Consider the following 275,871-nt stretch of genomic DNA (forward strand, 5'->3'; position numbering starts at 1 on the left):
AACTTCAAAGAGAACAGTCGATTAAGTGCTTTCCCTGTGTGGCCGCTGTTCGTATAGTCGAACTCCACGTGCAGGAGAAAACGGCGGCCAACTTGTTCACACGAAAGGAGGCAGCGGGACTTGGTCGTCAAGTTTCTGGAAAAAAAATCGGACACTCGACTTCCCGAACACCGGTCAAACTGTACGAACGCCTGCTTCCTTTTCCCGAACAGCCAGGAGAGCGCTGTTCGGTTGTTGGATTCCCACGAACCAGGGGAAGAATCGCTACTATGAGCAAGAGGGTGCAGTTTGTGCATTTGTTCGTTTTTAAGACTTGATGAAATAGACCGACCGCACAGCCTAAACTCATGGAACTGTTTCTAGGCAGGAGCCTTGTGTGCGGTCGGTTAAAATTGGACTTCCATAAAATTCCAAATCCCCTGAACTGATCTGGGTGATTTTTTATTTATGTTGGTCACCCATATCAGGGCTATCAAGGGATATGACATTTATGGGGATTTTGTGTGTTTTGGGGTACTTTTTTAAGTTTTGTGGAAATTGTGTTTTTTCTGCCTGAAGATAATTAAGTTACTACAGTATCTGACTCCATTATCTCCAGGCAGAGTGGAGGGAATTATCTGTTTGTATTGGGAGTGTCACAGTTTGTCACTGTATTGTTATTGGCTGTGTGCTTTGTGTCCCTGTCCCCCACAAGGTCCACGGGGATTGCCCCTTTCATGGGGACTTGCATAAAAGCCAGTGTGGCACCCATTAAAATCATTCCTATTACGCCCGTCATCTAGTTTCGGCTGATGTTTGGGTACATGTCTACTTTACTGGGAGAATCTACTTGGGAGACTGTCTTTCATATGGAGAATCGTTCGACTCAGCACTCAAACTGCAAGCTATAATCACTCATACTCAGGTAGTTCGGGACGAAATAGACAAACGGGTACCTGTTATACCAGCGTTCACTACAACTTGTGTAAAGCGGCGGGATTCCTATCCCAAATGGACGTCCCGAACCAAGAAAGGAGTGAATGGCTCAGCAATACTAACTATTGAAAAGAACCACATTGAAAGATTTGCTGGAAGATCGAGGCATAGGGGCAAGTAACAAAACAAAAGCCACGTTAATTGCAGAATTAATACAGAGCGACAGAACCAGTAATACGGAAATGGAACTCCTGGAGGAAAATGAATTGCAGAAGGACGTGAGATGGATGCTCAGCATGTTGGGACCCAATCCATCAACAGACGCTACCCTACAAGTCATGGCACAAGCCAGACAAGAACAGAGAGATCGGGAAGAAAGAGACAGATCACTGCAGGGGGATTTGCTGACATCTCCAGGAAGTACAAATGGGCTTACACAGAAGGTAAATTATGCTACCTTCAAGACATTCACTGACGGAGACATGGAGATTGACAGTTACCTCCAAGATTTTGAGCCTCAGTGTGCGTTGGAGGGACTAGACACAGCAAAATGGGCTGCGGTGCTCAGTAGCAAACTCTCAGGACAGGCAGCCGAGGCTTTCAGAGCGGTACCTGATGAGCGGTACCTGATGAGCGGTACATTCACAATTATGAGAAGGTAAAAGATATGCTATAGGCCAGATATTCGGTCCCACCAGAGGCGTACCGAAAAATTTTCGGGGCCTCAGGAAAGGGGGAAAGACTCCCATGCCGAATGGGCCTTCCACCTACATCAGACTGCCCGAAATTGGATGCAGGGTTGCCGGGCAACATCACTGGAGGATGCGCTACAACTAATATTATTGGAGCAGTTTTTCGACCATACTTCCAATGAGGTCAGAGACTGGAAGAGAGACCGCAAACCAACAACCGTGGAGGAGGCTGCCAGATTTGCGGAAGAGTACCAGGACGGCCGACGACTTGCCAAAAGACCAGGAGAAGGGGTGATCGCCAGAAGACCAAGTTGCACCCATTATCGAGGAACCCTTCCACCGAGTAGCGGTCGATCTGATAGGCCCCCCAAAACCCAGCGCACCCGGCAAGAGCTACATACTCACGGTAGTAGATTATGCGACTAGGTACCCGGAGGCGGTAGCTCTTTCTAACATAGAAGCAGAAACTGTAGCAGAGGCAGTGGTCAATAATGAGTCAGGATTCCCAATGAGATTCTGACGGATAGGGGTACCCAGTTTACCGCAATTGTGACCCAACAATTATGGCAGAGTTGCGGAGTGAAACCCCTATTCAGATCTCCCTACCACCCCCAGACGAACGGACTCTGTGAACGTTTTAATGGCACGCTTAAGCAGATGCTTAAAACGTTCACAGCCTCCTGCCGGAACTGGGAGAGGTTTCTCCCCCACCTTCTGTTTGCCTATCATGAAATGCCCCAGGCGTCCACCGGGTTCTCTCCCTTCGAACTCCTTTGCGGAAGAAAAGTCCAGGGACCCCTGGACCTCATATGGGAGCACTGGGAGGGTTACAACGATGATGGAGGAGTACCTATTGTGCAGTATGTTCTGGAATTTAGGGACCGCTTGCAGTTGCTCACCGACTCTGTCCGGGAGAATCTGCAGGTGGCCCAAGGATGCCAGAAGAGATGGTACGATAGAGGCGCCCGAGATAGAGAACTGGAAACAGGGCAGAAGGTATTAGCCCTGAAGCCCGCCAAGAAAGACAAACTTCAGGCTGCCGGGCAGGGACCTTTTCGAGTAGTAGAGCGTATAAACGACACTACCTACATAGTGGACAAATGTTCTGATGAAAGGATACGGTGAGCCTTTCATGTGAACATGCTCAAACCATACTTTGAGTGAGCAAAAGACGTAGCAGCCGTATGTGCCCCGTCCTTTGAAGATAGTGAGGGCCTCCCACTACCAGACTTGCTCGCAACCTCCTCCACTACCATCGATCAAGTCAGCCTAGGTGAGAAGTTAACCCTACTAGAAAAGAGTGAGGCCTCTCAGCTACTCCAGGGATACTAGAAGATGTTCTACGCCACACCAGGGTATACCTCCGCGTCCGCGGTGGTGCACCGGGTTGAAACCCCACTACGAAAACAGCCTTATCGTATCCCTGAAGCAGTTAGAGAAAATATGCTCACAGAGATACAATAGATGTTAAAACTGGGAGTTATGAACCCTCTTAGAGTCCTTGAGCTTTTTCGCTAGTGCTGGTACCCAAGCGAGATTGCACGACTCGCTTTAGTGTCGACTACCAGAGGCTTAATGACCAGACAGTAACCAATGCTTAGCCCATGCCCAGAATAGATGAGTTGTTAGACCGTATGGCTGTGGGGAAATACTTGACTACTCTGGATTTGTGCAAAGGATATTGGCAAATCCCCCTGGAGCCAGCGGCCATTCCTAAGTCAGCATTCGTTACCCCATTCAGGCTATACCAGTTTAACCCCTTAAGGACCAAACTTCTGGAATAAAAGGGAATCATGACATGTTACACGTGTCATGTGTCCTTAAGGGGTTAAGGTTATGCCCTTTGGGATGAAGAATGCCCCGGCTACCTTTCAGAGAATGTCCGATAGGCTCCTGGAGGGATTTCAGGACTTTGCATGTGCATATCTAGATGATATTGCCATCACATGGGGAGACCATCTGGAGCACCTGTCCAGGGTACTGAAGAGAATTTGGGTAGAGAATTTGGGTAGCAGGGCTCACTCTGAAGCCGGATAAGTGCCACGTCGGCGTCGGCATGGCCGAGGTACAATATCTCGGCCATAGAGTAGGATCAGGCAAACAGCAGCCTGAACCTGCTAATGTAGAAGCTATCGCCAGCTGGCCACAACCCCGTACCAAGACCCAGGTACTAGCATTCCTAGGACCGACCTAACCCTTCCTAGACAAGTAACCTGGACCCTGGAGTGCGTGGTCGCCTTTCAACAACTTAAGACTGCACTAAGTGAGGCACCTGTGTTGGCAGCCCCAAACCATGCTAAACAATTTCTTGTACACAGATGCCTCCATGTTTGGGCTGGGAGCCGTGTTGAGCCAAGTGGGGGACGATGGGATGGAACACCCGGTGGCATATCTCAGCCGGGAACTATTGCCCACAGTTATGCCACCGTGGAGAAAGAGTGCGTAGCCCTAGTATGGGCACTGAAAAAACTGCAACCATACCTGTATGGCCATCCCTTTACACTTATGACTGACCATAACCCCCTTATTTGGCTAAACCGAGTGTGTGGAACTAAAATTGGACACTCGACTTCCCGAACACCGGTCAAACTGTACGAACGCCTGCTTCCTTTTCCCGAACAGCCAGGAGAGCACTGTTCGGTAGTTGGGTTCCCACGAACCAGGGGAACCATCGCTACTATGAGCCAGGGGGTGCAGTTTGTGCATTTGTTCGTTTTTAAGACTTGTCGAAATAGACCGGCCACACAGCCTAAACTCATGGAACTGTTTCTGGGCAGGAGCCTTGTGTGCAGTCAGTTAAAATTGGACTTCCATAAAATTCCAAAACCCCTGAACTGATCTGGGTGATTTTTGAATATGTTGGTCACCCAGATCAGGGCTATCAAGGGATATGACATTTATGGGGATTTTGTGTGTTTTGGTTTACTTTTCAAGTTTTGTGGAACTTTTTTCTGCCTGGAGATAATTAAGTTATTACAGTATCTGACTCAATTATCTCCAGGCAGAGAGGAGGGAATTATCTGTTTGTATTTTTTGTGTGTAGGGGTATAAAAACATTTATGTTCCCTGCAATAAACAGTTCACTTTACTCTAAAAGACTGGTCTCGTCCACTATATTGGAGAATTTTACAAGTAACATAAAGGGCTATGATTATTATTATTATAGTTATATAGCGCCAACAAATTACGTAGCGATTTACAATGGGTGGACGAACAAACGTAATTGTAACCAGACAAGATTGATGCACAAAAACAGAGGGGTTGAGGTATATATGCTAGAGGGAGTCGGGTAAAATGACACAAAAGGTAAGGGAAGTAGATTGGTAGAATAGTATTCAATAAAGACGTAGTGAGGTTTTTTTTGAACCCATTAACAGTTTAATTGATATGCTTTTGTGAAAAGGTGAGTTTTTAATGATTTTTTGAAGTAGTGGAGACTTGGTGAGCGTCTAACGGAAAAGGGAAGGTAGTTCCATTAGAACGGTGCAGCCCTAGAGAAGTCTTGAAGGCAAGTATCAGAGGTGGGAGTAAGAACAGAGGATAGACGCAGATCTTCGTCAGAGAGTAGGGGCCTAGACGTGACATACTTGTGTATAAGGGAAGATAGATAGGCGGAGTAGCATTATGTAGAGATTTGAAAGCAAGAACCAGAATTTTGAGCCCTATATCTTATGGGAAACCAATGCAGGGACTGACAGAGGGGTGGGGCTTGGGAGGTGTGGGCAGACAGGAAGACGAGCTTCGCCGTTGCATTAATTATACACTGCAATGGGGCAAGTTGGCAGCAGGTAAGTCCACTGAAACGCGGATAAGTAGGGGCGGATGCACACAATGTTTTTGAGATGGAAGTGGCAGGATTTGGCCATCAATTTTAACATGAGGGGTGAAGGAGATGTCGGAGTCAAAGAGAACACCTACACAGTGAGCCTGCGTGGTGGAGCTGATGGTAGCACCATTAACGTGGAGGAAGACAAAACTGGGAGTAGCAACACTTGAGGGAGGAAAGACCAGAAGGTCTGTTTTGGACTAGTCAAGAGGGGCTGGGAGAGGTCAGGAGAGGACAGATAGATTTGCATGTCATCTGCATAGAAGTGATATTGGAAGCCAAAGGGGCTGTTGAGTTTACCAAGGGAGGCAGTATAGATAGAGAACAGTAGGGGACCAAGGACTGAACCTTGGGAGACACCAACAGAGAAAGTTTGGGACAAAGAGGCAGAGCCAGAGAAAGAAACACTAGAGCACTGGGTAGGAGGAGCTATATCTCATAGACTGAAATTACGGCGGATGAGAAGAAGCTGTTGATGAACAACAGTATCAAAAGCAGCGGAAAGGTCAGGGAGAATTAGGATAGAGTAGTGACCATGAGATTTTGCAACAAGTAGATTGTTTGATACTTTGGTAAAAGCCGTTTCCACGGAGTGCTGAGTGCGGAAACCAGACTGAATTGGGTCGAGCAGAGAATTGGACTCGAGGAAGTCTGTCAATCTCACATACACAAGTCTCAAAGATCTTGGACGTAAAAGGCAGCGAGATAAGGCGGTAGTTGGACCGGAAGTTAGGGTCAAGGTTGGGCTTTTTTTAGAATCGGGGTTACTGTTGCATGTTTGAAGGGTAATGGAAATATGCCATAGGAGAGGGAGAGATTGAGAATTTTAGTAAGAGGCAAAGTAAGAGAAGGAGACAGAGTACAAATTAAATGCGAGGGAATAGTATCAAGGCAGCAGGTGGTGGGGCGGGAGGACCGGAGCAGATCAGAAACCTCTTCCGCTGTAGCGGGTGCGAATGAACATAGAACAGCAGAGGGAGTGAGGTTGGGGAAGGAGAGAGATGAGAGATCTTGTCAGTGAAGTGAGTTGCAAAGTTTGTGGCGGTTAAGTCGGTAGGAGGAGCAACAGGGCGAAGAAGAGAGTTAAAAGTTTGAAAAAGCCGTTTGGGTTCTCGGTAGAGTGTGGTTATGAGGGTATTGAATTAATTTACTTTAGCAGAGAATAGAGCCAAGCTGTAAGAGCACATCATAAATTTATAGTGCGGAGCAGATCAGAAACCTCTTCCGCTGTAGCGGGTGCGAATGAACATAGAACAGCAGAGGGAGTGAGGTTGGGGAAGGAGAGAGATGAGAGATCTTGTCAGTGAAGTGAGTTGCAAAGTTTGTGGCGGTTAAGTCGGTAGGAGGAGCAACAGGGCGAAGAAGAGAGTTAAAAGTTTGAAAAAGCCGTTTGGGTTCTCGGTAGAGTGTGGTTATGAGGGTATTGAATTAATTTACTTTAGCAGAGAATAGAGCCAAGCTGTAAGAGCACATCATAAATTTATAGTGGAGAAAGTCAGATGCGGAGTGATACTTTCTCCAGCAGCGTTCAGCAGTTATGGAGCATTTTTGGAGGTATCGAGTCAGCTTGGTGTGCCAAGGTTGTAGTTGGGGATGCTTGCTGCGTTTAAGTGTAGGAGGTGCCATGATGTCTAGTTGAGAGGAGAGGGTGGAATTGTAGAAGGAGATTGCAGAACTAGGGCAAGTGAGGTTTGAGATAGGTAGAAGGAGAGTTTGGAAGTTAGTGGAGAAGTGCTCTAGGTCAAGACATTGGAGTTTTCTGTGATATTGATGTGCCGAGGGTGTCAGTTGGGTCCTGGGTATGCTGATGTCAAACGTCAGCAGATGGTGGTCAGATGGAGGAAAAGTAATATTGGAGAGATTAGAAGCAGTACAGAAGTTGTTGAAGGTGAGATTAAGAATGTTTCTTGCTGTATCGGTTGCTTAATTAGACCATTGCGTGAGGCCAAAAGAGGAGGTTACAGAGAGCAGACGGGAGGCATCAGTGCAGTTGGGGTTCTTGATTGGGATATTGAAATCCCCAAGGGAAGGAGTGCTAGATGAGAGGAAGTGGGGAAGCCAAGAAGAAACGTGCTCAATGAATAGCCTAGAATGACCAGGGGGCGATAGATGATAGCAATTCTTAAAGGAGTAGGTGTAAATAGGCAGACAGTGTAAACTTCAAAGAAAGTAAAGGATAGGGCAAGGGCAGCAGAGATTGGTTGAAAAGTACATTAAGGGGAGAGAAGGATGTGTACACCACTTCCTTTACAGTTGTTGGGTCTGGGATTGTGGGAGAATTGTAGCCCACCAAAACATAAAGAGGCAGGAGAGGGGGAAAGCCAGGTCTCTGTGAGTTTTAGAAGTGTTTGCGAAAACAAGGTTATGTATGGATGTTGATTTCAGATTGCTGCAGACAGAGCGGGCATTCCAGAGTGCACACTGAATGTTAGCAAATGAGGGTAAAGGGCAGAGTATTGTGAGGAGGTGTGGTTTCTGATTGTCTTAGTGGAGTGGTTCCCAACCCATGGTATGCATACCCCCAGGGGTACAATTCAGTGCCGCTGGGGGTACTTGAAAAAAAATCGGTAATGGTGGCGCTGCAGTACGCCTGGCATGGTTTGGGAACCTGAGTAAAGTTCCATCGGGTGGCCCTGAGGGCATGAAAATGTGCCATTAGGGGCCCGGTCGGCAGTGTTAATGTGTATGAAGAGCTGGGAGGATGTGAGTGAGATCCTGTCATTTCCTCCCAACTCAGACTCTGCCACGCAGAAAGGGAGGGGGACTGTGAGCTGCTAGTGCCTGCCCCCACCCGCCCACAGAATCTCAACACTGCCCCCTTACGTGCTCAGCCCTGCCTCTGCCAGCATAACTCCACCAATTGCAGACTTAACTCCACCTTGTCCATGTAACCACGCCCCTATGTGCTAGCCCCGCCTCTATTAGACCCTCTGGACATGTCTGCCTCCTAACGCCTATCAACCCCAGCCACAAGAAGCCACCCTCCTACCTCGATAAGGTAGGAAACTGAAGGGTGGCTATTTTTTTCACCTGTATGTGTGTTTTGGATGTCTGTATGTATGTAGTGTTTGTATCTGTTTGTCTGTACATTTACATGTGTGTCTGTATGTGTGTCAGTGTGTATCTGTGTATCTGCATGTATGCCAGTATGTCAGTGCATCAACATGTTTGTCAGTGGTTGTATCTGTACGTGTCAGTGTTTGTATCTCTGTGTTTATGTATCTGCATGTGTGTCAGTGTGTATCTGTGTGTCTGTATCTGTGTGTCTGTACATCTGTATATAGTGTGTGCGTCTGGGTATCTGCATGCATGTCAGTATGAGTATCAGTGTGTCTGTGCATCTGCATGTGTGTCAGTGTTTTTATCTGTGTGTTTATGTCATGGCTTGACAAATCCCAGGCGCCAGGTCGTCATGGCAATCAGGATATTTGTCTTGGCGCATGGCCGGCCGGCCTGCTCATAGAGAGCACGGGCAGGCTGGCGGCGTATTGAGGGCTGAAGCAGGCGGGCGACGAGGGAGCTGTAATATCGCTGCTCTGCTACCTTGCGCTCCCTACAATGATGCTGGGAGCCGGAATATGACGTTACTCTGGTCCTGGCATCATTAAACAGTGCTTTAGGGAAGAGAGCAGCCCCACTGAACCCCAGGGAAAGTCGAACCACTCCAGCTCTCCCAAAGGTAGGGAGGCTGGGTGGTAACAATAAAATGAAAAAAAAAAAATGAGTGTGTGATCAAATGTGTGTGATTGTTGCAATGTCAGTGTGTGTCTGTCAGTGAGCATGTCTGTCAGTGAGTGAGTGTTGTGTCTGTAAATGAGTGTGTGTATGTGTATGTCTGTCAGAGTCTGTGTCAGAGTCTGTGTCAAATCAGTGTGTATGTGTGTCTGTCAGTGTTTTTGTGTGTTTAGGTGACAAGCCCCCTTCAATCACATTGGAAAGGGGTTTTTACTCACCTTTTTTTCCCCACACCGACGCTTTCCCATAGGAAACCATTGGAAGGCTTTTGACATGTATGACAAAATGCCATGTTGTGCCAATCAGCACCTCCTCAAAGAGATGCATTGAATCAATGCATCTCTATGGGTTATGTTCAGCACCTGCACGCAGAGCGTGAAGACGCTGAACGTAGGTTCTAAGCACTGTGCAGCACTGAAAGAGGATGCACTTCTAGAGGCCGTCTGACTGTGACTGTCACAAGAGGTGTTACTAGGCAACAATGTAAACACTATCTTTATTCTAAAAAGTGTTCAGGGACAGGCCATAGACACCAGAACAACTTAATTAAGCTGTAGTGGTTCTGGTGACTATAGTGGCTCTTTTAAGAATTGTATTTTTGACATTGAAAAATCTGGCTCCTAACTTTTTTTGCTGGCTCCTAGATTCAGAGCAAATTTGTCAAGCCCTGGTTTATGTATCTGCCTATGTATCCGTGTGTGTATCTGTATGTCTGTATCTTTGCATGTCATTGTTTGGATATGTGTGTATCTGTGCATCTACATATGTATCAGTGTGTGTATCTGCATGTGTGTCCGTGTATCTGCATGTGTATCAGTGTGTCTATCTGAACTGTGAGAAGCATGGGGAGCCTGGGAAGCAGGGGGACCTGGGGTAGAGGAGAAGCAGGGGGACAGAAAAAGTCAGGGGAGCTTAGGATAGAGGAGAATCAAGGGGAGCCTGGAGACAGAGGAAGAGTATGGGGGACCTGGGGAAGAGGAGAAGCAAGGGGAGCCTGGGACACAAAGGAGAAACACGGACAGCCTGAGGCAGAGGAGGAGCACGGACAGCCTGAGGCAGAGGAGGAGCACAGACAGTCTGAGGTGGAGGAGAAGCAGGGAGAGCCTGGGGCAGAGGATAACAAGGGAGATCCCAGGGCAGAAGAGAAGCAGGGAGATCCCAGGGCAGAGTAGAAACACAGAGAGTATGGGGCAAAGGAAAAGCAAGGCAAGCCTGGGGCAGAGGAGGAGTATGGGGAACCTTAGGCAGAGGAGAAACGGCTCCTGGAGGGATTTCAGGACTTTGCATGTGCATATCTAGATGATATTGCCATCACATGGGGAGACCATCTGGAGCACCTGTCCAGGGTACTGAATAGAATTTGGGTAGAGAATTTGCGTAGCAGGGCTCACTCTGAAGCCGGATAAGTGCCACGTCGGCGTCGGCATGGCCAAGGTACAATATCTCGGCCATAGAGTAGGATCAGGCAAACAGCAGCCTGAACCTGCTAATGTAGAAGCTATCGCCAGCTGGCCACAACCCCGTACCAAGACCCAGGTACTAGCATTCCTAGGACCGACCTAACCCTTCCTAGACAAGTAACCTGGACCCTGGAGTGCGTGGTCGCCTTTCAACAACTTAAGACTGCACTAAGTGAGGCACCTGTGTTGGCAGCCCCAAACCATGCTAAACAATTTCTTGTACACAGATGCCTCCATGTTTGGGCTGGGAGCCGTGTTGAGCCAAGTGGGGGACGATGGGATGGAACACCCGGTGGCATATCTCAGCCGGGAACTATTGCCCACAGTTATGCCACCGTGGAGAAAGAGTGCGTAGCCCTAGTATGGGCACTGAAAAAACTGCAACCATACCTGTATGGCCATCCCTTTACACTTATGACTGACCATAACCCCCTTATTTGGCTAAACCGAGTGTGTGGAACTAAAATTGGACACTCGACTTCCCGAACACCGGTCAAACTGTACGAACGCCTGCTTCCTTTTCCCGAACAGCCAGGAGAGCACTGTTCGGTAGTTGGGTTCCCACGAACCAGGGGAACCATCGCTACTATGAGCCAGGGGGTGCAGTTTGTGCATTTGTTCGTTTTTAAGACTTGTCGAAATAGACCGGCCACACAGCCTAAACTCATGGAACTGTTTCTGGGCAGGAGCCTTGTGTGCAGTCAGTTAAAATTGGACTTCCATAAAATTCCAAAACCCCTGAACTGATCTGGGTGATTTTTGAATATGTTGGTCACCCAGATCAGGGCTATCAAGGGATATGACATTTATGGGGATTTTGTGTGTTTTGGTTTACTTTTCAAGTTTTGTGGAACTTTTTTCTGCCTGGAGATAATTAAGTTATTACAGTATCTGACTCAATTATCTCCAGGCAGAGAGGAGGGAATTATCTGTTTGTATTTTTTGTGTGTAGGGGTATAAAAACATTTATGTTCCCTGCAATAAACAGTTCACTTTACTCTAAAAGACTGGTCTCGTCCACTATATTGGAGAATTTTACAAGTAACATAAAGGGCTATGATTATTATTATTATAGTTATATAGCGCCAACAAATTACGTAGCGATTTACAATGGGTGGACGAACAAACGTAATTGTAACCAGACAAGATTGATGCACAAAAACAGAGGGGTTGAGGTATATATGCTAGAGGGAGTCGGGTAAAATGACACAAAAGGTAAGGGAAGTAGATTGGTAGAATAGTATTCAATAAAGACGTAGTGAGGTTTTTTTTGAACCCATTAACAGTTTAATTGATATGCTTTTGTGAAAAGGTGAGTTTTTAATGATTTTTTGAAGTAGTGGAGACTTGGTGAGCGTCTAACGGAAAAGGGAAGGTAGTTCCATTAGAACGGTGCAGCCCTAGAGAAGTCTTGAAGGCAAGTATCAGAGGTGGGAGTAAGAACAGAGGATAGACGCAGATCTTCGTCAGAGAGTAGGGGCCTAGACGTGACATACTTGTGTATAAGGGAAGATAGATAGGCGGAGTAGCATTATGTAGAGATTTGAAAGCAAGAACCAGAATTTTGAGCCCTATATCTTATGGGAAACCAATGCAGGGACTGACAGAGGGGTGGGGCTTGGGAGGTGTGGGCAGACAGGAAGACGAGCTTCGCCGTTGCATTAATTATACACTGCAATGGGGCAAGTTGGCAGCAGGTAAGTCCACTGAAACGCGGATAAGTAGGGGCGGATGCACACAATGTTTTTGAGATGGGAGTGGCAGGATTTGGCCATCAATTTTAACATGAGGGGTGAAGGAGATGTCGGAGTCAAAGAGAACACCTACACAGTGAGCCTGCGTGGTGGAGCTGATGGTAGCACCATTAACGTGGAGGAAGACAAAACTGGGAGTAGCAACACTTGAGGGAGGAAAGACCAGAAGGTCTGTTTTGGACTAGTCAAGAGGGGCTGGGAGAGGTCAGGAGAGGACAGATAGATTTGCATGTCATCTGCATAGAAGTGATATTGGAAGCCAAAGGGGCTGTTGAGTTTACCAAGGGAGGCAGTATAGATAGAGAACAGTAGGGGACCAAGGACTGAACCTTGGGAGACACCAACAGAGAAAGTTTGGGACAAAGAGGCAGAGCCAGAGAAAGAAACACTAGAGCACTGGGTAGGAGGAGCTATATCTCATAGACTGAAATTACGGCGGATGAGAAGAAGCTGTTGATGAACAACAGTATCAAAAGCAGCGGAAAGGTCAGGGAGAATTAGGATAGAGTAGTGACCATGAGATTTTGCAACAAGTAGATTGTTTGATACTTTGGTAAAAGCCGTTTCCACGGAGTGCTGAGTGCGGAAACCAGACTGAAGTGGGTCGAGCAGAGAATTGGACTCGAGGAAGTCTGTCAATCTCACATACACAAGTCTCAAAGATCTTGGACGTAAAAGGCAGCGAGATAAGGCGGTAGTTGGACCGGAAGTTAGGGTCAAGGTTGGGCTTTTTTTAGAATCGGGGTTACTGTTGCATGTTTGAAGGGTAATGGAAATATGCCATAGGAGAGGGAGAGATTGAGAATTTTAGTAAGAGGCAAAGTAAGAGAAGGAGACAGAGTACAAATTAAATGCGAGGGAATAGTATCAAGGCAGCAGGTGGTGGGGCGGGAGGACCGGAGCAGATCAGAAACCTCTTCCGCTGTAGCGGGTGCGAATGAACATAGAACAGCAGAGGGAGTGAGGTTGGGGAAGGAGAGAGATGAGAGATCTTGTCAGTGAAGTGAGTTGCAAAGTTTGTGGCGGTTAAGTCGGTAGGAGGAGCAACAGGGCGAAGAAGAGAGTTAAAAGTTTGAAAAAGCCGTTTGGGTTCTCGGTAGAGTGTGGTTATGAGGGTATTGAATTAATTTACTTTAGCAGAGAATAGAGCCAAGCTGTAAGAGCACATCATAAATTTATAGTGCGGAGCAGATCAGAAACCTCTTCCGCTGTAGCGGGTGCGAATGAACATAGAACAGCAGAGGGAGTGAGGTTGGGGAAGGAGAGAGATGAGAGATCTTGTCAGTGAAGTGAGTTGCAAAGTTTGTGGCGGTTAAGTCGGTAGGAGGAGCAACAGGGCGAAGAAGAGAGTTAAAAGTTTGAAAAAGCCGTTTGGGTTCTCGGTAGAGTGTGGTTATGAGGGTATTGAATTAATTTACTTTAGCAGAGAATAGAGCCAAGCTGTAAGAGCACATCATAAATTTATAGTGGAGAAAGTCAGATGCGGAGTGATACTTTCTCCAGCAGCGTTCAGCAGTTATGGAGCATTTTTGGAGGTATCGAGTCAGCTTGGTGTGCCAAGGTTGTAGTTGGGGATGCTTGCTGCGTTTAAGTGTAGGAGGTGCCATGATGTCTAGTTGAGAGGAGAGGGTGGAATTGTAGAAGGAGATTGCAGAACTAGGGCAAGTGAGGTTTGAGATAGGTAGAAGGAGAGTTTGGAAGTTAGTGGAGAAGTGCTCTAGGTCAAGACATTGGAGTTTTCTGTGATATTGATGTGCCGAGGGTGTCAGTTGGGTCCTGGGTATGCTGATGTCAAACGTCAGCAGATGGTGGTCAGATGGAGGAAAAGTAATATTGGAGAGATTAGAAGCAGTACAGAAGTTGTTGAAGGTGAGATTAAGAATGTTTCTTGCTGTATCGGTTGCTTAATTAGACCATTGCGTGAGGCCAAAAGAGGAGGTTACAGAGAGCAGACGGGAGGCATCAGTGCAGTTGGGGTTCTTGATTGGGATATTGAAATCCCCAAGGGAAGGAGTGCTAGATGAGAGGAAGTGGGGAAGCCAAGAAGAAACGTGCTCAATGAATAGCCTAGAATGACCAGGGGGCGATAGATGATAGCAATTCTTAAAGGAGTAGGTGTAAATAGGCAGACAGTGTAAACTTCAAAGAAAGTAAAGGATAGGGCAAGGGCAGCAGAGATTGGTTGAAAAGTACATTAAGGGGAGAGAAGGATGTGTACACCACTTCCTTTACAGTTGTTGGGTCTGGGATTGTGGGAGAATTGTAGCCCACCAAAACATAAAGAGGCAGGAGAGGGGGAAAGCCAGGTCTCTGTGAGTTTTAGAAGTGTTTGCGAAAACAAGGTTATGTATGGATGTTGATTTCAGATTGCTGCAGACAGAGCGGGCATTCCAGAGTGCACACTGAATGTTAGCAAATGAGGGTAAAGGGCAGAGTATTGTGAGGAGGTGTGGTTTCTGATTGTCTTAGTGGAGTGGTTCCCAACCCATGGTATGCATACCCCCAGGGGTACAATTCAGTGCCGCTGGGGGTACTTGAAAAAAAATCGGTAATGGTGGCGCTGCAGTACGCCTGGCATGGTTTGGGAACCTGAGTAAAGTTCCATCGGGTGGCCCTGAGGGCATGAAAATGTGCCATTAGGGGCCCGGTCGGCAGTGTTAATGTGTATGAAGAGCTGGGAGGATGTGAGTGAGATCCTGTCATTTCCTCCCAACTCAGACTCTGCCACGCAGAAAGGGAGGGGGACTGTGAGCTGCTAGTGCCTGCCCCCACCCGCCCACAGAATCTCAACGCTGCCCCCTTACGTGCTCAGCCCTGCCTCTGCCAGCATAACTCCACCAATTGCAGACTTAACTCCACCTTGTCCATGTAACCACGCCCCTATGTGCTAGCCCCGCCTCTATTAGACCCTCTGGACATGTCTGCCTCCTAACGCCTATCAACCCCAGCCACAAGAAGCCACCCTCCTACCTCGATAAGGTAGGAAACTGAAGGGTGGCTATTTTTTTCACCTGTATGTGTGTTTTGGATGTCTGTATGTATGTAGTGTTTGTATCTGTTTGTCTGTACATTTACATGTGTGTCTGTATGTGTGTCAGTGTGTATCTGTGTATCTGCATGTATGCCAGTATGTCAGTGCATCAACATGTTTGTCAGTGGTTGTATCTGTACGTGTCAGTGTTTGTATCTCTGTGTTTATGTATCTGCATGTGTGTCAGTGTGTATCTGTGTGTCTGTATCTGTGTGTCTGTACATCTGTATATAGTGTGTGCGTCTGGGTATCTGCATGCATGTCAGTATGAGTATCAGTGTGTCTGTGCATCTGCATGTGTGTCAGTGTTTTTATCTGTGTGTTTATGTCATGGCTTGACAAATCCCAGGCGCCAGGTCGTCATGGCAATCAGGATATTTGTCTTGGCGCATGGCCGGCCGGCCTGCTCATAGAGAGCACGGGCAGGCTGGCGGCGTATTGAGGGCTGAAGCAGGCGGGCGACGAGGGAGCTGTAATATCGCTGCTCTGCTACCTTGCGCTCCCTACAATGATGCTGGGAGCCGGAATATGACGTTACTCTGGTCCTGGCATCATTAAACAGTGCTTTAGGGAAGAGAGCAGCCCCACTGAACCCCAGGGAAAGTCGAACCACTCCAGCTCTCCCAAAGGTAGGGAGGCTGGGTGGTAACAATAAAATGAAAAAAAATGAGTGTGTGATCAAATGTGTGTGATTGTTGCAATGTCAGTGTGTGTCTGTCAGTGAGCATGTCTGTCAGTGAGTGAGTGTTGTGTCTGTATGACAAAATGCCATGTTGTGCCAATCAGCACCTCCTCAAAGAGATGCATTGAATCAATGCATCTCTATGGGTTATGTTCAGCACCTGCACGCAGAGCGTGAAGACGCTGAACGTAGGTTCTAAGCACTGTGCAGCACTGAAAGAGGATGCACTTCTAGAGGCCGTCTGACTGTGACTGTCACAAGAGGTGTTACTAGGCAACAATGTAAACACTATCTTTATTCTAAAAAGTGTTCAGGGACAGGCCATAGACACCAGAACAACTTAATTAAGCTGTAGTGGTTCTGGTGACTATAGTGGCTCTTTTAAGAATTGTATTTTTGACATTGAAAAATCTGGCTCCTAACTTTTTTTGCTGGCTCCTAGATTCAGAGCAAATTTGTCAAGCCCTGGTTTATGTATCTGCCTATGTATCCGTGTGTGTATCTGTATGTCTGTATCTTTGCATGTCATTGTTTGGATATGTGTGTATCTGTGCATCTACATATGTATCAGTGTGTGTATCTGCATGTGTGTCCGTGTATCTGCATGTGTATCAGTGTGTCTATCTGAACTGTGAGAAGCATGGGGAGCCTGGGAAGCAGGGGGACCTGGGGTAGAGGAGAAGCAGGGGGACAGAAAAAGTCAGGGGAGCTTAGGATAGAGGAGAATCAAGGGGAGCCTGGAGACAGAGGAAGAGTATGGGGGACCTGGGGAAGAGGAGAAGCAAGGGGAGCCTGGGACACAAAGGAGAAACACGGACAGCCTGAGGCAGAGGAGGAGCACGGACAGCCTGAGGCAGAGGAGGAGCACGGACAGTCTGAGGTGGAGGATAAGCAGTGGGATCTTGGGGAAGAGGAGAAGCAGGGAGAGCCTGGGGCAGAGGATAACAAGGGAGATCCCAGGGCAGAAGAGAAGCAGGGAGATCCCAGGGCAGAGTAGAAACACAGAGAGTATGGGGCAAAGGAAAAGCAAGGCAAGCCTGGGGCAGAGGAGGAGTATGGGGAACCTTAGGCAGAGGAGAAACGGGGAGAGTCTGGGGCAGAGAAGGAGCATGGGGAACCTGGGGCAGAGGAAGAGCAGGGAGAGCCTGGGGCAGAGGAAGAGCAAGGGGAGCCTGGGTCAGAGGAAGAGCAAAGGGAGCCTGGGGCAAAGGAAGAACAGCTACCACTACCAGCTCCCTCCTTGTAATGATATTAATTCCTAACCCCACCCCCACATATTACTAAAAGGGAGGTTTAAAAATGTGTCCCCCCACCCCCTCCAGGGCCCCACCCATGAGCGGTGGGTGGGGACCCTAAATAAATGAATAATAGGGGGAACCTAATGTTCCCGCCAGGTCCCCACCCATGAGTGGCGGGTGGGGACCCTAAATATGTATATAATGGGGGGAATCTAATGTCCCCCCCAGGTCATCACCCATGATTTGTGTGTGGGGACCCTAATTAATTAAATGTCCCCTCCTGGTCCCCAGCCATGAGCAGCGGGTAGGGACCCTAAAGAAATAAATAATGGGGGGGGGACCTAATATCCTCCCTGGTCCCCACCCATGAGCGGCGGATGGGGACCCTAAATAAATAATGGGGGGGGGACCTAATGTCCCCCCCAGGTCCCCATCCATGATCGGTGGGTGGGGACCCTAAATAAATAAATAATGGGGGGACCTAATGTTCCCCCCAGGTCCCCACCCATGAGCGGCGGATGGGGACCCTAATTAATTAAAGGGGGAGCTAATGCTCTGAGTCATTTCACATAGTGTGGGAAAGTTCTATGGAATTTTCCCATGCTGTGTAATTTGACTTATAACACTCTGATTGGTTGCTTTCAATCAAACAGAGAGTCATTTGACACAGCATGGGAAAGTTCTTTGGAATTTTCCCATGCTGTGTAATTTGAATTATAACACTCTGATTGGTTGCTTTCAATCAACCAGAGAGTCATTTTACACAGCATTAGGAAGTTCCAAAGAACTTTCCCACGCTGTGTAAAATGTCTCTCTAAATGATAGTGTGCAGGATAGAGTCTTAGTGTGTTCCTCCAGAAGGCTACCTTTGCTTATTGCAGATGATCAGCTGATGGAGCACTGACTTTCTTGCAGTAGTAATGGTCACAATGATCACTGTATGCTGTAGCTGAATCCAGGACCAGAGAAGGATAAGAGAAGCAGCGACCAAGGGACACCTAGCTACACTGGTTTTAACACTACATAAAATATTCCCTTTTGATACTGTGGCCACCCCACAAGTGTCTTACAGGGTGATGCCAGGTCCTTCGGTATACTGTGCCTGCTTTCCTGTCTCTGAGCCACTGCTGTACTTGTTCTATCAGTGTGATTCTAGCCCTGTTAACCTTGCCTTGCATGCAGCACTAGGGGCTGGACTTTTCATGTGGCTACTACCTGTCATTTTAAGTCCACCTGAGGCAACTTGCATTTAGCTGCTCATTAGCTAGGTATACAACACCGCATCTCCCCGAGGGCAGTGTCAGTTCATTGTTACCTGTTCCTGTAGCTGTTGCCTATGTTTCCTTGATTTCCAGACTGATTTGTTCTCCTGCTTTTGGATTCTTCGTTATTGTCTGTTCGCTGCCTGCCCTGACCTTTGGAACAGTACCTGACTACTCTCATGGATAAGCCTTTGTCTTTTTCTACGTACCCAGTTATTGTTCCTGCCAAACCCCTGTTCACAGATTCACCGCCCAGGTGGCATCTTACCTGGTTACCGTGGGCTGTGATTAGCTGCAAGGGTGAGCAAACATCTCTGCACTATGGACTCCAACCAAGGTAAGCCCTTACAAACAGTAATTTATACACGATCCCTGCATGGGGTCTCTATTCACAGTACAGTGATCCCTATGAGCCAGGGGGAGCCTTCGTTTACACTCGCATAGGAACTCCTAAAAGTTGACTGCCCGCTATCTCGTTTCTCCTGGAACTATTTTGGGCAACAGTGTGCGATTCGGCTATACTACATGGATCTGAGCGCTATTTGGACAACTTGGGTGCTCAGATCTAGGCTATCCGGGGATAGAATACTTGTGGGAGTTCCTATCTGTTTTATATGTATTTTGGGGTGTTTTATGTTTTTAGATATTGTATCTCGAGTGCCTGGAAGATAATTAGTTTAGGCAAAAGCAAACTCACTTATCTCCCAGACATAGACTCCTGGACGGGTTTACTGTTACATGAATAGGGACCCCATGCTGGGGGTCATTTGTATATACAAAGGCAACTTGGACATAATAAACCAGTTAATTTTGAACCCTTCATCAAGTCTCAGTTGATGGTTAGGCATGCAGGAGTTATAATCACTGCTTCACTATGGGACCTGGGAGAATCTACAGCAGAGGTATCACTATGGGTACAAGCACTCCATTATAGCCCATATGTAATACGGGAACAATAGCTAGAGAGGTTACTCAGGGCCATATTAACAGCATTAGAGGCCCCTGCGCAAAGCAGTGCACTGGGGCCCTGCCTACAGAACCACAGTAAAAAATAAAACTTTAAATTATCGATAAAATTAAGCTTATATTTATTGGTACCTCCAGACTACCGAATACACACACTTACACAGCCTGCTGAATACATGTACACATACAGACTGCAGTGAAGGGTGCAGTGTGTGCGTGAGGGGATGCAGTGTGTGTGTGAGGGGTTGATCTCTCCACCGGCCAGGAAGGCAGACAGCAAGGTCACCTTTGCATAGGTCGGCAGGGGAGATAGAAGTATCTCCCCTGTTGGCCTTGGCACATGAGTAACGTGATGGGGCCACTATGCTTCTTGGGCCCCCGGCAACTGCCCTGCATGTCCATATGTGAGGATGACCTTGAGGTTACTCACTAAAAACGGAACTGCAATGCAAAAACTAAAAAAAAGTATAGCCAATTTAAAGATTGTTTCCAAACAGGTATTTTGCCATATATGCCCTAAATACAAATGTATTTAATTATTTTTCAGTTCACTATAAATTGCTGTTTAGTGAATAAACACCCGAATGTAAAGTACTTTAATGTAGTTCATCAGTCTGTAACTGAGTCGGAGAGATCAGAGTATTACAATTCCGTTCAGCTCTTGATAAAACGTAATAATTTAATCTTGTTCATGTGACCAAAACCAGGTCTCTTGCTATGGTAGGAATTTGCAGTATTTAGAATTCAGGCTCCAGACTCTCTAATCTAAAGGGGGTTTCATTGCATTCATGCATATACATGGTCTGCATTGTGTGTGGCAGGCATTTATTTTGTGATTGAGCCTTGTTTGCTTCCTATCAGTACAAATACTGATAAGACTGTACTATTTACTGAGCTCCTCTCTGCTGAATATCATCATAACAGTATTTTGAGGGTGTTTGTCTCCCTGTCATCTAGTGACAATTTAGAACTAGTCTTATATTCACATTGTCTAGTCTTAGATTTACAGAATATAGATAGATGTTACTGATTTGTGATTTTTAACATTTTGTTTTTAATTTCTTGTGAGAGACATTGCCACAGCTTGCTTTGTTTTAACTAGAAGGATCTCCGTATTGGTCTGCATAAATTGTAATTTTACCCTGACAATGAAGGACATGGAGCAATGATGTAGGGGAGCCCCAGTTATCGTGACAGAACTTCAACAGTTAATGAAAGGAGTTTGCTGGCTAAGTATTCTAGAGTTGCAATCACCTAACACAGCAGATTTATCCATGTAGAATAACTGTTTGCAGGGCGGTGCAAGGATTTTTGGGTACAGATGCGAAGATGATTTTGGCGTCCCCCCAAAGCATCTTCATCTGGGTGACTCTTTTTTAATTTTGTTTCAATTATATTTTATGTTTATATTTTTCATATTTAAATAAACACATATGCGTTAAATATAATATTTATATCATTAAAATCTACCAGATTATTCATCTTAGAAAGTCAGATACATATATGACATAACATTCAGTTCAAACATACACCATATATAACTGGATGGGCGGGAAGAGTTCCACAATCATAATACTTAAGAAATCTATTTTTACTTTTCCATAATGTTTTGCCAATTTTTTAAGAAAAATGCTTTCTTGTCTGGCCTTAGCACTTGTCCAAGACAGTCCCTATTCCATACTACATAGAAAAATGATCTGTTCTCTTAACTGTGGCCATTGAATTTAATCGGTTTTCTAGCTATTAATATTTTAGCCGCAACAAAAAATGAAATGAAATATCAGCAGGGATTGTTTTTTTATTTATCATTGGCCACTTTAAATGTAATAAAGCAATTTCAGGTTTTGTGTCAATACTAACATTACCAAACCAATGTAATTATTTAAAAAACAATTTCCACATTTTTTTTTAATGTTACAATCCCACCAAAATGTGGATATAGTCCCCCTCTGCTTTACCACATCTCCAACATTTTAAACTGTGGGTATGTGAGAATCTTGCCAGCCTAGTAGGTACATAATACCAAAATTGTTTGAGTTAAAATTGGTTTTCCAATATATTAGTACAGTGGAGTGATTCATTATATCTTTTCAATGCCTCAAGCCATTCATCTGGTTTAATTTATATATGCAGCATATTACCCCATTTTTACCTGGTTTCCTGATGATTATCATCCTATTTTTAAGCTTAAGCAGCTATAAGCTTTATACATTATTTTTGTTACTTTATGTCTACCAAATATTTATTTTAGTTATTTCATCATGATTTTATTGCCCTTATATATAGAAGTGTTTTTTTTTTTTTTTGCTTTTTTTTTGGCATTACTGTTGATTTTTTTAATGTTTATTTTGTAGTTAGACACATTTGAGTATAATTCCACTTCCTTTAATAGGGCTGGTACAGATGATAGTGGATAATTTAACGTCAGCTTAACATCATCCGCATACATACAGACCTTATGTTCCTCTTGAGCAACGGGAAAACCTCTTATTTCCTTATTGAGTCTTCTCTTTTTGAGCTAGATTAATGGTGATAAAGGACATCCTTGTCGTGTCCCATTACTTAATCGGAACCAGTCTGCACATATATTTTGTCCCACAGTTCTAGCAGTAGGATTGCTGTCTAATGCCTTTATAGCCCTTAGAAAAAAAAACCTTGAATCCAAAAGCCTCTAGAGTTTTAAATAAAAAAAGACCAGTTGGCAATCAAAGGCTTTTTCGACATCAACTGCTATTAAAACTAATTATCCCTTCTTATTTCTAGCTGCATCTATAATGTCGATAATCCGCCTTATGTTATTCACAGAAGTTCTGGTCCAAAACCAATTTGATCTTTAGGATTTATATAGGCAATTACCTTAATCTAAACTGATGATAGTATTTTAACATCCATGTTAATTAATTATATTGGCCGGTAGTTTAACCCCTTAAGGACACATGACATGTGTGACATGTCATGATTCCCTTTTATTCCAGACGTTTGTTCCTGAAGGGGTTAATACTGAGGTAGGATCTTTGTCTGGTTTAGGTATTGGTAGTATATTTGCCTATAATAATTCTAGAGGCATGTCTGTATTTTTAATCATGTCATTAAACGGTTTTGTCATTTCTGGTACTATTTCTTTTTTTTTTTTAGGATTTTAAAGGTAACTGTGAATCCATCTGGGCCAAGCATTTTATTTCTTTTCAATCTATCTATAGCTTTATTCATTTCTGAATATTGAATCAGGGCATTTAATAAGTTCTGTTTTTCCTCTGGGACCTGTCTTATATCTAGGTTTTGTAAATGTTTTTTTTTTCATTTGTTCCTGCCCTTCCAAAATCGGTAAATTATATAAAGTGCTAAAATATTTATTAAATGCCTGGCCTATCTCTTCCGGAGCTAGGCATATCTCATTCTGATGAATTATCTTTTTTATTCCGTTTTCTCTTTTTTTTTTCTTTATTTTATTAGTTAAGAATTTGTTAACTTTATTGTTTTTGACATGCCATGTTTGTTTTAACTTTTCTAGGTTTCTATTTATTTATCTATCTTAAGTCTGTTTATTTTCTCTTTAAGTTCATGCATTTCTTTAGCTCTTTCTTTTCTTGGTGACTCCTGGTTTTAATTTATCTATTTTGTAGAACTTAATTAATAATGTTGACATATTATCTCTTTTTCTATTTTAAACAGGTGTCCTCTTATCACCGCTTTATATGCACACCCCTTATTACTACTAGTTGACTCTTGATTTTCATGAAAGAAATAGCTTGTCATGGTTTTTATATACTGCCTATTTTCTTCTGAATTTAGCAAACTATCTTTTAATTTCCATTAATTTGGTCTCTTTATTTTATTTTCATCTATTTCCCAAACCAATACATTGTGGTCCGACCAACTTACTGTTTGTATATATATCTTTTTTTTTTTCTAACATTAAATAGTTGGTAATTGCTAAATCAATACGAGCATAGGAACAATGTCTAAAAGAGAAATGAGTATACTCCTTATCGGTAGTGTGGAAAACTCTCCAAGCATCATATAGCATTGATTTATTTAAGATTGAAGAAAAAGCCCTAGCTTTTATACATAAAGAGTCATCTATAGTTACTTCTGTTCTAACCTTCTTATCCATCATTACATCTGGTATGCAATTATAATCACCTGCTATAATAACATTACCGACTGCCAATTTTTCAACTTTGTCTACTATATTTTGGGGAAAAAAAAAGATTTGACCCATATTCTTTTACCTGCTTGTAATGGAGCATTAATTAAGTGGGCCATTTGTTTCCCAATGAAAAATTGCCTTTCTGATTTTACCCAGTGGGTTTCTTGAATGAAGAATAATTGAGATTTTTCTTTTTTAATAAGTTCAATGAATGCTGTTCTTTTTTGTGGCTTATTCAGGACTTGAGCATTTAAAGAAAACATTCTAACCATCTTTTATTTGCCTTAATGCAGTTTTAGGGAACTCGCACCATCCATCCAGATAACAACCATACAATACAAAAAACATTATACACAACATTGTGATTCTTTTACAGAACCTAATTTCCCCTTTAGCCCTAGTGTCCTGGTCCCTCGGACCAGACATCTGCATGTATACTCCTATATTACATGCAAAATAGAAATTAAGCCATTGAAGAATAGAAATCATATGGCTACTCTCGTTACGTAGCTAACGAGCAACAACCAAAAGGGGATGCGGACATACACATAAGAATACATAATCTTATAAAAAATTATTCTAAGTTACAAACCAGATATTCTGTCTTATGTTTTTCAATTTGAAAGAAGATAGGGGAGAAAAAGATGAATTCTTATCTAAATCTACAATAAAATGTACCTTATATTAAACAACATATTCTTAATTATAAGATTTCCTTCAATGCATAATTGTGGGTTACATCCTCTAATTATAATATCCTCTAATTCGTAATCTATCCATTCACCCTATCACTCTTGTTTCATTCAATGTTATACCACTATTCTGTGTTCCATTACTCCATATTTATTTTTAGTTAATTCACTATTACTCTCTTTAGTGTGATTATTTACATTATTATTGTGATATATCTGTGACTAAATCAAAATTAAAAAAAATTGTACATTCTTATATGTTGCACTAATGTCTCTAATATCCTAAAATAGGCATGCCACATATTCAATAAATACCTTAATTTTGTGCATTTACATGTGCTTCATTGTCAATCATCCGTGTCTCAAAAAAAATTCAATTTGTGCACATTTTTATTAGTCAACATTAAGCGTGCTCCATACTCTATTATAACCCTATTTCTATGAGTAAATCATAACTACTCGATTGTGTACTACTCACTTATTACACTATCTGAAATTTTTAAATAAATTATATTAAATAATGCATTCTTTATTCACTATTATATTATCCCATATTATTATTTAACTTATATTGACTTAAAAGTAGACAAGCAATCACCTTTACTTTAGTGATATGATTACAAAAAAAACTTTCCTTTGCAAAAATGTTTAAACCTTAATATTTATCCCCTCTCCCCATCCTATATATATCCACAAAAATGTAGTTTATATCTTGAGATTTAGCACTTTATCAGCTTCATATATTTGATCATATTTTTTTCTTAGTATCCTAGTGACTTCAGCAAAATATTTTTTTTTTCTTCTTTTTTTTATGGTGTCCCAAGATAGATCGGGGACAATTTTTAACTCTGTAAATTCAGATTTTGTCCATTGTTTTCCCGTTTCTTTGTACTACTTGCTCTTTAAAATTAATCAGCTTCTCCGGCTGCATCAATCACTGTGCTCTCTGGGGCCACCAGCCTTTGCAATCATCACTGAAATAATGGGCAGCTACCTGCATTGTCTGGTCAGCCTCCCCTTTATCTTTCTTATTCCTCTCCCACTCTGCGTTTTTCAGCGTTTCTGCTCTGTTTCGCCTGAATTTCCACGGTTACCGTGTCTCTCCATAACCGTTTGCCTTCCACAGAAAGCGGCACACCTGTCTCTTTCTTCAATTGAAGCAGCAACCTCATCTAACTCTCTCTCTGTATCCAGGTTGTTCGCCTCGCGCCACCCCACAGGATGCATGAGTCTACGTCATCACGTCCTGATAACACTGACTTCTTATCTCACCCGCGTGCCTCTTAACCTGCCTTTTGTTTCTTATCCTCTTTTTAAAATGTCTTTTCCCCATTGTGTGTCTTACACCTCCATTGTGTATCTCATACAACCCCCTTTGTGTGTCTTACTCTCCCCAGCCCCTTTGTGTGTCTCCTTCTCTCCCAGCACCTTTGTGTCTTTTACTGTTTCCAGCTCCATTGGTGTCTTTCACCCCCAGCCTGTCTATCTCCCCCCAACCTTTTGTATTTCCACCCCCAGGGCCTTCTGTGTGTTGCTTTCATCTCCAGACCCTCTGAGCATCTTTCTCACCCCTCGGCTCCTTTATGTATCTTTCTCCCCCTCATGTCCCTCTGTGTGTCTTTCTTCCCACACAGTCCCCCCTGTGTGCCACTCTCCCCTCCATGTCCATTAGTGTTCCTCTCCCCCCTGTACCTTAGTGCCCTCCCTTAATGTTCCTCTCTCTCCCCCTCCTAGTGTTCCTCTTTCTTTTAGTGGATGCCCTCTGTAACGGATCGCCTGGCACCCTGACCGGGTACCTCCGTTAATGGATGCTCCTAGCGCTTCCTGAGGACTCCAAGCACTCTGGCAGACACCACAATCACCGAATCCGAGAAACCTTTTAAATTCTCCCAAGCATATGAATGCTGTAGACCATTGAATAGGAACCATACGAATAGGCTTGTACTCCTAGCAGTCAACTGGAACAGCACTCAATAAATCCTTCCCCCCAATAATGAGACGACACATCACTTTGAGGGTAAAACAGGAACTCTGGACTGGCTCATCCAGCCTGGCTTTTATTTCCAACTCACACATACAGGCCACACCCAGGGGGAGGCATAAAAGAACCAATGACATAGATGTTACCTCCCACACATCCCCTCCCCTTAGTGTGACACATAATCCCATTATGCATACAGTGTAAAATATACTTTTACACAACTTTCATAACTTTAAAACCATACATCACATTCACATAAAAATACATATCCACAATCAATCCATTCAGGGGAACAACATATTAAAAAATGGCATGAATCCGACCAGGGGTTCAGAAGTTACTAAAAGTATCTTTTGTTCCTTTCTGGCTGGCAGAAAAACATCCCCACAATGCACCCTGGTTTCCTCCCTTCTGCCCTGGAGTTAATTGGAGAAGTAATCCAATTACCCAGGACTAAAGGCAGACTCCATTAACCACATGGTTGCAAAACAACATAAAACACTTTAAAATACATAAAGTCACATTTACACATAACACACAGACATTTCACCTATCCCCAGATAGCTGGGATCTGCACGCACAAAACTACCGAATAGCGCGCAGATCCTACTCACACAGTACAATTGCCATGGAGCTAAAGTCTTTCCCATAGTCTTTCATTATATGAATAGGCTCCATGGTATGGCTATCTGGGGTATCACATTCCCATAAAGTCTGGTCCATAGTCCAAAGGCAAGAGGCGGGCAATCAGCCCCCTCCAAGGACACGTGGCGAGGTCGGTTTCGCCACACTTCTCCCCTTTACCCCCCAGACTAACAGGGTACTTGACCTCCTGCCGGTCAGTGCCCTTGTTAGTCCAGCAGCCCACCCACAAGACAGAAACAGCAGAGCAGCCCACCCACAATAAACAGTTACTACACCTGGGTGAGGGAGAATCTTGTCCAGGTTCAGGTGCCTCACCACGGCTGTGTGGGGGACTGGTAGGCTGCCTTGGTAGGTTGCTGAGGGGGCAGAGACCAGCGGTACTCTGTCCTGTTGCCAGCACTACCACGGGAGTAGTCTGGTTGGAGCCTGGTTGTTGGAGACCGACTGTCTCCCCTTTAAATACACCGCTCTGCTGCTGGAGACCGACTGTCTCCCCTTGAGTTACACCGCTCTGCTGCTGGAGACCGACTGTCTCCCCTTGAGTTACACAACTCTGCTGCTGGAGACCGACTGTCTCCCCTTTAGTTACACAGCTCTGCTGCTGGAGACAGACTGTCTCCCCTTTGGCTAAACAGCCCTGTTGTGGGGGGGCAGGACCGACCGTCCCTACCCCCTGTGCTGGAAGTGCAGAGACCACGGTCCCATCTGCACAGGTGTGGGGCTTACAGTCTCCCCCTGGTACATTAAGCTGCTGCTGGGGAGAGGTGGTAACCAGCTCCTCTCCCATTAGAACACTCTGCCGCTGGGGAATGGAGACTGGGCTCTCTATTCCCTGTACATTAATGATCCGCCGCTGGGGAGAGGTGGTAACAATCTCCTCTCCCATACATACTTCCCGTCTCTGCGGAGGGAGACCGACTGTCTCTCCTCCCAGCACAGAGTCCTGCTGTGGGGAAAAGGGGGCTGGGCTCTCCATTCCCTGCTGGATACTCTGCCGCTGGGGAATGGAGACTGGGCTCCCAATCCCCAACAAATCACACTGCCGCTGGGGAGGGAGGACGGCCCCTTCAGCTCCCTGTAACTTGGGCGCGGAGACCACGGTCCCATCTGCGCTGGTGTGGGGCTTACTGTCTCCCCTTGGTGTGCTAAGCTGCCGCTGGGGAGAGGGGGTAACAAACTCCTCTCCCTTACACACTTTCAGCCACTGGGGAGCAGGGCTGACCCTCTGTACTCCCTGTAGGCAGGGCGCAGAGACCACGGTCCCATCTGCGCTGGTGAGGGGCTTACTGTCTCCCCTTGGTGAGCTGCGCTGCCGCTGGGGAGAGGGAATAACAAACTCCTCTCCCTTACACACCTTCAGCCGCTGGGGAGAGGGGATAACAGGCTCCTCTCCCTGCACCGTAGACTGCCGCTGGGGAGCAAGAACGGCACCTTCAGCTCCCTGTAACGCACACTGCCGCTGGGGATCTGGGCCGACTGCCCAGCATCCCTGTAGGGCCGGCAGAGAGACCGCAGTCCCATCTCCACCTGCCATCTGTGGGTCTTCCCAGGACCAATCCGTGAGGCCCCGCAACATTTGTGAGTAAGGGCCCGGTGGAGAGACCTTGGTCCCATCTCTACCTGCCTGTTGTGGTTCCTCACAGGACCAGTCTATGAGGACCCCCACTTCGGGTTCCTCCTGCCGCCTCAGGGAAAGACGGCTAACCTCCTCGGATGCAGCCTCTACTCGGCTGCTGTACCGCTCCTGCTGCTGAGCATACTTCCTCTCTTTTGCCAACCGGAATTCTCGGTCCAGCCTTGTGTTTCGCTCAGCCATGACCTGGTTCCAGATCACCCGGCGTGTCTCCATGGGTATATCATCCCCATACTCGGCCACTCGCTGCCTCACCTCGGCCAGCCAATCATCTCCAGAGCCAGAACCTTCCATACTTGTCTGCTCCCAGGGGCGCTGCACGACTGCTAGCGTTGCCCTCAATTTGTAAATCCAAACAGTGTCTCTGAGCTGCTTTACCTCACACTAGGACGCCATCCCACCGCTTGCCACCAATGTAACGGATCGCCTGGCACCCCGACTTGGTACCTCCGTTAATGGATGCTCCTAGCGCTTCCTGAGGACTCCAAGCACTCTGGCAGACACCACAATCACCGAATCCGAGAAACCTTTTAAATTCTCCCAAGCATATGAATGCTGTAGACCATTGAATAGGAACCATACGAATAGGCTTGTACTCCTAGCAGTCAACTGGAACAGCACTCAATAAATCCTTCCCCCCAATAATGAGACGACACATCACTTTGAGGGTAAAACAGGAACTCTGGACTGGCTCATCCAGCCTGGCTTTTATTTCCAACTCACACATACAGGCCACACCCAGGGGGAGGCATAAAAGAACCAATGACATAGATGTTACCTCCCACACATCCCCTCCCCTTAGTGTGACACATAATCCCATTATGCATACAGTGTAAAATATACTTTTACACAACTTTCATAACTTTAAAACCATACATCACATTCACATAAAAATACATATCCACAATCAATCCATTCAGGGGAACAACATATTAAAAAATGGCATGAATCCGACCAGGGGTTCAGAAGTTACTAAAAGTATCTTTTGTTCCTTTCTGGCTGGCAGAAAAACATCCCCACAATGCACCCTGGTTTCCTCCCTTCTGCCCTGGAGTTAATTGGAGAAGTAATCCAATTATCCAGGACTAAAGGCAGACTCCATTAACCACATGGTTGCAAAACAACATAAAACACTTTAAAATACATAAAGTCACATTTACACATAACACACAGACATTTCACCTATCCCCAGATAGCTGGGATCTGCACGCACAAAACTACCGAATAGCGCGCAGATCCTACTCACACAGTACAATTGCCATGGAGCTAAAGTCTTTCCCATAGTCTTTCATTATATGAATAGGCTCCATGGTATGGCTATCTGGGGTATCACATTCCCATAAAGTCTGGTCCATAGTCCAAAGGCAAGAGGCGGGCAATCAGCCCCCTCCAAGGACACGTGGCGAGGTCGGTTTCGCCACACCCTCCCCTGTCCCTTAGTGTTCCGTGCCCCTCTCTCTCCCCCCTCTTCACCCGCTCCCCTCCCCTATGTGTCTCCTACCTCTCTTGTAGCGTGGCCGAGCAAAGCGGATCGCAGTACAGGAGCTTCAGTTTCCTGTACCCTACCGGACTGACAGGAAGTGTTCTCTCAGTGATACTAATTCTGCTAATTCTGAGCGCTATTTTGCCAACTTGGGCGCTTGGATCAAAGCTATCCGGGGCTGTATATGCGAGGTTCTTGTAGGTTTTTGTGGATATTTTGTGTTGTAACTTCTGTGTCTGGGAGATAATTAGTTTAGCAAGAGATCCCACAATTATCTCCCTGACAGAGGCACCTGGGCATGATCACTGTACTGTTAAATAGAGACCCCATGCTGAAGGTCCGTGTATAAATGACCCTGGTGGTGACAATAAAATCAGATATTCTCCCAGCATTAAGTCTCAATTAATGTATGGCGGGGAAAGGCTATAACAGTGCTATACTCCTGTGAGCTATAATCACTGACTACTGTGCTGAATGGGATACTTCAAAGGGGAAAGAAGAGCCTTGGCGGTGACACTCGGGTCTCTTAACAAGTAGTCCGCCACACATGCCTCTCAGTTAACAGAGTTCTTTCAGCCTCTTGATCCCCTCCCTCTGACATACCCTTTTCATTTTTAGACGAGTCCACTAATGACAAACAGGGCATTGATGTGCATCACCAGGACAGAGAAACCTAACACTACTTTGCCAGAAGAAACTGAGTCAGCCGGTGACCAGACAGGGCAATATCATCAGCTATACATAAAAGCTCCTGCCTATATTTCCTGGGCACCACCAACTGTTTGGTGGTCATCGGGAACGACCCTGTGTCCACCCTGTACAACATCCCTCCGGATATTCGGGGTGGGCACAAAAGTGAAGGTCAACGATCCAAGATTGTTAGCGAGCCTTGGCAATAGGCAAGCGGCATATGGCTTCCCCTGCTACCAGAACTACCACGGACCCTCCAGTTTTTTCAGCATCACTCACAAGATGCTTCTGGACCAGGGTTAATGTGGTTCCTGTGCCTGAGGCCTTGGGCAGTCCTGCCGTTGAGTCACACTGGTTGCCGATAATATTGCTGGTTGTTAGCTGCAGCTTGTACTGGGTCGGCTTTTTTTTTTTTTTTTTGTGCAACACACCCCAAGTTTCCTCTGTAGCGGCCGGTGTAGACAGCAAGGGGACCGCCTCAGTAGTGTAACAATGGGCGGGCACTCTAGGTGCTGGAGAGAGTCCAGGACAGATCCACTTGGACCAGTTTCATCCTTGAGGGCACTCCCTCCTTATGTTTCCATAAGGGTGACACTGAAGGTACTGGGTTGCTGCTCAGTTAGGGACCCCAGAGGTGCCAGAGGGAATGGAGCACTGCCATGCCTCTGAATGGGGGGTACTGGAAAATTCAGCTTGACTGGTGATTCGGTGGTCGGAGTCACCCGCGCCTCTTCTCCAGCCACGTGGGCAGAACGCACCGCATGGGCTCATTACCTAAGTCCTTTGGCCACACGGCTCAAATTCTCCACGTAGCCGCACTGCCTGAATATATTGCTTACATTCGGTCCCACGAACGGCTCCCTCTGCTGGTTCGCGTGACGAACTGCAGCCCTATAAATAAAATATTGCCATGACCTTAAAGGGACCATGTCATCTAGGTGACCCAATGCTGTTTAGGGTCACAGAGATGACGTTGACCAATGGGAACTTTTTTGAGCCTATTTAAGGCTTATTTTAGATCCTCGTTTAGTGCTCCTAGAGATTCCCTTTTGATTTCCTGTGTTTGACCTCGGCTTCGTATTTGACTTGTGATTTCTGGTATCCTGACTTCGGCTTCGTATTTGACTTGTGATTTCTGGTATCCTGACCCGGCTTTGTCTTGACTTTGTGTATTTCTGTATCCTTTACCTTGATTTGTTCCTGACTTTGATTCTCGCTAATTTAATACGTCTGGCCATTCTAAGGCTCAGTAATATGTCTTTTGAATCCACTTTTTGTGGGTTTTCCTATTTCCTGGGTGTTGGGGTACGACTCCCATGACACCAGGTTGCATGTATTGTTTTCTGCATTTTGTAAATACAGATTGCAAAAGCTGCAGATCTGCTGTCTTTGCTTTATGTGTCTGGAGTGTTCCTTTGACGTTAAATGTTAAATATTAGTAGTTGTGAAGGTCTTCTCTTATCTGACCACTCATACCACATAAGTGCAGAGTATACTAGGTTAATGATAGTCACATAATCCTCATAATAGATCTGCCAGCAAATAATTGTCAATCACTGCATGAATATAACTATTGTGACATCTAGTGGCTAAACATGTAAAATGCAGTGCAGTTATAAAAACCAGATTCTACAGTGACTACATTGCTAGACAGAAGCAAGCACTACATTTTGTGTTTGTTTTTTTGCAAGCTTTCTGTTGATAGCCTAGTGTCCTTTTTGACTCAGTAATACAGAAACTTCAGCACATGGGGCCAATCAGGCTGAATATGTAGGTGCTGTGCTAGAGAGAATGATAAAGACTTGCAAGAGGGTTTCTCTGTTACCCCATCACTAACTTAACTTCGATCTCCAACAATTAATTGAAGATTGTGAAAATCTTTACATATGGTAGAATTTCTGCTTTTCAAATGTAGCAAACATCAGTGGATCCATGACAGGTACCCTTTCAAATCTTTACATACAACAAAAGTGAAGTTTCTGCTGGACCCTAAAAAGACACAGGAAAGAACCTGTGACAAACTGAACCTCATCACGGGTTCTTGACAGCCTCCTGCCTCAGGACTATGACCCCCTGGAATAGACCTGGCTAAAAATACTTTGGCTCTGTTCGTGCAATTGGGATTATATGGTTCGGTTCTCAAACAGCTGCACGAACCAAAGACCACCCTGGAGCTTGTTAAGCCAAATTGACAGTTTGTAACACTTTCCACTGCAGTGTTCTAAGTGTTCGTCTGGGTGGCCACCGTTCACATGAACGTCCACAAGGTGGCGGCCATCTTGTTCCCGCGAACGCAGGCAGCAGTGTTTAATCATCGAGTTCATGGAACTGTTTTCGGATACTGAAACTACCAAACACAGCTGGACTTCTGCGTTCGGTTCTACACAACTTAGAAGGGCACTGTTCGGTGGAAACGTTCCCGTGAACAAGCTCCAAGCTAAGAACATTGACTAAACATTTAAACTACCGAACTAGACCGACTGCACACAGGGCCGGCCTTAGGGGTGTGCGAGTTGTGCTGCCGCACATGGCGCCATGGACTGGGGGGCCCACATGGCCAGGTGAGTGCAGGGGGAGCTAAAGCAAGTCCACGGGTGGAGGATTTCATTATTTTTCCCCTGGGACTATGAAAGGAAAGGAGACGGGGCTTATCGAACGGCAGGGGTGGAGTTTACTGCATGGATAAGGTGGGGCTAAAAGGCAGCCGAGGTGGAGCTTCCAGCTCACTGGAGCTCCACGTACTTGCTGCACAGAAAAGTATCCCTGCTTCCACTCCTCCCTTCATAAGGGAAAGAGGTAATTTTGTGTGAGACTGTACTCTGTGTGTGTGAGAGAGAGGCTGTACTCTGTGTGTGACTGTGTCTGCCTGTGTGTGAGACTGCACTCTGTGTGTAACTGTAACAGTGTCTGACTGTCTCCCTGTGTGTGTATGAAACTGTACTCTGTGTGTGACTGTAACAGTGTCTGACTGTCTGTGTGTGTGAGAGAGACTGTACTCTGTGTGTAACTGTCTGCCTGTGTGTGTGTGTATGAGACTGTACTCTCTGTGTGACTGTAACAGTGTCTGGCTGTCTGCCTGTGTGTGTGAGACTGTACTCTGTGTGTGACAGTAACAGTGTCTGACTGTCTGCCTGTGTGTGTGTGACTGTACTGTGTGTGTGTGTGAGACTGTACTCTGTGTGTGACTGTGACAGTGTCTGCCTGTGTGTGTGTGCATGTGTGTGAGACTGTACTCTGTGTGTGTGAGAGAGAGACTGTACTCTGTGTGTGACAGTAAAGGTCTGACTGTGCGTGTGAGACTGTACTCTGTGTGTGACAGTAACAGTGTCTGACGACTGTGTGTGTGTGAGACTGTACTCTGTGTGTGTGAGAGAGAGACTGTACTCTGTGTGTGACTGTAACAGTGTCTATCTGACTGTCTGCCTGCGTGTGTGTGAGACTGTACTCTGTGTGTGACTGTCTGCCTGTGTGTGTGTGAGACTGTACTCTGTGTGTAACTGTAACAGTGTCTGCCTGTGTGTGTATGAGACTGTACTCTGTGTGTGTGTGAGACTGTACTCTGTGTGTAACTGTAACAGTGTCTGTCTGCCTGTCTGCCTCTGTGTGTGTGTGAGACTGTACTCTGTGTTTGACTGTAACAGTGTCTGACTGTCTGCCTGTGTGTGTATGAGACTGTACTCTGTGTGTAACTGTAACAGTGTCTGCCTGTGTGTGTATGAGACTGTACTCTGTGTGTGTGAGAGAGACTGTACTTTGTGTGTGACTGTAACTGTGTCTGACTGTCTGCCTATGTGTATATGAGACTGTACTCTGTGTGTGTGTGTGTGTGTGAGAGAGAGAGACTGTACTCTGTGTGTGACTGTAACAGCGTCTGACTGTCTGCCTGTGTGTGAGAGAGAAGCTGTACTCTATGTGTGACTGTCTGCCTGTGTGTGTATGAGACTGTACTCTGTGTGTGACTGTAACAGTGTCTCACTGTCTGCCTGTGTGTGTGAAAGACTGTACTCTGTGTGTGACCATCTGCCTGTGTAACTGTGTCTGAAAGTGCCTGACTGTCTGACTTTTTGTTTGACTGTAACCAGGGTGTGCCAGCTGTGCGACCACACAGGGCACCATGGCAACAGGGGCACCAGGTGGCTGACACAGCTCGCAGTCGGTCACTCACAAACTGGAATTGGAATGCAGGAGGAGCGTGGGAGTGCAACGTCGGAAGGATCCACTCAGTGTGTGTCAGGGCGGCAGGTGCTCTTAAGTCGGCGAGTCGGCAGAGTGGGAAAAACTGACCGCTGGATACAGGAAGCAGCAGCCTTTAATGTAAGTGTTTGTGCTTATTGCTTTTTTTATATATATATATATATAACGATTGCGTTTTATTGAAGGGGGCAAGGGGCTAGTGATAAAGGGGGTCAGGAGGCTGGTGAAGAGGGTGAGGGGTGTAGAGGGCAGGGTACTGATGAAGGGGGGCTGGTGAATGGGGCAGGGATTTGTTGAAGGGTTTGCAGGCCACAGATTGTGAATGTGCCTGAAATTGTCTAAGGGGGTCAAACAAAGATGGCGGGAGGTGCCACAAGATTGGCTCGCACAGGGCGCCTGAACACCTAAGGCTGAGGCCCTTTGTGGGGTTCACAGTGGTTATGGCGTCCGGACAGTGCTTATGGTACTCCAGGATTACTAGAAAGCAGCGATTGACGGAGGTACCCGGTCGGGGTGCCAGGCGGTCCTTCACACAACCATATTGTAACAATGTTACAATATATGCCTCTGTTTTGACTTGAATTGCACTCACAGGTTAGCATAATATTAATGTCAGCTTCTTATTCAGTGATAGCTTATTTTTCATCTAACTTTTTTATTCAATCAAAATGTATGTAAATATTATGAACTGTGAAAAATAAATATTAATAATGGCCGAATAAGAAGCTAACTTCAATATCATCAGGTTAACTGTATGAATGCACTTAAAAGGTGCCTCCACTCGATGTTGCCAGGGAGCTTTCAGCACCCTGTTTGTCTTCCCAAGGACTCAAGAGCCAGTTCAGGTACAAAAAGATTTATTGATAACATAAAGTATAAAAGCTGCTGGTCCTATGCATTTCTTCTCTAGCCTTTGCAAGACTTTCTCAGGGACAGTATGAATCTTAAAAAAAGTAAAATACAATAAATCCAAATCTTCCTGTCCTGTGTCCATTAAAATGTTCACCTCTTCTTCTCCGATTGGTGTGCTGATATTGCTTCTCCTCTTAATTCGCTTTCTTAAATTTTTGTATTTTTTTATTTTTATATATCACCCCATTTTTTTTTAGAATGAATACAGGCAGCATGTGGGTCTCGATGTCCTGGGAGTGAAAGGCACGACTAACTCTCTTTCTGGCTTGCCACTGAAGAACTGTGTGGGGATGAAGGTAGATGGCCAATACAGTGAGTTTGCTCAAAGTATTAATTTCCTTCTTTCTCCTTTATGTATTTGTTATTTTAAGCTGCAATAATGTCTTTCATGAGATACAATTATCAGGATGTTACATAATACCTGATGGGGATCGTACCAAGTTTTATTAGGGAACTGAAACTTTCATAATCTCCTTCACTGTTTTAATAAATCTTTGTTAGACAATAACCAGATTTTACTAATATTACTAATATCATGACGTAAAGAGGCGAGTATTATGCTGCACTCTTTCTTTAATTCCCTCAGCAGCAAAGCAAGATAACGTTAAAAACAATGGAAAATAAAAAAATAACATCCTGTACATACATCGTATGCATAACACATCATCCAATGAAATACAGGCACAATCCTATATAGGACAGGAACTATCCACTTCCTCTTTCTGTTGATCCCAAAGATAAATAAATTCAAACTTGGTGGAACAATATAATTCCAAATAACAGGACAAACTCCAATGAACTGCCGAACCATACATCGCAGTTTTGAACTTTCAGGGAAGTAGTCCGTGAAGCAAGTTGGGCTAAAAGAAAAGAAACAATATGGTAATAACTGGGAGTACTAAGTATGCACAATCATCATCACCCACAATTATAGTAACCAATAGGTAAGTATATGAAATCGGTAATCAATTAAGTTAGTAAGCAACATAAATATTAGAATCCATGCACTACGTGTCATACGTACATCATGATATTGGTAAAATCTGGGTATTTTATTAAAGACAGAGTCTTATATAATGCTTGTTCAAAGCTGGTCTATAACTTGTTCTGAAAAATGGCTGATGGGTTTAAAATAGAAATCCCTGAAAGTAGATTCCAAAGACCAGTCCACTGCTTTCAGAATGTCTTCCAATCTATAACCTACAGATGAGGCTTTAGAGGCCATAGCCCCCCCGAACAGAGGAAAACATGGAAACATCAATATCCGCTAATGCCATTACCCATTTTACCCAACGGGCCAGATGTGGTAGATAAACAATTGATGCACATCTGGGTGGCAAAGAGCCATGGATTTCGCTTCATATTCCTGTAAACATCGAAGAGGGCATAGTTTCGGTCTTACAGGAAATGACAGTTGGCAGTAGAACGAGAAGATGTCTTAGTCCTACAAGAAATATCGAAAAGGACAAGTTCAGGAGTGAATGAGCGGGCATCGATATCCAACGCTCTCACATCTGAAACCCTTTTAAATGAGATTAAGCAGAAAAAAAACACCAATTTCGCAGACAGTTAAGTTACAACTCTTCGTTATGCCAATTCTCAAGAAAAGATAAGACAATATTAACATCCCACAATGTAGAGTAACAAGGTTTAGGAGGTCTAGAGAGACAGATAACACGGAGGAGTAGAAATATGTACAGATGTTGTCCAACCGCCGTACCCTCAATAACCTCGTGGCCTGCTGAGATAGCCGACTGATATAGGTTAATGGTACGATATGCTTTAACAGAATCAAAAAGGTTGGTCAAAAATTGAAGACCGTGGTTACAGGTGTGAAATGGGATCCAGATGTTTGTCCAGGCACCAACCAGACCATGCATTCCAAGCAGATCGATAAGCATGTCGCTTTCCAGGTGCCCATGCATTCGCGAGAAGTTGCAGAGTCATCTGCTAAATTCCCTCGATATTCCAAGGTCCCTGGAAATCTGCCAAACCAGAAGTCTTAACAGGCCCTGCAGGGCCAACGGAAAAGGTTTTCCTTCCTGATCTGCTAGGAGAGATTGGGATGCAGGCAGTAGTATTGGGAAGTCGATGGTCATCTCCAGAAGTTGAGGGAACCATGGTTGGGATGGCCAAAAGGGTGTCACGATGACCAAAGTACCGCAATGATGTCTGGGATGTAGCAAGCAATGAGAAATTAGAGCAAAAAGAGGGAACGCATAGCAGTTGGTGATTGAACAGTCTTGTAAAAATGCATCTGTTGCTACAGCCTCCGGGTCTGGTCTCCAGCTGAAAAATTTGGGGAGTTGAGTGTTCAACGAGATGCAAAAACGTTGATCTCGAGCGGGCCTCAAATATCCGAAACTTGTACAAAAAAGAAATAGAGGATCCAGTTGCTGGAGTCGCGGAGGTGATGCAAGTTCCAATCGGCTGTTGTGTTGGAGAGGCCGGGAATGTATTCAGCTGTCACTGAGATTCCGAGGTGCAGGCAATATTGCCAAAAACCGCGGCCCATGTTCTCTAGGATCCTGGAGTGTGTACAGCCTAGACAGTTGATATACCTGACCGCCGATGCATTGTCCATCCTCAATAGAATAGAACATTCAGAGCTTCTTTGGGAAAAGCATCTGACTGCAAACGAGCTGGCCAGGAGTTCCAGACCATTGATGTGGTAGCCTTTCTCTTCCTCTGACCACCTTCTGCCTGTGGAGATATCTCCGCCGCGTGCGCCCCAACAATATAGACTCGCACTGGATTCTACAGTCGCAACTGGAGCCTTGCCGAAGATGGCACGTCCGTTACACTTCTCCATGTGGCAGAGTCACCATTTGAGTTCCTCTTTGGCTTCCATATTCAAGGTCACAGCGTCTTCGTAGGAGGCACCTGTTCATAGGTAGGCCGCTTGCAGGCGTTGTAGTGCCCTGTAGTTGAGCAGGCTTGGAGAAATTGCTTGGAAAGGAAGGCTGACCATACGAGCCAGTTGAGAGATCTGCGGGGTGCGCAGCAAACAAGAGATTTCTTTTTTGATAGACTTTACTTTGGACATGGGTAGTTGGAGTCTGAGTTGAATCTATCCGCGACCCCAGAAATCCTATGTGTTGCATGGGCGAGAGAATGGATTTCTCCTAGTTGATTAGGAACCCCAGATTTTGGAGGAGGGTCATGGTCCAGGTCAGGTGCAAATGCAGTGTGCTTTGGGAAGACGACATTAGCAGGATGTCGTCGAGGTAGATGATGAGATGTACGCCTCGACTCCTCAGAAAGGCGACCACCAGCTTCAGAATTTTGGTAAAGCACCACGGGGCTGAGGAGAGTCCTAATGGGAGGCATGTGAATCTCCATTTCTTTCCATCCCACATGAATTGCAGAAAGTTGCAGTTGCTTGAGGTATGCATCCTTTAGGTCCAATTTGGCCATCCAATCTGACAGCTGAAGTAGGTCGCGAAGACAGTGGATCCCCTCCATTTTACATAGTTACATAGCTGAAAACAGACTTGCGTCCATCAAGTTCAGCCTTCCTTTAGTTCATATACTCAGTAGTTCGTTTGTGTTTAAAATAAATAAATAACTAAATAAATAAAGGTTTCAAAGTGAAGCTTCAAAAATTAAAAGCTAAAATAGACAGTCAAAAAATACTGAAATAATGAATGTTTTGTGTCATGCTGCTCTTCTTTGCTTATGTTTATATTGTTCTTAGTTTTCAGTAGTTACATACCTTATTCCCCCCTCCCCCTCCCCATAGTAAACCATTGTATGCGTCAAGGTATGGAAATAATCAGACAAAAAGCTGCCAATTGAAGGCCAATCATCCACCAAGATAAAACCAAAAAGCTACATGCGAAAGCTTCTGGTCCTCTGAAATGGATGTTTTAACATAAAAAAGGACTAATGTGATTTTAGATTTGTTTTCTCCGGAAAGAGTGCTGCGTCACTCTCAGGAGTAGGTAGACGCTCTTTGTACACCTCTGTGTGTGATCTCGAACTGTTTTAGCCGTTTTTTTCTCTCCTTTGAAGATAACTGCTTATTTGTGATATCCTCCAGTAAGAGTGTTAATGCATCTTGAGGCTTGTTTACTCTCTGGTATTCATATTGATGTGGTGTGGCCTGGGCCTGTGTGACACTAGAATGAAGTGTGGTGTCCATATCAGCTCCTGGATATTGTATTTGAATGCGTCATTGATGACCAAGATAATCCTCTACTGCATTTTTCAAAGATAAAGGAACACTCAATATGTCTGGATAATTGTCCATCATAAATGTCATCATAAATAACTTGTGGACAAAAGTTCACTCAGGTCAGCCTCTTCTTTAGAACGTAGTATACAGCTAGAAAAGGTCTGTACCATCAGAGCTCTGTTTCCACTGGTATCACACAGAGGTGGCATTTCTCTATTAAGACTTATCCTTGCCATCATTCTTATTAAAAGTTGTAGCTTCCTTTGATTTTCTGATGGAAGAAGGAGACAGCAAACCTGTAGAGCTTCAATGGCTACAAGCTTTTTGTGCAGGAGACCAAGAACATTCACAAAGACATCACACAACTGAAATGTAAGCAGTGTTTCCTGAAGGTATCCATGATAATCGGCAATGGTCTTAAAGACATCTTTCTCGAACCCCACATACATGGACTGCTTCATATCTGAGCAATCTTTCAAATTTGCTAAGCATTTAATTTCTGACAATAACCAGTGTGGAAGCTCCTTTGAGCGGTCTTCTAAAACCACAATATTATGTTTATTGATATTGTACATGTGGCAAACCTAGCCACTTCAAATTATATGGCTGTGACTTTAAAGGTTGTCTGAAAAACTGCTGTAATACTGTGTTTAAATGTATGCTGCTTACTGTGTCTAACTGTATGCTTGTCTGTGTAATATAGAGCATTCGTATGCTAGCAGCCGAAAGCCGCTAGCATTCACATGGTCGTTTCACGAACAGCAACTTTACCGGCTGTTCGTGAAACGAACCAAGTACTGAACAAGAGCCCACACACAGAGGGTCGTGTGGCTCCAATTAACGGATTGCAACATTGTTGCAATCGGTTGTTAAGTGATTTCCTGGGTGGCCGTCGTTCGACTACCGACCACACGGCGGGCGGCCATCTTGGATCCTTTGTTAGCCCAGCGGTGTTTGGTCGTCAAGCGCCTGGAACTAAAATCGGCTACTCGACGGCGCGAACACCGCTGGACATCCAGGCCGTTCGGGAGCTCCGGTCTTTTAGTATTGGGTTCCCCAATCGGTGTTCGGTACTTTTAGGTGAATGTAATATAAAGTATGTTTTCGTGCGCCGTTCGGTTATTTAAGCTGGGATCTGAGCGGTACTCGCACGAAGTATGCGCTGAGACCCCAGCTATCTACCGAACGGTCATTCATAATAATCACACGAATACAACAAAAGTTACATATTTTTATGTTAAAAACCGGTTCTGCTGTACGGAGGGATAACCCAATTAACAGGATATTCTAGTGGGATTATCCCTCTCATACAGCAGTGCATGGTGGGAGAAATGCTCTGTAAATTATGTTTCCCATGTAGTCCACTACTGTAATACCCCTGTAATACCCCTTGCATGGGGAATCGCATAAATACTGGAGCATGTGAATAAAAACCTCAGTTGACTCCCAGAACTGTGTTTTGTCCGGTTACTGGGGGATTTGGGATATTACCTTCATTTCCAGCGCTTTACTTTGGATTACTTTCTTAACCAGCGGAGATATTGGGATTTCATATTGCAGCTCTGCTACAGTACACATTGTGTACTTGACATTCATCACGACATTCAGAGAATCTAGTCCAAGACTTTATCTGCAAATGCAACAAAGTCCTAGATTTCCACATCTCTTCAACATCTGCTTTTGTCAATTCTCTGCGATAAACCAGTCGACAAACACGCACCTTACCGATTGCAATGCTGTGGCGTTTGTACCACATTTCAGAGTTCATTACAATGGGCTTTACAGGAACACGACCTTGTGATGACAGGGATTCCCGATTGTCCCACTCAGGGAATGGAATTGGCTCTGTGCTGTACTGTGGTCTTTTGGGATATGGTTTCAGTGGTGAAACTGGAGGAAACCTGTATAAACAGCTGTTGTCTTCAAAATCCTCTTTTCCCCATCTCCCTTTAACATCTTCAATAATGTGGTTCTTTTGAAACTTTTTAAGAAGTTGAACTGTTTAATTACGAATTACTTCGGGACCAAAGTTCTGATTGCATTGGAGCAGCTCATGCAAAAAGTCTACCGCCTCAGACGCAGTAAAGCACTGATCATAGGTTTTAAAATGGATGCGATGTCTTCTCTGTGGCATTCCTGCATGGAAAAGCTCAATGGTCTCATTCCACAGCTTGGTGGCCCGGTAAGGTCCTGGCCCGATGATTCGGGGTTCCATGTTGCCCTGGGGCCGGATCCGGGCTCGCTCCCTCTCTCTGGTCTCCTGGAGATGGTCTCACAGTTTGAATCGTGTACCTGGCGCATACCTCACTCCCATTGTCCAGGTGGGTACCAGGACCGGGACCTAGCGCACCATTTTGAAATGTGGTACCTGACATACGCGTTGAGAGGTTTCAAGTTGATGATGGGGCACACGCCACTGCCTTTCTTTGGGACTAGGAATAGATTGATGATAAATCCAAGTGTAGGCAACAAGATTTCTTGGATGGCATTTTTGTGTGCCAGTTCCCAAATTTCCTGGGAGACCAGGTCGGCATCCTGTGGGGAAAAAAAACAATCCCTTTGGTAGGGAACAATCGGAGAGGCATAGACTTTCAGTAGAAGGGGTGTGTTAGGGAGCTGGGATATCATCCCCTGCATCCTCCGAATCAATGTCAGACCCCCATCTAGGTCCAGATAGGACTCGCTTAACTACTCCTCCTCAGAATTGCTGAGATCAGACGCATCAGTGTGGGCCTTAGCCCTCTTCCATACCGCTTTTGCCCGGCTAGTGGCTGATATGTGCAGTTGTGCTAGTTGCGCGCCATCTGAGACAGGTGCAATACTAACCGTTACAACGTGTTTGCATTTGGACAGGGCCTTCCGGCCTGGTATGTTCAAATTAGTGGCCACAGCGGGTGGATCTGTCGCAGGGACAGAACGCTGCACCTGCAAGAAGGTTTGGGAAATGGTGGTTGACAGGGAACTGGACACAAAGCACATAGCCGAAACCAAAGCCTTGGTCATAGATTTGGACATAGAGGAGTCCAGAATTGCTTGGAACTCGTCTGAGCCCAACAATCCGACTTCCTCATCCGAGGCGGATGGGGAGATCCCTGTAGGGGACCCAGGAGCCTCCTAATCCACCTTAGGTGAAGGCATATTAGCGTTTTGCATGTTATTCAAACTAGACAAATAAGTGCCTGCACAGGCAACTCAAAGGATAAAAGTAAAGTTGGAGAAACCCTGATGCTGCAAGTTATAATTTAATAGAATACCCTGATGTGCAGCAGCAGAATAGTGAGCAGAGACACTATTAACAGAGACAGGGCCCAGGGGAAAATGACTAGAAATTGTAGGAAAAATTAGCAAATTAAACTCAGTTATATAGAGGAGCAAGGAGCCGTCTGGGTGCCAAAACAAGCTAATGAAAATGGCACCCTGGCAGCACCCCAGAGGTGAGGTGTAAAGGCAGTTCCTGCGCAAAGCACGCGAAAACCGCACAGAAAAAATGGCTGCCGCAACCCACCGGGACCCCAACAAGATGGCCGCGGGTGAGTGTGCGGCTCTGGGAAAATGGCCGCCTTCAGCGAGCGGTTTAACCAAAAAGGTAGGCGCCACAAGCGGAATACGTCTCTAACACTCTGGCCGCCGGAGGTTGCCTCGCGGATGAGCGCCCACTGAGTTGGCCATGAACGGGGCTGCTGGAGACCCTGGCCGAAGGAGGGTGAGGCTAGCCGGACAAAAATAGGGGATGAGCGAGGTGGGTGCCCGGTGAGGGAGGATGCCCCTCTGGGAGGGGAACCCAACAGCAGTGAGTAGGAGGGAAGGGAACACCCACAAAGCTAAATCCACAGTACAATACAATGTTTGAAATATGTATTCAATATAAGCAAACAATGAATAGAGCAAATAACAAAGGGGTCCAGTAAGGGCTCAGAGGACCCCCTCCACGAAAAAAAGGGGTGGGAGGGAGGAGTTTATCCCAGGCCACCACAGGACCACAGTAGTAAAAGGTATACTTAGCTGAGGGAGCAGCAAAGAAAAAGGAAGTGGAGAGAGAGGTCCTGCCTTATATAGGATTGTGCCTGTATTTCATTGGCTTATGTGTTATGCATATAATGTATGTACAGGATGTTATTTTTTTTATTTTCCATTTTTTTTTTCAACTATGTTAACGTTATCTTGCTTTGCTGCTGAGGGAATTAGAGAGTGCAGCATAATATGAGCCTCCGTGTCTTTAATAAAACATACAATTAAGGGCTAGGTCATGGTACTAAGATCTTCAGTATTACACATTGTCCTGCTTTTCAGATTAGAATACGGATAGCCTTTTCCTTCCTGGGGATATCGCTCAGGATATGCAAACATATTGTAGTCAGAAAGATCTCTGCAGTCACATACTGCCTGTTACAGCAACTTGTTATAACTGCTTTTCTATCCTATGTTATGAAGTTCATAACTATTCTGATTGTTTTCACTATATTTTCTTCTTACAAACCACGTTTGTGTTTGAAGAACATTATAAATATCATAAAGCAATATGCAGCAATAATCTGTATACAACTTGTTTTTTTTTCTGTATTGTGTATACCCCTGTCTATTAGTGAAAAACCTTCACAGAAATAATAGTGCACTAAAATGGTATAATACATTTCTGTTGTCCTCGTATTTCTTAGCAGTTATTCTAACTAACAATGCAAACTCCATTTTGCCAACAAGAAACTCAATTCAATGAAGATGGGCCTATCACGTATGCTATAAACCTATTTAGTTTAGAAAAACGTCGCCTGAGAGGGGATATGATAACATTATACAAATACATTCGAGGCCAATACAAACCATTGTGTGGAAATCTATTCACAAACCGGACTTTACATAGGACACAAGGTCATGCGTTTAGACTAGAAGAAAGAAGATTTCGTCTAAGGCAAAGGAAAGGTTTTTTTTACTGTAAGAACAATCAGGATGTGGAATTCTCTGCCTGAAGAAGTGGTTTTATCCGAGTCCATACAGATGTTCAAACAGCTACTAGATGCATACTTGCAAAAACAGAATATTCAAGGATATAATCTTTCAATGTAGGGTAATAACTGCTTGATCCAAGGATAAATCTGACTGCCATTCTGGGGTCAAGAAGGATTTTTTTTTCCTAGCTTGTTGCAAAATTGGAAGTGCTTCAAACTGGGTTTTTGTTGCCTTCTTTTGGATCAACAGCAAAAAACATATGTGAGGAAGGCTGAACTTGATGGACGCAAGTCTCTTTTCAGCTATGTAACTATGTAACTATATAATAATTATTTAAATAACTATGTTCTGGCCTTGTTATAGCTGGTTTTCACTTTGATAAAGCCCTTTCAGAGGTAAAATGTGTTAATGTGTATAGAATAGTTTGTTTCATTAATTGATAATGCTTTTACTATCTCTAATAAAGAAATATATTTTGTTCCCTGAAACTTTGTGTTGCTGCATATTGCCTTCTGGGTACTATACCACCACCACTGTGGATTAAATAAAATAATTCAGGATTTTGTAAATACATTTTAATTTATTAGCACTTACTCACTACACAGTGTGCACTATTTTGTAGTATTCTTTTTTTTATACCATTAAGGAGAAGAGTCCAACTATCCATATATTCTAGAGTAGGGATTATACCATTCCACTCTGATTAAAAGGAGACAATTGGAGGCTGCATAAAATGTGAGTGTATTTTCATTTACTGATCCTGTCTATCAATGTATCCATTCTTATCATTTTTTTTCATATCTACTTTTGTAACAGACTCATTCCCCTTTGTTCCGTTGTCCGTACCCCCCTTGTTCGTTTCCCGAATGGTCCCGAACCCTCTCAACCCCTGGCTGTTAACTGCAAATAAGTAATTAACTCGAGTGCTTTCCCTGGGTGGACGCCATTCGTATAACCGAATGCATGTGCTCCAGTGAATGGCGGCTATTTTGTCTCCCGAACACAGGCATGGTCTTCGAACACCTGGAACTATTTTTGGCCACGCAAGTCCACGAACCTGGGCAAAGATAGTACTGCTGCCGTACCATTTCCCGACCAACTAGACGAATGATGTTTGGAAGATACAAACTACTGACACTGGGGAGCATTATCTACCTAAGAGCCAAGAGGGGCATTCGTTGGTGTTGGCACAGGAACCCCCGAAAGCAGACCGGCCGTCTCCCTCATTTCTCTGGAACTGTTTGGGCCATCGCCTCTTGGCTGGACGGTCAGAACGTTACCCGAATGCCGGATGAGAGCGCTATTTGGATATGTTGGACGCTCAGATCCGGGCTATTAGGGGATATAAGACTTGTGGGGTTCCAGTGAAATATGACCATGTTTTGGGGTGTTTTATGTATGTTCGTGTAATTTTCTGTAACCGAGAGATAATTGAGTTATTAAGTTTTTACTCAATTATCTCCCAGACACAGACGCCTGGGAGGGGTTTCTGTACTTTTTGAATGGAGACCCCATGCTGGGGGTCTGTGCATAAAAGGCTGAGTTTGTGTGGCATAACTCAGTTGTACTCCCAGAATGGTGTGTCGTCCAGTTACTGGGGAGAGATAGAGCTATTCACTTCACATCGCCTTGTTCCAGAGTTCCTGTCTTCATGGATCCAGCGGAGGAGAGTCCTGGTCATGACTAGCGCCCCACTACAACTTTGTTATGTTGATACCGGAGAAACTGACGGAAGCCAAGCACAGAGAGATGGACACAGGTTTCTTCAGGAAGGAAGAGATTCTTTATTGGATCACCGATCGGGACTCAGAGGGACTAATGTCACCAAAATACAGCAAGTTCTGAGCCCTGGACAATAGTGCAGGCTCCTTATATAGGGACATAACTCCTCCCATATTAAGCTCCACCCGCACATTCTCTTGACCAATCAATACAAATAAGAATTAACTTCCTGCTTGACCGTATGGCCTGTCCAGTACAATGGAGGAGGGGAATACTACATCCTGTATTCTTGCACATGCTCCGTACACTACTGATCGTATCTTGCCTCGTGCAACCAACTGCTCGATACGTCAGCATATGCACGTACACATGCCACGTGGTAATCTCGGCCTACTACATTTATTTTTACCGAGATTCCACCACATTCCCCCCTTTGATGCCTCTTGATATTTCACAATTACTTGAGGCATCACTTAACCTTAGTTTGCATACACCGCAAGTTACCTTGAACCAGACCAGACTTATCTTATGATGTGAATCTTCAACACTCATCTTCCTGCATTGGTTCTCCCTGATCTAGAGCCTTATATTTATATATTGCCATTATCTGTGCAGCAGCCTTCCTCTCTGCTATATTTTCTATCAGGCTTTGCACAGACCTAACTACTAAGGGTATAAGACACGGCAGGAGTAGACACAACATTAAAATCAGTAGGACTCCACCTACCACTGCCTTAAGCCCTCCAAACCACTCATACCAGCTACCAAACCAACTGCTTGGATTATACCCTTTCCATACCTGAGTAGGCACATGCGCTAGTTTAACCATATGGCTAGTAAGCTCAGCTATTGCTTGCCCTTCGTCATCTATTTGAAGACAGCAATTGCTCAGGTTAAACTTCCCACATACACCTCCCTCTACTGCCAAAAGGTAATCCAAGGCTAATCTATTTTGGTAGACTGCTGTCCTCATCCTGGTATTATGCTTCGCTAGAAGATTGAGCGCTTGTGATGTCTCGTTAGTAATATTCTCAACCACCGCCTGTAATCGTATAATACGGTTGAGCATATAAATAGGGGTTCTATAACCAAAAGTACCATCCTCTGCCCACGTGGCTGGCCCATAATAATCTATAATACGCTGGGGAGGCCATTCATTATCTTCCCAGGCGCCTATCTCTATGGGTCCCCTTTTCTTCCTATGATTCACATCATACACTTTAACACCTAAAGTCTCACCTGTTTCAATAGGTAACAAGAAGAAGGATGGTTTGAGCATACCCAACACACATGCCCCTTCCCAGTCCTGTGGCAACTCCGAATAGGCTTTCTTACCACAGATCCAGTACAAATTTGCTGGGGCTCTCCAGGTAGATGTGATGGATAGGTCAAACCACACATCCTTTAAATTGGCGTATCTAGCAAACGGGTTAGATGGTTCTGAGACATTTGAAGCCGACCACCAAGTTGTATTCTTTGTATCATCATCATAAGCTTTTTGCCCTAGACAAGTTAATTCTCCTACAGAAGTATTATACATCGTTCCTTTCCTTGCTATGCAAACATAACCTATGATGGAGGTCTTTAATCTCCACTCAGATTTACCTCTAACACTCATATGATAATCGGCTTGTGTAGATATTAATTGGTCAACTGCCTCAGAACCGGACATTACCTCCTTTGCTTCCCAAGGCCATTGGTCTCCCATGTTAGTACCTCCACACACATAGCAGTTGGTAACATTAAGACTACCGGCAATACTTTCGGCTAAATCAATGAACAGGTTTTTAGCATTATGGGGGATCTTATTATCTATGCTCATCTCTTCATAAAAGGAATGGTATACTTGATGAGTTTGGGAGGATACCGTATCAGTCTCTATCCCTATAAACAATACTGTCCCAGGATCTAAACCCGTCCCATATATTTGAAACCCAAATAAATTACCATACTTGTCTAAGAACTTGTCGGGGTTATTTATAAGTATATGGACTGGATTGCATTCCATAGACTTACAATATGGGCTGGTAGGCAACTTAGTCACAATCATGTCCTTGTCTACTGTCTGTCCCCAAGTTGCCCACCCCACACAAGACCAATATGGGCAGAAGTTATAATCTCTATTTGGGCATCTAGGACTCACATATTTATTTTTACTACTGGGACAAATATATTTATCGTTAGACCCATACGTCCTCTCCCATCTAAGATCCCCACATACATTCCACGGCTTTCTACCACTTGATATCGCCTTACACGCATCAAATAGCAGAACACCCGAAGAATGTACGGATTCTAATACTGTCTTGTTAATTAGGGTCCCCTGAGGATCTCCATTCCTGAGAGTCAACCAAATTGTACGAGGTTGATACTCCGGACTGAAGCACTTAGGTTCTCCTACTCCTAAATGGCACACACTATATTCTATATTTAGGTATCTACATCTTGATACATCTCCTTTACACTGATATTGCGAATGCCAAATTAGGGTCTGGGAAATATGGTTACCTGTTCTTGTAGTCTTAATGCATACCTCACAGCTAGGAGTGTCGGTACCTCTACCTTCCTGAATATAAAAATACACATAAATAAACATTATCAAGAACACATCTTTCGTCGTCATCCTCAGTCTTCGTCCGTGCGAAGGCACCTCAGCTTCCAGGATGTAAGGGCTGCAGGGAATGGAGTTCTGCTCGTCTTCACAGGAGTCCCTTCGAGACTTTTCCTGGCTTATACACTATACGTCGGTGAGCGGACAGGCTTTATTATGGCCCTCTCACTCACGTACCAAATCTCTGAAACAATAAAATTTTGTAATCCACAAAGTTCCTCGTCACTCCGACTGAGTCGTGCGTTTTAACCGGATCTTGCAGGGATTCTCTGGATCTGCTGTAACTTGCCAAGAATCGACTGCTGCTGGTTTAACCCTGGAGTGATGTATCCACGGAGTCACTTCGGCTACTTTTATTGCTGTAGGGGTAGACAAAAGAACAACATAAGGACCTCTCCACTTGGGCCCTAACGGTACATTATTCCACTCTTTAATCCACACTTGGTCTCCTGGGTGGTAACTATGAACTGGGGGATAAATATTCACAGGTAATCTATCTTGTACCCATTTCTGTACCTCCTCCATAGTCTTACCCAACTCTACAACCTGCTGCCGGGTAATTCCTTCTCCCAACTGACTCAAATCCCCCCTTAAGTTACCAAGTACGGGAGGTGGTCGCCCATACATGATTTCAAAAGGAGAGAGGCCCATCCTTCTGGTAGGGGTACTGCGGATTCGCAATAGAGCTATGGGTAAGAGAACGTTCCACTTAAGTTGGGTTTCCTGACACATTTTAGCCAACTGATTCTTAATAGTTCTATTCATTCTCTCTACCTTACCAGAACTCTGGGGTCTATATGCCGTATGAAGCCTCCACTTTATACCAAGCATATGAGTCAGTTGTTGTAGGCACTGATGAACAAAAGCTGGACCATTGTCCGATCCTATAGAGCAGGGTAGTCCATATCGGGGTATTATTTCTCGTAGCAGGAATCTCACAACTTCTCCTGCTTTCTCTGTACGAGTAGGACATGCTTCTACCCAGCCTGAATAGGTACACACAATTACCAGCAGGTAACGATGTCCACCCGATTTAGGCATCACTGTATAGTCTATTTGTAAATCGGACATGGGGAGTCCCCCCATAAACTGGACTCCTGGTGGCTTTACTGGTCCTTGCCTTGCATTATTTTTAGCACACGTTACACATCTTCGTACAATGGCCTGAGTCAAGTTGGACAATCTTGGTATGTAGAAATGTTTTCTGAGAGATTCTTCTGTGCTGTCTCTCCCAGAATGTGTCCCGTTGTGATAATTTTGGACAATTTCTACCGCTAGTGATGCTGGAATGACTATTCTTCCATCTTCTAACTGATACCATTTGTTTTCCAAATACTTTCCAGGTTCAGTCTTTAACCACTCCTCTTCTTGAGCTGTATAAACTGGAGTCCATTGAGACAGTGGAGTTAAGAGCAGCTATATGCCCCACATATTCCTGTCTTCCCGATTCAGCGGCACGCTTAGCTGTACTGTCTGCCATCCGATTTCCTTTGGTTACATCACCATCTCCTCTCAGATGCGCTCGACAATGTATGATACCGACTTCTTTCGGCTCCCACACTGCTTCCAATAGTTGTAGGATTTCAGCTGCATACTTGATTTCTTTGCCTTCTGAATTCAATAGTCCTCTTTCTTTATACAAAGCTCCGTGGGCATGAGTGGTTAAAAACGCATACTTGGAGTCCGTGTAGATGTTCACTCTTAAACCTTCAGCCAATTGTAACGCTCGTGTCAGTGCTATCAATTCTGCCTTTTGTGCTGATGTTCCTTTTGCCAGTGGCCGAGCTTCTATCACCTTGTCAATTGTTGTTACTGCATATCCTGCATAGCGGATCCCTTCTTTCACATAACTACTGCCGTCGGTGTAATATTGAACATCGGGGTTCTGGATGGGAAAATCACGAAGATCTGGTCTACTTGAAAATACTTCATCCATTACTTCCAAACAATCATGTTGACTTTCAGTAGGTTGTGGCAAAAGGGTAGCTGGATTTAAGGTGTTTACAGTCTCTAAATGCACTCTTGGGTTTTCACACAACATTGCTTGATACTTGGTCATACGGCTGTTACTAAACCAATGATTTCCTTTGTAATCCAACAACGTCTGTACTGCATGTGGGACTCGTACATAAAGTTCTTGACCCAGAGTGAGTTTATCGGCTTCAGCTACTAGCAGGGCGGCTGCAGCTACGGCTCTTAGACAAGGTGGAAATCCGCTGGCCACTGCATCCAGTTGCTTAGACATGTAGGCAACAGGTCTTTGCCATGATCCCAAGTACTGTGTCAATACTCCCACAGCCATTCTTCTTTGCTCATGTACATACAGGTAGAATGGTCGTGTGTGATCAGGTAGACCTAATGCTGGGGCACTCATCAAAGCCTTCTTCACATCTTCAAATGCCGTTTGCTGTTCTTGAGTCCATAAGAAGGGGTCATGCTCTGTACCTTTGATAGCTGCATACAGAGGTTTTGCCAGTATCGCGTAGCTGGGAATCCATATCCTACAGAAGCCTGCTGCCCCCAAGAATTCTCGCACTTGTCTTCTATTCTTGGGTATCGGTATTTGGCACACAGCTTCTTTTCTCTCTGGCCCCATAATTCTTTGACCTTCAGAGATATGGAATCCCAGATATTTGACAGTTGGCAAACACAACTGAGCCTTCTTTCTAGACACCTTGTATCCTGCCTTCCAGAGAATGTGTAGTAGATCGTGCGTTGCTTGCTGACATATTTCCTTTGTAACTGCTGCTATCAACAAGTCATCTACATATTGTAACAATACACACTCTCCTGGGATGGACTCGAAATCCAGTAGATCTTGACTTAGAGCTGAACCAAATAGGGTAGGTGAATTTTTAAACCCTTGGGGCAGTCTTGTCCAGGTCATTTGGCGTTTCGAGCCCGTTACAGCGTTTTCCCATTGGAAAGCGAAGATACATTGACATTCTGCGGCAATTCGGAGGCAAAAGAAGGCATCTTTGAGGTCTAAGACTATAAAGTAAGTAGCCCCGCCCGGAGTTAAAGCAAGCAGGTTATATGGATTGGGCACAACTGGATGTATACTAACAACCGCATCATTGACTGCTCTCAAGTCCTGCACAGGTCGATACTCATCTGTACCGGGCTTTTGAACAGGCAGCAATGGGGTGTTCCAGGGGGAAGTACAGAATTTTAGGATACCATACCGTATGAACTTATCCAGATAAGATTGGATGTTCTTCTTAGCCTTCTGCGGGATGTGATATTGTCTTAGGCTCACTGGATAAACCCCAAGTTTTAGTTCGATTTTAATAGGTGGAATATTGCGGGCCAGTCCTGGTGGGTTGTTCTCTGCCCAAACTCCTGGTATGTTGAATAAGGATTCATCACTCCTAGGGTTTTGGCTAGTCAACGCTGTATAAAGTCGCCACTCTTCTTCCTTTGGTACGGATAATGTCATAATACCTGAAGGTCCATTAAACTTTAAGGATGTTGTTCCATTTGGTAGGAACGTAATCTGCGCTTGTAACTTAGATAGCATATCACGTCCCAGCAATTGGACTGGACATTCAGGCATATAAAGGAATTGATGTTTTACTACGTGGCCTCCCAATGTACAGAGTCGACTTTTAAGAACCGGTTTTTCAGCACTTCTTCCAGTTGCTCCTATTACAGTAATAGTCCTTCCAGATGGAGGAGCAACTAGATTAGTCACCACTGAATGTTCAGCACCAGTGTCGATCATGAACGCACTCCTTTTTCCCCCTATTGATACATCGACCATAGGCTCCGCTCGACCAAGGGGGATGGAGCCCGGTCGGTATCAATAGTCCTCCATGACCGTGTCAGCCAATCCTACAAAGTCCCTACCTTCTCTATCGCGGGACCTTTGCGCTGCTGGAAAATACCTATCTTCCCTAACACTTCCTCTGTTCCCATTGCTCCCTCTATTACCATTACTCCCTCCGGGGCCTCCTCTACTTCTCGCTCTGCCTCTAAAGTTTCCGTAACCTGCCCTGGGTTGGTCTCTCTCGTACTGCTCTCTTTGTGGACACTCGTTCCTCCAATGCCCTTCTTACTTGCAATACGCGCACTGATTCCTACTCAAAGGCTCCCTATTCCATCTACCATCGCCTCTATCTGGGCCCCGTCTATCTACGCCTGCGATCGCTACCGCTAACATATCTGCCTTTTTACGCATCTTGCGCTCTTCCTCTTTCTTACTTTCTGTTTCCCTGTTCATGTATACTTTATTCGCTACCTCCATTAGTTGGGTGATAGACATACCTGCAAACCCTTCTAACTTCTGTAGCTTGCGCTTAATATCTCCGTAAGCTTGGCTGACAAAGGCGGAGTTCACCATTCGGGAATTATCTGCGTCTTCCGGATTAAAGGGGGTATACAAGCGGTATGCCTCCAATAATCGGTCATAAAAGACACTGGGCGCTTCATCACTTTTCTGAATCACCTCAACTGTCTTCGACATGTTAATAGCTTTCTTTCCTCCGGCTTTCATGCCAGCAATTATAGCGTCTCTATAGGCTCTGAGTTGAACCATATCAGCACCATTTACATTCCAGTCGGGATCGGTGTTAGGATAATGTGTTGCAGCCCATGCTGATGGATTGGCTTGATTCAAAGCACGGGCTCTATCCTCTAGCGCTTTAATGGCCGCTTGATTAATCCTTGTCCTTTCCTCATTGTTAAACAAAGTCATTAATAACTGCTGGCAATCAGCCCATGTCGGGTTATGTGTCTGAACTATCGAGGTGAACAGATCAGTCATAGCTTGTGGTTTCTCAGTATACGAGGAATTGTGGGTCTTCCAATTCAAGAGATCGGTTGTCGTGAACGGGACATATACGAAGACTGGGTCAGCATGTGCCATTTGACCTGCGGCATCGATATAGGCTGACCCGGGATTCAGACGAAGAGGCATCTGATAATGTTTTAATTGTTGGGTACCGGTCAGTTGTCGGGTTAGTATGGGGCTACGTAGAGGGGCGTCAGTTAGAGGTTCCGGTCGGGGGGTAATAAAGCATGAGGATGTGGGAGCTTGGTTTTGGGAAAAGTTAGTAAATAGAACACTTCGAGCCGAGCTAGAAGAAGCTTGACCGGAAGTCTGAAGTGGCGCCAAATCAGGATATTCAGATCTAATGGGGGTTGGTTCTGGTTCCGGAAGGGGAGATTTAGTACGAGAGGGGGTGGATTCTGTACTGGAGGAGGAAGCGGAAGTGGATGGGGGCAATGGGGGAAGGGGTGCAGGACTTCCTGCATTCGCGTCACTTCCTCTTAAAGGAAAGTAAGGGGGCGGCAAAGGGATCTCGGACTCAGGGGGCGTGTCCAAAATGGGCCTAACACCAGTCCTAGTGGACAAACAAGTCCTAGCCACCATGAGGCGACATTGCTCCTCGTGGCATGTCTGAATCCATTTTGGCGAGTCATTTACGGCCTGTCTCCAACAATCAATATAAGGAAACTGCCCGTAAAGTTCAGGCCTACCCGATACAGCCACGTGTAAGCGCTGTACCAGAGTTGGATCCAAACTGCCACGTGGCGGCCATGCCGCAACCAAAGTAGGCCACTCCCTAGTACACAAAGTGACCAAACGTACAGGAGACATTTTAACCCCAAAATCACATGTTTTGAATCCCTTTTTAAAATTCTTCACCATACAACCTAAGGGATCCGGAATCGTTGACTGCGACGCGCCCATACTTATCAATGGAACGTCGTTGACAACGAATACTATGCACGCGTACTATTCAACAGTCACACCCGTTTCCTCTGGCAACAGCACCACGTGGTACGGTTACCAAGTGAAACGTACACAATAACACAATAAACACTCAGGGAATTCCCGTACACACACAGCTGTTACACCAGTCACTAGATAATCAATATTATGCCCTTTGGCGAAACTATACAGTCACCCACGCTATAATTCTCTATATATGAATTACCCGTCTATAACACACCCCAGTAACATCGTCTTTTACAAATAGCGGTTACAGTACGGTTAGCATAGGTCAAAGCACAATTTAAGGTCACAATACAATTATTAGTGGTTATGGTGTTAAACATGCAATGGACGACAGTGATTAGTACTTATATACAGTGTCAGTAAATATACAGGGTTATGGTACCGTGCACTATAATACAGCAACACACTATTAACACTCGCTAGACGGCTGAGCTCGCGCTATCTAACAAGATATACACTTTACTAAACAATCTTTAACACATTTACAATTCCCAACTAAACTATTGGCCAGTACCTTGAATGGACTACCTAAAACTATGTACACCCGTTTTGGTTAGCCACACTGCCCAAGCACCACATATAGCGAACTAGAGGACCGAATTTACACAGACGCCTCTTAGTCAATTACTATCAAAAATCTAGTGGGTTCCAAATTTACACGCCTTCCCACTTAGCCAAGATAGGTTGAGAGCTAGCGAACCGAATTTACACAGGCGCCGCTTAGTCTCCCGGTCCCTCCGTCCTAGCGAACGTAATATACACCCTAGAACGCTAGTCTAGACAAGACACCGGTGTCCGGCTAGGGCTATTTACACCTGAACCCCGCCTGACTAACAAAATCAAACGGTCTGACTAAAGAGCGTTCGATCGAGCGGTGCGCCTTCGCTCCTTCCCTCCAACAGAGGGGGCAGATTCCATACACAAATAACCCCTTATGGGCCTACCGCACAATCGGTATACCCCTAGTGGGTCTGCCGTCTAAAACAGCAGTTGTCTTACCTCCTCGTTCCTGAACCTGAGTTCACACTCATCGACGGGGACACCCCAGCACTTCTTACGTAGAGGCCGATGATCTCCTGGACAACAGACCAGTGGCGCCGAGACGAAGGGAGGTCCACGCAGAAGTTCAGGGGTGCAGCCGTAGAGAACGTGGGCAAAGATAGACCGTCTCACGCCTCTGCCTCTCAGCTACCGTTGAACGATGAGCTTCCCGGCCAATGCACCAAATGATACCGGAGAAACTGACGGAAGCCAAGCACAGAGAGATGGACACAGGTTTCTTCAGGAAGGAAGAGATTCTTTATTGGATCACCGATCGGGACTCAGAGGGACTAATGTCACCAAAATACAGCAAGTTCTGAGCCCCGGACAATAGTGCAGGCTCCTTATATAGGCACATAACTCCTCCCATATTAAGCTCCACCCGCACATTCTCTTGACCAATCAATACAAATAAGAATTAACTTCCTGCTTGACCGCATGGCCTGGTCAGCACAATGGAGGAGGGGAATACTACATCCTGTATTCTTGCACATGCTCCGTACACTACTGATCGTATCTTGCCTCGTGCAACCAACTGATCGATACGTCAGCATATGCACGTACACATGCCACGTGGTAATCTCGGCCTACTAAATTTATTTTTACCGAGATTCCACCACAATGTTAATGGGCTGATTTTTGCTTTCTAAGACCATACTTTACAGTGTTATTGGTATTTCTACATATTTAGTAGGTATATAAGTCTTTGTACAATGCTCAGAGTTCATATTGATTTTTGTTTTTTACTCTGGCTGAGTCATATTGCAATATTAAGAAACAGAACAGTCCACAAAGGGCTAAGCTTTGTTTGCGATGCTTCTTCTGGCTTTATATTTTCCACTGGAAGAACTCTATCATGATTGGAGTCAAACGACAACTGTAGTTATTTTAATTTTTTAAAACAATTTATTTTTGTGTTTAAATTCTAGCAAACACTAGATTATTTTGGCACAGCCTGGCATCCAAAGCAAATGTGAAATATGAATATGACATAACTCCTTGTGTGTGACCCATGAGCATGTTTTACATAAGTAGGGTATCATGGTAAAACAAACCCTTGGATGTGTGTAATAGGCTTCTCGGAAGAGTTGAAGAGCCTATCAACCAGAAGAGCAAAAGGCATATTTGTCTATTGACCTGCTCTGCAAAACTGACCATAGCAACTGCTTCTGTACTATTTACTATGGTTAGTAAATCCAGAACTGTCGCCATTACAATTATTTTCTTTTAAATTAATTTAATTTAATTATTATAAACTATTTTTAATAAAATTATCATTAAACAATGTCCAAAGCTAATGCATTATATACTATAGATATAGCATTAAATGGTCGAATTTACATAGAAATTCCCATTGAAAATGTATTAATGGGTCTGCCTAGCCTAATTAAAATACCTTTGCCAAAAATAATCTCAATACTTGTAATTGGTAAATAATTTTACAGCATCTGGCATTCATACTTTCAGACACTAAAGTCACGTATGGCTGGGTTGATGGGAGTGGTCTGTCAGCAGTTAGAATGTCTGTCCTGGATTAGCCCAGGAACAAATAGTGCGAGACGCAGAATCCGGCGGAAGTATATCGAGTACCGTACAAGGTACAGTGCAGGTCTGCTCAGGTCATGCTGACTCTATGCCGAGCCCTCCTGCTGAGAGCCCCCTCTGCGGGTCAGCGCAGCTACAGCGCCACCTCTCTGCAAAACTTCATAGTGCAGCACACGGAGGTAGTGAGCGAGCACCTGACACCGGAACTCCGTTTGCATCTGCTCACTCCCCGCTGCAAGCACTGGCATCTGCCGTCTGACCTTTGGCCCTATGAAGACCCCTACTGGGCCATCTACTGGCCCGGGGGGCAAGCTCTGGCTAGGTAAGCTCCCAAGGACCGCGACAACTACGGGTTTACTAAATTATTTGTACGAAACAGTGCCATCTAGCGGCTTGATATGGAATATTGAGTCTTAGTTAAAGGAACTCTCTAACTGGGCTCCTAAGTGTCCTGACTTAGTTACTTGGTGTCATTGATGCCCATCATTACACAAACTGTGCTGCGGGCATTTTGAAATCTTTATACCCACATCTGCATATTTAAGAAAATAAGTTTAAAAAGGGTACAAGTTTACTCCAACCACCATGACCACCTCAGTGATTTGAAGTGGTTATGGTGGTAGGAGTCAGTTAGTGCAATGTCACTGCACATGCTGAGATCTTTGTAATTGCGTTATGGGTTCTGGTTGCACCCCCACACATGACATTGGCAGCGCAGAACTTACGGGCTGGCAATGTCATTTCTGTGCATAAAATCTGTCTGCCCCTGTGAAGTGTCCGCTGCTGACACGTGTGAACGTCTTATCTTTGCAGAGACAGCACCTGCAAGAGGAAGCTAGCTCTCCCCCCACTCTGCATTCCCTCCAACTGTTCCACATTGCTTGTGTGTAGTGTCTGTGACCCATTCAGTTTTCTATATGCTTGTTTTTTGAGAGGAGACCAATGATGTCCCATTCCAGCAGGCTGTAGTGATTATGGTTAGAGGACCACTATAGTCACCCAGACCACTTCAGCTTAATTAAGTGGTCTGGGTGCCAGGTCTAGCTAGGTTTAACCCTTTGTTGAAACTGCTATGTTTGCAATAGGGTTAATCGAGCCTCTAGTGGCTGTCTCATTGACAGCCGGTAGAGGCGCTTCTCACTGTGATTTTCACATTGAGAAGACGCCAGCGTCCATAGGAAAGCATTGAGAATGCTTTCCTACGGACTAGCTGAATGCGCGCTGCCGGTGACGGAAGAAGAGGGAGGAGAGTGCCCAGCCCTGGAAAAGAGGTAAGCGATTAACCCCTTCCTCCCCCTCAGCGCCATGGGAGTGGGACCTTGAGGGTGGGGGCACCCTCGGGGCACTATAGTGGTCCTTTAAACAAAAATAAGTCCTGCTCTCAGACTCCCACTACTCCTGGGCGGCAGCAGTGAACATAGTACATATCAGCCCCAATACATACACTAAAAAAACAAAAAATTGTTGTGCACTATTCCAAATCCCTATCCATATTTAAATAACTGGAGCTCTTTAATATTACACCAATGGCCATCAGATTGTAAGCTCCCCTGCCACATCAAGGCAAAGCTCTTAGGTGGGTCCTACACTAACCATTCACCTTGCTTCCTTAAGCTTTAGGTAAAAACAAAAAAAAAACTCTGAGACAGAGGGGTATTTTTCTAATTTCCTACATATTTATTAACCCTTAATAGGGAACACATGGGGTGGGCAGCAGCAATGTCCCATCAGAAGTGATTACAGCAGGCTGTAGTGATTATGGTGCTTGGGGTGGGGGGTAGAGGGGGGGGGGAGACACACAGTCACAAACAGTCTGTCCAGTGTTGGAGAGGGAAGTTTACAGTATGTCTTTCCAGGTGAGGTTTTGTCTTGTAATTTGTGAGAGAGATCCTAAATATGTATTTACTGTCTCGCGACCAAGAGATTGGAGGGAGGTCTGCATGAGTGTAGAGGGTCATGCACCATCGTGTTAGAGTATTATCCTCTAAGTCAGTATTTGGTGGTGTGTGGATACCATAACATCAATATGATGGCTTTGTGATACATTCAAACACAAGGCAACATTAATGCTTCTCATGAGCTGTGCAAACTGTTTCTGATCAACCTCTTAAGTTGTTTTGAGTCGGTAATTCTGTTAAACTCTCTCAAGATGGAGAAAATGACTGCTGTAAACGGCAGTATAGTCATGCTTTAAGATTTTACACGTCTGCTTGTCTTGATCTATGTTTTAGATATATCTTGGATAACCCCGATGTTGTACGAATGCGCCGGGTTTTAGATCTTGGATGTGGCTGTGGAGCTGCTGGCATCGCTGCTGAAATGAATGGAGCCTCTTATGTCCTGGCCAATGACATTGACCCAGGTATAATTCCTGCAAGACAATTTCTTTCTTTCAGCGAACCTATCTATGACTGTTAAATATTAATGAATTGTAGGTGAGGAACATAATAGGTAAAATGGCAATGAATGTTGTGGTTTTTATACTGTGCATGTATGGTAACTTTAAGCTTTGGGGTGAACTCATCATTAATCACTGGTCACCAGATGTGTGCCTGATATTCACATGAGTACAACCCCTTTAGAGTAACAAGAGATATATGCCTTTTGGAAGCTGGTTTTCTTTTCATTAATTTTGTCTGTGCCTCTATTTCCTTTTGTTAGGTTCAGGGCCTGTGTCCTATTGCCAGCATAGGGAGCAGGGATCGCTTAACATAGGGGCGGGTGGAGCTCCAGCTCTAGGCCCATCCTGCTGTAATAGGCCCACACAACTGTCTAAGCTGGCTTCTCCCTCTCCATCAGGGGATATCTTTGCTGTCTGCAGCCAGTCAGAGCGCTTGTAGAAATAAGGCTGTTATGCACGGACTAGCTGTGGTCATGAGCGCTCTCTGTCCCAGAGTCACCTAGCAGAATGCTTATTGGAGAGGAGGTGGTGAGGCATCCAACGGTACCCAGGATTTTGGGGAGCTCCATGTACCTGCCAAATGCAGGTGATCGAGATTTTTCACCCAGGGCCGGATCGTAGGAGGTCAAAACTTTACTTCCAGCTAACTCGGGCCAACCATTTTTGATCTAAGTGCTTTTTGGGCAGAATGGGTGCTCATAAGAGAGCTTTCCAGGGGCACCATTTGTTTGTAGATATGGGCAAAGGAACCCTATGTTTATTGTAAAATTAACTGGCGCCGAAGTGTCTGGCTGATAATTATTTTGCCTGCTCTTGTATAAACATCTAGGCGCCAGGTATGTGGCAATCTCTATTGTTCTCCTGGGGAACTTCTGTTGAAGACCCACGTATAAAAATGTGTTGTTTTCTCAAGAAAAACTGTTCTACTTCAATCTACACTATGTTTTGGCTAGTGCTTGGGGTGAATCTGATGAACAGTTATAATCCTCTGTTATAATCTCTGGGCTATAATCAATGAGGGAAAAGGAATCCTTGGCGGCGAAACTTGGTTCTCCTGCACGTAGGCCGTCACACGTGTTTACTAACACACATAAAACTAGGGTTTCTGTGCCCACATTCTCACAATAGTGCCATCCCCCAGAAGCCCTCTTCTTAGGCCCACTCTGTCCAAAAACTGCTTGGATCCGAGTTGTCTAGCCCATGTTAGCTGAAAGACACAGTTTTCATGGGGCAATGACAAACCTCTGATCCGGCGCAGAGTTTCATAGTGCTGGATAGAAATCCCAGTCACCTAAAATGATGTCATTTTCAATCGGTACATGGTCCTCCCTCAAGTCCTTGGTGTCCTTCAGTGCCTAGCCACCTCCTCTGTCACGCCTCCAAATAGCACTCTGATAGGTGGGTCTGTGACCGAGAACAAACTTTACCGGACCGCGACTACACTGCAATCTGATCAGGAGTTCCTGAGCCACAGAAAAGGGGTGCTGGGATGGGAGCCACAGGCTGTAGGGATAAATAGTAGTGATTATAGTCTTTTATGAGGGAGTTGGCGGTTGGGAGACATGGACCAGCCCTAGGTGATCAGGTGGTCTGTCAGAACATTCAGAGGTAATTGTCTTAATCTTTGTGAAAGGGGGAAAATCTTCATGATGATGATTTCTAAAACCTTCCCATGAAGACATATATTAATTAAAAGTGCATTGTCATTACAAAGAATATATAACCCAATATTGAGTATGTGTACAAGAAATGTGCAAGATTTTGGCTTTTTTATATTTGTATTCTTAATTCTTAATAAAATATATATTTAAATTGTATTTGTTATATGTATACATTTAATTTAACACCAATTTATATATCTTTCATAGACAGTTAGTAGATGGTACAATAAATATCACATTATCCCCAAATAATAGACTATTAATGCTATATACTTAAATTTGCCTCAGACGGACTGAATACTGTATGTAGTGTGAGTCGAATGATCACCTAAAGATATAGAAATAATGGAGGTAAAATGTACATTGTTTCGTTTACACCTCCATTAAATGTATGACTGGCAAAATTAAAATATCTGAAGCTGATTCTAATTGGTATAGGTATAAAGTATTTCATCCGTACAAAAAGAAAAAACGAGCTAATCTTAACATAAAGGTGAGTTCTACTTAGCATCAATATGCAGTCATAAAAGACACTGACTCAACATTACCAATAAGACCCAACTGATAAATGCAAGATATATATATATATATATATATATATATATATATACATATACATACAGAGCATTGGTGCTTAACCCCTTAATGACGGACCCAGTCAGTCATGCGCTAAAATTAACCTCAGATCGCCGCGGTGCCGCCGATTGCAAGGTTAATGATGCTGCTTGGTTCCTACGAGACAGTGGCAGTCCAGCAACATCAAATCGCGATGTCCCAGCCCACGTGATCGCTGTGACAGCCAGTCACAGCAGTCACAATGCTGCTGGGATATCAAATCTGCCTCCCTCCACCTCTGCTGGGTTTGTGAAGTGGAGAGAGACGGATCGCTGTTACTTTGTGTCCCCGAAGAGACTAAATTGTCAGAAAAGGTACCAAATCCCTGTTACCCTGTGCTTTTTAAAAAAAAAAAAATAACCCTTTCCCTGATGATTGATCACTTCCAGCAGTGATCAAAATACAGTTCACAGTACTTTACTGTGATCTATATATATATATATATATATATATAAGTTTATTACCGTAGTTAAACTTTAGGAAGTATAGCACAGAAGAGCGCTGTTAGCGGCATCAGAGGCGACAGGCACTACCTCAGAGTAACGCAGGGGACAGGGACTATACTGCAGGACCATCAGGTGATTCCCCTGATGCTGAACATGGCGCAGATGACTGGGTACCCTACCCTAATAATTTTTCACCATCCCAGAGTTCACTGGCATACAGGCTGACCTGTCTGGCTATAATAATAATAATAACAACAAAGTATTTAACCAGAAAAGGTACTGTAGCAAACCTAGCCACTTCAGACTATTCCTGTATGTATCTCATGGTTGTTCTAGAAAGGCTGTTTAGCCTATGTTGTTTTATGTGTTAAAAAGGTGATAGAGGGCATTCGTATGCTAGTGGCGCAAAAGCCGCTAGCATTCATATGGTAGTTTCACGAACAGTGACTTTCAACACTGTTCGTGAAACGAACTAAGTACCGAATGGGAGACCAGGAGGTCGTGTGGCTCCCATTAACAGATTGCAACATTGTAGCGTTCCCCAGTTAATTGATGTGCGGGGTGGCCACCGTTGGGATACCGACCACGCGGCGGCGACCATATTGGATTCACTTTTAGCCCAGCGGTGTTCGGTCATCGAGTGCCTGGAATTAAAATCGGCTACTCGACGGCACGAACACCGCTGGACTTCCAGACCGTTCGGGAACACCGGTCTTCCGGTACTTTCACTCACACTATGTATTCGAGTCTTTTATGGAGAATTCATATTAAAATGTATTTTGTGTGGCATACGGCTAATTGTGGTGGGATCTGAGCGGTAATCTACCGAAATATGCGCTCAGATCCCAGCTATCGACTCATATGTCATTCGGTCCAATAGCACGAATAATGTGCCAGTTACATATTTTTGAATAAAAAGCTTGATTCTGCTGTACGGAGGGATAATCCACTTAACAGGATATTCTGTGGGAGTATCCCTCCCGTACAGCAGTGCATGGTGGGAGAAATTTCAAGTTCCCTATGTAGTCCCCTACTGTATAACCCCTGTAAAATGATTAAGAAAACCCCTTGCATGGGGAACCACATAAATACTGGAGCATGTGAATAAAAACCTCAGTTGACTCCCAGAACTGTGTTTCGTCCGGTTACTACTTACTAGGGGATTTGGGATATTGCCTTCATTTCAGCGCTTTTCTTGGATTACTTTCTTTTACCAGTGGAGATCTTGGGATTTAATATTGCAGCTCCGCTACAGCTACATTCAGATTTATCTGGTTTTCAAGTACGTCCTGGGGATGTTACCTTAGCCCAACATCCAGGGATTGTTACTATTACCCAATTTAATGGTAATAATTTTATCTACCTCGGAAGGATGAAGGCTGAGTCAACCCTGCCAGGATTTGAATCTGCAACCCAAGGGTTGAACAGATTCTCCTGATGATGTATTAGCCCACTGAGATGGATTGTATGCAGCAGTTCTTCGGGGGTGATAGTTTCCCCAGACTAATCTGTACACTGAGCAGTATCTGGCAGACAATCTAGAGTCTTTCATCGCCAGGAAAGAGAGATGCTACCCCACCAGTGTGCCAGAAGTGTGCCAGAATTTAACATTTCTGGGCATTGGCAATGCTAATGGGGATCCACATCCATGGTGAACGCACTCGCAAGGTCGCAGTTCGTGGCAGAGGGGAAATTAAACAGGTGCCAGTCTGCATAAAACATTACAATCGGCATATGGGGGGAGTTGACCTGTCCAATCAACTGATGCAGCCTTCTTTGATCATGCGAAAGACCAGGGCATGGTACAAAAAAGTGAGCATATATATAATGAGACGGCAGTCCACAATGCCTTTGTCCTTTTTAAAAAGGCAATGCAGAGCTGAAATGCACGTTCCTTTCATTTCAGTTTCAGCTCATTTCTGGGCTGCTTGAGTGCCACAGAGGGGGCACTGTTAGAGGAGCCTAGCAAAAGAATGGAGGCAGGTCACTTCTGCTTCAGGATCAACCCCCAGAAAAGGTGCAAGGTGTGTTACAAGATGGGCATAAGAGCTGAGACCAGTTATTACTGCCCTGATTGCCCCTCTCGGCCTGGCCTATGTATTGGCCACTGTTTTAAAATTTTCCACACCCAGACAGAATAAGTAGACCGGTTTTGGGGTGTGATTTTAGTCATCTGTCTGTTTGGTTACTGAATCCTGGCTTTGTGTCACGTTTATCCCGTCTTCTCTGATCCTTGAAATCCTATGCTTCTCCTATTGTTCCTTTTCGCTTTACTCCTTTGACTTTGGCTTGTAACATGAGTATTCTCTGTTTGTATAGCCAAGCCAGTTCTAAGGACCGGTATTACTAGGTTCTCTTCTGTGTTCTCTCTCTTTGTGGTCTGTCTGTGTTTGTCTGGTACCGGAATCCGTGACGCAGATGACTGGGTACTACCCCATGATAAGTTTATGTCAAATATGCCCCCTTTCACAGCAAATAGTATGCACTTGTTCATGATTTGAATTGATGAGCTGCTTATATTTAAAAATAAATGTGGCCTTTTGAGAGGTAATTTGCAATCATGAGCTGCTAAAATGAGACTTAGGCCCAGCATCCGCTTTTGAAAAATATGAAATTGGTGTGTCCCAAATGTGCCCCTTCAACTTCCACACATCCCTGATAAAGGTACACGTGGGGGTATTGTTGTACTAAGATGACATAGCTGACCAACATACTAGGTGTTATACTGCCATAGCACACATAAGGATGGCAAAATATATACAGTAACCTCTCCAAGTTTGTGTCAAAAAGGCAGAAAAAAAATGCTAATTGCTGCTAGACTTGGTACAAACTAGCAAAAAATGATCCTACGCTAAGGTTTAAAATATGCCTTTTGAAATACCCTGGGGTGTACTTTAAGAAATGGTAGGCCTTTGTGTTTTTTTTTTTTTTGTTTGTTTGTTTTTTTAGCATTCAAACTGCTAAAATGCCCCAAATTGAAACATGGGCCCTTCATATCCATCTCTCAACATTCTACTGTAAATACTGAAATGGACAGGTCTCCTATCTGGCACTGTGGCTTCATGAAATTGTGCCAAAGACATTCATTGGGGGTATCGTTTTAATCAGAAAACTTAGCTGAGCATACTTTTGGGGCTTTGATCATAGTGGCACATATTAAATATACAAAATGCCCAGCAAAAATGTAATGCGTATTTAAAAAAAAAAATGCCACAAATGATTTACAACAAACTTTGACATATATTGGTGAAAAAATGGGGGCATGTTAAGGCACAATATGTACCATATGAGATACCCTGGAGTGTCTACTTTTACAAATGGTAGGCCTTTGTGGGGTTTGTTTGAACAGTCAAACTGCTATAATACCCCAAATTGAAACATAGGCCCATCAAATCTAAAACTCCATTCTTCGGGGCTACAGTCAGGGCCTCACAAGTCACGGCCACACATTTTTGACTCTTATACTGTCACCTAGAGGCCAACATCCCGCCACAACGTCTAGTGGCCACAAGCCCCCACGGCCCAAACCATAGGTAGAGCCTCTCACCGCCACTTGGCATTAGCAGGGCCTCATCTGTCACGTGTAGCTAATTCCTTTGCCTCTCAGCACTAGTCAGCAAGCCTGTTCTACGAAGGTCTTGATCTTCCCTCCCCTCTATTCTACTAATTGATCCTCTTTTTACAGGATGTCACAAGAATTAATCCCAGGTGATGACTTGCCCCTCCAAGATACGCCCAATACGCCAGCCAGGCCTGGGTCCCCAGAAGTATCCCTCACCCTCTCTACCCCCAGGTCCCTGAGATCATGGACTATACCAAAACTGTCAGCAGAGCTACGGCATAGAGGTGTCCCTTTCCCTGCTACAGCTAGGAAAGCAGAACTCTACACACTTCTCACAGCTCAGTCCAGTGATCCCAGGCCCGGCACAAGCTCTCAAGGGCTGCACGCCAGCACCACAGACTCTACACAAGAAACCTTGTCGGCTATTCTAACAAACCTACCGACTCTAAACCAAAGGCTGTCTAAAGTAGAAACAGCCATCGCTACTCCAGGTGACCTGCCAAGCCCTTTTAGTTCCTCCTCTAGTACTCCCAAACACGCTGGGTAGTGCACCCCCACCCTCCACCACTACCCCATACGTTTCTCCTGCCCACTCTATCCCAGCCTCCATTAGAAAATACATACTTGATGGTAAAGATCTAGGGAATCTAGTTTCCTTCCTTATCACCTCGCAGGACATTCTGGAGAATAGAGCCTATAACTATGGCGATATATCAGTAGTACTGAAGACCCACGTCTCAACAAAAAACTTTCTATTCCTCAATTTGTAATATCCTTTGGAATTTATAGAGATGTCATCTGGTCTGTGTACCCACATAGGAGGGAAGTACTGGACCTATATATGCACAAGGTGGTAGACTTAGGGATCAAATACGGAGGCTGCTCGTTTTATGACTACCACAAGTCAATGTCAGCCAAGGTAGCAACTCATCTGGCCCAGTTTAACATCCAGATAGACTGATGTCAGATGGACATTGAATTGTTCTGCCGACACTTCGCTGGCTTTAGGCCCCCATTCTGTGCAGCATGCAATTCCACTTCACATTTCACCGATCTGTGCCCCTGTGAGGCAGATCCCTCCTCTTCCCACCACACCTTCCCACCACACCTTCAGACCTCTCAGCTCCTCATTCATCGCACACCCCCAGCATAAACTCACTCATACCCGCTGAAGAGTTTTCCCTCCAATACGCCATGATAGACCATGCCATACAAGCTATCCTACTAGCAGGCAGGCCCGCATGGCTGAGTAAAATGGACATTTCAAACGCATTCAAACTCCTGCCTATACATCCGGCACTATGGCACATTCATGGTGTTAAGTGGAGGGAAAATTATTACTTTGCTACCCGACTTACATTCGGTTTTAGGAGCAGCCCTAAACTGTTTGACATCTTCGCAAAAACTCTCTGCTGCCTGCTCCTGAACATAGTCAGGTGTCCATCAGTGATACACTACTCAGACGATTTCTTGTTGATTAAAACATGAGCATCCTCTGTACCACAGCCCTCTTCACATCCCTGGATGTTCCCCTGTCCCCCGGGCAAATGTAACACAGCAGCTGACGCTCTTTCCTGTTTTCGGGTATTCTTCCAGGTGCACCCTTCCGCCAACAATCTACCATCCAGAATACCGACATTCCACAAATTAATCATGGCCTGACTGACCTGTTACGACATGCCCAATCACTTACGTCAACGCACTCTCAGCCAAGACCACTTATGTCAGGGCACTGACCATTTCCCCAAAACTTGCAGCACAATTTAATGTACTAGGTAATTTCTCTATAGAGACCATGGTGGCTTTTGCCTCTTTCTGCACTTACATCTCAAATTATCACACAACACCATCAAACTATATGTCACAGGCATACAACATCACGTTCTCACCACTTTTCCCAATAACCCGCCATTTCTATCCTCTTACTCCATAAAGAATATCCTTAAAGGTATCAACAAAACAGTAGACTACCCATAGATGGGCCTATATTCTGGAAACTCAGCGACTTGTTAAACACCAGCCCCTTTGATTCCCAGACTAATTCCATCATTAAAGTCGCTATATTCGTCGCCTTCTACGTCTTCCTAAGACCTAGAGAATTTACCGTCATACGCCATTCAGATGCCAATACAAGTTTAAGAAATTCTCACCTGATAAAAAACAATGAACATTACATCCTTTCACTACAAACCTCAAACCAACCAGCCTACTACAAACCCCCTCTTTCCTACAGAAAACGACTGGTGCCCAGTTAAAATACTAGACACTTTTCTAAGCATTCGACACAGTCACCCACCTAACTCTCCACTACTACTTGTCCACAATCAACCTCTCACCACATCCAAGTTCGTTTTTTACGTCAGAACTCTGCAATTAAGATTAGGCTACAACCCCTCTTCCTTTTCTGGACACTTTTATGGTGGCTATCTTAATGAAATTGCCTCGAAGGACTGATTTGTGGGCAGCCCAGAGTGCTGTAGTGTTCATCCCCGAGGTATCGTTTAGCGTGAAATAGTCGGTTATGGCCTGTCTAGTGAGTGTCGCTGTCTCGTTGTCCTTGAGGAGATTATTGTTTAGCTTCCAGGTCCAGTTAGAGTTGTATTTCAGTTTGTCTAGTGTGAGTGAAATGTCCGCGTGGTCTGGCCACGTAATTGTATTTGTCTGTGTGTAGTGCTTTGTGTATACCCATGTCGTTGAGGAAGAGGTTGTCAATTCTGGAGTAGGTGCTCTGGGGATTGGAGTGGAACGTGAAGTCTCGGGCATCTGGGTGTTGCAGTCTCCAGACATCCGGTATGTGTCAGAAATGTGTGCAGCGATTTGTTCTGCCTCCCTCTGCCTTGTGATCTTGAGATGCCCGTTCTTGTGCTTCTGTCCCTCTAGTGTGGCATGTGAGCGTCTCCAGTGTTGCCCAGAAGGTGGCGTCTGGTTCGTTTGGTGCATATATAAATCTTCTTTATAACACATGTACATGTATCATCTGTAAATTGAGGCTAAAGTAGCCAAGCTGTGACTACAATTGATTTTGAGAATTTCTCTAAATCATCTATTGATGCCTTAAGTCTGCCATTTAATTTTCAGTTTACTGCATTTTGTAGTATATTGAATACACCCCATAATGTATATAGAAAGGGAAGGATGAATAAATGTATATGGGCACTTGGGTATAAACACACTAAAAGTAAGCCCACGCTGAAACTTCCACTAGTTCTGGGCTGCAGCAACGGCCACAGTATACATCAGCCGAAATAAGAAGAGCAAAAGCAAAAAATAAAACAAAGTTACCAGCATACTATTTCAAATCCCTATGCACATTTAAATAGCAGGAGGTTCTTAGTTTCACTCCAATGACCAGTAAAGTGTAAGCTCACCAGCCCGTCAAGGCAAACCTCTAAAAAGGATATTATAGGCACCAAAACAACTTTAGCTTAATGAAGCAGTTTTAGTGTACTAATCATGTCCCTACAGGCTCACTGAAGACTATGTAGGTCACATGCTGGGCGGTGTGGTAGGGCTCCATACACAAAGTGATTTAATTTCTAGATGTCAGAGAACTGAGCAGTTAGAATTGGGCATGATCTGAATGGAAGATCCTAAGTAAGAACTTCCAACTCTCTGGCTGAGATAGTTAAAGGGACACTATAGTTTTAGGAATACAAAGTATTTATTTATCCCAGGACATACTTGAAAACGAGAGAAATCTCAATGTATCCATCCTGGTAAAATTATAAATAAATAAATTTACTCCCCCGATTCCAGTGCAGATGTCCTTCTGCACTGGGTCGGCGTTCAGCTGCCTTCAACGCTGACAGGGGGACCTAATGCACATGCACATTGAGCACAGCAAGCGCATTACGCCCTACCCATAGGAAAACATTGAATCTGGATGTCCTCATGCATAGCTGGGACCTAGAGTCCGGTAAACTCCCGGACGCGCCTCTAGTGGGTGCCTGGTAGAAAGCTTGTAGAGACTCTTAGTACTGCATTATAAACATTGCAGTTTCTCAAAAAACTGCAAAGTTTACATGGCAGGACTAAGGGGGACTAGTACATTTCACCCAGACCATTTCAATGAGCTGAAATGACCTTGGTGCCTATAGTGTCTCTTTAAGTTAGAGAGTGGCGCCTTGCAAGCCCCAGGTAAGAAGTGTTTGACAACTTACAATGGGGGCGCCAGGGCACTCCTATCACCATAACTACTATCACACTTTGTAGTGCTTGTGTTATTTGAAGTGTTCTTTAACCCCTTAAGGACAGCGGGCGTTCTATTCCGTCCTTTTTTTTTAGGCGGTCCTAAATGCCGACGGATGGCATAGAACGTCCCTGCCGTCCTTACTACTTACTGGGTCCCAGCCGTTCCCAAGCCAGCAGTCGCGATCCTGGGGTCTGTCTGGGAGCTCAGGCAGACCCCCTCTGCCCGATCCGGCCCCCCGGCCATGTGATTGCAGGGTCCTCGCTATTACATGGCCAGAATAGCAGACTTATGCATTGCCTGCAGGGGGCCTGCCTGAGCTCTGACAGTCGCCCTATGCCTTTTTAAAAAGTTAGTAAAAGTTATTAAACAGTTTTTTAAAATTAAATAAAAAGTACTTGGATCATATATATATATATGTATGTATGTATGTATGTATGTGTATATATGATCTACGTACATATATATATATACACATACATCATTAATAAAAGTGTGTGTGTGTGTACATATATCAAATAATCCATAAATAAATTGAAAAAAATTAAATTAGAAAAATATTAAAAATACATTTTAAAAAGCATATAGTTTTAATTTGTTCTAACTGTATTTTGATATTATTATACATATATTAAATTCAAAATACATTTAGAATGACGTTATAAATATATATATAAAAATTATATATACATATATTTATATAATATTTTTACATAATTAAGTCATTTTATTAATTACAATCTGAGGGACCTGCCCAACAACCCAGGCAAAAAGTCCAGATAATTTGTCTTGCAAGCCCTATATTTAAACCTGTAACATTCCAGGACACCATAAAACCTGTACATGGGGGGTACTGTTTTATTCGGGAGACTTTGCTGAACACAAATATTAGTGTTTAAAAACTGTTAAACATATCACAACGATGATATCGTCAGTAAAAATGCAGTTTTTTGCATTTTTCACACACAAACTGTACTTCCACTGACGATATTGTTCTGATACGTTTTACTATTTTTAAATACGAATATTTGTGTTCAGCGAAGTCTACTGAGTAGAACAGTACCTCCCAAGTTCAGGTTTTATGGTCTTTTCAAAAAGTTATTGGCTTGAATTTCCTTTTTTTCACATTGAAATTTTCCAGATTGGTTATGTTGCTTTTGAGACGGTATGGTAACCCAGAAATGACAAATGAGAATTACCCCCATGATGGCATACTGTTTGCAAAAGTAGACAACTCAAGGTATTGTAAATGGGGTATGTCCAGTCTTTTTTAGTAGCCACTTAGTCACAAACACTGGCCAAAATTAGTGTTCAATTTAGTTTTTTACATTTTTCACACACAACAAATTTGAATGCTAACTTTGGCCAGTGTTTGTGACTAAGTGGCCACTAAAAAAGACTGGACCAACCCCCATTTGCAATACCTTGGGTTGTCTACATTTGCAAATGGTATGCCTTCATGGGAGTAATTTTAATTTCTGGGCTACCATAGGCTCTCAAAGGCAACATAACCAGTCTGGCAAATTTCAATGTATATAAACTGAAAAATGTAATGTGCTATATTTGACCCTGTAACCTTCCACAATAACATAAAACCTGTACATTGGGGGTACTGTTTTACTCGTGAGGCATTGCTGAATACAAATATGTGTACTTTATTGCAGTAACAGCTAACCGTATTATGACGACATTCACCGTTAAAATGCCATGCAAAACTAAAAAAAATAACATTGTCTTAATTTCTAAAATTGTCTTATATTTTATTTATATTAAATTATGTTTAATATACAAATATTTGATGTGACATGAAAGCACTGTTTCACCTGAACAAAATGATATATGATAAGTGTGGGTGCATATAATATGAAAGATGTGAATGACGGCTGAACAGATACATAGCACAAATGCAAGGTTTTGTTTTGATCAGAACTTGTACAACTGCATCAGTCCTTAAGGGATTAATAGTATACTATTTACTACAATTAATTCTCTGACATGCAACTACTTACTTTCCTCTCTATACATTTGATTTACATAACTCACTGCCATTAATTTGAGTTCATTACAAATGGCTTTGCTAATGCATTTATTGTCTGCCAATTCCATGTTGCAAGCTTACGCATTGATATTCACAGGTTTATTCATTAAAATGAGAATTCAAAGTAAATTTCAAACTGTAGACCAAAGAAGCTTAACCAGAACATAGCTGCCTTTCGAGAAATTTTTCAATTGAGCTATTTTGGCCTTAAATTCGAAATTCACTGTGAATTCTCTCTTTAGCGAATAATGCTGTAAGTGTTCACAGTATTCAGTTTGCTGCCATTAATGTAGGTTTGCTGTTCAGCTCATTTATACATGCATAGCCTCTGCCTTCCTTTTTTTGGTTTTATTGATGTGCGATATATTATGTTTATCGACATGCAGAGAATGAATTGCTATGCTCACTGCAATTTGTATGGTTATAACACTGCAATTGTGTCATAAAATGACTCACTGCCCTGACTGTGCATTTGAGCTCTGTGATGGACTATACCTTGATTTCAATGTTCAGCATAATTAAATTAAGACCTACATCTGATGTTCTTTATATGTAATGAACGTTTTCCTTTTAAAAAGCTGTATACGTGTCAGCATAAGTTGCTTTCTCTGTGTATTCTAGCCCCCACCGGAGCACTTATTTTGAGAAACTATACATTGTGTGACTGTTTGCTAGCTAATTTTGTCTCTGCGATCTTCCTATCTTATGAACCACATATTGTTTTGTAAACTAATTTTATATCTTATGAAATATGTAGCCACATTAACTAATTTTATCTTTTGACTTTCCTATCTTTAACTACATTATTTATTTTTAAACTTTCAAGCTAAATTGCAACAACATTGTGTATAAAAACATCCTACTTTGAATAAACGAGCAGGAAGTAATTCTGCACTCCCAACCATCTGTGTCGTGTGTTAATTGCTTCTCCAGGTGCCTGGTATAATTTGGATTCCCCTGTATATAAGTATTGGATCTTTTGTCCATGTCAGCTCCTTCCAGAGATGTTATTTTATTTGCACAGCTAGTTGCATTCTAATCATTCTCTCTACAAAGAGCGGCTGGAAATGCTTGGCCTGGGGGGAAAGTAGAAGTTAATTGCCTTTTTTACCTCACAGATCACAGTTTGTCATACTCACATGCAGTCACATGCAGTCACATGCAAACACCTCTAGGAACATTATATAAGCTCATCTTAGTCTGGCAGCCCGATCAAAATGTCTCAGCAGGCTAATCCAAGCCTGGATAGTATCGAGAGCACAGTCCAATGCACCGACCCACATAGTGCTAGGCTATCAAAGGCCATGAACAACTCCTGCCTGTGGCCTTACGTCTTCAGAACTGTGGCAACAGACATTCCAACACACTTTCAGAAAAATGGGTTGCAGCCCACATTCATTTTGCCAGCCCTTCCATTCTACTGGCCCGGGAGGCAACTGACCCCTGCCCTCCTTTCCAGCCCTCTGTCCCAAATTTATACAGTTCAGCAGTACTGCAAAACCAGCTGAAATGTACTACCGGTATGTTATTTCCATACAGATGTTTTCAGAAGGCTTTGCTTCTTTTTTTGGGTTAATCTTCTAATACTCTCCACAACTGAATGTTTTGACTCAATTATACTTGTGTCTAGCTTAAATGCTCAGTGCTGCCTGATTATGTGATATAATATGCAAAACCTTTTTAATTTATTTTTATTGTTGAGAAAATCTGTTTTTTTTTCAGTCATGTATGTAGCACTGAAATATTTTTTTTATAGATTTTTATATATATATATATATATATATATATATATATATATATATAAGCAACTACTTATTCTCATCTCATCTATACATTTGCTTTACAATACTCACTGCCCTTTTATATATATATATATATATATATCTCCCCCCATTATTTTACATTAGTCAAGTCAAATAACAAAACTGTAGGAAAAGGTCCATAAAGTAAAAAAAAACAGGAACAGATACTAGACTTTGAACGAATTCCAAAATAATCAACTTTTATATTGTAAGCAATTAACAGAACATAATCACACACAAATATATAATTTTAAATAGTTTGCATTTCTACCAGATTGCATTGCGTTAGCTCATTTATAGAAATAATGGTACCGACCAATGCTATTTGCATCTAGTGCATAAAATCCTAGAATTTTCTTTGACCAGTACCTGTAAAAAGTTAACCATTTGAGTGAAACCAATGGCTTGTAATATGTTCATATTTCCACGTGGTATATTTATTTACCCTTTGATTTGTGGAAGAGTGAGGAACACTGTTGTAGGAAAGTGTTTCTCAGTTAATGTTTATCATAACATAATTGGGAACACACGTATAAAGAGCAATGGCTGGGCGGTATTTTTAACGGTAAAATGTTTGCTCCACTTTTAGAATATTGTTGAATAACTCTCTTTAAAAAAGATAGTATATTCATAGCCCAATTGTCTAACCTAACAATATCACGAAATATTTGTGAGGTTCTGTTTGAAGAACTCCATTGGTGATTAATCCATAGTTGCCCAGAATACTTGGCTCAAAGGTGAAAGTTTATCTCCAGTAGCCAAGTTATGGAACATGGTAACATACCTTATTACATAAAGCCATTAACTTTAGTAGGATTATCCACCCATACCCCTATGCTACATATTTTATCTTCATCTGTGTATTATTTAATGATTCGTTATCTCCCTCCTTCATAAAACAGTTAATGGATTAGTCAGTCTGCTCAGCAAATCGGCTTGAAAATTCCTCAGATACCATTGGGTTGCACAGGTTGAGTAACTGGTCGTAAACATACTGTAGGGACAGTGATACTGCTATGGAAGTTGTTGCATTGCTGGATTTTTCCTGGGAAAGATGAATGTTGGATTAGGTCATAGTTCTGTTTTTCCAGGACACCTTTTTAGGTTATGTATATGGCAAATAATGTGTTCACCTGCTTCTTCTGCATCCACGTCTCAAATGCACACAAAGCCTTCTTTCTCTGCATCTTTCTTCCACTTTTTTGGAGTTTCTTCTAGAATTTTTAAGTCTTTTTATTTTATTTCTTGCATTTTGCAGCCTTGTTAAATATCAATCCTTGTGCTGTATCACCTCTGCTCTCTGTCAAGCCTGCAGTATGCACAGGTACAAGAATTGTACTTGGAGCAGAGGTCCACTAGTAGCTCCTTGTGTATGATGCATTTTCTTCTGCCAACAGACACTGGTTTAGCTGGGACATGATCCATGGACTTGCTGCGTTCCCTTGTTTCGGTATCTTTCAGAAGATATGTTTTAACAGGGGGTACAGGAGAGTTACAATAGCCGCAGTATAGCCTGTCCTCCAATGGTTGCCGATGAGCAGATGTTAAATACTCCACAATGTTACTCAGACTAAGATTTTTTTTAAGTTCAGGTCTTCTCTTGTATCTCTCTCTGCACTGAGGGCAAGAGTATTCTCTGTGTTTCTGCTCGTCCCAATGTTTGTTAATGCAGACCAAGCAGAAGCTATGTCCACAGGTCAGTGTTACAGGCTCTGCGTAAATGCTCAAACAAATGGAACAGTTTAGCTCATCCCTGAGGTTAGCAGACGCCATCTGCATATCCAGTAACAGGCAACTAAACTGGCTTCTTCTTTGTTTTCTTATAAAGCCAGTTGAACTGTTTTTAACTTTTATACACAGGGCGTGTGCAGAGTTTATTGAGACCATTCCCTTTATGTTAAAAACCTGCACATACCTGTATTATCTGGTAAGGTACTTGTAGATTATAAACCACAGCGGGTAGTTTTTTTGTTTTTTTTCAGCACAAGGTGTACACAGGCTTGTTTAACTGTGTGAGTACCATTAGGGTTGCATAAACTATTACCACGGTGGCCTTTGAATTTTGAATTCAGGAAGATTTTTGCAAAACTATCACTTGCTGGTTTTCGATAAAGTTTCATTATTTATACAAAAAAGAAAGTGTTATTTTAAGTTTTTATTACTTTTTCAAAAATGTATATTTAGGTAGTTGCTGCTTTTCCTTTTAACTAAAAGAGGCGCTGCCACCTTTGTCTTTTCCGCAAGTAAGTAACAGCTCATGGGATTTGTGTGCTGCCAAAAAGGTGCTGCAGGCCTTATGTAGGTGTAACGGATCGCCTGGCACCCCGACTGGGTACCTCCATTAAAGGATGCTCCTAGCGCTTCCTGAGGACTCCAAGCACTCTGGCAGACAACACAATCACCGAATCGGAGAAGCATATAAATCCTCTCAAGCCTCTGAATGCTGTAGACAGTTGAATAGGAACCATACGAATAGGTTTGCACTCCTAGCAGTCAAACTGGAACAGCATGCAATAAATCCTCCCCCAATAATGAGACGACACTTCACTTTGAGGGTTAAGCAGGAACAGAGGCTGGCACTCCCAGCCTGGTTTTTATTACAGTTGTTGAGAATACAGGACCGCCCACACGGAGGGACAAAACAACCAATCAATCTGTACAATACACACAGACATTTCACATATCCCCAGATAGCTGGGATCTGAGCGCACAAAACTACCAAATAGCGCGCAGATCCTATTCACACAGTTCACTTGCCATGGAGCCGAAGTCTTTAACTACACGAATGGGCTCCATGGCATAGCTATCTGGGTTAACACATTCACATAAAGTCTGGTCCATAGTCCAAAGGCAAGAGGCGGGCAAGCAGCCCCCTCCAAGGACATGTGGCGAGGTCGGTTTCGCCACATTTCTCCCCTTTACCCCCCAGACTAACAGGGTATCTGACCTCCTGCCGGTCAGTGCCCTGGTTAGTCCAGCAACCCACCCACGAAGCACAAACAGCAGTACCTCCCACCCACAATAAATGCTTACTCCACCTGGATAAAGTAGCAGCTTGTCCAGGTCCAGGTTCCTCACCACGGCTGTGCGGGGAGCTGGTAGACTGCCTTGGTGGGTTGCTGAGTGGGCAGAGACCAGTGGTACTCTGCCCTGGTGCCAGTGCTACCACTGAAGTAGCCTGATTGGAGCCTGGTTGTGGGAGGGGGAGACCGAATGTCTCCCCTCTGGGTACACAGCTCTGTGGCTGGGGGACAGGACCGACCATCCTTACCCCTTGTGCTGCAAGTGCAGAGACTACGGTCCCATCTGCATCGTTGGGGGGTGTACCATCTCCCCTTGGTGGGTTAGGCTGCCGCTGGAAAGAGGGTGCAACAAGTTCCTCTCTCTGCACTGTAAGCTGCCGCTGGGGAGAGGGGGTAACCGGCTCCTCTCCCTGACGCTCTCTCTGCTGGAGGGGAAAACAGACTGCCTCCCCTTCCAATACCTTGGCTTGCTGTTGGGACACAGGACAGACTGTCCCTATCCCCGGTGGTGCAGATGCAGAGACTACGGTCCCATCTACACCGTTGTGGGGCTTAACATCTCCCCTTGGTGGGCTAGGCTGCTGCTGGGAAGCAGGACCGACTGTCCGTACTCCTTGTAGCTTGGGCGCAGAGACCCTGGTCCCATCTGCGCTGGTGTGGCGCTTACTGTCTCCCCTTGGTGTGCTAAGCTGCCGCTGGGGAGAGGGGGTAACAAACTCCTCTCCCTTACACACTTTCAGCCGCTGGGGAGCAGGGCTGACCCTCTGTACTCCCTGTAGGCAGGGCGCAGAGACCACGGTCCCATCTGCGCTGATGAGGGGCTTACTGTCTCCCCTTGGTGAGCTGGGCTGCCGCTAGGGAGGCCGGATGGCACCTTCAGCTCCCTGTAACGCACACTGCCGCTGGGGATCTGGGCCGACTGCCCAGCATCCCTGTAGGGCCGGTAGAGAGACCGCAGTCCCACCTCCACCTGCCATCTGTGGGTCTTCCCAGGACCAATCCGTGAGGCCCCTCAACATTTGTGAGTAAGGGCCACCTGGCAACTCTGGCTGCTGCTGGAGATCTGGGCCGGCTGCCCAGCATCCCGGTGGGCCCGGTGGAGAGACCTTGGTCCCATCTCTACCTGCCTGTTGTGGTTCTTCACAGGACCAGTCTATGAGGACCCCCACTTCGGGTTCCTCCCGCCGCCTCAGGGAAAGACGGCTAGCCTCCTCGGATGAAGCCTCTACTCGGCTGCTGTAACGCTCCTGCTGCTGAGCATACTTCCTCTCTTTCGCCAGCCGGAATTCTCGGCCCAGCCTTGTGTTTCGCTCGGCCATGACCTGGTTCCAGATCACCCGGCGTGTCTCCATGGGTATATCATCCCCATACTCGGCCACTCGCTGCCTCACCTCGGCCATCTCCAGAGCCAGAACCTTCCATACTTGTCTGCTCCCAGGGGCGCTGCACGAGTGCTAGCGTTGCCCTCAATTTGTAAATCCAAACAGTGTCTCTAAGCTGCTTTACCTCGCACTAGGAAGCCATCCCACCGCTTGCCACCAATGTAACGGATCGCCTGGCACCCCGACTGGGTACCTCCGTTAAAGGATGCTCCTAGCGCTTCCTGAGGACTCCAAGCACTCTGGCAGACACCACAATCACCGAATCGGAGAAGCATATAAATCCTCTCAAGCCTCTGAATGCTGTAGACAGTTGAATAGGAACCATACGAATAGGTTTGCACTCCTAGCAGTCAAACTGGAACAGCATGCAATAAATCCTCCCCCAATAATGAGACGACACTTCACTTTGAGGGTTAAGCAGGAACTGAGGCTGGCACTCCCAGCCTGGTTTTTATTACAGTTGTTGAGAATACAGGACCGCCCACAGGGAGGGACAAAACAACCAATCAATCTGTACAATACACACAGCCATTTCACATATCCCCAGATAGCTGGGATCTGAGCGCACAAAACTACCGAATAGCACGCAGATCCTATTCACACAGTTCAATTGCCATGGAGCCGAAGTCTTTAACTACACGAATGGGCTCCATGGCATAGCTATCTGGGTTAACACATTCACATAAAGTCTGGTCCATAGTCCAAAGGCAAGTGGCGGGCAAGCAGCCCCCTCCAAGGACATGTGGCGAGGTCGGTTTCGCCACACTAGGTATTCAATTAAACCAGGTTTCGCTGGAAACACTGAAGAACAAACTGCCGCTGGGGAGGTAGACTGACCATCTTCGCTCCCAGTAACTCACTCTGCCACTGATGAGGTGGGACGATTCTCTCCTCTCCCTGAAGGACCAATTGCCGCGTGGAGGGAGGCTGATACTCTCCCATGGTTGTAAAGTCCAGCAAATCACCAGTTTTAGGTGCCTGCTGCTGAACCGAGTCACACAGTCGTCGGTAGGCCTGTTCCAGCTCCCACTGACTGATGGCCAGATGTGTCAGTTCCGGTCCCAGCCCGGTAGCTCCTAAGAGATCAAGCATGTTTTTCCCTGTTGCCGCAGATGTTCCAGAGTCAAAACTCTCCAGGACTTCCAAACGTTATGTCCACACAGGCCAGGGCCATCGTAGTCCTCACCTTGAGCCTATCATCATCAGCCATCCATTGGTATTGCTGGACCGCATACCACCATAAGGCCGGGTATGCCTCTTCCAGTCACAGTTCCCTCCCTACCAGGAGCCTGAGTTCTATCACCCACTCCTTCAGGGACTGCTTTCCCAGGAAAGGCGTGCTCAGAACCACTTGTTCATGAGAGCACTGCTCTCCGCTTGGGAGACTCTCAGCTGAACCTGGACTCCCTCCAAGACCTCATACCAGAGTTCCTTCTGGATTTCATTCCTTCAGTCCATGTAACTCTGTCGGGATAGGGCCACATTCCTGGGACAGAGCTGCTTGTAACATCCACTGAAACTCCTCCTCTTATGGGGATGCTGCATGGGTGCTAGCTTGCTACATCTGCACGAATTCCCAGAAGATGCGCCAGTGTCTAGGAACATTTCCACAGTCGCTAGAAAGCCATCCCAAATGTGACGGAGCTTATGTACTCCAACTGAGCACCTCTACCCAATCCACTTCCTAACCGCTTGCCGGGATCCTGGAACAGGGCAGCCCCAGTCTCCAAAGCTTGACTGAGAACACTCTGGAGCTCTTTCCTCCCAGGCAGTTATCGTCGCCTCTGCAGCTTTTTCTTCCAGGTCCTTTTCCCAATCAGGTATCCACACGTTTGCTTGTACTGTTGTTGTGGATTCTTTTATGCAAACCAATAAGTTTGAATGACTATCTGTTCCTGTCCAAATTAAAGATAATAAAGTTGCGTGCACGCAGAAGTAAATTCACACTGAGACACAGGGTTCAGGTTAATGAAAGAACTTTGGAAAATTTAATGGCTTAGCATGAAAAATGGGTGCGCAGACCCTTATAAAGCACAATTACATCATAAGCATTGTCAGAGATAACATTGATTTATGCATTAATAATTGGTTAAGTGTTAAGTGGTTCATTCAAAGCACGTCCTACTGGGTGTGCCATCTTATGTCATTACTGTCGTCATGAAGTTCTCCCCCGGATTCCAGCACCATCTTGGAAATGAGAGTGTTCACTCGATGGGAGGGGTGCTTTGGCAGCCATTTTGAGTAGTTGGCACTGTTAGTTTCAAGGTTAGTTTTCAAGGCTTTTAGTAAATACACATTTTATTAAGACCAACATGTAGGCTAGCTGCTACAATGTTTCACTCTACAGGAATCTAATGTTCCGCTGATGCACATTTCCTTCTAATAAAGCATTCCTTTAAGACAATTTTTTTATGAGGCCTAATAATTCTACAACAGTCCCCCCTTAAAATGTTAGTTACTAAAAGATAAACTTTATTTGTTAATACCAGAAGACTTGTTAGCCCAAAGACACAGAAACCCCATGACCGCTAGCTTGGTGTTATTGCAAAGTGCAGTTGGATGTAATAAATATAGTACAAAATATCATTAGCAGTGATGGTTGGGGAAATGGACTCAACCCTCGTCTTTTACTGTGAAATCATCTGATACCCCCCTTGGCACACCTATGGCATCAATATATGTGTGTGGGTCAAACTTTCCTTTACAGGGGTGCTCCTTTTGTGCTCCTTTTTGTCCTGAAGCATGAATGTGGTGTGTCAAGAGTACCTTGTCATGTATTATGTGTATGGACATAATAACCTTGGCTAGGGCACATTTACTTATTCATCATAGTATGAAACCTGTCTCATGGACTTAGATCATTTAGTCAATATTAATATCACCACAACTCAAGATGGGCAGATAATCCTGAAGAAGCTTGGCGTCTGAATCTCTTTAGCTTCACGAGGTCTCCTTTTGGGGTCCTCGGCTTTCCATTGATGGCAGGTGGTCAGGCGTTATTATGGCCATCAAAACACCTACTTGTTGATAATTTCTTCCCTAACAAGTAACTTTTCCTTTAGAGTCAAGGGTTTGTCAAGATCAACAAATGTTACTTCCCATGTTGCAGAGAGAGTCTTGAATCTGGAATGGTGAATCCACTGAGTGATCTCTGCAACGTTCACGATGCATTACTGGGTATATGGTCTTGGTTGTCACATTGATGACCGGCTAGGCCTCTGGTCATCCTGACAAAATGTCTATTATAACCATTGCTAATTTGAACCGGCAACTCTTTGGCACCTGGATATAGTCACTTGGATTCTTGAAAGGGATAGTGAGAGTTAGCTAGATGCTTAGGATTCTCCTCCTCTTCTGCCTGAGCTGTCCTTGGCACAGATGACACGGGATTGGCAGTAACTGTTGATCAGAGGAGTAAATCTAGGTGCTTCAGAGTATTTATAGATCAAAGAGTTCATGAGGGTCTTGGATAGGTATAAGGCTCCATGGGCCCACTGGACCACTGCCCAGTACATGTTTTTGGGTAAACAGAACTTGAGAGTGTTGGAGTACAGCCCGTCTTTAAGGGTTGTCCCTTTCTGTTTCCAGCTTTGTATTTCTTCAGGGTCATCAGCTGCTTGTTATTCTTTCAGGATCTTGAGATCTGTGGATAGGATCAACATGGTGAATATAGAAGTTTCTTCAGCGGACACTCTTCTGTCCACTTCCCTTGGTGCACTTGCGGCTTGCTTGGCAGCTTGGTCAGCTGAGTAGTGCTTCTTCTAAATTCAGTTTTCCGTGGGCCTTCACCTTCATTATGGCCACTTCTTCAGAAGGGGTAGGGCATCCACCAACTTCTTAATAGCCGTGCTATGCTTAACTGGCGTGCCAGTCGCTGTGTGAAATCTTCTTGTCTTCCAGATTGATCCAAAATCATGTGCCACACCCAGGGCATATCTTGAGTCAGTGTAGATAATAGCACGTCTTTCTTCAGACATTTTGCATGCCACTGAGAAGGCTGTCAATCCAGCGTCTTGAGCAGATGTGGGTGAGGAAAGATGCTTGACGTACCTGATCTTCTGTAGCAACAGCAAATCCAGTATGGTACCTTCCCTTTTCATCTGCAAATCTAGAGCTATCCACAAACAGAGTGGAGTCAGGATCTGGCAAAGCTACTGCATGCACTGTTGAGGGGTGTCTTGTTTCCTCTTTCATCTGTTCAAAGCAACCATTTCTGTGTGATATTGATGGTATCTGTCTTTCCATTCACAGTTCTCTTGTTGACCCCCCTCTGTAGAGAGCTGATATTCAAGTTCCTTTCATGAGATTTCTGGGGACTTAGTGAAGAAAACATGAGGGACAGCCACCTCCCAGTGATGACACATGTGTCTTATTTCCAGAGTCCCCAAACCAGGTCTGTCATGATGAGGCGTACCTCCACCAGTCTGAATAATTCTTTTTCGTAGTGTGGATCTGGTCCTGGACGTCAGGGTCTATGTCAAGACTGTACCAATAGTGTGGTATTCTCCCCTGGGAAGTGGCAGAAGAGTGGCCGGAGTAACATTTCTTCGAAATATGATGTTGTCAGGTAAAGGCAGAGTTGTCTGGGGGCGGAAATGTCTTAGAGAGGTAAGGTGCTTTGGCTGGATACAATAGAGAATAGAATTAATATCATGAGGAGCAAGAATTATTAGCTTGTGTCCAAAAAAAAAAAAAAAATCATTTGGAAGGACCGGCATTAGAGGTGCCACACCACTGGAGGCTGCCATATTGGATGTGGGCACGACTTGAGCAGGTTGAGGCAGGGTAGGCGTGATCGGGGGGCGGGGTGTGGCAATGGAAGGTACATGGGAAGTGGCTGAATAGGGCGGAGTTGCGGGGTAAGGGTAGGAGAATGGCCAGGCCATTTGGGCAGGTGCCAGGGCGGGGCACGGGTAGGGCGGAGGAGATAGGTAGGGATTAGGAAGGGAGGAAGGATATAAAGGATATGGTGGTGGGGGAAATGGAGGAATGAGTAGCGGGTGGAGTGGGAGGAGGAGAAGGTGGAGTAGGAGGGACGGGAGGAGTAGGAGTAGGAGAAGGTGGAGTAGGAAGGACAGGAGATGAGGAAAGAGGAGAAGAAGGAGCAGTAGGAGGGGAGACAGACGAAGGGGAGGGATTAGTGGGAGGAGCAAGAGGAGGTGAGCAAGTAGGGGAGCAGGCAGGTGATGTAGCAATGGGGGACGGGCGGAAGGGAGGAAGATCGGACGGGAGAAATGGACTGGAGAGGGAGGATGGTAAAGGAGAGGATGAGGGTGACTAGATCTGTAGGACTGATGGGGGGGAGAAAAAGATCCATCATCATTCAAGACCAGGTAGAAATGAGGAGGCAGGTAGGATTCTCTTCCGCTATGGAGGCCGCAAATAGCCCATTTACAACAACTATTAAATGACCCTATGCTTTCCCTATAGAAAAATAATAAAAGGCTAAAAAGCACATCTGTCTGAACAGGCCGCGAACGCTTCACTCCATGGGTATCCCGCAGTGGCTAACCCACTACATCTCCCACGACAGACTTTTGCCTGTGGAGACAGACGCTATCCCTGACTATCTCCTTTTTTTTTTTTTTTTTTTTTTTTTTTTTAAGACGTATCTCAAAATATAATTCGTACATACATCACAAATATACATTATCACAATTTTATGTCTCGCAAAGGGGATAAAACTTATTTTACTCTTCACTGATAATGTATTAAAACATACAAAATAGACAAATAACATTGTTTTCTGCGAGATAAATGAAAAAGATAATGGAGATTTTTGTTAAGCTTTATAAATAGCTATACATTAATTTACCTTTTTTGGTTTCCAGTTTCTGGCTGTTAATGTACTTGCTGCTAGTAACAGATCTGGAATCAATACATTATAATGTCCAAAATCTCGACTTATATGTATATGCAATAATAAAACATCAGGGCTTACGTCAAAATTTATGTTAATCAGTTTTTTGAATCTTTGAGGCTATCATTTTTCAATAAAGACAGATTGGAGCACACTCCCACCTTTTCCATTCTTCATAGTTTATGCTAGTACCTAAATCCTTATTCCATTTGTAAATAGTTAGGCTTATAATGTTTCCTGGTTCCTTTTCAATTAGATCAAAACATTTTGAGGCCAATTCTTTAACTGTATTACCATTTGTTCAAGAAATCTTTGTTTATTAGAAATTTCTTTGGGTAAATATTCTTTTCCAGCATATTATCAATTTTTTTTTTTTTTTTTGTACACAAAGTCAAAACACATTTGTTACTTACACGTGAATCGATATATATATATATATATATATATATATATATATATATATATATATACATACACATATATTTTCTTCATCATTAATTATCACTGTCACACACATTTCTGATACAGGGAAACAAATAGCTGGATTATTTTAGTAATTGTAACTTTTCAGTTCATAATATGTAGAGTTCAAGGAAAACAGCATATCTTAAGACAGGATGAGCATGATAGGGGTAGGCCTCATGATGGAGGCAGCCATGACCGGGGCGGGGAAGGAAATGATGGCAAGGGTGGGAGTGACGACCATGATATGTGTGGGAAAGGAAGAGACAGGAGGTAGGGTCATGGTAAGGGCGGAAGTGAAGTTACTTTAGGAGCGTACGTGACTGTAGACAATGGTAATCAGGTGGAGGTCACGGGACTGGCAGGGCCAACCTCCTTCTCCTGTACTAGGCGCCATTTTTTTTTTTTTTGGGTGTTGGCTGACGTACTTTTAACATTACACTATATTATAACTAATAAAATAAGTCAGAGAAGCAACATTTTGTTCTGCAAAATGAAATACTAAACTATGAACAGACCTGGCGGGTTAAATAAGACGGTTGAGAACATTATGCATTTAACAGCCCATAAAGCTGTCTCTAGAAACATGTACTTTAAAATAACATGATGCAAAATAAACTCACGTAAATCAACCAATTTACTTTATCATCCAACAGCCATTAATCACTTTCCTCTTCAAATACTAACTTAACAACTTTGCATATTCCCTCTATCCACATTGCATAATATTGCAACAAATCACACTTGCCTTTTACACTTAACACATCCAAATATTCCTCTATTCTTGTATCAGATTCACTTTCCAAAATTCCGTAATCAACACTCTTATACACCAGTCTCGGAGAAAATACTTTGCACCGCGAAAGAAAATACAGCATCTCAGAAAGTGGAATGCATTCTTGTGAGCTAGTCTCCCCCACAATCCTCACTGCCTTATCACAAAACACAATATAGAATAGCTGAGCAACCTTGATATTTCACTGAACACAGTCTTGCCACTTTCCTCACTGAAGGGGGGGGGAGGGGTAAGGGGAGGGGGATTGAGAGAGAGAGAGACGAGAAAAACTGCAGGCATGAAGTTTAACCATGTCAGCGCCGTAAAGTAACAAGGCAGAAGGACAGTTACGTTACAATTATTGCGAGCAAAGAGACACAAAAACACAATATTTAGACAATACACCACACACACCTAGGGTACCCATACTATAGAAACAGTTGAACAAAATCCACAAAATAGCAGAAAGTAATATGGCCATGTACATATTAGAACGATGCGCATATAAACAATAAAACACAGCAAATAACTCCTGATCCAGTCAGGTCAATACATGAATAATCTCAGCCTTTCTCTAGGCTGTCACCCGACCCTTCTTGCTGAATAGCTCTTGCTACTCGGTACCAGGCTTCTGCTGTACGGACCAAATCATGGTCCGACAGCTTCCCTTTCTTTTCTGTCAGTAACTTACGCCAGCTCTCTGGCTGCAATCTGCCACACGGAGGTACGGCAATTCCACATACTTTAGCAATCTTATCAACTTTCTTAACCATCTCTTCTCCTTCTCTATCTTCTACCAAATCACAAAACCCTTATTGGGTTTATCTAACTTCTGTCCCATCCTCCCTATATAAGGCGTCCCAGATATAGAGTAAGAGAGAAAAGAAGGTCTGCAATGCTCGACTGCTACGTAAGATTGGGTTCCTACGTACGTTTTCCCAAAACGTAGACTAGTCACTAATTCCGCCTACCCGAGGTAGCCGCGGATTGGAGCGTGGTGAGAAGTGTGTGACCAATCACTTCTCAACAAAGAGAAATAGGAGGGGAAAGTGTAAATAACACAGAGAGTAAGATAAGAGTAAGCACAGGAATCCGTGTGACAGACAATTAAGACATTTCAAATAAAATACAGTGCATGCATCACAGTTCAAATAAATCAACAGTAATCCCTTTCCTTTACTCGTGTGGCCAAAGCCACCTCCCTCAACCTCGTAGTGTCCCCACTCGGGGAATGACTACCACTAGTCTCACTACCTGGCGGCGACGGAAAACAGCAAACACCGGCCCGAGTCCCGTACGCCTCCCTAGTTACAGTGGTTCATATTCGTAACCACCTCTTCCCTCACTCCCGTAGTGCCCCTGCAGACCCACCCGCAAGTCTCACTACCATGTGGTGATGGAGACAGCAATGCCTGCCCGAATCCACACACCACAAAAAGAAAACCGGAACACTACCAGCATCAGCGCTCGAGGCTGAAGTGTCCCACCCTTTGCAAGCAGAGTAATGTGCACAATGAGGCTAGCTAAGCTGTCAAAGTGACACCATGTGTAAGAAATTATGACCCTCTTACAAGGATATTCTTTTAGGGAATGTGTAACAAATAAGACACAAACACAAGTGTATAATAAAATGTATTGTAAATATTAATTTAAGGATACTGTTAGATTTTAAAAGGATATACACATTACACATTATAACCATAGTCAGTCCAAAACCAAAAGATACATAATAAAAGGGCAATACTTAAACATTTCAATGGAGGTCTTCCCCTTGCGCCTTCATCTTGGGTAATCTGGGACAGACTATCAGTTCACCATGGCCCTGCTTGCTGTGCTGTCCTCTCCAAAGAGACAAAAAGAGAGAGAGCCTTCCTTGGATGTTGTCCTTTTAAAGCCTGATTCTTGGAGTAATAAACTACAAGTCCCAGAATTCCTTTTCCCTCCCAAAAGTGGTTTATCCCACCCTCTTTCTCCAGAGAGTTCCTTCTTTACACAAGTCTTTCCCTTTGATCTCTTGGTTTGATCTCTTGGTTTCTGGGTAGGTAAGACAGAATTGCTTGGGAAAAACACACACTTCCATGGTTACACCTAGAAGTTAAAACAGGTTGGTCTTCTGATAACATACATGGAATACTGGGGGGGATGTAAGCTTTTGTTTTAGCTGGATGTTGTGAAATGCAATTGAACGCTTTGATCCTTATCAAACAGTTATCAAGGAAATGAAACCAGTCACATACACAGAAAGTTAGATACAATATTGCAGTTTGGCATATCAATTTCTTACACATGGGAACCCCCAGGAAGCAGTGAGTCTACACAGACTTCCCCCAGGTCCCCCCTCCTCTTTTTCCTATCTGCCAGAGCCACTTGGCACCTAAAAGAGGTAAACAGGCAGCTGAGGATCTTTAGAAAGTAGCGACTCCATGCAAACTTACACCAAATTCCCCCCCCCCTTTTCCTTACTGCCAGAGCCACCCGGCACCTAAAAGGGGTAGACAGGCAATCACTCTCCCCGGGAACTAAGCTAAATACAAACCAATACAAACACACCCAGGCAACAGATAGTCAACATGCAGGTAAACTAGGTATCAATAAAAAAAAATACAAGGTCTCTGGGCAAGTTATTACCTGACTTTGATGTCCTCTCGGCAGCAGTCACAGATACTGGGACAGGTCAATCACAGGGGCAGGAACATACCGGCTAGGTGCTGCAGCAACCTCTACCGTGTACAGGCTCTTTTCCTTCCCCTAGCGTCTTCTTGGACGGCTGTCCGGCAGGGCATAACCCAGAGCCCCACGTTGGGCGCCAAATTGTTGTGGATTCTTTTATGCAAACCAATAGGAATAGGAAGTTTGAATGACTATTTGTTCCTGTCCAAATTAAAGATAATAAAGTTGCGTGCACGCAGAAGTAAATTCACACTGAGACACAGGGTTCAGGTTAATGAAAGAACTTTTGGAAAATTTAATGGCTTAGCATGAAAAATGGGTGCGCAGACCCTTATAAAGCACAATTACATCATAAGCATTGTCAGAGATAACATTGATTTATGCATTAATAATTGGTTAAGTGTTAAGTGGTTCATTCAAAGCACGTCCTACTGGGTGTGCCATCTTATGTCATTACTGTCGTCATGAAGTTCTCCCCCGGATTCCAGCACCATCTTGGAAATGAGAGTGTTCACTCGATGGGAGGGGTGCTTTGGCAGCCATTTTGAGTAGTTGGCACTGTTAGTTTCAAGGTTAGTTTTCAAGGCTTTTAGTAAATACACATTTTATTAAGACCAACATGTAGGCTAGCTGCTACAATGTTTCACTCTACAGGAATCTAATGTTCCGCTGATGCACATTTCCTTCTAATAAAGCATTCCTTTAAGACAATTTTTTTATGAGGCCTAATAATTCTACAACACTGTGATCAGCTCTTGACTTTACAATGACACTTGCGGCCCTTAGGCCTGGATTTCCCAGGGCTAGAGGAATCCTGCAGCCAGCCAGCATTTACAACAACTTACTGGAATCCCTAAAAATCCACACAGCACACACAGTTCCAAAAATAACACTCCTTTAACAAAGGAACTCTGCTTTATTTTACTTGGGACTAGCCCATATCCTCGTTACATTTAGATCGCTGTGACAACTTCAATAAAATACAAAAACAAATCATATCAGACAACATACATGACCTTCTAATAACATAATGACAGATTTTATAAAGAGGTGTGGAAAACCATAAATAACACAAAATATATTTTCTGCCTGCAGAATAAGTAATATGCAAATCTGCTTGAATATGCAAATTAACAAATATTCAGGTAGTTGCTCCATAGCCAAATCCACCTAGTTGTTAGCAAACATCAGCAAGACAAGAGAACACACAAAGCATTTAACAATAAACAAATGCGTTACACACATCCTGCACCTATAATGGGCACAGGGTGACTTGGACATAAGAACAATTTAGGAACCTTTTTGTAAAGTGTCATTCTGCTTCCAGTGATGGTGACTACTGTCACAGTTCCTCTATAAGCTTAATAATGTTTTATTTTATTTTTTTTGAAGCAGCATGATGACGTAGACACACGCAAAGACAGGCAAGCATTGTGCAGAGAGTGATAGTGATAGACCTGCATGCTGTGGAAAAGGCAGTGTTCAAGTGAGAAACTGGCAGAGACCATAGGCAGAGGCGATGGTGTACCCTTGAACTGCGGAACCGTGTGCAGTGCGACCACTTTTTACAGGCCGGACATCAATCAGCCCTACACCAGACAGAACACAGCACGCAGAAAAAAAAAAAAGACAACTGTGCCAAATTGAAGGGAAGTTGGTCTAGGACGCAGTGAGTTTGAATATCAGTAAAAATACTTCATACTTGATAAGCTCAACTATAGCTCAATACATCTAATCGAAATCTACTTAATGACACAACAAACTTGCAGTCTGAAAGAAACTAAAAATTAAGTAAAAATATATCAATGCATAAAGCACAAAAAAGTCTGCCTGCTGCTTAACACCTTAATGACCTCAGGTACGTCCGACAAAAAAACTTTTGTTAACGACCTCAGAAGTAGCTGTTGCGTCTGTGGGGAATTAGAGCGCTGGAAACGATCATGATCGCTTCCAGCCACTCTGATGGTATTGCAGCGATCCCTCAAAGTCAAGGCATCCTGCAATACCCCCGTCACTGTCAGGCCGCCGGGTGATGGCTCTCCCGGAGTGATCACTTCTGGGCTGCTGCGCGTGGCGCCCGGCAGTAAGGCAGAGCATCGGTCTGCCTGTGCTGAGTGCCTCGAGGGGTCGAGGCACTCGGTGAACAATACAATTATAAAAAAAAAATATATTCCCCTGCCAGCGATCAGTCTTTTTCTCCACTGGGGGACTATCTGACAGCCAAGACAGTCCTCCCTCGACAAAATAGGAAAAAAGAGGCTAAAATTGAAAAGCGATTGTTCTTCCTTTTCCACCACATACCACTAACACAGATATGGAGAGATCTTTAGTAAATGATCCAGAAGAGAGAATACCACCAGAAATAGAGGAGACAAGAAAAGAGGAAATAGTTCCAGAATCAATCTGCTTTACAACAAAAATTAATAAACATATATGTATGTTGGTACTCAAACCTGTAAATGGGTGCAGATATCGAGGCTTCTCACCTAGAAACAACCTCAAGGATACTAAAACAAGTAAATGATACCGCACTCCAAGAAATGAATGCTCAAAATATAAGGGAATTTGTTATTCATATTTTATATATAAGATGAGTGGCAATTCATAGTGCATCACTTTATACACTTATGGAATAGAAAAAAACTGAATTCATATTTATTTACAAAATCAAAGGCATAATCCAGATTATATACAACAATCAAAAAAACTATTCTTAATTAGCCTAAATGGGAAAAAAAGTCCCGAATCTTGACCACATTAAAGGAAGTTATTGTAATAGTGTTAACAGTGTTATTATATTGTTGTATAATACTGTGGGTGTAATTTACTTTACTTTATGTAATCCCAAGGCCTTAAATAAGAAAAAAAAAGCTGAAAATTGAAAAAAATGAGAATCTCAGGAAGAAATATGCAGTATACAACAGGCTTGCAGCCTTAAAAAACAGAAAAAAAATATACAAAAAGAAAGTCACTCTTTAAATGGTCTTCTGAGTACCATTACCAGTACTGAGTACCATCTGAGTAGTGGTCTTATTTAAGGCCTTGGAATGACCTAAAGTAAATTACATCCAAATTACAAGTTGGTGAAATAGTGTTTGGGTAGCAGGATCTGCACGGTTCGCAGTAGGTATAGAAGTTTAGGAAGCAACGACATTTTAAATACCGCAACCCTCCCCTGCCTGGATAAGAAGTCCCCCTCCCATGCTTGGAAGGTTCGTACAAACTGTTGTGGAAGTCTAGTGTAGTTTTGTGTAAATAAATGATGTTCTGTTTTTGTAATTTGTATGCCTAGGAATGTGATATAATCTTGTCTCCAGTCAAAGTGGGAAAGCCTGTTTCAGGGAGTCTATAGTGCCATGGTCAATACCGACCCCTAGGGCTTGTGTCTTAATCACGTTCAATTTATAATAAAAATTTTCGTATTCTGAAATTAAGTGCATCAGATTGAGAGTGAGATGCAGGGCTGGATCAGGGTTAACAGGATGTCACTGTGAACAAATTCGCCTAATACATCCTGCCGCCAATCTATATTCCATGAATGGATAAGTTTTCCCTTCTCATTGCCGGCGGTGGCTCCAGCGCGAGCAAATACAACATTGGCGACAAGGGGCATCCCTGCTTGGTCCCGTTTGTGATGGAAAATTTGTCTGATAAAAATCCTGCGTTTAGCACCTGGGCCGCTGGTCGGGAATAGAGTGCTCTGACTAATGAGAGGAAGCCTTTTGGTATTCCAAATTTGCGCATGGTATCTTCTAGAAAGCTCCAATTTAACCGATCGAAGGCTTTCTCTGCATCGAGTGAGAGGAAAAAGTCCACCTTTCTCCGATTTTTTTTTTTTCAGGCTCTGTAAGATACTCAGCATCTTGTGGGTATTATCTGACCCTTGTCAACCCTTCACGAAGCCCACCTGATCGTCATGAATAATGCATGGCAAAATAGTTTGTAGTCGAAGGGCATAAAGTTTTGCTAGTAATTTGGCATTCGAATTAAGTAGGTATAAGGTTGGTGGCTTGCCCGATTTGGGAAGGGTAACAATGTGTGCCAGCAAGATTTCTGGAGGTAGCTGTTGTTTCAAGAGAGCCTTGTTAAAGACCTGTGTCACTTGTGGGGCTAGAATGTCTTGGAATTGTTTGTAGGAGTCGTTAGTGAAGCTGGGCGCTCTGCCCAATTGGAGGGACTGAATTGTAGATCTGACTTGTACTGAGATGGGGTGCTGTTAGTGATGTTTGCTGTGGGGGGGTAAGCCTGGGTAGTTCAATCTTGTCTAGATATGAGGATATCTCCCCCGTAGTCGGGTGGTGTAGGGCCGTGTCATTGCCTAGATTGTATAGTGTGGAGTAATACTGCGCAAATTCATTACTGATATGTAGTGGATAATTTCTCCATGTTTGTTATGTAGGAACGCTATCTTTTGGTTTACCGGTTTCTTTTTTAACCGGTTCGCCAAACGCTTCCCCACCCTATTTCCCTGGTAGTATTGCATTGCTTTTAGTTTTTTGTTAGTGCCTGCTGGTGTGTATTAATCTTATAATTTGTGCGATTTGTTCCCTCATGTCACATGTTCGTCCTCACCTTGTGGTGTCCGTGAGGAAAGCTACCTTTCTGGCATTGGTGGAGATGCTGGTCGGCGGCCCTGTGCCGATGTATCTGGCTCCTGCGGCATGCTGAAAGATGCCAGCCGCTGCGGATCCATACCAATTTGTAGCCCCACGTCCGCCCACGATATTGATGACGTCAACGAGTACGGCCAATCAGATTTAAAGGAGACTTATTTAAACTCCTTTCTTGCCTTCCCTTATTATAGTGGTTGTCCGATAGTGTGTTACTGAGCGTTTATTTCTGGTTATTGACTTTGGCTTTGTTTTGACTTCCTGTATTCTGGTATCCTTGACTTTTTGGGCATTCCCTCATCGTTGTCTCATTCTGTGACCTCGGCAAGTATTTAGACTATTCTCTGGTACGTTAAGTCTGGCCATTCTAAGGCCCGGTAAGATGTTTCCTGAGTTTTGGTCCTAGGTTGGGGCCAGTTCGCTATGGCCTCTACCTTCGCTGGCTCTGGACGCTGTCTACCGGAGCCCACCCTGTGGCCGAGATACTGTACCTCGGCCAGACCTACGTGACATTTGTCGGGTTTTAACGTGAGCCCTGCGAGGTGGATTCGTTGGAGTACCCTGGACACATGGCCCAGATGGTCTCCCCATGTGCGGCTGTAGACGGCAATATCGTCTAGATACGCGCATGCGAAGTCCTGAAACCCCTCCAGGAGCCTATCGGCCATCCTCTGAAAGGTAGCCGGGGCATTCTTCATCCCAAAGGGCATAACCTTGAATTGGTATAGCCCGAAAGGGGTGACGAATGCCGACTTGGGGATGGCCGCAGGCTCCAAGGGGATCTGCCAATAACCTTTGCACAGGTCCAGGGTAGTCAAGTAGTTCCCCCCCGCCATACGGTCTAAGAGCTCATCTATTCTGGGCATGGGGTAGGCGTCTGTTATGGTACGATCGTTAAGCCTCCGATAGTCTACACAGAAGCGCGTGGTACCGTCGCGCTTCGGTACTAGTACTACCGGGGAGGCCCAAGGACTTTGCGAGGGTTCTATTACCCCTAACTGTAACATATCCCTTAACTCGGTGAGCATACTCTCACGCACTGCTTCCGGGATCCGATATGGTTGTTGCCGCAGTGGCGTCTCTCCCTGGGTTTCCACGCGGTGTACCGCAGCGGAGGTATAGCCTGGGGTGGCTGAAAACATCTCTTGGTATCTCTGCAGCAGTTGCGTGGCCTCACCTTTCTCCAGGGGGTTTAAATTTTGACCCAAGCTTACTTGGTCAATAGTACAGGGAGCGGTGTCTAGTAAATCGGGGAGGGGTAGTCCCTCACTATCTTCTGTGGCGGGCGCACACACGGCGCCCACATCCTCTGTTCTCTCAAAGTATGGTTTGAGCATATTCACATGGAAGGCTTTGGTCAGCCTTTCATCTGAGCATTTGCTCACGATGTAGGTGGTCTCGCTAACCTGTTCTACTACCTTAAATGGTCCCTGCCATGCGGCTTGTAGCTTATCCTTTTTAACTGGCCTCAAAGCTAACACCTTCTGCCCTAATTCTAGTACTCTATCTTGGGCTCCCCTATCGTACCATTTCCTCTGGTCCTCCTGGGCCGTCTGCAGGTTCTCCCGAACCGATGCGGTGAGCGCCCGCAGACGGTCCCGGAACTCCAGGACATACTGGACGATAGGGACTCCCCCCTCGTCTGTATTGCCTTCCCAGTGCTCCCGTACGAGCTCCAGTGGGCCCCGAACTTTTCTCCCATACAGGAGTTCGAAGGGGGAAAACCCAGTGGAGGCCTGGGGCACCTCACGGTAGGCAAACAGAAGGTGGGGGAGGAATTTTTCCCAGTTCTTGTGGGACTCCGTAAAGGTTTTTAGCATCTGTTTTAGAGTGCCATTGAAACGTTCACAGAGCCCGTTAGTCTGGGGATGGTACGGGGCGCTGAACAGGGGTTTCACTCCACAGCTCTGCCACAATTGTTGTGTCAGGGTAGCCGTGAACTGAGTTCCCCGATCGGATAGGATCTCTTGTGGGAAACCTACTCGGGTGAAAATCTGAATAAGGGCTTCGGCCACGGTCTCGGCCTCTATATTGGTGACCACGGTTAGTATGAACTTTTTGCCCGACTGGCTGGGTCGGCTGAGGGGTCCTATTAAATCTACCGCTACTCGGTGAAAGGGCTGTTCTATAATGGGCAATGGGTGAAGTTTGGCCTTCCGAAGGTCTCCCCTTTTTCCCACCCTTTGGCAGACGTCGCACGTCCTGCAGTAATACTTGAGGTCCTGGGTGACCCTGGGCCAGAAGAAGGTTTGGGTTAACCTGTCTCTTGTCTTTTTAACCCCTAAATGTCCTGCTAGGGGAATGTCATGACTGAATTTTAACAACTCAGCCCGGAATTTACGGGGTACAATTAATTGTCTTTTGATGACCTGGGTGGCCCCCTGTCCCACCCCCTCGGTCACTCTATACAGTAACCCCTTATACCACTCAAACTTTTCGTGCGGGTTGTTCCCTGGGGTAACGGCCGCTGCCTTCCTATAACCCTCTAATGTGGGGTCGGTACGCTGCTCTTGTTCAAACCCCTGGGGGGTATCCCAGAAAGGAAAGGTAGGATCGGGTAAGGGGGGTATTTCGACTCTTACCTGGTTTTCCTCAGAGTGCAGCGGAGCTTCCAGTCTGGCTTGAGCTCGGGTGGTAACTGGGTATGCCTCGGCAGGGGGGTCTCGGGCCAGTTGGGAGGTCAAGCATCCTACATCATTCCCCAACAAAACCTCGGCGGGTAGTTCTTGCATAATCCCCACCTCCAGCTGTTTGGACCCGGAACCCCAATCAACAAGGATATTAGCGGTGGGCAGTTTGTGAATAGCGCCCCCAGCCACCCTCACAGCGACTGTGCGTCCGGTGCGAGCTTGCGCTCTGATCGTGTGAGGTTGCACCACAGTCAAAGTAGCCCCAGAGTCTCTCAGAGCCCGGGCCCCCACGCCATCTACGGTAATCCATTGGCGGTGGTGGTCCCGGTTGTCACCCCCAGCTTGAACTGGGTTGACCTCGTGTAATACACTCCACTGTTCTTCTTGGTTAGGAACACCGGTTGTGCCTTCCTGTTGCACACAATGAGCAGCTGCCCTGGGTTGTTGTGGGGGTTGCCTTTCCCAGCTTCCCCGGTTTAAGCGAGGGCACTGATTCTTGTAATGCCCTGGTTGCTTGCAATAATGGCACACTGCAGGAGGACGTGGTGTGTTTGCTGGGTTCGGTGAAGGGTTACTCATGGAGGGTCTAGGAGGGGTAGGGGTTGTTGGAGCCTGGTAGTTAGGCTTAAAAGGTGGTCTGCTCACCCCTTGTTCCTTCCTCCTATTATCTTGATACTCATCCGCTAGCCTGGCGGCTTCCTCCACAGTTTTTGGTTTTCTATCTTTAACCCAGTCTTTTATGTCCTCTGTAGAGTGATTAAAAAATTGCTCCAGTAACATAAGTTGCAAAGCATCCTCCAGAGTGGTTGCTTGGCAGCCCTTCATCCAATTGCGGGCCGCCCGTTGTAGCCGAAAAGCCCATTCCGTATGGGAATCTCTCCCAGTCTTCCTCAGCTCTCTAAATTTTTTCCGGTATGCCTCCGGAGTTACAGCATATCTGGCCAACAAAATGTCTTTTACTTTTTCATAATTGTGTATGTCCCCCTCAGGTACTGCTCGCAGCGTCTCGGCTGCTCTACCGGACAATTTACTGCTAATGACTGCAGCCCATTTCGTGGAGTCTAATCCCTCCAGCGCACATTGACGTTCAAAGTCTTGCAAGTAACTGTCAATTTCCATCTCATTGTCATTAAACGATTTAAAGGCTGCATAATTTACCTTCTTTGGTATCTCCCCAGTACTTCCCGGGGAGTGCAGTAAATCTCCTTGTGCCGGCCTATCCCGGTCCTCTCGTTCTTTTTGCGCTTGTCTGGCTTGTGCCATGACCTGCAAAAGCGCCTCTGTAGTTGGGTTGGGTCCCAATAGACTGACCATCCATCGGATGTCCTTTTGCATCACGGTTTCTTCCTCTTGATCCATCTCTGTATTACTGGTATTATCGCTCTGTATTAATTCCGCAATTAACGTGGCTTTTGTCTTGTTACTTGCCACTCTGCCTCGAGCTTCCAGTAAATCTTTTAGTGTGGTTCTTTTAAGTAGCTGGTACTGCTGAGCCATTCATTCCCTTGCTTGGTTTGTAACGTCCATTCGGGATTCGAATCCCTCCGCTTGCCACCAGTTGTAAGGAAACCAAGTTTAACCAAACCGAGTTCGGTAGTTTCCTCCCGGACGGTCAGAGCCTAAGGTAGCGAGAGTCCGGTTCGGTAGTTACAGGAACGAAATCCATACGGAATATAACAGCTGCATAAGACAATTCCCTTGTTACAGCATACGAATTCCAAATAACAGTCAGAGTCCAGGTTCAGGATACAAGCAGAACTAACGTTTATTCACACACATGGCTTTTTATGCAGGTCCCCATGCAAGGGGACATCCCACAGGGAGGAGTAACATTTATCCAATCCCGAACAGTAAAAATATAAAACACACCCAATACAAACAGGCAGTTCCCTCCCCTAGTCCTGGAGATAATCAGGTCTGATATAGTAACAACCTAATTATCTCCAGGCTGAAAATTCACTATTTTCCCCAATTTCTGGAACACCCCTTTATACCTGGGGTATCCCCACAAATACTATATCCCCTGATAGCCCCGATCCGGGTGACCAACATATCCAAATTTCACCCGGATCGGTTCAGGGGTTCGCAAAAAGTATGGAAGTCCTTTGTGACCGGTCCACTGGGGGCGGACTGCCCAAAATAGTTCCAGAGGTTCGTGTGGTTTTGCCGGTCACTTCAGAAAAAGGGAAGAAATGCATAAAAGTACCGAATGAATTCCCCTGGCTCCTAGCAGCGATTGTTCCCCTCATTCGTGTGCATATTTGTACCGAATAGCGCTCTCCTAGCTAATCGGTATCACTAGTTCCAGCGTTCGCATGATGGAGACCGGTGTTTGGGAAGTCGAGTGTCCGATTTTAGTTCCAGACACTCGACGACCAAGTCCCGCTGCCTTTGTTTGGCGAAAAAAAAGATGGCCGCGGTTTTCTCTGCCACGTGGCGTTCGACAGTACGAACGCTGACCGCACACATAGAGGGTGAAAGTGATGCCGGCTTTGAAGTTAAGTGAGCCAGGGGTGGTCTCTGTTCGGCAGTCCCATCTGCCGAATGAAAAGTACACAAAAAAGCAAGAACTATGCAACAAAATATCGAATAATATAGTCATTTCTTCACATTTCCTTTAGTCCTAGGTGTGATACAGTTCTGCGTGCTGGATCAACTAGTAATCCTGACATTACGACATGGCCATAGATCCTGCAGAACTGTGTTAACTGAGAACACTTAGCAGCTTGCGAGAGAAAGCTAGAGGAGAATGATCACCGTATGGATCAGTTTGCCTAGGCTGTCAGTACGCTCCTTACTCGAATAGCGCATTTACAGCCTGAGGTTTCTCCAACTATGTCACGTCTGCTTAAAGTAAAGTACCTCCGCCTATAGTACATAAGGCACCTACTATCTCCCTATCTCCTCTCCCGCATTTTGATGGTAATATTCAAGAATGCCGGGGATTTCTGAATCAACTTGAGTACCACTTTGAGGCCTCACCGGGATCTTTTCCCTCGGATAGAGCTAATATTGGTTACCTAATGAACCAACTACAAGTTAAAGCCTTGGCTTAGGCCAATCCTTAATGGGAGACTAAAAGGAGTATTGCATATAATTACCAGGAAATCCTTGCGTAATTTAAATTAACATTTGAACCATTAGGCAGGGAGGATGACTCTTCCTTTGCCCTAATGCAAATCAAACAAGGGCCATATTGTGCTCAACCTATTGTGTATATTTCTTGATTTCGTTGGTGTGGGGGTGAAGGGGATCCCACCCATGTGCTTTTGTGGTATGTTTGTACACCCCTAACACTCAGACCTCATTCTCCTTACTTCTGCCCATTCTGCTTTTATCTATCTAGATTATGCCATAGAAGTTTGCACCTTGGCTTCTGAGGTAGACTTGACTAATAGCGGATTAATCTCAGCATTTAAAAAAGGATTATCTGAGACTATTTTGGAGGAAATTGCTGCCAAAGACCTACCTAAAAGGTTAAATGAGTTTATTACATTTGTCATGCAGATTGATAACCAACTTAGAACCAGATAAACTACCAGAAATAGAACCAGACGTATGGCTATGTCATTGGCACCTCATTTCTCCAGACCTGTTGTTCCTGACCTCTCTATACAGTCCGAACCCAAACCTATGCAGTTGGGGGTCACTAGACTGTCCGAGGCAGAAAGACAATATAGGAGAAAAGAGGGTCTATGTCTATACTGCGGTAGAAAAGGACATATGAGGAGTGCTTGTCCCATACGTCCGGAACACTTCCGCACCTAACAACCTTAAGTGGTCTTAGGTGTGATGGTTACGTCCTCTGGGAATAACACAAATAGATTCCTCCTTTATATATCGGCCAATTGTAACAAGAATAACTTTTCATGCAAAGCCCTGATGGACTCAGGTGCGGCAGGAAACTTCATTGATGTACATTTTGTCAAAAAACATTCTATAGCTATCAAGGAGAGATCATCACCTCTGGCCGTTGAGGCTATTGACGGGAGACCTCTCTCTCAACCCTTGATTACCCACGAAACCTTGCCTATTAACATTTCCATTGGAGCCTTACACAAAGAAGACGTAACATTCCAGATAATTGCTTCTCCTTGTCCCATCACATTAGGATGTCCTTGGCTTATTAAGCACAATCCTTATATTGACTTGGCAAAGGGGGGAATACTGGAATGGGGCAAAGATTGTACTAAGAGATGTATGTTGCCCATTACCAAAAGAGTGGGCATCATTACAATACCCACTACTACGCCTCAGGTCTCCAAAGTTCCTATACAGTACTGGGAGGTTAAGGAGGTATTCAGTAAGTCAGACCAATATTCTTCCTCCTTACAGATCTTATGACTGCTCCATAAATCTGTTACCTGGTGCCATGCCACCCAAGGGGGCAGTGTATACCTTATCACCACAGGAGAGTAGAATAATGGATGAGTAGATCAAAGATTCCCTAAGTAAGGGCCACATACGTAAATCATCCTCGCCTGCTGGTGCAGGGTTCTCTTTTGTATCTATAAAAGATGGAGAATTGTGTCCATGCATTGACTACAGGGCATTAAACAAGATCACCATTAAAAATGCCTATCCCATCCCCCTAATTTCTGAATTGTTTGACAGATTCCAGGGTGCTACAGTCTTTACTAAACTTGACCTCAGGAGCGCATACAATTTGGTAAGGATTAAGGAAAATCACGAGTAGAAAACTGCATTTAACACTAGAAGTGGGCACTATGAGCCCCTTGTCATGCCCTTCGGGTTATGCAATGCTCCGGCTGTGTTCCAGGACTTTATTAATGATGTACTCAGGGACTCTATTTATTCATTTGTGCAAGTATACCTGGATGATATCCTTATTTATTGCCATGACCTTCAGACTCACCACGAACATGTCAAACAAGTGTTGCAAACTTTACTTAAAAATAAACTTTATTGCAAACTTGAAAAATGCATGTTTGACCAGACTGTGGTACAGGTTTTGGGGTATAACATCTCTGCCTCTGGTTTTCAGATGGATCCTCATAAACTGGAGGCTGTTCTACATTGGCCGTTACCCAATGGACTAAAAGCCATCCAAAGGTTTATTGGATTTGCCAACTATTTCAGGAGATTTATCTGTGATAGCCCCCATCACCAATATGACACACAAGTGGGCTAGTAGTACGATATGGTCTAAGGAAGCTAGAGAAGCTTTTGAACTTCTTAAAAAATTGTGCTTCAGCTGACATTTTGGTACATCCTGACACTTGCAAAACCTTCATACCGGAGGTTAATGCCTCCGAAACTGGGGTGGGGCTGTTCTTTCTCAGAGGGAGTGTCAGGACACCCCTTTGCATCCATGTGGGTACTTCTCTAGAAAGTTGTCTCCTGCTGAGCGTAATTATGATATTGGCAACAGGGAATTGTTGGCCATTATACCAGCGCTTAAAGAGTGGTGATATCTTCTAGAGGGTTACAAGGATTAATCTTATAATTTGTGCGATTTGTTCCCTCATGTCACATGTTCATCCTCACCTTGTGGTGTCCGTGAGGAAAGCTACCTTTCTGGCATTGGTGGAGATGCTGGTCGGCGGCCCTGTGCCGATGTATCTGGCTCCTGCAGCATGCTGAAAGATGCCAGCCGCTGCGGATCCATACCAATTTGTAGCCCCACGTCCGCCCACGATATTGATGACGTCAACGAGTACGGCCAATCGGATTTAAAGGAGACTTATTTAAACTCCTTTCTTGCCTTCCCTTATTGCCCTGTCGTGGTTTCCCTTAGTGGTTGTCCGATAGTGTGTTACTGAGCGTTTATTTCTGGTTATTGACTTTGGCTTTGTTTTGACTTCCTGTATTCTGGTATCCTTGACTTTTTGGGCATTCCCTCATCGTTGTCTCATTCTGTGACCTCGGCAAGTATTTAGACTATTCTCTGGTACGTTAAGTCTGGCCATTCTAAGGCCCGGTAAGATGTTTCCTTTAGTCCTAGGTGTGATACAGTTCTGCGTGCTGGATCAACTAGTAATCCTGACATTACGACATGGCCATAGATCCGGCAGAACTGTGTTAACTGAGAACACTTAGCAGCTTGCGAGAGAAAGCTAGAGGAGAATGATCACCGTATGGATCAGTTTGCCTAGGCTGTCATTACTGACTACAATAATATAGTTAATATAGGGGATGCTAAACGCCTATCTACTAGGCAGGCTAGATGGTCTTTGTTCCTATCTCGCTTTAACTTTCTGATAACTTACAGACCTGGTCCCAAAAAAGTGAAAACGGCTGCCTTATCTAGGCAGTTTGACACTGAATCAGTACAAGAACAAGAGACATCCCCTATTGTTCCACCTGAGTGTATCATTGCTTCCACTGTTCTTTCCTTATCATCCCCTCTGCTTGGTGCTATCATGGAGGCTCAGTCTCAAGTACCATGCAATAAACCACTAGATAAATTATGTTTCGTTGGTTGAAAGAGAGAATGTCATGAGGGTGTTCCACAACAATGTAACGGCTGGACATCCAGGCATTAAGAAATCCATATCTGTGATCCTGAGATAATTTTGGTGGGATTCTCTCAGGAAAGATGTTAAGGAATATGTACAGGCCTGTTCAATTTGTGCAGTTTCTAAGGTACCTCATAGACTTCCATGTGGATTGTTGCATCCACTTCCCGTGCCTAGCGTTCCATGGTCCCATTTGTCTATGGATTTCATCGTAGAACTTCCTAGTTCTAATGGCTATACCACCATCCTTATGGTGGTTGAGCGCTTTTCCAAGATGGCTCATTTCGTTCCACTCAAAAAATTGCCATCCTCACAAGACCTGTTTCTTATTTTTATATGAGAATTGGTCCGACTGCATGGCATTCCTCCCAATATTGTATCTGACACAGGTTCTCAGTTTGTGTCTTGGTTTTGCAGGGCTTTCAATAAACAGTTGGGCATTGAATTGTAATTTTCTTCCTCTTACCATCCCCAAACCAATGGCATGGTTAAAGGGCTAACCAGTCATTGGAATTGTATCTGCGTTGTTTTGTTAATAGCACACAAGATAGTTGGATGAATGATTAGCCTGGGCCGAGTTTGCTAGGAACAATGCTAACTATGACTCTTCTGGACATAGTCCATTCTTTGTTAATAACGGTCATCATCCTACTGTTCTGCCGGCTGTTTTTTTTTTTACATCCCTGCTTTGGATGATCACCTTGCTTCTATTCGTGATACTTGGACCAAAGTTTACTCCGCTCTTGAAACTGCGGCTGAATGTTTCAAATTTTATGCTGATAAGTGGTGGGGTGCCAACCCTGTTTACCAAGTGGGTGAGAGGGTGTGGTTATCATCGCACAACATCAAACTGAAAGTTCCTAGCATGAAGTTTGCTCCCAGATTCCTTGGTCCATTTCGTATCCTCCGTAGAATTAATCCTGTTTCATATTCTCTGGCTCTCCTTGCGTATTCTAATACATTTTCATGTTTCTTTGCTTAAACCATTCATTTGCAATCGATATACTGTCCCAAGTGTCCCCTCTCCCCGTTGGTTGTTTCTGGACAGGGAGAGTATGAAGTCTCTTCCATAATCGATTCCAGGTTTTCTCGCGGTTCCTTACAATATTTGGTTGATTAGAGGGGGTACGGGCCTGCCGAACGTTCCTGGGTTCCGGCTTCCGATATTAATGCTGGTTGCAAGATTCGTTATTTCGAGTCCAGGTTTCCCCTCAAACCTGATCCTGCCCGCCCAGTGGGCGGTCTTCAGGTGGGGGGGGTAATGTCACATGTTCATCCTCACCGTGTGGTGTCCGTGAGGATAACTACCTTGCTGACATTGGTGGAGATGCTGGTCGGCGGCCCTGTGCCGTTATATCTGGCTCCTGCGGCATGCTGAAAGATGCCGGCCCCTGCGGATCCATACCAACTTGTAGCCCCCCGTCCGCCTACGATATTGACAACGTCATCGTGCGTGTTACGTCACGCAAAGGATGCGCACGCATGTTCTGGGGTCAAAGGCTGGGTACGGCCAATCGGATTTAAAGGAGACTTATTTAAACTCCTTTCTTGCCTTCCTTCATTGCCCTGTCGTGGTTGTCCGAGAGTGTGTTCCTGAGTGTTTATTTCTGGTTATTGACTTAGTTTTGACTTCCCTGTATTCTGGTATCCTTCACTTTTTTGGCTTTCCCTCATTGTTGTGTCTCATTCTGTGTCCCCGACCTCGGCAAGTATTCTGATTATTCTCTGGTACATTAAGTCTGGCCATTCTAAGGCCCGGTAAGACGTTGGCTTTTAGTCCTAGGTGTGATACAGTTCTGCGTGCTGGATCAACTAGTAATCCTGACACCTCAGAAGCGATGTTGGGCTGATTTGGTTTTGTGAGTTTAGTGTGTAGAGCTCCCGCTGTAGAGCAGCAGCTGCTTCTTTTGCCTGTTTGTGGCGGTGCAAGGCTCTTTTTATAAGGACGCCTCTGTTGACCGATTTGTGTGCCTGCCAGATGGTGTGTTGCTGCACGTCAGGGGTGATGTTAGTAATTTTGAATGTCTACCGAGAGTTGTCGGGAAAGGTTAGGGTCTCTTAAAAGAGACTTGTTTTAGTCTCCAAGGGCTACAATTTTTGAAGTCGTACATGTCTTTTAGGGTTATAGTGACCGGTACATGATCTGACCACAATTTTTGTCCCCCTCTACTTTTGAACACTTGGTCTAAATCAGAGCCTTTCACCAGGAATCTATCAATCCTCGAGTACGTGTTGTGATGTGGGAGAAATAAGTGTATTCTCTATCCGTGACATAAGACACTCGCTAGGTGTTGTAATAGTGGTGTAGTGTAAGCAATTTCACCATGGCCCTGCGTTGTCTTTTAAGTACTCTGTACCTTGGGCTGTGCGGTGACAGGGTGGTGTCAAGGGCTATGTCTAACACATGATTAAAATCCCCACATAAAATGGTGATGCCTTGTTGAATTTTTTGTACTCTAAGGCTGACTTTGTGTATGAAATGTTGCTGTTCCGTATTAGGTGTGTAGACATTCGCAACTGTATATAGTATTACATTTTCCAACCACTATGACATATCTGCCGTTTTCATCTATATCGTTTCCGCATAATTCAAACTATATGTGTCTAGTAACAGGAATTGAACTTCGCTTAGATTCCCCAAAGTGCTGCGGAATTTGTTGGCGCTATATAAATAATAACATAATAATTTACTTTGGGTTGTGGAATGGAACTGGTGTGGGTGCGTGTTTGTCAATATAGTCGGGTGTGCATCCTTTTTAAAGTGGGTTTCCTGCAGGCAGACCATGTCTATATCTTGGGTTTTTAGATCTTTCCCTGATTGATGTCTCTGCACTGAGATATTTAATCCCCTTACATTATGGCGGTAAATTTTCATGGGGGTTGCCAGAGAAAAAACTAATATATAACTGTCATGTTAACGTCTCGTGTGGGGCTGTCGCCTTTCCCAGCTCTATCAAGCCAGGCGACCTCCTCCCTCTGGGTCCCCTCTGCACTTCCTTCGATGTTATGTGTGCTCAGCGTTACCAGCGCTGATTTGTCTAGGGGCAGTGCCCCAATATTGTATACGTCAAAGGTTAAATCTGTTACTTGGTTGCCTTGTCTCAATGCCCCCTAATGCTGTACATAATACATGCATACCCTCCAAAACAAAACAGAATACAATTAAAAATAGTTATATAACCATGAAATAACTTCAGATATGCCTTTAAATTGGCTAGGCACCACCTCATGGCGCCGTGGGGGTGGAAGCTATAAGCATCCATCCCCGAGAAGCATCCGCTTTGTCGGCCCTCAGCGCAAGGTTTGCAAAGTTTTATTTCTAAAAGACCCTATTCTACCTAAGTGAATTTTTTTTTTTTTTTTTACTTTTCCATAAGAGTGTCCCTGGGCTAGACTACAGGAACGAATCTCCAAAGTGTGTATACTTGCGGTGTCTGGCATTCTCTGCAGTGTGCATTGTTGACTGCAAAGTGTGTATAGGTCCTCTATTTGCAGGCCTTCTTCTATTCCAGTGACACTCTCTTCGGTCTGGTTTTGTCGCTTTTGGTCTCAGGAATAGAAAGTCCCCAGGTGTGTGTCAGGGATCTTATCTGAGATGGGAGTCTGTAGCGCAGATATGTCTGCTCTACCTTGCAGATAGACACAGTCCAAGGTGACCACATAAGAAGTCACCTGGACTGTGAATCTGTGCACGGGGCCTGTGCAGGAAATGATTTTAATGCAGTACCGACAAGGACATAAACAGCAGGATAGTCCAGGGATAGCCGAAGTCAAAGGATGCCAGAGGTCAGGATTAACGAAGTCAGAAGCCGGGGTCAATATGGAGTTGAAGATCAAGAGACTGGAATACAGGAACTGAACACAACAATAGGATCAAAGACTTGATAAAGTTCCCAGGGCGAGGCTGTGATTTATACCCTGCTGATGACTGATCAGAGTCAGGTCAAGCACAGCAATAGACTAAGTCCAGCCTTCAGTGCTGCAGACAAGCAAGGATGAACAGGACTAGAAATATTTACAAGGACTATGAACTGCTGTGGTTTAAAGGTAGATAGCAGGTCCAGAACCACAAAATACCCAGGTTCAAATCCCCTGTTGGGCACTTCTGGGGCGACCACGTATAGCCGTGTGGATGTCAGAACCGTGACAGTGTGGATGTCAGAACCGTGACATGTGTGTAGTGTGCGGAGTTTTAAGTACGCTGATCTTACCCTCACGGAGAATGTTTAGTGGGGTAACCCCATCTGTATGGATTTTCTTTAGAGTCCTGCTGATATGTCCGCAAATATTTGAATAGTCTAAAACTTGGAGGGTATATCCTTCCTTGTTCTGCTGGATCTGAGAATTAATTCCTTAGCATAGTAGTAATGTAGCTTAGTAATGACATCCCTTGCCACCCTATGTATGCAGTCGTCTAGGAGGAGCATGTCTTTGGATAGCTCAGGCACCAGCAGTTGAAATAGCTGGCTAGCGTAGGTCTTGAGGGCTTACCGACTCTGGAATTCCTCTGATGCGGAGGTTGCTGTGGCGTGCACGATCCTCCAGGTCCGCAATTTTCGGCTCATAAGTTTATAATTGCTCTTTTAGCTTCTCCACTGTCGTAGCAAGATCCTTGTGGAAGGAGAAAAAAGGGGAAAAGAAAAGGAAAGATAGTGTGTTAATTTATAGTGTTTTTGTGGATTGCTTCATATAGCCTAAACATTGCACTAGAACTTCATAGTGTTTTATGGATGCTCTGTACAGACAAAAGAGCAGTAATCTAGCACCTATACAAGGCGAGAGGGGGGGGGGGGGGTGTTGCTGTGGACTACATATACTTTTTATATTGCACTGGAATTTGCACAGTTCTACATGGAAACTCACCATGAGTGGGCTTGGAGCAAATTAGCACCTATATAAATATATAAAGTTAAGCCAAAAGGCGAAAAGGCTAAAGAAAAGAAAGAAAGAAAGAGAAAGGAATTGTAAGATATAAAAGAAAATTACATGGGGGGGGGTGGGGGGGATAACACACATAAAAGACTGAGAAAAGTCTGAAAAACTTCTCTTAATTATTATTAGTATTAAAATTTGCATAATGCTATAAAAACTAAACTGGTTGTCGCTGGAATCATGATGCACCCTTCATCTTTCCAGCCTTGTGTTGAAGAGCTTTTCTGGGAAACTCCAACCCTCCCTGAGCAGAATGTTCTCCCCAGCTGTTCCCACCTCCTATAACCTCCGATCCAGTACCAGCACTTTTAGTCTACCTCAATTGAAGATGTGAAGCCCGGAAAAAATCGGAAAAAAACGTTGAAAAAATTGAAAAAAAAAATAAAAAAATTGTGGAATATTTTGTTCTAACATGATGAATAAAATATTTTAAGACAGAGTGTTCAAATATTTTCCAAATCATTTCTAAAAAAAAATGTATGATATCAGATTATTCTAATTTCTGTGCACTGAGTGAGGACAAACAAGTCCTAGGTAACAAACTGAACCCTCCAATGCAAGAACATTATGCATTTCTTCCTTTAGGGATTGCTGTGCTGCTATTGTAACAAGAAAAAGGTTTCAGTTTTGCTTTTGCATGTTAGTGGGTGTGTTTGGTTTGTTCTGTCCTCTTCACTAGGCCTCAAAAGCATTGGAAGAAAATACAGAGCAACAAAAAGGACCTGAAAGTATATACTTAATTAAAAAAGTTAAGAGTTTACATTTATCTGATTCTGAATCCAGAAAACTGAATCATTTAGCTACATTAGTTTATCTTTATAAACTTTTGTGTAAATAATAATTTAATTACCAGTAATCTGGTACTTCCCCCAGTAACCCCCACACACAACCATAGATTAGTGTCTTCTTGCAAAGGCGTCATTTTTTCTTGTTTTTATTTCCTACTCCCCTCAGAAAAATGGTGAGACCAACATCTAGCATATGCATTTTCACATTACAAGTTCTTCTGAAAAGAAAAATGTGATTTGCAAATTTTGTCAGATGAAATATGCATTTCTAAATGCTACCAGGATGACAAAACACATTCTTGTATGTAACAAGTGTCCTGTAGATATTAAAAAAATCCTTCATGGATTGAAGTGAAGAGGACAGCAATGATGACAATGCACATAGTTTTTCTCAACGTTCTCGTTCTAGAAGTCCTAATTCTACTCCATCTATAACGTCAGCAGCAACACAAGGTGTTGTCCCGTCAGCAGCATCTTCAAGTAAACAGATACTGAAGACAGCTGCATCCAAAAATTATTCACCAACTTCATTTATAGACAAGATGACACCTGAAGATCAGGAAAAAATTGATCAAGCTCTTGCAAGAGCAATATATTCTACTGGAACGCCGTTTTCAATAACTGAAAATACATACTGGCAGGAAGCTTTGAAATTATTAAGACCATCATACTAATTGCCCAGCAGACATTCTTTAATCAAGCCTCTTTTGGAGTCAGAATATGAACATGGAATCGGTGCAAGAAAAAAATTAATGAAGCACCGTGTCTTGCACTACTTACAGATGGATGGACAAATGTGAGAGGAGAAGAAATTATAAATTTTGTTATAACAACACCTCAGCCAGTTTTTTACAAAAGCATTGACACCGGAGAGAACAGACATACTGCAGAGTATATCAGCTGTAAAATCTGTGATGTCCTACAGAAAATTGGGAGTGGTAAATTATTTTCTTTTCTTACTGACAATGCCAGCAATATGAAAGCAGCATGGGAAATCATAATGGAGAAGTATCCACATATTAATGCAATAGGATGTGCAGCCCATGGGCTAAACTTGCTTTTTAATGATATTATGAAGTTGGACACCCTTCAAATGGTCTATAGACGAGCAAAAGAAGTTATTAAACATGTAAAACGTACTCATATTGTAGCTGCAGTTTTCAAGAAGAAGCAAGTCGAAAAAAATGCAAAGAATAGCATAGTTGCGCTGAAGCTCTGTAGTAAAACTCTGTGGGCTGGAGTTGTGATCTCCTTTGAAAGTTCACTAAAAAACAAAGAAGCTCTTCAAGAAACAGTAATAGTTGAAGATCTTAAAGTACCCAGGAGTATAAGAAACACTGTTCTTGATCAGAATGTCTTCTGGGTTCACCAGCAAAATTCCCTGAAGATTCTAAAGCCAATTGCCAGAAATTCCTTATCTAATGACCAAGATAAAAACAACTGTTTTTGAAAATCTCAGTATATCTCCACTTACAACTATAGAAGAAAGTAAAGTGAAATATTTTATTTAAAAAAGGGAAGCATTTTGTTGTCATCCAATTCATGCTGCTGCAAATCTGTTGGATCCAAGATTCAAAGGTGCAAACATAAGTGATGATGACAGTGCTACTGCATTTGACTGGATCACAAAACAAGCATCACATTTAGGACTTAATGTTGGGAAGGTACTTTCAAATGTTGCAGAATATAGAACATCTTCAGGGATTTGGTCCAGGAATGCAATCTGGGATTCTGCCAAACATATTCCTCCTGCAACATGGTGGCAAGGTCTTTGCACAACACAGCCTCTGACTCCTATTGCTTCTCGCCTTCTCCAGATACCTCCATCTTCTGCAGCATGTGAAAGAATCTGGTCTATGTTTAGAAACACTCACACTAAGTCAAGAAATAAACTGACATGTGAAAGGGTAGAGAAGCTTGTCTCGATCCGGGCAAACCTTCAGTTTTTAGAAGTTCCTAATTGTGATGACCGTCAAAAAAGAGTAGCTGCAGAAGCAGAGACAGATACTGACAATTTCAGCTCAGAAAATGATTCTGATTAAATGTCTATTGAAACTTAGTCCCACTCTCTTCTTAACACTTCCCCTATCTTCAATTGTTTTTATGAGAATGGGGTTTTTATTTTTATTTAATGTGGAGAGGAAATATGAAAAATTGTTACTTTTGGTTTTGAAAATTGTTTTGTGGAGGCTTTTTGGCTGTTCCACATGAACTAGTAAGCCGTTCAGGAGATTGTTGCTCCCTTTGTTACAAATAAATATTATAAAAAAGTAAATTATGTTTGTGATAATTGTTTGGCTACACTATATATATATTTTTTTTAAATTCTTTATTTTTGTAGTGCATTTCAAAGAAGGAAAAGTATAACATAAACCTGAGGTACCCCGACGGCAATCCTCAGGCCATTTTGCAACAAGTATAACATTGGGGTATATCAGACATGCATGCACAATTTTAGATTTTTAAATTGTTAAACTCTTATAACAAATTATGGTAATGCCAGATGATTCGTCGATGTAAGTAACTTTCATAAGTTTTACCATTGAGGGGAGACAGGTATAAAGCATGAAACGTAACGACTAAAACGGTCATTGGTATATGTGAGCGGGCCGACCTCTATCATTGATGCCGCATTATCGTGTGGTCAGGATTTTTCTAGTGGCCCCATTGCCATTTCCAAATCGGAAAGCAGGGCTTCAGGAGGGTAGTTTACTTGGAGCTTCGCAGCTCGTAGTCGCCATGGTTAAGGGCGGGAGTATAGTGGGATAATCCCAAACCTGCGGTAGCTGTGCAGGAGCATATTACATGGTAAACGGGTGCGGTTAGAAATATGTGCCCATTAAGTTCCAACAGCACAGTTAAATTGGTTCATATTTCTATCAACGGTTGTACCAGTTACCTGCCTTAGGGCTAGTGAAAGTGCGTCTAAGTGGGCATGACAATTAAGGGAAGCCCGGAGAGGTACTTGGTGGTAAACATTACACTTGCGGATTTTGTAACAGCGGGTAATACCTATACATTGCTAGCTACGTGAGGGAGGCATCTACAGTCAACTATGGTAAATCAGCGAGGGGTGACATGGTGGCAGTGCAAGGATTGGTATTGTGCGGTTATTAAGAGTATAAACAGGGCCCGTGTCACCGCATCGGCGGTCACCAGCCAATAGTTTCAACATGGTTACATAAAAATCAGAGGTACTTTCTAAACATAGTGAATTTGCGGGAACTAAAGAGTTGAGATAGGATCTTGACTACTAGCAGTGACCAGGTAGTAACAACAGAGTGGCGGCACACTAGGGATTATTGTGAGCACTTCCCAAGTTGCATGGCACCCTGTGTGCTTTGCACAGTTTAAGCTGCCCACAAGTTGCTGATTTCGGTCCTTTCAATTAAACAGTAGAGTACCTCAGTGGTTACCGCTTGCGGTTATGCTAGGTTTGTGAGAGATTGTGCGGTTTAAGGGTAACTATCAGACCTGCTAGGCTGGGTATTACGTTGGATGAGGCTAGGGCAGGTCTGATAAGGGGTACAGCTTATTCTGCGCATTGCTCAAAACGATAGTTAGGTAACCAAATTACAAACACATGTACACATATATAAAACTCTTAACAGAAAATAGACTGCATGGTGAGGCTTCCTTACTGTGTACAAGAGTAGGCAAGTCAGTCGCATATCTCCAACAGTGTATAAGCGATTTAGTTGCGTTGTGTTAGTCAGTATGGGAGGTTAGGGAACAGTATCGTGCAATTCCACCCGCTATCGCGGGGGTCTGTCATGGTTCGCTCTGGGATAAGTGCTGTGCCATACATTGTGTAAATCTAGAGGGTGCGTGAGGGGGGACCGTATCTATCCTAGCTAACACCAGCCTGGACATTGGGTGTGTGTCCCGTCCTCCCTTGGTCAGTGACCTATTACTGCGGGGTAGGCCAGTGTCTGGAGGTGTGTTGAGGTGAACAAGTTGGGTGATCTAGTGTGAGTGTGTGGTCAGGTGTGGCGTGGTGTGTGGCAGTGTGTATGCTTCGTGGCCACCGGCAGTTCTTTGAAGGGAGCTCGCCCATGTCTGGTCGGTTGTGAAGTGGGTGTGCGTGAGTGAGGTATGGCAGGTCCCCATCGGTAGGTGATAGGGAGGTAGTGAGGCTATTATATGGCCCTTCGTGTGGGAGTGGGTCTGTCTGCGGGTCCCGTGAGGTCTGGGAGGGTCAAGGCCCCGCTGTGCCCTAGGGTGGGGGGCGCCATTCAGAAAAACAGGTAAATACATTACAAGTCCAAGGAGAAATCGAGGTTTCTAGTAGGTGTCTCAGGGGTGTCTGCTGGGGTGTCATTCCAGCGGTTTCTAAGGAACATACAGTCCTCGGTGTGTCACGAATTTCAGGTAGTGACCGCAGCGTAGGACACAGGGGTTGAGCCTCTCGGGATGAACGTGTTGATTTTTGTCAGGTCCCAATTATGATCGGATGTGTTCGGGTGAGGAGGTTCTTCTTGTGTGAGGGAGTCTTGTGGGATGCCCAGAGTCCGCAGAAGGTCCGGTGCGTCCTGGATGTCGTGGATCAAGTGGGAGTCATTTCCCTGTTGTATACTGAGAGTCCTGGGGTTCCGCCATTTGTAGCTGATTCCGTTTTGGTGGAGCAGGGAGGTGAGTGGTCGAAGCGACCTACGCCAGGCCAAGGTGCCGTTAGACAGGTCGGCAAAGAAGATCAGACCCCTGTTGTCAAACTGTAGCGGGGTTTTGCCCCGTAGGGCCATGAGGATCACTGATTTATCTCTCCCAGTGCGGAACGTGACTATGGTGTCTTTTGTGGCTGAAGGCGGTGCCCTGGAGGATTTAGGGATCCGAAATATGTCCGCGGGGGTGATGGCTTCAGGCTGTCCATGAGGCAATATGGCTGCTATCATGTGCCGAATAACCTGCGGCAGCTCTGACTCCGTTATTTCGTCTGGGAGCCCTCTGACTTTCAGGTTTTGCCTTCTTCCGGTGTCTTCTTGTGCCGCAAACCGGCGTTCATAAAGCCGGTTCTGCCCTTGTAGGTCCTGTACTGCCTTTTGTAAGGATGACAGGTTCTGCTGGTGATTCTGTGAGGACGTCTCCAGCGTGGTGATGCGGCTTGTCAGGCCCTGTATTTCTCCCCTGAGGGCATGTACATCAGTCAGTATGTTCTTTTGAAGTTCTGCCAGTAGGGATTTCAGTACCCCTGTGGTCACTAATTCAGCATCGGTACTTGTCCCTTGGGGTCTGGCCCTCTGTGGCATGGCTGGAGCTGGTGGGTAGTCGTCCTCTGCGTCTCCCGAGAGATCATCAGAAAAATCAGAGCAACCGCCATGGAGGGCCACCATATTGGGCTCCGTCGGGCCTCGTGCTTGCCTCCACATATCTCCGATTGTCAGCCCAGAGGTAGGTTTTGCTGGCCCCGGTTTTTTGTTTTTCTTTCCCATCTTGCTTTAGGGGGGGTCTCTGCAGCCTTTTGGGGGGTCAGTGGTTAAGTTTTGTATATTTTAAGCAGTTTTCCGTCGTGTTGTGTCTGGAGCTCCGTTTTTTGAGGCCGCTCTCCTCGGCAGTTTGGCTCCGCCCCTACACTATATTTTTAATATGCTAGTTGTGATAATTTTATGCCAAGTCAAATTGTCCATAGTCATATTCTATGTTCCTAAAGTAACAGAATGACTTTCAATCTTAAAAAGACAAAAAAGTGCTAATGTAGAATTTTTTTCAATTTTTCCGAAAATTTTCGTTCCCCTCCAAAAAAAACGAAAAAAAAAGGGTTTTTTCCCCGAGCTTCAAAATTTCCGGAAATTTTACATCTCTAACCTCAATACAAAAAGAAAGCAGCCCGATCCTCCTTTTCCTATAGAGCATCGCAATTATGGAACGACTTCCCGCACAGTTTCAAATCTTCCCCAAACCTAAAGTCCTTTTAGAGAACCGTCTCTACATACCTCAAAACAGAATGCATGTGTCATGGTTGATTATATATTTCCTACCTGTTCTATGTAAAATTTTGTATATATTGTGTATTAATATTGTTTTTGTATTTTATTGTTCCCTATTGTATCAATGCAATGTTTTGAGGACCCAGGACATACTTGAAAACGAGAGAAATCTCAATGTATCTTTCCTGGTAAAATATTTTGTAAATAAATTCCAAACCCACCCGAAAAATGTTTTTGAAAAAAAAGGGAAATATTGTAAAGCTATAAAGAAAATGCATACGAAAAGAAAATACATATAAAAGACTGAGAAAAGTCTGAAAAATATCTTCCAAGTAATAAGAATACAGAGTAAAGAGGGGGAAGAAGGGAAAACAGTGGAGTTAAACTAATTAATATATAAATCGCTTGGATTACTTAGGACCTCCTGCTAATTCCTCTGTTTAAAAATACTGCAGCAATAATTTTTGGAGACAACATGGCGACCAGAAAATCCCAAGAAACCAAAAACACTAAAAAGAAAATGGAAAATAGGAGACTATAATAATCCTTTAGATGAAACAACGAAGAGTGTGGAACAAGAGAGAGCAGAAAAAGCAGCCACAACTAATGATTGCCAACAATTGATGGTAGATCTACTAAACAGCGCTCTAGAAACGCAATTTACAAAGATCTAAAATTAAATTCAACCCTTTTCAGAAGAGTTTAAAAATGACCTAATCAATACTAACAACAAAGTAAATGAAAATTCTGAAAGAATAAAAAAAATAGAACAAGGATCATCACAGATGCAAAATGAAATAGAAATATTAAAAACTAAGATTGCCCAAATGGAGCAGAAACAGCTGCTCATCTTCTTAAATTAAATCTGCTATACTTAATTAAATTAGAGAATACAAAGCACAAGCGAAAAAAAAAAGGTATATTCAACCGTGTCAACGTACACAAGATCTTTCTCAAACTACACAGAAATCTTCAGACTTAACAAAATACAATACAGATGGAGATTTCCCGTAAGACTTCTGATCCATAAAGACTCGAAGATATTCACAATGGATTCTCCAGAAAAATTGAAAGGCTGGCTCCAAGAGATACATGTGATTACAGAACCCAACGGCAATAATCAAGTTACAGGAGAGAAAAGAGCAGAAATTTAAGAAATGAGTAAACGCACACCCTGGAGGAATTTTTTCAGTAATGGAGGAAGGGATAACAGAAAGGGGAAGGGAATGACCTAGAATAACAGGAAACAAGGAAGCAGTGTCTCTTTGTTTTAAATAGTTTTTATTGTCATCACAATGTAGATGCGGATATCAAACATATTATTGTAAAAGCATATGGTCGCCTACGCAGAGGCGTATATATTGAAACAGGTAAACTGAACAGGTGCAGTTATTTTAATTAGGCAGGTGTGTACTCTGCGAACTTTAAGACATATTGTCTGGGCGGGTAGAACCTAGTGTGGTTTGGGTTTGTGTAGTTGTCTTGTGTTAGCTGGTTTGTGTAGTTGCTTTGCAGTGTCTCTTTGATCACCCTGTACTAAGGTTTAAGGTAGATATAGTTTCACATAGAAGACAGATGAGGGAAGAAGTGGTTTGGATATATAGAGGATAAATGCACAAACATATTGTTTGAATATCACCATTATATAAGGAAACATGGTATTAATAGAAAAATCTAATTATTTAGATAGTTAGTATGACAAAGGTTTATTCACATAAAACGATATGTTAGTCTTGTTAAGCGAATTTAGTATATAAATAGAAATATATTAGTTATTGGCACAAAATAACGGAGAGGAAGAGGGAAAAGGATAAAAGGAGAGAAAATAAAGAAAATAAAGACACGTCACTACGGTTATAGTAAAAGTTAAGTTTTGGAAAAATTAACCGCAAAGTAATGATAACGACATATATTGGATATTGTCATTTAAAAATTAAAACAAAGACAAGCTAATACAGGGAAGATAATAAGATATGAAATGTCAAATGTAAATATAATAATGTTTTGGTAATAATTAAGAACTAATAATTAATTAACTAATAACAGAGATGGAGAGAAGGCGGAATAAAAGATTTTTTTTTTCTCTCCCTTTCTTATTCTCTGTCTCCACATATTTATCATATACTTGTTAGAAATTTCTCCTTCCGTTAATCTCCTACTCCTATGGCTCCTTAGTCCAATTTTTGGAATTACCACTGGGGTAGTGATAATTTTGACTCATTTCAATCAGGTGTTCTTTGGGCTACACAGGATAGGGAATGGTATTGTTTAAATACCTTAAAGGACCACTATAGGCACCCAGACCACTTCAGCTTAATGAAGTGGTCTGGGTGCCAGGTCCAGCTAGGTTTAACCCTTTCTTCTATAAACATAGCAGTTTCAGAGAAACTGCTATGTTTATAATAGGGTTAATCCAGCCTCTAGTGGCTGTGATTTTCACAGTAAGAAGACGCCAGCGTCCATAGGAAAGCATTGAGACTGCTTTCCTATGGACTGACTGAATGCGCGCGCGGCTCTTGCCGCGAATGCGCATTCAGCCGATGACGGCAATATGGAGGAGAAGAGGAGGAGGAGAGTCCCCCGCCCGGCGCTGGAAAAAGAGGTAAATTTAACCCCTTCCACCCCCTAGAGCCTGGCGGGAGGGGGGCACTGAGGGTGGAGGCACCCTCAGGGTATTAAAGTGCCAGGAAAACAAGTGTTTTTCTGGCACTATAGTGGTCCTTTAAGTCAGAGTACATCTCTGAGAAAAGTTTTAGGACCTATCAATGTTTACTTTTTGTTGTGTATGATTTTTGTTTAATTTTTCTCTTGGTGCTGGATTCTGTGGGAGAGAAGAGAGAGTCGGTGCAGAGTACCAAACAATGGTTAAGTGGATTAAATTCCCCTCATAAAAGATCTATTCTCATCCAATTACTAAAAAACCAAAATAGACATGCGCTATACAAGAAATGCACTGGAAGAGTTTAGATACATTCTTTAAAAATGAAAAAGACTTCCTTGAGATTATTACATCTTCAATGCAAGACAAAGGGAAATGTGGAGTTGCTCCCCCCGTCTCCCCCCCATAATGTAGACTTAAATATAAAATATTTAGAACAAGACTGGGAAGAAAGATACATTATAGTGATCTGTACGATCAATAATCTACACTAATTAATACTTATTCACCAAATGCTGCTCCAATGAAATCTATATCTGGCCTTTGGGAGAGAATAAGCAAGATAAAACGGGACAAATTATATGGATGGGAGACTTTAACTGTGTAATAGACCCTAAACTTGATAAACAGACAATGAAAAATAGACTGTCAGATAGAAATACCTATACACAAGCTTCAAGATTTCATTCCTTTGTCCAGGGAAATTTTCTATATGATACTTGGCGCACATTTCATGATAATGTGCAAGACTATACGTGTTTCTCAAAAACATACTCGGCATATTCTAGAATTGACTACATCCTGACAGATAGAAACTCAATACAAAAAGTTAATAAAATAGATATCAATGAAGTTACATGGTCAGACCATAGTATAAATATTATGGAACTAAAAGATAATTTTACCAAAGGGACCAGAATGGAAACTTAACGAATCGCTATTGGAATCACCAGAAAAGAAGGAGTTTATTAAAAAAAAAATATTAAGCAATATTTCCAAGAAAATTCCTCTAGGGAGGTATCTCCAATTATTGTATGGGCTGCTTTTAAATGTGTGATCCGAGGCCATTTTTATAAATTTAGCTTTTGAAAATAAGGAAAACCGAGAAAGTAATCTCTCTGAACTATATATCAAACTGGCAAATTTGTCACATAGCAACAAAGAAAGTGATACCTTGAATCAAATTAATGATATAAAAAATGCATTAAAAAGAAATATCATGGTGGGGTAAGAGTAATACCATCAGGTCTTATGTTTTACCAAAACTAACATACATATTGAGTTTAATCCCAAATTACATTCCTATAAATTAGATTAAACCAAGCTTGTGGTCGGTTAATATCGTATAGTGAAGTACCTTGTGATTGGAATTAAGTCGGTGTGGTGTGCCGGAACCGACGTAGAGGGTAGGCCTGAAAAAGAGGGCCCCCCTGAATGAATTGTATAAGAGGGAGAGGTGGGTGGGGTGAACAGCGTGCGTACGGCAGGTAGGAAGGGGGGGAGTAGCGTTTATATGGAACGCTTAACTCCTCCCACAAATACAGGCCTTACGGCCTTAAAACTTGTGGTCGGTTAATATCGTATAGTGAAGTACCTTGTGATTGGAATTAAGTCGGTGTGGTGTGCCGGAACCGACGTAGAGGGTAGGCCTGAAAAAGAGGGCAAAAGGAAATGCCAGAAAAACACACTTATAGCACTATATAAAATCCATGTCTTGCTACTCCTGTGTTGGGAACGTTCCTGTATAATATATAGCCGATTCCTAGTGCCTCTAATGTTGTTCCGGCGTACTGCTACTGGATGTCGTTCTTATAGAATGGATGTGAAAATAGCAGCTAGTGGTCCTACTTACCCTAATGACGGAATGTGAACGTAGAATCGTATTTAGAAGTAGATAGGGAGTGATTAGTGGTTAAGTGTCTCGATTGTCTGGTTCGAACGTTGACGTGACGCGGGTACCTTCTTAAATTTTCCTTGGGGAGACATGACTTACCTGTCTGATTAGTTGTGATCGTGGAGTTGTAGGGTTCCCGAACCCTTGTATGGTTGCAGGCACATAGATTTACGACCTGGTTGTGTGGCGCGAAGGCTGTTTAGGGAGTCTGACACTGCCGGTATACCCATCTGTGTACGTACGTTACTGTGAAGCGATAACCAACTATCTTTGATATCTTGTGTAAAAAATGGGGTTTGGTTTGAAAGGCTTGTCAGAAACGTGTATGTCAGTTCGGAATAGTGCGATCATGTACGTATGAAGGTTTGAATAAAAGGTGGCAAAAATGTAGAAAAGACTACAGGGTGATCAGTATGCCTGTGGAAGTCCTGCTCCACCGCTTCTTGGAAGAATGTCACGATTCTGTTATATGTATCTTAGAGCAAACGAATAATGTTCTAGATGATAACTTGTGTCGAGCCCCAACAGCCGAGTGACTGGAAGGGAATGCCAAAATGCAGATTATGCCTGAGAGATGTGAGTCGGGTGAGGTACGAGACTGAGCGACTCATGGATAGCCGGCCCTGATAGACACGAAAATGCTGCAATCCCTCGTCTGACGTTGCGTATGTAGGACATCCTGAAAAAGAACATGACAACAACAATGAACTCAAACAACAACAATATGGTTAAGTAAAATAGAACTGGCTGGCTAACTAGTGCCGAAGCGAAAAGCTCACTACCCCGTGACAAGTGAGGCCCTGCTAGTAGCCAAGCGGCTGGTGAGAGGCTCTACCTATGATTTGGGCGTGGGGCTCGAGCCACTAGCGTGGTGGCGGGGAGGTGGCCTCTCGGTGACAGTAAAGATCCAAAACGTGTGGCCGTGACAGGTGAGGCCCTAACTATAAACCCGATAGGTGGGTGAATGCGAGGCACTAACTATGATTTGGGCCGAGGGGCGAAATCTCTGAGTTGAGATTGGGGAGTTGGCCTCGCGGGACCAGCTACGGTGTACAGCTAAGGCCAGCTCCTAACCCTAGATAGCCAGTTCTCTGACCCTAGACGGGGGCTTGATAAGGGGGTAACGTAACGTGCTTGGAAACCCAAGTTGTAGTAAATGATAGATACCCGGTTATTCCCAGATAGAGACAGAGGAAACGAAGGGAGAGAACGGAGGAAGAAAGAAGAAGGAATTCAAGTCGAGGGAAGGAAAATAATGTGCAGTATAGTGAAGTACTATGGAGATATAGCTGATAGTGCAGTATCGATAGACCCCGAGGGTGCTGAAGATTCTCATGATGGTTACTATATAAACCTGAAAGGAGATGAAATGAAGGCGTTGTGCCAAGAAAACGTCGTAGCAGCTGACGGAGAGAGGAGGGTGAAATTAGCAAGGTAGTGAGTAACAAAACGATTGTTACGGGTAGTGAGTACGAATGAAGAGTTGTGGAGTGGAGCCGTGGCCTGACGAGGCAAGACAGGAATCAAGCCCCCGTACCCCAAACATGTAACAACGTGGCCTGGTAGAGGCAGTTGTTAGGAAACACAATGAAACTAAACCTGATAGAAACAGGTGATAATCGTTTAACAAAGGCCAATTGTGTAACAATTGTAGGAAATGTGAACGAAAACACATTTATACCAGATAGAAACAGGCGGCAACAGTGAACCAGTAATTGTCTACTGCTAGCAGATGACAAAATGAAACAAATAGTAACAGTGATTGTCGGTTTGATACCTCATCGTGTAACAACGTGGCCTTGTCGAGGCGGTTGTTTGAAGTGTGGACGAAACAAAATTGTACCTGATAGAAATAGGCGATAATAGCGACCTAGTGATTGTCTAATGGTAACAAATGACAGTATGCAACATTAAGAGAAATCAGCGGGGAATGTCAAATGGCGGTTACGCCTGAACCTGAGGTAATTCGATGCATGTATAACAGGAGTTGCATAAGTGTTAGCGTAATCTGGGAGATAAAACAATCCAACATATACACAGTGTTTAGTTAGTTAGATTACTTGACCCAATAAAATAGTACATGCATAGCGTCAGGCATTTAGTGGTATCACGTGGAATGCATCCATAGTAGAAACATCATTAACAACCTGAAAACAGGACGGCAGAGAAGCTACACATTATACAGAATAAAACAGCAAATACCATCAAACCACTAGGTGGAGATACCAGCCGAATAAACTAGGACTTTGCACTGATACATTAAAACATAATGGAAAGTATGCCCAAAATCTCCAATTTAGAAATATTGCGCTGATATATGAAAAACATGATGGAAAGTAGGAGTGAAAATTTACGTAGCCAATATGTTGTGCATGATATAATGAAATAACTGGCATCCCTACCTATACCCTCTCAGTAGAAAAGCATAGCCTCCATAACAACATGAGTCTTAACCCAAGTGGACTAATATAAATAACCATAGCAAGATTAACGTTAGGACCGGAAATTAATGTGTCCGTGAAAGGGTGAGGGGGGGGGGGGGGGGGTGTAGGACCCCGACCCCCCAGACGGCGGTTTATACAAACTATAACAATAAACACATTTATACAATCTGGTCACTTCCTTTTTATTTTTTTTATTTTTTTATAACAAGATGTAAGCAAAATTAACAAATATATAGATGTTACGAGGTTTCTGATTGCTATGATCAAGCCAAATAATTTGTTCATTTTGTACAAAGGCATGCTCTTATAGAGAATCGGAGGCAAGTCTTTTCTAAAAAATTGCAACATTGTCATAGGAACATTCTTTCAATCTAATTTATTCCGACATGAATGAATTGTATGACATATACTAGGGTGCCATGGGAAACATTGTTTCATGCATAGCAGTTACACCCTGTTTAAGACAGAAGGGCAGGGAATGGAAGAATCACAAACGGGGGTGATATAAAGATAGGCTACCCCATTATTTGGCTGCCTTAGCATCATGAGAATTGTAGTGTTCCAGATACGGATGTAGTTTGTGCTCCCCTTGCTCTAACACACCAATTACTGCAATTTGCATTTCATGGCTGTGCATGATGGGGAGTGCAGTTGCAGAGCCTGCCCATCCCTTGGAAGAAGCTGATACAAATTTATTTATAATTGGTACACGTTTCCAAGCTAATGTGAATCGTGCAGCTAGCCAGCTTACTCGCTCCCAGCTTGTATTACATTTGGTCAAAAGAGAAGTATTATCAGCAGAGCATGCAGTGCGAATGCACAGTGGCTCTGCTACCTATCTGCTGTTGTCCTGTTTGTCAGAAGGGACTGCCTGACTAACTAGAGAGGGGAGAGGGACAGAGGGAGAGCCATGTTAGTGTAAGTTGTACCACCAGTTTAAACAGTTTGCTCTTTTAAAGCATTATAAATGAGGGCTGAACCTCCGCACATAGCAGACATGTGAATACCAGGAAAAAGCAATTAACGCTTCATGAAAGCAGGCAGAAGTAGGAGTTAACTGAAAGAAATGTACTAGGACAAAAAAAAAACAATCACATATGCTCGTTACTACACCTCGGAAAACAGCACTGAAACCAGTCTGCAAATGACTAACATTGTAACAGCGTTCGCCTGTTAGTCCATTCGAGTGTTTGCACGTGTGAACAAGCAGGGGAAACCGAACGATATGAATGAGTATTACAACGGCAAAATAGCCTGAACGCGGCTATTTTGCCGATTACCTGACATTCGTATGTTTTGTCGGTTCGAATGCGCAGAACGGGCAGTGGAGGAGAGACCTGGATGTTCGAGTGGACTTTCATTCAGCGCTGAAGTGCTTCGGCTGAGTTTCCCCAAACGGAGGGGGAAGCTCTGACCTGGCGGGACGTGCGGCCGTAAACCGGAAGTGCGAGGTCATCGAGAGGGACCAGTGAACAGCGTGCGTACGGCAGGTAGGAAGGGGGGGAGTAGCGTTTATATGGAACGCTTAACTCCTCCCACAAATACAGGCCTTACGGCCTTAAAACTTGTCAAACTCAAAGGGTAGCAAGGGCCAAATAAACAAGGTTTAAGTTTAAGTGGGCTGCAAAAAAACAAAAATGTAAATTTTCATAGAAACATTATTTTTATTTTGAAAAGTACAGTATTAAAAAAAAAAAAATCAGCGACCCCTTCTACTAAATCCCAGCCCCCCCTCGTCTACTAAATCCCAGTCCCCCTTCTCGTCTACTAAATCCCAGTCCCCCCGTCTACTAAACCCCTGCCCCTGTTCTCACTCACACTCACTGAGACACACTCACTGACAGACATGCACACAGAATCACTCCAACACACACATGCACTCACAGACACACACTAACTGACAAACAGGCTCCCTCACAGACAAACACTCACTCACAGACACACACAATTACTCAGACACACAGGCTCCCTCACACACACACTGACATACATACACTGACAGAGCCACACACACATACACTGACAGAGACACACACACACACACAGCCACACACACACACACACACACACAAACAGCCATACACACACACAGACAGCCATACATCCATACATACATTTCTCCCCCCCCCCCCCCCCCAAAAAAATAAAAAAAAAATAATTTAAATCCACCCAGCCTCCCTACCTTTGGGAGAGCTGGGTGGATTTCTTACCTGGTGTCTAGTGGGGCTGCTGGGCAGGTGCACATTCAGGTAGGCAGGGGGGCGAACAGGCAGCGAGGGAGCATTGATTTTGAGCTCTCACTGCTCAGCTCCCTCGCGTGCCGCAGAGTGATGCCGGGAGCCGGAATGTGATGAAGAAAGCTGGTACAAATTAGAAATTAGGAGAATAGAACCATTTAACAATTTGTCCAAAATGTTTTGGTTATCTGACCAAGAACTCAGAACATTGAAATTTTACAATGAAAACTGTGCTTTAAACAATATTCAAAAAAATTGGTATGAAATCAAACGGAAGCTAGATATAAAAGAGAACATTTTTCCATCTCTTAGAATAGAATTACTAAATGCTTTATTACCAGATATAATTTACATCCATCGTCTGTAAAAGGTATTAAAATGGTTGCTGATCTATTCTCTGTAGGACAAATAATAACTTTTGATGATCTTAAAGGACCACTCTAGGCACCCAGACCACTTCAGCTTAATGAAGTGGTCTGGGTGCCAGGTCCAGCTAGGGTTAACTAATTTTTTTATAAACATAGCAATTTCAGAGAAACTGCTATGTTTATCAATTAGTTAAGCCTTCCCCTATTTCCTCTAGTGGCTGTCTCACTGACAGCCGCTAGAGGCGCTTGCGTGATTCTCACTGTGAAAATCACAGTGAGAGCACGCAAGCGTCCATAGGAAAGCATTATGAATTCAGCCGACGGGGAGGAGAAGAGGAGGATCGGAGGAGGAGAGCTCCCCGCCCAGCGCTGGAAAAAGGTAAGTTTTAACCCTTTTCCTCTTTCCAGAGCCGGGCGGGAGTGGGTCCCTGAGGGTGGGGGCACCCTCAGGGCACTCTAGTGCCAGGAAAACGAGTATGCTTTCCTGGCACTAGAGTGGTCCTTTAAGAGGACATCACGTTTTTCGAACAAATACTTTTTTGATTATCTAAAAGTTCAATCTTATATTAAAAAAAAAAGGTTAAAATTCCCTTATGATCATGCAAACTTATAATATTTTGATCAACTTATTAAACGGTGTAACGGAACTGCTTGCACCCCGACCGGATACCTTCCGTTGATGGGCGCTCCTAGTGCTTTCCGAGGACTCCAAGCACTCCTCCAGACACCATAACTACTGTAGACTCCCACGAACCGCCGCAGCTTGGTTGGGGTCTCGCCGTCTCCACCCACTCTGGACCCAAGACCAGGGTCCAGCTTCCAGTAGGTTGACATCTCCGAATACCAGAGAGCAGGAACAGGAACAAGCTCTTAGCAGCTTAGTGATTATAACCTGTGGAGTAAAGTGATTACAACAATCCCCAGAATGTAGTTCTCCAATCCTCCAAACATGAGCCGAAACTTCATGAAGGTACAAGATGATCTGTTTAATCAGCACCAAAGGGCTTTCTTTTATGCATGTTTTCAGGCCAGAGGCACACCCCCTGGACCTGGTGGTAAACTGTGACAAAAGGGACACAAACCAATGGGAACACTAATTAACAAAATAACACTCCCACATACACAGTAAAATCCCTCCCCTCTATCCTGGAGATAATTGGCTTAAGGAACTGCAGTAAACTCAATTATCTCCAGGTACAGAAAATATCTCCCTTTTACACGAACAGTAAAATACATAAAAATACATAATTCCTATTATATTACACAGAACCCCCACATTTAACCTATCCCCAGATAGCTCGGATCTGAGCGCACAATATAGGTGAACAGCGCTCAGATCCCACGAACGAAGTAAATTTGCCATGGAGTTAAAGTTTGGCAAGGGCTGATGAGAGATTGAGGAGGGACAAAGCAGCCAGTTTAAACTGGTCTGGCAGTGTCTTTGGGACAACGCCCTGCTGGAGAACAATGGGATAGGTATTAAAGGTGGAGGGGAAGAGGCACATTCTCCCATGGAATGAAAGGGGCAGAAACAGTCTTTTAAAAGTCCTAATATACCCACATATAGTTTTTAAAGGGCCATACACCCCATGGCCATAGTCATGAGGCAGGAGGCTGGCAATCAAGCTCCTCCAAAAGCCAGGGGCAATGGGCAGTTGGTGTCACGTATTCATCCGCTTACAGAAATGTGGTTAATGACATTTACTGTCCACACAGGAAAAGTTGGGCCGAGCAGCAACCTAATCCATAGAAGGGTTAATGCTGAGCAGCAATTATGCAAATGAAACCTGGTAACTGACTTTGGGGTCAAAGGCTGGTTACAGCCTATCTGAACTAAAGGAGTGGTATTTAGGCCCAGTTCTCATCCTGCTCAGTGCCCTATCGTGGTTTCCCTTGTGGTTGTCCGAGAGCGCGTTCCTGTTATTAGTTTTCTACCTGTTTTTTTACTTTGGCTTTGTTTATTGACTTCTCTATATTCTGGTATCCTGACTCCTGGCTTTCCCTAATGCCCTAATGGACTCAGGTGCTGCTGGAAATTTTATTGATGTCCAGTTTATTAGGGGTAATGAGATACCAGTCAGGGAGAGACCTACGCCGCTAGCTGTAGAGGCTATTGATGGTAGACCACTCACACAACCGCTTATAACCCACGAAACTGTCCCTAATCTCCATTGGGGCCTCCCATAGGGAGGAGATGACGTTTCAGGTTATTACTTCTCCATCATGTCCTATCATATTAGGGTTTCCGTGGCTGAGTAAGCACAATCCCTATATTAACTGGGCTAATGGGGAGATAATAGAATGGGGTAAAGAGTGTATGTGGAGATGTATAACACCAGTACTAAAGAGATTGGATACTATTGACCTTCCCACTACCACTCCCCAAACTCCAGGAGTTCCCATACAATACCGAGAACTTCAGGAGGTGTTTAGCAAGGCTCAATCCGATGTATTGCCTCCCCACAGAGCATATGACTGTGCCATTAACCTGTTTCCAGGCGCTATGCCACCTAAGGGGGCAGTTTATGCCTTATCTCCCCAGGAGAGTAAAATAATGGAGGGATACATCAAAGAATCCTTGCGCAAAGGGCACATAAAGTCATCCTCACCAGCTGGTGCAGGATTCTTTTTTTGTTGAGAAAAAGGGTGGTTAGTTACGCCCTTGCATAGACTACAGGGCACTCTATAAAATCACTGTAAAAAATGCATACCCTATCCCACTCATTTCCGAATTGTTCGATAGACTTCAGGGAGCTAAAGTATTTACTAAGCTTGACCTTAGGAGCGCTTACAATTTGGTTAGAATTAAAGAGAATCATGAGTGGAAGACGGCATTTAATACCCGTAGTGGACACTATGAATATCTGGTAATGCCATTTGGGTTATGCAACGCCCCGGCCGTATTCCAAGACTTTATAAATGATTTTTAGTCAGGGAATTCATTTACTCATTTGTCTTGGTTTATTTGGACGATATTTTGGTGTATTCCCCTGATCTTCAAACTCACCACTCCCATGTGAAATAGATTCTGCAGACGTTGTTGAAAAATAAACTTTATTGTAAATTAGAAAAGTGCATATTTGACCAGCCTGAAGTCCACTCTTTGGGTTACAACATCTCTGCATCGGGATTTCAAATGGATCCTAAAAAACTAGAGGCTGTACTACACTGGCCATTACCCTCTGGTTTAAAAGCCATTCAAAGGTTTATTGGTTTTGCTAACTATTACAGAAGATTCATCAAGGGATTTTCTTCTGTAATAGCCCCAATCACTAATATGACTCGCAAAGGGGTTAGTAGCACGGTATGGTCCAAAGAGGCTGTGAATGCTTTCGAGACTCTTAAACAAAGATTTGCCTCTGCGGACATACTAAAACATCCCGACACCAGTAAACCTTTTATATTGGAGGTTGATGCATCCGAGACAGGGGTAGGGGCTGTTCTCTCTCAGAGAGAAAGCCAGGGAACACCATTGCATCCTTGTGGCTACTTCTCCAGAAAGATGTCTCCTGCTGAGCGCAACTACGATATTGGCAATAGAGAACTGTTGGCCATTATTCTTGACCTCAAGGAGTGGCAACATCTTTTGGAGGGTTCCAAGGACCACAAAAACCTGGCATATATAGGGGATGCCAAACCTTTGTCTTCCAGACAGGCTAGATGGTCACTGTTCCTTTCACGTTTTAACTTTCTCATTACTTATAGACCTGGTTCTAAAAATACCAAGGCTGATGCCTTGTCCAGGCAATATGATAATGAGTCTGCTCCGGAACAGGTGACATCTCCTATTATTCCACCAGAGTGTATTATTGCTACTACTGTCCTCTCACTGTCTTCTCCATTGCTTCAGAGAAAATGCAGTGTTTACATTACAGCCTAGTGATAACTTCACTGGCTACTCCTTAGATGGCTGTTAGAGATCTTTCCTGGATCATGGGTGCATAAATGCATCCAAACATTCAGTATCTCCTCCCTCTGCATGCACACACTGAAATGTCCTCATAAAGAATCATTGATTCAATTCATCTCTGGGAGGAGATGCTGATTGACCAGGGCTGTGTTTGAATCATGCTGGCTCTGCCTCTGATCTGCCTCTTTGTCAGTCTCAGACAATCCTATGGGGAAGCACTGTGATTGGATCAGGCTACCACTTCTGATGATATCAGCAGACATCTGAGGCAAACAGCATGCAGATCTACAGCTTCATGCTTGAATACAGTATAATTTTGCTATATTTATGGAGGCATTAGGGTCCAAGGGGGGCTAGATGGTGGTTTTAACACTATAGGGTCAGGAATACATGTTTGTGTTCCTGACCCTATAGTGATCCTTTAATATCAAGGATACTAAAAAAAAACTACTTTCTAAAACAAGCATTTTATTATATAACATAGAAAAGAAATATTACCCACCAGCAATACTAAAATGGAATAGAGATTTAAAGATACAACTTTCTTTTAAAGAATGGTGTAACTCAATCTTGATACTTAATAAATATATATATATTGCCTGAATTTGAATGAGCTGCATTATAGGATCTAAAACAGAAGGGATTTGTCAACTGGTCGAACAAAAAAACTGTAAAAATATGCTGTCTAAATGTGTTAAAGTTTTATATACGATAAGACATGATAAACTTTCCGGAGCAATTGAGAAGTGGGAAAAAGATCTTCACATACAAATAGAGGAGGAAAGTTGGAAAAGTTATTTTAATAAGTTATATAAACATTTCCATTTCTTAATTCTGACAGACTTGCAGTTTAAACTTTCAAATAGATGGTACTTAACACCGAATCTTTTAAATAAAATATACCCAAATACATCTGACCGATGTTGGCGATGCAATATAGATAAGGGTGCTCTACTACATATATGGTGGTACTGTCAATCTATATATATTTACTGAAAAGATATAATTACACTAATTGACCGCATGACAGGAAATAAATTGGCAACATTAAATTGGGTGATAGTAACAACCCCTGGATGTTGGGCTAAGGTAACATCTCCAGGACGTACTTGGAAACCAGAGTAATCTGAATGTACCTTTCCTGGTTAAATACTTTGTTGTTATTATTAATGGAGCCGGGAATAGAGGAAATAGGGTAATACTGGCGGTAATAAAGGTTTATCCCAATGCTTTATTTCTTTTCTTCTCTCCCTTTGTAGGAGAGATATATTGGATGTTATATGAACAAAGCAACATTGTATTAATGACGATAGTGTCCTTTAAGCTGTACACAATTTGCAATAGTGTTAACTGCTATGCAGTGTCAAGGTACCTATCTGTTATATATATATATATATATATATATATATATATATATATATATATATATAAAAAATCTTAAACAGATGGGACTTAGTCCTCAAAAGGATAAATAAAATATTTCCTACTCAATCTCCTGAGTGTTGGAGATGCCAGAAAAAATAGGCAGAATTTCTACATATATGCTGGGAATGTCCGACCATTAAAGAATTATGGCAAGGAGTGGGAGAAAAAAATAAATCTTGAAGAAATCAATACTCATAAAAGCAGAATTGATGCTTTTACATATCAACATCCCTAACATAAAAAAAAGCTTTGATTTTGTTACTTCACATGCTGTTAAGCTAAATATAGCCAGAAATTTTAAAACGTGTATATACTTGACTGGTGTCTGATTAGACATCAAATAAACCACCAAATAAAGATGGAAAAGTTTATCCCGACAAGCTATAATAAAAAAAAAACAAGATATAATGTTTTTTGAGATGAAACAATAAACGTAATAAATTCTGTATAATATAAAAATACATCCATGGGAAGTCTATAAGAATGCACCTTGCCTTCTCCCTCCCCTCTCTCTCAGCTTCCTAGAACCAAGAGAAAACATTTTCTTTTCTTTCTTTTTTTTTGCTTGCTTGTTTTTTTTTTTTTTTCATGTTAATAAGATTTAGTCAGATTCATTGGTACACATGTTAGTAAGTTTTTTTGTTTTATTTTGATACCTCTAATTTTAAGAATATATATTTTATAATGCTTATATATTTGTATCAAGAAGGAGGATGAGAAAGGAAGGAGAGAGAAGAAGGAAAAAGAAAGGGGAGAGGAAAGAAGAAAAAAAAGGAAAGATTTAAGAACAACAGTTCCTTTACATATGATTTTAATGAATGAATATAATTGAGTAAATGAGTCTCCTTTTTCTATTACCAAATGTCCAACTTAACTGTCTTTTTTGTATTAGTTTTTAAAAATGTGGGGAAAAAATTTGAAATAAAAATTATATAAAAAAATATGTAGAATAGGACCCGGAAGGGAGATATATCATTTTAGTGGGAGAGTTCATTGTTAAAATTACAAACCCTGGTCAATGTAAATGCTCTAAATAAAGCACCAGCTTAATTTATTTCTAGAGCATTGGAAAATGATCTCTTCTAATAATGGGAAACTTTAACTGTGTGTTAAACCCCCAACTCGATAAGAGTATTAAAACAGGTGAGACAAAAATATTATTTCTCAGTCACGTAAGTTACAATCTGCAATGGATAAACATAACCTTTTGGATATTTGGCGAGGTTTTCATACAACAGACAGGGACTATACTTACTTTTCAAATTCACATTGTACATATTCACAAATCAATATGATAATTGGTAAATAGAAAACAACTGTCAATACCTTCTCCATGGCTCAAAATGATTCACTCTGCCTTTTCAAAATACATATGGTTGGATAAAAGACCACGATTAGGTTTGCAATTACTATCTAAAAAAATAAAATAAAGGAGGACTGGGGATTCCAATTATACAGGAATATGCAAATGCTGCTCTTTTAACACATGCAGTAGCACCACAAAATAGTAGGGCAATAAATGAAAGCTGGTACAAAATTGAAATAAATGAGACTGGGACTCAAGATATGTTGTTGTTATTTTGGTCTTTTAAAGTACGGCAGCCTACATTAGTCATAAGTGATAATGACTCTCCTCTTAATCATATTTTGTTAAACTGGAATAGATTCAATGATACAATTGTATTGAAAAATAAAATCTTACCTTGTCTTCCCCTCAGGATTCTAAATGGATTGATGGAAAATGTAAATATAAACTCTTGGCAGGAAAAGGGAATAACAAACATTTAAGATCTCATGACTGATTAATATAACATCTCACCATGAATTACAATCTGAATATGGTCTTCTAAACCAGGACCTCTTTAACCCCTTAAGGGCACATGACATGCGTGACATGTCACGATTCCCTTTTATTGCAGAAGTTTGGTCCTTAAGGGGTTAAATATCTCAGAGTTAAAGGCTTCATAAAATCGAACAGAAAAAAAGGCTTCCGAGCTACTAAAGAAGATCTTAAAACAAGATGACTATAATCACCTGACCACCATATTCTCAAACGCCTATCATTCGTGTTTCCACATGATCCGACAATTCTTTTTTTTTTTTTTTTTTTTATGTCTATTGTGGTATGTCTTTATATACTTGTATGTTCAAATCACTCTATTAACCAAAGGGAAAATAAGAGGGGGATGAGGATAAAAGAAAGGAGGAAAGAAAAAAAACTGAAGTTCAAACGAATAAGAACATGTATTTGTATACCCTACACATGTATTGTATACCTATATGTAATGATATTTATTTCATTGTTAATATGATTGATTGTCTAAATAAAAGAAAAAAATAAACACAAAACTTCTTTCCTGCCTGCAGAAACGTCAATATGCAAATCTACCGGAGTATGCAAATTAGCATTCCTTGCTATTCAGGTAGTGCATACAGCCATTGCCAGATCCTTACAACCAACCAACTGTGGTGCTGTTCAGGCTCCACAGTCAAATCCACGCAGATGATTGCAAGCATTAGCCAGACAGGAGAGCACACTAACATTTAAAACTAAACAATTACATTAAACACACCCTTCACCCACAATGGGCACAGGGTGACTTAAACATAGAAGTCGTCCAGGGTTCTAATTGAAGTGTTCATCTTGTGCTCCCAGTGATGGTGACTACAGTCACCGTTCAAATGAAACAAAAACAAAACATAGTCCAATTAAAATGACACGTTAATTTTTTTAAAGATCTAGACTTAAAGATTTTAACATTGACTGCTGAGAAATTTCTTTTTCATATGAACATTAATTGTTTAATGAAATTTGAAAAATATCTAACAATAAACATACTAATGGCAGTTAAGATCTACCTATCAAGTTATTGGAAGACTACAACTATTCCTCAGGTCACTGAAATCTTAACTCAAATTAATCATCAAGGAATTATGGAAAAATTGTTCTTTTTCACTAACAGTAATATCCCAAAGTATAATAAAATTTGGTCTAAATGGTTTGAATATTATAAAAAGGAAACTTGACCCACAACGATCTAGCTGGGCAAAGATAGATAGTTAGAAATGTTGTGGATGCACCTTGTTCCTTCTGTTCTACCTCAACTATCAGATGGCCGTGTTTCTTAACACTTCCCCCAGTGTGCAATTCGATCATCCTCTCTATGACAAACTACAAGTCAACTAACTTAGGATGTTCTCTTTTTTTTTTTTTTTCTTCTGTGAGTATCTGTAATCTGATTACCGTATATACTCGAGTATAAGCCGGCCCGAATATAAGCCGAGGTCCCTAATTTTACCCCAAAAAACTAGGAAAACTTATTGACTCGAGTATAAGACTAGGGTGGGAAATGCAGCAGCTCCTGGTAAATTTCTAAATAAAATTAGATCCTAAAAAAATATATTAATTGAATATTTATTTACAGTGTGTGTATATAATGAATGCAGTGTGTGTGTGTGTGTGAATGAATGCAGTGTGTGTGTGTGTGAATGAATGCAGTGTGTGTGTGTGTGTGAATGAATGCAGTGTGTGTGTATGAATGCAGTGTGTGTGATGCAGTTTGTGTATGTGTTGCAGAGCCTTGGTGGGGGGTGGGCATTTTCATTATTATTTTTTTAATTATTATTTTAATAAATTTTTTTGTTATATTATTTTTTATTAAATTATTTTATTATTATTTTATTTAATTATTATATATATTTTTTTCGTCCCCCCTCCCTGCTTGATACATGGCAGGGAGGGGGGCTCTCACTCTCTGGTGGTCCAGTGGCATTGGCAGTTCAGTGGAGGGGGGCTGGCAGAGCGTTTACTTACCTCTCCTGCAGCTCCTGTCAGCTCCCTTCTCCCCCGCGCCGGTCCGGTCAGCTCCTCTGCAAGTCACAGTGTAAGTCTCACGGCCGCGCTATGACCCCGCGGCTCTCGCAAGACTTACACTGGGAGCTGACAGGGGAGCTGACCGGACCGGTGCGGAGGAGAAGGGAGCTGACAGGAGCTGCAGGAGAGGTAAGTAAACGCTCTCTGCCAGCCTTTATGTGCTGATAAACACGACTTATACTCGAGTATATACGGTACTAACATGGTATATGGCAATGTGTTGTTTTAGAGTACTGATAAATGAACCCTTAATATGTTAGATTGAGGGAACTCACTATTTACAGTTTATTCCTATTTTATCAAGAAGTTTTCAATATTATTTGTCTAATGCCATTTAATTCATACATTATTATATCATGTCTTTGTCAGAAAGCTAAACTGGTGAAACCTATGAAACCTTACCTCGCAATAATCATATTTCTGACTACTGGGTCTAATTATACGTATGCACTTTATTATGTCTTGTTTATATCCGTGGTTTAATATCAAACTTTATTGTTAATTGATAATTTTACTGACTGTCTTGTTATACTGAAATACAATAAAAATAATTTTTTCACAAGTTGATTTTTAAAGTAGCACTGTTGGCTTGTTGGCTCCTCTATTTTATCAGAGAATCCCCCAAGGTGACATGTCACCTATGGTGAATTAAAGAATTGTTTGCCTAAAGTGGCTCCATCTTCAGCACCTGATGGCTTTATCAGCCGTCCTTTGCGAGTTCTGTGCAAAAATACCTGTTCCCATTAGCTGTCAGAAATCATGGATGTTGGGATATGGCAAGAAGTGGCAGCACAAAGTTTAAATGAGCTTTTATGAAGATTCTCATTGATCAAAATTCATGTAAAACTGTTAAAGGAACACTATAGACACCATAACCACTTGAAGACACTATTGCCAATTAGTGATTTTAGTGCTTGGAGTCCGTGGGTGCAGGGTCCCACATCACTGCTAAACAGTTACTCACCGTTTAGTAGAGCTGTTCAGGCCCCTGGCAGCTTGCAACCTGGTCTCCAACTACTCTATGGTGGAAGTGCCAATTCATACCATGGACTGGAGTATTGATTGGCTCAGATGCTCCCAACCTATCACTGCTACTACCCCTATGCTTGGAGTGTTGAAGAGCATTGCCCTACCTTCACCATTTTGTCATTGGGGGAGCCAAGCTGCAAAGTGTATACGAAATGGCTCTTGCAGCCTGATAGGAGTTGCTTCCCCACTCTCTCCTCTCACTCACTATAGTCCACGAAAAACGAATGAGGTTGTTGGAGAGACACACTAATGGTGATGATGGCTGAATTTCAACATGGATGCCATCAGACATTTCTGCCCCAGGTACCATATACAATAGGTTCGCCTCTGACTGATCATAGTTAATCAAACTAGGTTTTCCATTTTGTAATAAATCCTTACAGAAATCATTGTTATGGTAAAATAAACTTTTATTCCTTAAGGGAATAAACCGTAGCCTGATCCTCACTAGTTGGACATTTTTATAATTGTACTCTTATGATGTATTTTATTTTAGATAAATTAAATCTAATAAACCAAATTAAGAAGCTTTCTTGTATTTTTGTAGTTGCAGGAGCAGCTTTTAGCCTGAACTGTCAGTTGAATAATTTGAAGCCATTGGCATTTAGCACTGAGAACATCCTCGCCCGTGAAGGAGAGAACTGGAACCTGATTGTGTTGGGTGACATGTTTTATGATGAGAAGCTTGCAGACCACCTCCATCTCTGGCTCAGACACTGCATTGCCAAGCACAAGACTCAAGTTCTCATCGGAGACCCAGGGAGATTTCAGTTTGTGAGTCACCCTATCCAAAAGCAGCTGAAAAAAATGGCAGAATATTCTCTACCAGAATGCATCCAACAAGAAAATTATGGTCTGACCGCCACTGCTGTTTGGTGCTATGAACCTTGAATGTATACACTGTGGTAGGTGAAAGCTAATCGGTTTCTGTGTAACTGGGGATGAGTGCGTGTATGTCTTTAATTTCAATACACATTTTAACATAGACAGGGTCATTCGCTAAAGAAAGAATTGTTGGTAATTCAAAGTGAATATCAAAATTAAGGCCAAACTATACTTCAAGATTGGCTACTGTGGCCTGACATTTTTAAAATTCTATTTGAATGTGCAGTAATTCTCACTTTAGTGAATAACCCTGTTAGTTCTACACTGCTACATTTTGTTGGCCTCTTTAACATTTTTTTTTTTTTAAAGGATCACATGTGTCTTATTATAAATGTCTTTTCATATTAAGGCAAAAAACAGGTTTAAACATGCTTGTAAAAAGTATATGAATTAAAAGGTATACAAATCATCATTTAATATAATGCTGTTGTAAGAAGCCATGTCTTTTTGGAGAGAAAAAAGGTATTGAGAGAAGCAATGAGAAAAGTTCAATGAAACCACGTGAAATCAAAACTGTATTTTGAGTTGCTGTTTGATGTACTTGGAATATGGCTTTAAGCTGTTGCAAATATTTAAAAAAAAATGCAAATATTATTTTACTTATTACTTTCATCATTATACCAGATTCTTAAAGGCCAATGGGTAAAGGGCCACGCTGTACTTAAATATAGATATGTCCGTGTTTAAACATATATTTGTTTTTGTAATCCAATGTAGGATACATTTATATATTTTAAAATTGAGCAATTACTTTTACACCATGAAATAAAACATTGAAAATCACATATGTAAAACTTGTGGGTTTTTTTTTTCTTTTTTTTCATGTGTAAATATTTAGCACATTACATGATGACCTATGTCAGAGAAAACAAAGCAAGGGCAAATAATCAAATGAAGAGAAATATAAACATTATGGGGGGCGGAGTCTGGCCACCATCTTAGATGGCCACATTCTAGAGGAGCTTCTGAGGCAAGGGGACATAAATGTTTCAAAAGTAAATTATTAAGCCTGGATGACAGAGAATTTTACACAAAAAGAGACACCTGAACAACTGGCAACAATGCAGAAACCAAAAAAAATGGATAAAAACGTGCCTGTACTGCAAAAGCGAGAGGCTGGAGCTGCAGGTGTGAGTAAAGGCCTGCAGGCCCATTCACCTGTCAACAAAACTGTCCCACGGCTTATTTCGCCACAGAAATCCATGTTGGTGGGAGTGGTGAAAACTATCCCACCCGCCCGCCCAGTTACTCAGAACCGCTCTTAGGCGAGCGCAGCTGCGACCTGCTCGCATTACTCTCAGAGCGGCGGGATCGCGTCTGCAAGTGCCGCGACATCTGAGGGCGGCTCAGTGCACTCTGGGCGCTCGGCACGCTTGGAGTACTGTGGACAATCTCCCGCGAGCGGCTTAACAGAAGCTGATAGCCGCTCGCGCGCTATAATTAAAGCGGCCCGGTCTCTGCTATACAAAAGCGGCCAGGATACAGAGGAGGGTATAGGGGGCGTGAGGTCTCGCTCCCCGTCGAGGTCCTCGGCCTCACAGCTGGGAACACCGGCGGGGGGGGTCTTTCCCTCCATCTCCTTAAAAGACAAAGAATTGGTAGATGATGTTGAGAATTTAATAGACTGTGATGTACTGGAGGAAGAAATAGGCTCCATTTATTATTCTTCTATGCAACAAAACATCAGGCATGAAGCCTCTACCAAGATGGCTACTAATAAGACTTATATTAATGATTTTACTACACCCAAGATGTCTACCATTGTACATGTAACCACTGCCACTTCTAACATGGAAACTGCCACATCCAAGATGGCTTCTTCAGGATTCAAAACCATGACATACAATCCTAATATGCCGCTTAAAATGGCAGAGGATTTACCACCTTCTGCTGGTATGATTATTCAACTTATACAAAATTTGAGAGTGGATTTAAAGAATGACTTTAGAAAAGATTTTAACACTATGTACGGAGTTTTAGAAAACATTGTTCTTGCACCTGCATTCTGTATTCAACATCTTCTGTACGTTGACCGATCACATGTAGATCTGGTTAACACTGTGAAGGAACTTCAGAAACAGGTCAACTTGCAAGCAGAAAAAATTGCAGATTCTGAAGACAGGAGCAGGCGTAACAATTTGAGGATCAGGGGGATACCTGATAAAGTAGACACCTCGAACTTGATACATTATTTCCAAAAAATGGTTAAAACGATTTTACCTACAGCTACTGATTTAGATACAATAGTGGATTGTATCCACAGACTCCCTAAATCTGGCAATGCACCTGCAACAGCTCCAAAAGACACCATAGTGAGACTACACTTTTTTTCATATAAAACAGGAAATCCTGAGCACTATTCGCAAATCAGGTCTCCCTGCGGATTATAAATATATCAAAGTTTTCCAAGATTTCTCAGCCTACACTATGAGACTGCAAACACAACAAAAGAATGGTGGATTGGCGCTTTTACAAAGGGTGAGCACCTACCCCCAGTGCCCAAAATCACTAAATGGCACTCAAGATATAGTGAAAGAGAAAAGTATAAGGGGGGTGCAAAGAGAATATACACAAATATGGTATACTTAGTACAATGAGTGGAACACCTCCTGATTTTCTTACAATTAAAAACATATACATAGTGTAATACTGTTTTAAAAGGAACATTAATCAATAGAGGGTAATGGGTCACTCACAGTATGCAGAGCCACATATAGCTGGCTCTGACTTCACAGGCAGGTGAATAATGAGCTTATTCAGGCTTTCAGACTCCCCACGAGGATAGCTTCTTTCCAGCCTCTCAATAATTCAGGATATCCAATTTGGTAAAGATAAATAAAAACTTTACTGGATAAAATACAAAACTGAAATAAGCTAAAATAACATAGGTAATAGAATGTCCACAGCACTAACGCGTTTCGACCTCCAGGTCTTTGGAAAAGTGTGTGGTTAATGCTGTCTCTCTGTCTTTTAAGTATTGTTCCTTTCTTTAAAATTGGCGCAGTTTTCCAGGCGTCTTCCTTTACTTCCGGGTCCGAGAACATCCGCGTCATGTGACTTTCCGTCCGGTCACATGATTCAGATGTCATACGCTCTGACGTCAGAATCATGTGACCGGACGGAAAGTCACATGATGCGGATGTTCGGCGGACCCGGAAGTAAAGGAAGACGCCGGGAAAACGGCGCCAATTTTAAAGAAAGGAACAATACTTAAGACAGAGAGTATTGTTCCTTTCTTTAAAATTGGCGCATTTACTACTGCACAAGAAGCTAACAGGTTATGCTTCAAATGTTTTTGCACGCTCAATCTTGTATAAACAAATGTATTTGTTATTACGATTGTTGGATTTCATAAGTCTCCTCTTGGGACGCGGGCCTTCGGGCTCCCACATTTCTATACAATCTCTTTTTAATGGCTGTGTACTCTGATTTGAGTCATGGTCATTAAACTCATGTCATTTAATGTGAGGGGCCTGAACACCGCTCACAAGAGGTGACTATTGTTCAAAGAAGTCAAATCCAACAAATCAGATATTGTCTGTATTCAAGAGACTCATCTTAAGGAAGGAAAAGAGTACAAATTTATGACACGGTTATTCCCTTCCCAATTTCATTGCACTTACAAATCTAAGTCTAGAGGTACTTCCATTTTTTTTTAGCAGGAGTGTGGCCAATTCTACAGAAAAGATAATGACGGATGGTGACGGTAGGTACAATGTTAGGCATACAATTGTCAATGTGTACTTTCCTAACACGGGTCAGCTTACTTTCTTTAGGAAAATTATGGATTTGGTGAATGAGAACATGAAAGGGACTTTGGTGATGTGTGGAGATATGAACTTCGTTATGGATGGCGACTTAGATAATGCAAGGGATAATTTGGATAAACTCCATAGGAGAGATAGTGATAGATTAGCTGTGAAATGCTCGAAATATATGGTTGAATGTGGACTGTATGATCCATGGAGATTAATGCATGAGAATAAAAGACTTTACTTTTTACTCAGTATCCAAGAACATGTATTCCAGGCAGGACAGGTTTCTGATATAGGGCGCTCTCATACCACACATCTCAAGATCTGATATTTTAGATATCAATTGGTCTGACCATGCTCCCATAACTTTGCATATAGACAAAATGGTTTCTTTTTCCCCCAATAGGCATTGGAAACGGAGTGATTACTTATTAGATAATCCTGGAAATAGATCGCTAGCTGAAGGGATACTGAATGACTATTTTTTGGAAAATGTTTTGCATGAGGTTCCTGGTGAGGTGACATGGCATGCACACAAGGCTGTGGTGAGGGGCCATTTCATTTCTAGGGCACCTCACTTGAAGAGGAAAAATAACAGCAATTTAAGAAATTTTGAAAAAGAACTGTACAACATAATCAGGCAAATAAATTCGGTCCATCTTCCTCCCTGTCAGCAATGATAGGGGAGATTAAATCAAAAATTCACAAAATAAATCTGGATCGAACTACTCTCATGGTGAGAAATCACAGTGAGAGCACGCAAGCGTCCATAGGAAAGCATTATGAATGCTTTCCTATGCGACCGGCTGAATGCGAGCTCGGCTCCTGCCGCGCATGCGCATTCAGCCGATGACGTCACGAGGAAGAAGAGGAGGAGGAGGAGGAAAGCTCCCCGCCCGGCGCTGGAGAAAGAGGTAAGTTTAACCCCTTCCTCCCCCCAGAGCCCGGCGGGAGTGGGTCCCTGAGCGTGGGGTCACCCTCAGGGCACTCTAGTGCCAGGAAAACGAGTATGTTTTCCTGGCACTAGAGTGGTCCTTTAAACTCATCATTACTTAAAGAACACCGACTGTATCATATAGATGACTTTTTCCATGGAAACTCTATTCTGTCGTATGAAAGATTACAATTTAAGCATAGACTGGTGACCGAATGTAAGGATGAATGTGAGTTGGTGATTGAGAAATTAAAAGAAATATACAACATACCGGAAACCGACAAAAATTATAAAGCACTAGAAAAATCACAACTAGAAATGCTATTTTTGCATGACCCGAATAGGAAGGGCATTATATCTATCTGTTATATGTTACATAACGATAAACCATCAATTAAACTGAAGCATATGTTATCCTGGGAGACGGAGCTGGGTTGAAGGATTGGTTCCGTTTTTTTTTCATCTCTGAAGGGCCTATCTTTCTACTCCAACCATCACGAAAACCACTTTAGAATTCTGTATCGATAGTATCTGGCCCCGTCTAAATTGCATAATATGAATAATAAGTACAGCGATAGGTGTTGGAGAGATTGTGGAGGACTGGGCAACATGGCCACATATGGTGGTTTTGCCAAGACTGACTAGATATTGGAAAATGATACATGACTTAATTATTAAGGTGACATTAATAACTTAAACAAGGAGCACAACCACAAAAGTATATAGAAAAAAATGTTTATTACATGCCTGTACTGAAGGAGTGAACACCACCTTTATATACCCCTAAACTAAAAATAAGACAGGAAACACCTGAGAAAATGGGTGGCCACCCATCAAGATTGAGATCCTCCCAACCATAAACAGCTGTAACTTATGGTTACCAAGGAAATCAATTAACAGAACATAAACAAAAAAAATAAATGAAAAGTTAACAAATCCCTCTCAGACTTAGAATAAAAGTCCACAAAGTTGGATATCACATAAAGTGTCTGTATATGAATTGACTTATGTCTGTATAAAGACCACACGGCCTCATCTAGCAGCAGAGGCATAAAGGAAAACTTATAATATATGATAAACCCCTGAAGAGATATAGGAAGCTTACCCAACCATGGGAGAGACCAAAGTCACCCTCCATTATGACAAGAACATGATCGAAAATGAATTTTCAAAGGTAAGCACCAGCCTGAGTCCATGCTAGGATAGTGAGTCGAAAGTGAGGCTTGAACCTCACACCCAAGAATAGGGGAAGCGCGCATCCAATGGAACGCATCATGCGTTCCAACCAAGGAAATAAGAGACGCAAGGCGCGCATGCGCGAAAACGGCACCTGGAATGCACAATGCGTTCCAGCAGTAGAAAGACCACCCGAACGTCAGAAGCGCAAGGTGCGCATGTGCAAAAATGGCGCCTGGAACGTATGATGCGTTCCAGCAATGAAAAAACGACAAAACTAATTAAATTAAAAAAATAGATAAATAAAACGTACCTAAGCATCTATGGGAGTCCCACACATCAATGCCCACAGACAATGAGCAGGTATGTGTGGAAGTCCCGGAAATGCCCCAAAATGCAAAAAAACTGCAGAAAAGCATAATGACAAAAGAATAAAGAATGAAACATAAAAAGTACACAAAACACACATGATCCCACATACATAGCCCAAGGAAGTAACCACAATAATAAGTGGTGAACATCCCAATCATAAGCTAGGGTAAAATATTAAGAGAACACCAGTAGTTTACACTTATGGCATCTGGAGTCCAAGCAGAGGCAATTGATGAATAATACAAGATCAGGGAAGCATTCAAAACTAGTCAATGCTCCTCCTGACTGATATAAGATGGCTGGACCCCCAGGACTAAAGGTGCCGAATATGTAGCTAGATACCCAAAAGTACACTTTGAAAAAATTATGAAAAAATTATGAAAAAAATTATGAAAAAAATAAAAGAGAAAAAAAAGAGATACACAATTTAGAAAAATACTAATCAAGACATAATATATGTAAAAAAAACAGACACGTCATTCAAAATATTGTTATTCCAAGTATCAGGACACAGTGTATCTCTTCTGTGTAATCATATTTCATCCGCAGTAGGTGGTAAAGAGTGGACTGGAAATTGATCCATCATGGTAGGAGGAGTCATACCATCCGAGGGCCACCCTCACGTGAAAAAACAAAAGAGGAAGCAGCTAAAAAAGAGAAAAGAAAAATTATTCCGTGATATAACAATAAATATAAAACAATCACGGTAGAGGTAGACATTGAGGAAAATCCTCAATGATGCTCAAAACTTAAAGATGGACAATGGTAGAGAATTCCCTGTAAAATATGACCTACATGGATCCAAGGATATTACCTGAAAGGGTTGAAATCACAGTCTTCATTCAACCCATGTGGGAATAATGTATCCAACCGATAAATCCATCGGAGTTCCACCCGTTTGAGAGAATCTGTAAGAGAACAACCAGCAAAGGGGATCTTAATTCGTTCTGTGGCCTGGAACTGCAACTGCGCTACCGAATGGCCTGAATCAATGAAATGTTTGGCCAAGGAAATGTGTCGCTTGTTAGTACAGATAGTACTTTTGTGTTCACCGATGCGGACAGTTAGGGGTCTTGCAGTTTGGCCAACATAGCCAAGACCACAGGGACACTTGATGAAATAGATCACACGATCTGTTTGACAATTAAAAAATTCCTTTATAGTGAAAGATTTGCCTGTTCTTGGATGTGTGAACCCTGGGCCAACCGTCATATTGTTACAGTTGGCACAGTGTCCGCATCGGTGCATACCCTTAATTGGTGTCAACCAGGTAGTAGGAGGCTTAGTGGGTAGTCTGACTCTGGAAGGTGATACCAGACTTTTGATGTTCTTGGATCTCTTATATGCCATTAAAGGTCTCTCTTGGAAGAGATCACAAGTAAGTGGGTCACTTTGTAAGACATGCCAGTTCCTATTAATAACATGTTTAACCCCTTAAGGACCAAACTTCTGGAATAAAAGGAAATCATGACATGTCACACATGTCATGTGTCCTTAAGGGGTTAACATAACCAGATTTAGTCGAGTAGGTAGTAACGCATGGAATGCGGTTGGGGGTCTTTCTCTTGTTCTTACCCTGGGGCTTCAATAAAGAATTTCTCTCCAGGCTTTTGACTCTATCGAATGTTTCCTGTAGTGAAGTCTCACAGTAACCACGACAGCGAAAATCTTCTATCATCTTACGTTCTTGAGTATCAAACCTTGATTCTTGCGACACAATCAGTCGAACCCGTAACAGTTGACTGAAAGGAAGACTCCGAATCATATTGATGGGATGAAATGAGTTCACCTGTAAGAATGCAACTTTGTCAGTTGGCTTGCGATACAAATCAAAGCATAAGCCCTCTTCTGTTTTGCTTACCATGACATCCAAAAAATGTATAATCTTGGTGTTATATTCCAAAGTAAATTTGATACTCGGCACATATTGATCCAAGTCAGCCTTAAATCGTAGTAGGTTGTTCTCTGAGCCATTCCAGAGAAAGAACACATCGTCAATGTAACAAAGCCAAACTGTCACATGTTTGAATAGAGGATGTGAATAGACAAAGTCTTACTCAAATTTAGCCATGTAGAGGTTAGCGTACGAGGGAGCCATATTGGCCCCCATCGCATTCCCCTGTATCTGTAAAAAGAAATAATTGCCAAAGGTGAAGTAGTTACATGACAAAACCAATTCCAACAGCCGTAGAACCAATTCTTTCAGATTTGGAACTAGTACAAGTTTATCCAAAGCCTGTGCAATAGCTTCCATACCTCCCACATGAGGGATGGATGTATACAAACTGCATACATCGATAGTACATAACAGTATGTCTTCATGACAAGATCTAAAGTCATCCAATTTCCCCAGGAAGTCACTGGTATCACGAATGTATGATCTCATCTGTAGCACCAACACTTGCAAAAAGGCATCAACATATGATGCCAGAGGCTGTAGCAAAGAACCACAACCCGACACTATCGGCCTACCGGGTGGGTTCATAAGATCCTTGTGGATCTTCAGAAGCAAATATAAAAATGACACTCGAGGCACAGAAACATTCAGAAATTCAAAGATTCTCTTATTAATTAAGCCCTGATTAAGGGCTCCAAGAGTAATGACACTAATTCTTTCCTGGAACATAACCGTTGGATCACCTGGTAATTTCTTATAATGAACAGGATTAGACAATTGTGCCATTGCTTCTGCGTTATATTTATCAATATCCATGACTACAATAGCCCCACCCTTATCCGCAGCACGGACAAGGATGGAGTCATCATGTCTCAGGGCATTGATGGCACCCCATTCCTCCTTTGTCAAATTGGAGGAACTTCTCCTTGACCAGTTAATTTTAGAAATCTCCAGTTGACAGAGCTTAATAACGGTTTTCAAGCGTTAGTGGCAGGTGGAGTGAACTTACTTTTGTTCCTACATTTTGATAAATCCACAGAGTTAATTTCAATGGCAGCTTCCTCCTTCTCAATATCATTGGATACATTTTCATCTGCAAAGAAAACTTGTAGACGCAAAGTGCGGAAAAATTCATATAATTCAATATCCAAATCCAATTTGTCCCCATCAAAAGATGGAACAAAACCCAAGCCCTCATTAAACACTGAGATCTCACTTACTGACAGGGCCCTACTGGAAATGTTCACTACTAGCGTCTCCATGTTCTCCTCTCCGGGTATCTCCGAGGGGGGTGGTTTACGATGGCGTTTCTTGCCTCTCCTGGTCTTGTGCCGTCTCCTTTGGGGCGTCGTTGTTCTAAAAAATGACTAGTGCTGGCTGATCCAGTTGATGATCGCTCACTGTCACTGTTATTAGGAGAGTTCCTATTAAAAGTACGTGAAATGCGTTCTGTCTCTGACGTTGGAATTGCCAATTATAAACTTTATTGTCAAGATAATCGATAGTATCCCGCTTGAACTTGGATAGTTTCCTATTGCGTCTCTTATTTCCTTGGTTGGAACGCATGATGCGTTCCATTGGATGTGCGCTTCCCCTATTCTCGGGTGTGAGGTTCAAGCCTCACTTTCGACTCACTATCCTAGCATGGACTCAGGCTGGTGCTTACCTTTGAAAATTAATTTTCAATCATGTTCTTGCCATAATGGAGGGTGACTTTGGTCTCTCCCATGGTTGGGTAAGCTTCCTATATCTCTTCAGGGGTTTATCATATATTATAAGTTTTCCTTTATGCCTCTGCTGCTAGATGAGGCCGTGTGGTCTTTTTTTTTTTTGTCAATCTTTGTTTTATTAAGGCATATATGAAGGGTACAGAATAAAGAAAGGGAAATGCAAAAATATTTCACAGAAGATAAGGGTTAATACAGCTGTAACAATGTTATTTACATTTCCGAAATAAACATGCCTCATTTTATATTTTTATATGGCTTTGAACAGGGCCGCCACCAGAAATTTTGGGGCCCCTAACTCAGCTCAGGGTCTGGGCCCCCTGAGGCCCGCCTCCAAATACCGCTCACTGGGTCCACACACAGACACAAACGCACACACTGATACATACTAACAGACACACATACTGAAACAGACATACACGCATACAGGCATACATACTGACACACACATACTGAGACATACACACAGGCATACATAGTGACAGACAGACACACATACATACAGACACCGACATACATACATACATACATACACACACACACACACACACACACACACACACACACACATTCATACATACAGACACTGACATCCATACACACATACATTCATAATGGCATACAGACTGACATACATGCATATATACAGACATACTGACAGACATACATGCATACAGACATGCAGACAGACATACATACACATACATGCATCCAGACACACACGCATACAGACAGACATAGACAGACAGACAGACATGCATGCATCCAGACAGACCTACATACATAGACATACATGCATACAGACATACACATACAGACAGACATACATGCATACAGACAGACATACATTCAGACAGACATACATACACACAGACATACACGTACATGCATACAGACACACAGACATGCATACAGACACACAGACATACACATACATGCATACAGACACAGACATGCATACAGACAGACAGACATACACAAACATGCATACAGACATACATACAGACAGACACACATACACATACACATACATGCATACAGACACACAGACATACATACAGACACACACACACACACATACATACACATACATGCATACATACAGATACATACATTGCTGCTTGCACATCTTATGGGACATGTTTTACATTACCCAACTTTTATCAAGGAGCACAGTTTATGCTGGTGACACACCTCACCCCATAACAGCTCTATAATTACCAGCACTACCACCAGCACCCCCAGGTAATGGTCAAGGTCTAAGTTTTTGTCAAACTGCCCCAAAGTTGTTTAGGAGATGGCACCATAAAAGCCATCTCACAGACAGACAGACAGACAGACATACACATACATGCATACAGACAGACAGACACAGACATACATACATACATACATGCACACACACACACAGCTCATTTTCCAGCCACCCTTCTGTCTCTTACCTTTTCTTTGCAGGAGGGTGGCTGGGGATGATGGGAGTCGGCGCTGCTCCCTCTTCATTGCCGGGCTCTCCCTCTTTACGGCTGGGCGGGCGCGCTCCTCCCGCGCGGAGTGAGCTGGGAGGAAGTGAGCACTTCCTCCCAGCAGCACTTGCGGCTGCTTTTTTTTTTTTTTAAAGGGGCCCGGTCGCGCTATACAACGGCCATAGCGCTGACCGGGCCCCTGAAGGAGGGGGCTCATCGAGTGGCCCTAAGTGTGTGGGCCACCCGATGGGCCCCACACGTGGGGCCCGGGCGGCCGGGCCCCCCAGGGCCGCCGGGCCCATGACAACTGTTATGGTTGTCATGCCCTGATGGCGGCCCTGGCTTTGAACAGAAGCGTATACTAAACAAGTTATGTTAAGAAGCAACCTATAGCAACGATTATGTGAAACACGTTGAACAGATTAAACATCGCTAACGGTGAGGTTGCCTAAGTTAGTGTTAAAGTTAGGTTACATGCTTGTCAGGGTTCGACTGCGAATATTCGTGTCAATTCTGCTTAAGTACACACTGGGAATCACACAGTAGGCTCCTGGGAAAAGTTGCATTAACTTTACAGGCTAGGTGCACGCAATATTTACAGCTATCATAATAAATTGCTTAAATGAGTGATGGCATTCGCTGAAGGTTACTATACATTTGGTTAAATGCTAAGAGCCACAGCACACATCAACATGCTTAAGTTACAGGCTGTGGTGAGTAGCGTTTGATTCTTGGTTAAACGTCGCTTATGACAATAAGCTGGCTACATAAATTCTAGGTAGCCGGCATACTAACTGGCATAAGGGGTAAGTATCAAGGACCACAATATACATTTATACGCTTAGGTTATAAGCTATGATGATTAGCATTTGAGTAGCGTAAGGGCAAGTAGTGCATAGGCAACTAGGGCACATCTTAATGCCGCGTCAGAGTAAATAAGCAGTGATGTCAACGTGGTATATATTCATGCCATGAATAAGTGGCACAGTTGTAAAAAACAAGATTATAATAGCAAGTAACGCTTAATATGCGGTGGCGTAGATACATGGTTATTAAGTAATTAGGCAGCAAAATAATGCAGCACAGTGTCAGTCCTGAGAGGGCTGGTGAAAAAGAGAAATTAGAAAAACATAATAAAAAACGGACAAGGTCCATACTCTGTGCGCCCAATAGGTATCAGTCATCCTATGCCTCTCGGTGGCTTTGAGCTGGAGACCGGCCATTCTGCTTTGCGTGTCGTGCCCGTGGTGCTTATTTCAGGGGCTCCTCTGGGCCTGGGGTTGCCTCCTTCAGCATTCCATAGGGTGTGCACCTCTGCGGCTCCTCGCTTAGTGGCAGTGGCGTGAAGGGGATGGTATGAGTTCCCGGTTCCCGGATCAGGTGAGTGGCTTGTGTGGGGGCTGTGTTTGGCGTTGTATCTCTCATGCATATGTGGGTCCGTGCGTTTGCCCGGGTAGCTGGGCGTCTTTTCCGGCCTGTGGGGTCGCTTGCAGTTGCGTATCGTGGCGGCCTTTCTGGGTGCCTGCGGTGGGTACCTGTAGTGGAGGCGACGGGTTTTCGGACGGAGCCATGTGGCCACCAGCTTGACAGCCAATCTGTGAGCCATTCCGCGGTCGTGCAGCATTGCCCAGAGGCTCGCGCAGAGCCGATCGAGTGTCAGTAAAGGGTCTGTTGCATGTCGGGCGCGTGTGCTCCGCCTCGTGGGCCTACGATGGGCGGCCATCTTGGCTTCGCGTGTGGTCTTTATACACACTTAAGTCAATTCATATACAGACACATTATGTGATATCCAACTTTGTGGACTTTTATTCTAAGTCTGAGAGGGATTTGTTAACTTTTCATTTATTTTTTTGTTTATGTTCTGTTAATTGATTTCCTTGGTAGCCATAAGTTACAGCTGTTTATGGTTGGGAGGATCTCAATCTTGATGGGTGGCCACCCATTTTCTCAGGTGTTTCCTGTCTTATTTTTAGTTTAGGGGTATATAAGGGTGGTGTTCACTCCTTCAGTACAGGCTCCCTTGATAAAGGCATTTTGCCGAAACGTTGGGGGTGTATTGGTTGACTCTTGTCCTTCTTCTCACTAGGTCTGGTATGTTTTCTTTATTTTTTTGTTACTTATCATTATTTTGGGGTTATTGAATTTGGCATCTCATATAGCTGTCTTGTATACTTAAATATAACTTTTTATGCATTATGCAGTTTGCTTGTATGCAAACTTAAGAACTGATAGATATTGCATTGTATTCTTTATTGGACATTTATTGTCCTTTTTATGCATTGATACTGTTTATGAGTACCTATTATTTTGACCCATGTAACCCATTTTTTAATATATACTTTTGTGGTTATGCTCCTTGTTTAAGTTATTAATGTAACTCTTTTGGCCTGTTTGGAATACGGCCTTATACGAGTGAGCACCCTAGTTTAGTTGTTACGTTCTGCTCTTTATTAACTCATTTAGTGTGCCTACCTGGATTAATTATTAAGGTGAACAGTAACATAGGTAGCTTCACATCTGAACTAGCTCTATTTAAAAAATTCCCTGAATCCATCAGTAAAATTGATAGAATTATAGTAGGCCACATTCTGATAGCTGCAACTACATGCCTACCTAGATATTGGAAATCTAGAAAACACCCTCAGTTAAAGAAGTGCTAACACTAGAAAACAAATCATACAAATTATCACATAGAAATAACACACATATATTTGCACAATTGAAATACCACTGGGATCAATGGGAAACCGATGTCAAAAAAACATATAACCTTTAATAACTTGTTATGGAATGTTTTTCAACTTAAGTGCCTTGTACATTAACATACTTACCGTTATAATGGATGGATACACCCTTTTTCCCCACTTCCAAGTTTTCCCTTCCTTTCCCCTCCCCTAATATATTGTTTTTTTATTACTTGTAGAAGATTTCGTCTAAGGCAAAGGAAAGGTTTTTTTTTACTGTAAGAACAATCAGGATGTGGAATTCTCTGCCTGAAGAAGTGGTTTTATCAGAAACAGCTACTAGATGCATACTTGCAAAATATTGCAGAATATTCAAGGATATAATCTTTCAATGTAGGGTAATAACTGTTTGATCCAAGGATAAATCTGACTGCCATTCTGGGGTCAAGAAGGAATTTTTTTCCTAGCTTGTTGCAAAATTGGAAGTGCTTCAAACTGGGTATTTTTGCCTTCTTTTGGATCAACAGCAAAAAACATATGTGAGGAAGGCTGAACTTGATGGACGCAAGTCTCTTTTCAGCTATGTAACTATGTAAAATCTGCAAAATCTTTCAATAAAAATTATCTGAAAAGAAATATAAACATTATTTTGAATCTCCTCTTCTCTCTATGCTGACTACCAGCTGCAGAGATCAGCACTTAAAGCAAGCAACGAGTTTTGTTAAATATTGGGATAAGTCAACATAATATTACAAATCCTGGGAATTGACAGTCTCTTTAATATTTTATGCGTAAATGCCATGTTTTACCAAAATATAGATATATTGAAGCCAACTACTGTGATGGAACCTTTGGCAAGGGAGAGCAAGTTATGCTTTTGTAAAAAAAACAGATAGATTTATGGGGATTCCAATATAAAAAGATCAGCATAAATGCCACTGGACATACTGTGATGTTGCGGTCATCACCTTTGTGGCAGAGTGTCCATGTTTTTGTGGATTACTGTTGCAGGACTCATTATACTGTCTCATCATAAGGCTATATCACTTTCCTGGCTCCCCCCCCCCCCCCCCACCATGTAATGCCAACTGAGTGCTCTCTCCTTCACCGGTAGCAATGTCCTTCAAAGCCAGAACAGCTATGATATCTCACTGAGCCGTAGCCCTAATCATATGGAACCCTTACCAGCCCGATCAACTTTACAACCTGCTTTACTCCATTTTACAAACACCTAAAAGAGCGCTATTTGGAGGAGAGGTAGGGGGGGGACATCACTGACAATCACTACACAAGAGCCAGACGAAACCCTGCAGGAGCCACTGTTCAAAGACTGGCACTTAGCCACAACCAGTCTGTAACTCCATGCCAGATTGAGATGTGACCAGCTTACATTCAAAACTTTATTCAATGATCCTTTTGCTTGGCACCTCCAATCCGGCTAATATTTCAATTGGGGGATTGAGACCTGTCTGGGGACATATAATTCATGCTGTGTGATTGCTTATTTTGAGTTATTACTGAGTTACAGAAGAACCAGTCCTTAAGTGCCCTCACTGCAAGCCACTCTGCTCCTTCGGCATGCCGACCGCAGAATATCTAGCGCTACTTTCAGACAGGCCATCTGAAACCTAGCTGACCTTGGACTGAAATACTCCGAAGTTGGTCTAATAAAAGGGACACTCCAGGCAGCTAAGCAAGGTAAGCTTACATTAAAGCTTTTAGAAAGAGATGCCTCAGGTGCAAGGGAAAACTGTTGTGCCCCTGTTAAGGAGGGCTAAGTGGATAACCTGGCCCTTACCCTGAAATACAAAATAGAAAAAAACGAGAACTGGTCTCAGTAGACGAATGGTAAAAGCTAATGAGCTGAAATGCTTCTATGTAGTTTTTCTTCAGTGTAAAATGTTTTGCTGTTTTCAGTAGTGTAACTCAGCCACCTTAGCCACCCCCTTTCACATTTCAACATGTGCCTGATTCCCAGTCTCTGATAGAAATGTACCTTTTGCAGCCAATAAGAATAGAGGCATGTCTTATCTAGTGTAATGAATGCTCACAGCACAGACTGCACTGCAGCTAGATCCCTTATGTGCTCCGCAACATTCCCTCCCTGTAGTGCAAGTTGTGACGGAGCACCTGTACTCCAAATGAGTACCTCCACCCAATCCACATCCTAACTGCTTGCAGGGACCCTGGAAGGCTTCTAGCTCTTTTGATTGATGAGCTAAAGGGATCCTGCCAGGCCCGGACTGGCCATCGGGCAAACCGAGCAAATGCCTGGAGGATCGTGATGGCCATGGGCCGAGGCTGGCTGGGGAGATCACAGGATCTCCCCGACTGGTCCATGCAGGGCCAACACTGTCTGAGCGTCGGCCCTGCAGCTCCGCCGGGTTCCTCTCGCGAGGTCGGAGCGTTGCCACGGTTAAACATATTTATGTATTACTTTCATCTTCTCCCCACTGCACACTAACTACACCCTTCAAACCCTTCACTCCTGACACAATGCACCCTTCACACATATACACAGCACTTTTCCTACACACTGCACCCTCCACACAGATACACACATTCATACAGCACCTTTCATACTCACTGCACCTTTCATACACACTGCACCCTCCACACCCACACATACACACAGCACTTTTCATACACACAGACACACACATACACTCTGCACCCTTAACACATACACACACACACACAACACCTTTCATACACACTGCACCCTTCACACAGACACACATACACACCGCACCCTTCACACAGACACACATATACACAGAGCACCATTTATATACACTGCACCCTTCTCACACACACACTGCATCCCTCACACACAGCCTCACACTGCACCCCTCACACACATGCACACACACACTGCACTAATCCACCCCACACACCAAACACACACACACTACACTCCTCATACACTGCACCCTTCACATACAAACTTCACTCACACACTGAACTCTTCACACAGACACATATACACTGTACATTTCACACACACACACACACACCTCTTCTTCCCCCCACTGCACAGCAAACACACACACTAACTACACCGTCACACACTGCAGTCCTCACACACTGCACCCTTCATCCACACACACACACAGACTGCACCGGCCATACACACTGCACCCTCACACACACACACATTCACACACACATTGCCCCTTTCAAGAGCATTGAACCAACATGCTCACTTTGAGAGGGGGCATGCTTGTCATTGGTGATGACAAAACCCCCCCGTCCCTGGCCCCACCCCCTTCTCAGTGGGCCGCTGTGGCTCATAAATGCCCTGGCCGAATTTCTTTCCCAGTCGAGTCCTGGATCCTGCAGCCAGCAAACAGGTCTGAAGACTGTCACTGGGATCCCTAAAAATCAGCACAAGATCCAAAAGGAATTAACATACAATACTCTTGGGACTCGGGACTAGCCCATATGATCATTGCATTTAGATTGCTGTGACAAACTTAATAAAAATACAAATAACCAAAATATGTCAGAAAACATACAGGGAATTATAACAACATAATTACATATTTTTAAAAAGGGGTGCGGAAGACCATATTTAACCCCAAATTTCTCTCCTGTCTGCAGAATTTGCAATATGCAAATCTACCTGAATATGCAAATGAACCAACCTCATTATTTAGGTAGTGGATATTGCTGTTGCTACCAACAAAGGGTGCTATACAGGCTCCATTGCCAAATCCACTTAGTTGGTAACAAGCATCATCAGGACAGGAGCGCACACAAAACAATTAACAGTATACACACACATTCTAAATACCCAGCTTTTATAATGGGCGCAGGGCGACTTAGACATAGGAGCCATTTAGAAACCATTGTAAAGTGTTCTGCTCCCAGTGATTATTACTACTGTCACACAAGTAATACATTCTCCTCCAGCCCCTGCCAGCCAAACTCCCTACCAAGTTTTACCCTCTTCCCTACCAGTCAAGCTCTCTACCCATTGTAAACCCCTTCTCTGCAAGTCAATCAGCCAACCTCACTACCCACTGTAGATAGACAGGGTTATAGATAGATATTTAGATAGAGAGATAAACACAAAGCTCTATAGATATTTATCAGTTTGTCTGTCTCTATATTTATTTATAATAAACAAACATATGATATCTAATGTGTTGGGGAAATGTGTGTGTGCGATGTGGTTTGTAAGTTCTAGTGTCTGAATGCTGTATTTGTAGTGTAACTTAAGTTGAGCACTTCTTGGGCAAGCATTGTTTGCATGCTGTAACGGCACCCCCAGGCATAAAATGGTTAAACCGCCGTTTAGTAGATCTTCCCTTCCAGAGACACAGTCACAGCTACTGTAGACACCAATACACCGAACCGGAGAAGCAAATGAATGCTCTCAAACATACGAATGCTGTAAACAGCCGAATAGGAAAAACCATACGAATAGGTTTACACTCCTAGCAGTCAAACTGGAACTGGAACTGCAATAAATCCCCCCAAGAACGAGACAAGGCTCCGTTTTGAGGGTCAAGCAGGAACTGACTGTACTGGCACATACAGCCTCTTTTATTCCCAATCCACAAACATAGTACAGCCCACAGGGTTTTGAAATACAACCAATCAATCCGTACAAAACACACAGACACTCCCACACAAAATCCTCCCCTCTGCCTGTGATATGATTACTGAACACAATGGGTAATATAATTATCACAGGCAGAGAAATACAGTTTTTACAAAATATTAATAACTTCTAAAATATACATGCCATTCACATAAAACATACATTTTCATAATCAGAATGCTGGAAATAAACACATACTCAAAAATCAGGGCAATCGGTTCAGGGGTTAAAAAGGTAAGGGAAAGTCTTATTTGACCGACCGCAAGCACATTTTCCTGCCCAAAAGAGTTCCATAGATTTGGGCTGTGCGGTCGGTCAATTCCACACAGAAAAATGTCTAAGTCCCATTTGAATGCACGAAGGGGACCGTTCGTGCAAATTGCCCAGTCTAACAGTGCGTTCGAATTGTCGAACGCACTTCGATTCCAGTCGAAGCGTCGAAGTTCCTGAGAAGGTAACCGTCAGCGGTGTTCGTGCAAAGGTGTAACCGATTTTAGTTCCATAGATTCAAGGGCACGCACCGCTGACTGCGTTCGACTAAATTAAAATGGCCGCCGCCACGTGTTCAGTTTTCGAATGGCGGCCACTTCGACTACTTCGGCACTTCGACGGCATTCAAAGTGCCAATTTAAAAGTACAAATCCTTTCTCTGGGAGTTAAAGGGCCAGCAGCAGCACAACCAAAATCCATTATGCCCAAATCTGTTATTTCAAGGGCCAAACCTCCCAGGGACCATAATCACATGGCAAGAGGCTGGCAAGCAGTCCTCTCCAGGCACAAGTGGCGGGGCTGGTTCCGCCACACATGCCATTACTGAATCTCATAGAGAATCACTGGAGCATGGCCATTGGTGGACAGTCTGGCTGAAATACAGGAAGCAGGGAGACATGCCATTTTATCAGAAGAGGAACAGAAAATCTGATCATACTAAATATTAAAACAAGTACTTCTAAAGCTCATTTTTACACTATTTAGGAAAAAAAGCATTTTGTAACAGTAGGTTTATTATTAGGGGGCAAGGAAAAAGAATATGTTTTTTTTTTTTTTGCCTATACAATTCCTTTAAGGGACTTCTTGGGAATACAATTGACATTGGTGTTATTTAAAATCTGCTCCTACATGAGATAAAGTAGTTCCTATGTTGTCTTATCATATATTTTGTTTGCATTTGAAGTTTGGGAAATTACCATTGTAGTCATAGAACAGTCACTTCCCGAGATTTTAAATCCCTATATTTAAAAAAAGATGTATTTGTGAGGTGTGAAAATCTGTGTATCTCTGCCACTGTCTATATGTATCTTCATCTTGAAGCATGTGAAAACGTAGCAAGCACTATATGCATTTAACAAAAGGAGGATTTATTAATTAGCCCCCTCCCAATGTAAGTAGTTGAACTGTTTGCCAAATTATCTGGGTTCAACCAGGTACCAGTCACTTCCTCCATTGAAAGCCAGAAGCTTCTGCATGGAGCTTCCATTAGCTCTCTTTAGCTAAACCCTCCCATGCAGGGTCAGCTCAGCAAAAGAGTTGAGTCCTGCACCACAAGGGGAGGATTCACTACTTACACCTGGGGGTGCTAGCTCCTAGCTGTAAAATCAGTACAATGTAGTACAATGTTCATTTAATTTGTTCTAAATTGTTGCTTTTTTGATCCATCTTTTGTGTACCATTTTTCTTATATTTAATTACAAAGTAGAACAAATAAATGAAAAGGGAATATTCTGATTATTCACATGCTTTTCATTTTTAGGTGTTGCCGCATAGCAATATTCAGTACAAATACAGTTCAAATGGTTTCGGTCTTTAATTATGTGCTAGCTCTGCATCAAATGTTTCTAATAATTGTCTTTTTTTTCCTCCTCAAAAAATTATATGGTATTAAAGGATGTGCAGGAGAAATATGTTGCCTTTATAATATTTGATTTATAAAAATGACAATTACAACTCAGTTTTTTTTATTTATATTTATTATATTTAATAATAATGTTATTATTTTTTGTATAATTATAGAACTTTGTCTATTAATATTTTAATTTTCACTCCAGTGGATGTTGGCAAAATTAACTGCAAAATGCATTATTTTTAACGTGTTCATCCCAGCATTGTCATTAGTATTCGTCATGGAAAGGGTACTCTGGATGCTCCCTCAATCTAGAAAATGCAAAAATAAACTATTACAAATGAAATGCATTTATTCAACTGATACAATACATTCTATTTTGTAGTTATTATGTATCACATAATACAGGCTGCCCTATTCCACTACCAGGGTAGGTGCAAGACAATTTTGCGCTCTATTCAAGACCAGTTACTTGCACCAACCCAAAACAAAAATGTACACATTTGTGTGTCTCTTTCTCCCCTCAATCCCTTTGTGTGTATTTTCCCCCTTCTCAGCCCCTTTGTGTGTGTGTATTTCCACTGAGCAGCTTTGCGGGTCTCTTTCTCATCCCCATCCCATCTGTGTGCCTCTGTCACCCCCAGCCCCTTTGTGTGTCTTTCTCCCCACAACCCTTTTTGTGTTTTTCTCCCTCCTGACCCTTTTTTGTGTCTCCCTTCCAAGCCCCCTTTGCATGTCTCTTTCTCACCCTAATTTGTGGTCTCTTCCCTCCACCTCGCTCTGTGTGTGTGTGTGTCACTATCCTCTTCTCCAGCTCCTCTGTGTGTCTGTTTGTCCCACCCTAATTTGTGGTCTCTTCCCCCCACCTTTTTAGCTTCATGTAGTGTGGCAGAGCAGAGAGAGGTAGAGAGTCTTTTGTTTCCTCTACCTAGTCCAGGCAATGGCAACATTTGGCACTCCAGATGTTTTGAACTACACCTCCCATGATGCTTTGCCAACATTATGGGTGTAAGAGCATTATGGGGGATGTAGTCCACAACATCTGGAGTGCCGAAGGTTGCCTATACCTGACCTAGTCTAACAGAAAACAGTTCGGTGCTCTCGGAGTGTACTTCCTGTCAGACCAGGTAGAAGATACAGAAGATCCTCTTCCAAATTCCGCTCGGCCACACTGCATGAAGCGACTTGTAGGAGGGGGAACACTGTGCTGTGCACTACACTCCTAGCAGTAGCACTGGTCCTGCAAACTACACAGCCTAAAAACTGTCGATATGGTGTGCTGACATATTTAAAGGGATCTAAGCATCATAACAAACTATAATCCCTGTCATCTGGCACCTGAGCCGGGAATTTATATTGCCCCCCAAACAATATACTGTAGACTTTATAGAATTTCATTTTTTGTTTCTTGTCTGCAATGCCCACAACACTTTTATTTTCTATGGAAATTACAAACACAGATTCATATACATACCGTCAGGATTGTATCCTGACAACTCTGATTTATCTTCATTTATTTATGTTCCTTTAAAAGAAGTTACAGCTCTCCACCACTAGTGGCCTCCCTAGCCACTAGTCACCTCAGTCCTCCTGTGCCTAGGACTAATTACTTCAGCTACAAAAGGCTACACCCAACTAACCTCATGGCCTTTACATTGAAGTTGGTGATTTACCTGTACCACTTCATATCCTGGCTCCTGTGAACCTTCTTCAGACTTCCCTTCAAACCTGCTCCTAACACTAACCTGCTCCACCCTTACGTATACTTCAAACCAGCCTGCCTCTGTTACCAGCCTGCCTCTGTTACCAGCCTGCCTTTGTTACAACCCTACCTGGAAATTAAAGAGGTTATTTTTATTCTTTTAAAAATTATTATTTGCAAGTATCCTGTTTTGTGGCATGTTACCTAAATTCGGTTTTGCCTCAAGTTTCATAATATGTCTAAAATCACTAATAAAGTACCTGAAGTCAACCCTGGCATAAGTCTTCTATCTGACCTGCACAAGATCATGACACATACTTATTCATGCAAGAACATGCTCACAATCACATATACACACATTCCCTCACATACACACACTCAAATTCGTACACACATTTGAATTTTATTTAGATTCCTTGTGTAGAGTGGTTTGCCATTTGTTTCAGTCTGTGCGTTGATTGCACAGCTTTTTGAGCTCTGTGCTGATGCTGGAGCTGGGATAATCTTGCCTCCCAACATTAGTAGAGAACATTGAGGGAGCTGTTCAGACAGAACACAGACACACCCCAGCTGCTACCCCCCTTTCTCACAAGGTCTAATAAAATAAACAGAGTCTGCAGAGCAGGCTTTTGCCATGTGGCTGGTGCTGCAGATGGGTTAATACACTACTGATCCCTGTTTTTCTGCACACAGCTTCTAAAGTACCGGCGCTCTGTTAAAATATAAGATGGGAATGGTCTGCAGTGAATCAACATTGTGCTAGCCTCCTTCCCCTCCTCATGCCTCTTCATTGCATTATAAAGAATTCATGTTGCAGCCAAATGCATATGTTGATTATAGCTACAGCATTATGAGCCACTGATAAGATTTTATACAACGTATGTAAACATCTTCATGGTTTTCCACTACTAAACCATGTTGAGTAGGAAAGTACACATTTCAGGCCAAAAAATTGCCAAATTAGAAAAAACAAATAGTATATTAGAAAAATTATTGGCTATTGCCCCAAGTTATTGGGTTTTCCAAAAATTTGAAAATAACTGATTTATTAAAGTTCTACTTAGTTATACTGTTCAATTATTGTGATGTGTAACTATACTCTTGATCATTTATGTTCCTTATTTCGAGTCTTTGAAATAAAATCCAATTTTCCTCATAACAGGACCATTTGCAATCTAAAGCACCCCACTATTTTGTCCATTCTTCAGAACTCAGGTTATTTCTGTTTTTAAGCTTCTAAAATACTGGGTATAAAATCCCAAGACAGGAATTGTAGAGAATTGACAAAAGAAATAAACTTTTAAGGCCAGTGTACTCTGGGTTGGAGAATTCTACCAATCTGCCTATTTATTCTTATAAGTCACAATGTTTTTGTAAATGTTTCCTAATTATTCTGTGTGGCTTTTTATTTATTTTTTTACTTATTCTTTATTTGCAATTTTAAAAATGTGGTTAAGCCATTTTTCTAGTCCTAGTGTTGTACTTGACTGTATGGAGTTTGCCAGTTTTTTCTTTTTTTATATACATGACTAAATTTCTAATTTTCAAAACTGAATATAAAAAAACAGAAAACTTGAATGACGGCAGTTAACATGTATGATGAACATAGCATAATAAAATGCTCTATAGTAAACTAGTATTACATGAACATTGGGGTAGTGGGAAGCGGGCAAAGTACTGGGGGAATCAACATTTTGCCAGAAATAGAAGATGCACAATTTCTGGTTAGGTGATTGCAAAAGGAATAAGCGACCTCTGTCTAAATTTTATTTAAAATCTTGTGTTAAGCTGAAGTAGAGTTTCATTCATAAATGTGCAGCGCTGTTAAAAATGCTGCTGCTAGTTCTACAGTTAAATTATGTGGGATAATGTTAGGATTATTTCAGAAAAGGGATCACATAGCGCAAGGGGCCTTAAACGAACACTCTAAGCACCATAACGTCTACAGCCCACTGTGGTGGTTATGGTGCCGGTAGTACCTGGTGCCATCTCACTGTAGCCTGTCAAATAATTTCAGCATGGTTTGACACTTACCTGTGTTTCGTTGGGTGTCTGCGCTGCTTCCAGTGTTCTTGAGTTGTAGAAGCAGTGTGTCAATTTTTTGCAAGATAGATTGGTTGAGAGTTCTCAGTGGTTGGATGAGAGTGTTCAGCTGATAGTCTCAACCAGTGAATGAGTTCTTATCTTGCTCAAAACCGACATCCAGCTTCTTCAGTTCAAAAGGAACATGACCACATAAACAATTCTACCCACGCTATTTTCAATGTGACCACATTAGAGTGTAGCAGTTAAGATATTCATCTCTTCAACCATACTTTTCACGTCAAGAATTTTAAAGTAAATCCTAGGCTGCAAGAAAGCTTACTCTTTGAATAATCCATAGTGTAGGTTTTTGTCAAGCCCATCAAGTGTTTTCATGTCCTCTTCCTTTATCTCAAAATCAAACACCTGAAAAGACAAAGACTTGTGATCATCAACAGAGCTGATTGTGTTAAAAATATTATGTACCATTTAGCTTCCATTAGGAATGGGATAGGAATATAGTCCAAATTTATATGTTGGATCAACTCTTAATTGTATGATGATAATTTATGAAAAAATAGAGGTGCTTCAGAAGTTTTCAATGTGGAATAATGCAATATTACCTCTCTGCTGGTGACTGAAACCTTCTACCTGCATGCTTTAGATGAGTTTTGTGTATATTATTTCAAATTTATATCTGACAATGTGGGTGAAATGGTCTCCCATTTGCCACAGTAAGCAGTATAGAGCAACCATTGATAATTATTGCCCAAATTACTACAAACTAAGTGAGTGTATCATGACTTATGGGTAAATTGTTATTTACTGTCCTTCACTGATTCTAACTCTTACTCTTTTCTGATAAATAGAACCCCGATCTCTCAGTGCTGTAATTATCTCCAAAAAGTCACTATTTATTTTGTAAATAACACCTTGTCTAGTCCTTTATATTAAAACACAAACAGTAATACAACCTATTGCTAATAAAGTGTTACCCCAAGGTTTTGTTTGAGGCGTGCTTCGCTGAAACTTTTGGCCAAAACCACAATCCCCTTCTGAAGGACAAATCGCATGGCCACCTCTGCTGGGGAACGATTGTACTTTGCAGCCACATTGGCCAGCACTGGATCTTCAAGTAGCACAGGAGAACTCAGGTCCACCCTGTAATCAGAGATATGTATCAATACATATAGGGAATTATAGGTTACTTAGTGAGTTATTTAGTATTCTGTTAATGAGAACAGTGCATTTAACAGAAGATACCATCATCTAATAAGCTTCATTTAGGTAAAGAACAGTTGTCCTCTGTCAGTCAAAGCTTGCTTGTAGAGGCACTTGGGGCAGTACCCCACCAGATAATAGTAACCAGATTTAAAAAATAAATAAATAGAAATAAAAAACTGTAGCCAGGGACAAACATGCAGGTTGTTGATTTTTTTTTCTTGAGGCAATTGGCACATTGAAAAGAAAAATATTGTGAATAATTGTCAAAGCTAATTGTTGGAGAAACTGCCCCATAACCCTCAAAGTTATAAAAAAAAAGTTATAAATTCACCATTTAACAGATATTCCATGCATAAATGCCAGTCTTAAGCACTGAAAAGGTTAATTAACAAACCAGTTTAACCAGTTCAGAGTCAGGAGTCAGGTTGATGGGTAGGGAAAAGGAGGGACATTTTACTATAGTAATTGTAAATCTGTTTTGTGGATATTTGGAGTTGGTTTTTGGAGTTTGTTGTGGAAAGCAGCGATGTAGCAATACAGGGGCACAGGCAGCCTTGCTTATTTTTTAAGGCTGCAAGTACGTGCTCTAGGACCATATTTTTATCCTGGGTCATGAAATTTGATCTATCCAGAAACAGATTGGGTACAGCTCACTCTGGTATACTGAAGGAGAAGGGGGGTAACCCCTAGTGGAATCAAAAGGAAAGTAGGAAGGTAGTATACCAGTATTGTGGTACTAGAAACACATAAGAAGTACTATGAGTAATAATACCAATGGGAGGCTAAAGATGCAAATCAAAAACAAAAAAAAGAATTTATTGAAAATATATATTAAAAATTGCCAGAAAATTGGCAATCACCCAAAGTGTAACACACAAACTAAATATGGTGGAAAAACCTGAAATAAATGATTTAAATGAAAAACATAGCTTGATAACTGAAGATTAAAAAGTTCTAAAGTTGCACTCCATTTGTTCTCTGTTGGAGCACATGTCTGTGCTTCACAAGAATTATGATAAATGTGGAATATTGAAGGGGGAAGGATAAGGTACCCTGGAGTGTAGAGGATATGAATCCTGTGTATATATAACAAAGAAACTGCCTTAATAAAAAAAAGCCTTGATACAAAGTGTGAAAACAACAGGCTCAGAAAATAGGCATAGGTGGTAAAATGTAACAATTAATCAGTAAATGTTACCAATTTGTTGCACTGTCAGTTTGCTGTATGTTTAGACTGGCAGTAAGCCTCTATGTAACAGAAAATATAATGAATAATAAACTAAGGATGGGTACATCAATTAAAGCGAAAAAACATGTGTTTAGGTTAAGACTCGCTTAATGCTGAGCCTAGTAGGATATGTTAATGCCCAAAATAAATAAATTAAAAAGAGAATAAATATTATAATACAAAAATCTACTATAAGACAAAAATTATATCTAATTTGAGAATGAACAGTATATGATGGTCACCTGCATTATAGTTATTGCTCTAATGTTAAAGATGAATATACTTATTTGTGAATAAAGGGAGTAAAATTAAACTCCTCATTTAGGCCGTTCAGAGTCAGAGTTTTGAAATGATAGATCCATCTTGATTCCTTCATTAACAACATCCTGTTGTAATTACATTTCCTAGAGTTCATAGATAATCGTCTATGGCTTGGAAGGTAAGGTGAGTAGGATCACCACTATGATGTAATCTCACATGATTTCCGACAGGGGTAGAGACCTTCAAGTTGGCAATGGAACAAGTATGTTGGAGAATCCTTCTTTTGAATTGTTGGTATGTTTTACCAATGTATTGTATCTTGCAACTGCAGGTTATCAGATAGATGACTTTGGTAGAGCTACAGTTGATGAATTCTTTCACTTTGTATACCTTTGATGTTATTGTACTCACAACCGTTTTGGATGGTTTAATGTATTTGCAGGCCTTACAATGGCTGCATTGGTAAGTCCCTGCTGTTGGTGTTAGCCATGTTGGATTGTGAGTATTGGGTTCGATATGACTGTGAACCAGATAATCCCTGAGATTTCTTGCTCTGCGTGCAGTGATGGTTGGAAAATTACTGATGTTATCTTTTAGATCTTTATCATACTGTAGAATGGGCCAATTCTGTGACATAATTTCCAGAACTGGTTCCCAATATTGATCGAATGTTCCAATGCAGTGGATACATTTTGAATCTGTTTTAGGTCTCTGGCTTCGTAGACTCTCACTTCTGTTAATTGCAGGTGCCTGTTGGTATGCTCTTTTCAAAATTTTGTTTGGATAGCCTTTTTGTTTAAACATCATGCGCAGTTTTTTGGCTTCCTGATAGAATGTTTCGTTGTTGGGACAATTACGTCTAGCCAGTAAGTATTGCCCATATGGAATACCTGATTTGAGTTTAATTGGGTGGTGACTGGTCCAGTTTAATAAACTGTTTGTTGCAGTGGTCTTCCGATATAATTCCGTTTCAATTGCTCCATCAAGTAGAATCTTAATTTTAAGATCTAAGAACACTAATTGTTCGGCATCAATTACATGCGTCAATTTAAGACCGATGGTGTTATCATTAAGTAAATCAACCATTTCTTCAAATTGGGTAAAGGAACCCAACCAAAATACCAAGATATCGTCAATATATCTGTGCCAATTATAGATATAGGACTGATATGTATCTTTGATGGTAGGTTCCAAAATCGTTTCCTCCCACCAACCCAGGTATAAGTTGGCATAGCTAGGGGCACAAGCTGTGCCCATAGCAGTGCCCCTGATTTGGAGGTAGTATGTTCCATTAAACACAAAGAAATTATGTGTTAGAACATACTTTAAAAGTTGGATGATGAATTCACTTTGTGGTGGAGTAAATTGCCCAGATTTCTGCAGGAAGTATCCAGTAGCTAAGAGACCTTTGTCGTGAGGTATATTGTTATAATGTGCGACCACGTCAAGGCTTCCTAGAAGACAGTAAGGTGGTACTATAAGGTTCTCTAGCAAAATTAGTGTTTGCTTAGTGTCTTGGAGGTACGATTTTAGACTGATTACTAGTGGATGTAGTAGCTTTTCCAGAAATTGACTGCTTCTTTCAGTAATAGAGCCATTGCCGGACACTATTGGTCTCCCTGGTGGATTGTTCATATTTTTATGTATCTTTGGAAGGCAATACAGAGTAGCAATAGTTGGAGTAAGATGCGGTAGTATAAATTTATACTCCTCACTTGTTATGATGTCATTCTCTAATGCCGAATCCAAGATACGTTTTAATTCACTGAGATAGAGTGTGGTAGGATCATTAGATAATTTTCTATATGCTGATGAATCTTTTAGATATTCCATACACATCTCTATATAGTGTTCTCTGTCCATTATGACCACATTACCACCTTTGTCAGAAGATTTTATGATGATGTTTTGATCAGTATTCAATTCCTTTAATGCCTTACGTTGTTGTACAGTAAGGTTGTCGTGTTGGATTTTGGGAATGGTAAGAGATTCAATTGCAGATGTGGTCATTTGAGTGAACAGATCTACACTAGATACTTCACTTAGGTTGGGAGTGAACCAACTTCCAGGTTTCAAATCCGTTAGTTTTGGATCAGGATTTTGTTCGTCCAATAAGGATAGTAACGTTTGATGAAGTTGGAAATCTTCATAGGACATACCTATTTCTTTTGCCATTTTTTGATCCTTTCTTTTATGCACCACATTAAGGGCTAATTTACGGCCAAAGAGGTTTGTGTCCTTTACCCAATTGAATTTATTGGTGTTGGGAGTAGGTACAAATGATAAGCCTTTGTTGAGCAATGAGATGTGGTGTTCTTTGAGGTTAAATTTAGATAGGTTGATGATTTGATTTAAATTGTCACACATTAATATTGGTTCCTTCTCCTGTCTGTTTTGTACCCCCATTTTTTTTCGATCCCTTAGCTTTTCGCGCTGAGGGAGGGGCCAATCTGCGTCTGAAAAAGGAAGTTCTCCTGTTGGTTTAGAGGCTTGATTTGTTTCAGGAGCTGAGGTTTCGGGGAAAGTTACATTCTTGGTCTTAAGAATACTTCTACCCCTTCGAATGTTGGGTTGGGTTTTGTAACTGTTCCCTTGTCTGGAATTATTGGAATCAGAATCAGACCAATCAGTGCCTCGGGTAGAGCTGTTCATTCACGGATAATTCTGTTAATTCCCTATTCTTTTAATTAATTTTCATATTATATTTAATCCTGTCCTTCATGGTTAATATTACACTGTACCATTTTCTAGTACATTCTTTTAGTACATTTATTATTTATGGATATATCAGTGTTAATCCAATAATCTTGTAATTAACTTAAACATTATATTCAATCTTGTGTTTGTTCTTTAGGGTTAATAATACACTGTACCATATTTGGGAACATTTCCCCTTTACATTATTCATGGATATATATATATATATATATATATATATATATATATATATATTTGTTATTCCCCTATTCCTGCACTATCCTCATTCTAATAAATAAATACATTTCATCAAGGCTTTTTCCTAAGCCATTCTAGTCTGTTATACATTATTCGTACCTTCAGATTTTTCCATTTCTAATTTGACAGTATTAACTATACTTCTTTTCTTCTTATTTGAGATGCAACATCTCCTATATAATCACTAACCATTTGGTTTATGTATCTAGATTTATTACTGTGTCATATTTACTGACATTTGGACTTTACATCCACCTGCAGTGGTTACTTCCACTGCTCTAAATCAGTTCCTTTTGTTTTGATATACGTTCGTCATCGCTTCCATCTTTGTCTGGGAGCTTAAGGGGTTAACATCCTCCCCCTTTTTTTTAAGTCACGAAATGGGCGGATCTATCCACATGACGTCAAATTATTCACCAATCAGATGCATCTTCTGTTAACCAATCACCAGCTACCTGTTCTCTTTTAAACCGAGTGTTTCACACCGACCGGTTCCCTTCTGACGAGCCTGGTCGGATGAAACGTGCGCGTCAAGGGCATTATTATGCAGCTTATTATATTAAGTTGATAACTACCCTCTATGTCTGCACTCTACTCCTTCTATATACTTTACTAGTGGGGTTGGTTTTAGGTGCCCTTGAAGGCACGGGGAGACTATCTACGGATAGTTTATTTAGTGACATTGTTTCTTATCACTCTTCATGGATTGCTATCAATTTCTTTTTTCTCCCCTTGTTATCCTGTGAGCATAGCACACCAGTGCGTTCTCATAACCTAGAGTCCTGCCAGTATCCATCTAAGCCTACATCTAGTACTCTGGCTATTCATTAGAACCTGTATTTATTTTAACAAGAGACTATAACATTAAGGTGTACTATTCAGTATCACTGATAACATCTATTTGCATTTAACCTTACAGGCTAATGTGACCGTTCTAAACTGCTCTGTGTTACACAGAGGCTCACTGCCAGTCTAAACATACAGCAAACTGACAGTGCAACAAATTGGTAACATTTACTGATTAATTGTTACATTTTACCACCTATGCCTATCTGAGCCTGTTGTTTTCACACTTTGTATCAAGGCTTTTTTTTTACTTAGGCAGTTGCTTTGTTATATATACACAGGATTCATATCCTCTACACTCCAGGGTACCTTTTCCTTCCCACTTCAATATTCCACATTTATCATAATTCTTGTGAAGCACAGACATGTGCTCCAACAGAGAACAAATGGAGTGCAACTTTAGAACTTTTTAATCTTCAGTTATTAAGCTATGTTTTTCATTTAAATAATTTATTTCAGGTTTTTCCACCATATTTAGTTTGTGTGTTACACTTTGGGTGATTGCCAATTTTCTGGCAATTTTTAATATATATTTTCAATAAATTCTTTTTTTTGTTTTTGATTTGCATCTTTAGCCTCCCATTGGTATTATTACTCATAGTACTTCTTATGTGTTTCTAGTACCACAATACTGGTATACTACCTTCCTACTTTCCTTTTGATCTTACAGAGAAGCAGAAACCTTGATCTCCATTTAATCTGAGACCCTATAAAACTGTATAATGTTGTTATAGCTTTATACTTGAGTTTATATTAAATTGCTTGGATAGCCGTTGATATGTTTTAACTGCAATTGTGGGCATTATATGATTACTACTGCAAAGGATAATTGTCTAAATGTGTTTAGCTAGAGCATGTTTATTAATATTTGTTGTATTTTCTTTAACATCTTTTTATTAAAGGACCACTATAGTGCCCTGAGGGTGCCCCCATCCTCAGGGACCCCCTCCCGCCAGGCTCTGGTGTGAGGAAGGGGTTAAACTTACCTCTTCAGCGCCGGGCAGGGAGCTCTTCTCCTCCGATCCTCCTCCTCTCCTCCCATTTGGCTGAATGCGCACGCGTGGCAAGAGCTGGGCGCGCATTCAGCCGGTCTCATAGGAAAGCAGTGCTTTCCTATGGACGCTTGCATGCTCTCACTGTGATTTTCACAGTGAGAATCACACAAGCGCCTCTAGCGGCTGCCAATGAGACAGCCACTAGAGGATTTGAGGGCTGGATTAACCCATTTATAAACATAGCAGTTTCTCTGAAACTGCTATGTTTATAAAAAAATGGGTTAACCCTAGCTGGACCTGGCACCCAGACCACTTCATTAAGCTGAAGTGGTCTGGGTGCCTAGAGTGGTCCTTTAAACATTATTTTTTGCTGCACTCTAAGTGATTGTCATTTGTTTTTTTTACCTGTTTGGAAATAACTCTGCCGAAATACCTTATGCAGCTAATAATCAAAATTTATAGCTGTACAAAATCAAAGGGTTGGTTTTGAATGCTTGCAAATATATGTGGGTTTCCATTAACTCATTTGTTAGCGTAACTGGGTGATGTCTATTGTTAGTGTAACTAGGTTACACCAGGATACATAACTGGTGGCCATCTTGATGCTCTTTGAAGCACACAGTCGGCAGCCATATTGGTTCTCCTAAACGTTTAACACAGTAGTTATTGTGAAACCCTTTGCATTGCGTAAATGAATACATCCAAAACCATGAACCACATCACCATCCCTTTGATTAAAGAGTGTCAGGAGAAGCCACTTAGGGCACCCAGGTTGGCACATGAATATATTGAGGTGTTTGTGTAAAAACATCTAATGTAGATAAATACTTCACCCCCAAATTCTTCCTTCCTCCACCGATGTTAACTAATATGTACCTTTTGACCATCTGAGGGTTGGTGTCCTAAAAGAAAGGCCTACTGCCTGCCCTTCTACGATAACCATTGGTACACAGCATGGATATAGTTATTAACCTTGATTAGTGACTTCCTTCCTTTACCTCCTTCCCCCTGACAGGTTTCCTGTGCTAGTGTCAACATCAGATCAGCAAGTGGCTCATTCTGTACCTGGACATTGTTACTTAATAACTGTGCCTAGCAGGAATCTGTCATATCTTACTGAAGAGGTTTATGCTAAGCCAAAAATGTAGGGTGAACTGAGTGGAATTAAACCCAATGGTAGCGCTAGTATTATAAATGCACACTTACCCTTTTTTTAAAAAAAGGAAAAGGTATAAAATGTGTGCCTTGTGAAAAGGCAATATGCGTTTCAGACGATCAAGAGAATTTGTGGACATTATTCATATTGATATTTTACAGAAAGGTAATGATGGTCCAGGCACAACAGGGCCCTTGTCAAGCTAACCACAATAGTATTGATATCCTTTATAAAGGGTTATCAATTCAATAATTAACACAGTGTATATCCAGATATAGATAATCGATCACACATCACATTATTCACATGCTAATAATGCATACTAATAAAGCATAGAAATAATTAAAGGGACACACTCCAGGCACCCAGACCATTTCTGCCCATTGGAGTGGTCTGGGTGCCAACACCCACTACCCTTCATCCTGCAAGTGTAATTACTGCAGCTTTCATAAACTGCAATATTTACCTTGCAGGGTTAACTCCTCCTCTAGTGGCTGTCTACTAGACAGCCACTAGAGGGCACTTCCGTGTTTATAGCACATGGAAAGTGTGCTGTAACGTCGCTGGACATCCTCGCGCTATGTGAGGACCTCCAGCGTCACTGAAATCCCCATAGGAAAGCATTGAAAGCATTTTTCAATGCTTTCCTATGAGGAGGTCTAATGCGCGTGTGCAGCATTTCTGCACATGCACATGCACATTAGGTCTCCCCCGCCGCCGGCCGCACATGCACAATAGCTCTGCCCCGCCAGCTGATGTTGGCGTGGGGAGGAGCATGGGCGGACCCTAACCCAGCGCCGAGGGACATCGGCGCTGGATACAGGTAAGTAACTGAAGGGGTCTTAACCCCTTCAGCAACATGGGATGGGGGGTGGGAGGGAGAGGGGACCTGCAATGCCAGGAAAACAGATTGTTTTCCTGGCGCTGGAGAGTCCCTTTAACAAACATCATCAAGTGCACAAGTGTCACATACATTAAAACATGTTTTAATTACTACAATTGCTGGATGATAATGTATGTGACTTTTGTGCACTTGATGATTTTAAGTTATTTGTATTGTTTTTTAGTATGCATGGCAGTAGGCCTAACATGCATACAGAAGTAATAGGATGTTCTGCTGGTAAGGCAATCAGGGTTTCCATGTGCAGGGCATTGTAGAAATTATTTTATATAGGCAGAAGCAATCATTCTATAACTATTAGAGTCATCAGAGAAATATCTGTCTGGATCTGGAACTCTTTAGAGACACTGTAATTTTACAAGTCAGCAAAACAATAATGTGACATACTCCTAGTTGGTTTCTTTCAATAGAAATCTGTCTGTTGAGTGTCCGTTTTAGAGCATAGTATTTGCTTACCAGTCCTTATCTCTGTGTGACCCTAGGACACTGTACGCAACTAGAACAATATCCTTGCTCTTACAGTACTCCTGAAGTTTGCTTTGACTCAGATAAACATGGCATTCCACCTGTGGGATAGAATAAAAAAAAAAAAGCAAATATCACTGCAAAAATTCCTGTCACTAGAATACAGTCTCATTTTGTGTTAAACCAGTGTCACACAGATAGACATAATAATTGTCAAGGCTGAAATGGGTATTATAAAGATATTACTTCTCACACTATTAGTGGAGAGCAAATTTAAAATAAATGTATCAATTATTATTAATTTGAACTATTAATATTAATATTTAAAACATTTTTTTTATTGTGATCCAGTAGACATTCCAAAATCCTATCCTAAAGGGATCTTAAATGGAATGCTTACAGTGACTTAGTAAATTCAGAGGGTTACTCCAACCACCATGACCACTGTACAATTCTGTGTTCTGAGCATAATTTACGTCTCTCCTCAGCGTGCAGTGCAGTCACTGCACGCTGCCAACAGACGTGACAGCGTCTTCCTTGCAGGCAGAGCATACAAGAGATTTTGTCTCCCCTTCCTTCCACCCATACAGAGGAAAGCACTCCCTCCTCCCAATCCCATCTGTTATTTTTTTAATCCCTGCCCTCCTTCCTGCTCCATGCACTCCCTCACATGTTGGAGAAACCCTTTAAGTGATTACGCTGTTATCCCATTATGTTGCTTACGTAGATACATAGCTGAAAAGAGACTTGCGTCCATCAAATTCATCCTTCCTTGCATATGTTTTTGTTGTTGATCCAAAAGAAGGCAAAAAACCCAGTCTGAAGCGTTTCCAATTTTGCAAAAACTACAAAAAAATTCCATCTTGACCCCAAAATGGCAGTCAGATATCTCCTTGGATCAAACCGCTATTACCCCACTAATTAGAAATTATATCCCTGTGTATTATGTTTTTACAGGTATTTATCCAATTGCAGTTTAAACATCTGTAGGGACTCTGATAAAACCACCTCTTCAGGCAGAGAATTCCATATCCATATATACAAAATGCCACTGATGGGTTTAACCATCCCAAATATCATTAAAGGGACACTATCAGCTTAATGAGGTTGCTTAGGTGAGAACTATAGCTCCCTGCAGCCTCTCTCATGAAAACACTGTATTTTCTGAGAAAATTTTCTTCAGAGTTACAGCTTCTGGCTTGAATACAGTAAGATTTTTACTATATTTATGGAGGCATGAGGGGCCCAGGGGGCTAGATGGTGGTTTTAACACTATAGGGTCAGGAATACATGTTTGTGTTCCTGACCCTATAGTGTTCCTTTAATAAAGGTAAGGGAATTACTATAATTCAATATTAAAGGTTTTTAATAAGTTTAATTTTGCTTGTATATATTTGTAATTAGTTCAATTGCTTAGTAGCCTTTTGGTGACCATGGCGTCCTCTTTCCCCCCCTCTAGAATCAGATATAGAAGTATAGGGTGAGCTTTTTTATCTATATTATAAAAGAGTGCCAAATGGCTATACCTGTGTATAGGTGGCCTATATATAATATTATATATATATAATATATATACACACACACACACACAATCCTACCGATACATATCTGTATATATATTGCATCCTGATACAGCCTGAGAGATAATGTTCCAAGGATATCAGAAAATCCAAGAAATATCATACCTGCCCAGCTGAAGCAATTGAAAGGGAAAAGGTATGCAGACACTGCTTTTAATCATAGCAGATGAAGGGGCATCTATATCTGTAGATACCATTGGCCCAAATCTGTCTGGGGTAATTTCCATGGCTGTGGCTGCTGGGATTAAAGAGTTGACTTGCAAGAGTCATTCCTCTAAAAAAAACCTAAAAGAGCAAGAGAAGATTTCTCAAGCTCTATGTCAGAGGTTCATATCCCAGATGGCTCTAACTCATCAGAGGATGAAGAGAGCATGGATTAGCCTTCTAACCTAGACTGTTAAGTTGTTGATTCACTAATTTATCTAATTAGAGACAGTTTTTGCATAGTCTGACAGGCACACCCTTTGAGTCTATGGATTCTTCATCTTTAGGGGTCTTAACACTGAAATGTGTTTTCCTTGTTGCCATCACTTCAGCCAGAAGAGCTTCAGAATTACAAGCTCTTTCATCTGATCATCCTTTTACTAATTTTGTACAAGATAAGGTGGTTCTAAGGTTGGTTCCGATATTCATTCAAAAGGTTCCTTTCCTAATTTCACCTGAACCAGGAGATTATCCTACCTTCATTCTTGGAAAGCCCTTCTGAAGAAGAATCTCTTTGGCATACTTTGGATTGGGTTAAGTCTTTACGCATTTACCATGATCGTACTAAAGAAATTAGTAAGTCAAATAGAGATGGATTACTTATGCGATTCAGAAAGCTTACAGGGTCACTGATAAACCAGTGCCGGAAGGTGTTAAAGCTCTCTCGACCTAGGGATGTCTCGGCCTCTTTGGCGGATACTTCTACAGTAGAAGTTCTTAGGGCTGTAGCCTGGTCATCTTTCAACAATTATATGAGGCACTTTCGCCTAGACGTTTCAGGCTCCTGTGCCTCCTCATTTGGGAGAAATATCCTATGTCCACAACTAATGTTTGATTAAATTTGGTATAGCATTGATATGGTATAATTGTTTTTTTATCACCCACCCTTTACTTTTGCTTGGGAAGTCCCACAGTCGATGCTGACATGGATTGGCCAGGAAAATAGAAAATTGTTCCAATACTTACCGTAATTTTCTTTTGCTGGCCAATATCTATGTCAGCATCAGCGAACCCTCCCTTATTTCTGCAGTGACTTGGTTACGAGACTGCTTATTCTGGGGAGGTGGATTCCTTATATACCATCATTTGAAATTTAGATTCCTGTCCTATCAGCTGACATGGTGATGCTGACATGGATATTGGCCAGGAAAAGAAAATTACGGTAAGTATTGTAACAATTTTCTGTTTTCTTTGCCTTAGACTAAATCATTTTTCTTCCAGCCTAAATGCATGACCTTGTGTCCTATGTATAGCCCTGTTTCTGAATAGATTTCCAGATAATAATTTATACTGGCCCCGAATATATTTGTATAATCTTATCATATCCCCTCTGAGGTGCTGTTTTTCCAAACTAAAGAGATTCAAATGTTTTAACTTTTCTTCATAACTAAAATGCTCCATTCCTTTAATCAATTTTGTGTCCCGTCTCTGTACTTTTTCTAGAGCCACGATGTCCTTCTTTAGAGCAGGAGCCCAAAATTGCACAGCATATTCAAGGTGTGGTCTTACCAGTGATTTATAAAGTGGCAAATTATACTTTCATCCAGAGAAATGTTTATACATGACAAAACCTTAAAAGCCTTAGCAACTGCCCATTGGCATTGCATATTGCTGCCTAATTTGTTGTCTCTAACAATTCCTTAATCCTTCTCGTGTGTGGTTATCCCTAATTCTCTACCATTTAGGGTGTAAGTTGCTTGTGTATTCTTTACCACGAAGTGCATAACTTTGCATTTTTCTAGATTAAATTGAATCTGCCATTTTAGTGCCCAGTCCCCCAATCTATCTAAATCCCTCTGCAGCAAAGCAATATCCTGCTCACATTTTATTACTTCACAAAGTTTTGTGTCATTTGCAATCAATAAAACATGGCTTTCAATGCCTATTTCAAGATCATTTATAGACATGTTAAATAAAAATGGTCCCAAAACAGAACCCTGAGGGACACCACTTACCACTTTTGTCCAGCTGCATTGCTAAACATAAAATCAAGCAAAGGCAACTGAACCCATATAAGCTAAAATAGTGTAAACATGTGTTCTTTTAAAGATATTAAAAAGGTCAGATTTGGAACTATGTTTTATGGGAAAAAAAAAAGCTTGGAAGAGAGTATATTGAAATTTCGAATTTGATATTGTATAAGATAATCATGTATTTTTTTCTCTATCCAGTAGGTGGCACTAATTGCCCACTTGTTATATGTATACAATGTTTTTCCCCCCTTTTCTGCACTATTTATCTACCTATTTGCTTATATAATTTTTCTCAATTGGAATTCAACATTTTATTTTAAGTAATGTCCATACTTAGTGCATATGTATTCACCTTTTTTTTATTGCAAATAACTTTATATTCTAGTTGTTATCTGACTGTACATTTGCTTACTGCAAATGAGTGCAAATGTATTTTTGTTCCTCTCTATCAAATGTTTATGCTTGCTTTATCTTTTATCAGTTTGCTTTTATAGTTGCAAGTCTTATAGACCTTGTTTATTGGAAACCTTCATAGAGATATCTATTTGGTATCATGTTTCACTTGCTTTGTAACTTTTTCTTTAAGATATACATATTAACTTAGTTATCCTTGTTTTGAAGTGTGTCTTTTTAGTGAGTAATTAGTAATGATTGTAACTATTGGATGTGCATGTTAATGGTGGAAGTTTTTGAGAATAACAGGTCTATTTCACTGTATAGTAGAAGTGTACTATATGCTCCTGCGTAAAAGCTGTTGCAGTTAGTGTTGTCGCGAACCCGAAATTTTCGGTTCGCGAACGGCGAACGCGAACTTCCGCAAATGTTCGCGAACGGGCGAACCGCCATAGACTTCAATGGACAGGCGAATTTTAAAACACACAGGGACTCTTTCTGGCCACAATAGTGATGGAAAAGTTGTTTCAAGGGGACTAACACCTGGACTGTGGCATGCCGGAGGGGGATCCATGGCAAAACTCCCATGGAAAATTACATAGTTGATGCAGAGTCTGGTTTTAATCCATAAAGGGCATAAATCACCTAACATTCCTAAATTGTTTGTAATAACGTGCTTTAAAACATCAGGTATGATGTTGTATCGATCAGGTAGTGTAAGGGTTACGCCCGCTTCACAGTGACAGACCAAACTCCCCATTTAACGCACCGCAAACAGTCCTCTATATACAGAGTAAACATGGCTCCCTCTATATACAGAGTAACATGGCTCCCTCTGTATACTGTGTAAACATGGCTCCCCTCTATATACAGTGTAAACATGGCTCCCTCTATATACAGAGTAACATGGCTCCCTCTATATACAGTGCAACATGGCTCCCCTCTATATACAGAGTAACATGGCTCCCCTCTATATACAGTGTAAATGTCAGGGTACCTGAGGCCTCTACCTCTAAGGGAGGTAGAGACTTGGTGGTTTATCCGTCCAGGCGAGCTGTTTCCTCCGTTCCTCGCGGTTCATCCAGTCACTTAAACACCGGCCGCGAGGAATCCACGTCCTTTTCTAGCAGGACGCTCAATACGTGACGTCATGACGCTATCACGAGCGATCTGTCACTCAAGTGTCCGATATCCAATCGGTACTTGTCAGAGGCGTGATTTCCATCCAGAGCCAGGGTATTTAAGCTTACTCCTTACTTCAGCTCATTGCCCTGTCGTGGTTCTAGCTTGTCTAGTCACTCAGTGCTCTGGTATTCTAGTTTGCTCTATTGGTTTTGACTCGGCTCGTTGTACTACCCTGCTTCTCTGTTATCCCTTGACCCGGCTTGTCTCTCGCTTATCTGTCTTCTCGTTCCCTCGACCTCGGCTTGTCTCTGACTATTCTTTATTACTCTCGGTACGTTAGTCCGGCCATTCTAAGGCCCGGTATACGTACCTTTCCACTCTTTGTACTCTGCGTGTTGGATCCCTGTCCCGATCCTGACATTACGACAGGGCCAATGGATCCTGCAGGTACAAACAGTCAGCTTGGTTCTTCGGATCCCAGGTTTGACGCCATGGAGCATAGGATGGATCAGATGGCTTTGGCACTACAGGCACTTTTGTCTCGTGCTAGTAATCCACCTGAGGAGACACGTACTCCTTCTATTTCTCCTGCAGTCTCAGGTCTAGAGGTAGCCACTGTAGGTGCTTCTTCCCGTATTACCCCACCAGTACGTTATGGCGGGTCACCGGAGAAGTGTCGTGGCTTTCTAAACCAGATTAGCATCCATTTCGAATTACAACCCCGCTCTTATCCTACAGATAGAGCAAAGGTTGGATTTATTATTACTCTACTCATTGAAAAAGCTTTGAGATGGGCCAACCCTTTATGGGAGAATGATAATCCACTAGTCTATAATTATAATGCCTTTGTAGCTGCGTTTAGAAGAACTTTTGACCCCCCTGGCAGAAAGGTCAATGCAGCTAGATTAATGTTGCGCCTTAGACAGGACAATCGAACACTTGTGGATTATGCACTAGAGTTCAGGTCCTTGGCGGCAGAAGTTAAGTAGATCGAACAGTATCTACGTTGCTTTGTTTCCGAACACCAGGACGATTGGGTCGGTCTGATTCCTTGGGCGGAGTTCGCACACAATAACCTTGTTTGCGATTCAACTCGCTCTAGCCCTTTCTTCATGAACTATGGCTTTCATCCTTCGATTTTTCCTTCGGTTTCCTCTTCTCAGGGGATACCGTCGGTTGATGATCATGTCGCCAACCTGAAGAAATTATGGGATCAGACTCGGCAAATTCTATTACATAGTTCCTCGCTGTTCAAGAAACACGCTGACAAACATAGAAGAGCGGCTCCTGTTTTTGTTCCTGGGGATAGGGTATGGTTGAGTACTAAGAATATTCGCCTAAAAGTTCCATCTATGAAATTTGCTCCTCGCTACATAGGCCCTTACAGGGTTCTCACTCGTATCAATCCGGTTGCGTATCGCCTTGCTCTGCCACCTGCCTTACGCATTCCTAACTCTTTTCATGTCTCCTTGTTGAAACCTCTTATTTGCAACAAATTCTCCTCTAAGGTCTCCTCGCCTCGTCCTGTTCAGGTGGAGGGTCGGGAAGAGTACGAGGTCAGTTCCATCATTGACTCCAGAATTTCAAGGGGAAAATTGCAATATCTGGTCAACTGGAGGGGATATGGTCCTGAGGAGAGGAGTTGGGTACCTCAGGAGGACGTTCATGCTTCTCGCCTTCGCAGAGCATTTCACCTCCGCTTCCCATCTCGCCCCGGTTCATTCCGCCCGGTGGGCGTATCTGAGAGGGGGGGTACTGTCAGGGTACCTGAGGCCTCTACCTCTAAGGGAGGTAGAGACTTGGTGGTTTATCCGTCCAGGCGAGCTGTTTCCTCCGTTCCTCGCGGTTCATCCAGTCACTTAAACACCGGCCGCGAGGAATCCACGTCCTTTTCTAGCAGGACGCTCAATACGTGACGTCATGACGCTATCACGAGCGATCTGTCACTCAAGTGTCCGATATCCAATCGGTACTTGTCAGAGGCGTGATTTCCATCCAGAGCCAGGGTATTTAAGCTTACTCCTTACTTCAGCTCATTGCCCTGTCGTGGTTCTAGCTTGTCTAGTCACTCAGTGCTCTGGTATTCTAGTTTGCTCTATTGGTTTTGACTCGGCTCGTTGTACTACCCTGCTTCTCTGTTATCCCTTGACCCGGCTTGTCTCTCGCTTATCTGTCTTCTCGTTCCCTCGACCTCGGCTTGTCTCTGACTATTCTTTATTACTCTCGGTACGTTAGTCCGGCCATTCTAAGGCCCGGTATACGTACCTTTCCACTCTTTGTACTCTGCGTGTTGGATCCCTGTCCCGATCCTGACAGTAAACATGGCTCCTCTCTATATACAGAGTAACATGGCTCCCCTCTATATACAGAGTAACATGGCTCCCCTCTATATACAGTGTAAACATGGCTCCTCTCTATATACAGAGTAACATGGCTCCCCTCTATATACAGTGTAAACATGGTTCCCTCTATATACAGTGTAAACATGGCTCCTCTCTATATACAGAGTAACATGGCTTCCCTCTATATACTGTGTAAACATGGCTCCCTCTATATACAGAATAACATGGCTTCCCTCTATATACCGTGTAAACATGGCTCCCCTCTGTATATAGAGGGAGCCATGTTACTCTGTATATAGAGGGAGCCATGTTTCCACTGTATATAGTGTAACATGGCTCCCCTCTATATACAGAGTAACATGGCTCCCCTCTATATACAGTGTAAACATGGCTCCTCTCTATATACAGAGTAACATGGCTCCCCTCTATACAGGGGCGTACCTGGAGCATTTGGCACCCGGGGCGGATCCTTTATTTGGCACCCCCCTCCCCAACTTTGAAATGTAAAAAACAGCTGCAATTTTTTTTAAATGTATGTTTATGCAGTGTGTGTATAGTGTGTAAAGTGTGTGTATATTGTGTGTATAGTGAGTGTGTATAGTGTGTGTGTATAGTGTGTATAGTGTGTGCAGTGTGTGTATAGAGTGTGTGTAGTGTGTGTGTATGCAGTGTGTGTAGTGTGTGTGTATAGTGTGTGCATAGTGTATGCAGTGTGTGCAGTGTGTGCATAGTGTGTACAGTGTGTGTGTATATGGTGTGTATAGTGTGTGTAGTGTGTGTATAATGTGTGCAGTGTGTATGTAGTGTGTGTGTATAGTGTATGCAGTATGTGCATAGTGTGTACAGTGTGTGTGTGTGTAGTGTGTGTAGTGTGTGTATAGTGTGTGCAGTGTGTGTATAGTGTGTATGCAGTGTGTGTATAGTGTATGCAGTGTGTGTATAGTGTGTGCAGTGTGTGTATAGTTAGTGCAGTGTGTGTATAGTGTATGCAGTGTGTGCAGTGTGTATGCAGTGTGTGTAGAGTGTGTATAGTGTATGCAGTGTGTGTATAGTGTGTGTATAGAGTGTGCAGTGTGTGTATAGAGTGTGCAGTGTGTGTATAGTGTGTGCAGTGTGTATAGTGTGTGCAGTGTGTATGCAGTGTGTATAGTGTGTGTATGCAGTGTGTGTAGTGTGTGTGTGCATAGTGTGTACAGTGTGTGTATAGTGTGTACAGTGTGTGTGTATAGTGTGTGTATATTGTGTGTAGTGTGTGTATAGTGTGTGCAGTGTGTGTATAGTGTGTATGCAGTGTGTGTCCCCAAGCCCCTAGTCACACAACTAAATAAAAAAGCCCCTACCTACCCCCTCACCCTAAAAAATAGTGAAGGGGGAATAAAATTACTACCCTGTAAAGTAAAATTCAACTTACTATTCAACGTCTTCTTCTTCTAAAACCCGTCGAACTTAAAAATAAAATAAAAAACCCGAGCACAAAAAAAAATTAATCCATCTTCACCCATGGAGGGCTCCGTGTCAGTGTTTATCAGGGATCCTTAGAATAGGTGTCAATCCATATCTGCCAAGTGACCCTATGTAGGGGGAACAGTCCCTATTCTGCTCTGTGTCAGTGTCTGGAGGGAGTATCTGCAGTAACACAGAGTGTCTGGGGGGAGTATCTGCAGTAACACAGGGTGTCTGGAGGGAGTATCTGCAGTAACACAGAGTGTCTGGGGGGAGTATCTGCAGTAACACAGGGTGTCTGGAGGGAGTATCTGCAGTAACACAGAGTGTCTGGGGGTAGTATCTACTTGTAACATTTATATGCACTAAAAAAAAAAAATAATAAATTGAAAAAAAAATAAAAAATGGTTGCAGCTTCCGAATTAATCTAAAATGGATGCTGTCCAGTAGGTGGGAGGGTCTGCTAGGGAGGGTGTGCTGCTGATTGGCTGTAATGTGTCTGCTGACTGTGAGGTACAGGGTCAAAGTTTACTCAATGATGACGAATAGGGGGCGGACCGAACACCGCATGTGTTCGCCCGCGGTGGCGGACGCGAACATGCTATGTTCGCCGGGAACTATTCGCCGGCGAACAGTTCGGTACATCACTAGTTGCAGTCTTGAATCATTAAAGGTACACTATAGCTTTGGGGAATACAAATGTGTATTCCTAACATTACAATGCCTTAGTCACCTTTTCATTGACAGGGTTTTTGCTGCAGGGGTTAAAAAGATATTTCCCATAGGAAAGTATTAAGTTCTAGTGGTGCGCCAATCAGGTGGTCTCTCAGAGACCATCTGATTGAAAGAGAGGAGTTTTACTCCTGAAGAACAGCAATTTTTTCAGATACAAGTTTAAAATTTGGTGAGGGGCATGGCATTTTATGGTAAAGGAACCTGTGAGTGGTGGTGTGCACATGCTCTTTTCAAGCACTTTGACAGGCAGAAGTAATCCTACATTTTCTCCTGTGAAGTTAGGAATATACAATTCCTCTTGACTGTCCCAAATTAGGAATGCAGTGACAAAGCGCTCTGCAGCAAAGCGATGTAAGAATCATACGTGATTATACTCCTTGTAGTGTTCTCAGAAAATGGTTACTCTGCATTGGAGAGAAAAGTGACGTTGGCCACATGATTACTTTTCAAGCAAATAGAAAATGAGTGATCTTTTTGCTGCCACTAGTTTTCCTACTTTGCAAAGTTGCTTTACCCCTTCCAATGGTATGAAAATAAATTAGATAAGTCTGCACTGATATCCTAGCAGAATAAATGCTGGGAAAAAAGAGAAATATTCACAGTGACACACTATAATACAAAAAAGTTACTTTGAATAAAATACCTCATTTGTACCTTTTTAGAAGGAAGTTGTGATGTCAGAGATTAGTTTTCGTTATGAAACTATGTAAAATATAGTTGTTCATAAGAAAAAGCTAAATGATTAACAAAGGAAATGTCTTCTTTTAATTTAGCTATAAAATGTTCTTTTTTTTTTAATATGAGTTGGCTTCTTGTTGTGTTCTTTAACAGACCTTTCTATTGACTTCCATACCTGGTTGCAGACTGGCTTGTATTTCAGTCCTGGTTTGCTGAGGAGACGCTCCAGTTGCCTGCGGTTGAAGTTGGATACTCCAATTGACTTCACCAGTCCTGCATCTTTACAAGCCTCCAGAGCCTTTAGATCACAGAAATTGAAACAGATTATCTAAACAATTTATATTTATATATGACACACAATTTAGGGCTCACTTGCTACTATTTTTTCCACCTGAGGTGTTTTAGCCATTTTTTGCTTTTGTCAGCTCACCACATCTCACTGATGAGTATATAGCCCCAATATCAATTAAGAATAGACTGATCTGTCCACAAATGGTTGATTCTGAGTTGATACTATTTAACCCCTTAAGGACCAAACTTTTGGAATAAAAGGGAATCATGACATGTCACACATGTCATGTGTCCTTAAGGGGTTAAACAATATTAATAAACAATATTAATTCTAAAGAGGCACTCTAGTCGCCAATACTACTACATCTTATTGTAGTGTTTGTAGTAGATATAGCACTATGAGTCTGAGTGCTATCCCACACAATTCTATTACACAGTTTCAGATATAGGTGCACTGACCCAAGAAAATTGTAGATTATGCTAGCTTTAGTGTACCTATAATCTTAATTTTATTAATGACAGGAGGCGAGTATTTGCTTAAGTCTCTCTTTACTAGAACTCCACAGCAGCACAGAAAAACAACCAATCAGAAAAAAGTTAGGTACTATAAAACTCCCCTCCCCATGCATCATTTCCTCTTTCAAGCTGCGACAAAAACAGAATAAAAGGCAGAGAAACATCATGGGGAAGAAACAAAGTCCTAGATACGATGAAATAACGATGTCCATCATCCGAGAGTAATCGTCCTACTAGATAGTGTTGATGGACTGTAAACTGAAACGAGAGAAAAAAACAGAATCGAACAGGCTGATTATCCAATGAAATGTACTCTGAATAAACATGTAGGTACCCACTGTAGCAACCAAAATTAACTCTAATATATCCCAACCCTACTTATGAAAAAACACAGACATAAGGAAAAAGCGACAGGTAGCAGAGACAACAAACAGAGTTGCATACGTACCTGACAATCCAAACTATAACATTGACAAGGGAGGGACAAGAATGGGTGGGAAATACTCGCCTCCTGTCATTAATAAAATTAAGATTATAGGTACACTAAAGCTAGCATAATCTACAATTTTATAACATGACAGGAGGCTTTGTATTTGCTGTTTCAACGCTCAGTTCACCAATCCAACGCTGTTTGTGTCGCTGGTATCTATTCCAGGAAATTTCAGAGTAATCCTAATCGGACATTCCAAGAACGATAAACGACAGCCGACGGATCAAAGAAGATGCCAGCCGATGAAGCATCTCAAATACAGAAAAAAGCACCATCCGCCGGTAAATCCATTGTACGTGGTGTTGCGACCTGTTTCCTAGCAGTTGGTCCCTGAGCTGGCAAGTTGACCTGTTAGCCATATTCCTGTAGTTGTATAATATAGAAGGTCAATCTCGGACTTAGGGTCGCGAGGAGAAACTGCCACCCTGTCTCAACTCACGATCCGTAAGGCGGCTCCTCCGATCGTGCCAGGGTCCTTCGGCGATGCGGCCTTGCAGGTAGATCTCCAATCTCAAGGAATGCGCCTAAGTCCCCCACCAAAATTGCAATAGAGAAACCGAGGAAGATCTTCCGTTCCTTCCTGTCCTACCCGGTGAGATGTCTCATCCGACGATAAATACATAATGCAGGCAAGAGTGTGGCCAAACCAGCCCTACTCTAAGTGATACCAATATTCCAAATGGACTGAGTAATCCTCGGACGCAGTAGAGAAAAGACTCCAAAGGACGTCCATGCAGGGTTCCGAACTGAACTTGTGTGGAGGAAACGGTGGTCGACTACTCTGGGAATAGTGAATCCCAGAAATCTGCAAAGGAATGGGAAAAGCGAACTGGAGCGCAGATTTCCATCCAGAAATGCCCTCGTCCAAGAGTGAAAGATGTTTGTGTAGGAATCGGGGCACACCAGGTACCTCCATGAAGTCTCGTAGGTCTCCTCGACGGTAGTTGAAAAGTAGGTTAGCACGAATCCAACAAAATGGCTCTCGTGGGGGATAAATAGAGCATAGACAGAGGGCCCTCGTCCGAGGAGACGGGGCAGTCCAGCCGCCTTATCTCAAGATCATAAAGACCCGGGAAGACAAGACAACCGGGGTTTCCAGTCTTACCCTGTGATCCATACGTACGGTTTTACCTTCCGACCAGGAAATAGGCCTTCCATAATCTTGTTACCCGAGCAAGGCAGTGCCCGTTTGCTCCATGAAGGTCTCTATATCTCCTGACATCTTGACATGGGAGAAACTGTCTGCGCAGTTTGTTCGGAATGGTCTGGATATCCAAAACAGAAAGCAATCTCTGTATTACATGGTGCAGAGTCTGCCAAAAAACCTGCACACTCCTAGTACCGGAGGGTCACCTGTTAGTCGTACCATCTCCAGGGGTGTGTGCGAATAAGTGTGAGACTCCCACCGTTATACCTCTGAGTATCTCTTGCTCGTTTTACAGCGGTCCGGATCCAGGGATCTAGACTAAACATGCAATTCTTGCATGACCAGGCAGACCTCTAGAACGAAGTCAGTAGCGTGGATGTCAGTTCTAATTGAATGCAGGGGGGACGCCCCTCTGTGTAGTCATTGATGTTTTGCACAGGTACAAGCCTGTGTGATGAACAAATGGCCAGTATAGTAGAGCGTCGAGTGTATGAGAGAGCCGCGCTCTCTACCACTATGATCGCATACCGTGAGAGCGTCCGGCTGCTAGCCTGAGCGGGCCGCACCCGTTAGTAACCAACAGCCGTGACCGGATGCGAGTGGGTCCTCCCAACCTGTCCTCTGAATCCAGCCCAGTATCAGGTTGAGGACGAGTGAGGGGTTGCGCCCTCTAATAACAAATCAGTATCCGGTTCTGTATGAGAGGGTTCGCCCTCTGTTCCCGAAAGAAAATATACTCGGATCGAGGTGATGGAGGGCCGCACCCTCCCGTGGTGCAAATTAGAGTCCCTAGAGATTCAGGGGGACCAAACTGTAGTGCGCACCAATTATTAATGTCAGCATAAGGCTGAGGGCAATCTTCGGAAACAACGATGGAAAACTATCAACCGACTATCCGGATCCCGTGCGTGCGCGCGGGGTCCAGGTAGACCGTTGGTAGTCTGAGGAAAGCTGGAGACGTTCTCCTGCGATCCACGAGTGCCTGGGAGGTCGGAGGAGGTCAAGTCTGGCCTCACGACGTCCCGAGCGAAAAGGAAGTCAAGAAAAAAACAAAAGGCAACAATCAACGTAGATAAGAATAATACGCCAATTCTATCTCGGATAGAAGGTAAACAGCAGGCCGGAACGTAGGAAAAGTAAGTCCCGCTGGACATGGCCAGGAGCTAACCTAACGCAGGAAAAAACTACTGAACCTATAAGGATTCCGGGAGGCAGATACGGAGTAGCCGGTAAAGACAAGGAAAAAACACCGCTTTCACCTGTAGGAGTATGAGTACCGGTCCTTGCTTGTGCGAAGTTCTCCTTGGAGATGCACCGTCACCGGTTTGGAGGACAACGTGGATGTGTCCGGGGTCTTCATTAGAAACTTAGCCCTCCAGGCCTGAGGTTTAGGGCTTTCACTCTTCCCACCATACTCAGATGGCCGTATACTTGTGTCCTCTCGAACACTATGGCAATGGTGTTTGTCTGGACACCTGCCTACCTCCATGTCACTGGTGGGCTCAGGGTTATCCTCAGTGAAGTTACCCCAGGCCGGCGGCCAAAAGGGGATCGGTACCAATAGTGTAGGCCCGTCAGTAGGGCACAGGCCCAGCAGACCAAACGAATGGACACAGAAAGGTAGCCAAGCAAATAGTCGCATACATAGCAGGCCATCAAGTAGGCACCGACATAGCAGGCTATTCGATGGGGCACATGTATAGCAGGCCATTTTAATGTGCACAGACATAGTAGGCCGTTCTTATGGGCACAGACATAGCAGGCCGTTCTTATGGGCACAGACATAGCAGGCCGTTCTTATGGGCACAGACATAGCAGGCCGTTCTTATGGGCACAGACATAGCAGGCCATTCTTATGGGCACAGACATAGTAGGCCGTTCTTATGGGCACAGACATAGTAGGCCGTTCTTATGGGCACAGACATAGTAGGCCGTTCTTATGGGTATAGACATAGCAGGCCATTCTCATGGGCACAGACATAGCAGGCCGTTCTTACGGGCACAGACATAGCAGGCCATTCTTGTGGCACAGACATAGCAGGCCATTCTTGTGGGCACAGACATAGCAGGCCATTCTTGTGGGCACAGACATAGCAGGCCATTCTTATGGGCACAGACATAGCAGGCCAATCTTATGGGCACAGACAAAGCAGGCCAATCTTATGGGCACAGACAAAGCAGGCCAATCTTATGGGCACAGACATAGCAGGCCAATCAATGGGGCACAGACATAGCAGGCCAATCAATGGGTTGAGTGATACCAATATTATTAATAACATGTATTTATATACAGCGCCTTCCAATTCCGTAGCGCTTTACAGTGGGTATCGAATGAGTAACGAGGACCTCTGAGTTCGGGTAGAGGTCCCCAAAATTGTAGATCCTCAGGGCATCTTGTGACATAGGGCCCTTAGACAATCAACCCTTTTAGGCAGCGTAATGCTGTCTGAGTAACTTGAACCGGGACTGGCAGTCCCTAAATGCCCAGCAGGCAAATAGCGGTATCCCAGCTGTATTGGTATAAGCGGAAGTTGTCACAGTGATTACCATGTCCCTGAAAGTAAGATACATAGAGCGATACTCACCTTAAACTGTGAATTGGTATGCACAAGCTCACACAGATCTGTTTGATGTCTCAATCGTAAATATAGATACCATCATCATCATATCTGAAAATATTGAATAGAATCAGTGTAGACTGGTATTCCAGATCCAGGTCTGTTAACACTATATGTATGCCATGGACAGTGAGTTCATACCAGAGTAGTCTCCTCAGAGACCCCATAGCTGGACCCGAAAGGCTATATACTGCGAGGCACACTAATCCAAGCTCACAATACCTGTAACTCACAGGAATCCGCGATATACACTGTCAGCAAAACTACAGTATCCTGAGATATACACAGCAGTCAAACTCACCGCAATATGTGATATACACTGTCCGTAAAACACGCAGCAATCTGCGATATACACTGTCAGTAAAAAACACCCAGCAATCTGTGATATACACTGTCAGAAAACACATAGTAATCTGACATACACTGACAGAAAAACATATAATAATCTCACATACCCAGTCAGAAAAACACACAGTAGTCACATATATACTGTCAGAAAAACACTTAATAATCTCATATACCCAGTCAGAAAAACACACAGTAATCTCGTATACACAGTCAGAAAAACACCTAGCAACCTCATATACACAGTGAGAAAAACACATAATAATCTGATATACATAATCAGAAAAACACACAGCTACCACATATACACTGTCAGAAAAACACATAGTAATCTGATATATATAGTCAGAAAACACACAGCTAGCTCATATACACTGTCAGACAAACACATAGTAATCTGATATACACTGTCAGAAAAACACATAGTAATCTCATATACACTGATAGAAAAACGCATAGTAATCTCATATAAACTGAGAGAAAAACGCATAGTAATCTCATATAAACTGAGAGAAAAACGCATAGTAATCTCATATACACTGTGAGACAAATACACAGCCAGAAAATAAGAACTGTCATAGAAAATCAGAAGTCTGACCTATAAAAAGCCCTAAAGCTCACAGCAAGCTGTGAGATCTACACTAAATAAACTATAGTGATATATGTGGAAATGTGGTAAACCTGCTGAGACCCGCCGGGGAATCTCAGCAGGGCAACAAACGCAGAGATCTGACCGTGGAAGGAGGAGGGGCCGTGAGCAGGCACCCCTTTCTCCAGCTGGTCGGATCCACGAGGCTGAGAGAAAACCCGGCCGCGGCGAGGCGGCCACGTGCGTGAGCAGACCCGGTCGCGGGGTGCTCGCGTCTGACCGCGAGGAACCCCGGGCGCCGGCAGTCTCACACCAGAGCTCGGGGAGTCAGAGGAGGCAGACAAACGGCTAGTCTCCTGACACCCCGAGCAAAGCGCCCGCATCCCCACAGGGGAGGGAAACTAGTAGAAAGGCGCCAGGGAGTGGAGAGGAGGGGGAAACAAACAACAGGAATCCCCAGGGGCTCCCCCAATACCACAAACATCCCCAATGACACAGGGGAAACGAGCAAAAAAACATGCAGAAATCATGAAGCAGAAAAAAAGTAAAAACGGAAAATAATATAAAAACAATATGTATAATCAATATAATATGGATTCAAAATAATTATATGACCAAACAATGTACATAACATAGGTATAACTAAATGCTATAACATAAAATATATATATGAAAATACAATATATATATAAGCAAAACAACATGACTAAAATAACAAATATACACCCTAAATAAATCATAATAAAACCCAAAGCCACCAACTAATATTAGCAGGAGGCAGAGGTACTCTGACCTGTACTGATGCGGAGCAGCAAAGAAAGAGGAAATGATGCATGGGGAGGGGAGTTTTATAGTACCTAACTTTTTTCTGATTGGTTGTTTTTCTGTGCTGCTGTGGAGTTCTAGTAAAGAGAGACTTAAGCAAATACGAAGCCTCCTGTCATGTTATAAAATTGACTCTTTCCAGCGCCCACAGCACAACCCACACTGCTATGAAGAGCACTTCCATGTTATCCAACTAACTTTGATAGCCTTTTGTCATTTTTCCAACTATGCTATTTTGACTTGGATTTTGCTTATTTGTGCATGTTTATTGAACATTTTACTATCTGCAGGGCACTGCACACAAATAAAATGCAAATCCTTTGGGATTTGTAGGCTCCAAGATTTAGACTGATCTGTGCTTGGGGTTGATGATGTGTGGCAAGAAGCTTCGATCCCTTTACAGCCCTTGTGATTGTGATTTTGAACTTCGTGTCTGATATTTTTTTCAGAAGGCATATTGCCTTCTTTTTTTGTTAAGACATTTTGACTGCCCATTTCCGAATTGTGGTGATCAAGAATTTGCTAGCTTGTATTTTACTCAGAGGTATACATTTGTCCATTCCACCTGTAACTAAATATCCCCAATATCTGTGATATTTCCTTAGTGTTCTATTTTTTTGAAGGCTTTGACGTCTAATAATTATTTGATGCTTGTTTTCTATGTGCGTCTTTTTGGTCCAGTATATTTTGCTTCTCTAGCCAGATGGGTTTGCTGACTCCTTTCTTCTGTAGGTATTTCCTCCTTATTTGGTGCTCATTCAGCCTACAATGCTGCTTTTTCTGAGGTTGTTCTGCTAAGCGCTTATTTTTCTGACATTTTAAAATCTCATATCTATTTTTCCCTCGCCACCTCCTAGATGGCTTTCCAAATTTCCATTTTTTTGGTCTCTCTGTGCCTGTGGGTGTTTGATACCTTATTGTTATTTTTCTTAGTCTATTTGTAAGTTCCATATTTTGTAATAGATTTTTCCATATATCTTGCTTATTCCTTATGGTTTATTATTGTGTTTGGTTTATGCATAGATTATTGCTAGGTACTATTATCTATTACCCTCACTTTCCCCCCTCTTTTTTTATCTAGTGTGAAGAGAATGTGTGTATCCACATTGGATTGGTTTCACTTGATGGTCCAGCATCATTATTGTTTAATTATTGAATTTCTTTGTTGAACTTATTGTTTTTTTCCATGTTGAACTTAATTTTCTCATGCGAAAAAGAGGAAGTATGCTAAGGAGTTTTCTAAATTTTAATTATTACTGGTAATTGTGGATACATTTGGGCCTATAATTGGAAATAAACATGAATAATTAAATTTTGTTAGATTTATCAATAAAGAAGAATTGTACATATGTGCCTTACCTCCCATGTAGACAGAAAATCCACATTGTCATAAATAAAGCCCTTGTTGGAATCAGTGTGACGCTCAGCACCTGCAGACTTTAGACAGATAGATAAGTTACTGTACTATTCCCTTCTGCAGCAATCCAGTTAGAATTACATCATTACTAGATGTGTCAAAGGTTTAACAAAATACTGCCTAAATACTCAATTAGTACTGATAATAGGAACTTCTGGTACGTACCATAAACCTGATAGCCACATGCTTTGTTATGTGAAAACAAAAAGGAGAACCTACACTCTGATATATATGGGTGAGGTATCCAAAAAAAAATATTTTTTTTTCAGGTTCTTAACAAGAGCCAAGATACATGCAGACACAAGCCAGCTAATATTCCAGTTAAGATCTTATTCCACACCTGGCAACGTTTCAACCCTCAGAAGATGCTTGATGAAGACTGAGCCTCTAAGAGTTGAAAGATTGCGAGTACCGTACTCTGGCAGAATAAACTCTTAATTGAAATATTTGTTGTTGCCTTACTACATTTGTTTTCTTAAAGTTGCTCTTTCACCGCAAACTTGCCTACTCCACCCTTTTGTCACAACTGTCAAGCGTAGTAGGCCTACTTTGAAGAAAAGAAGAACAGATTCTGAAAGAGGAAAAGAAGAGAAAACAATAGGAGAAAGGTACGTTTGAGGTGAGAGAGACACTTTAATTTTAATTTTTCCAACGATGGTTGGAGCTATAGTACTATAGAATTTAAACATGTTTAAAGAACCTAAGTGTGTGTCTTTAGCTTATTGAATTTGCATGATATACCTCCATGATGAGACCTAGGACTTTCTGAAGTGCATGTGTTCTCTTACAATATCTCCTGTTCAGAAGGAACTTGCCAAACATTTCTCCTTTGGTCTCTCTGTAGTGCTGGCATTAGTTTAATATGCTTGTGGGAGTTTTCTTTACTCTAGGGCAGTATGTCCAGCAGGGTGTAGTGTTATGATCACTTAAGGTTGTATTGCACATTCAGTGTTCAATGCATTTTACCTCAGATTGTTGTCTATATGTGTCTATCCCTGATATACTGTGGATTAAAAAGTTTGGGGAACACTTCACTTTGGTTGAATTAATCATATTATATCTTTATACCATACCTTTAGTGAAAATGGCCAGTGCATTAGAAACAAGTCAAGGTAGTCCAGTTGAAGGTCACTTAAGGATTTCTCCAGTGCTTTGCGTACCAACTCTGGAGAAAAATATGTGCACCATAGCTAGAATCAAAAACAGAAAAGCTTTCAGATAAGAGTACAAATATCCCCTAAACCTGTGCACCTTGGGAAAGTGCTCATGGCTCCTATCATAAACATTCCCAAGCAAAACTGATGAAGAAAACATATTTTCCCCAGACATAGACCTTTTCAAGGTCATTTTGAGGAAGCTAAATTTACCGGTTACTATTGATATAATAAAAATGTTAGGTGACCATGACTTCACCTAATAAAAATATTACCATGTAGAAAGATACCATATCTTTTCTGTCATTGTCCTCTAAATGTCTTTGTCCGTTGAACTCTAGGTTCACTACTACATGCATTTTGCTATGGTCCATATAAATGTCTGTGTGTAGCATTGGGTTTTTTAATCTTTGTCTCACTGTCTCGTTCCCTGTTATCCTTTCTCTTATGCTTACTCCCTTTCTCTGGCTAAGGCTGAGGCTCTATTTTTCTCTCCCCCCATATGTTCCTTCCATTACTTTCTGTGTTTCCTTAAGTTAGAACCTCATTTTAAACACACATCTTAGAACATTTACCTTTCCTGTGTAGAATATTTCTTCTCTTTTCACTGTTCCATCTGCAATCTTTGCCCGAATCGCTTGGCCAATTTGCACTTCATTGCCATAGATGTACGCACAATCAATGTGCCTGTAGCCAAGTTCAATGGCTATTTTTGTTGCCTCCTCTCCGACACTTTTAGGCACCTATACAGTGTATGGAGAAATAGAACAATGTAAGAATGCAAAGCAGTGCCTCACATTATCAGTTGTATATGTGTAAAAACATGTAAAGCTGCTCATTTACTAAACTGCTGTGTAACAAATTGACATTTGCTTTGCGCTGCATTTTAGTTGCTGAATTGACATTTGCGCTCTATTTTTTTTTTTTTTAAATCTTTATTTTTGGTGCAAAAGATTTTACTGGCAGACCCGTGTAGCCACGACAGCAGACACAGGCAGGTTCATGCATACATGTCCGTGACATTTTACATTTGCACATTTTTTGTTGATAGTGACTATAACAGGCTAGTAAACATTGCTTATATGGTATAATATGCTGAAGTATTCAGGCATAGTAATAGTTAAACATAAGATTGATAACTTGCTTTGTCTATTTGGTATAATTCTAACAGGCTAATACAAGTCGAGTGCTCATTAAAGGTTAAACAGGCTTATTGGTTAATTGTAAAATTACAGGCTTTGTCACATTAGTTGTCGTGTTAAACATTCTACACTAGAGATGCCTATATAAGATGACACGTCTTTCTGAGTATAGATACAGAAATGAGTTAAGTGACTGGAAGCAAGCCTACATAGATGCTAAACGGTCTATTAAAGGATTAACACATGGGCGTAGGAACCCAAAAAAATCTGGGGGGGGATAGCATTTTTACTCGCCGGGTATATTCTTATTCCGTAAACTAGGAGTTGTTTATCCCATTGTACAGCGCTACGGAATTTGCAGTCGCTATATAAATGATTAAATAATAACAACATTAAAGGGTCACCACAGGGAAGGGGTTTTACTTACCCGGATACAGCGCCGGGATCCTCCTGATTAGAACCACCCCTACCCTTCCCATGAATATTAGAACCACCCCTACCCCTTCCATGCACAAAAGAACTCCACCTACCCCTTCCACGCACATTAACCCCCTACCCCTTCCATGCATATTAGTACCCCCCTAACCCCTTCCATGCATATTAGAACCCACCCTACCTCTTCCATTCATATTAGTACTCCCCTAACCCCTTCCAATAATTTTTCTACCTACCCCCTCCTCCCATCCATATTAGTAGCCCCCCTAAACCCTTCCAATTATTTTTCTACCTACCCCTCTCCCCTATCCTTATTAGTAGCCCCCCTAACCCTTTCCAATTATTTTTCTGCCATGTTAACTAACGCCAGTGCTGGAGTGCCTACATTAAAAGGCCTGCAGGGACAGGCTGTAGACACCAGAACCACTACACTAAGCTGCAGTGCTTCTGGGGACTATAGTGTTTCTTTAATGTGAGGTAAATTAGAGATTAGTGCAACGAATAATATGCTAGATTGCCTACTTACAACCAGATGAGGATGATGATGGGCTCTAGCTGCAGTCTGGCTCCACTGGTCTGGTGTAGAACAGGCTCTCTGGAGGCTGTTTGTAACTGTGGTCACAAAAATCAATGTTCTGTGAGAACGGGAAGCAGCTCCATTTTTTGGGGGCCCTTTACACAGCTCAAGGTCTGGATCCCAGGGTCCACCTTCATGTTCCACCAATGAGTTTGTTCACAGGGGGTGGAGTGTGTAGGGGATGTCCTGATATGTGTGTAAGGAATGCATTGTGTGAATCTGTGTTTGTATGTGTAAGGGCTGCAAGGTGTGATTCTGTGTATGTACGGGATGCAGTGTGTGCGTCTGTAAGGAGTGCATTGAGTGTATGTACGGGGTGCATTGAGTGTGTAAGGTTGCATGATTGTGTGAGTGTGTGTGTGTGCACGGGGTGCATTGAGTGTGTGTAAGGATGAATTGTGTGTTTCTGTGTGTGTAAGGGTGGTATGATTGTGTGATTGTGTGTGTGTGTGTGTGTGTGTGTGTGGTGGATGTCAATCTCTCTCCCTCCCTTGTCACTCTTTCTCCCCCCCCTCCCTGCTTCTTTCTCCCCCCCCCTCCCTCCCTGCTTCTTTCTCCCCCCCTGCTTCTTTCTCCCCCCTCCCTGCTTCTTTCTCCCCCCCTCCCTCCCTGCTTCCTTCTCCCCCCCTCCCTGCTTCTTTCTCCCCCCCTCCCTGCTTCTTTCATCCCCCCTCCCTCCCTGCTTCTTTCTCCCCCCCTCCCTCCCTGCTTCTTTCTCCCCCCCTCCCTCCCTGCTTCTTTCTCCCCCCCCTCCCTCCCTGCTTCTTTCTCCCCCCCCTCCCTGCTTCTTTCTCTCCCCCCCTCCCTCCCTGCTTCTTTCTCCCCCCCCTCCCTCCCTGCTTCTTTCTCCCCCACCTCCCTCCCTGCTTCTTTCTCCCCCACCTCCCTCCCTGCTTCTTTCTCCCCCACCTCCCTCCCTGCTTCTTTCTCCCCCCCCTCCCTCCCTGCTTCTTTCTCCCCCCCTCCCTCCCTGCTTCTTTCTCCCCCCCCTCCCTCCCTGCTTCTTTCTCCCCCCCCTCCCTGCTTCTTTCTCCCCCCCCTCCCTGTTTCTTTATTCCCCCCTTCCCCCCCCTGTTTCTTTATTTCCCCTTCCTCCCTCCCTCCCTGTTTCTTTATTTCCCCTCCCTCCCTCCCTGTTTCTTTATTCCCCCCCTCCCCCCTCCCTCCCTCCCTCCCTGTTTCTTTATTCCCCCCTCCCTGTTTCTTTATTTCCCCCCCCCTCCCCTCCCTGTTTCTTTATTCCCCCCCCCTCCCCTCCCTGTTTCTTTATTTCCCCTTCCTCCCTCCCTCCCTGTTTCTTTATTTCCCCTCCCTCCCTGTTTCTTTATTCCCCCCCCCTCCCTCTTCCCCCCTTCCTGTTTCTTTCTCTCCCTCCCTCCCCTACCTATGATGTAGCGTGGCCGAGCGCTGTATAGTCCGCCGGTACAGGGAGCTTTTGTTTCCTGTACCCGGCGGACTAACAGGAAGTGCACACTCAGTGTGCACTTCCTGTTAGTCCGGCCGGGTACAGGAGACAGATGCTCCCTGTACCGGCGGACTATACAGCGCTCGGCTACGCTACAGTGAGGGAGTGACAGGAGGGAGCGCTGAGCGCTTCCCTCCTGTCAGCTCCTCTCTTCATGCTGCGCCCGGGCGGTGCGCTCTCATGGACGCACCAGCCCGGGCAAAGCTGCAGCCGCCTGAGGCTCTCTGCAGAGCGCTCGGGCGGCTGCAGCATCAGGGGGGGGCCGGCGGAGCTGGGGGGGATTTCCCCATACCTGTCCCCCCCGCATGATTTGCTGGGGGGGATGCGTCCCCCCCATCCCCCCCGGTTCCTACGCCCATGGATTAACAGTAGACTGTGCAATATCATAGACACGCATCAAGTAAATAAAGTGTGTGTCAGGCTGAAGTCGTAACAGAAAGGTTAATGAAAATCGTTAATAACATATAAGCTGTTTCTAGATGAAATGCTTGATAGGGAGCGTTGTGAAGTGAAAGTCAGGGCTTAGACATAGTAGCACTTTATAGTTTAAGCTGATAACAGAGTTCTTGTAAACTTTGCTTATCTGCAGGGGAGAGAATCCTCGGCAGTCCAGGGTTAGGCATGACATCTGCGTGGGTAGAAGTGACAGGCGTCCCGGTGAAGTGTAACGGTGATTAGAGAGAGGCAGCAGGTCAGCAATGGTTCGTCGACTGAGAGTTTGTGTCGGAGCACAGAGAACTGTCCCCGGTGTGCAGGTGAGGTTCTTTTGGTCTCAGTCCTTAGAGTGTCTTATGGTTAACCGACGCCCATTCTGTGGATCTGGGTCTCTTCTGAGGCCCGTATGGATTGTTCGCCGCTCCAGCTGTTCATACCTTCCTGAGCGTGTGCTTGGGAGGTGGTGAGGTCCGCCTGAAGGACGGATATTTTGAGTGTCGTGGGGCGGTAAGCGAGTCGGGTGAGTTGTGCGGTCTCCCATTGATGTGTGTGAGAGCGAGTATTGGTGCCCGGGGGGTATAGCCGAGTTTTCCACCATCGTCGGGAGGTCGCTCTGGAGGCTTTGGGCGGGAGCCAGCATAATTGGCACTGTGTTGTAGGGCGGATCCATGCCGCTGCTTGTTTCATCACTATTTGAAAGGCCAGGCCTTTGGCTTTGAGTTCTGACCAGAGGCTTGTGCCGAGTCGGTCGAAGAACTCTAAAGTATGCTTGGGGGATTTGATGTGAAGTCGCTCAGCCGTGGGCCGCATCTGTGCCGCCATCTTGGTCGGGCCCTGGCACTTGTACTTGGTTACAGGCTTCGTCGCTTGATTGGGGGTAATCGTCCCCAGCGAGGACCGGGATAACCGCTGCCGGTCCAGGGGGGGGGGGGGGTAGCAGGGCAGTGTGTGTTTCCCGTTTGCGTGCGGGTCCCATGCCAGGAGATCGGCCACCTCTCCCAGGCTTCAGGCTCCGCTCCGGTTTAGGCCGCATGGCCGGTTCAGCCTCTCGTGATGTGGTTCGGCGCAGGACAGGCATCGTTCTGTTCCCTGCAAAGTTCTGTGTCATGTTCCAAGCACCATATGCTGCTGGCTTCTATACTTTGGTCAATATTAGTGTTTTTGCAGCTGCTGGTGCTGGAGCTATCAGAGAGCACGTCTAGCCATCTTGGCTGTCAGGCCCCGCCCCTCGACATTTGCGCTCTATTTTAGTTGAACTCAAAATTTAAAAAATCTATTTAGGTTTTAATTTTGAGATATTTTTCCATGCACCTGTTTTGGCTTATACTTGAGAAAAACAGATTTTTGACTCACTGTTCATTTCATTAACCCTCACATACAGAGTTCAATAAAGTTTACTTTGGCAATTAAATGAGTCTTGCTTTACCCCAAAATGAAAGGGACCGGTATATTCATTAGTAGGGCTATCTACTAAAGTGAGAACTCAAAGTGAATTCAAATTTAAGGCCAACTGAAAATTTAGTTCACTTAAAGAGACACTACAGACCCCTAATGCACTTTAGCTTGTAGAAGTGCTTTATGCATGAAGAGTGTATCATATTTTTTCATTTTACATAATGTACAGATTTCATTAGAAATTGGCACTCATATATTAACCTTGTTACACCCCTATGTTACTTTCTGGTTGTTTAACTTAGTGGAGCTAAACACAGAAGAAAAAGAAACATGCTCAGAGCACCAGCCTTATATAGACTTCTTACGTAGCCGTAAAATTTCCGGGCTTGGTTAGAAAGAGGCGCAGGCTTCAGACATCTTCTGCTTTTACAAGCTGTTTTAGATATACCTCCAATGAAAAGATGCATAATTAGATGCATGCATGTTTTTATTTGGTCTATATTTACTAAACAGTGTTTTTAATTTTTCTTTTTTTTATGTTTGTATTTGGGTAGTGGATTCTTCATTTAAAAAATGTTTGTAGTTTGGTTACTTTAACCTAAATTTCAAATTCACTTGGAATCCAACTTAACTTCTCATGAAGCAAAAAACCCATAGGTCACAAAAATGCATAGAAATATGGGCCCCCTGGCTAACATATGTGTCTAACCTGACAGGGGACCGTTGGTACAGGGGCTGAGCGGGCGAATAGATGGGAGGAGGGACGCGGGCATGTGGGGGGAGGATCACCTGCCTTCAAACCAAACCAGCAATAACCCAATTTTTTTTTTTTTTATTCTTTATTTTTACAAGTGCAAGATTGTACATTTATGCATGCAGTTTTTGCATCTGCTGTTCGAAATGTTAGTCACTTACATATGTATAATATAGCACTTATTTTTTAAAAGAGACTGGTCATACTGGTGTTTTAACATTCGTCACTAGAAGGTAAATATGCCTATACGAGCTAGTTAGTCTCTGCTCTGTGTTGTGTCTTGGGGGTTTGGGGTCAGACATTGGTGTGGGTACAGATGAGTGCCTTGTTGTCGTTTGTTAACATGGTGTGGCTGTGGTATGTCGCATCTTTTGTGGCTGCTTGCGGGTCCGGCCGAGTGGTGCATGGTGGTGCAAATGGCGGTGGTCGTGCGATGTCGAGTGTGCTGCGTGCAAGGGGTTAAGTCTTGTCTTGAACGGGGTTCTCGATTATAGTGTTCTATGTAGAGGTGCGCCGTGTGAATATGTGTGTTTACCTCGTTGGTGTGGGGGCGCTGTCGTTTGGCTGCTTGGCAGGTCAGTAGATTCTATGTTAGAGGCTGCCGTTTTATGGGCAGCAAGAGCCCAGTGTGGGCGGTGTCTGGTGTGTCATGGTTGGTGAAGTCCCCTAACCTAGGGGGGGATGGGGGGGGAGATGCTATTGCTTAACATGGTGCTTATGTATTGTGAGTCTTTGTACGCCCCTGATTGTGGTTTTCAGGATTTTCTGCCCATAGTGTTTGGGTCTTGTTGGGGCTGTGTGTGCTGGGCCCAAGGTGAGTATTCAGGTGTTTCCGCCCGTTCTAATATTCCCAGCACTGTCTGTAGACCCCAGACCTCCGTCGGGTGTTCCTGACGGTTTGTGGGAATCTGAAGGGCATCTGTGTGCTGCTCACCCCTTCAGGCGTCGTGGTAGGTGGTTTTCACCCTTCGATGGAGTCGTTTGGGGTCCGATAGCTGTCAGCTTTTACTCCTGGTTCAGGAGCTGTGAGAGAATGCAGCCATTCCGTTTGGACGCTTGGCTCCACCCCTGTTTTATTTATTTTTTATTCTATTTAATTTTTATTTTTTGCCATATGGACACAATGTTCATTTAAGCATATATGCTTTGCGGTCTAAGACTGGATCAGACTGGTAGGGAGTGTGAGACTATCACTCATCTGTAATTATGTTAAATAGATATCTCAACACGACTACCAGGGGCGTATTAGCCGCGAGGCAAACAAGGCATTTGCCTTGGGCGGCATTTTCCAGGGGGCGGCAAAAAATGCCGCCCCCAAATGCCCAGGGCAAATGCCTTGTTAGCCTTGCGGCTAACTGACAAGCCCTCAAGGCGGGCGGTCTGCTGGGCGGCGCTGGCGGGCGGCCGGCCGGCGAGGGAGCACTTCCTCTGAGCTGTCTGCTCAGCTCCCTCGCGCGCCGCAGAGTGAGGCTGGGAGCCGGAATATGGCGTCATATTCCGGCTCCGCCTCCCAGCCACACTGTGCGGCGCGCGAGGGAGCTGAGCAGACAGCTCAGAGGAAGTGCTCCCTCGTCGGCCGCCCGCCAGCGCCGCCCAGCAGCCACTGGACCACCAGGGACAAATAGGACCCCCCCCCCCAGCATTCCCAAAGCTAAGGAGGCTGGGGGGGGGTAAATTAAAAAAAAAATGTGTTAAATATGTGAGTGAGTGAGTATGTGTGTGTGAGAATGTGTGTGTCTGTCTGTTAGTGTGTGTGTCTGTCTGTTAGTGTGTGTGTCTTTCTGTTAGTATGTCTGTGTATGTCTGTTAGTGTGTGTGTGTGTATGTCTGTTAGTGTGTGTGTGTATGTCTGTTAGTGTGTGTGTATGTCTGTTAGTGTGTGTGTGAATGTCTGTTAGTGTGTGTGTGTATGTCTGTTAGTGTGTGTGTGTATGTCTGTTAGTGTGTGTGTATGTCTGTTAGTGTGTGTGTGTGTGTGTGTGTATGTCTGTTAGTGTGTGTGTGTATGTCTGTTAGTGTGTGTGTATGTCTGTTAGTGTGTGTGTGTGTATGTCTGTTAGTGTGTGTGTGTATGTCTGTTAGTGTGTGTATGTCTGTTAGTGTGTGTATGTCTGTTAGTGTGTGTGTGTGTGTGTGTGTGTATGTCTGTTAGTGTGTATGTCTGTTAGTGTGTGTGTATGTATGTCTGTTAGTGTGTGTCTGTTAGTGTGTGTGTGTGTGTCTGTTAGTGTGAGTGTGTGTATCTGTTAGTGAGTGTGTCTGTAAGTGTGTGTGTGTTTCTGTTAGTGAGTGTGTGTTTCTGTTAGCTAGTGTATGCGTATCTGTAAGTGAATGTGTGTGTGTGTATTTAGAAGGCGGGGCAGGGGAAGGGTGGGGGTGGTGCGGGCGGGGGGAAGGGTTGGATGGGGGTGGCGCGGGCGGGAGGGGGGCGCCTGAGTTTTGTCCTGCCTAGGGCAGCACAAAACCAGGATACACCACTGACGACTACCATTGCAGGGGGGTAGGGAGGGAGGACTAGGGAGAGACCACCGTTTATCCCTTATTATGAGCAACAACTGTAACGGGCGTTTTCACACCCGAAGAATCCACAGTGAGGGGGTGGGGTCAGAGGCAAAACCCAACATTCTCAATACACTACGATAAAAAGCGTACGTACTGTCAAGCGCAAACTGTGACGGCATAACCCTTACTAATACAAGAATTCTGTACCACTACCACACTCACGATATTGTAACCACCGGTCTAACTGTTGTATTGTACTTCTATTTTGAAAACCTGAAAATAAAGAATGTCAACAAAAAAAAAAACCCCACCATTTGGACAGACCAGGATTGTCTAAGAGAGAGCAAGAGAGAGCAAGAGTGAAGGTTGACATTTGAGAGAGCACAAGCCTTCCACATAGCTGTCCCCCTCACCTGATGTTAATATTTGCCATTATCCAAAAATAAAATATGTGTCAAAATGAAGCTGAGTAGTAGAGTGACAAATGCATTGTGCATGGAAAATGTTTGATTGTGCTTATCAAGGAAAGTGAACGTATGTGCCAGGCCTAAATCATGGGGTATCGAGCTATATAGACTCTCTCCGTCAAGACTAATTAGTAATGCACCATCAAAGATCCTAACAGAAGATATAATTTATACGCTCTGTTTTATGTCCTTCAAGCATGACAGAAGTGTTGTCACTAGGTCTCTTAGTATGAGGTGTACATAGATACTTGCGTTAAGAGTAAAGGCTCTTGCTATGAACTCTTTATTTTATTTTTTATTAAAGCCCCTTTACCATCAGCGACCTTACATAATCCTGTCAAGTCAGGGTAACAACACACAGCCCCTGTATGACCAACTAAATATTTAATGTTTTACTCTATGTGTTAATTGTTCTCATTGGTGAGTCTTATCTTGCTGCTTTTTATTCCATTTTATTTCAATTTCCTTAGTTGAATTTGGAACTGCATTTCATAATTTCTTTTTTAATGATGCATTTTGTGCAATTACTCAGGCTCAGCATATGTGCCTCAGTGTTTAAAAGATTCATGGTTTGTAAAGCACGGGCCAGTATTTTTCCATTACATTAGGTGTTCTATGCAGGAAATTTAACCCTCAACCCCCAGAAAACACCAGTTTAAAAAAGCAAAACAGCACTCAACTATAATTTTAAACAATGGTATGATCCCATTTGTAAGTTTCAAAATATGTATTTGTTTACCAAAGAGTGAGTTCAGTTAAACAACTGAATCAACAACTGAGTACACAATCACATCTACACCTTAATGTAAATCAATGTAAAAGCAATGTCAAGTATTATCTTTTTTTTCTTTTATTGTTTATGGTTTTGAGCTTTTCAGCAGACACTTTATTTGTCAAAATGCAGGTTGAAGGTTCATTGCATCCCCTTTATTAAAACTTGAAGGATTTCTTTATGCAAAGTTTTTTGGTTCTCGACAGTTATCTTTCTTAATAACTGAGTAGCCAAATTTATGGCAAATTATGTACAAACATTGGAGCTATAGCTAAAAAAATGATGAGTTCTAAAAAGTGGTGCAAATGTGTGAAAGGGGAAGAGTCACCAATGCAATGTCTCTGCAGATTCCGCTTGTTTCCATGGTGACTGCTCCACTTGTAGTACATTAGTACCACTTTTTAGAACAGAACAATTTTCATCTATAAACCTCGCACTCAAATTGTTAGCAGTATTTTCAAATACTATTTTGTCAAAACATCACAGCTTAAATGCTGATGAATAGAGTTGAGTGGACACCTGGATGTTCGGGTTCGCCTGGTTCGGCCAAACTTCAGCAAAAAGTTCCAGTTCGGGACTCGAACTTGACCCCAAACCCGAACCCCATTGAAGTCAATGGGGACCCGAACTTTTGGGGACTAAAATGGCTCTAAAAAAGTCCTGGAAAGGGCTGCAAAAGGAAGTAAAATGGGGGTAAGAGTAGTGCCCTGCAAACAAATGTGGATAGGGAAATAACTTAAAATAACATAAAATACATAAAAATTAAAAATAATAATCTTGAACTAGGAGGAGGAATTTGGGGGCCCCAAGCAAAATGTACATAGAGGCCCCGGGCAGCCCCCACCCCTGAGGCGGGTGGGGGCCCTAAATATATATACTGTCCTACCCCACGGACCCCACCACTGTGTGGTGGGTGGGACCCTAAATAACAATGAGGGGGGGACTTACTGTCCATCCCCCCCGGTCCCCACCCCTGCGTGGCAGGTGGGGGCCCTAAATAACAATGAGGGGGGACCTACTGTCCTCCCCCCAGCCCCCACCCCTGAGCTGTGGGTGGGAGCCCTAAATAAGAATGAGGGGGGGACCTACTGTTCTACCCCCCTAGCCCCCACCCCTGCGCGGCGGTTGGGGGCCCTACATAACAATGAGGTGGGGACCTACTGTCCTCCCCTGGCTCCCACCCCTAAGTGGCGGGTGGGGGCCCTAAATGAAAATCCCCCCTTCCAAGGTGACTAGGGGTCCCCAAGCCCCTAGTCACCCCCCCACCCAAATAAAAGTTATCCCATACCTACCCCCTCACCCTAAAAATAGTGAGGGGGGAATTGAATAAAATAACTAACCTGTTAAAATAAAACTTAACATTTGATGTCTTTCTTCTAGAATCTTCATTTTTCAGCCCCAAAAAAGGCCAAATAAAAAACCATAATACCCATCGAACTTAAAATAAAATAAAAAATCAGAGCGCCCCAAAAAAAAACAGACGAAAAAGGCAAAAACACGACGCCAAAAAAATAAATCCATCTTCACCCATGGAGGGCTCTGCGCAGACTGAGCTCTGCAGGGCGGGGGAAGGCTTATAAAGCTTTGCCCCGCCCTGCAATTAGGCTAAGAACACTCTGGTTGGTTTAAGCCAATCAGAGTGCTCTTTGCCATTTTACACAGGTGTCAATCTTATTTAGGGCCCCCACCCACCGCTCAGGGCCGTGGGGGAGGACAATAGGTCCCCCCTCATTGTTATGTAGCGCCCCCACTTGCCGCGCAGGGGTGGGGCCCAGGGTGGAAGACAGTAGGTCCCCCGTCATTCTTATTTAGGGCCCCCACCCACCGCTCAGGGGTGAGGACAGTAGGTGCCCCCCTCATTGTTATTTAGGGCCCCCACCCACCATGCAGGGGTGGGGACCAGGGGTGAGGACAGTAGGTCCCCCCGTCATTCTTATTTAGAGCCCCCACCCACCGCTCAGGGGTGGTGGCCGGGGGGGGGGTGGACAGTAGGTACCACCCCACTTATTGTTGTTTAGGGCCCCCACCCACCGTGCAGGTGTGGGGGCCGGGGGGTGGACAGTAGGTCCCCACCTTATTTTACTTTAGGGCCTCCACCCGCTGTTCAGGCCACTGGCTGCTCATTGTTTACTAGACATGCCCCTACTGTATAGCGAACAAAGTCCCTAATTGCGTTCTAACACGATTGGAGAAACTGTTCTCATTCTGTTAGGACGCAATTCAGCAGTTTTGCCGGCGTTCTGTCTAAGTGACAGGACGTTCGGCAATACTGACAGGAGGCATCGTGGGAACAGGGAGGAAAGCTATTTGCACTTTACTGCATTGGCTATCAAAGGGGAGCTCACGCAGTTTGTCGTTGCATTTTATTCTTAACCAGTCTTTGTCTTGGGGCCCCAGGTCAGCTCGGGGCCCCAAGCAATTGCTTGGTTTGCTTGCCTTGTCGTGACGGGCCTACACACGAGTCAAACGATTGTTGATTGGCTACCCTGCAGCATTTCAAAATGCGCCATTAATTTGATGAACACGAACCCGAACTGTTACTGAAATGTTCGGGTTCGGGGGCAAGAAATCGTAATGTTCGGTACAAACAACTCAACTCTACGGATGAATAAACCCTTTCTGTATTTCTAGAAGCTCATAAAACGAAAGAAAAGCTTCTTGATTTTACTCTTTTTAGATCTTAGCAGAAGGCTACTAAAGGAAGTGCACCGTAATAAGGTCTGTTTTGAATTTTAATCTGTGAATGTAGCACAGACTTGCCATTTGTTGAATAAATTCCTTAGTGCACATGTTCTATATTGTGTATCGATACATACAGTATGTGTGCCCACATTTGTTGACAGTCTATAGACCAAGCTTAAGAGCTATTTTCTTTACATAGTATAACATTTTATCTACGCAAATAGGCAACAGAATTTAAACAGTTAATACATTTTTAAAATTGTGATCACATTGACATTTTACCGGGAAGCAGATATATAACAATTTATGATTCATGGCTGCATTTGGGTAAAACTGACAATTACACTATACTCATCAAAGCATTTTTAACATGAGCTATTCCTTGTTAAAATTGAAGTGTCTAATCTCAGAGTGAAAGCATTACTGAAGAGCAAGTCTTCAGGGGTAGATTTTTTGTTTTTAATTATTTATTTTTTAAAGACATAACAAAGTTAATAAAATGGGGATTAGCAACACATAAAAAAATAAATAAAAGTAAAATGTGTCCAAGCATGCACTTCTATGTAAAAAAATCTGAAAATATGAACTGAGCAATATACTCTTTGTATCACAAGGAGTCAGTGAGACATATCATGGACGCGCAGTTTTTAAAAATGTACGTTAAAAATTAAAACACATGAGAGTGAGAACTAGATCACTGAGTGGAGTCAAAGCCCTTTTATTCAATTGATAACCCTGTTCTTTGTATAGTGCTGATTGTATCACTTTGTGCAGTATATAAGGGAGTGCTTTGGACTTTAAGCCTATAGAAGGGCTGGTCAGCGGTGCCCTTTAATCTCTTTGTTTAGTGCTTCTAGCTAAAGAATATATGAGTTACACCTGCCATAAGACATTTATATAAAACTACAGACAACCTGCATTTATTAAGCATTGTGATCAGAACTGTGACTTACATCAGGTGCAGCATAGGTACCCAAACCAAGGATGGGCATGGTGTTGCCATCATTTAGGGTTATACGAGTATCCTTGTTGTAAGACATGTCTCCAGCAGCCAATGTGACAAGCATACTGTGTACAACTGGTTATATAGGAACTGTACACGTGTTGGAAGATAAAGTAAGAAGGTGTGGCCAGAAATGAGACGCTGAATCCTGCCAAAGAACACACAGGGATCATATTTGTTAAAGGGAAACTCCAGTGCCAGGAAAACGATCCGTTTTCCTGGCACTGGAGGGTCCCTCTCCCTCCCACCCACCAATCCCCAGTTACTGAAGGGGTGAAAACCCCTTCAGTCACTTACCTGAGGCAGCGGCGAGACCAGGAAGAGACCTCTAGTGGCTGTCTAGTAGACAGCCACTAGAGGTGGAGTTAACCCTGCAAGATTTATTATTGCAGTTTATAAAAAACTGCAATAATTACACTTACAGGGTTAAGGGTAGTGGGAGTTGGCACCCAGACCACTCCAATGAGCAGAAGTGGTCTGGGTGCCTACAGTGTCCCTTTAAATATGTTCTTTGGCAGGGTTCAGAGTCGCATTCCTGGCAAGATGTACTCCTGACCTTAAATATTATATAACATCAGGAGTAGGTTACTGGCATGTACTGTGACTCTCATCACATACAGAACCAGTTGGAGTGTTATATCTATTATAACGGAGAAATGACTGTAACTTCACATTTTAATAAACACAAATATTTGCTTTCAGTGAAGGAGCTAGGTTAATCACCATTTGCAATTTTGCAACTGAAAACCTGAATCAATTAGCTACAATTTATGGCCCACTTTACACCTAGCTGTTCTCTGGTTAAATAATTCAAATTAAACACAATGATTTTTTAAGTCTTTATTAAACATGACTGATCTAAAATGTATTGTTACTTCATGTTTATTTGCTAAGCAAAAGAGTGAAAATCCAAATCTGCAAAATGTAGCGCAAATTGCCAGAATTTTAATAACTTTTTAACTCAGATGTAATCACATCTTGGCAATATTTTCCTGACTTTTGCTATTCAGTTTTCATTTTACTGGTTTGTACATAAAACCTTCTAAATAAACACAAAAATTTGGACCACTGGAATAAAAGTCTCAGAACAAATGGTATAGAGACAATGCGAATGTGAACCTTAAAGGGATACTATAAGCTTCAAAACAACTTTAGCTTAATGAAGCAGTTTGTGTGTATATAGATCATGCCCCTGCAGTCTCACTGCTTAATTCTTTGCCATTTAGGAGTAAAATCACTTTTGTTTCTGTTTATGCAGCCATATCCACACCTCCCCTGGCTGTGACTCACACAGCCTGCATGAAAAAAAAAATGCTTTCATTTTCAATCAGATGTTAACTTGCTGTAGAAGTTGTTGTTGTTGTTTTTTTTTTTTTCCTGTTCTGTAAATTGAACTTTGATCACACATGAAGCTCCTGCAGGGTCTGAAAGGCTATTAACAGAGCAGGAGATAATACATCCTACATTAAACAGAATGTACAATAAAGGACATTTAAACATTAGATCTCTCCTTACGTAAAGTGTTTCGGAAGGCTGTGTAAGTCACATGCAGGGAGGTTTGACTTGGGCCACGTAAACAAAGTTGTTTAACTCGTAAATGGCAAATAGCTCAGCAGTGAGACAGTAAGGGTATGATCGATACCCCAAAACCACTGAAGTTGTTTTGGTACTTATGGTATCCCTTTAAGTTTTTTTTATTAATAACAACACTTTTAACTGCAATGTCATTAATGTACAGTTGATCAAGTCATTGTGAATTATTTTAAAGGAAATGCTCGAATCAGCATATGACATACTTCCATTCAGTCAAAGTCAGGACTTGGTCCTTTCTATACAACTGACAAAAAAAATCAGATCATTATGTCTTGAAACAAATTACTGAAATTGTATTCCAACAAATACTGTAGTTGCATGTTAAATAGTTAACATATTGATAAATCAGCTCTGAATTTGCTGACAATGGTAGTCGTAACAAAGAACCTTTGAGAAGATAGATAACATTCCTACTTAACTCTTCATTTCTGCATTTATTGACCTGAACTTAATGAGCTGGTGGATAAATTGCAGTGTTTGTATAAGCCTTGATATATTTTGAAAGAAATATGCATTTCACTATTAAAAAAAGAAACATAATTAAGAGTAATTGATTTGCACTATTTCTTTTCTAAATGTAGTTTGACTTAACACTCTGCAATTAATTATTTTGAAAAAAAGATTATGGATATTAAACTTTTCCTTTACTAATGGTTTCTGTACTGTCAATCTTGCTAAAAAGGTTTATTTACTAACATTAGTGAATTGTAGCAAACTGAAAAACACATTAGAAATGTTATGTCAAAATAGCTGAAAAGGAAACCTGTGGATCAAGTATTTAGAATTTCAGTTATTTTAAACTACATATATATATTTATTTCATTTCATTTAATTAGAAATCAGTATTACTAGCACAAAGTATAGATGAAAGTTTACTATTCAAAATGCTATTATGTTGTAGTTTATGTTTAAGATTTAGGCTAATTGACGTCTGTTTCTAGGATAATATAGATTGTGGGATTAATGGTATGGAGCTCAAGGCTATCACTTATTAACTTTCTGTCACGTGTAACCATTCAAGTAGTATTTTCTCTAGTAATATATAGCTTATATGAAAACAGATAAGTCATGGTGAGCTAAGCATTATGGAGAGCTGACGGCATTATGCAATCAGTAATATATACAGGCACACCTACAAAACTATTTTGTATGTGCGGTTTCAATAGCTGTCTTTAAATCATATTATGCAGCCTGGTGAGCTGTCTTTAACCCCTTAAAGACCAAACTTCTGTAATAAAAGGGAATCATGACATGTCACACATGTCATGTGTCCTTAAGGGGTTAAATCATATCATGCAGCCTGGGGCCTAGGTGGCTGCCTATGGTCATGACTAGTGTCCATGTGTTTGCGGAGCTAAAATCCAGTTGCAGGAATGCAGCACACCTTTGTGAACCTTGCTTCCCACAAATTCCATCAAGTGAAATTGGCTCCCATAAAGTATGTACCCCTCGACTCGCTGGGCTCTGACATACGTTTATATAGTAAACATAAGAGTTTATTTGAGGAACTCCAAAGTGCAGTGAAATTGAAAGCTGGCTAAATTTATGCCAAATTAAAAAAACTGTGACATTAACAAAATTGGAGAATTCCTACACTTTCAATTTCCATTTTAATTTACAGCATTTTGGGGTTTAGTAAATAAAGCCTCTCCTTGGATTAACGTTTTAAATATGCCTCGCACTCCTGCTCCCGGTCCTGTCAATACTTTGGTGCAAAAGTCCAGCCACAATTATAAAGATGTTAAGTGGTTAAGCAAATGTGCTCTCCAAGAACAAGAATTTTCATCGAAACTAATTAATTTGTACTGTAAACATCTCCCTCATGCCCCTAATGACTGGTTCACTGTGCTGCAAGTAGTGGCATGTCTGTTTAATAGCCAGTGACCACTGTTGTAAAAAAAAGACCCCCCAATCCAATAAATGGGGACCTCGCACAGGTCTCCCATGCCCCCATGGTGGGACACCTATTAAAATCGAAAACCTGAAAAAAAAAAAAAATGCAGATAAAAAAAATCCTGTTACTAGTAGTTATTGTTGTCTTTCCCTTCATTTATTGCTTGGATAGAACCTATAAATGATGCTTGAGTAGTTAAGAAGGTAAAATATTTATTTTTACTTTCTAATTTTTTTCATGACTATTTTCATACCACTCTCTTGTATTTGTTTTAAGATATGGCTGCCTTTCTCACTGTGTAGTGACTTTCCCCCCAGTAATTAACCCTGTCATTTGGTATCAGCAAGTAACCTTAAGGGATTTTTCCCCTTCTCTTTCATACTATGCCTAATTTCTGAAAGCATCATACAGGGTTGGGATGTGACTTTGCCATACACATTTCAGCTATTTTGTCTCCCCAGCTTTATTTCAATTTGTATCATATTGTTTTTATTTTCAATTCAATAAAGTCTTAATTTAATTGGATACATTTTGTATAATTCAGCTGTGGTTTGCAGACTTACTCACCACACCAGGCTTATCTTTAAGTAAGTTATTTAGCTGGCAATATGACCTCTCTTTTTCTTAAACTTACCAGCACAGAGTTCCTTACCCCCACTTGGAGTGGGGTGTACTCTTTTTTGTTTTCCAGGTATATTTTGTATTTTAGGGTCCAAGCCCTCATGGTGGAACTGGTACCACCACCCTGACCTATATGTCCCCAACCCTATGAGCTGGGGTTTGGGTTACATATTATACTATTATTCTTTTCTATTGCCCTGTTGAACCTTAATCCGTCTCTGGATTGGGGTATTTAGTGGTGTAGGTAAATATACAGCATATGCTTTCTTAAAGGGACTCTATAGTCACCAAAACAACTTTAGCTTAATGAAGCAGTTTTTGTGTTTAGAGCAGGGCTTGACAAATTTAATTTGAATCTAGGAGCCAGCTAAAAATGTTAGGGGCCATATTTATTTTTAAGCTTACAAAGCTTTATATTCAACGACAACAATACAATAGGGACACTATAGTCACCAGGACCACTTCAGCTTAATGTAGTGTTTCTGGTGTCTATAGCTTGTCCCTGCAGACATTTCAATGTAAACACTGCCTTTTCACAGAAAAGGCAGTGTTTAAATTGCTTCCTAGTGACACCTCTAGTGACCGTCAATCAGGGCCAGTCTAGGGGAGACCAGCACGGCGTGGGCAAAAAAGATGAGTAAAAACCCCTTGTGAATGGAAGGGGTCTTGTCACCTAAACACACACATCATGACACACACACATATAACCATGACAAACACACATATCATGACAGACACATACACTCACACTGACAGACACACTCACATGCACACCATGACAGACAGAAACACACACACACACACACACACACATATTCCATGACAGACAGAAACACACACACACACACACACACCAAGACAGACCCATACACTCACAAACATACATTCCCACATTATTGCTTGTTTTAATACCTGTAGGGTCCGTTGGCGGGAGCAAGAGATTGTAGACCGGTGAGAAACTGATGTGCCAGGAGAAGAGCAAGAAGGGCAGAACACAAACGCAGCAAAACACTAATTGAATAAACATGCTTAGGGTCGGACATAAAGCTGGGAAACAGAAGACCCGAGCGGTATGGCGTGCAAACGTCTAAAGCAGCACGAAGGTTAGACTACGACCGCTCTGAGTGACCAGAGTATCCAGCCGCAGACCAGGTCCTGTATGCTGAACGCAGTGAGTTACGAACATACCACATATTAAAAAGATTAAGAAATAAGGAAGAGGTAGAAAAACGAAGAAGAAGATAAAGGGGATAGAAAGCGAAATGACAGAAATGTATTGAGAAAAGAGGAGAAGGAGAGAGGGACAGTAAAACAAGAAAAACAGATAGGAGAAGGAAGGGGGAGCCAAGGGAGACAAAAGGAAAGGGAAGAAGGAAGGGAAAGAAAAAGTTAAAAAATAAATAAATTAAAAAGGGAAAGGAAAGGGGGAAGAAAAAAAAGAGTAAGGCGTCAAACCCCTTCAGTAAATGCATCCATATTCCGAAAAGACATACTGTCAAGCTTCCTTCCTGCTTACCTCCCACCGGAGCTCCAGGTGCCGTGATCCCTGCCAGCATTCTGTCTGATGCTGCACACTTGCGGGCAGCGTGTTTAAGTATGCGTGCGAATGAACTACCGAATTTGGCGTTCACCAAACCGAACGCGAAATTGGTACACCGAATTCGGCGCATAAAAATTACATCAGGTCAGATTAGGAAGGTCAAGTACGGTCCACGAATAGTGGCCAATTCCAATCAGAAGTAATTGATGCCTGTTTATACTTACCTCTCTCATTCCTTGTTGCCCTGTTGTGCTTTCTTGGTAGCCCAATAGTGCGTTCCTTCTGTTTAGTTGTTTGGTACCTTGACTGGCTTTTGTCTCTTGTTTATCCTGTTCTCTCTAATTCGTTGACCTTGACTTGCTTACTCGTTATTCCTTATCTCTGTAAACCTCTGACCTCGGTTTGTATTCTGACTCTGCTTATTTGTTCTAAAGACTGGTATTACAAATATTCTTATTTGTGATTCTGTCTGTGTGCTCTGGTTCCCGGATTCCTGACACATACCACTCGGTGTAGAAATATAAAGTATAATCTCTCTTCTAAATTAAAGCAGATTTCAAATCAAAGCTTAAAAGGAAGATCAAAAGAGCTAAGCTCTTCTATAAAGTTAAAAATGATCAAGAAAAAATGATTTGTTGCTAGTTAGAAGAAATCGGAAAGTTCACTAAACGGTGCATTCTAAAAAAAAACAGATACACTTCTGGTCGAGCTGATCATTGTGCATTTGGGTAGAAAAAAGCAGGAAATAACAAAAGAGGGGAGGAGGGGGTGGAAAGAAGTAAGCAGGAAAAAGGGGAAGGAAAAAAGGGGGGGGAAAGGAGAAAAAATGGCTTAAAAAAAACCGAACAACACTGCCCCAAAGAAAGAAAAAATCTAACAGCACATTAGAAATTAAAAAGGAAATTGGTATTCTATCAGAGACAATGATCAATTTCGAAGAGAATTTACAGAAAATTGATACACAGCAACTGATGCTACAAGAAAAATATAACTCCCTCCCCCTCGAATAAATAAACAAGATCTAAAACTAGAGGCGCTGGAAGACCGCGCAAGGAGAAATAACCTATGCTTCAAAAACATCCCAGAGGAAATTAGCCCAGAACAACTAAGGGAATTCCTAACCCAATAGGGTCAGTGTAGGACCCGCTTAGGGTGGTCTGCCTTGACTTTGGCAGGCGGGCATTCCCTCAAATGGCCATTGGAGTAACTAAATGACCTCCATTTGTCTAAATATACATAGGGATTAAGGAGAGAGTGCAGGTAACTTTTTTCTTTGGTTTTTACTATATATTGGGGCTGATGTGTACTGTGGTCGTTGATGCCACCCAGGAGTGATGGGAGTGAGCGCAGGACTTATCTTTTTGTATTTGTATTCACTTTTTGTATCACACAGCTTTGTTACAATGCTGCCGCCCATCCCATGTGTTCCCTATTAAGGCTTAATAAGTATAGGGGTGTATATAAAAAAATTCCCCTCTCTGTCTCATTAGAGATATCTTTGTCAGAAGCTAAAGGAAGCAAGGTGAAGGGTCAGTGTAGGACCCGCTTAGGGGGGTCTGCCTTGAAGTTGGCAGGCGGGCATTCCCTCCAATAGCCATTTTGAGTATTGTATTATATTATATTAAATTATATACACATACACACACATTTTTTCCTTTTTTTTTTTTTTATCTCAAAGGTGCTGCTATTTATTTATAAAATATTTTACCAGGATGGATATATTGAGATTTTTTCTCGTTTTTAAGTATGTCCTAGGTCCACAAAACATTGCATTGTTAAAATAGGATACAATATTACAAAAATACAATATACAAAATATATATTATATATATATATATATATATATATATATATGTGTGTGTGTATATATATATATACACACAAACACACACACATATAAATTTAATACATAACAGGTAATAAATATATTCAACCATGATAGGTGCATTCTGTATTGAGGTATATAGGTACTAATTAAAACAAGAGAATTGTAATAGAGAACATAGAGCCAATGGCAACACAGGAGGTTTAACCTCTCCCTCGCATTGTATTGGGAAAATGTATAACATAAATACGAGTCACTCACTTAAGACAATTGCAGCACATGAATACTGGGAGGAGTGAGTGTAAAAGAAAGAGTGGATGAGAAGTTATAATAGGAACGAGAGGGAAGGGGAAAAATATCTAAAAAGAAGAAAAGTTGAGCACAGATATAGTAATGTCCATAATAAAAGTAGATCACCTTTTAAATATAGCATTTACCTTATTAAAAGAATACACAAAATTGAAGACACGCATATAGATAACAGTAATCGGACATATGCAGTAGAAGCTTCACACAGAGAGAGAAAAAAGGAAAAAAACAATATGAAACCAGAGTAAATACTTCGATATAAAATGATAAAGCGGAGGCAAGGAAAGAGAGAGAGAGAGAAGTGAAGGGAAAGGGAATAGGGAAGGAAAAAAGGAAAAGAAAAATCATTTTTTATTTTTCTCTTTACTCCCCAACATACATTAAGAGATTACAAATTATTACTGTTCGCCCCAACTAGTAGCTTACCCCTGCCGTAGGTTCTTAGAACTTAGAAGTCTACTCTTTTTCCCTCGTCTTGATTGAGAGAATCAGGTCACACTTATAGCCCTCTATTGAGAGGGAAAGATTTTGTGGAATGCCTGTCTGGAGGCTCAGGAGGGCATCCACATGTTTGTATTTTGTCTATATGTTTGTATATATGTTTTGTGGCTGCTAGCAAGGGACGAGGAATGGGGCTGGGTTTTTCTTTGCCTGAACTAACTACATGGTCAAATTCTTGACAGTGAACGCACAGGGACTTCAAAGTAATTTTAAAAGACAAATGGTGCTAAAATAATGAAAAAGTAAGCTAAAGATATACTAATGATTAAAGAAACCCACTGGAAAGCAAAAGTGCAGAATTTCCGAATACCTCTAATGAAGTAAAAACTCTATTAAACAATCGAAAGAGTTAAATAAATGTAATTACTTGTTACTTGGCAGATATTTGGAGAGTCTAACACACCACTGAAAAAGATTATACACATTTTTCCAAAGTACATCTATCATTTTCTCGAATTGATCTTTTTTTAGGTGATATGTCAATAGTCAGTAATACTAAAAGGATATAAATATAAAAGATGATTTGTGGTTAGATCACAGCCTGGTAATCCTAGAATTAAATAATGCTGGAAAAAACACGCAGAATCATATGGCGTCTGGATGACTATATTCTTAATAATCAATCATATCAAGATTATATCCTTATACAATAAAAAATTTCTTTCAAGAGAACTCTAGAGAAGAAATTACACACACCACAGTTTGGTGCGCTTTAAAAGCAGTTGTTAGAGGTCATATTGCTAAATTAAAATCTAATCTTCCTAAAGTAAGAGGTGCTTTCTTATCGGAACTTGATATAAAATTCTATAATCTTTCTTAAGAAATCAAAAACAATTTTTCACTCGTAACTAGAGTTGAGTGAACCCAAACTGTATAGTTCGGATTTGTACCAAACATTACGTTTTTTGGACCCCGGACGCGAACACGGACATATCACTGTATGTTCGGGTTGGAGTTCGGTGTTCGGCGAATTAATAGCGCGTTTTCAAAGGCTGCAGGGCAGCCAATCAACAAGCGTTTGACTCGTGTGCCCTTAGAAGCCATCACAGCCATGCCTATTAATGGCATGGCTGTGATTGGCCAGTGCAGCATGTGACCCAGCCTCTATATATAAGCTGGAGTCGCGTAGCGCCGCACGCACATTAGGTCTTATTAGTGTAGGGAGAGGATGCTGCTGCTGATAGGGACAGCTTAGGAAAGAATTATGCAAACTAGTACATTAGTGGGGTGCACTTCATATCAGAGAGTCAAATAGAAGCTTCAAATACCACGGTTACATCGGAGTTTTAAAAAGTAAATTTTCTTTGCTGCTAAATAGTACATTAGTGGGATAGTACATTAGTGGCGTGCACTTCATATCTGAGAGTCAAATAGAATCGTCAAATACTGCTGTCACATTGCAGTTTTAAAATTAAAAACATTTTGGGTGCTAAAAAGTACATTAGTGGGGTGCACTTCATATCTGAGAGTCAAATAGAAGTGTCAAATGCTGTTGTCACATTGCAGTTTTAAAACAACATTTTTTGGGTGCTAAACTGCTAAATAGTATTTTAGTGGGGTGCACTTCATATCTGGGAGTCAAATAGAAGCGTCTAATAGTGTGCTTACAGCGCAGTGGTAAACATTCTTATTTTCCTGCTGCTAATCTGCTAAATAGTACATTTGCGGACTGCATTTCATATCAAATCGAAGCGTCTAATAGTGTGCTTACAGCGCAGTTGTAAAAATTCTAAAAGACTAGAATGTTTACAACTGCGCAGTAAGCGCACTATTAGACGCTTCGATTTGACTATCAGATATGAAGTGCATGCCCCAAAATGTACTATTTGGCAGAGTAGCACCCAGAAATTAGAATTTTTACCACTGTGCTGTAAGCACACTATTAGACACTTCGATTTGACTCTCAGATATGAAGTGCAGTCCGCAAATGTACTATTTAGCAGATTAGCACCCAGAAAATAAGAATGTTTACCACTGTGCTGTAAGCACACTATTAGTTGCTTCTATTTGACTCTCAGATATGAAGTGCACACGCCAAATATACTATTTAGCACCCAAAAACATTTTTACTTTTTTAAACTCCAATATAAGCAGCAGATTAGCAGCAAAACAATTAGAATGTTTACAACTGTGCAGTAAGCGCACTATTAGACGCTTCTATTTGACTCTCAGATATGAAATGCAGTCTACAAATGTACTATTTAGCAGATTAGCACCCAGATAGCGCACTATTAGTACATTTTGGGGCATGCACTTCATATCTGAGAGTCAAATAGAAGCATCTAATAGTGTGCTTACAGCACAGTGGTAAACATTCTTATTTTCTGGGTGCTAATCTGCTAAATAGTACATTTGCGGACTGCACTTCATATCTGAGAGTCAAATAGAAGCGTCTAATAGTGCGCTTACTGCACAGTTGTAAACATTCTAATTGTTTTGCTGCTAATCTGCTGCTTATATTGGAGTTTAAAAAAGTTAAAATGTTTTTGGGTGCTAAATAGTATATTTGGCGTGTGCACTTCATATCTGAGAGTCAAATAGAAGCATCTAATAGTGTGCTTACAGCACAGTGGTAAACATTCTTATTTTCTGGGTGCTAATCTGCTAAATAGTACATTTGCGGACTGCACTTCATATCTGAGAGTCAAATCGAAGTGTCTAATAGTGTGCTTACAGCACAGTGGTAAAAATTCTAATTTCTGGGTGCTACTCTGCCAAATAGTACATTTTGGGGCATGCACTTCATATCTGATAGTCAAATCGAAGCGTCTAATAGTGCGCTTACTGCGCAGTTGTAAACATTCTAGTCTTCTGGGTGCTAATCTGCTAAATAGTACAGTTGTGGACTGCACTTCATATCTGAGAGTCAAATAGAAGCGTCTAATAGTGTGCTTACAGCACAGTGGTAAACATTCTTATTTTCTGGGTGCTAATCTGCTAAATAGTACATTTGCGGACTGCACTTCATATCTGAGAGTCAAATCGAAGCGTCTAATAGTGTGGTTACATCGCACTTTAAAAATGTATAATTTTTTGGGTGCTAAATAGTACATTTGCGACCTGCGGTGCATTTCTTGCAGTCCAATAAACTAAAAAAAATAAATAATTGTTGACTGTTGGCGTTTACATTGTCGCCTGACATAAAACATCTGTTAGTTTGGTGGGTGAATGCAAAGAATGAGGAGAGCGTCAAATAAGGGACATGGCCCTGGTCGTGGTGCTTTTGGTGTTGGTGGATTCCCTGTTGCAAGGAGAGGACGTGGTCGATCTGTGCCAGCTACACGCACAAGTGAAACACCTTCCTCATGTGCGAGTATGCAACAGAACCTTCAGCGTTATTTGGTAGGGCTACCCCAATTAAAAACACACACATATATATAAAACAGTGTTGGCTACCTCCTCCTGCACCGCTGCTTCCACCTACACTGCCACGGTCACCGCCTCCTCAACCTATGGGTCACTTAGTATAAACTATGTACACAATAGCAGAGGCTTGTGAAGGCCTTTTCTCCATGCATCAGGAGTTGAGCATTTTTCCATGCATCAGGACTGCAAGAAATGCACTGCAGGCTGCAAATGTTTCTTTTTTTATATGTTCCAATATTTTGGGGGCTACCCCAATTAAAAAAACAAAAACAAATAAAAAACAGTGTTGGCTACCTCCTCCTCCTCCACCGATGCTTCAACCTACACCACCGCGGTCACCGTCTCCTCAACCTATGAGTCACTTAGTATAAACTATGTACACAATAGCAGAGGCTTGTGATGGCCTTTTCTCCATGCATCAGGAGTTGAGCATTTCTCCATGCATCAGGTATGCAATAAATGCACCGCAGGCCGCAAATGTTTATTTTTTTATATGTTCCAAAATTTTGGGGGCTACCCCAATTCAAAAAAATATATATATAGATATAAAAAACAGTGTTGGCTACCTCATCCTCCTCCTCCAACGCTGCTTCCACCTACACCGCCACGGTCACCACCTCCTCAACCTATGGGTCACTTAGTATCAGGGGCGGACTGAGAACCCTCAGGGCCCCCGGGCAAAATAAATCAAGGGCCCCCTTACAGGCCCCACCCATACTCCGCAGCAAGTGCCACCCATGTCCCGCCTCCATGCACTGCCTCCAGCCTGTCAGGATCGGGACAGGGATCCAACACGCAGAGTACAAACAGGTACAGGATACGTATACCGGACCTTAGAATGGCCGGACTAACGTACGGAGAATATAGAGAATAGTCAAAGACAAGCCGAGGTCGAGGGAACGAGAAGACAGGTAAGCGAGGAACAAGCCGGGTCAAGGGTAACAGAGATAAACAGCGTAAGTCAAACAAGCTGGGTCAGAACCAAAGGGATAACAGAAATACAAGAGCACTGTGTGACTAGGCAGACTAGAACCACGACAGGGCAATGAGCAAATGGGAGAAGCAAGTTTAAATACCCTGGCTTGGAAGGATAGACACGCCTCCGACGAGTCCTGATTAGTCTCTGAAGGATTGAGTGACAGGTCGTTCCGGGTTGGCGTCATGACGTCGGTTTCCGGACGTCATGCTAGAAAAGGAAGTGAGTCCCTCGCGGCCGGCGTTTACGTGACCGGATGGACCGCGAGGAACAGAGGAAACAGTCCGTCCGGACGGATGAACGTCTAAGTCTCTACCTCTCTCGGAGGTAGAGACTTCAGGTACCCTGACAGTACCCCCCCTCTCAGATACGCCCACCGGGCGGAAGGAACCGGGACGAGATGGGAAGCGGGAGTGAAACGCCCTGCGGAGACGAGGAGCATGAACATCCTCCTGAGGTACCCAACTCCTCTCCTCAGGACCATATCCCTTCCAATCGACCAGATATTGTACTCTCCCCCGGGAGATTCGAGAATCGATAATAGAATTAACCTCATACTCCTCCTGACCCTCCACCTGAACAGAGCAAGGAGAGGATGATGTGGAGGAAAATCTGTTACAGACTAGTGGTTTCAACAATGAAACATGAAATGAGTTAGGGATGCGTAAGGCAGTTGGAAGAGCTAGACGATACGCAACTGGGTTAATGCGAGTTAGCACCCTGTAAGGTCCAATATAACGAGGAGCGAACTTCATGGAAGGCACTTTTAAACGGATGTTTCTTGTACTCAACCATACTCTATCACCTGGAATAAATACCGGAGCCGCCCTTCTACGTTTATCAGCGTGTTTCTTAACCAGCATAGAATTGTGCAGAAGAATCTGTCGAGTCTGATCCCACAACTTCCTCAAATTGGCAACATGAACATCAACCTACGGCACCCCCTGGGAAGAAGAAGCCGAAGGAAGAATAGATGGATGAAAGCCATAATTCATGAAGAAGGGGCTTGAACGAGTAGAATCACAAACGAGATTGATGTGTGCAAACTCCGCCCAAGGAATCAAACCAACCCAATCGTCCTGGTGTTCGGAAACAAAACAACGTAAATATTGTTCAATCTTTTGGTTGGTGCGTTCAGCAGCTCCGTTAGACTGAGGATGATAGGCAGAAGAGAAATTCAATTTGATACCCAGTTGAGAGCAGAAGGACCTCCAAAAACGGGAAACAAATTGGGAACCTCTGTCAGAGACAATTTGGGAGGGTATCCCATGTAATCGAAAAATCTCCCTTGCGAATATCTCCGCCAATTCGGGAGAAGACGGGAGTTTAGGCAGCGGGACGAAGTGAGCCATCTTGGTGAATCTGTCAACCACGGTGAGGATAACAGTCTGTTTTTTAGAGATAGGTAAATCGACAATAAAATCCATAGCCAAACAGGACCATGGCTTCTCTGGAACCTCTAAGGGGTGCAGAAATCCACAGGGAAGGGTATGAGGTTGCTTGGTCTTAGTACAAACCTCACATGCACCGATGAAATCTTTAATATCCTTCCGTAAATCAGGCCACCAGAAGTCCTTAGAGATCAAAGCACATGTCTTGCGAATACCAGGATGTCCAGCCACCTTGCTGTTGTGGAAACATTGCAACAGTTCCAGTTGTAGAACAGGAGGAACGAAACGTCGACCTTCAGGAGTCTGTTTAGGAGCTAGATGTTGCAGTTTAATGATCTCGGCAAGTAACGGAGAGTGAATCCTGAGATTTGTGTTGGCGACAATATTGCATTTCGGAACTATAGAGGAAAGAACCGGTTCAGATATAGTAGAAGGTTCATATTGGCGAGACAAAGCATCGGCTTTGGAGTTCTTAGAACCAGGTCTATAAGTAAGCACATAATTGAAGTGGGTCAGGAATAAGGACCAACGAGCTTGTCTGGCGGACAGTCGCTTAGCTTCCCCAATATAAGACAAGTTCTTGTGATCCGTTAAAATAGTAACAGGATGTAAGGTCCCCTCCAATTAATGTCTCCACTCTTTTAAGGCCATAATGACCGCTAAGAGTTCCCTGTCGCCAATGTCATATCTACTTTCAGGACCAGACAGTTTCTTAGAAAAAAAACCACAAGGGTGTAGTGGTTTATCCACCCCTAACCTTTGCGACAGAACAGCCCCTACGCCTGTCTCAGAGGCATCGACCTCGAGTAGGAACGGCAGAGTCGTATCAGGATGGACTAGAATTGGAGCAGAAGCAAAAAGATCCTTGAGAGTCTTGAAAGCAGTGAGAGCTTCATTAGACCAAGCCTTAGTGTCAGCCCCCTGTCTGGTCATATTGGTAATAGGTGCAATAATACAAGAGTATCCCTTAATGAAGCGCCTATAATAATTGGAGAAACCAATAAACCTCTGAATAGCCTTGAGTCCCTTAGGCAAAGGCCATTCTAAAATGGACTGGAGTTTGTCAGGGTCCATCTTAAAGCCTTCCCCAGAAATCACGTATCCAAGAAAGTCTATCTGAGACTGGTCAAAGCTACATTTCTCCAATTTACAGTATAAGCCATGTTGCAGGAGTTTGTGTAATACCTTTCTGACCTGTCTGTGGTGGGTCTCAATCTCTCTAGAGTGTATCAGTATGTCATCCAGGTATACAATAACACAATCATGTTGAAATTCCCTAAGAACCTCATTAATCAAATCCTGAAATACTGCAGGTGCGTTACAAAGACCAAAAGGCATGACCGTGTATTCATAATGCCCATAACGGGTATTGAACGCTGTCATCCACTCGTGTCCTTGCTGGATTCTCACCAAGTTATATGCCCTTCTGAGGTCCAACTTGGTGAAAATTTTAGAGCCTTTCAGACGATCAAACAGCTCGGTAATCAAGGGAATCGGATAGGCATTTCTGATGGTTATCTTATTCAAACCTCGGTAATCAATGCAAGGTCTTAGTGAACCATCCTTCTTTTTAACAAAAAAAAAACCAGCCCCGGCAGGAGAAGAAGATCTCCTAATGAATCCCTTGTCTAGATTCTCCCGAATATACTCCTCTAGAACTGAATTCTCCTTAGTGGATAGGGGGTACACATTGCCCCTCGGAGGCATGGTACCAGGTAGTAAGTTAATTTTACAATCAAAGGTCCTGTGTGGAGGTAGAGTATCAGCATTCTTTTTGTCGAATACTGCTTTTAAGTCTAGGTACAGGGGCGGTATCTGTATCTCTGTAGACTGGGTAGAACTACCTGGTGTGTTAATTACACCCAATGGGGAAACCCTCCGTAAACAATTCTCCTGGCAACCCTGGCCCCATGAGAGTATTTCCCCTAACTCCCAATCAATAATAGGGTTATGTCTTTTTAACCATGGGTAACCCAGGACTATGGGAACAGAAGGGGATGAAATAAGCATAAGCGATAAGTTTTCCTCATGTAAGATACCAACAGTTAAGCTAACTGGGATGGTCTCACGAGAGATAACAGGCTCAAGTAAAGGTCTACCATCTATGGCCTCAACGCCCAAGGGTGTATCCCTTAACTGGGATGGGATAGTGTGTTTAGTAGCAAAGGCTTGATCGATAAAATTCTCAGCAGCACCGGAATCTATCAAAGCCATGGTCCTTAGTACTCCCCTTTTCCAAGTTAAAGAAACTGGTAGCAGAAGCCTGTGATCTTTATAATTATGCGTAGAGGACAAAATAGAAACACCCAAGGCCTGTCCTCTAGAGAAACTTAGGTGCGAGCGTTTCCCGAACGATTAGGACAATTAAGGCGTAGGTGACCTCTGACTCCACAATACATGCATAATCCCTCCCTTCTCCTGTATTGCCTCTCCTCCTCTGAGAGGCGAGTATTGCCTATCTGCATAGGTTCAGGACATAGTGAGGTAGTGGAATCAGGATTTTGAAATGCGGGAGCTAATTTAAATGAAGGTCTAAGGTTCCTCTCTCGAGTGTTCCTTCTCTCTCTTAAACGCTCATCAATATGAGAAATGAATTAAATTAAATCCTCCAAATTTTCAGGAAGCTCTCTAGTAGCAACCTCGTCGAGGATTACATCTGATAGCCCATTCAAAAATACATCTATATATGCCTGCTCGTTGCACTTAACTTCTGCCGCCAAAGACCTGAACTCTAGTGCATAATCCACAAGAGTTCGGTTCTCTTGTCTCAGGCGCAACAGTAATCTAGCTGCATTGACCTTTCTACCAGGAGGGTCAAAAGTTCTTCTAAAGGCAGCTACAAAGGCATTATAATTATATACCAAAGGGTTATCATTCTCCCATAATGGGTTGGCCCATCTCAGAGCTTTCTCAATGAGTAAGGTGATAATAAATCCAACCTTCGCCCTATCTGTAGGATAGGAGCGAGGTTGTAATTCAAAGTGGATACTGATCTGGTTAAGGAAACCACGACACTTCTCAGGTGAGCCGCCATAACGTACTGGTGGTGTAATACGAGAGGAGGCACCTACAGTGGCTACCTCTAGGCCTGAGCTCACAGGAGAAATAGAAGTAGTACGCGTCTCCTCTGGTGGGTTATTAGCACGAGACAATAACGCCTGTAGTGCTAGCGCCATCTGATCCATTCTGTGCTCCATGGCTTCGAACCTAGGATCAGAAGGACCAAGCTGACTGTTTGTACTTGCAGGATCCATTGGCCCTGTCGTAATGTCAGGATCGGGACAGGGATCCAACACGCAGAGTACAAACAGGTACAGGATACGTATACCGGACCTTAGAATGGCCGGACTAACGTACGGAGAATATAGAGAATAGTCAAAGACAAGCCGAGGTCGAGGGAACGAGAAGACAGGTAAGCGAGGAACAAGCCGGGTCAAGGGTAACAGAGATAAACAGCGTGAGTCAAACAAGCCGGGTCAGAACCAAAGGGATAACAGAAATACAAGAGCACTGTGTGACTAGGCAGACTAGAACCACGACAGGGCAATGAGCAAATGGGAGAAGCAAGTTTAAATACCCTGGCTCGGAAGGATAGACACGCCTCCGACGAGTCCTGATTAGTCTCTGAAGGATTGAGTGACAGGTCGTTCCGGGTTGGCGTCATGACGTCGGTTTCCGGACGTCATGCTAGAAAAGGAAGTGAGTCCCTCGCGGCCGGCGTTTACGTGACCGGATGGACCGCGAGGAACAGAGGAAACAGTCCGTCCGGACGGATGAACGTCTAAGTCTCTACCTCTCTCGGAGGTAGAGACTTCAGGTACCCTGACACAGCCACACCCTACACAATCTTTAGACACAAGGAACAAAAGTGCAATAATAGTCCCTTCGAGGCCCCAGTAGAGACTACAATTGAGGGCTAATGGGCCATGGAGGATGGTCTTTCTACCAGAGGCTATCTCAGTGTCCTTTAGAGAGTGTGTTAGAAAGAATCCCCTCCAGGCCCTATTAGAGACTACAATGGAGTCTAATAGGCTTGGAAGGGGGTCTTTCTAACAGAGACCATCTCAGTGTCCCTGCTGGAAACAGTCGCCTCCAGGCCCCAGTAGAGACTACAATTGAGGGCTAATGGGCCATGGAGGGGGGGGGGGAGCATTCTAGCAGAGGCTATCTCAGTGTCCTTTAGAGAGTGTGTTAGAAAGAATTTCCTCCAGGTGCCATTAGGGACTACAATGGAGTCTAATGGGGCCTGGAGGGGGGTCTCTCCAACACTCTGGTTCCTATTCACAATATAGCAACACAACATAGCTCGCTGATACCTGGCTGTCAGTCTGTGGACTGCTGGATGGCTGTAAGGCTGTGGGCTTACTGGCTGCAGCTGGCAGGCTGTGGCCTTGCTGGCTGTGGCTTGCTGGCTGGCAGGCTGTGGCTTGCTGGCTGCGGTTGGCAGGCTGTGGGCTTGCTGGCTGTAAGCCTAACTGGTGGGCTGGCTGGCTACTGGCCAGCCTGTGGGCTGGCTGGCCGGCCTGTGGGCTGGCTGGCCGGCCTGTGGGCTGGCTGGCTGGCTGGCCGACCTGTGGGCTGGCTGGCTTGCTGGCTACTGGGGCACTTGTAGATTATTTAAAGAAATAATCCATGCACAATAACCACTACTGCTCTGTGTAGTCGTTATGGTGCCAGGAGGGCCGGGCCCCCCTCCCAGAGTAAGTAGTCAAACCGTTTAAGAACAGTTTGACAACTTACCTGGGGTCTGCTGGGATATGAGGCTGTAGTAGGGTATAGGAGCAGTGGTGCAATGTGTAAGGGGTGCAGTGTGTGTGAAAGGTTGTGTGTGAGGGGGTGTAGTGTGTGAATGTGTAGGGTGTGTGGAGCAATGTGTGTATGAGGGGGCTGTGTATGTGTGTGGCAATGTTAGTATGGGGGGCTGTGTGTGTATGGGTGGGCAGTGTATGTGTGTGTGTGTGAGGCAATGTGTGTAAATGTGTATGGTGTGTGGGGGCAGTGTGTTTATGGGGCTAGAGTTCACTCTCACCACTGCGACCACCAGGAATCCCTGGTGGTCACTGTGTTGAGAGTGAACTCTAGCCCGTAGCTCCAGGGCTAGAGTTTACTCTCGCAAGAGCCGTAACGTTGCCGTGGTAACCGCGGCAACGATCTGTGCTCGCGCAAGAAGGACCCAGAGGAGCTGCAGGCTGAGCTCCCGGGTCCTCTCTTCCTCCCTCCCCTGCCGGCTGCCCGCACGGTGCCTGCGGACAGGGGAGGTGGCAATTGCCCTCCTCTTACTCCCCCCTCCCCCTCTTCTTACCCCCCTTCTTACTCCCCCCTCACTCTCTTCTTACCCCCCTTCTTACTCTCTCCCCTCTTCTTCCTCCCCCTCCCCCTCTTCTTAGTCCCCCTACTTACTCTCCCCCTCTTCTTACTCCCACCTCTTCTTACTCCTCCCACTTCTTACTCCCCCCTCTTCCCTCTTCTTACCCCCTCCCCCTCTTCTTACTCCCCCTCCCCCTCTTCTTACCCCCCTCCCCCTCTTCTTACTCCCCCTTCCTCTTTTTACTCCCCCCTCCCCCTCTTCTTACTCCTCCTCAAACTCATATTACCCCCTTCTTACTCCCCCCTCTTCTTACCCCCCTCCCCCCTCTTCTTACTCTTTCCTCCCCCTCTTCTTACTCCCCCTCCCCCTCTTCTTACCCCCCTCCCCCTCTTCTTACTCCCCCCTTCCTCTTTTTACTCCCCCCTCCCCCTCTTCTTACTCCTCCTCCCACTCTTCTTACCCCCTTCTTACTCCCCCCTCTTCTTACCCCCCTCCCCCCTCTTCTTACTCTTTCCTCCCCCTCTTCTTACTCCCCCCTCCCCCTCTTCTTATTCCCCCTCTTCTTACTCCCCCTCCCCCTCTTCTTACTCCCCCTCCCCCTCTTCTTACTCCCCTCTTCCCCTCTTCTTACTCCCCCTTCCTCTTTTTACTCCCCCCTCCCCCTCTTCTTACTCCCCCCTCTTCTTACCCCCCTGCCCCTCTTCTTACCCCCCTCCCCCCTCTTATTACCCCCTCCCCCTCTTCTTACTTCCCCCTCCCCCTCTTCTTACTCCCCCTTCCTCTTTTTACTCCCCCCTCCCCCTCTTTTTACCCCCTTCTTACTCCCCCCTCCCCTCTTCTTACCCCCTTCTTACTCCCCCCTCTCTTCTTACTCCCCCTCTCTCTTCTTACCCCCCTTCCTCTCTCTTCTTACCCCCCTTCCTCTCTCTTCTTACCCCCCTTCCTCTCTCTTCTTACCCCCCTCTCTCTTCTTACCCCCCCTCTCTCTTCTTACCCCCCTCACTCTCTCTTCTTACCCCCTCACTCTCTCTTCTTACCCCCTCACTCTCTCTTCTTACCCCCTCCCTTCTTACTCCCCCCTCCCCCTCTTATTACCCCCTTCTTACTCCCCCCTCTCTTCTTACTCCCCCTGCAGGCTGAGCTCTCGGTACCTCTCTTCCTCCCCCCCTGCTGGCTGCCCACACAGTGCCTGCGGACAGGGGAGGAGGCAATTGCCCTCCTCTTACTCCCCCCTCCCCCTCTTCTTACCCCCCTCCCCCTCTTCTTACCCTCTTCTTACTCCCCCTCACTCTCTTCTTACCCCCCTTCTTACTCTCCCCCCTCTTCTTCCTCCCCCTCCCCCTCTTCTTACTCCCCCTACTTACTCTACCCCTCTTCTTACTCCCCCCTTCTTCTTACTCTCACCTCTTCTTACTCCTCCAACTTCTTACTCCCCTTCTTCTTACCCCCTCCCCCCTTTTCTTACCCCCCCTGACCCCCCCCTCCCCCCTTTTCTTACCCCCCCTGACCCCTTCCTCTTTTTACTCCCCCCTCCCCCTCTTTTTACCCCCTTCTTACTCCCCCCTTCTTACTCCCCCCTCCCCCTCTTCTTACCCCCTTCTTACTCCCCCCTCTCTTCTTACTCCCCCTCCTCTCTTCTTACCCCCTCGATCTCTTCTTACTCCCCCTCCCTCTCTCTTCTTACCCCCTCCCTCTCTCTTCTTACCCCCCTTCCTCTCTTCTTACCCCCCTTCCTCTCTCTTCTTACCCCCACTCCCTCTCTTCTTACCCCCCCTCCCTCTCTCTTCTTACCCCCCTTCCCTCTCTCTTCTTACCCCCCCTTCCTCTCTTCTTACCCCCCTCTCTTCTTACACCCCCCAACTGGGTACCTTCTGCTGACGGATGCTCGTAGTGCTTTCCGAGGTCTCTAAGCACTCCACCTGACACCATAACCACTGCAGACCCCACGAGTCGCCGCAGCTTGGTTGGGGTCTCGCCGTCTCCACCCACTCTGGACCCAAGACCAGGGTCCAGCTTCCAGTAGGTCGACCTCTCTGAATTCCAGAGAGCAGGAACAGGAACAAGCTCTTAGCAGAGCTTAGTGATTATACCCCGGGGAGTATAGTGATTATAGCAATCCCCAGAGTGTAGTTCTCCAATCCCCCAAACATGAGCCGAAACTTCATGAAGGTACACGATGATCTGTTTATTGGAAGCAAGCACTCACAATTTATAAAATTCCTCAGGCCAGAGGCACACCCCCTGGACCTGATGGTACACAGGCACACAAAGGACACAAATCAATCAAAACAATACAACAATGTCTGACACTCCCATTCATTACAGCAAAATCCTCGCCTCTGCCTGTGATATAATTACTGAACACAATGGACTAACGTAATTATCACAGGCAGGAAAATTTACAGTTTTACACAATATTCATAACTTTAAAAGTATACATCACATTCACATAAAACTTACAGAAATATACAGACTCCAAATAAAATTGCAAAAAATTGGCACTTGCAATAAATAAGTTATACTTGCGAGATGCTATAGCCTCTATTTGGGAAAAAAACTCATTTTCCATTATCATCTGGAAGACCTTGTCTGATAGGCACACTTCTCCTGGATCCTTTTCCGATCGGCTGAGAAAGACTGCCAATGACTTCTGAATCCTGTGATTACCATCTCCAGACCATGTCGTTACTCAGGGCATAAGGCACTTAGTGACACTGAGATCCCTTGAACTTTACCTTGTACTTTGCAACTGATGTTATTCATATATATATATATATATATATATATCAGATGATGGTGAAATTTGCTTGAGTTCTTTAACACAGCAGACTGCTCTATAAAAAGTTGGAGTGGAGGTGTTGGCCCAAAAATGCATTTTTCCTTAGGCAATGATGCTTTATTGTATGTGGTACCAAATGATATTCTCCTATTACCAGCACCCATTCCTTGTGTTGGGCTGTGAACTAATCCAAAGGTATAGATATAGAATTTGTGGTATCTGAAAAACAGTATATAATAAAAAATACAAATCTTAAAAAAGGAAAATAAAAATAAGAAAAATGAAAAAATATGTCCATACCAGAGATTGAGATAGGAGGAGGTCAATGAGACAGCCACTAGAGGCTGGATTAACCCTATTATAAACATAGCAGTTTCTCTGAACAACTTACCATTAGATGTCTTCTTTTTTCTTAAACCTTCTTTTTTTAGCCCCAAAAAAGGCCAAATAAAAAGCCATAATTCCCGTCGAACTTTGAAAAAAAAAAAATACAACTCCCCCCCCCCCCCCCAAAAAAAAAATCTATCTTCATCCAGCGAGGGCACCGCACAAACAGCTCTGCAGGGCGGGGGAAGGCTTATAAAGCCTTCCCACCCCCTGCAATTTGACTCAGAGTGCTCTGATTGATTGGTTTAACCAAAACCAATAAGAGTGCTCTGATAGGTTACCTGTAATGCTTACTATTAAACCAATAAGAGCACTCTTATTTGTTGAGCCAACCAATCAGAGCGCTCTGAGTCAATTCGCGGAACTGTCTGTGCGGTGCCCTCGCTGGGTGAAGATAGATTTTTTGGGGGGGAGGCTTGGGAGAGGGGGCGTTAGAGGCTTGGGGACCCCTTGTCAATTGTGGGGGGTATTTTTTACATTTAGCCTCCACCCGTCACCAATGGGTGGGGTTTGGGTGGGAGACAATAGGTCCCCCCTTTGTTACTTAGTGCCCTAGGTCCCCCATTCAGGTGGGGACTCGGGATGGGGGACACTATGTCCTACCCCCCTGTAACCCCCCATTCATTATATTAGTGGGGGTCTTGTTTTTTTCCACACAACAGTGAGCAGCCACAGGCTGCTCCCTGTTTAGTAGACATACCCTACTCGCGGTATAGCGAGTAGGGGCGGTAGGGAGAGTCTAATCTCCCTTAATTGCTAATACTAGGTAATCTTTACTTAATATTAGGGAATTTGGCTGAAAGACCAATCTTGGTCTTTCAGCCTTTTGATAGATAGCTAACTAATACCTTGGGAATTAGGGAGCTATCTACTAAGTGGCTGCAGCCGTGGCACAAATAGATCGCCATTTCATTCATTCGAATGAAATTCCGATAGGAACAAAAATTTCCGAATTGCGTCCTAACACGAATGGAGAAACTGTTCTCATTCTGTTAGGACGAAATTCGGTAGTTTTGCCGATGTCCTGTCTAAATGACAGGACATTCGGGAATAGTGAAAGAAGGCCAGAAAGGCCTTTATTATTGTGGAAAAATTTCTCACAGGAAGTGGGTCAGAGCGGGTCAAGCGTAGAAAAAATACATAAGACAAAGTAGTCCCTTTGTCTTATGTATTTTTCCTACTTTGTCTTATATTTTAAAGCAAACTAGATCAGCTAGGAAGAAATTAAGTACAGATCTTGAGAGAGGGAGAGAAGAGGAAGCGATTGGGGAAAGGTAAGTTTGGCATCACAGTGCCGCTTTAAGTGGCATCTGAGCAAGTACAATCCAATAATTTATGCTATGGGTTTTAAAGACACATTAAGGGGAGCTCATGAAGAGCTACTGTAACGGACCGTTTCACTTACAAGAGGATAAAACCCAGTTTAGGCGATAATCCCCTTTTCCATAGACCAGCAGCTACTGCAAGCACCAATCTCCCGGACTGCAAACTGTACAAATCTTCCAACTCCCGAACCGGAAACACACGAACCCTGGAATAGCTGAACAGGAAAAGCATATAATCCGCTTACACTCCTGGCAGTCAGCATACAATCCAATTCCCCCAAAAACGAGATGACACATCGGTTTGAGGGTCAAGCAGAATCTCAGGTCTGGAACACCCAGCCTGCTTTTTATTACAGTTGTGCACATACAGGACACACCCAGGGGGAGGCATAAAACAACCAATCAAGTAATAGTACAACACACATATCCCCTCCCCTCAGATAAGCAATTAACATAATTACTAAATACATTAAAAATACAGTTTCCACACATACTCTGTAACTTTAAAACCATACATCACATTCACATAAAAATACATATCCACAATCAATCCATTCAGGGGAACAACATATTATGGCATGAATCAGACCAGGGGTTCAAAAGTTAGTAAAAGTATCTTTTGTTCCCCCTGGCTGGCAGTATTTTAATCTGGTCACACAGTAAAAGTAAAAACATCCCCACAATGCATCCTGGTTTCCTCCCTTCTGTCCTCGAGATAATTGGAGAAGTAATCCAATTATCTCCCAGGTCAAAGACAAAACTCCATTACATATGTGGGGACCTAAATACAGGATTATGTTTTAAAATATATAAAGTTACTTTTATTACACCAAACACAGACATGTTACATATCCCCAGATAGCTCAGGTCTGGGTGCACATTATTAGGTGAATGGCACCCAGACCACACGAATACTGTTTTTAAAGGGCCCAATCTCCCAGGGACCATAATCACATGGCAAGAGGCTGGCAAGCAGTCCTCCACTTGGTTATTTTAAAGGGGTATACACATACATTAACAGTGGCTATACATACAGGACAATATATAGTGGCTGTATTTGCCACAGCTACTATTTTAGAACCCAGTCACATCCAGTAACTTGTTCTATGGCCTCTATTGACATTTAATTCTTAAGGTGTCATAATGGGGAGAAATCAATTTTTTTTTTTTAATCGCTCTTGCACTCAAATAAATGAAAGTAGAAAGTCTTCTTCACATGATCCTCAAACAGAGACATGCAATCTCTGCGACTTTAGTCAAGAACTATTTCCAGTAGAAAGATGAGAAATTGCCAGAAGCAATCACTCGTATCCCAAATGAATCACTGTCAATCTTTTTCGTTTTGCATCCCATCATTTATTTATATATACACATTTCCCTGGAAGAGCCCATTATTTAGTTAAAAAAAACTTAAAAAATAAATTCAAACTGTAATTATTAGGTGTCCAGAGACCTTCAAATGAAATTCAATAACAAAAAACAAAACCAAAAACAACACAGTGCTATTTGGTTGATCCTGCAATTATTTGTTATACATAACTCCGGAAATCAAATAGCAAATCATGTCATGGCTTTCTTCTGCCACTGTTTTAAGATGAAAACAAAGCAAAAGAGGTGAATTTTAGCATTAATGGTCAGATTTAACATGAGACAAAAACTTTATGTGGATTTTTGCTATTTAGGGCCATCTGCAAAGACACTTTCACACATGCTAACCAGTAATATTGTCACTCAAGGAAACCTACATCATGATAATACGTTTTAAATTAAAAAAAAAAGTAAAAAATATAAAATTGTCATGACAGCATTAACACTGATATCATAAAACGACTAGCAAAGCAAAGTACTTGCATTATAATACTGCTGGCAATGCAGAGGATTAATATTAAGTTACAGGTAGATATTCAGAGCTGCACTCAACTGAAATAAACATATGCTACTTTTAAAATATATCTGATCTTGCCATTTGATAAGTCTTGCTCTTAAATTGTAGAAAATCTGGTTTCCTACAGGTGAGGAATAATATCAGAACTGTGACCTACATCTTGTGGTGCATAAGTACTTAAACCAAGGATGGGCATCCCATTATTTAGGTTGATGCAAGTATCCTTATCATAAGACATGTCTCCAGCAGCCAATGGGACAGGTACAATATGATCTCTGAAATATATAGCATTTATACATGAACATGGGCAAATAATGGAAAAGGGAGTGGCCAGGAAAGAGACGCTAAATGTTGCCAAAAGAATGATAGATCAAACATAATCTCAGGGGCATGTTTAAACTGGCATGGATTGAAATAACCCACAGCCAAAATATGTTAAAGTATATTATTATCCTAGAAAAAAGAAAAAGCTACAGATGTTAGATGTAAAACATCTACCCTGTTGCCAATATTGGACTATAGTAGGTAATAACGGGCCTAACCCTTAAATATTTAAATAGACAAACTAATAGAATCCAACTCCAACAGAAGTTAGATATCCAAAGATTACCACTAGAGTTATGCCTCGTTTCCACTGAGCGGTATGGTTCGTGTCGGTACGGTTCGGAAATGGTCCAACCTATTTAGGTGAGCGTTTCCACTGCAAGTTGGACCGCCAGGGTGCATGTGGAGTTTAGACCAAATGCCTAGCATGTCATTTGTCGTGAGCATTGACATTTTCCTGTCCGCCAACCAATGGATTGTATACTGTGATGCCAGTAGCTCTGCTCTAACCCTACCGTACCATTTCCTATGTACCTACATCTGAAGGGGGCCCAGGAATGGTGCGGTTTGGTTCGGTTGTATGGACCACTTTCACAATGGAAACACTCAAAATAGCGAACCTGTAGCGGTACTTACCCTCTCCAGGGGCCGGCCGGGGTCCTCAGCTCTCGCCGCGCGCGGTCATGCTTCTGCACGAGCCGCGCGCGGCTCATCCGACGGCGAAATCAGGAAGGCGGGCAGTGACCGCGAGAAGCGGTCACGTGTCCGGTCTGACTCTAAAAGCGTGCCACGTGTCTCGGGCGCGCTCTTAAAGGGACAGTGGGAGACGAAATTTGAAACGGTCTCCCATTGGCCCCTGTCATGCCACATTCCCCATACACTCACGTTTTGGGGGCGTGGATATGACAGGGGCCAATCAAAGTGAAGTCTAGGGTATTTATACTCACCTGTTCCTTAGTACCTTGCCCTATCATGGTTTCTGTTCAGTTCCCTTTAGTGCTTGTATCGTTCAGTTGGTTTTTTGGTGCTCGACCTTGGCTTTTGTTCTTGACTCCGTTTTCTCTTTATCCTTGCTTGTCTTGTTCGCCGGTTTGCTCTCCTGTGTACCAGTCCTTGGCTTGTTCTAGTTTACGCTGTCCCCTTGACCTCAGCTTGTTCTGGACTCTGTCTTTTCTTGTCCTCGTTTAGTCCGGCCATTCTAAGGTCCGGTAAGACGTATCTTGTTTTCTTGCCTCTAGACTATCTGGACTATTCTTGCGTGTTGGGGTATATTACCGTGACAGAACCAAACTGTACCGACTGGAACCGAACCGCTCAGTGGAAATGGGGCATATGTTATTCATTTGAGATTACAATAGCAACACCATTCAAATTTATTTGAAGTCTTATTAATTGAAAAATGACGCTAACAATTACACATAATTTATGTAAAAACAAAACCAGTGAGAAAAAACAAAAAGTGTAAATTAAAATCAAAGGATCCACAAAAGCATGAGAGAGTTTCTAAATTTGAATTTACAGACACATATTCCTTATTCGTATTATATTTCTATTTAAACATATTTAAAGTGATACGTTGTAATTTGTTTACAGGTTCTGGTAATTCTAGTTTGTGAGTATTTTTTTTTCTGCATACTTTGTCTAGTTGGTTGCTTATAATGAATCTTAAAATTACTCGAACACAAACAAAACACTTTGTTGTACCATGCAAAAATCAACAACATTGCACAAATAATTAACAAACTGAAACATGGAAAAAATTGATCTGTCTGCTACCTGATGGTGATTGTTATTTTGGTGAGAGAAAGAGATGGATAGGTAGATGGATGGATGGATAGAGAGATAGTTGGAGAGATAGGATAGACCTTAACAAAGGTCTTTAAAGGGACACTATAGTCACCAGATCAACTACAGCTTAATGTAGTTGTTCTGGTGAGTACAATCATTGCCTTCGGGCATTTTAATGCAAACACTGTCTTTTCAGAGAAAAGGCAGTGTTTACATTGCTTCTAGGGACACCTCCAAGTTGACACTCCTCAGATGGCCACTGGAGGGGCTTCCTGGCTCAGTGCTGCACAGTAAGCAGCCCTGCCGTTCAGCGTCTCCACGCCCTGCATGGGGAAGCTGAATTTTCCTCATAGAGGTGCATTGATTCAATGCATCTCTATAAGAGGGTGCTGATTGGCCAAAATGGCGCTTGGCCCCGCCCCTTGCCGATTTTAGCAAATCCAATGCTTTTTTTTCTTATGGGAAAGCATTGGATTGGCAAAAAATTGGCAATTCTAATGATGACACCATGGGGCGAGGCCAGTGCCGGCGGACCCGTGGAGAGCTGAAAATAGCTATATCATAAATACCTGTCATACCTAACCATTTGCTTTGCTCTTATTTTGATCCCTCATATTTAACTATCTTTGACTCTACATGTGTGTTCTACAAGGATTATTCTTTGGCTTTCTTTTTTTTTTTTTGAGAACATGAGAACTCTGAGAATGGACAAAAGCTTGGAAAAAATAAATAGATTACCTTTCAGTAAATCTCTGCTCAGGTTTAAAAAAATGTTTTGCTAATACAGAGTGAACCTTCTAACAGCTGTGGGAACACCGGCCCTGAAGTTGTGGTGGCTCACGGTCGCAGGGGTCGCAGCTGCGACCAGGCCCCCTGGAGTGATGCTGCTACGCCTGCGACTGTAGTAGTTTTGCCACAGCCTCTGCAGCACTTCTAGTTTTTATTTTGGCATCATCCCACAATGACATCCTGATATCTGATCAGAAAAAAATATGCTATTTTAAATTAACGCAGTATGAGCCTCTGGTGTACAGATTGCACAAATATTCTGCCTATTTAATTTACAGAGCGAGGATGCATCCATAGAGCCAAATAATATCTCTCTCCCAAACTGTCAACTTGCGGTATTTAAAGCATATTTTTTAAAAGATAATTTTAGCAGTTGATTAAAAGAGATTAGAAGTCAATATATTGAAATTATAAAATCAAAAAAAGGCCTGTTTGCAGTTTGATCAGGGCTTTGATATGTTATGGATTGGTTAATGATAAAAGTAATTTCATTTTTTTCTCTATATTCTCAATCTGCAGGCTTGATAGAATAAATTTTAATTTGATTCTGAGTAAAAAGATAGGTCAGCACAATAATTGTCATGTCTTAATAAAATCTTTCCCATCATTACATTAGAAAACGAATTACTCGTTTATGAGTCAAATGATCGTCACTGTATCATTTGTATATGAAAGTTGACATTGACCTGAAAAAATAAATATATGTTTTTGATTTGTTGTCTGTCATTGTTACAAAGCATTTTATCAATGCCGACACACTGCACTGTAACATTGTGACATTGTGTTTTCTCTAGCTTTGTGTTATATTATAATTTATCTAATCTTTATTGTTTCAATAACCCTATCTCAATAGCAAAGATAAAATCTGGTGTTTCAGCTCTATGTATGTATTACAGTGTATTAAAATGAATGTACATTTGCCACCACTGGCTGTACATTCCTGTGCCACGAAGAAGTTAATGGTTTATTTTAGTCTTTGCACATGACCTCTCCTGCTTCTTCACATTTTGATCATATTTGCTGATTTGAAACTGGAATTACTTGCCACTGACCCTGCTTGACCTTGAAATCACTTAGTAATAACTGTAATATAGCATGCAACCTTTTTTCATATCATTGTTAGAGGCTGTGACAAACCACCTATTTTCCAGGTAGGATTTTGTCACAGATATTATGGTGACCACAGCTTAGTTTTCCAGATTTATTTGGTGAAAAATAAACAGGTGCTTCAAATAAAAATAAACAAAACAAAATTCCTTGCTCTTGTTTGAGCACTTACTAAACACAGTATTTGGAGAGCAGGCCCAGCCTGCTCTCCAAATGCTTTGCCCCAGGGACCCTTACCGTGGTTTGTACCAGCAATATATCTTGCAAACTTAACATTTCTCTAATTGAGAAACCTCAGGCTGCTGTTTAGTAAAGCAGGCATAATATATCTTAACTCAACAACCATTCCACATTTCTCTCACAAGGCCTAAATTGGCTCATATGGAGGATTTACACAGGCGATGGAATATCCAGTTTACGGTCACCCTTTAGTCTAAACCCTCAGGGGAAATGCCTCAATTGCTGAGATGAATATGGACTAAGCCAGTGGTTCCCAAACTTTTTAGGTTCAAGGTGCCCTTAATATTTCAATATGTTTCCAAGGCGCCCCAAGTTAAAAGATTTTCTAGATTTGGATTTCTGCACAAACTGGTCATAAAATGTGATCTGATCATCATCTAAGTCACAACAATAGATAATCATAGTCTGCTTAAACTAATAACACACAAAGAATGAAATGTTGCCATGTTTTTATTGAACACACCATGTAAACATTCACAGTGCAGGTGGAAAAAGTATGTGAACCCCTAGACTAATGACATCTCCAAGAGCTAATTGGAGTGAGATGTCAGCCAACTGGAGTCCAATCAATGAGATGACAGCTGCCCTGCCCTATAAAAACACACACCAGTTCTGGGTTTGCTTTTCACAAGAAGCATTGCCTGATGTGAATGATGCCTCGCACAAAAGAGCTCTCAGAAGACCTACGATTAAGAATTGTTGACTTGCATAAAGCTGGAAAGGGTTATAAAAGTATCTCCAAAAGCCTTGCTGTTCATCAGTCTACGGTAAGACAAATTGTCTATAAATGGAGAAAGTTCAGCACTGCTGCTACTCTCCCTAGGAGTGGCCGTCCTGTAAAGATGACTGCAAGAGCACAGCGCAGACTGCTCAATGAGGTGAAGAAGAATCCTAGAGTGTCAGCTAAAGACTTACAAAAGTCACTGGCAAATGCTAACATCCCTGTTAGCAAATCTACAATATGTAAAACACTAAACAAGAATGGATTTCATGGGAGGATACCACAGAGGAAGCCACTGTTGTCCAAACAAAACATTGCTGCACGTTTACAGTTTGCACAAGAGCACCTGGATGTTCAACAGCAGTACTGGCAAAATATTCTGTGGACAGATGAAACCAAAGTTGAGTTGTTTGGAAGAAACACACAACACTATGTGTGGCGAAAAAAGAGGCACAGCCCACCAACATCAAAACCTCATCCCAACTGTGAAGTATGGTGGTGGGGGCATCATGGTTTGGGGCTGCTTTGCTGCGTGAGGGCCTGGACGGATTGCTATCACCGAAGGAAAAATGAATTCCCAAGTTTATCAAGACATTTTGCAGGAGAACTTAAGGCCATCTGTCTACCAGCTGAAGCTCCACAGAAGATGGGTGTTGCAACAGGACAATGACCCTACAGCATAGAAGTAAATCAACAAGAGAATGGCTTAAACAGAAGAAAATACGCCTTCTGAAGTGGCACAGTCAGAGTCCTGATCTCAACCCGATTGAGATGCTGTGGCATGACCTCAAGAAAGCGATTCACACCAGACATCCTAAGAATATTGCTGAACTGAACCAGTTCTGTAAAGAGGAATGGCCAACAATTACTGCTGACCGTTGTGCACGTCTGATCTGCAACTACAGGAAACATTTGGCTGAAGTTATTGCTGCCAAAGGAGGTTCAACCAGTTATTAAATCCAAGGGTTCACATACTTTTTCCACCTGCACTGTGAATGTTTACATGGTGTGTTCAATAAAAACATGCCAACATTTCATTCTTTGTGTGTTATTAGTTTAAGCAGACTGTGATTGTCTATTGTTGTGACTTAGATGATGATCAGATCACATTTAATGACCAATTTGTGCAGAAATCCATATCATTCCAAACGGTTCACATACTTTTTCTTGCAACTGTATGTACAGCGCAGCGGCATTTATAATGGGACCCTTTTCGTCAGAAAGGCCAGAACTGAATCTTGGGAGGGGCACTGGTAGATTATTTAAAGAAACAATCCAGGCACAATAACCACTACAGCACTTTGTAGTGGTTATGGTGCCATAGTGCCTCCCAGAGTAAGTAGTAAAACTGTTTACGAACAGTTTGACAACTTACCTGGGATCTGTCGGGATAGGGGCTGTAGAAGGGGATAGGGGCAGTAGTGTGTAAGGGGTGCAGTGTACAGTGTGCGTGTGTGTGAGGGGTGCAGTGTGTGTGTATGTGGGGCAGCTTGTGCGTGTGGGTACATTGTGTGTGGGCATGTTTTTGAGGGGTACAGTGTGTGTGGGGGCAGTGTGTGAGGGGTACAGTGTGTGTGAAGGGTACAGTTTGTGTGTATGAAGGGTCAGTGTGCGTGTATGGCAATTGTGTGTATGGTGGGGCAGGATGTGTATTAGGGGCCATTGCGTTCGTGTATGGGGGGGCAGTGTGTGTGTGTGAACTGTGTTTGTATGGGGGAGTGCAGTGTGCGTGTGTGTGGGGTGCAGCATGCGTGTGAGGAGTGCAGTGTGTGAGTATGTGGGGCAGCTTGTGCATAAGGGGAACAGTGTGGTGTGTGTGTGTAGGGGCAGGTTGTATGAGGGGAAATGTGTGTATGGAGGGGTAGAGTGTGTGTATGGGGGGTAATTGTGTGTATGGAGGGGCAATTGTGTGTATGGGTGGTAATGGTTGTGTGTGGGAGCGAGCAGTGTGTGGGGGGAGTTATTGTGTGGTCTGTGGGGGTTGGAGGGCAAATTCATGAATATATATATATTTTTTTTAATGAAAAATAATTATTAAGAAATGCTTCCTGAACAGCGGGGGGGAGGACGTATGACGTAACACGTTGACGTCAGGAGGCGGGGTCGGAATGCCTGACCGAGGGGAGCTTCGGAAGCGTCTGAAGCAGTAGCAGCCACGGCGGAAGCAGCCTTCTCCCTACTCCATACTCCCTGCTCTCTGCCCTCCAGCATACCCACCATCTACTCCACGTCCACCCTATTCCACCCTATTCCGCAACACAAGCAGACTCCTTACCCTTTTTCCCCTCCGGGTGTCTCGGACCGCTCGGAAGGCCGGCCAGATATTGAAAAGCGGGAGATTTTTGGCGCGAAGCCAAAGCAGTGAAGAGGGGCTGGACGAGGTCTGGGTTCAGAGCTTGACTCCGGGGGCGAAGGTAGGAACAACAGCAAAGAAAATTTATATAATTTATGTATTAAAGAAAAATTGAACGTGGGGCTGGAGAACAGAAGGAAGAGGAGGGAGACCAGAGGGGGAGAGGAGAGAGACGGGAGGAAGGTGGAGGAAGGAGACAGAAGGGGAAAAGGGCAAGAAAGGGAGATACTAGGATTGTGAAGACCCTGCGAGTGCAGAGGAGATTAATGGAGGGATGTGTGGGCATTCAGAGATTCCCTAGACTCCCCAGAAAACAATAAACGGCGGAAAACGCCAAATAACTGAAAACGTTAAAGGGGCAGATAGGGTACAATTCAGATAACGCCCGGAGAAAGCCCAGACACAGCGGATGGGTGGACGGATTTGTTAAAGGGGCAGAAGACAACATAATCCAAAGAACTTTAATGGGGTTGACAAGGATACAGTCCAAAGAAAGCAATATATGAACTGAGGCCCTAAGATCATGATTTAGAGAAAGCCTTGAGGAATCCCAGAGAACAATATATGCATGGTTTACTCTATACAATAAGGATTGATTCAGTTCCAAAGGAAGATTTACAGTTACAGAAACAGAAATCAAGGAATCAGAAGGAGAAAATTAAGAAGAAAGCAAAGGTCTTTTTTTCCTTTTTTTTTTTTTTTTTCTCTCCAGCATGGCTTCTAAAAAAGCTCAGGAAGAGCGGAGGAAAAAAGATAAAAGAGACTTACCACCTGACAAAAGACTATCAGGGTACTTTTCCCCATCTCAACATAAGACAAAAATTACACAAGAAAATACAGATGAAAATGCAGAAATGAATTTTAGTCTAATTAAAGAGACACAAACGTCTACCACTATGACGGAAGATATTCTCACCAAAAACTTGGAAAAATTCTCCAGAACATTAGCTGATGATATGGCCGCAAATACGAAAGAACTAAAACAAGAATTTAAAACGATACAAGCTAAATTAGTAACTATGGAGGATAACTTTACTAAGTTAGACAACAAATATAAACTCTGTCAAGAAGAGATTATTATGATGAAAAATAAAATAGGAACATTGGAAGCTAAAGTTAGCGACATGGAAGACAGATCCAGAAGATCAAATATTAGAATCCGACACATCCCAGAAGAAATCTCCAATGAGAATTTGGACAACTTCCTGATGGAATTTTTTCAAAATTTAATTCCAGGCGTAATTTCACACGATTATTTAATGGATCGCCGACATCGACTACCTAGACCCCATAATGCTCCGGAGACATTTATAAGAGATGTATTGGTTAAATTTCATTCATACCAAACAAAAGAAAAAGTTATGATGGCGATGAGGAATAATCCTATATTAGAAGACAAATTCAAGAATTTATCGATATTCCAAGACTTATCATACTCAACAAGAATGTGGAGGAAAAGCTTCCAAGAATTGCTGCCTATTTTAAGACAGAAGAACATAGGCTACAGATGGGGATTTCCCTCTCTATTAAGAGTGTCTTGGAATGGAAAAATGGTTAATTTTGCCTCAAAAGAAGCACTGAAGGTCTGGATGGAACAACTAAATATACTTGAAATACCCATAACTAACCCATGAAGAGGTTTGGAAAGAAGCAACAAGGACTTTTTCCCTTTTTTTTTTTTTTTTTTCTCTTTCTTCTCCTCCATAGACTCCTGTACCATCTAAAGCCTATAGTATTACTTGATTGGTAATAGAAAGGCCAAGAGGAGGGCTGGGGGGAGGGGCGGGATTGGGGAATCATGTATGTAAATATTTTCGATGATATTAAGACACATAGAATAAGGAAGGATTTCTGAAACATTAGGTGTAGTAGTAGACACTGGAATAATTCACAATCGGAAAATGAAAGCACCGGGATTAATATATATATAAATATACATATTTTTCTTTTTTTTTGGTATTAAATATAAGATAAGGATGGATCCCTAAAATACTATGGGTAACAATAGGCACAAGTATAATTCACAATTTGAAAGAATAGGGATTAATATTTTTTTGGTATAGGACAAGGAAGGACTCTTAAAATATTATGTGTAACAGTAGATAAATCCATAACTTAAAATTTAAAAGAGAAAGAATAGAGATTAATATATATATGTTTTTTTTTTTTTTTTGTTTTTTTTTCCCTGATTTCTCTTCTATATAGACACTTGTTTGTATCACTCAATGCCTATAGCATCACTTGACTGGCAATAGTAAGCCAAGAGGAGGGTAGGAGGGGGGGAGAAGGGGATCCATCGCAATAAACTTATGACGGGGTTAATAAACACAGGATAAGGAAGGATCTTTGTAACATTTTGTGTATTAGTAGACACAAGTATAGCTCACAATTCGGACAAGAAAGATAAGGGATTAATATATATGGTTTTTTTTTTTTGTTGTTTTTTTTTTTGGGTATTAAGAAATACAGGATAAGGAAGGATTTTCTAAAATATTATGTGTAACAATAGATACAAGCACAACTCACGATTTGAAAAAGAAAGAACAGGGATTAACACTTTTTGATGGTATAGGATAGTGAAGGATTCTTAAACTATTATGTGTAACAGTAGATACAAGCACAACTCATAATTTAAAAAGAAAGAATAGGGATTAATATATATATATTTTTTTTTTTCTCTCTTCTCTCCGTCTCCCTCTCCCCTCCCTCTCTCTTCTCTCTAACGTCAAAATACATGGTTTCTCAGAGAATATAAGGGAGAGGGAGAAAAGAGGAAGTAGTTTTTCCCCTCAGGCCAGGGTTCCTCACCCCGGCCATGTGTCCATGTTGAGACACTAATACCGTTAGGAGGGTTTTTTCGTCTCTAACCCACTTTCGAGAGAATGGCTCCACCCACCAAGGTTCTTGGGCGGGTTGCGAGGCCAATCTGTTTTTTCTGGTTCATTACCAGGACAGAAGAGTATGACTGTACCATTATTGTTAGGGTAAATGTTGAGAAGTATGTAAGCATGCCGATGAGAGCACAGGGAGATTCTGGTAAAGAATATGGTTAAAATGATTTCAGTAAACACTCAGGGCTTAAACTTACGAGTGAAAAAAACTCTGGTATATGATTTTTTTAAGAATCATAACGTAGAGGTAGGGTTCTTACAAGAGACACACTGGAGGCTGATAGACAAGGTAAAATGGGGAGGGACTAAATTTCCATATGTATTCCAAGCTTCTCTTAACGACAGGAAGAAAAGGGGGGTGGCCATAATAGTGGCAAGCTCCGTGAAATTCGAATTAATTTATCAACATGTTGACATCGAAGCTAGATTTTTGATTCTTGTCTGTAAGCTAAACGAAATTAAATATACGTTAGTCAATATATACCTGCCTAATGCCCTTCCAGTTACTACACTAAGAGATATATTAGAACAAGTTGAATCTATAAAAACTGGGGTGTGTATTATCGCAGGAGACTTTAATTGTGTTTTGGACCCAAGCTTGGATAAGAAGCTAGCTAAGGATTTAAAAGTGAATGGTTCCGTAACAAAAATGGCCAAATCGTTAAATAGAGTAATGAATGAATTTGATTATTTTGATCTATGGAGATCTACTTTTCCAGAGAGACAAGATTATACTTTTTTTTCTAGAGTACACTATTCATATTCGCGGATCGATATGGTATGGAGTAATGCAATAGCCTTAGAAAATCTAGAGAAGATTGAAATTAGGGATAATACCTGGTCCGATCACAGCATTAATATCTGGACAATGAGAGACCAGTGGAATAAAACCAATAAAGCTACATGGAGATTAAAAGATCATTTACTTTATAACAAATTAAATCTAGACTTGCTTAGAACACAGATGGAATGCTTTTTTGAAACTAATAGGCCTAATGACACCTCACATGCTAACAACTGGTGCTCTTTTAAAGCTACAATGAGGGGTAATTTAATAAGTTTAGAAGCACATTTAAATAGAAACAAAAGTATGGATTTAATTCCTCTCTACAATAATTTGGCTGAACAAGTGAAAAAAAACAAGACGAATCCCTCTAGACCTAAATCAGAGGGGATCAAGGTGATTAAAGACCAAATCAACCAAATTAATATAGAAAAGAATGCAAAAATCCTGGCAAAGCTAAAGCTTAAAGAATATAGCACAGGGAATAGAGCTGATAAACTATTAACTAAGAAACTTAGAGACAAAAGGGTATCAAGTAAAATAACTAAGATAAATATGAACGATAAGATTCATATTACCCCTACGTCCATAGGGCAATGCTTTAATACATATTATAGTAACTTATATTCTCTCTCAACAAAAGAAAAAGACATAGACAAATACCTAGAGGACATGGATCTTCCAATAATATCAGATTCTCAAAGAACATCTCTTAACGTTCAGATTACGTCCCAAGAGGTTGAGGAGGCCATTAGAAAATTGATGAACAACAAAACCCCAGGTCCTGATGGATTTTCTAATATATTCTATAAGTCTTTTTGTGATCTTCTCAAACAACCTTTAGCATTTTTATTTAACAATATAGTAGAAACAGGGCAATTCCCCAAAGAAATGCTAAGAGCTAATATAACACCAATATTGAAGCAGAATAAAGATCCAACTCTGGTGGACAACTACAGACCTATTTCCCTCATAAATACTGACGTTAAGATCTTTGCCACAATATTAGCAAATAGGATGAAAACCATACTACCTGATATAATAGATCCAGACCAAATAGGCTTTGTACCAAATAGAGTCTCTTCTGATAACACAAGATGTATTATTGACATTATAGACCTGGCTAACAGAACAGGCAAAAATCTTGCTATAATAACGGTGGACGCTGAGAAAGCGTTTGATAGAGTGGAATGGGTTTTTATGAGTAAAACCTTGGAAAAATTTGGAATCCAAGGTTGGATACACCGAGCCATAATGTCCCTATATAGTGGTCCTTCTGCGAGGACAGTGGGCTCTAATATCTGCGCGGACTGGTTCAATTTGTATAATGGAACGAGACAAGGCTGCCCACTATCCCCCATTCTTTATATAATCACTATGGAAATTTTGGCCAATAAAATAAGATCCAATAAACATATAAGTGGGATAACCATAAAACAAAGAGAATGGAAACTGAAACTCTATGCGGATGACCTAATTTTGACCTTGACCGATCCTATTAATTCTATCAGGACCTTTATGGAGATAGCAAAGGAGTATAGCAAAATTTCAAACTATAAACTAAACGAAGACAAAACTATTATATTAGATATTAATTTAAATATAGCCACCAGGAACCACCTACAAGATTTATACAACTTCAAATGGGCTAAAAATAATATCCCATATTTAGGGATACTTTTGACAAGAGATCTTATAGATTTAATGCAGATTAATTTCTTGAGTAATTTTAGAGACATGACAAAAGCCCTAAATAGATGGAATAAAATAGAAATTTCTTGGTGGGGTAGAATGAACTTAATAAAGGCATATCTTTTTCCCAAATGGGCATATATGTTTCGAATGCTTCCTATAAAGATACCTAGACCATGGCTTGAACTGGTGCAAAATTCGGTCACCAATTTTATATGGAAAAATAAGAGACCCAGACTAAACAAGTTACTTTTGGCACAAAAAAATCAAAGAAGGAGGCTTGGGCTTCCCAACCATTAATGATATATATCTGGCAAACGGGTTTTTTCATGTATACCGAACCCAGCTGGAATGTGTTAAGAATGAGGGTTGGTATAATTTAGAAAGAGAGATCTGCCAGGTCCAAGTTCTTTGTTATGGTATAGCTCTGTTGATCCCAAAGTTCGATCTATAAGAAAATTAAATACATGTATAGACTCAATATTAGAAATTTGGCATATTATAAAAAGGAAATGCAATTTGGAAATCAAAATTCCCATAACTCTTAAAATTGAATTAATTCCATATTATGTAACAGATCTGAATTTAAAGTGCTGGGTTATGAGTGGTATTGTCCAGACAGATCAGTTGTTTGTAAATGATAAAATTAAACCTTTCCCACAATTGAAGCAGGAATTCAAGCTCCCTAATAAAGAACTATTTACATACTTGAGATTAAAACATTTTTAAATCAAAGAATTGAACATAATTTACAAGCTGGGGCTAAGATGATATGTCTATTTTTAAACAACAAAAGAGTTAATAGAGTCTCTGCTTTAGCAATGAAAGCTATTCTAAAACTTGATGCACCTCCTGTTATTACCTCAGTTCAAAAATGGGAGAAAGAACTAAAAATAAGAATTAAAAGGGAAGATTGGTGTACGATTATATCTAAAACAGCCAAAAATATTCATTGCTTAAATTTACTGGAAACACTATATAAAGTAATAAACAGATGGTATTTTGTCCCCACCAGATTAGCTAATATGTATAGCTCGACCTCACCCATATGTTGGAGATGTAACCGACAAGTGGGCTCTTACTTACATATTTGGTGGGACTGTGAGAATGTAAGAAACTTTTGGCAGGAAACTTTTGTTATTATTGAAAAATTGATTTTTAAGCCTATACCCAAATGTCCAGAAAATGCTATTCTACACTTAAATATTGATTCTCTATCTCAGAAAGATTCTACTGTCTACATTCATTTTATGATAGCTGTAAAAATTATAATAGCTAGGAATTGGAAAAACTCACTTCCCTTCTCTGTAGATAAACTTCTATCTCAAGTAAAGTTCCAACTGGGGATGGAATCCCAACTAGATAAGTTTCATGGCAAAGACTTGAAAGCCAAAGATTATAGCACTTTTTGGAGAGAAAAACTACAAAATGATAGCGGTAATTAGGTTTGTCCCTGAGTGATACCCAGGTCACACTTGCTAAACATAGGGGCTGATAACCGGCAAAGGACCCTGGTGTGACTCTGAGACTATGTGATGAACCAGCAGATCTCCCCTGCTCTCTTTTCGGCATGCAAGGTGATGTAATGTATATGTGATGTAATGTATGTATATGTATGTATGTATATGTATTTATTGTACTTTTTTGTGACTAAACCGCGAAGACTAAGTAGTATGTAACCAAGCACAACGAATGTTTTTGTTTTTGTATGTAAAGAAAGAAATTAATTACAACGACAATAAAAATTATAAAAAAAAAAAAAAGAAAAATAATTATTTCCCTTTCCCTGCTTATCTTTGCCTGGGAGGGGGGGGGGGGGCATTTCCTGCAACCCCTGGTGGTCCGGTGGAGAAGCCCTAGTGGTCCTAGTGGTGAGAGTGAACTCTTGCGAGATTCGGAGCGTTGCCATTGTAACCGCGGCAACGCTCAGAGCTCATGAGAGGAGGACCCACAGGTTAGAGCTCCCCCGGGTCCTCTCTCCCTTCCCTGTCAGGTGCCAGCATTACAATGCTAATTCTCTGATCTCCCCTCCGGTCCTGCAGAGGCGGCCGGGGAGAGGGAGGCCCAGTTCATCATAGCACCGGGAAAATATCTTGCGGCTCCCCTGTGTGCCTGTCCCTGGGGCGCCGCAGCACACAGTTTGGGAACCGCTGGACTAACCTACTGTCATCATCTAAGGCTACAGTTACTACTATGGAATCCCACTTCAGAGTTGCAAGATCCACCAGAACACCATCTGACATCTCCTTGTCATCTTCTGGTGAGGTGACATTTCTCATTCTACTGTCATACACCAGTGCTATATGAATAAAAGACTAAACGGTTACCAATCTAATAATGATAATAATAATAATATTTAAATAGCGCCATCAGATTCTGTAGCACTGTACAATGGGTACTATTCAATACAGTGATATATAAAACTCAATTGCAGGAAAAGAGAGAATAAAATTCAGAATTATAAAATGTATTGCATAAAAGAACACAAACAGTATATGTATATATATATATATAGAGAGAGAGAGAGAGAGAGAGAGAGAGAGAGAAACACAAGGCAAGTAACACAGATGAAGCTAGTGTAAGGCGCCCTCAAGTGTCTTTTTAGGAGCTATTGTAATAACGTTGCAAGTGAAGGAGGATGGAGTCTGAAGGAAGGCAATCCCCTCCATACTGCCATTGGACACCTGCTGCCAGCATGCTGTGCACATAACTGATAATAGCCAGCCTGGAACTCTTCTACAAGCCTTGGTTAGTGCCCCCAAGAGCTCCAGCATCCATAGCATTGCTATGGGATACCACAGCAACACTCTGATACAATCATAGTTGAGCTTACAAGAGGAATGCTCCTTGTCTCTAGCCCACAGAGGTGCAGTCCATAAGCATTGCCTGCTGGACCATGGGGGATCAGCATTCTCCCCTCCCGGCCCAAAATGATGCAAGAGGGAGGGGGAATAAACTTTTTTTATTTTTATAATAACAAAACATTTTCAATAGCAAATATGAAATTGCTCTGCTATGCCCCTTCATGCAGAAAAAATAAAGCCCTGTCTTTCTCTACACACAATAGATCCTTGGGCACCCATGATTCTGACGCTGGTTGACCTTTGTACTTACTTGCACCAAATTTGGTGGGTACTATCTACTGCATACCGGGAATAACCCACAAGACTTGCCGTTATGGAGGTGCTCTGATCCAGTCATCTGGCCATCATTATTTGGCCTTTGTTATAGCCGCTCAAGTATTTTCGCTTGCCCCTTGTTTCTTCTTCCAACATTAAATTCAAGAACTGTCTGTTCACTTGCTGCCTAATATATCCCACCCATTGGCAGGTGTTATTGCAACAATATAATCAATGTTAGTCACTTCACATGTCAGTAATTTTGGGGATGTGACTGAACAGTGTACACTGCAAATTACTGGGCATTTTAACGTAGAAGAGGTGAAGGTATTTTGGCAGTCCACAACAAAAAAAATCTCTATAATCTCAATAAGCAATATAAATTAGAAAAACCCAGAGCTCCAAAGCAATACAACTCACAATATTGTGTTGCATGTAGGAATATCCAGAAGCTCTTCAAGCAATAATCTGTGTGTTTGTATATAGTGCCTTTATGTAAATGTTGTATATGTGTCTTTTGGGGAATGGGGGATTTGGGGGCAGCAAAATACATTTTGCATATAGCCAAAAATCCTTGTACCAGCTCTGGATCTATGAACCATGTTTTGCTCAATCTGGACCTGGTAAAAGATAATCAGGAAAGTAATTATGCTTTAGTTTTTTTCTCATTTAAATTGATGAACATTTCCCATGCAGTTTATTTACTGAGAAAGTTTTACAGCAGTAGTGAGAAACATACAATGAAGAACAATGAGCCTGCCATTTATATTACGTTATCAGTATATATATGCAGATTTTTGTTATTAAAGGAACACTATAGCATTAGAAATACAAATAAGTATTGCAGCGTCATTGTGTCCATCTTCCTACTTCTTTCTAGGTTGTTGCCCCAGGAGCTGTTAAATTGAGCTAAAAATATATTTATTTATCTAACCTCTCTTTCCAGCCAATGACACGGAAGAGACTTTGCTTCCTCTGTGAGTGTTCAATCCAATACTCATAGAGGAGCATAGCGAGCCTAATGCACATGCACTCACCATGATCAATGCTTTCCTAAGGTGCTTCCATATCATGTGACAACGTTTTACAATATGAAAGCCACTAGATGAGGAGTAAACCCTCAAAAAGTGGGTTTGCATTGCAGGTTTAACGGGACAGGGACACTGCACCCAGTCCACTTCCTGGAGATGAAGTTGTCTGAGTGACTATAGTGTCCCTAACAATTAGTTTTACATGGCAATCCTCCAGATGGCAGTGTGTTTGTGTCCTGGTAAACAAACAGTAAGGAAAAAAAGAATATGAAAAACAGGAGGAGTCACAAAAGGAATGAAAGGGTTAATCAAACCCGAGACTTAATGTTACATAGTTACATAGTTACATAGCTGAAAAGAGACTTGCTTCCATCAAGTTCGGCCTTTCTCACATATGTTTTTGCTGTTGATCCAAAAGAAGGCAAAAAACTGTGAAGCACTTCCAATTTTGCAACAAACTAGGAAACAATTCCTTCTTGACCCCAAAATAGCAGTCAGATGTCTCCTTGAATCAAGCAGCTATTACCCCTCTAATTAGAAATTATTACAAGTTATATTATTGTTAATATTATAAGTACTTATCCAATTGCAGTTTAAACATATGTATGAATTCCATATCCTTATTGCTCTTATTGTAAAAAAAAAATTCTCATTGCAGTCCAATCCTCTTCTGCTTACATCTCTCCACCTCTGTCTGAAGGGAGGACTTAAGAGGAATTGGATACCTAGAATATGCATTTCTTAGTAGGGCTGCTGCTGTAAATACCAAACTATATGCAAAAGGTACATATAAAATATACTTTCAAATATTTCAAGACTATTTAAATATATATTTTACCTGTGTATGTTCTGAATCCAGACCAGACTATTTTTCATGACACCAAATTTTTGAAGGCCATTCCTGATTTTCAGGTCCTGTCCTGCTATCCCAAACTAGTTGGTATGACTCAACAGGCACTGTGCAAGCACATCATTAGACAAGCTCTCAATGTGTGCAAGTCCTGCCCTCTGTGGGCTGGTTTAAATGATAAACATAAAGGGTCTGTGCAAATTACTGGCAGTTCAGCCTGGCATGAATGCAAATCGGGCTGAACTGCCAGTAATTTGGGGCAGACCTTTCCATGGCAGATCCACCCCTTCAAAAGCGGAATTAGTGACATGAATGTATCACTGGCCCACCCCCTTTTACCTCTCTTCCACAATTCTCTAGATGCTAAAGTTGGTTAGTAGGCTTTTTGGGATGAGCACCCTGCCCCTCCCCCAATGGGCCACAAGTGACCACAAGCAAGCATACATTTGAGGAGAGTCTCTGGAACCACTTACTACGTTGGAATGCAGTTTGCATTTCAATCTCGCATGTTAAAATTAATGACTTACTGATATTGGGGTACTTTGGCAAAATATTAGGTTTAATACAGTATGGCTATATGGACTGTGACAAACGCTCTTTTCCACAGATGTTTGCCACAAACTCCTGGAGGAGTATGGAAGCTGGCCTCCTGCCCACTGACTATAGTCCAAGTTGGAGACCCCGTTCAGGAGTTACCCTGCAGCCATTAGCAACTTTCCTTCAGTGCCCCTGGTCCAGCACTTTCCCTTCTCACGAATCGAACTGAACGTTAACTCACTGTCGGCCTTTCCCATGAACAAACCCACGAATGGTCCTCAGCAGTACCTTGCCACGACCGCTATGGAACTAATTTCGGCATGAGGACCTTGTGGTTCCCGGTCACCTCAGCGATAGTTAGCCGTGAATGTTATGGAACTGTTTTCAGCTATGTAACCTTGCGGTTCCCGCACAATTTGGTCCAGTGTTTTGAACCACTTTGCGACCTGCCAGGAGAGTTCTTTTTGGAGGGAAGGTGCCTGAGACTAAGAGGAACAAACGCTCCCTGAGAGCCAGGCGGAGCACCCCTTATTTAATCAGCAGGAGCTCCCGCAAGTTGACCAGCCATAGTACACATTGCTCTGGAACCATTTTGGACATGGGACTACGTGTGCAGCTGGGGTTTGTGCATAAAAAGCCGAGTTTGGATCAGTTTTACTCCCAAAACTATGTGTTGTCTAGTTACTGGGAGGGGAAAGGGATATTCACTGCTCCAGTTGTTCCAGTTCAGGGATGATTCAGCAGGGAAAGTCCTTTTAAGTACTACAGCTCACAGGACTGTGTCATACAGTCCCTGGGAGGAAATAGAGCTAGTCCGCTATCCTGTTCCAGCATAGAGGCTCCAGGAGGACAAGCCATGGTGACTGGGGCAGAAGCGCTGAGGTTTTCCCCGGTTCCAGCTAGGAAGGGATCCTTGGCAGAGGTACCCAGTCGGGGTACAGAGACCTACAAGTGTACATTTGACCGGCCAAAGAATTAATCGCTCTGTAACTCTTTTGGGCATTGACTACGTTTGCGGTCAGTCAAAACTTTACCCCTGTGGCCTTTTGTCATCTCTTCATGGATCTGGGCGCTATTTTGCCAACATCGGTGCTCGGATCAGAGCTACCCGGAGATATACAATGTGTAGGGTTTCTGTATGTTTTTATGATGTTTTCAGGGGTTTTTGTATTGTGCTCTCTGCATCCAGGAGATAATTGGTTTAGCAAAGCTTAACTCAATTATCTCCCAGATCCAGATGCACCAGGGCGAGATCACTTTATTGTGAATAGGGACTCCATGCTGGGGGTCCGTGTATAAACGACCATGTTGAACCTAATAAAAACATATCTACTCCCAGCATTAAGTCTCGACTAATGTATGGGGGGTAAGTTATACCAGCTATAATCACCACTTCGTGTGGAAGGAGCTAAAACCCTACGGGAAAGGGAATCTTAGGCGATAATGCAATAACCCACCACATCTGGTGACAGTGGTGGGGTGGTCCCTTTCCCTGGAGCTCAAGTTTGATTCCGGAATTGCCCTGGATAAGCAGCGTATTGAGATCCGGTATATTCAGCTAAAACAAACTACCCTGAAGGAGCTGCTGTAAATCCGAGAAGGTGTTGCAAGCAATAAATACAGGAAAGCACTCACAGCCGAACAGATGAATTTAGACCGAGCCAGCTCAGCGTCTTCGGCTTTTCTGCACCAACCAAAGAATCCAAACAGATGAGGGAGATCCAGGACCGCCTGGCTCCCTTTGGTTCGAATCCATCCCTGTGACCACCCTAGCCCAGACCTGAGCCAAAGAAACTGACTCACATTCCACTGAAGCCCATGTAAGACTACCTACCCAACCTTGACAGTAGTATTAGAGCCTCTGACTTGGGACAACACCACAGATTTTCAGAGGGAAGTACATGATACAAAAATATAGGGACCATGCTACCACTGACCAGGGAGGGTTAGAGGGGAACAGTTCTTGTGGAACCAAGGAGGGTTATACAGAGTGAGTCCAGGATAAAAGGAGCGGGTCCCATTTAGAAGCAGCAGCTAGTAGTCCCACAGAAGTACCGGTTGGAGCTTTTGAAAGCAGGGCACTTTAAACTTACGTTAAGGAATTTAAGGACAGAGACAAAGAGGTCATGATGGTATGTGCCTTGCTTCCGAAGACCCAAATAATTTACCTCTACCCTGTTAAGAGGTGACCCCATGGCAGGATCCATAGAACTTGTCCAGTTAGGAGACAGACTAGAACCCCAAGAAAGGGCACAAACCATTCAGCTCTTTGAAGCAAAACAAGCGACCTTTTCCCAAGAAACCAGGTACACTACATTGCAATCCACAGAGTGGATACCCCCGGGCAGGTACCCATAAGCCAACTCTGCATTCTACAGGAAGGGATGCATAAAGAGATGAATGAAATACTCCACTTGGGACCTCTTCAGTAGTCTTAGTACTGAAGCGGGACGGAAAGACACACTTCTGTGTGGATTATTGGTGACTGAACGATAAAACAGTCACTGACGCCTACCCGATGCCCCGAGTAGATGAACTGCTAGACCGCATAGCTAGGGGATGCTACCTGACCACCATTGACCTCTGTAAGGGGTATTGGCAGATTCTCCTAGCCGAGAAGGCTATTCCCAAATTGACTTTTGTCACCCAGTTCACTTTATACCAGTTTTGGATTATGCCATTCCGGATAAAGAATGCCCTGGCTACCTTCCAACGGTAGATAGACTCCTATAGAGCCTCCAGGATTATGCCTGTGCACGCCTGGATGACATAGCTGTCTACAGTGATACATGGGAAGCTCATGTGGAACATGTTGGGACAGATCTAGACACAAATAGGAATGCCAGCTTGACCTTGAAGCCAGACAAATGTCACATTGGTATGGCTGAAGTACAGTACCTGGGCCACCGTGTAGGGTGTGGAAAGTAAAGGCCAGAGCCAGCCAAGATTTAGGTGGTGGCTAACTGGCCCACACCCTGTACCAAAACACAAGTCATGGCTTTCTTGGGGAGAGCCGGCTACTAGTGATGTTTTGTCCCTGACTATAGTGCCATGGCAAAGACCCTGAAAGACCTGACCAAGAAGAATTTGCCTAGACAGGTCCTATGGTCTCCAAATGTGAGACAATGTTCCTGTCTCTGAAACAAGCTCTAATCAATGCTCCAGTCCTGGCTGCCCCAGATTCTAACAAAAATGTTATCATCCATACAGACCTATCCGGTTGCCTTGTTATGGGCAAATGCAAATATTATAAGTTTTAGAATGAAATGTTGTATTTCTTAAAGTGTGTACTTTGTCTTTAAGAGATATTGCAAACTGACAAGGTGTTAGAAATGGAACATATTGTTTTTTTAAACAATAACCTCTTACCTACCTACAGTACATATTATGTTTACGCTATTTTGTCCCAGACTAATTACAATAACAATAATGCATAAACAAGCTTCAAGGCTATCCTATGACTCTTTCAGTACACAATATACTGTGGTAACCCTAAGTAGATAAGGATGTTCAGACTTTAAGATGCCATCTTAAAATAAGTCAGGAAAATGTCCATGGCGTATACACCCTTTAGTTATGGACCTGTATTTTTGCCAAGTTAAGGGAGGTCCTAAAATGAATAAAGTAAAAGAAGTGTTACTTTTTCATATATGAACTACAGTGACCCTAAAATGAAGACACCTAAGGTATAAATAGGTGTACTTTTAAAATGTTAAGACCCAGAGGAGAGACTTGGAGAGAGACGCTGCTCCATCTTAAAATGACAGAGAGGCTGACATGATGACATGTTCAGAAAGGTATGTTAACCTATTAATGATATTTGCAAGCATTTAGTTTAATCTTATAAACTCTGCTAGAATGGATTTTATATGTCTATATTTATATTTTAATATAATAAATATCTAAAAGACAAAACTTTATTGCTTCCAAGACAATCCTTATTTTATATTGTATTCTCAATTATTTATATATGTTAAATAAAGTATCCCTCACACTAACTATATAAAATTATGGCTAAGATATCTGTATGGTTAGCCCTACTAAATTCTATGCTTTAAGACATTATGGTGGTAAATAAGGGAACCAGCCACAGTTACAATTGGCGCCCAACGTGGGGCATTGTACTTGGAAGCTTTAAATATAAAATAATATATATACCTCTTATACGTAAGAGAAGACACAATACTTTGTCATGGCACAAGTCTTGAAATATAAAGAATCTAATGAGCTATTTGTAGCCCAGACTCAGAGAGAGATCTTCATCGTTAGAGATGATTTTAATGTGAACTTGTGCAAGGCACTTGGAGTTCAGGTGCCATGTACATTGTAATTAGCATACAATGCTGAAATTGTGGATGTTAATATCATAAGAGAACAAATATACATAGTTTGTAAACTCCCTAATATGCCTAATACACCAGCATAGCATGGTCCATTAGTTCCAGGTCAGTGGATTGCAGGCAGGGGGATATGTTCTCTTTGTAGTTGCTTAGTATGCATGCGCAGAATAAAGATTAAAGGGACACTCCAGGCATCCAGACCACTTCTGCTCATTGGAGTGGTCTGGGTGCCAACTCCCACTACTCCTAACCCTGCAAGTGTAATTATTGCAGTTTTTTATAAACTGCAATAATTACCTTGCAGGGTTAACCCCACCTCTAGTGGCTGTCTACTAGACAGCCACTAGAGGTCACTTCCTGATTTATAGCAAGGATTTTCCTTGCTAGAGCATCGCTGGACGTCCTCACGCTGTGTGAGGACCTCCAGCGTCGCTCATTTCCCCATAGGAAAGCATTGAAAATCTTTTTCAATGCTTTCCTATGTGAAGCGCTAATGCGCATGCACGGCATTGCCGCGCATGCGCATTAGGTCTCCTCGGCCGGTGGGCGGGATCAGTCTCACCCACCGGCCGACGGAATCACAGGGAGGAGCGGCGCGGAGGAGGAGGCAGCGACGAGGGACATCGCCGCTGCTTCAGGTAAGTGACTGAAGGGGTTTTCACCCCTTCAGTAACTAGTGATTGGGGGGTGGGAGGGAGAGGGACCCTCCAGTGCCAGGAAAACGGATTTTTTTCCTGGCGCTGGAGTTTCCCTTTAATGCAAGATGTTGTCAAAAGAAAAGTGATAAGACAGAGCGATGAAAGACTTGCTATTATAATAGATTTCGAGGTCTAATTCCAAGAATGCTAAGAAAATTGCATTATGGCTTAATGAAAACATTCATGCCACAGTAGCATTACTGCGTTCTGGATTGTAATATCCACTATATATGAAAGGTTTTATAAAACAGTGATAATTTCCATATTGTCAGTTACGCTAGCTGTTGATTAAAAAATCAGGAATTATAACAGTATAACTATTTTTGGAGTCTGGAGTTTCCAGCCAAGGTTGCGGAGATAGGAGACATGTAAACATTCCAAGGAATTGAGAAGTTGTTGTTTTATATTCCAAAATTATGAACAACATTATTACATACAGCCATAAAGAGAAAGACATGATTTTTAAATACATTCAGTGCAGTACAATGCAGTACACTGCAGCATATATTTTATATAATATATGCTAACTAGCTCATATTTTTTCCTAAACAGAGTTGAAATTATACTACCCTCCTAGAAAAAAGGGCAATAGGTGGTTATACACCCTTTGCTTCTCTAAATGCTCTGCAAAAATGAATAGTTATAAAATGATTAAAAATAATATATATGTAAGATAAATCAGGGCAAAATAAATTTGTAAATATATAGGATCTCTGATAACTTTTAAAATGAAATTATTAAAGGCTTATTTAAATAAAATGTTAAATACATTTACAGCTTTAAATGTAACCAAAAGATACTAAATGATGTGTTAAGCCAGCCCAATTCACTAGAATAGCATAAGCATTCTACTATTGAAAGTGCACAATTCCTGCACATAATGACATGCTTACTCAGGTACAGTCTTTAGTCTATTGCAATGGCAGAAAGACTAAAGTCCACCAATTTTAAAAGGGAAAGCTTACTTAAATAGGTGGTACTATCCCACTGTACCTGTAGTGCTAGCATTAAGGAAATTAGAACAATGGTATTGTACTACTGATTGTAATCAGATCAGACACATGTAATCTCAGTGAATTCCGTAAACTAGGTTTTCATAAAATAACATAAAATAAGATTATAAATATATCAATGTTGTTTAGAAATAAATGTATATAGACTAGGCAATAAGAGCATTTACATGCATTCAGCAGCCTGCTCTCTCAGAGCCAGAAACGGATTTATAAAAAATAAAAATAAAAAAGTAGGTTTTAAAAAGTCCACAGTCAACCACACATGGAGGGTGAAATAATTGCTTCTTTAAAAGCTATATGCTGCCGCAATTACCGTATATACTCGAGTATAAGCCGACCTGAATATAAGCCGAGGCCCCTATTTTTACCCCCAAAAAATGGGAAAACTTATTGACTCGAGTATAAGACTAGGGTGGGAAATGCAGCAGCTACTGGTAAATTTCTAAATAAAATTAGATCCTAAAAAAATTATATTAATTGAATATTTATTTACAGTGTGTGTATATAATGAATGCAGTGTGTGTGTATATGAATGCAGTGTGTGTATATAATGAATGCAGTGTGTGTGTATATGAATGCAGTGTGTGTATATGAGTGCAGTGTGTATGAGTGCAGTGTGTATGACTGCAGTGTGTGTGTGTATGAGTGCAGTGTGTATGTATGAATGCAGTGTGTGTGTATGAGTGCAGTGTGTGTATGAGTGCAGTGTGTATGAGTGCAGTGTGTATGACTGCAGTGTGTATGACTGCAGTGTGTGTGTGTATGAGTGCAGTGTGTATGTATGAATGCAGTGTGTGTATGAGTGCAGTGTGTGTGTATGAGTGCAGTGTGTATGACTGCAGTGTGTATGACTGCAGTGTGTGTGTATGAGTGCAGTGTGTATGAGTGCAATGTGTATGAGTGAGTGCAGTGTGTGTATGAGTGCAGTGTGTGTGTATGAGTGCAGTGTGTGTGTATGAGTGCAGTGTGTGTATGAGTGCAGTGTGTGTATGAGTGCAGTGTGTGCAGTGTGTATGTATGAGTGCAGTGTGTGTGTGTATGAATGCAGTGTGTGTGTATGAGTGCAGTGTGTGTGTATGAGTGCAGTGTGTGTGTATGAGTGCAGTGTGTGTATGAGTGCAGTGTGTTTGTGTGTGATGCAGAGTGTGATGCAGAGCCTTGGTGGAGGGTGGGCATTTTTAATATTTTTTTTTATTATTATTATTTTAATTTTTTGTTATATTATTAATTTATTTTTATTATTATTTGTATTATTATTTTATTATTATTATTTTTTTTTTTCGTCTTTCCTCCCTGCTTGATACATGGCAGGGAGAGGGGCTCTCCTTCCCTGGTGGTCCAGTGGCATTGGCAGTTCAGTGGGAGGGGGAGGGGGGCTGGCAGAGAGCACTTACCTCTCCTACAGCTCCTGTCAGCTCCCTCATCCTCCGCGCTGGTCCGTGCAGCTCTTCTGTCAGCTCACATTGTAAGTCTTGCGAGAGCCGCACTATGACCCTGCGGCTCTCGCAAGACTTACACTGGGAGATGACAGAGGTGCTGAACGGACCGCCGCGGAGGAGGAGAGAGCTGACAGGAGCTGCAGGAGAGGTAAGTAACCGCACACAGCCCCCAGTCTGTATTATGGCAATGTAAATTGCCATAATACAGACAGTGACTCGAGAATAAGCCGAGTTGGGGTTTTTCAGCACAAAAAATGTGCTGAAAAACTCGGCTTATACTCGAGTATATACGGTATGTATATAAATACAGATTAGGGCACAGAGTAGAAATAAAAATACAGTTTCAAATCTCATATATGGGGATTCAGTTCCACCACATATTCTACAATTCTGAAAGAGGCTAATTTTAATAATATGTTGTAAGTGCATTGTGAATATATATATATACTGCAAAATTAATTTTATATTGCAAAGCTTGCAAGATTCTAAACAGACATTAAAATTTAAGAAAAAAAGAAAAATAATAATGCATAAAGAATAATGCATAAAAATACACTGTCAATTAAAGTGATAATACTCTGAAATATTAAATCACATTGCATATCACATATCTGCTATATGAAAAGTGTAATTAAGGTTACTTTACTGTCCAAAGCCCCCTCAAAACTTTTTTATAGAATCTATACTTTTCTGTGGTCACCTCCAAAAAAGCCTCTGAAACTGGGGGCTGAGCGGGGTGCACATCCCAAAAGGCATCTGATTCCAGACTTAAAGAAAAATAAATGATAGAAAAGGAATCACGGGAACACCCAGAACATGCATTTTTGTATATAATCTTAATTTTCAGATATTTTATGCCTTAAAGACATATAAAGGATATTTAATTACCGTATATACTCGAGTATAAGCTGAGTTTTTCAGCACATTTTTTGTGCTGAAAAATCCCAACTCGGCTTATACTCGAGTCAATAGTCTGTATTATGGCAATTTGCATTGCCATAATACAGACTGGGGCTGGCAGAGCTGTAACTTACCTGTCCTACAGCTCCTGTCAGCTCTCTCCTCCTCCGCGCCGTCCGTTCAGCACCTCGGTCAGCTCCCAGTGTAAGTCTCGCGAGAGCCGCGGCTCTCGCGAGACTTACAGTGGGAGCTGACAGAAGAGCTGAACGGACGGTGCGGAGGAGGAGAGAGCTGACAGGAGCTGCAGGACAGGTAAGTTACAGCTCTGCCAGCCCCCCTCTCCCCCCCACTGAACTACCAATGCTGGACCACCAGGGAAGGAGAGCCCCCCTCCCTGCCATATATCAAGCAGGGAGGGGGGACGAAAAAAAGATATAGTAATAATAAAAAAAAATTAAATAAAATAATAAATAATAAAAAAAATTATAATAATTAAACTAAATAAAAAATAATAATAATAAATAATAATAATAATTTTTTTTTAAATAATAAAAAAAAATAAAAATTGCCCACCCCCCACCAAGGCTCTGCAACACACACACACACACACACACACACACACACATACACACACACTTATACACACTGCACTCATACACACACACACTGCACTCATACACACACACTGCACTCATACACACACACTGCATTCATACACACTGCACTCATACACACACACTGCACTCATACACACACACTGCATTCATACACACACTGCATTCATACACACACACACACACTGCACTCATACACACACACTGCACTCGTACACACACACTGCACTAGTACACACACTGCACTCGTACACACACTGCATTCGTACACACACACTGCATTCATTATACACACACTGCATTCATTATACACACACTGTAAATAAATATTCAATTAATATATTTTTTTTAGGATCTAATTTTATTTAGAAATTTACCAGTAGCTGCTGCATTTCCCACCCTAGTCTTATACTCGAGTCAATACATTTCCCCAGTTTTTTTGGGTAAAATTAGGGGCCTCGGCTTATATTCGGGTCGGCTTATAATCGAGTATATACGGTAAATATGCAGGCATCTTTAAAAATTAAGCAATGCTAATAAATAAATAAATAATAATAATTTAAAAAGATATATATATTTTACCACAATATAAACAGTCACAATATAAACAGCTTTGTTAAACAGCTTTGTTAAACAGATTTAAGTACAATAAATAAATAAATAAATAAATAAATAAAGTACAACAACAGGCAGATTTAGTATAAATGCAAAGTTGTTGTTTTTTTGAGGATTTATTATTGCCCAAGAAATCTCTGAACATATTCAGAATTTTTGAGAACAGCAAGTAAGACAGCAGATTGCAATGGACACCAATACAATATTGCTTTGCCGATTGAGGTCAGAGCTTTAAAGAATAAATAAATAAATGTTCTATAGCTCGCTAGATCACTGGCTTTTAATTAACAGTTTGCACAACACTTATAAAATAGTTTGTTATACTACACATTATAGCTGTGAAACATGATATACAGGGTAAAAATGCTATTTCACTGTTTAATAGACTTACCCAGTATTTAAGGACGACATCTTTCTTGCATATGATCGGGACTTTAAGGGAGGTTCTAACTATATTTAATTAATTAATTAATTTACTAAAGGAAAAAAAAAAAGAAAAAAGTTTTTTTTTTTTTTCCCTGCAAGTAAATTTTCATTTTGTGTTCACAGACTATTCGGTTTTTAAAAAAAGCTGTTCTTTATCTCACATTATGAACGGCCTTGTAATTCCTATCCACACTAAAAGTTGGCTTTTAAATGTTATTGGTTTAACTTTAATATTTCATAGTTAATACAGAGGATAAATTAATTTAAAGAAAGTATATTGAAAGTATATTAATTGATAGGATTTCATTTATATAGCTTGGTCCACTGGTCTCGAGTCTCAGTCTGGTGTTCAAACTGTTTTTCTTACAATATGTTGTGAGTTTATATCCACAACTGCATATTGCTTTGTGGAAACAAATTGAAAGCCTGGCACTGTAATACATGTATGGGCATGCTTATAACAAAGCATGGTCCCTCTCCTCATGTAGTTGGTCATAACAGGCACTTTGATGCAATTCTTTTCTGTGGTCACTGGATCACAAAAGCATACCCTATCTTTCAGTCATGATGCAGAGTTTATGCTTGCAAGGATATCCAGACCTTATCCACCTGGTATCCGCATAAATACTCCTATCGTTTACAGGGGTTAATTACATAATAACCATTGAACGTAATAAGTTGGTTGTTCTTCCTGTAGAGGAAAGATAGACTTGCCCAAAAGCTTTTCATTGCTAGGACAAGCTCTTGTAGAGAGAGGTAATGTACTTCTGACTCCTGAAAAGGAATATTGGTGGTCCAATATGGGAAATACTGTAATTCATGTGTTTAGTCATCGTAAGCATTTGCTTATTGTCACATTACTGATGTACTGTTTATTGAAATATTAATATCTAACATACGTTTTGAATTACTATATATTGGAAGTTTGCCAACATCTCATGGTTATACATATGTTTTTTGTTTGTGTTGATGCATGTACCAGGTTTACTTGGATATATCCTGTGCGAAGTGCAACCTCTGATACCACGTTTTCTAGTCTCACTTCCTTAGTATGCATTTGGTATTTCCAGGACCATCCACTTGGATGGTGGTCCTGCAGTTACTGCAAAGTAAACCTTAAACTGGGCAACCACATTTGGGTTACTTTGTGATTTCAGTGTGCCAACCACCCCCAAAGTAGTGGGGTTGGGGTCTGGGAAAATGCTAAGCTTAAATGATTGACCAAATTACTAGTTGCTTGCCCCACACAGTGGTATCTATTTATTCCTATGGTACAGATGAGCATTCACAACATACCTGATGATACAAGTGGTGAGACACCATATGAAATGTTACATGTTTTTCACTGACAATCATATTTCTGCACCAGGGAGAGCTCTATTAGAGAAATTTAGGGAATTTTTTTTTCCAGCCCACTCACCATGCACCACCAACTTTTTCTTACTGTTGGCCAGTTTGTCCTGGAGAGGGTGACTCCGAGAACTTTTACTGCAGAGAACAATCAGAGCCAACAGAGAACAGTAAGTTTTGATATTTTACACCCTGCTAAATACTTCCAGGATGTTCACAGAACCACTGACTGATACAATGGATGTTGTTAAATATAACAAGATAAAACAAATAGAGGACGACAGAAATGCCACCAGAACACAGCCACCAGAATCATAGCCACGTAACAGACTGAATCATGATCTGACATCTGAACCTGCAAATGTGGAGAAAGATGAACAGACAGGCGTGATACATTCACAGTTAAGATGGAATATATGAAAAATGAATCAGCAACATCATTATGAGAAAGACTCTGGAGAAAAAAGACTGTACCTGAATTATCTTATACAGTAAGAAAGAATGCAAAGATGCAAATAAAAGGATGCTAGAAAATTGGTTATGGTGTCTCCTTCTTACAATCTGCAGCATTATCATAACATCAACCCTAGCTGTCGTTTTAAAACTGCATTGGAATTATGTTAACAAGCAGGAAGCACCTGAATTGGACTGCACACTATACAAGTTATTTGATCGTGAGGACTACCACCAAGAACTATCTCAAAAGGAAAGACATAGCTCACAGTGAAATGATTGCTAGTGTGACCTACACTGGTATTTCACAAGGAACCTATTGAGATCATTCCAAAAACCGATTATACATGAGAAAGATGTGATTGGACTATTACAAATCCTAATAATGGACTCAACGATGATAGCAAAGCATGCTGAAAACAGAAAAAGATGGGACAGATGCTTGTGAAAGACTTTGGATGCACCTATGAAGGGGATTAAGAAAAGACTTTGCCATATAGTTTAAAAAAGAAATAAAGGCTGACAACTGTTAACACCCAGCTATTTCTCAAGATGGGTACTGAGAAAACCTGATTGACTATCAAAGCACCTCACAGTACAAGACACAGATTGTTGCCTACAACTCAGAAAAAGTGGTTAATAGGAAGGAGCAGGAGAAGAGGAATATAGATTTCCTACTGGAGTGGAAAACCATCCTGGAACAATATTCTGCAACAATGAACATTACAATGACATTTGGTGGCGTATTAATTAAATTCGGAAGAAACACATCAATTAACGAAAGAAACCTTGATTCAATTAATAAATAATAAGACCGGCCTACTTAAAGGACCACTATAGTGCCAGGAAAACATACTCGTTTTCCTGGCACTATAGTGCCCTGAGGGTGCCCCCACCCTCAGGGTCCCCCTCCCGCCCGGCTCTGGAAAGGGGAAAAGGGGTAAAACTTACCTTTTTCCAGCGCTGGGCGGGGAGCTCTCTGCCTCCGATCCTCCTCCATTCCGCCCTGTCGGCTGAATGCGCACGCGCGGCAAGAGCTGCGCGCGCATTCAGCCGGTCGCATAGGAAAGCATTTACAATGCTTTCCTATGGACGCTTGCGTGCTCTCACTGTGATTTTCACAGTGAGAATCACGCAAGCGCCTCTAGCGGCTGTCAGTGAGACAGCCACTAGAGGCTTTGGGGGAAGGCTTAACCCATTTATAAACATAGCAGTTTCTCTGAAACTGCTATGTTTATAAAAAAATGGGTTAACCCTATCTGGACCTGGCACCCAGACCACTTCATTAAGCTGAAGTGGTCTGGGTGCCTAGAGTGGTCCTTTAATGCAGATGCCCTGCCAAGAGAATGGAATATAAAAGGCCAGCAAAATCTTTCAGAAACCTGACATCATGGGACACTTGTATTAAATCATGATTTGCAGCTTTTCTTAAACTCTACATATTATGTACATACCTTCAACGCAAGGAACTCCTGTAAACATAAACACAGAGACATTGATACAACAAGGATTCTGTAATTGTTCTGTTGCAGATGTGATCTACCGATGTATTCCTTGCTCTTTTGGTATAACTATACTATACTATAATAACTATATCCATCAAAACGTTAAATGACTCCCTAGGACCATAGACCAAGGATTCTTGCTATATTCTGGACTTGCAGGAATGTGGTGCATGGACAGAAAAATTATAATTACTAAAGCAATCATGCTATTTTTTCCTTGTATCGGAAATGTGTCAGTGACAATGTGTAATATAATACAGATACTATAATTAATGGTATAAAATAAACACATAATGTGTTAATTACAAAGGTGGATATCTGAAACGCAATTGAAGATTATTGCTAAAATGCCATATGCAGCTGCAGTCTTGCCTACAAACAAATATATTAGACATAAAGTATACGAGCATAACAGCTAATTACCCAGATGAATGTACATTAATGCCTGTGTCTTGCAGCTAAAGTAAATAGCTAAGCGATGCAGATTGCTTTATATCTACTGGGCATTTTCTTGTAGATTAAATCCAAGCAGTGGCCAGATTATCTGATTTTAACAATGTATCTTTACATAAATGAATCATGATAGTTAAAGATCATATGATTACAATAACAACTGCAATAATGAATGTTTTAACCTTAAAAGAAAATGTGAAATGTTTTTATTAAATCAGAAACTACTTGATATTCGTTTGCAGAGTGGTATAATTAATATAATCTAATTAATAGTTAAAATTAAAGTGAAGTACTTCAACAGTTAAAATGTAACTCAAAGACAGACAGAAACTTTACTTCACTTATCACTAACCTATATTTACAATGATAAACATGTTCAGTCTGCCAGAGCTAAGGCCAGTCAATGGAAAGTAAAAGAGTTTTATGGATTAACCCGTCCAGGTGATATACATGATGATTTTGGAAATTGATCATTTAGGTCACCAATTGCAAACTGGTGAAAAGATGTCAAAGATGTAAATTCATCCATACCACTCTATGTATATATATTAAAATACGCGTAATCAAATATTTTATAGGTTTTTTTTTTCAAATACCAAGAAAATATTATTTGGTTTGTGATGGTTAAATATACATATGTGTGGTAATGATCCTGCCATATCTATTGATTGTTTAATCAATACATCATGCATATTATTATTAAGTCATATTCTGATTGTAACATACCCCCACTTTAACCAGTTATAGTTACAACAGATTCTGATATCTATTGTTATGGAAGTGTTAAAACCACTTATACAAAGGTAGAGCTAAAATAGAAATACCTTCAATATTGTTTCTGAGTGTTTTTTTTAACTCACTTTTAGAAATAATAAAAATCCAAATCATCTTAAGCTACACCCAACAGCCACTGGTAAATATACCTAAACAATTAAGATTCACATTGTTAAGCATCCAATCTCATGAACGTAACTTTCCACAATGGCTGTCAGATCTTGGTAAAAAAAAATGTTTTTAAGAATTTTTGGGGGCATTTCTGGTATTTTAAGCCACTAATAACTGAAGTTATTATATTTACTAATTGTAACTTAGGGAATAAGTTGTCTTCTCCATTACAGGACAAAGAAAGATGAATAATGTCATGTTTCCAATTAGCAACTATTCTAAATATATTGAGAGATTTTGAATAAAGGAGTATTTTTAACATTTAACCCCTTAAGGACACATGCCATGTGTGACATGTCATGATTCCCTTTTATTCCAGAGGTTTGGTCCTAAAGGGGTTAAAGAGAATGTAATTTTACATACCATTGTGAACAAAGGTGGTAAATACGTTGCTGCTTCAAATTATCCTTATATCTCTAAATCATATACAATGGTTTTTATCTTTAAAACAAAACACTAGAAAGATTAACTATGTTACTATTTCATCTATCATTATTATACAAAGTATAACAAATGTAAAGATTTTTCCACAGATTTTACCTGTTAACATTTTTAGCACAACAGCACCTGATGTCATTGAGATGTCTATCACTGAGATGTTACAAAGATTCCAATACAGCAAAAGGAGGTGTTCTTGAGAATCCACTTCGATTGCTGTATCAACATAACATTTACTATAATGGGATCCGTAAAAGGATATCGGAGAGTATCCAATCTATACATATCATGGTGTAAAAATGTTGCATGGAAAAAACTAAATAAAAAAAGCAAAGGCAAATACCAATACCATCACCACCGTGATAACAGATGATTCTGATTCAATATCTGCAACCAATTCTAGCCAAATATTTGGATAGCTGGATTCTACAACCTATACTCTACAACAAATACCCGGGTATTCTACAAACACAACCTCCAGCAATGTATCTAAGGAATGTAAACTTCTACAGGCCTTTAAAGACTTTGGATTACAAATACAATAACTACTTTTAGCTTTGGATTACAATTCGTATCCGGATCCATACAAGAATATCTTACTCTGGAACCTGGTGTTCTTTTCAATTCTTTCCCAGACAAAAGCTTTGCTCATTTTAATAAACCACCTTTACAGGCAAACATCACACTACGGATATTTTACTGTTACAACAATGATCAAAGATGCTGGGAGCACAAAAAACCTAAAGACTGTTGGAGAACTTTGGTTTACTAATTTAAGGAAGAAATGCTCTACAATGCCCACAGTTTAATGGAGAGGGTGTTATGGGCAAATACAAATATTACAAGTTTTAGAATTAAATGTATTCTTAAACTGTGTACTTTGTCTTTAAGATATATTGCAAACTAACAAGGTGTTAAAAATGGAACATATTGTTTTTCATAACTGTTTCTTTAAGCAATAACCTCTTACCTACTTACAGTGCATATTATGTTTACGCCATTTTGTGCCAGACGAATTACAATAAAAATGCCTAAACAAGCTTCAAGGCTATCCTATGACTATATCAGTACACAATATACTGTGGTAACTCTAAGTAGATAAGGATGTTCAGACTTTAAGATGCCATCTTGAACTAAGTCAGGAAAATTTACATGACGTATACACCCTTTAGTTATGGACCTGTATTTTTGCCAAGTTAGGGGGGGGGTCCTAAAATGAATACAGTAAAAGAAGTGTTACTTTTTCATATATGAACTACAGTGACCCTAAAATGAAGGCACCTAAGGTATAACTAGGTGTACTTTTAAAATGTTAAGACACAGAGGAGAGACTTGGAGAGAGATGCTGCTCCATCTTAAAATGACAGAGTGGCTGACATGATGACATGTTCAGAAGGGTATGTTCACGGCCGTCTTTAAAGCGGGGCAAACGGGGCAACTGCCCCGGGCTCACTCACTCCTGGGGGGCCCAAAGCAGCTACCCCGTGGGCCCCGCTGTCCGCCCCCAAAATGCTTTGATTTTCCCCTGGGCCCGCCGGTGCTGCGGCTGCACCGGGAGCCCACACACTAAGAGGGCCCGGTCGTGCGCTGTGGCCCTTTAACAGCGCGACCGGGCCCCCTTGTTTTACTGCAGCAGGCTGGGAGGAAGTGACTGCCGTGAGTCACTTCCTCCCAGATAGAATGAAGCCACGCGGGATGGAGAAGGAGGAGGCCGTCAGGAGGGAGCTGGAGTGCAGGAGCCTCACACTCCCAACAACCTCAGCCTGCCACTGGACCCCAGGGAATCCATAAGGTAGGCTGGCGGGTGGCTTTATAAATGTAAACGTTGCATGTGTGTGTGTGTCTTACTATGTGTGTGAGTATGTCTGTCAGGGTGCCTGTGTGTGTGTTACCATTTCTGTGTGAGTCAGTATGTCTGTCAGTGTGTCAGTATGTCTGTCAGTGTGTCAGGGTGTCTGTGTTTGTCAGTATGTCTGTGTGTCTTAGTATGTGTGTATGTGTGTGAGTATGTCTGTCAGGGTGTCTGTGTGTGTGTCACCATTTCTGTGTGTGTGTGTCTTAGTATGTCTGTTTGTGTGTGTCAGTATATCTGTGTGTGTCTTAGTATGTCTGTGAGTATGTCTGTATTTAGTATATCTATGTTTCTCTATGTGGTCTGTGTGTATCTGCATGTGTGTCAGGTTGTGTATCTGCGTGTCTGTATGTGTGTCAGTGTGTGTATCTGTACGTTATCATTGTATGTATTTGTATGTTGTCAGTGTGTGTACCTGCGTGTGTATATCTGTGTGTGCATCTGTATATAGTCAGTGTTTTTATCTGTGTATGCATGTGTGTCAGTATATGCATCAGTGTGTCTGAGTATCCATATGTGTCAGTGTTTGTATATATGTCTATGCATGTGTGTCAGGTTGTTTGTCTGTGTGTCTGTATGTTATAGTGTGTGTATCTGTGTCAGTCTGTATCTGCATGTGTGTTAGTGTGAGTGTCAGTGTTTATGTCTGTGTATCTGCATGTGTTTCAGTGTGTGTGTGTGTGTGTGTGTGTGTGGCAATCTCTGTGTACATGTGCATACATCTTATCATTCAAAACGCCAACACTAGACACAAGTGCACCCCTGCATTCAACCTTCAACACTACATACAAACACAATCCTGCATTGAAACGTCAACAATACATAAACACCAAAAATATATATAAACACACCCCAGCATTTAAAAAAACAAGCAAAAAAAACTGCACATAGATGCATGCTTGCATTCAAACACCAACACCACATACAAACACACCCCTACATTTACACAAACATACTCCATACACAAACATGCTTCCATTCAAACACACAAACACAACTCAGTGCTAAATACGACTCTGCAAGCATGGGAAAATGGTTCCGCTTCTGCGTTGGGAAGTGGAGAGTGTGATTGCATGTCAGGGAGTGGGGGTCAGGGGGCCCCATCAAATTCTTGCCCAGGGCCAAATCAATTTTAAAGACGGCCCTGGGTATGTTAACCTATTAATGATATTTGCAAGCATTTAGTTTAATCTTATAAACTCTGCTAGAATGGATTTTATATGTCTATATTTATATTTTTATATAATAAATATCTAAAAGACAAAACTTTATTCCTTCCAAGACAATCCTTATTTTATATTGTATTCTCAATTATTTATATACCGTATATACTCGAGTATAAGCCGACCCGAATATAAGCCGAGGCCCCTAATTTTACCCCAAAAAACTGGGAAAACTTATTGACTCGAGTATAAGACTAGGGTGGGAAATGCAGCAGCTACTGGTAAATTTCTAAATAAAATTAGATCCTAAAAAAATTATATTAATTGAATATTTATTTCCAGTGTGTGTATATAATGAATGCAGTGTGTGTGTATGAATGCAGTGTGTGTGTGTATGAATGCAGTGTGTGTGTGAGTGCAGCGTATGAATGCAGTGTGTGTGTATGAGTGCAGTGTGTGTGTGTATGAATGCAGTGTGTGTGTGTATGAGTGCAGTGTGTGTGTATATGAGTGCAGCGTGTGTATGAGTGCAGCGTGTGTATGAGTGCAGTGTGTGTGTATGAATGCAGTGTGTGTGTATGAATGCAGTGTGTGTATGAATGCAGTGTGTGTGTGTATATGAATGCAGTGTGTGTATGAATGCAGTGTGTGTGTGTGTATGAGTGCAGTGTGTATGAGTGCAGTGTGTGAATGAATGCTGTGTGTATGAATGCAGTGTGTGTGTGTGTGTGTGTGTGTGTATGAGTGCAGTGTGTATGAGTGCAGTGTGTGTGTGTGTATGAGTGCAGTGTGTATGAGTGCAGTGTGTGTATGAATACAGTGTGTGTGTGTGCAGTGTGTATGAGTGCAGTGTGTGTGTGTATGAGTGCAGTGTGTGTATGAGTGCATTGTGTGCATGAGTGCAGTGTGTGCATGAATGCAGTGTGTGTGTATGAGTGCAGTGTGTATGAGTGCAGTGTGTGTGTGTATGTATGTGTGTATGTGTGTGTTGCAGAGCCTTGGGGGGGGGAAATTTTATTATTTTTTTTACATTATTTTAATATTTTTTTTTCATTATTTTTTTTTTACTTATTATTTTTTTTAATTATTTTCATATTTTATTATTATTATTTATTATTTGTAATGTTATTTTTTTTTAATTATTATTTTATTATTAATTTATTTTTGTTTCGTCCCCCCTCCCTGCTTGCTAGCTGGCCAGGGAGGGGGGCTCGTTCCCTGGTGGTCCAGTGGATGGGCACTGTGTAGGAGGGGGCTGTGGGGGGCTGCAGAGATGTTACTTACCTTTCCTGCAGCTCCTGTCAGCTCTCTCCTCCTCCGCCGGTCCGTTCAGCACCTTGGTCAGCTCCCAGTGTAAATCTCGCGAGAGCCGCGGCTCTCGCGAGATTTACACTGTGAGCTGACAGAAGAGGTGAACGGACTGGCGGAGGAGGAGAGAGCTGACAGGAGCTGCAGGAAAGGTAAGTAACATCTCTCTGCAGCCCCCACAGCCCCTGTCTGTATTATGGCAATGCAAATTGCCATAATACAGACAATTGACTCGAGTATAAGCCGAGTTGGGGTTTTTCAGCACAAAAAATGTGCTGAAAAACTCGGCTTATACTCGAATATATACGGTATGTTAAATAGAGGATCTCTTACACTAACTATATAAAATTATGGCTAAGATATCTGTATGGTTAGCCCTACTAATTTCTATGCTTTAAGACGTTATAGTGGTAAATAAGGGAACCAGCCGCAGTTACAGCCTATTTAAGCCGAAAACTTTTGCCCCGAGTGTAGCAGACTTGTTCCCCTCTCAGTTTGGTTGTCCATACCCCCCTTGTTCGTTTCCCGAATGAAGACAAGTGTTCCCCTTTTATAACCCCTGAATACCAACCTCGCCATTTGGGTAAAGTTCTGTCTGGCTGGCCACGCGGTGGTAGCCCAAAACAGTTCCAGAGAAAAAGATGGAACAGCCGGTCAACTGTCGGGAGATCCTGTGCGAACACCATCAAAATCTCACCTGGGCTCTTAAGGAGCGACTGCTCCCCCAGTTGGTAGTATCTTTCTCCCAAACAGCGCTCTCTAAATTAATCTGTGAGTGGAACAGGCAGCAGTACAGTTTTCCCCGGAGTTCGCAAGATAGCGTATCCAAAAGGCGTTCCAGACATTCAACGACCAAGTACCGTTGCCAGCGTTCAGGAGACAAAATGTCCGCCATTCACTAGAGCACATGTATTCGGTTATACAAATGACGGCCATCCAGGGAAAGTACTTGAGCTAATTACATTTTTAAAGTTAACAAGCCTGTTTTGGGCTACCACCTCGTGGCCGGACAGACAGAACTTTACCCAAATGGCGATTCCATTCCACCACCAAATGGATCCAGGCTAATTGGGAATATAAAGAGAACAAGATACAACAAATACTGGGTGCGCTAAGTAGGGCAATGAGAGATAATAAACAAAAATAATATAAAGAGTCTCTTAAAGTACAGCGAAGACCTGGAGTGTATATTCTTGAGTTCTTGCTTTGAATCCTCAGTGGTAAATATGAAATACAAAAGCAAAAATAGAGACCAATAGTGCAAAACCGTTTTAGGAAAGCTGGATCACGAACAACACAGAAGTAGAGAAGTGCCAACTCACAATTTAAAGAGCTATGCCCAGCTCTAGGTAAAACAGCATACAGTGGTATTTAATACTCCCCACATGTAGGATATAACTGGAGACTTGGAGGTATATCCTCAAGACTTCTTACAGCATTCCAGATAAGCGTCAGCATATAAAATACATAAAAAGGGGAAAAACCCAATGGTGCAATAACGTAGGTTAACTGCAACTACAGACAACACTGAGGTCCTAAGAGTGCCAACTTACAATTGTGAGAGCTATAACCAGCTCTGAGTAAAACAGCATACAGTAGTATTTAAACTCCCACATGTAGGATATCCTTCTAGCGATGCTTGCAGTGCCGGTCTTATGAAATAAAGTCACAAGAGAGGGCCCATAGTGTTTACCGTATAGAAAATAGCAGTAAAAGGTAAAATGAAACGTACTTACAGTGTTCAGAGCAGCCACACTGCTCTATGAACCAGGCGTAGGTGGAATAATCCCCACCAGGGATTTCTTTTGTAGTACTGCATCTTTAAAATGATAAAAAATCAGCCAGGATAAAACAGCAACAAGTAAAAGTAAGTGTGCAAAATACTTTTATTGGATTCTTATTAAAACAGAATGCGTTTCGCCAAAACAGGCTTTATCAAGTGGGAATATAAGACTTGTGGAGTTCCTGTGTAGTTTTAATGTATTTTTGGGGTGATTTGTGTATTTTATGTATGGTTCCCTGTAACTGAGAGATAATTGAGTTACCAGTCTTTGATTCAATTAGCTCCCAGTCACAGGGATGCCTGCGAGGGGTTTGTGTTATCCCATGCTGGGGGTCTGTGCATAAAAAGTGAGTGTGGCACAATAAACCTCAGTTGTACTCTGAGAACTGTGTGTCGTCCAGTTACTGGGGAGGGATAGAGCTATTCACTTCACAGCACCTTCTTCCAGAGTTCCAGTTACCATGAATCCAGCAGAGAAAGGTTCTCATCAGGACTAGAGCTTCGCTACACCGAGAAGCTATGCAACAATTGAGAAAGATTGCCTGACCCTTGTATGGGCTCTGAAAAAATGTACCCCTTATCTGTACAGACAAGCCTTCACCCTAATCACCCTAATTACACCTGTTGGTGTGGATTAACCGCTTCACAGGAAACAACGCATGGTTGCTGAGGTGGAGTCTGGCCCTACAACCATATGATTTCACCATTAATTATCGACTTGCTAAGCAGAATTGGAATGTGTTGTCCCGGCAGAGCGAGCTTGTGAACTAAAGGACTTTTCCCCTCCAAACGAAATGCCCTGGAGCGCCCTTCTTCTGACCATAATCGGAGTCCAGGGAGTTGCAAAGTCTATAGTGAGACTGTAGAGGACTGGACTCTGCACCAGAGTCTGCCCCAGTTTCCTGGAGGGGACTGCTTGCTAGCCTCCTGCCCTGTGACTATGGCCCTGGGATGGATTTCCCTTTAAGGCACCATATTTGGGCTTATGGACCTTTATTGTACAGTGCTGGTCCTTTTAAAAACAGTGTACGGACACATGGAAACTTTTTGGACACCTTTTCTTCCCCTTTGAATCCCTGGGAAGGTGAGGCTCTTCCCCTCCCCCAGCTCCATTGTTCTCCAGCAGGGCGTTGTACCAGGGACACTGCAAGACTAGTGGGAACTGGTTTTAGCAGGTAAAGCCATGCTGGCAAGTGATAATAAAGGGACCTCACCTAACTTTTAACCCCTGGACGGATTCATGTAATTTTTACATATGTTGCTCCCCAAGTTATGCTGATCACAGAAATATATAGTTTTATTCGTATGTGATGTAAAATCAGGGAGTTATAAAAATGTAATAAAAGTATAACTTTTCAGCTTGGAGATAATTGAGTAGATACAGTAATTGACTCAATTATCTCCTAAGCAGAGGGGAGGAATATGCTGGGTGTGTTTCTACTGTCCCATTGTGTCTGATTGGCTTGCATTGTATGTGTGGTAATGTGTTTATTGGTTGTTCTGCAAAACCCTGTGGGCAGTATTATGTTTAGTGGATGGTAAATAAAAGAGGCTGTATGTGCCAGCACAAGGAGTTCCTGTTTAACCCTCAAAATGAAGTGTCGTCTCATGATTGGGGGAGGATTTATTGCATGCTGTTCCAGTTTGACTGCTAGGAGTGCAAACCTATTCGTATGGTTCCGACTTAACTGTCTACAGCATTCAGAGGCTTGAGAGGATTCATATGCTTCTCCGATACGGTGATTGTGGTGTCTGCCAGAGTGCTTGGAGTCATCAGCAAACGCTAGGAGCATCCTTTAACGGAGGTACCCAGTCGGGGTGCCAGGCGATCCGTTACATAGTCTTAAGTACAATTCATCTGGAACTCCGGTTTGGTAGCGGCTGGTCCCAACTCTCGATCAATTTCCACTCCGGTTTTCCCCTATTTCCACACCACCTAGAAGAGCGCTTTTTGGAGGGAACATACCTCAGACTATGTGAAACAATCGCTCCCTGGGAGCCAGGAGTAAAGGCCCTTACTTAATTCACAGGAACTCTCAACATTTGACCAGCTAAAGCACTAATCGCTCTGGAACTCTTTTGGGCATGGACCACATGTGTGACGGGTCAAAACTTTACCAAGTGTCGTTTTGTCATCTCTTCAAGGATCCGGTTGCTATTTTGCCAACATGGGCGCTTGGATTAGAGCTATCCGGGGATATAAATGTGTGGGGTTCCTGTATGTTTTTATGATGTTTTTGGGGTGTTTTTGTATTGTGTTCTCTGCATCCAGGAGATAATTGGTTTAGCAAGCCTCAATTCAATTATCTCCCAGACTCAGAGGCACCAGGGCGAGATGGCTGTATTGTGAATAGGGACCGCATGCTGGGGGTCCGTGTATAAATGACTGTGTTGAACCTAATAAAAGCATATCTACTCCCAGCATTAAGTCTCGACTAATGTATGGGTGGAAAGCTATAACAGCTATACTCACCATTTCGTGTGGAAGGAGCTAAAACACTATGGGAAAGGGAATCTTTGGCAGCGATACTACGGTGGTCCTTCACATATATAATGTTGATATGTTTTTCAAAGAATTGAAAAAGCTGGAGATGAAAATAAGGCTACCACCAAATATGAAATTTCACATACATTTTTAGAATTTTTCCTTATAACAAGATGGATAAATAACTTAAATACATTTGTGTGATCCTTACATTGTGAATTTGACAGACTGCACAATTTACATTTACTACTATTATATTACTACTAATATTTACTATACTATTTAAATTGGTGACCAATAGGCTGTTGTCTCAAAGCATTTTCACCTTGTGTCTTACAATTAGTAAATCAGACTAGGAAAGCAGTGAGCTATGTGTTCTCCCGTCATACTGGCAAATGTGATTAGTTTTAGTAATAATAATTAGGAAATGATAATGGCAACATATACAGGGAGTGCAGAATTATTAGGCAAGTTGTATTTTTGAGGATTAATTTTATTATTGAACAACAACCATGTTCTCAATGAACCCAAAAAACTCATTAATATCAAAGCTGAATATTTTTGGAAGTAGTTTTTAGTTTTTAGTTATAGCTATTTTAGGGGGATATCTCTGTGTGCAGGTGACTATTACTGTGCATAATTATTAGGCAACTTAACAAAAAACAAATATATACCCATTTCAATTATTTATTTTTTACCAGTGAAACCAATATAACATCTCAACATTCACAAATATACATTTCTGACATTCAAAAACATAACAAAAACAAATCAGTGACCAATATAGCCACCTTTCTTTGCAACGACACTCAAAAGCCTGCCATCCATGGATTCTGTCAGTGTTTTGATCTGTTCACCATCAACATTGCGTGCAGCAGCAACCACAGCCTCCCAGACACTGTTCAGAGAGGTGTACTGTTTTCCCTCCTTGTAAATCTCACATTTGATGATGGACCACAGGTTCTCAATGGGGTTCAGATCAGGTGAACAAGGAGGCCATGTCATTAGATTTTCTTCTTTTATACCCTTTCTTGCCAACCACGCGTGTGATGGAGCATTGTCCACTCGTGTGATGGAGCATTGTCCTGCATGAAAATCATGTTTTTCTTGAAGGATGCAGACTTCTTCCTGTACCACTGCTTGAAGAAGGTGTCTTCCAGAAACTGGCAGTAGGACTGGGAGTTGAGCTTGACTCCATCCTCAACCCGAAAAGGCCCCACAAGCTCATCTTTGATGATACCAGCCCAAACCAGTACTCCACCTCCACCTTGCTGGCGTCTGAGTCGGACTGGAGCTCTCTGCCCATTACCAATCCAGCCACGGGCCCATCCATCTGGCCCATCAAGACTCACTCTCATTTCATCAGTCCATAAAACCTTAGAAAAATCAGTCTTGAGATATTTCTTGGCCCAGTCTTGACGTTTCAGCTTGTGTGTCTTGTTCAGTGGTGGTCGTCTTTCAGCCTTTCTTACCTTGGCCATGTCTCTGAGTATTGCACACCTTGTGCTTTTGGGCACTCCAGTGATGTTGCAGCTCTGAAATATGGCCAAACTGGTGGCAAGTGGCATCTTGGCAGCTGCACGCTTGACTTTTCTCAGTTCATGGGCAGTTATTTTGCGCCTTGGTTTCTCCACACGCTTCTTGCGACCCTGTTGACTATTTTGAATGAAACGCTTGATTGTTCGATGATCACGCTTCAGAAGCTTTGCAATTTTAAGAGTGCTGCATCCCTCTGCAAGATATCTCACTATTTTTGACTTTTCTGAGCCTGTCAAGTCCTTCTTTTGACCCATTTTGCCAAAGGAAAGGAAGTTGCCTAATAATTATGCACACCTGATATAGGGTGTTGATGTCATTAGACCACACCCCTTCTCATTACAGAGATGCACATCACCTAATATGCTTAATTGGTAGTAGGCTTTCAAGCCTATACAGCTTGGAGTAAGACAACATGCATAAAGAGGATGATGTGGTCAAAATACTCATTTGCCTAATAATTCTGCACTCCCTGTATGTGTGTTGTATTCAGCTATTATTTTACACTTTTAATAACAAGTACACCTTTAAAATTCAGTTTCAAAGTTCAGTTTGAGAAAGAATAGACACACAAAGGTGCAGTCACCATTGATTTAAGTGAGACTTTGACCCATGTATCCTGTAAGTTCTAGTGAAAATATTTTATAAATGATTTTCTACAGACAATGTACCTGCCATCGTACACACAACTTAAATAAATAAATAAAAATAACACTTAAAGTCATCAATCATTGTGTTAGAAGAATTTCTGACAAATCAATTTGTTAAAAAATAAATTAAAAAAATGTGCCCCCTCTCTTGTCAATCAGTTGTCATGATATATTTCATGTCTTAGGCACATATACTGTATCTCATACTTTCTGTGACATATAAAATTTAAGTGCACATATGATGAAACCAGCATGTTCGTGCCATTACGTTGGTTGGCCTGATTGGCTAATCTTGGCCAATAAAATCAGAGAGGGTTGTGACAGGTTCTCTTGAAGCTTGAAGGTTTTCTGAAAACAATATTTATAATAGTTCATTTGTTAATTAAAATAGAATAACATAAATCCCTCCAGGGGCAGTGAGAGCCCTCGGTCCTTGTGTGGTGTTTGTCTGGTCTCTAATCTCCTGGCAGTGCACTTTCTTTTCTCCTTTTTAGCTTTTTAGTCTTTTTCTATTACACTCTATACTTTTCATATTTCGTCTTGAAAGGTACCTTTCTCTTAAAATACAGGTTAGTGAAGCATGCCAACCCACACTTTGTTCTTGCACTTTGTTTTAATTGTTTGGTTTTAGAACACTGTCAATTTAAAAAAGCATTTTGTAACTAGAAAGTTTATTACAGAACAAAACCAAAGTGTTGTAATTATTAGTATTATATTCCTAAGCCAATATTATGACAGGGCTCCCATGCTCCAACTGAGTGCCTCTGCCCATTCTGCTTCCTAGCTGCTTCCGGTGACCCTGGAACACTTCAGCCCCAGTTGCCAAAGCTAGACTTGGATTTTTCAGGAGCATTTCCCCCTAACCAGGCTGCAGCTCTCTTCTTCCAGGTAGGTATTGTCTGCTCTGCCTAGCTCTTTTTTGACTTGTTCTAGGCCACAGGGACCAAGCATACAGCCAACAGATCCAAGGAGTCTGTTACTGGGGACCGTGAACAAATCAACTACAGGACACACAGTTCCAAAAGGAACTAACACACATCTTTATTTTTACCAGCCCATATGCACATTACATTTAATTTGCTGTGACAACTTCAGTAAAATACAAGTAATAAAATCATGGGGAAATATACATGAATACACATAAACATATTTAGAAATATTACCCCTGCCTGCAGAATTCATAATAAGCAAATCTTCGTGAATATGCAAATTAACAAGCCTTATTCAGGTAGTGCATATATAGTTGCAAATAACAGGTGGAGCTGCACATAACTGTTTTACTATTCTCAACCAACAGATGGCACTGTACAGGTTGTGCAGGCAATTTCATCCAATTGATAGAAAGTATCAACAGGACAGGATGGCACACAAAACTTTTAAAGGACCACTATAGGGTCAGGAACCCTATAGGGTTAAAACCACCATCTAGCCACCCTGTCCCCCTCATGCCTCCCTAAAAATAGTAAAATCTTACTTGTATTCAAGCCTGAAGCTGTAACTCTGCATGCTGTTTGCCTCAGAAAAACAAGCTGTCTGCTGACATCATCAGAAGTGGTGGCCTAATCCAATCACAATGCTTCCCCGTAGGATTGGCTTAGACTGACAAGGAGGCAGATCAGGGGCAGAGCCAGCACAATTCAAACACAGCCCTGGCCAATCAGCATCTCCTCATAGAAATGAATTCTCTATGAGGAAAGTTCAATGCATCTCTATGAGGAAAGTTCAGTGTCTGCATGCAGAGAAAGGAGACACTGAATGTTTGGATGCATTTTAGGCAGCCATGACCCAGGAAGGATCTCTAACAGCTATCTGAGGAGTGGCCAGTGAAGTTACCAGTAGGCTGTAATGTAAACACTGCATTTTCTCTGAAAAGACAGTGTTTAAAGCAAAAAGCCTGAAGGTAATGAATCTACTCACCAGAACAAATCCAATAAGCTGTAGTTGGTCTGGGGACCATAGTGTCCCTTTAACAATAAACAAATACAGTATACACACACCTATCAGGGCTGGTGCAAGGATTTCTGCCGCCCTAGGCAAAGATCCATTTTGCCGCCCCCCTCATGTCACTCAATCACTGACAGACACACATTCACTCACTGACAGACACACACACTCACTGACACACACACACACACTCACTGACACACACACACACATAAACTCACTGACAGACATACACTCACTCACTGACACACACACACACACTTACTGACAGACAGACATACACTCACTGACAGACACACACGCACAGACACTTACTGGCAGACACTCACTCACTGACAGACACACACTCAAACGCACACTCATTGACAGACATCCACTGACTCACTCACTCACTGACAGACAGACATTCACTCACAGACAGACAGACATTCACTCACAGACACACACACAGGCAGACACTCACACAAACTCTCACTGACAGTCAAACACTCACCTCCCTGGGGTCCAGTGGGGGGCAGCTCCTCACTCCTCCAGCGTGCTGTTTAGTATGTTGGGGCCGAAATGACGTCATATTCCGGCTCCCGGCATCCCAAAGGGCGCACGAGGGAGGAGTGAGAGACTGCAATAACAGCCTACCTCGCCGCCTTCCTTTTCCGCCCCCTTCTCCTCTGGACACTGGGATTTGTTGGCAGAGCAGGCACCTGCCATTAAGGTAAGCAGGTGCCTGCTCTGCCTTATGTAGCGCTCGCCCAGCACTGCGGACCCAGACAGGGGCAGTCAGCCCACCTGGGAGCATCCCGGTCCTGACACCTATAATGCGCAAGGAGTGACTAAAACAGAAGACTAACTGGGATCCTACATAAAGGTTCTGTTTTCTTCCCCCAATGATGGTGATTACTGTCACAGGGCCCATAGTTAGTGGGAAGGAGGCTAAACTGCAGTCCTCTCCAACTACCAGCGTAAGAGAGGATTCCGTTACAAATATAAATATAATTACTGATTCCAATATACTGAGCACATTGATAAATGTAAAAATGCTAAATGTCCGAGTTTGCACTGAATAATTATTATAGCTGTTTGAGTTTCACAATCTATTAACAGAGTACACTCCCTGCCAAATTATTTGGTATTTCTGAATCCAGTTTTTCCACATCTTGACTAGTTATCAATCTCAAGAGCAGTGTTTGAACAAAATGCAGGGATTTCATAGATTTGGACAGTCTCTTGGAGCACAAAATGTAAATTGCAGTTGCACTGTTAAAATAATGACTCACTTGATTGCACACAACTTGCAAAGAGTTGGCAAGAAAGGAAGGAGATTAAAAGGGGAGATATAGGAAAAGGGTTGAATGTAAACAAAAGCAAGTTATTGCCTGGGCCAGTCACATTCAGTTGCATTGCTATTTCATCATATCAATATTACATGCTATGTAAAGAAACATTTGAATTGTAGCCACCTTGCCATGTTATAAAGTACTTTGTGTGACTTATAGGAATTCAAAGTGAATAAAACATGGATTTTAAATGGAAGCCTGAAATAGCTGAACTGTAAACGTTCTCTAAATCTGCTATGCTTCCAGTTCAGCTCTTTTGGTGTAAAATGTGAAATCCACCTTAAATTTTCTTGGAAT

General features: G+C 42.5%; 2 protein-coding genes and 1 pseudogene across 2 annotated transcripts; 1 reads left to right on the plus strand and 2 right to left on the minus strand.

Moving 5' to 3' along the window:
- Nucleotides 1–39,826: 39,826 nt before the first annotated feature.
- LOC134601681 (DEP domain-containing protein 1B-like) lies at nucleotides 39,827–42,366 on the minus strand (annotated as a pseudogene).
- Nucleotides 42,367–57,768: 15,402 nt separating this feature from the next.
- Nucleotides 57,769–135,455, plus strand: ETFBKMT (electron transfer flavoprotein subunit beta lysine methyltransferase). Its single transcript, XM_063445315.1, has 3 exons — nucleotides 57,769–58,046; nucleotides 59,956–60,086; nucleotides 134,361–135,455. The coding sequence occupies exons 1-3, from the start codon at nucleotides 57,802–57,804 to the stop codon at nucleotides 134,702–134,704; spliced, it is 720 nt and encodes a 239-aa protein (XP_063301385.1). The 5' UTR covers nucleotides 57,769–57,801; the 3' UTR covers nucleotides 134,705–135,455.
- A 19,858-nt stretch (nucleotides 135,456–155,313) lies between these two features.
- On the minus strand, nucleotides 155,314–202,469 carry LOC134600929 (rho crystallin-like). The gene is made up of 9 exons (XM_063445316.1): nucleotides 202,355–202,469; nucleotides 189,351–189,518; nucleotides 188,695–188,811; nucleotides 187,564–187,641; nucleotides 179,559–179,681; nucleotides 168,902–169,011; nucleotides 159,875–160,040; nucleotides 159,223–159,305; nucleotides 155,314–155,466 (listed from the first exon to the last, which is right to left on the minus strand). Exons 1-9 carry the CDS (start codon nucleotides 202,466–202,468, stop codon nucleotides 155,424–155,426), a joined length of 1,002 nt encoding a protein of 333 aa, XP_063301386.1. The 5' UTR covers nucleotide 202,469; the 3' UTR covers nucleotides 155,314–155,423.
- Between the last annotated feature and the right edge of the window lie 73,402 nt (nucleotides 202,470–275,871).

This window comes from Pelobates fuscus, chromosome 3 (assembly GCF_036172605.1).
Source record: "Pelobates fuscus isolate aPelFus1 chromosome 3, aPelFus1.pri, whole genome shotgun sequence".
NCBI lineage: Eukaryota > Metazoa > Chordata > Amphibia > Anura > Pelobatidae > Pelobates > Pelobates fuscus.

Bases quoted from the DNA above. Each gene is read 5' to 3' on its own strand.
- ETFBKMT (XM_063445315.1), top strand. From the start codon at position 57,802: ATGCTGACTCTATGCCGAGCCCTCCTGCTGAGAGCCCCCTCTGCGGGT. The intron at 58,047-59,955 runs GTAAGCTCCCAA...TCTATGTTTTAG, and splicing joins GGGGGGCAAGCTCTGGCTAG to ATATATCTTGGATAACCCCG. The intron at 60,087-134,360 runs GTATAATTCCTG...GTATTTTTGTAG, and splicing joins GGCCAATGACATTGACCCAG to TTGCAGGAGCAGCTTTTAGC.
- LOC134600929 (XM_063445316.1), bottom strand. From the start codon at position 202,468: ATGCTTGTCACATTGGCTGCTGGAGACATGTCTTACAACAAGGATACT. The intron at 160,041-168,901 runs GTAAGCAAATAC...CTCTGATTACAG, and splicing joins TCACACAGAGATAAGGACTG to GGTGGACCTGAGTTCTCCTG. The intron at 159,306-159,874 runs GTAACACTTTAT...TTGTCTTTTCAG, and splicing joins GCCTCAAACAAAACCTTGGG to GTGTTTGATTTTGAGATAAA.